This window comes from Astatotilapia calliptera, chromosome 8 (genome assembly GCF_900246225.1).
Source record: "Astatotilapia calliptera chromosome 8, fAstCal1.2, whole genome shotgun sequence".
Classification (NCBI taxonomy): Eukaryota; Metazoa; Chordata; class Actinopteri; order Cichliformes; family Cichlidae; genus Astatotilapia; species Astatotilapia calliptera.
Genome location: NC_039309.1, coordinates 10,130,473 through 10,370,859, shown reverse-complemented (window position 1 = coordinate 10,370,859; position 240,387 = coordinate 10,130,473). Strand labels below are relative to the sequence as shown.

At 40.5% G+C, this 240,387-nt stretch overlaps 4 protein-coding genes across 16 annotated transcripts in view; 2 read left to right on the top strand and 2 right to left on the bottom strand.

Moving 5' to 3' along the window:
* Positions 1-2,201: 2,201 nt before the first annotated feature.
* On the bottom strand, positions 2,202-18,919 carry c8h10orf90 (chromosome 8 C10orf90 homolog). 4 transcript variants are annotated; one of them, XM_026178430.1, is made up of 11 exons: positions 18,152-18,919; positions 17,266-18,033; positions 15,372-15,435; positions 13,063-13,154; positions 9,944-11,165; positions 7,490-7,642; positions 7,040-7,158; positions 6,499-6,670; positions 5,551-5,614; positions 4,498-4,585; positions 2,202-2,748 (listed from the first exon to the last, which is right to left on the bottom strand). In XM_026178430.1, exons 2-11 carry the CDS (start codon positions 17,845-17,847, stop codon positions 2,710-2,712), a joined length of 2,595 nt encoding a protein of 864 aa, XP_026034215.1. In that variant the 5' UTR covers positions 17,848-18,033; positions 18,152-18,919; the 3' UTR covers positions 2,202-2,709. The 4 variants fall into 4 exon arrangements, with proteins under 4 accessions (XP_026034215.1, XP_026034213.1, XP_026034217.1 ...); XM_026178428.1 differs by having other exon boundaries at positions 7,040-7,164; positions 18,152-18,918; XM_026178432.1 differs by lacking the exon at positions 5,551-5,614 and having other exon boundaries at positions 7,040-7,164.
* A 1,631-nt stretch (positions 18,920-20,550) lies between these two features.
* On the top strand, positions 20,551-224,798 carry dock1 (dedicator of cytokinesis 1). Of its 4 annotated transcripts, none has more exons than XM_026178423.1 (53): positions 20,551-20,838; positions 44,888-44,971; positions 45,290-45,330; positions 45,467-45,522; positions 46,318-46,414; positions 49,200-49,348; positions 49,952-50,087; positions 52,171-52,328; positions 52,581-52,662; positions 53,165-53,300; positions 54,461-54,533; positions 57,068-57,147; positions 58,532-58,657; positions 60,137-60,261; positions 63,114-63,212; positions 63,645-63,717; positions 74,296-74,399; positions 74,970-75,153; positions 89,123-89,220; positions 90,888-90,977; positions 91,750-91,850; positions 91,943-92,071; positions 93,916-94,024; positions 96,778-96,789; positions 98,688-98,758; positions 100,197-100,303; positions 106,422-106,549; positions 111,364-111,459; positions 161,078-161,179; positions 162,957-163,051; positions 177,375-177,453; positions 178,432-178,532; positions 183,718-183,776; positions 184,421-184,569; positions 186,328-186,413; positions 186,693-186,849; positions 187,531-187,571; positions 187,927-188,017; positions 190,598-190,717; positions 191,903-191,992; positions 192,721-192,825; positions 198,443-198,584; positions 200,336-200,417; positions 202,356-202,440; positions 205,158-205,244; positions 206,625-206,801; positions 208,707-208,790; positions 213,964-214,101; positions 216,253-216,395; positions 216,867-217,065; positions 219,126-219,300; positions 221,927-222,078; positions 223,916-224,798. In XM_026178423.1, exons 1-53 carry the CDS (start codon positions 20,796-20,798, stop codon positions 224,009-224,011), a joined length of 5,622 nt encoding a protein of 1,873 aa, XP_026034208.1. In that variant the 5' UTR covers positions 20,551-20,795; the 3' UTR covers positions 224,012-224,798. The 4 variants fall into 4 exon arrangements, with proteins under 4 accessions (XP_026034208.1, XP_026034206.1, XP_026034209.1 ...); XM_026178421.1 differs by having other exon boundaries at positions 57,008-57,147; XM_026178424.1 differs by lacking the exon at positions 96,778-96,789.
* On the bottom strand, positions 119,281-150,734 carry insyn2a (inhibitory synaptic factor 2A). 6 transcript variants are annotated; one of them, XM_026178426.1, is made up of 4 exons: positions 150,172-150,734; positions 138,471-139,704; positions 131,849-131,920; positions 119,281-120,052 (listed from the first exon to the last, which is right to left on the bottom strand). In XM_026178426.1, exons 2-4 carry the CDS (start codon positions 139,697-139,699, stop codon positions 119,869-119,871), a joined length of 1,485 nt encoding a protein of 494 aa, XP_026034211.1. In that variant the 5' UTR covers positions 139,700-139,704; positions 150,172-150,734; the 3' UTR covers positions 119,281-119,868. The 6 variants fall into 6 exon arrangements, 3 of the variants coding, with proteins under 3 accessions (XP_026034211.1, XP_026034210.1, XP_026034212.1); XR_003273219.1 differs by lacking the exon at positions 150,172-150,734 and adding an exon at positions 130,881-130,958 and having other exon boundaries at positions 120,026-120,052; positions 138,471-142,596; XR_003273220.1 differs by lacking the exons at positions 119,281-120,052; positions 150,172-150,734 and adding exons at positions 124,811-126,342; positions 130,877-130,958 and having other exon boundaries at positions 138,471-142,596.
* Positions 224,799-235,872: 11,074 nt separating the features above from the next.
* The window catches only part of foxi1 (forkhead box i1), a 4,572-nt gene continuing 57 nt past the window's right edge, over positions 235,873-240,387 (top strand). Inside the window, exons 1-3 of one of the 2 annotated variants that reach the window (XM_026177689.1) lie at positions 235,873-235,927; positions 238,804-239,365; positions 239,634-240,387. The exon at positions 239,634-240,387 is cut by the window's right edge and continues 57 nt beyond it. In XM_026177689.1, coding sequence (XP_026033474.1) covers positions 238,846-239,365; positions 239,634-240,169 — 1,056 coding nt within the window. In that variant the 5' untranslated portion in view covers positions 235,873-235,927; positions 238,804-238,845 and the 3' untranslated portion in view covers positions 240,170-240,387. Of the gene's footprint in view, positions 235,928-238,500; positions 239,366-239,633 lie in introns of those variants that run through there. The other variant, XM_026177688.1, reaches the window with a different exon arrangement.

The window sequence follows — 240,387 nt, the reverse complement described above, 5'->3', positions numbered from 1 at the left end:
AGCAAAAACCTGCATGAATCCAATTTAACCAATTTTGTATGCATTTGTTAAAGCATAAGTCTGGCAAGTGCACAGGCTGAGAGATATTATAAGGTTTTATTTTGAAGTTCTTAATTATCGTGAATCATCGGCCCCCATCTCACCCTAGCATCCTCTTGTGTCACCCCAACCCCCTGCATCTTCTCTGTACTCTTCCTGTTTTCCTCCTACCTGGCAGCTCCAACATCCTTTGCCCAGTTTATCCACAATCCATCCCCCGCACATGTCCAAACCATCTCAGCCATGCTTCTAACTTTGTCTCCAAACCGTTCAACTTGAGGTGTCCCAATACTCATTTTTAGTCTTGTCAGTTCTGGTCACTCCCAACCTATTGGGACTATTATCTTTCTGTCGCAAATCGCCCCTGACACTGGTCCCCACCCACTCCTACCTGCCTGCATTCTCTTCTTCACCTCTCTTGCCCACCGTTCGTTGCTGTAGACGTAGACACCCTTTTATTCTGAAGGTAAACCAGGTTATTTCATTCCTCTTTCCTGGTATTCCTTGATCAACTTCACCCAGGGAGCTTAACAGACCAGCACACACTAAGGCCACATTTGACTATAGCCTCCCTGGGAAGGTGTTATAAGGTAAATCAATTACTTGTTACTCAGCCAGAAAAAAAAACCCAGACTCACTCGTGCGCATGCCACAAAAAAGTGGTTTTACTTCATCACATTTACATTTTAAAATGCCAGAAAGCCATCTGATAGACCCAAAGCGCTCTGCTCAATTATGCTTTTCGCGATGTGCACTCTGCAGTGCGCCGCATCGGGTTGTTTAGCATTTCAGGTAGGGCTCCAGCATGCTTCCAGCGTTAAGGCTTAAGGTAAAGTCACTGCGCCGTATCCACTTGTTATCTTAACGCAGTGTGAAAGCATACACCCTCACACAGAAACCTCTCAAAACTCTGCCTCCAAGATGAAACATGGAAATAAATGAATACTGAGGAGCACTCTGCTTGCTTTTTAAGAACCAAGGGGTGCTTGCAGAGCAGGGCTCTCTGTTGGTGCTAGAACAGATGATTAATGAACGTCCTTCCATCTTACCTATGCAACAATGAGAAAACGATTTTGGGAGAAACAAAATGGAAAAGAATTTCACTTCCCAAAGCACATTTACAAAAGTTGAAACACAAAAGTTGTTCAGATATAAAACACATAAATGTAGAATCAAATAAGAGTCAGTTGATGTGTGAATAATTTCATAACGGCTATTTTTATACGCAGACACTCAGTTGCAAGGGTAAAATAAGGTAATCTTTGACTAAGGCCTCATGCATGCGATCAATTATCTTCTTTAAAGAACATCCATGGTACACAAGTGTCCTTCTAGTCTCAAATTATTATCATTGTGCACCATGAATGGTGTTATTAACGCACTCCCACTGTCCAAATACACCCACACATGCAATTGCACAGACATGAAAATAGGTTTATAAAAATAGTAGCAACCATCTGTTTTCTCTACACACCAATGAAAATTACAATGGATGAAACGACTGGACTACGGAGGAGCACAAACCTAAAGACAAATGAGGAAAAATGACAATTGAGAGTAATGAGAAGGTCTTCTGCTCTGTTGTCTGTTGTTCTAAAAATAAATATTGACACATTGCTTTACCCAGAATCATCACGTTGTTGTGCAACACCCCTCGCTCACTGCATATTCATTCTGGATCAAAACACACAAATTTGAATATGCAACAGCGAGGCTTGGTCCATCATGACACAATGACAGAGACAAAGGCTCCATTCAGTTGAACTGTCCATTAACAGGGGGGGGGCTTCCACTGTAAAGAGGTCACATTCCTCCATCTGGCATTGAATGGTGGCAGAGCTCACTTCACATTTCTTTCAGCATTGGATGTTAAATGAAGACGACGGATAAAGACTGTCCCGGATTGGACTGTGAAGCATAATGGATGATTTTGTCTTACATTGCTGCTTCACATCACATGGTATCATGTGAAAGTGACTGTCAGAAGACGCCACTGCTACAGTGAGACGCTTGTTCTGCATCCAATTACATGGAGTAGTCTCAAAACAAAGGCAGCTTGCAATCAAGTGCAAACAAGACAACAAACTGCATAAACAGAAGTTAATCGAAACCGTATCGGCGAGGCTGATGTTTGATTAAAACCACAACAGACTGTCCAGACATGATTTCATACTTTCGACCTTCAACAACCTTTATTTGAAATTGCATACCACAAGGGTGGCTAGGACAACCACGTGACAGAGCATAGAAAGGTCATTTAAACAGCAGGCACTGCTGATTTGAAGATGTTTCTAGAATCCATAAGGACCGTGTCCGAGTGTGTTCACTGCTCGCTTTTCAAGCAGTTTTAAGCAAGCACAGAAAGACATCCTTACCAGATTTGCATAGAAGAGCAAAAGAATGAACAAATATGTAATTGGATTTATCTGTGATAAGGTCACATAGTGAGATATGCTGATTTTGCTTACTACATATTGTTTGATCAGGAAGTGCAATAAATTTGCATTAAGGTTAAATGTCTTTTTTTTAACTTTGTATGAGAATATATGTTTTTAATCCACATAAGAAAACAGGTTCTAGAAAAATAATAAACTAAACTGACAAAGGGCAAAGTTCACTGTCTCAGTCTTTTATGCCTTTCTCTACATCTTCATCCATGTGTTCAGTTGTTTAGTTGTTGCTCCTTTGAAGAAGTTGATCCAGCAGTTTCTGTAACAAGAAAACACACAAGTGGCTGACGCATATCACAAAATAAAGGCTATATACAGACAACCAATCTGGTCCATACAAAAGTCTCCTAGCATGCTCCTTAATTTTCAGAGGTCATGTGCAGAAACAGGACCGATTCCTGGTACATGGCACCCTCTCACCCAAACTGTTAAGCTTTCCAGCTCCTTTTTCAAGACCCGCTGGATCTTCTGGCATCATAGCCCTTCTTCCCTGCATTATCTGCCACAGCAGCAGTGTGGGAGGAGCAGCTGTGTGTGGGCACCCACTCTGTCTGCAGGCTCGGCTGAATGGTGGCACTGCGCTGTGGATTTCTCTGCCACTAAAGGGCCTTTTGTTTCATGAGGAACACGGGCTCATACACTCAGCACAATGAGACTGTTCACAGTCTCTCTTCATAATGAGAGGCAGGGTGTGGGGTGCAGGGTGAGAAAGAGAGACTACAGTTCCTCTAAATCAAACTCACTTCTATAGAAGGTCAGAATTATTGACTATAAAATGGCAAAAAAGGAATGCTCGCTAGCAATCGCTAAACATGACAAATATGCCTCTGAAGTGCGTTTTTTAAGATCGGGTTTTCTCACGGAACCTTTTGCAGGCGTGCAAGAAAATAGAAAAGTTAGGCAGCATCTCCCTCTAGTGGAAAATAAGTGTAAAGGAAAGTTTAAGTAATCATGCAATGGCGTAAAAAGTCAGTCTATTGTAGGTCTCGCTGTAAACAATCAGAGCAGACATTTAATTATGTAAAGAATTTTTTACATTGCTACATGCTTGAAGCTAGTGCTCTAAAAACTGTATAAAATTGAAAGGTAAACCATTTAAAAGTAGATATTTCTCCCTATAGCTGGATTTTTATTGCAACACTGAATATTTGGTGGATCATGCAATAACTAAAGTGTAATTTTCTACTTCAAAACAAACCAAAACATTGTCCAGACCTCCAAAAGGAAATGACAAACCTTATCAGTAACTGTGGGTCTTTTTATCTGTTATAATTTGATATTAGGGCCCCACAATGTGATATGCCCCCTGATATTTGCATCAAAAAAGTCCTTTAAACTCAGCCTCGTGCGACCCACTCAAATCCATTTTTTTCAGCTAATTATAATGGATTACGTGCCCACTTTACTGCATTATTTTCAACAGCGGCATCGTTCTGAAGAGAGACAAGGGTGCATTATTAACATAGAAACCCTTAAGTGTTTGTCATTACTGCAAAAATGTTTCACACTTTCCAAGGTTTACTTGAGCTGTAAGGGAAAGGTGTGTTATTACTTGCTCAATTGCCTGTGGGTCATACATGCTATTAATGTTCTGTTCAGTGTCTCGGGCAGATAACTACCAGACAGGAGTTATTTGCTTTATTCTCCATGTTCAATGATTTGATGACGTAAGTTCTACCTAAATATGTGTTTGTAACAACGTCTGGTGCTGATATTTAATGAGATGACAACTAGAATTAGATGGTTTAAACTCATGTTAGGTGGAGTTGTCTCATTAACTGATCATCTTTTATTTGCCTATTGTTGTTATCCACAAACTTTAAAATGTACTGTTTTACAAAAAAGCAGAAAAAAGTAAAGCAAGTTGTTATTTTTTGGTTAAGATGTCAAATTACATTTATTCTCTTGCGTTCCTGAACAGAAATCAAGTCACTTTGATTTTTAAACATTTTTTTTAATTGATAGATTCATTTGTGATTGTTTTGTGAAAAATAGGTAGAGGATTTACCTTTTTGTAAAGCTCAGCTCGATATCTGTTGTTCAAACTGACCTCCCTCCTTTCTTCTTCTTTTTGTCTCTTGAGATCTGCAGGTGTCCTGTACAAAAATAAAAATGGTGTTTTAGATCTGGAATCTGCGGTTCTCAAAAAAAAAAAAAAACCTAAAACATTTATTAGGAACTATATTACTGTGCAAAAGTCTTGAGCCACCCCTTATTTCGTCATTATTTGGTAGCAAAATCGGAAATTTTATTGAAGATTTACACAAACATGTGCCACATTGGCAGCACAATAGCATAGTGGTTAGCACTCTGGGTTTGAATCCAACATCTGTCCAGAACTTTTCTGCGTGGAGTTTAAATGTGTCCCTGTGGGGGGGTCACACTTATATGCGGGTATTCTGGCTTCCCACAGTCCAAATATACAGTTAGTGGGGTAAGGTTAATTGTGATTCTAAACTGGTCAAAGGTGCGAATGGTTGTCTGTTGCTCTGTTTTGACCCTGCCACAGACTGCCAACCTGCCCAGGTAGGCCTTTACTGCATTAGCAGTGTGTTTAAGATCATTGTCATCCTGAAAATGAAGCTGTTTCTAATGAGACGCTTTACAGATGGTATTGGTTTTTTGGATCAAAATTTAGTGGGATGACATAATTTGACAAGATTCCCAACCTAAAAGCACTGCCTGCAAGCCAGAGCCTCCACAGGCTTTTAGTAACAAAGTGCTTCAAGACACAATTCAAAATTGGTTGGCTAAGTTGGCTCTTATGTGTCGACACTGGTTTATTCCTCGAAGGTATACCTTGAAGCTTCAGTGATTCATAGGTCACTGTTAAGTGGCTCAGCAGAAATATATATACATATATAAATGAAAAAGGGGTGGTGCAAAAACATCTGCTCAGTATTTATGTATATAACTATGTCAGCTTGTTAATTTTTTGTGAGTTTGCCAGGAAAATAAGACAAAGCCTAAGGAAAAAATGCTCAAAATGCAGGAGTGATACAAGCCTAAAAAGTAAAAGCATCTGATAGTGAGCCAAAGTAAAAACATAGATGGCGCTCACAGCTTGGATCTGGGCTGCATGTCTTTCCTAGAAAATGCTCTTTCTCTGTGAGTGAAAAGGTTACCTAGAAACACACACACACAAGGGCAAAGCATTGCAGTCAGTCTTTCTTTTACACAAGTTGGAATAGACAAAACACTTCCTTTTTGTTTGAACATAAAAAATGTCACATTGAATTTGAACATATAAGATTATCTTTTTTTAAAAAGTATGTAACCTTCTCTTTTTGTTTCTTAAGGCACTTTGCACCATCACATTTGCACCTGTCAAATTCTGCAGGGCATTTGTAATTACACCACTGATCATTTTGATTTCTCAGCTGGTATTTTGACATTTGTGCACCTTTCTGTTGTAGCCTGTAGAGGGCAGAGAGAGCCATAAAATCTCTGCTAAGTCTTTAAAACCATTTATTTAACATCTTACTTCAGGTTGCTTTTATTATATTTAGTCAAAGTTTCACAAGGTGTGCCACTTTCTGTTTCCAAAATCTTTAACTACATTCAAAAGAAAAGAAAATGTAATAAAGTGTATCAGGGTGATTTACTTTAGGATATCAGTCTGTTATGTAATCCATAAGATGCATGAAGCTACTTTAACATTTTATCTATGTTATTAAACGTACTTATCCAGGTTTTTCATTTCATAATTTCAATTAAATAATTCCTGAAGAAGCTACTGCAAAATCTTAATGTAATATTTGCTGGTTGTTGTTGATTGTAGTGGATTTGGAAATATTTGTAGATATTATTATTAACTTTAATTAGAAAAGAAATATTTTCACGAATTCAGAAAAACAGCACTGACTGACAAACACCCCTTTGCCCCCCTTTTTTGTCTAAATCTGTATCCGTGTATGATTAGTCGTGTGGCAAAAAGCCACTGCAGCTGCACAGAAACAATGGACAGTACACTGGAGACAAGAAGTGAGGCTGGCTGCTAGTGCATTACCGTTCAGAGAGGTAGACCCAGTGCTGAGAGCTCTCCTCTGCCTGGGTGCCTTCTCCAACTGTGGGCCTACTGAATTTGACAGTTTCCTTCTCTCCTGTGCCTTTCGCTCCAGCTCTCGCACTCTACCTTGGGAACGACTAATGAAGTCTGGTCTAGACCTCTGCAACGCGTCCTGCCAAAACCACAAATACATTGCTCTTCTTGAGAAAACATTTAAGCACAACCCTTGTTTCAAACTCCCCGTGCACCTGAGCATACACGGTGAGGCATGTCGTGGAAAAAAAACCCCTAAAGCCAGTATAAATATGTCATTCTTTTTTGTTGATATTGAATTGTATTACAGTGGTTTCTTTATATTGTTTTTGGAACCTTTATAAGAAAACACTGGCTAGTTTTGCCTTGTGAGTTCTGTAAACCTAAAACAAAAACTCTTAGGAGAGGAAAGTTACTCTGGCTGGTTACACTGTGGCTCTGGACTTTTCATTTAGAAAATGAAATCAATTTCTCAAAATTGTTTTATTAGCACAGAAAATAAACTCACCTGAAGAGAAACAGCTTCAGATGACTGTTCAGCATCTAGACTCAGTGGAACAAATTCAGCATGAGGCCGGTTGAGGCGTCGGCTGTGATTAGGATGCTGCTTTGCACGCTCTCCCTCATCTGTCACTATCAAGACAGAGGAAATCAACTACTTTGGGTTTTCATGTACACATGGCTTAGCTTCACATGCCTGACTGCAATGCACAGTTCCTCAGGAGCCCCCTGGGTCTCCATGACATATTAATTACTGGAATGAACCAGGTTGGCATAGTATGTATAAGTCAAGGAATTTTACCATATTAGTATTGATAAAATTAAGGATGTATAGGTGTGGGGGGAAAATGTTGAACCACCAATAGTTTTACTTTATTGTAATGAAGATAAATGCTTTATACAGTGAGTATTATGAGTATATATATATATAATTAGAGGAAGAGAGAAGTAATAATACCAGAATTTCCCTGGGGTGATGCAGTGGAATCCGTTTCAGAATCGCCACTTGGTTTTTTCTCCTTACTAAGTTGTCTTTGGAGTTTGATATTTGCTATGATCGCAGCCGCATTCAGGGCAGTCACTTCCTCTGGAGACTGTTGGGAGTGGGGATCTGAAATCCAAAAGGGCTTTGATGTAACTGAAGAGTGAGTAAAACATTGACAGTGGCTGTTTCGGAGCTATCATTCCTGTATAATATCCTGCCTCATTTGGTGGTTGACTGTAACAAACGTTGAATTTAAATGATGTTGCCTAGGGCCTTGTAATTAATTGATGACACTCTTAATGAATGTGATTAAAGAATAATTAATAATTTCACACAGAGAAAAGACATCATGAATCAAGAAACACAGTTGCTCAGCAGAAGACTCCCTGATCTTCTTACTTATTCACCTGGATATTCAGATTTTCCAAAAGATAGCTTCAGCTGAGTCTTTTAACAACTGCACACTGTGAAGACTTAACTTGAAATTTTGAGATTTTTGGAAAATACACTTATTTGCTTTTTTACCAAGAATATTTTTTGGATCTAATATAATGCTACAGGCAGAAAGGAATTAGAATCAGTGTGAGGACAAAGCTTTTGGCTCGTATAGATTACTTGTAACAACTTTAGCTTCATTATTCAAAACTTTAGTGGTAATATTTATCTAGTAGTAGTATCCATCTCTCTGTGTGCATACAGCACTGTGTAAAAGTATTGACCCACCAATCATTTCTTTATCTTTTTCTTCTGAGAAGCCAGAGTTTTCTTGTAATCTTTTTAAAGTGGCCTTGCACAATAGTTCTTTCAAATGTTTTTCTTTTGACATTGACTGCTCTTCACTCACTTTCAGTCCAGTCCTTGTGGGCTTTTTTTGCTTTTTTTGTTTGTTTGTTAAGTCACTTAAAATTGATCTATTAATCATTCAAGGATTAAAAAATACACATAACTCAATGGATAAACCAGTGTTGTGTCTACACATAACAGACAACTTAGCAAAGAATTAATTTTGAATAGGATCTTTAGGCAATTTGTCACTGGCAGGCAGCCTGTCAAAAACACAGTATTTCTCCTTTGTTTGCTGAAGCTATGAAAAATGACAATGATAACACAGTTTGACTGGCATAAAATATTATTTTTTGCAACAACAAGATATTCCTGAAGTGCTGCTACCCTAAAACGTACTGCATTACTTTTAAGTATGTGTAATTACGTTTTTGAATAACGACTCCTGACACTGATCACAACAAAGAGGGGAAATACTTCAACAAACATGCACAAACATTGGACCCACAGCATGCAATTAATTTGCATGAATGTAATTTATTTATTGCTGCTTAGCAATGGTGGTTACTTGGAGCCAGTGAGATCCCAACGAGAATCGATAAGAAAATTAATAAGGAATCGCATTGATAAGTGATATCAATAATGGAATCAGAATCCCTAAATTCTTATGGATTCCCATCTCTAATCTTGACAGGTAACAGAACAAAATGTGGCCAATATCCAAAGAAGATCTTTGAATGCCCTTCAAGAAGCCTTGCAGAAAACTCTTCCAGAAGACCACTTAAAGAAATGACAAGAAAGCTTGTCTGAGAGAGTTCAGGCTGTGCTGAAGAATAAAAGTAGTCATACGACATATTGGCTTTCAGGCTTGTTACAATTTTACAGACTCTCTTTTTGCCTTACATCCTTTTTTCCATGTATGTTGTTAAAAAGTCACTGCACCTATTTCCTATTTTCTGAGCATATAAAGAAACGGTGATGGCATAAGACTATTGCACAAAACTGTAAATATGACAGAAGGTGAGAAAATGCATGTTAGATCTATTTTAAAGTAAGCAGAAAACTTTTAAGACTTATTTTGGGCACCCAGATGGCCCGATCACAACCTGATTAGCGCAAAGAAACACATACAAATAGAACTGCTGCATTGCAGGGCTTTAACGCCAAACCAGATTCTAACACATTCTAATACCTCATTTTCACCATGTTTAGCAGCTTGTGATTTCCCTTCCTTCCCTGTGCTGCCAGTGAAAAGGGGGCAGTAATAGATTATGCATGCAAAGGCCTGCGTGGGAAAATGAAAAAAAGGTGAAAATGAGAATGCATATCTAGGTGCTGATGGGCACCTTTGCGTCTAGCTGATGTTGCTCGACACAGGCGAAGACATCTTCCGTGAGTGACAATTGGGCTCGTGTCAGCAGATCAAGAAGTAATATCATTGCAATCTAATAATGCCTATAAAACATCAAAAGTGAAAGACTGTATCAAACCTAGGCGGGTGTGTAATAACTTCAAGCTAGAACACACAAATGGCACAAAGGAAGTGCATATTTAGACATTGCCATCCTTTGAAAATGGAGATCAGAGACTGAGGGAGTATGTGTGCTGACAAGAAGGCTCCCAAAGTGGGACAGAGAAACCTACCCGGGGCCTTGATGAGAGTCAGACTGGAGGACTCTGCCTGCAAAGTGCTTCTTGGTAGAGGCAATCTTTCTTTTTCACCGGCCTTTGACTTGAGTGTCTCTGCCACAAGCTGACCTGGTCTTTTCACTGCTTTTCCAGGACTGATGAAACTATTGTCCGAGTTCAAAGGGTTGACATCAGTTTCTTTTGGAAGTCCAGCGCTCCATTTCCTGGCAGATGGTTGTGTCAAATTCTCCTTGCTTGTCTCAGTGTGTCCAATCACATTGCCATACCAGCTCAGTGGTCTGTGCAGCCTCCCCGATCGCTGTCCAACAGGCTTTGGAGAAATCTCTGAGGATGTGGGTGCTGCTACACCAGGAGGGTTGTTTAGGAAAAGGCTCAGTGTGGATCTGTGCCGCGAGCCATTTTTCTCTGGATCTGAAGTATATGTATTTGGTGCTGCAGAGTTTGGGATAAAATTCAGATGACAATAAGAAGGTTGTTCATTATTTTGTGAATGATTTTCCTGACTCCATGTGTTGTTGCCCATATATGTTCCCTCACTATAGCTGTGTCTATACTCTGGGTGTTTGGCCCTCAGTCTGCCTGGACTGTAGCTTTCTCTGTGTTCTGTCACTTTGATGATGGTGGCCTTCCTTCTGTGGACCACTGTGTCCAGACCATTGCTTCCCGGTGGTGTCCGTGCTGTGTTTGTGTTTGATACAGGACTTGAAATCACCCTTTTCTCTGTTACTTTGACTATAGTGGCTTTCCGTTGCACTGTTAAATGCCTGGAGTTTGGGTCCATGGGCTGGTGGTCCAAGCTGTTGCGTGGAGAAGGAGACTCACGTGACTGGGAAGAGTGGTTGCTGGTATCAGAGCCAGGTAGACTAGCTGTTCTGCTCACTTTTCTGGAGGAGATGGTGATGGAGGAGAAGCCAGGTTTGTTTTGAGGGATGAAGATTCCCACAGCGGAGTTTGTCTGTATGTCTGAAGGTTGCGGACTATAGCCTGTTGCAGAAGTTGTGCGATTCAGCAGAGGATGCCTGAGGGCCTCTGTGCTGGCTGTTTTCATCAAAAGGGATTTCCTATTAGGGTCTGAGTTGGTCCCTGTGGGGAGCTCAATGGTCTTACTGCCTCCAGGGAAAGCTGACACCCTGTTGGTATTCCAGCCCCTTCTCAGAGCTTGCCAGCCGACAGGTCTGTCCCCTTCATTAGCAGGAAAGCTAGGCTTTTCTGGCACCTACAGCGTGTGGACAAATGAGATTTTATGTGATAACATTTTTTAATTATATATGAAAACCCAGTCCTACCCTACTGTTGTTGATGATGTCTTATGGTTAATGATTTGTCATACATCAACACATTAAAACACGTGCTTCACATTCATCTACATTCAGTCTGTGCTGCTGCTTTTAAGTGGCATATGGAGAAAATGAAACATAACTTGGCATAAAATATTGACAACATGACATCTTTCTAATATTACATTTCAACAACAGGTCAACTGTCTTGTCTTTCTTCAGGGCTTTGCTGTTTGTTCTTTAGTCAGATGACTCTCCCCATGCTTGACACACTAAATGCCCCAGTGGCAATGGAAGCAGCAGCAGGCAAAGCCAGCATACAGCGTGACTTATCCCTCACAGAATAACAATGAGACTCTATCCTCAACAGGCGAAAAGCAAAGATTCTGGTCCTTAGGCTGGAGCATTCTGATGGTGTTTATGGAGCATGGAGAAACACTGATATGTCCCTCTTTTAAATGATAAGACATATCTCCCTCGTTTATCAAAGGTGCATAAACCATAAAGGAGTTTAGCCATTTCAGTTTTCTTTTAAGGAAGTCCACACCACTGCTTTGACCATGATTTTGTGCTGTGTTTGTAAAGACTACCTGTTAAACTGTGTTAACCTTGGTTTCCTTATGACATTACTGTGCCTTCTCTCTTCTGTAGTATGTGCTTTTGTCCTCTGTGTTCTTTCCCTTCCTGTATTTTCTGCAGGTTTAACTGAATCCACAGCTTCATGTTCCTGATTTGTTGTTATGGGCCTAAACAACCTGCTGACTGTTTCTACCTATATTGTTTGTTGTATCTTTGGATTTCATTTTTTTCTTTGCTTCCCCCTCACTCTAACTAGTCACAGCAGATGACACCTTCCCAGAGTCTGGTTTAGCAATAACTTGTGGCTTCAGCAGCCAGAAATTTCTGCTGAAAGGAAGTTTTTATTTCTCCTCACTGTTGGCAAGTGGTTTCTCATAGGGGTTTGTTGTGCCACAGGATTATTATCTACAATGTTGGGGAGTTTTTACCTGATTTGAAGTGACTATAGCGATTGCACTCTATGGCTGAATTTTAAGGAAAAACAAAACAATTTGCCAGAAAGAAAAAGCATCTAGCACAACTTTATAGATCCATAGAACAAAGAGATCACTTCATGACATTCATTCTTAACTTTGTCTTGATCAAGTCAGATACTATTTGTAGACTGCAACCATTTCTCTCTCTCTCTTTCTCTCTCCTTCCACTGTTCCATTTATTTGTCTGTTTTTAAGCTCTAGTTCAATAAATTAGCTTTAGAAATCCTTTAAGGGATTAATTCTATAATCTAGTTTCTCCTGCCATTAGAAAAAAATGTTATTTATGTAAAAATGTTATTTCACTTATATGTCAGGCCTAGTACAGTCTTGCAAGAGATCTTGCGAGAGATACTTCCTGGTTAAATAAAGGTTAAAAAACAACAACAACAATATCTATCTATCTATCTATCTATCTATCTATCTATCTATCTATCTATCTATCTATCTATCTATCTATCTATCTCTCTCTCTCTCTCTCTCTCTATATATATATATATATATATATATATATATATATATATATATATATATATATATATACACACACATTGCTGTTTGTATATAGCCAATCCTGGTTAGAAATGGGAGATTCTGGTTTAAGCAAAAGAGCAAATGTGAGCATGATAACAACAACAACAAAACTTCATTATATAAAAAGAAATACCTTGCATCTCCAGCCATAAATGGGCCCAATAATAACAATCATCATCATATCCTTCCTTTGTAAAACTGTCTCCTAACCTATGTGGTACTTTATATTTCAAAACCTGCTATCAGTTACCTGTTTAATAACAGGAGCGCCTTGATCAGGTGTCTGCCACGTCTTCACACCCAGAGCAGTGGCAGCGACGTGACTTCTCTCCACCTCTGCATCTGTGTATCAAGGCAAAACAAATGATCCACTGTCACAGTCTCTGCAACACATACTCTCACGTCCTAACTCGCCCGCACTCTCTCTCTCTTTCTCTGTCTTTGCCACACACAAACATGCAAGTCATCCATTCCTGTGACTGTAGAGCAATGTTGACACTGTCAATAATTGACACTGGCACAGCAAAGTGAATTTAGCACCACCCCAGAGTCACTTGTCTCCTTACCCAGGAGACACAGCAACTTGACTGGTCTGCCTCTCAGCCCTGACTGCCACCCTGACTGCGTTTCCACCTGCTACTGTTACCATGGTAACATGCTCTCACTTTGGGATAACCCTTGTGCGTGTAATCTGTATTGGGTTTCTTCTTTTTTTTCCGTTTGAGGGAGAAAATGAGAGCGCAGGTGAAAATTGCAGAGCTTTGCAAACAAGACCTAAAGACAAATGTCTTCCGACTTCCTAAAGGACTTTGGCCCTTCTAACGCCTCCTTTCACCTGCTTTAATCGTAACATAGCTTTTTTCTGTCTGTAGAAAGCCCCCACCCCAACACCCTGAAAAGCTTCTCTCATTACCTCTACTAGCTGAGCTCAAATTGCCATTTCCCTGAATCAACAGCTGACCTTAATATCCCAGAGGAAAATAAAGAAGCAAGGCCATATGGCAAATACCCATCTGGAGTTCCCGCCCTCCCAATTTATTCATCATCCTCATGAGTTTTATCGAAAAAGTAAGTGTGAGCAGGGTGAAAATTAACCACCCTGTCCAAACACGAAGGCCCTTGAAGCACACAATCCAATTTTTATTATCATTTGCTCATTAACACCAGACCATTTCAAGTTTGTTAAATGTGACTTTTATGGAGGCAGAGGGCACTAAATGTCTGCAATGAGACCTCAGCTCTGATTAAAACTATTTCTGCTTGTTCTGTTGTCAGCAACAACCAGAAAGAGAGAGAGAAAATAACGAGAAATACATTTTCTAGTTCCGGCGCAACTGAGTTGATTCTTATTGGAATAACTGCGATTTAAAATTCATTTGGTTTCAGGTGTGAAATTGTGTACTTAAATCCACTGGCGGCTGAGCAAAAGTGACTAGCAATAAAACAAATTTGGATGCAGACCTTCATAGAGATAGTTGTTTCCTGTTTCAACTCACTGGTGGTGATTGATGTTGAGTTCAGCCATTGTGTGCACCTGACTATTTATTATTTTGTTCAACTGAACTATATTTACGGATTATTTAATTGAGAGGTAATTATTATTGTTTTCAGAAAACCTTGGGAAAAGCCATGTGTTAAATGCAGTTTTTCTAGAAAAAGTATGTGTTGCACAGAAATTATAACTAAACGGTAAATAACAGCTGGATTGTGAAAAGGCAGTCTAACCTATATCAAAGACTATTTGAAAATGGTTAATAATAAAAAATACAAAATGTCATGCCACCTTAATCGGCACAGCTTAATTAGGCCTTTATAAGATATTAATGAGGTTTACTTATCTTTGAAAATATGCTGTCTATCGAAGTCATGAATGGATTACTTTGATTTCTGAGCCTGAGCCCTGTCAGGATAATCTATGTATAAACAAGAACAAGGCTGAAAGATCAAACCTCAGATCAAATCCAGATGGAGCTAGATGTCATGCTCAAAGATTAACACGGCCACTTTTCCAGTCAGTCAGCATCTCTCAGTCTTATCTTTCTGCCCTTTCGTTTCCATGCCAGCCCCTACCTCTTTTTCATCAGCTTTTCAGGCCTAATAGTGCCCATTTCCTTTGCCTGCAATACTGCCAGAACACCGTGGCACAACAGTCACGATCAGTTGTTCTTGAAATTGACTTTGTTTTAGAAGATGTCGTTTAAAGTGATCATCCAGCCAGTCGGTGTGGAACATTTGAAAAAGGACAGGGGCAACACTGCTGCAAGGAGCTGATTACAGGCAAGTAAACTGTGTGGCAAGTCAGCCCTGAAATAAGCTCTTGTTCTCCTCCTAGCTAACCCAGCCCCTATAGTTACCCTATGACCATATTTATTATGCCATTAATTACGTTTCTTGGTGACAGACAAATAGCCTACTCTTTACATTTTTTAAATCTTTTATTTTATGTATGGTTTTCAGTTATAACACTTGCATAATGTATAGATTTGCATAACTGAATTTTGTTTTACTACACTCAGCTGAAAGCCCATCTGTTATACAAGTGGCAAATTGCATACGTACTCTGTGCCTTAGGTGTTGCTTGATTCTTCTGAAATGTTGGAGTGATGGGTTGTTTCAGTTTCAGCTGGAAAAAGAAAGAGTGTGGCAGAGAAATTACAAAAAACTACTATTACATTAGTAATAACCGTCTTGGACAGTGGTTCTCAAACTTTTTACATCATTCCCCACATGGCACGAAGAAATATTTTCAGCCCCATCTAAACAAAACAATGACAGAAAAGCCTAGCATGACCTAGCATAGTTCCGCATGACCTTTCTGCCAGGTAACTTGCCCCCCCACCTTTAAGAACTCTGTGCCCCACCAGTGGGCCGCACCACACACTTTGAGAACCACTGGTCTAGGAGTACAGATTTTTTTTCGGTCAGTGTTTGATACATTCAAAAGAGTGGGAAAAGGCAAAGCCCCATTTTTGAAGTGTTTTGGCTGCTAGCATCTTAGCTTTTCCAAAAGAGATGTTATGTCAGGTGGATTTTAATCTGTCTGCACTTTGATAGGGTAGTTCAGTTCAGTTTGATTTATATCACAACAGCAGTCCCCTCAAGGTACTTTATATTGTAAGGAAAAGACCCTACAATAGTAGAGAGAAAATCCCTGGTTGGGGGGCAATGGGAGGAAGATGAAAAGAAAGCCAGAGATTAATATTAACTAACAATTTAAGTGAGGTGTCACTAACAAGGAAGACCTGCTCTAAAGCACACCCACCTTTATTGTCCTTCTGGATGCTAATGGTGGCCAAAATGTTCAAAATGTGCATCATGTTATATTTAGTAAGATTTCAAACTAATAAACGACACCATAAGCTCAACGGGAATATATTTACTGGGAAGATGATCAAAAAAACGGTCTGTTTTCCCCATAAACTTCCCAGATTTATTCTCGTTAGCAAAAGATTTGCTTCCAGTGGCCATTAGAAAGGATCCATGTTTAAAGCACTTCCAAAGTTGCTTATGTTTTCAGTCAAAGAGGCTATGTCTATTTTTGTATACTGACTAAGACCTGCATGGTAAATACGATGCTATCACAGCAGCCAACTTCTAGCTAACAGGTTTTCTCAGAAAGACTGAAAAGGGAAAAGGTATAGCTAGTCCATGTCTGTCCGACAATATCAGGTTAGCTGATTCCTCTGGTTTTCAGTCTAACTGGCACCAAAGTTAGTCAACCAACAGCCATGAGAGTATCTATTTTCTTAAATAAAGCACATCTCCCTTAAAGTTTTAAGTTTTAACCACAATCATTCAGAGCTTTTTTTTTTTTTTTTTTAGAGTGGAAACAACTGAAAATATAAACAACCTCATTTTGATCAGTCAGGAGTCTAGGAATCTGCTTAATGCATCAGTTCAGTCAGATCTCTACAGCACACCAACTTATCAATTCAAAGCCATATTATCAGATTACTGATGCTCCTATTAAATTATTTCTGTACATTGACTTGCTTCTCTCTTTGGGCACAGAGCACATAGCTCCAAATGAGTCGTAAACCTTTTGAGAATGCACTGAGTTCCTGCAGAGTAAGCTGTTTTCAAAGGATGCCAGAGCGCTGCCTTCTTCCTGGGTAACAGAGACTTGACTACAAATGGCTCTCTGTGGCACTCTGTGTGTTTTACTCTACAGTGCCTGCCACAAAGCAGCGTCACTTTCATGAGCATACACAACACTAACATGCAAAAGTCCCACAATTCAAAATGTTGCCAAAGCCAAATCCAAGCTAAATCTTTGCCAGTGCTTGTTTTAGAATTGTGTTACTCTAACTGGTTTTCCAGAAAGGTGCAGAGTGCAACTGCTCAAATTCTCTGCATTCTTCAGTCCTCACTAATTTAACTGCAGATAAAAGAATTTCATAAAATATTCTATTGCCAAATGGGTTTTTTTTGTACCAGGTGTTATGTGTCTTACATGGCCGGGAGCATGGTCCAAAAATTGGTTTTGGTTGCAAGTGTCTGCAACCATCATCACTCTTCTTTGGATTGGCAGCCATCCAATTTTGACTGGAGAAAGATAACTAAGTTCGGCTTGTTCCTTTTCTGGAGCCTGCATGATATGGGCTCTCTCCCAGCTTCCTCTGCGCTCCGGAGGTGAAAAAACCCCAGTCTGGAGGGACTCCTGGCTGCCCAGCGAGCTGTCACATAGGCTTGAACTCTCACATGAAGATGAGACCCTGCTGAAAGAGGGAAAACCCGTGTGTCTCCAAGCACGTCCAGTTGGCTCTTTGTTCAGAACAGGCATGGATGTTGTTCGGTCATTGAACCCTCGAGCCTGATTATGAGCTGGGGCTTTAAGTTTGCTCTGCATAGCCTGCAGGTGCTCTAGCCAGCTGTCCAGCTGGCCACCTTCAATGGCGCTCTGGGGCCGCGGTGCACGTGGTGGATGAGAAACAGCGGGCCCTTCTGACATCAAGCTCTCCCAGTAGGACTCATCTCCTGATCTCCTCCAACCTGGAGTCCTCCTTAGGTGGGCAGCTGGCCTACGGAGAGTCATCCCTCTGCAGCTTAGGTTACCACTCACAGCTCTCAAGTTTCAGCTCCTCAACAAAAGCCGTTTACTGTGGAGGTATTAATGAGAAACTCCCGGCTCAAGCCAACTTCTTGACAAGAGTCATCCTAGAAATGCACTGCAAGGAATCACCAGTTACAGTAATGATCAAGGTCATCTTTGTCACAGTTCCTGTTTTGAGAACATATGAGAACAATGTTCAGAATTAGAGTTTCAGATATATTATTTTAGGTTATAAGACTCACAACAGTTATTATCAATTTCATTCCATGATGGTGGTGTTACTCACCAGTCAATGACGTACAGTCCTTTTTCACTTGAATCCAGTTCTTCTCACTCTTTAGTGTTTAGGAAGTAAACACTGCCTTTGTTGATATAAAGTAGGTGCTAGCGGGTACTGTCTCCACCCAAGCAGCAAGTAGCAGTATAAGGGAATGTTTGGAGGACAAAAGAGTTACTGAGCACAAGGGCTCAACATCCAATACACAGAGGAAGATGGGAAGAGACAGAGGGAGAGGCGGGCCGAAAAACAAACACTTGTTGATGTGATGCCTGACGTAACAAGAGCTCCATTTAAACAAAGTTAACATTCATCTTGAAGGGATTAAACCATCTGATTTTAGGTTACAGCAAGCCAAATACAGTATTCAATATTTTAAAAGGCAAACTTCCTGACATTCAAGAGTCCTTTCAAATGATAGAGCATCACTAATGAGCAGATTATCCATGTTAATCCACGACTCACTTACTGCTTTGGCAAATCCTCTTTGTTCAGTTCCCCCTGTTTCGTCTCTTCCCTGTGATCTCGTGGTTGGTGGCTGATGATGAGGCATTGCTATCCTCAAGCTTCTATCCAGGCCATGTGACTTTAGCAAGACTGTCTTAAAATGGCCCAGTGTTTCTTGGGTAAGTAACTGTGACCCACATGATGTCACGCAATGCACGAGAGAAGAATATTTACAAGTTGGGAAAACTTGCTGGGAGAAAGATTTTGCTTCAGATTTTATTCAGGGGCATGTTTAATCTTTAAACACAGATCTGCAAAGATGCAACTTCTTCCAACAACAAAAAACAGAAAAAGAAAAGAAAACTGGCACCCGCTTTGACATTTAATGAATTTCACTGTTCTCGGTGGATTACCAGTCCCTACATGGCTTTCAAAACAACTCAGTATCACTGGGTGGAATTACATTTTCCAAATGTATAAAAAAAAGACAAAGATAAGACAGAGATGTCATGTCTATCATTTGCAATGGCCTGCTTTGAGGGAACGTTTTTAAGCTGAGAAGCCGCATGTAGAATGAAAATGCAATGATTTGAAGCAATTTGCATAATTTTGTCTGCTCAGCCTGGGAGATAACACGAAAACAAATGGAAAAACTCAACTGAGTAAAAGACAGAATTTGACCAGATAGACGAAAGGCAACTTTTTTCATAGGCGAAGAAGTCTGAAAGCGGCAGCCCCCTCTGCTGGCACGACTTTAATATGACAACCTGAAGAGGAGGGAGAAAGCAAAGGGGATGGAGAAAAGTGTTTGTGGGATAGTGAACCGTGGGAGGGTCATCATAAGTTGGGAGACTTGTGCATCTAAGAGTAGGATGCATCAGTTGTGCAGAAAAGATAAATAAAGCTGAGCAGATTCGAGCGTGTGAAGCAGACGCATCACTTCTGTATCATCTGTTTAGCACCCTCAGCTTTAACCTCCTAGGACCTGGCGTCCACGTATGGGGACGTCACATTTTGGGTTATTTACACCAAAATACTGAATTTTGCTCTACAAGGGCCTGGTATCCACTTATGAGGACATTATACTGCTACTGTTCTATCACAATTTTAAATGAATATCCTCATATGTGGCTCTTATTTTTTATTAATAACAAAAATAAGGTAAAAATAAATAAATAAATCTGGTAATTCTTTGTTTTTACATTCATCGGGCCCCAATGTGACCAAATATCAAAGACAAATTAAAAATGCATGCAGTGGAAGAGTTCGGGTCTTAGGAGGTTAAGAGGCCACTTCTATTGCTTAATTCGGCGCATTGCTACTCAGAAATCTCACGGTCGCCTTTAGCATTAAGCGCAAACAAGGAAGGAAACCAACGCTGACCACATGTATTTTAAACCTGCGGTCGAGTCAATCAGATGAATATAGTGTGTGTATTTGTGAACGTGTTTTACCTCAACACCATGCACTCTAAGGTCAAAATAAAAATAAAAAAGTCTCCCAATGCTACAGTCAACTATTAAACGTTAGGACTGCAGCATGTTTAATTTGTGCGTTTATTCTATTATTTTCAGTGACTCTCTAAAGCACATGAAGCACTTATTTAAACCTGACACAAATGGATGTTACTATCACTATTAGTGATATTATTATTAAGTTTAGTCTTCTGTAGTTATCATCGCATTTATTAATTCAGTCCCCTGTTGGTAAAGTTGATTTTCTTATAACATTTGCATATAGTAGTCTTCAGATGGCTTTTTATAATGTTGCATTATACAATTAGCAAATTTTTTATATTAACATAAACGTTGTAGCCACGTAATGTGGATATTGAAACAAAATAACAAAAAATAAATTAACATCAACCTTGAATTATAACTACTTTATGATATAATAATACCTCTACGCCCTTGCAGATTAACCTGCAATCATCTAATCATTCATGCAGCTCAGTAGTCATGTAGCAGCGTCCGTCACAGCACGACCAGCGCCGCGAGTTTCACAGGACGCCTGCAGGGTGAAAAAGTTGTGTTCCCTTCCTCCCCCTTGCGGAGCGTCCTGTCACTGGTGGAAAATGGCTGCTCGGAGTATCTCCCCAAAGCTCAGAGAAAACTGAAAAAAAGAAGTCTACATTAATAACAAGAGGTCACGTCTGGACCTTTTTTAACAGGCAGAGCGACAACTCGAGGAAGCCTCGACACTGAGAATGTCTCGCTGGGTGCCCACTAAAAAGGAAAAGTATGGAGTTGGTACGTAAGAAAACTTGCATGCTCCATCGCTAGCTCGCCCTAGCTCTCTGCTCTCAGATTGAACAAGTTAGGGAAGATTTGTGATTAGAAAGCGAACGGCTGAGTTTTTCCCATCCGTGGGGTTGTACGCGGGATCTCGTGGTCAAATTTGCCAAAAGCTAGTGGAATGCAAATATTACGAGTGGGGAATGTGCCAGCTGGTTTGCATGAAATGCAAAACAAGGATTGTCTGTCTTTTGTGAGGAAGAGGACTGTGTGTGTGTGCGCGTGTGTGTGGATTGGGAATTGTTAGAGGCGCGCCTAGTACGGCGGTGTTTCCTGTGTTATGGGGCCTCCGCTACAAACTAACTAGCTAGTTTCAGGCTACGCTGGACTTGTAACTGTGAAGTTTGATGCTTGCTTTTGTGTTTTCGTCTTCTGTACCAGGGAAAGCCTTCGCTGTTAGTTGCTTATTGTCAGCTCATCTAAGAGTTTGAAACCTGGCTGAAGAGCATTGTGCCGTTTAGCTTCCACCATCTCCTTTAGGGGGGATTTACTCAACAGTATCGAACCTCGTCGCAAAAAGTAACTGTAACTATGAATGATATGCAGAAAAACTTAGCTTTAAAGGGAAACTGCTACAAGGGCTGCGTTTGCTATGTTTTCCTGTAGGAAAAAGGCTTGATCAGATACATCCAGGAGATGTTAGAATTATATTACTGATATGTTTTTTGTCTTTGTTTACCAGGTTTACCATGCTTTAGGCACTAATATGCAGCCTTTAAAAATGACACTAATGGCACAAACCACATCTTTTCACATGTTTACTTTTTGGCTTTAGATACATTTGAATAATACCTATCCAGGTGTGCAATATAAAAAAAGAAGTGCTTTGAAATTTCTTTGGTAATTCCACTTGACTGTGGGATGGAACAGGGAACAATAAAAATAAAAAACCACCATGAGGAAGTTGAGGTAAGATGAAATCTGTAATGCACAGAATATAAGAAAAGAGTTGCATGACTTGTTGAGTTTTGATGGATTAAAGTTGCTCATTGTGCCACAGGACAGATTTTTTCTTTAGAAATCTTTCATTTTAGCCTTTATTTGTAAGGACAGTGGAGAGAAGATGGGGAAGCTGGAAGAAAACCAGGGGGAAGTTGCGTTGTAAATGTCCTTGGGGGCGATTTTGAACCTGGGCCTTGCATTTGGGCTGCCTGGGCTTGCCCAGTGAGCCAAACCAGTGCCCCAGTTTGTTATTTTTAATGTCCCACAACATACTGAATTACTTTTGGCTATGTCCATTAGTGGGACTGAGGGCTTGCAGCTGTATGAGGGTTACTGAAGCTGACTGATGGATGAGTTCAGCCAGTTACGTGAAAGCACTATTTTTTTGGTCCGTTTGAAGTGTGACAAGTTTACAGTTCTGATGCTAATGCTTGTCTGTTTAGTCACAAATATGCAACGGTTCTTGAAAGTTGAGATTCTTCAAAAGCCATGGAGAAAATTCTCTCAGGGTTCAGTGAATGCAAGAGTGGATGAGTCATTAGTAAAAAGAGAAGCAGCTGCCACCTCACTGCTGCACAGTATTGGTTGGGTGCGCAGCCATTGCACTTTTAATACTTTATGTGTTGACCAAGTAGCACTAATGAGCAGTCGGTGAGACACCTTATGCTAGCAGCGCTCACTGAGGACCTATTTCTGTTTCAGCAAAACTTTTTTTTTTCTCTCACACCATTTACTACTCTCATAATGGTCTCACTGCTTTGTTTGTGTATGTGGGAAAAGTGTCTCCTTTTGTCTTCCCACAAAAGCATTAATAATGAATGGCACTGTCTTCTTGCATAGAGCATAGCAGTGATTACGCATGTTTTTGTCCTCATACTGGTCGATTCACGTTACAGTATTTATGCAAGCAAGTCTTTGTATAAAGCCATGTTAGATTTGTGTCAATAATAACCAGAAACAAAATAAATCTTTGTTTTTCTCATTTGTTTTTGTTTTTCGGTGTCATATTGCATAGCTTTCTGCTCATCGTTATGCTTCACTGCGTGGAAAGCGAAGCACTTCAAACCTGGAACAAAACCAGAGGAGCTTTTTAGTAAACCAGCCGTTTTTGTTGCATGTAAAACTTAGTAATATATTAGTAATATATCCGTGTTGGGTAATGATAATGTGTGGGTTTCTTAAATTTTATAGCAGTATGGCTCTAGTCTCAGGATCAGCTGGTCAGTTGTTTGGGCAGCACGCTCTTATCGTCTTCTTGGTAACAAGTGTTACTTTGGTGATGAAAAAAATGCTACATCAGTAGCTTTACAGGATTGGTCCATTGTTATTGTCAACAAAGGGGAACAGATGATTTGCGTTAGGGTTGAGGCTTATAGTGTGAACACATCTGAAGTGGCATATTTCAATGTGCTTGTTCCTCCAGAGTCTGTCAGCAGCAGCAGCAGCTACACCCACACCAAACTGGATGTGAAGGTGTTTTTAAAAACTGAAAAAATGATTGTACAACAAATCTAATGCTCGGGATATTAAGACCATTAGTAGAAAGGTGAATCGTTCTTCATGACTATACATGAAAATGATTTATATACTGCAAACACTAACTTTTGATGTCTTTTTATCATTTAGATAAAGTGGACTCTTTATAGGTAACATTGTTAAGACATTACATTACAGAAAATTCAAAAGTGAGTCTTTAAAATGTTAATTTACCAAGATAAAGTTAGACTACGCCTTTATGTGGTTCGAATTATACAGCTGATCTCTTGTTAATAAGGTGAATGTTTGCTTGCAGAGGTTCCAGGTTACTGTTTGAGGGCACTAACATGTCCTCTTAAAAGGATTGTGCACTTAAGAGTTCCTGCTAAACATATGTAACTAATATAGTGAGCAGGTAGCAGCTTTGTAAGCCATAATGTATGTTTATGACTGAGTGCCTTCAGTTCCTGTGATTTCTTTCTTTTGAGTATTCACATTGTACTAACCTGCCAAACAAAACTTTGATTTCTCGTCACCTGACCTTCAGTTGACTAATGGACCCATCTGGAAATAAAAAAGGGAGGTGTGGCTCAATTTCCTGTGGCAAGGTTAGTGGCCTCAGAGTGAAGGAGTTTATCCTTTTAAGTTTTATTCTTTGACTCCATTGCATCCATCTCAGCATGCAGCAGAGCAACCTCATCTTCAGCTCTGCTTCAACCTGTGTTCAGAGCAGTTTCTGCTCTCATCTCTGCTACGGTTACCATAATTCTACCTTAATTCTACCATAATTCTCTGATCTCATGGTAATAAATGCCAACACTACAGGTCATTATCACAAAGAACAGTGACGAAAAAAAACTTTTCTATGAAAGAATTAGGTGTCAGAAGCTTCAGTAATGCTGTGCAAATCGCATCTTGCTAAGCAGAAGTCGTAACTTCACATATTGTAAAATATAACATTTTACAATAGTGCAAACATAGTGCATCCATGGAAACACTAGGGATGATATACATATACATATACAGATGACCCCCATGCTGCAATAATGTTGACATTCTGGCTTTGGGGAGGCCAATCCATCACTGCCAGTGTGCATGTTGTGTTTTTTCTATCCAGGCATGCTTTTCCTGCATTAGCAACACGTTGAAGAATGAAAAATGAAGCTATAGTGGATCAAAATCTGATAGCCTTCATAATCAAACGGATTCTATGAAAAGGACAAAACCACCAGTGTTTTCTTATTCTCCCCTCGTCCAGTTTCCTCAGATGTTTTAAGGACACTCCACACAACGTAGACTAATAGCTCTTGGGGAATACCTGCCTGTCATAATGTATTATCTTCAACATTGTTCATAGATTCAACCGAAAAAAAACTGGAGCAAATTATGTGTTGCTTTTGACAAATTGCCTAAAGATACTGTTTAAGATTGGTTCTTTTGTCTGTTATGTGCAGACACAACACTGGTTCATCCCTTGAATTAGGTTTTTTTATGCTTGAATGATTCACAGGTCACTGTTAAGCGGTTTAAAGACAAAAAAGAAAGAAAGAAATCCTCTGACAATGGTCAGATGTAAGGACTGGACTGAAAGTGTGTTAAAAAGCAGCTAATGTCCAAAGAAAAACCTTGTTGCTCAAGACCACTTAAAAATGAAAAGTCTAAAAAAAAAAAATGACCAGAGGCTCAAGGCTATTGCAGAGTATAACTGTGTTTCTAGTCTTAAATCTTTTCTCCACTTGTATATGGACATAATTTGGGGCAAAACTCCTTTTTGATTGGACCTGGTTGTACTGTGTGTAAGCACCTTGGCTTTATGTTAATAACGCCTCTAGAATTCCCCCTGTCTCACTACAGGCAGCAGAGTACATAGCTTTTTCTGTTTCTTGTAAAGATAACGATTGCCCCGAGGCATTAGATTAACTTCCTTCTTTAAACAATGTTTTCAGCTTCAGCGGCATTTGCAGAATGCTGCAAACTTGCCTAGACGTCACTCAGCTGATTAGACTAGTTTTGTGTTTTGTTTTGGGTTGGTTTTTTTTATGATGGAGTGAAATAAAAAGAAGTAGTAGAGTTACGTTTTGACCCATGCTCATACTTAAAAGAGGAGAAAGGTCAATCACTTACATTTATATCTCATTTGACCCTGAGCTAATTTTCAGTACACAGTGCTTTCCTTGTCAAATGCCAACCAGCCCAGCATAAATTAAAGGGATGAGGAGTTCTGAAGCCTAGTTATTCTGGTGGCATCTCGAAAATGATTTAACATGGCCCTAGGGAAAGGTTGTTTAGCTGTCTCCCATTTCTGTGATGAATTAACCGGAAATACTTTTTGATGCTAATTTCAAGGGTTGTCTCATTAATTCTGTTTCATCGTGGATGTTTCTGTTCCTTAAGAGAGACTTCAGAGGGTTGCGGTTCTAGAAAGTTAACCAGGGAACACTATGGAGGACTATTTACTGGATTCACACATCACTTTTGAGAATTCAGCGCAAATGGTGTATGAAAGCATGCGCTTTCCTGAGAAATGTTTTCCACGTGTTGATGCTTCTCTTTTTGTAAATTAACTCTTAATCTAACTTAAGAGCAGTTCAGAAAACGAAGCAGAAACAAATGCATGTGAACTGCAATTACTCAGCTGTAGGTTTGGTGGAAAAGGAAGTGCTGATTCCTGCAGGTTAGATTGCACGCTTACAGAAAAGGACAAGTGGACACATAAGCCGCCGAGTTCTAAATTTAAGCTCTGGTGGGGGGTATGACTGGTATAGCTGAACTGTTTCGTGGAAGATTGACAGCCTTAGATTGCTTTTATTTAGAATAGGTTAGTGACAAGTAACACGCTTGTGGCAGAAAATAGAGATGCAGTCGTTGTGTACGAATTGTCATGCAAGCAGTAGGACAAATATGGCCTCAATTAAAGGCTAGTTTGGGTTGCTTCATGAATAGCAACCATATGTTTTAAAATTCACTTCTCATATTTTACTCTGCTTGCGTAGCCCTCGCTGCGGCTATTTGGTGTGAAATATATATAAAAAAATCCTCCTGTTTTTAGCCGTTGCAGTCATTTACATTCCATTTAAGAAACGTCGTTCTCACCTTTTCTAAAGAGGAAAGTTCTTTGTGGTAAACCATCTATACATTGAACCGCAGAAGTTCATTTGGCAGTGTGATGCCTTCTTTATGTCTCACCTATCCATTTGGCAGCATGACCAATGTGTCTGCGTGTGTGTGTTGGGTTGTATGCTAACAAGTGTTTTTTTTTTAGTTTTTTTTTTATTTGTGCTGACTCTGAGGAGTGTGCAACTAACTCTCTCGAGCAGTCACCTGGAGACTGAATACTAAGCTAACACCATTAATTCCAATTTTATGAGTTTGTGCATCGTGCTTTCGGATTATTTGTTTTCGTCTGCATGCGGAATGCAGAATACAGCCTCTACCTGGGACTTCATCCTGCTGAAGTTTTTCTCCCCATTTAATACAGCTGTACTGTATTTATTGAGCTGCCCTACAGATCTGTAAACAGAACATCTTCCTCTTTCTGCGAGCCAACTCTACCTGGATGTCTGCAAAGCTTGAGGCTGCCAGTTAGATCACACTGATGATTCATATCTGGTTTAGGTAAAGCGTTTCTCCCAGTAGGTTTCTGTTATTTGGCTTTTTGTAGTATGCGAAGCTTTTTGACCCCTCCCACCCCCCCCCCCCCCCCCCCCCCCCCAAAAAAAAAGAAGGTGTATTGTTCATTGACTCTATATTTCCTTAGTATTAATTAGATGATGTTACATAGCCAAATCTTTGCCCATCATCCTCTTGGTTTCTCTTTGGAGGTCAGTACGACTTTGCTATTGTTCATTCTGAAAGGGAATTATATATTAACTATGGCTCATGCTGCCTGGTGAGGCAGTTCTAATAGTACAGCCCCCAGTGGCTTGCTGTGAGATGGTGGATAAGACAAATGACAGCTGGCCTATTCAATCAGTGCATAGCTAAGTGGTTCCACGCTATTCCATCTTGGCTCACCAGCGAGACAAAGCTAGAGCGCTTCGACGTCTTGTTTTAAGTGTTGCTGTCTTTGGGACGGCCCAGTTGAGCGGAGGAGAAAAAGTGAGGTTGGGTAACGTTAACCTTGGATTTACACACATCTGAATTTTTTCAAATTAAAAACGTTTTTCAACTTCTATTTGTACTGATTAACACGTTTGAACTTTCCTGCAAGTCTTGGAGTTCCTGTGGTGAAAATGAAACGAGTGTATGAATGTGATGAGTCAGAAATCATCAGCATCCTGTCATATTGCCATTTGCCAGTGTGGTTCAAACTGTATTGACTTGTTCTGGAACCTCTGGAGAAAACAGATGCTCACAAATCATCACGATGCCTGTTACATATACCTGTTTGTCAAATGTTACTTTGTTATCCAAGGACGCAAAGACGTCTAGCTTAGAGCTGTAGTCATCAGAAAGTGTTTCATAAACATTGGTAGATATGTCCGTTTTCAGTAAGATAAAAACAAACTTCCTTTAGCTAAATGTATGAACACACCCATGGTTGCTGAAAATTTTGAATGCCATTGGTGATAGGAAAGTTACATTTGTGGAACATCACATTTAAATGGCCTATCTGTATTTGTATCTATGTAAACACTTAGGAAAATTGCGTTCCTTTCATATATGGGTGCCCTGGTCACATTTCCTCAAAAGTTACTCCTGTGTTAGAGTTTCAGTGAGGCTTCACACAGACTTCCCTGTGCATTTACATCACCTTTTTTCCGTAGTGTCTTGTCTGCACAGGCACTAGTGCATTCCACTGGTAATACAGCAACTACACGTGTCGTTCAGACAGGCTCCATGCTCACGGTCTCCACAAGTGATTAGAATCCTGGATTAACTAAGTCTAACTAACATTTAAGTGTCAAAGAGTTTGAATAACTTTTCATGCATGTCGGAGAGTGCAAAAGACATTAAGTTGCTGGAAGAGCATAATCACTGATCATCTTTCATTTAGCTTATGTTTTTTTTGGTTTCAAACAATTGTCATATTGTTTCTTGCCCTCCTTTTAACTGTTTCTTTTTTATTCTGTCTTATGCTATTGCTCTGACCAACTGTGAAGCACTTTGGTCAACTTTGTCTGTGAAGGTTCTCAGTCATCCAGGTCATCGTAGTCAAAGGAGCTTGCAAAGAAAAGCGTCTGGACTTCTTTAAGTTGCTTGAAGACGTTTCACCTCTCATCCGAGAAGCTTCTTCAGTTCTAAGGTCAAATGGTGGAGAGTCCCAGATATAAACCTAGTGGGAGTAACCCCCCACAGAGGGACAAAAGGACCCCCTGATGATCCTCTAATCGCCTGAGCCAAGGTGTGAAACTGTGAAATTATTGACCACCTTACATATCACCGCCTTTACCCAGGGGATGCCATACCCTGCATCTATGGACTTCCTAAGATCCACAAGGAAGCTGTCCCACTCAGACCCATAGTCAGTAACATAAACTCAGCCACTTACAAGATTGCTAAACACCTTGCTACCATCCTTGCGCCTCTCGTGGGGAACACCCCACACCACATCAAGAACTCCACCGACTTCACCGACAAGGTCCAGAAACTTACCCTGGATCCAGATGAAACCATGGTGTCCTTTGATGTAGTCTCTCTTTTCACTTGCATACCCACCACGGAGGCCGTGGAGACTGTCAGAAAACGACTACAAGAAGACAGCTCCTTGGAGGACAGGACCAACTTCACACCTGATCAGATCTGCACACTGTTAGACCTCTGCCTCACCACTACATATTTCAAGTACAACGAAGGCTTCTACAGACAAAAACATGGCTGTGCCATGGGCTCCCCCGTGTCACCTATTGTAGCCAACCTTTACATGGAGGAAGTGGAAAGGAAGGCTCTTGGCTGTGGATAAAAACATCAAGTTCACCAGGGAAGACACAAAGGACAACTGTTTGCCTTTCCTGGACTGTGCTGTGCACATTGAAGAGAACGGCAAAGTCAACATCGAAGTTTACCGGAAGCCCACACACACGGACCAGTACCTCCTCTTTGACTCCCATCACCCTTTGGAACACAAACTTGGAGTAATTAGAACCCTACACCACCGGGCAGAACATGTTCCCTCTAAGCCTGAAGGAAAAAAGAAGGAACACACACATGTAAAGGAAGCACTCAAAACGTGCGGCTATCCTAAATGGGCGTTCTTAAAGTCAGCAAAGAGGCACAGAAAAGAAGACCAGACACCAGCGAGGGAGGATAAGAAGGACAGACGCAACAACATTGTCATCCCCTATGTAGCCGGTGTATCAGAGAAACTCAGGAGAGTTTTCTCCAAGCATGACATCCCAGTGTATTTCAGACCCAGCAACACGCTCAGACAGAAACTGGTTCACCCAAAAGACAAAACGCCAAAACACAAACTTAACAATGTGGTGTATGCTGTACAGTGCAGCGAGGAATGCCCAGACCTCTACATTGGAGAGACCAAACAGCCACTTCACAAGCGCATGGCACAACACAGAAGAGCCACCTCCACAGGACAAGACTCAGCAGTCCATCTGCATCTTAAGGATAAAGGACACTCTTTCGAGGATGCCAATGTTCACATTTTGGACAGAGAGGACAGATGGTTTGAAAGAGGAGTGAAAGAAGCCATCTATGTCCACTGTGAGTGACCATCTTTGAACAGAGGCGGGGGTTTACGACACCAACTCTCTGCCATCTATAATCCAGTTTTGAGATCCCTTCCCAGACGCCTTAACGCCCACTCACATCCTGGGCCATCTGACCTCAGGAATTCGCATGATAAGGTGGGGCCAGGTTTCACAATGAACATACCCGAAACTCTGGCTGATTGGGACCCACACCCAGTTTCACACCTTGGCTCAGGCGATTAGAGGATCATCAGGGGGTCCTTTTGTCCCTCTGTGGGGGGAAACTCCCACTAGGTTTATATCTGGGACTCTCCACCATTTGACCTTAGAACTGAAGAAGCTTCTCGGATGAGAGGTGAAACGTCTTCAAGCAACTTAAAGAAGTCCAGACGCTTTTCTTTGCAAGCTCCTTTGACTTTGGTCAACTTTGTTGTATTATTTTGTGCTATAGAAATTGATTGATTTGATTTGATTTTTGCCCTACTGTTGTAGTATAAATTAAATGTGTATAAAATACTACTTTAGGGTGAAGATGAAGGCAGAGTCTCTGACAAGTCACATGCTTCATTAATGACTGTAAAGTGGATTTTGGCTAAATGAGCCTGAAAAGGACTTTCATGCTCTTTGTTGAAGTTCATTATGTATCAGTGCATCAAAATACAGCTCACAAGCTTGTCAAAAGACAGTCTTGTTGGGTTAATTGGTGATGGTCAGTTGGCTGTAGGTGTGGGTATAGAAGTGTGTGGTTATGTCCCTGTGCTGGATTGGTGACCTGTCCAGGATTTTTTCCTGGTTCTTGCCCCATAACAGCTGGGAAATGCTCCCGCAGCCCTAGGATGGATAATCTGTTAAGAAAATGGATAAACTTTAGATTTTAGGCTAGTTTTCTTCTTTAAGCTACAGTTTACTAAATCTCATTGTTTATAGATGGTTTCCTATAATTGCATATAGGATGTAACCTCTCTTTTTGTCTAAGTCACTATCATAATATAGTGACTGTGGTAGTAAAACTCTGACGGCATGCATTGCATGTAACAAATTTCCATGGTTCATGTTTTTGCGTGATTACTTGTTCCGTGTATTTCGTGGTTATGACCCAATTAAAGCCACAAGGATCATTAAAGGAGAAGTGACCTATGCCTAAGCTTTAACATACCGATTAAGCCAGAATAGTGAAGTATTCGATGTCTGAAAATGGTTTATGGTTTCACTCTGCCTTGACTTTATGGCAACCGTTCAGAGGCAGCGAAGACGTGCAAACGCTCGCTGCTGAACATGTCTGGATTCATCCTTCGGCTTGGTTACATAAACAGGTTCTCCACCACACTTAGGATTGATTGTGGACACGCCAAGCAGCATGTGCATTGTCTGAAAGGAGTCCTGCTGTGCTGCTTTGGCTAGCTTGACAGATGGTTAATGGTGTGTAACACATCTGTTTGAAACAAAGGTTACTGATGTGGACATTTGTTATTACATCATTTAAATTCACTTGGCTAAAATTAATATAGAACATAATGTATAAAGCATTTATTTGCCTCAGTTATTAACTGTATAAGAAATCAATTCAAAGGATTGTCAGGGATTTCCACAAGGATATTTAGTAACCAGCTAATGGGAAATATTTTGACTGTAAATGCTTTGGCAGGTCATTTTAATACCACTATTTAGTTTGAGTTTCTTAATAGATATTAATATTTAAAATGGCATTTTCTTAAGACTAATCAGTTTTTCATTGATTTTCATTCAATCCTATTATTCACGTTTTATTTTACATATTGAAACCTTTATTTTTTTTCTTGACGAACTTAAATTAACTTTAAATATTTTCAGAAATGAAGTATTTGGAGTATATATGATATATAATATACATATGTATACTTATTTCAGTGCTATTTTTAAATGTGTTCCTTATTTATTACTCTTGTCTTACACAGAATCTTTGTTTAATGATTATTCACATTTAATAATCCATCAGCAAGAGTGGCTGACATTAACAAGATCAAGAATAATTAGCATATAGGTGGACCGGCATGGCTTTGCATACTCTAGGTCCTATTCAGAGCCTACATGGAGCTTTTCAGAACATTGTGGACATGTTAGCTGGGGACTGTCATCAGGTGGCATCGCAAAAACATGCTGAGCAACCAGTCTGTGGGCTACTGGGTTAGACTTTTAGCTTAGCCTGTGCTGTGGACAAGACAGAAGCCTTAACATACAATGAGCATCTTTTTTATAAAGTGAAACAGTGTTAAAATACTGAAAACCATTGCCGTCTTTCTTATGCTGCTTTTTTGATCATTGACTCAGGATATACGAACTGCTTACATATACGTCTGTCTAGCTGTATCCTCAAAGTGCTTCATTTGGTTAATCAAATACTTACAGAAATGGATGCAAATGCAGTACAATCAATTTCACATCACTTTGTTCTACCGCAAAGATGGTCGACAGCTCACTTTACTCTGGGTGTTAGAGCTCTGTTATTGTGTAAAGCACAACCTTAGAGTAAAAATTGTAATAACGCAGTATGATAGAGCACGTGTACTATTTTAGCTGACATCCACATTTGAGCATTTGATTTTATTGTGTTGTAAATATGTAATTTTGATAAAGAGCGAGAGATCTTTAGGGGTTTAATCAGTGCCAGGAGAAGGACTTTAAATTGTGAAATTCAGGTGAATGATGCGATGGCCAAATGACACTTTGATTCATTCGTCTTGTTTCATTTTTTAAACAAAAGGAGACAGAGTTGTCAGGTACAGCAGTGAGACATCTTCATCTAACTCCCTAAAGGTTGATCACAGAGTAGAGCTGCCACTCACTGAAATCTCAAACTGCCTCCAGGGCCCGCCAGCATCTGAGCTGCGAGGTTCTGGCTTTATCAAGTATTTAGCCAGACACACACACACACGGGTGCACACATGCACACACACAAAAGACCATTTCATCAAATGCCAGCCATACAGAAAGGCTCTTTTGCTGCAAACCCCAGCCCGTTTGCAACCACAATCAATGCCTGACACCTCCATTAGAAGCCTGCAAAACCACCCGCGGGACGTTTTAAAGGTGACAAATGCAACATTAATATGAACTGCAGCTGACATTAATGCTAACATTTTTTATAACCACGATAGCATTAGAGATGCTGAGCATTGTGATTTTCACCATGAATGAATCCCAGCGTCTGGGATTACAAGTCTCAAAGCCAATACACTGTAATCACTCGAAGACTTCACTCTGAGGAAGTTATTTAGGTAAGATAAATATGTTAAGTGGAGAATGTGCTTTAGCTTATGAGACTTGAACAGCTTGTATGTTGTATGTGGTTAACTTAGAAGCTTAAGATAAACACTGTCTTTTGAGATGCAGGCAAGTGAGTTCTCTCAGGGAGCTGATCCTTTTAGCCCATGCTTGACCCTCTGAAACAGAGAGGTCATTGAGTGTCAGCTCACCCACTGGTAGGCTGGCACATCCTCGGCTCAACTGCGAGCTCTACATTCTGGCAGGATAAAGCCTGGGCTAGAGTGGTCAGATGTTAAGAATACTCAACACAAACTGAGCTGACAGTCTTGCATTTACTTCCAGTTCTTTCCTCTACTTTTTATTCCCAGACATTAAACCTCGTTTTCACAAAACAATTGTGCTGCTTATTCTCGAGTTTGCTTGAAAGAAACGCTAATCTAATAAAATTGCTAGATTTTAAATGCGGCTGAGTGTATTTGAAGTAAAACCTTAGACGCAGATGTTAGTAGCTCGTAACCAAAGTGACAAAAAACATTAATGGTGAGCCTTAGTGAGGTTTACTGCCTTATTTGTAATGGTTTTCTAATAGTTGTGGTTTTATTACATATTCCCACTGTGATTATTAGTGTAGGGAGGTGATTTTACTCAAAACAAAGACCACCTCGTTTAACATGATAGGCAATAACTTTAATGAATGGTGATGTAAAACGGATTTGGCAATAATTGATAAGAACTACATTGATTGCACAGACATCGTCGTGCATCGTCTACTTTGGGAAACACCAGTTGCAGCAGTCTATTGTGCACCGAGCTTTTCATGCTGTCTTATGAGTTGAACGTGGTTACGAGTTGGTCCAGAGTCTATACAGAGCTTTGCAGACTGGAGCAAGAAACAGGTCAATGGGCTTCTCTTGCTTGGTTCCTCAGCCAACTGCAGCACTTTGAAGATGAACAAAGTTTAACACACAAAGTGCTGAAGTCAGATGAGAGTTAAAAACAATGAAAGTATCCAGCGCAGCCACTGTCTGTACTTTTCGTGTGGTTTTATCTTTCTTTATTCCTACGTCTCCCTGTTCTTGTTCATGGCCACTTTTCAGCCAGCTTTTGACGTGCGAGCGTGTTGAGCCACGTGCAGCAAAACCGAATAAACCTTTCATCACAGAGTTTCAGATCTTTTATATTGTCTATTTTTTATATGTTTACCTTTATTTTTTGATGATAGACTGCATCCACCTCTGCTGCATGGTGGATACCAGTGTTATACAAGTTAGAGAGGAGTTCTGTCATTCTTCAAAGACAGTTTTTTTTTTTTCTTCAGCTGTCCTTTACTGAACTAAGGGAGTTGTCTGGTTTTAGGACTGTGCTTTGCTGGAATATTCCTCTTCTGTCAGGCTCCCGGAGACTGGGCATTATTATGTCAGCTAGTATATTTATCCAACATCCATAGTGCTCTTGCCAGCCCAGTATCATCACATTTCTACCTCTGTGCTTTGTTAGGACCATTCATCGGCTGTGGCAGCCCACGCTAGGTTCAAACCAACTCCATCTGATCAGAAAAATTCTATCTTTATCTCATCTGACCAAAGAAAGTGCGTCATTGGGCTTCTTTTCATTTTCTTTATGAAAGCTTAATAGTGCCATTTTGTAGCAAAGAACAACCAACCAGTTTATTTCCTCAGCAGCCATCCAAAAAGCTGCTGTTATGTAATGCCCCCCACACTGTCTGAGCTATCATCGAAACTCTCATTGATAACATTTCCGTTAATAACCCTTTTGTAGAGTCTTGTTTTTCGGAGCTGGATTATACAAGTAGCGCATTGTTCATGCTGTAAGGATAATAGGAGCCACTGCTGCTCTCACTAGTGGGGCTAGCGTTTCTTCTCTGCCTCTTGCTAATTGTGAAAAGGTTTCAGTGTTGAATAGGCCGAGTGCTTCACTATAGCTGCAGATGCTCCTCCTGTCTGGCTGACGAGGCAGCGGGGGGGTGGAAGCAACCAAGGTGGATCTGGAGAAGTTTTTCTTCTGGAGCTAACGCCACGTTCCAGACACCTGGGAGTGGCATCACCTGCGAGTTGGAATGTTCTGGAAGTAAATTTGGAGAATGGTTCTTAGCAAGGTAGAGCCATTCAGGTATCCCTAGCAGAACAGAGCAGTGCTTCTTTTTTGGTGCTTAAAAACACTGCTGCAGCACTTTAATACATAGCTTGGTCAGCGCTTTCTCAGCGGCTTATTTTACGACTCACAAATGTACAACAGCGGCAGGACAGAGTAAAAGTTTTTGCAGTTTTACTGCTCTTTACGTTCAGTCAACTTGGGATACTTTGGGCAGCTTCAACTATCTGATTGGGAAATCCAACTGGAGGTAGTGTTCCACAGAAAACCTCTGGCTGGGAACTCGGATATTCAGGCTACTGACTTTTTCAGAAATACAGAAATACACTATAATTGATGTGATTCTTCTTATTCTAAGCGCAATCAGAACCTGTCGTCAGTCACACAGAAGGACAACAGGATTTTAAGTGTCAAGTTTTAGTGACAAAAACGACAACTCGAGTGTCAAATCCATCACACTGAGTAATTGTAAAATGTGTGAACACTCAAAATGTTGTATTTTATCTCTACTTTATACAGTGTGTGGACCAAAAAAATAACAGCCACGCTTCTGCAAGCTTTTTGGAGTGATGTTATAAATACCTCCCCTACTCATGAAACCAACCATGCTTAGTCATTTGTGAAGCCATCACCTTTGAACATCCATGTAACTAGTGAGATAGTGAAAGTGGATAAAACAGGGTTTTGAAAATGTGGCAACAGAACAAACTATTTTAAATACGCAATGCATAGTACAAGAATTTGTGTTCGGATTTTGCTTCAATTGCTCCCTTTTTATAATTTAAATAACGTAGTAGCATAGCTGTTCATAATTTCATAATTAATGATGATCTTTTTTAAAACAAAGCTTTAGACGTCCTGTTATAGCGTATCCACATATACAGTACATCAAATAGCTTTACAAATAATCTGGAGCATTTTAGTCAACACTTTCGAATTTGGAAAGTAGGTTTACTTTGTTCAGCACTGGTTGTTTAATAATAATAATAATAAACTTGTACACTGTGTCTGCTCATTTAGAAAGTATTGCAACCACAGAGCAGAGTGGTCTGCTGGGTGACTAAACCCGATCCTTGGGTGGAGCTGGTGGTTCTGTGGATTATGCTGGAAGTTAATTGCGCTCATCTTTTCCAGCAATTTGGCAGATAGAATTTTCGGAAGCGCGCATGAACTAAAGTACAGCATTTCTACTTTCTACAGCTGAATGTAGGACTGCAGTTTCTGCTCATTCACCAGTCACCTCTTGAATATTCCTCCTCTGCAGGAATGCTTTTTGTACGAGTAGTTGATGTTTTGATGTTAGGAGTTAATAGCAGTTGTTTAGTGTGTTCTGATTTTCTGATTATCTATTGGAAATCCCATTGTACTGATTTTATGCTGATGTGAGCTCTGACTTCTGTTTTAGCAGAGCACAGCCTCATGCCGGTGATTATAAATAACAGTGTGAAGAACAGGTTGTAGGCATTTCCTGTTGCGTGTCACGCATATTTGTGCTCTGTTTGCGGGCCCAGATGCAGTGGCTAGTATCTGGTGACGCACTGTTTCATTTGCTTGTCAGTGAGGTGAAGTCACATTTTTTGCTGCCAAAGAGGTTTGAAAATAAACTTGATGATTCAGTTAGAGCGTTTTCCAAATCTTTGAAGGTAATTATACATCACCAGGATACATTTCACAAGAGATGTAACACAGGGCAGGAAACAATTAGCTATAGCTTGTTGTGCAAAAAACAAAACAACTTTGTGGATTGTGCCAGTTTACTTCATCTGTCTTTGCTTTAGTGTGGCTAAGTGGATGGAATAACTGCTATCCTGTGATCTCTTACAGTTGTTTAACAAGTGATTTTTGATGTTACTGTCCTTGATAAGCTGTAAAAACAACCTGTAAGTGCTTCCATTGATTATTCGTTTAAAGGCTCCTGAGGCATATGTGCAAAGGGCAGGAGGGTTTGCTTTGCAGAGGTGTTGCAAAGACCACTCTGTTGAGAAGCCCTGTGCAAGGCTTTACTCAGCGCCCTGTAATGAGCTGTGCTGTGCTCTTTCCCTGTTGTATTGGGAAGATGATTTTCAATTAAAGGAATAACTTGGCTCTACAGAGGCAGTGGATGCTGAGTTATCAGCCTGCGTTAGATTGCACCCCAAGGCCTATGTTGGAGCTGGGCACATGGTTGTAAGCGCTGCCAAAAGGTATTATAGCTCTTGGCATCCAAAACTGGCACAAGTGCTTTTCTCAGATTGTTCTTCCCTTCACCTTACTTCACTCTTCATGCCACACACCCGTCCACTTCCCCAGTTGTACATCGTCGCAATTTTTTACCGTGTTCTGTTTCTCCTGCTACCCCCTTTTTAACACGGCATTGTTAATCTTCCTGTAGTCAGAAACAGCATCAGTATTTCCTTCTTGCCTACTGGAAGGGCCCTATCTATTGTGATACAGTAATATCTCAAGTGGCATTTCCTGTTGATTTCCAGAGGGAGTAAAAATGTGGCTCTAGCACGGAGAGAAAGACCCGGGCCTTTCCTGTTTCCCAGCTTAACTGCTGTTGTATTCATTTCAGGTTAGTTACAACAGTGTTATCTTATGTTTCGAACTGCTGATGAAGCCTAATGACTGCTGTATATAATTGGGCTCAAAGAAAACAGGGTGATTTTGTTGGTATTTCACAATCCTAAGATCACTGTCTGAATTTGCCCCTAAATTAGAATCATCAGGCTTCTGTCTAAATGCCTAAACCTCTTATTAAACCCTATTAGTGAGGGACTTGAAATTAATTATCCTGTTTTCCCTGCTTTGTATGTCACTGACAAAGCTTCTCTCTCTGTCATTTGATTGTTATAAAATGCTGTATAGTTGATTGTCTTCTTTCTCAGTGTATGCCACTGAGAGACCGAATGCATTTCACTACCTCAGCCAAATCCCACTATATTACAGTATATTTTAATACTTAAAGGTTTCTATTTCACTTCAATGAAAATTCCTCTAATTGTCTAGTGCTTGAAATATTATTAGACTCCCTTATATGATAAGGCTTTAGTTATTTGTTATAAGTCATATCTGCACAAGGTTTCCAGAGGGTTGCCAGTTTCAAACTAGCTGCACTTCTACCAGACTCAGAAATGTTTCTCTGCTGCTGTACTGCATGTGCACAATAGATTGAGCCCTTCTTCCTCACGCACAGCATAACAGCTGTGGAGAGAAACTAGCATGGCTTTAAATTACTGCAAAGGTGACACTTGTATAAAGAAACAACATATACATGAGCGCTCTCAGCATTATGACTATACTGTTAATATTCCCCTTTTGACTTAATGTGCATTTATTTATACACAGACTTGGTTGAGACTAAATTTGAGTGAAGGATGTTGACCAATAGAAGTGGCCTCTCAAATTAGGACTTCCTGTTTTGTTTTGGTTTTTTTTGTTTGTTCACTATTATTATACTACTCAAGATAGATATCTTTGTGTATTGGAAAGGCGGTCAGACGAAGCAGATTTTTTAAAAATAACTTTTTGATTTCCTGTTATTTCATAACATCAGTGTATTTTGTCGCATATATGTTTGCTTTTGGCCTTTTTTGATTCCCTTTAATGCACTCAATAGGGAGGAAATTAGAGGAAGGAATAGATTGGTAAGTCCAGGCAACAAAGGCTGAAGGCTAGATCTGAAATGGGGGGGCCTTGAAGTTTACAGTTAGCACTTTAATCTTCAGTTTGCCAGAGCAACCCCTTTCCTACTGTTTTTACAAGTTGTGGACAAAACACTCATACACCCATCAACTGAAGATATTGAGCGTAGACATTTATGAGAGATAAATACATTCAGAATTTTTGTGTTATTCTTGAAGTGAATTTAGGAATGCTAGAAGGAGGCTTTGTTTTTGCACCATGTGTATACAAGTATGTACATGTAAACACGGTTCAAATTCCTCCCACTGACTTTTCATTTTTCTCTAATTTTAAAAGTGGCAGTAACTTGCCAAGAAAAGTCAAAGATTGGGAAACTAGTAAACAGATGTAAATGAAGCAGGTTTCAAAAAACAAAACAGTCAAGGCAACGTGCTGTGAAGATGGAAATGGAAATGCTCGAGCGTATAAATAATAAATTCTTCTGGCTAAAATGTAATGAAAACTTAAATGCTATTCTGTTCACACGAAAACTGCCTTTGAGCCATTTTTACTTTTGTTATTTAGAGTTATTTGCACATTTGGTACTAGATTGAGACTCATTTGTATGCTCTAAGTCACTACTTAGAACAACCGCTTCCTTTAGTGTGTATTATTGTCAGCCTTGGTGAAATCAGACAGAGGAGCTGCCGCAGAAGTCCACAGGTGTTCCAGAAATGCAGTACAAAGGCCTGGTCCTCGGCCCCTTCCCCCAGACTGGTGCTCTCCCCGTTACCTTAATAGCACATGGCAGGTCCCCGAAGAATACCTGTGATCTCTGCTGCAGCAGTGCTCGCTCCAGCCGACTGCATCTCACCACCAACTGGGCTCGTCGGGAAAACACAGCAAACACCTGCAACAGCACCTCGCTCGGATCATACTCGCCCATACTAATGACTACACAAGCTTGATCTGAAGGCATGCTTGTTTTCGGCTCCTGCCATGTCCTCCAGGACACCCCGTGTTCTGAAGATGTGTTCACAGAAACAATTTGTATGCAAGATGTTGGACACTGAACCAGTTTCTAGTTTCTAGTATTTGAAATCTTGCTTTAAACTATTACTATTACACCACCAATAAGACATGTTGATGTTTATGCAAATGAACGACTATTTTCTTTTAAAATTTGGCTGCGTTTGATGCTGAATATTATTATTTGAGGTCTGGTATGTCTCATTGTGTGCACTGAGGTGATGCTTCACAGAAACTTGAGTTGCATCAGCTTTATAAGGTCAGATGTATAATGTAGTCTGATGCTTTTAGCTAGTAAGAGCTGTGTCATTTTACATTCAGACCACTTCAGTTAGTCTGGAATGGTCATATATATATATCCTTCAGAGACTGCGTGTGTTTGCGTGCATGTAAAACCCCTCTCTGCTGACTCCTCCGTCTTGCCTTGGAGACCTGTAGTGCGGCAGGAGTATAATAATCATCCTCTATTCAGTCCTGCTGCCTGGAAAAGGTTATTCTTAGCCCACTGTGTGCTTATTAAAGTGCTCTTTATTCATCCCGATTGTCATGCTCAATTTCAGTGTATATTATTGTTTTCTCACAGTCCACATTTTTTATTTGTATTGAATGTATTTATAGAAAGTCTTTTTAATAGATAGATGTTATCACTGGTGCTGGGGTGATCGCTGTAAACGTAAAGAGATTTGTGCCTGCCATTCTGGGCCTGGGTTAGGTTTCTCCAGGTGTTCTGGCAGCTTCCCGCATTCGAGAGATGAACACGTTAGGTTTTTGCTGTTTCTAAATTGTTGATGTATGTGTGAATGCAAAGGTGCCACTGTTATCCCTGTCACTGGACAGTAGCAGCACTAACACCTTCTGTTAGTGAGAGGTACACAGTCAAAAGGAAGATGACTTAAAGGTGTGGCGCCATAAAGAGAGCTACAGTGTCCTCTTTCAGACAGTAGATGAACTGTGGCGCTGTGCCCTGGCCCAGTATGAAATCAATCATGAACTTATTATTTTAACTGTCAATTGCGTAAAGCTACTCAAGCAAAGTTCAAAAATAAAAAAATACAGAGCTAGAAATGTCAATAATAGGTCCACTTTGAACATGACAGAGGTCGCATTCTTTTGTCAGAGAACACAAACTTTCAAAGTAAGGAAGTACAACCACTAGTAGGTTCCAGTGGGTTTCAAACAATGAAGTATGGAGCCCTGCCTAGTTTGTCATTGTTGCCACTCAAAACGACTCGCTGGAACGATTTGCTTCACATTCTTTGCTAATTATTTGGCTTCTCATGCTCAAAAAGGCACAGGAAGGGACTTGCCTTGAAGTTAACAGTTGATTGTTGAGAGAGAGTAACATGATAACTAAAGTCTGCTAGTTGTTTAGTATTTGGTTTATCGAATCTGGATGTTATGAAGCTGAAACTTACTACAATGGAACCTGAAGGCTGTGATTTATTTCCTTTTGCACTTACTGTTTCCTGTTTGGTTGTGTTTAAGTATGAAAAACTACTATTGTAGTTTTCATTTTCTTTTACTTTACACAAACTAATGGCAGTTTAACCCTAATTATGTTACAAAAATTGGATAAGTTCCTGGGGGCCTTTTTATTCTGAAGTTGCACATTGACTCCAGTGCTGTATAATCCAAGCCCTTCCAGTGCTGAGAGCTGCCTTATGCTCCACACTTGTCTTTCTCTGTTGTCTGGGACTTCCTGGCTGTCTCTCTCTGTGGGCTTACAGCCCATGGGGATTTTACTCAAAACATCAAGAGGCTCAGTCTCTTCCCACTTTTCCGTGCACTTCCTTTCCCCTCTCCTTTCAAACCCCTCCTTCCTCAGCATACTGTGTTATCGTTTGAGTGTAATGGTATGTTGTGCTTCACGTGGATTAGTGCCAGTTATTAGTGAGTCCAAAGTGTAGAATTACAATCAGTCCAAATTTTAGACGATGCTGCTTATAATTGTGTAGAGGGCGTAGACTGCTGGCTAAGTGGAGAGTTCTGTAATCTGATTCCTCACTTGTTTCCTATGATGATAACGTTCTCCGAGTTTGCACAGCCTTATGCACAACGTTATGTATGGTAATGAGCCCCGTCCAAATGATGCTACTGTTTATCCCGTTCCCAGAAAATCATTTGCATGCCACACTCTAGGGAGAATACGGTCCACTTCCCCATCCTCTTCGTCTTCTTCCTCTGATGGATTTTCTCTTCCTCACTGCTTCCTAATTGACATCAGATTACTCGAGTATGCAAATACAGGTTTATGAGTAATCAGAGCTGTCATTTAGCCGCCCCCCCCCAATCCTCACGTGACAAGAAGCATTTTAGTTTCTCTGCTCAATTGCACCATCTTCTCTCATGTCAGAGTTTGATGGTCGTCACTCAGTCAGCATCTTCCCAGGGTGTTGTTTGTGTTCATTTTACAATTGTACCTCTTGCCCAGTGACGATTTTGCCAACTCTCTAAACTCTATTAAACTTGTCTCATTGGCACTGATTATAGAGTTCTCATTTACTGATAAAATGTCATGCTTTATCTTTTTATTGGAGCGGTTCGTGTCTTGTTTCTCCCTCGGATCACCTGCTGCTCGTGCTGAATCAGCTGGCCCTCTCGCCTAGTTTTAAACAAACATACATATGCAGTTGATGGCTTTACAGACGTTTCCAGCTACTCTTAATGATAGTTTAATTGAGCGCGCAGTGCATGCGGAGTGACTGGGCTACTCTGTGATGCCTCGACACAGATTAATCCCACCTCCCTTTTTGATGTTTTGTTGCTTTCTAGGCCTCTTGGTGCCTTTTGTATCTCAGTGTGGTACCATTGAATTCATTTCCTAGGGCCTTTGTTGCTCCATTGTCAGCCCATGGGTCATGTTCTGGTAGATTCAGTGGACTCGTTGGATTGTTCTGGGATGCGCAAAATGCACCGTGGATATGCACGCGTACATGCAAATACACACAGGCCTGAATCAAATGGGTACACATGCGTTTTTATGCCCTCTAGAATGCAGTGAGGTTCTTTACTGCATGCACTGTAACGATTAAGGCTGCGTGCACATGCTGAACGTCTGAATTTGTCATTTTCTCTGCCACATTACCTCAGTGCTTTTCACACGTTTAGAGTATTCGTTGCTTCTCTGCAGATATTTTATTTGCCATGTGCTTTGTGACAAATGAATAGCTGAACAATATAATCACCAGCCTCAGTAACGAATATCACATCCTGACAATTAAGTGAGAAGCTGGTTTGAGTGGCAATAAAGCGGATACGCATCTCCAGCCAGCTTCGGTCCAAGACAGTGGGGTTAGAGTGCCTTCCAAAGCAGGTGGAGATCCAGCTTTGAAAGGTGTCATAGATCCAGCAGGTAGGGAAAACATGTGACAGAATAGGACAGGACCAAGGGGATTGTTATAAAATGTTCCGACTTATATTCTAGCTGACACACATACTGCTAATTTGAACTTTGCATAATCAAAGCTGCTTTGTAACTATGATCTGGCATAAATCACTAATTGTGTTCTTTAATGCTTTTACCTTATACAGAATAAAAAATCCCAATAATATCACAGTTATCATTAATTGCAAATTATCTGAAAATGACCTGGACTTTCCAGAAGTATTTAAATTGCTAACTGACTGTTTTTCAACATAAAAAGAGCTAAAATGCTGTGTGATAGTTTAATGAAGTACAGTGAACTCTTCAGATGGCAGGTAATTGAGAAAGGAAATGGTTGATTCACTTGCTTCACCATCGGCATGCTGGGAAGGCTCCAGTGCCTGCAGTGAGGGTCTATTTTAATTAAGCAGTCACTCACCTCTGGAAACCTTTGTTGAAGCACCTCGGTGTGCCTGCTCTCAGCAGGACATGCACACGTGCCTATAGATGCACACAAACATGTGTCTCCACAGCCCCTGTCAGTTTACTTTTTATGCAGTGTGTGTGTGTCTGTGTGTGGGGGGGTGGGGGGCAATTGTGCACTCTTAGACAGACAGGTGCTGGGCTTGGCTGTTTGACAGTGACATATTGTTTACTGCTCACTGAATGAGAGAACAAGTGTCAACAGTCAGGATTTTATTGTCTTTATAATTTGACCTTGACATGTTGATGGAGCTCTGACTGTGTGTGTGTGTGTGTGTGTGTGTGTGTGTTGGCACTGGATTCAGTGGCTTTAGAGTTAATAGCCTGCGCTCTATTGGTTGACTTCAAGAAACGAGTCCTTTAATGTCCTAATTGGGTATAAAATAGACATTAGATAGGAAGATTTACTTTTGCCAAGCTGATGTTATTTTGTTGCCCTACAACATATGTTTTCTGTTTTCTTGGAAGCATTGGAGACTTCAATAGATTTGTTGGAAATTTCAAAGGATCTGTGATTTGCTTTTTGATCTGCGTGTTAAAATGTCCACATTCGTTCTCTTGGTCTTTTAACATTCTTTTTCTTTAAAGTTGCATCATACAAATCATTTCAAACTTTGGTGGTTACTTTATTAATCATTACACATAACTGAATAATAACCGGTAGAACCCAACACAACTTTTTCTGTTATAAATTCATATGATTTGACAGGTTATGTTTGTCATTTTTCAGACAATTCTGAGAGCACTGTATATTTTTCTTAACATATAAATCATCTTCTTGTTGTTTGAGAGCAGTTTAAAACAAATATATATATCAGGAACACCATAAAGTTACTGTCATCATTTTTGTTTTGGCATTATCCATATTTATTGGTTTGTTTTCAGTAGGTGGGAAAAAAATGTGTTGATATTACAGCGTTGAAGGTGCCAGGCCCAAGCATCACTGTGTTAGACTGTGTGGGTGGACATCCAGTATATGTGTGATGCCTCTACTACACATTGCAGTGGCACACAATTAGCGCCACAAGGGAGCCAAACACTTTATTGCCTTTTTCCTCCTGCTGTAATATCTCCTCCTCTTATATTGTCTTCTCTCGTCCTTCTCCAGCAATCTATAACTACGATGCCCGGGGAGAGGAGGAGCTGTCACTGCAGATCGGAGACACAGTGCACATACTTGAGACATATGAAGGTGAGAACAGGCTTACTGATGCCACGTTTAATCGGAGCTGACACGACAACATTGGACATCGGCTTTTCTGTCAAGTTTTTGTACATTTCTAAGAATCAATTGTGTGATAATGATATTTAGTTGCTGTAAAGGCAGGCGATAGTAATCCCAGACCCATGAGTTGGTCTGATGTTTTGCATCGTGGAAGAACTGTTATTTCCTTCTTTAGTGTCATCCTTTATTTAAACAAAAGAATGTTTAGTGGAGCAAACTGTGATTTGTTTTAGGAGGGTTTTTTTCTCCTTGTGTAACATGGTTTGTAACCGTTCTCCTTATTAGACTGGTACAGAGGCTATAGGCTGAGGAGAAAATCCAAAAAGGTGAGCAAAAAACTACATTTTAAACACTTAAATTTGCTACTTACACATTTGAACTTTACAACTTCAGTTTTTCAGTTCTTCAAATGCTCTTTCGGCTTTTACACTTACGTCTCTTTTCGATCTCTTTCTCTTCCAGGGCATATTTCCCGCTTGCTACATACACCTGAAAGAGGCCACGGTCGAGGGCAGCGGGTCAGTACTGCTAAGTCAAATTTCTGAATGCTTCTTTATTATATTATATTTATCAGGAGCAACAAACAGTGTTAAAGATGGCACCAGAGATCAAACAGGAAGCAAGTATATAACAAGTTTTTTAGTTGATAGATCTGCTGAGAAAATTAGGGACTAGATAAAGTGCAAGTTGTTTGTAGACACCCTCGGAGGTTGTTTCAGTGGAAAGGTCTGCGCTTGATGTGATGTGACATGTGTGTTCGCTTTGGCACAACTTGCGGCGCTGTTTTTGTTTTGGTCTGTCTTCTTTGATTTCACCAGCACAACACAAAGATGAAACCCAAACTTCAGAATCTTTGAATTAAATTGAGAATCTTTAGGCGCTGATATGTTTTTAATAGTTGGATTTTACTGATATAGTATAAGGAACATGTATGTGATGATTACGCTCGACGCTGAAAACTCTCTTCTTCTCACACAACTTGTCCGTTTATGAATCTTATACCTATGTTATACTTTGTGCGTCCTTGACTATTTAATGGTCTACTTGGGTCCAAGTGATGACGTGACTGTGTGGATTTATCCACCTGTTACAGCTGCTACAATACAGCTAACTGAGAGAGAGAACTTCCAAGAGAACTCCGAGCAGAATGGAGTAATATAACAAGAATACCTACTTGTCCATGCTATCTGCAGCTCTCTTTGTGTGTAAGGGAGTATAATCCTGGCCTTAATGTGGAGAGGAAAGGGCAGACGGGACACAATCACTGTAAAAAAAAAAATTAAAAAAAATAAAATCATTCTTTGTCACTGCAGGCAAAAGGAGACAGTCATTCCCACTGAGCTGCCCTTGGTTCAAGAGGTTACCACGACACTGCGGGAGTGGGCTACAATATGGAGGGACTTATATGTGGTAAGCCAACCTTTGCTCCTCCAGTGGAAACACACACACATTAATAAAATGATAATGTGCATTATTTTATGGTTTATTTGCCCTTTTTTGTGTTTATTTCTATTTCACCAATTGTTTTTTGTCATATTTTCATGTTTATTGGTAAATACTATTTGGAGGATTTCCTGTAAAATACAAAAAATCTATTATTTTATGCTGACTCAGTGGCTTTAACAGATTTTTGCTTGTAACCAGCTTACCTGGACTCACTTGTATCTATAGAAATAAAAGAAAATGGGTAAGAGAAAAACATAAAAGTATAAGACTATAAAAGAAAAATGGAGCCACTGTGCCGTCACCTATTGGTTAGCAAAGCCCTGTTATGAAGCCATAAACACAGCAGTTTGCTTGGTACCAATAAATCCCCAGCCACACAGACCTAGAGGCCAGTAGGTGACCCCTACTAAGAAAAAAAAGTGTATTTCCCCAACACCAACCCCCTAGCAAATTGCACTTAGAATTTCGTCATTTAGCAGTCGCCGTAGGTCACAAGAACTTTGTGTGGTTGCCAGGGGAACATTCAGCAGTTTCCTGTTATCTTGCTGTTTTAAAACTGGACATGACGACTGAAGTGTGCATTTAACTGAAAAATTGAGGGATGCTGAGTGCTCAGATGCTAGCAACTTATCACATGGTGAAACATTAAATGTTATCGTGTTCCTAGGCTATAACTTATAGGGTGAAGTGATGTTGTATATTCAACATGAATCTAAACCGATTCAGTCCATAAACTAATCTTGAAACTGTTTACTAGGGCGATAGACAGGGCAGGGCTATCCTTCCACAGACTTCTATAAAATCGGTGTTGTTTTACAACAGGGGTGTCCAAACTTTTTTCACTGAGGGCCACATACATAAAAATATAGGAGGGGCTGGGCCACTTACTAGAAATTAGGTATATAACCTTAACTTTAGTGTATTAAAGTTAGAAAAATCACTTAAAAGTGGTCGAATATGTTATATTGCTGAATATAATTAAAGACAAAACTGCCTTCATCACAGCTTTCCATAAATGGATCTTTATTGATTTATTCAGAAAAAGCTTTGGTAGCTCATTCTCAGAACAGCAGCCTCAGATTTCTTCTTAGACAGAAGATTTACAGCACAGAGAAAAAACAACAAAGGGGAAAATGGGACGGGTACATTTCAAGTTTGTTATTTAAGTTATTAGGCTTAGCAACACACCTATTAACGTTCGTTTGAAACCGTTATCAACATTAACAGACTGAACTGGACTTAATAACAGGAGTGCATATATTTTAGTAAATTATTCTGGTGAGTATCAGCTGCGCTGGGTATGTAAATCGGGCCATCCAGCTGCGGTGCTGATCGTCACTCGTGCCAAAAATCCGGACAAATGTCACTTGATCAAGGAGCAAATCTGCATCAGATGAGATCAGCTGACTACATGTGCGTGCGCTGTGCACAGCGGTGTGTACTCTGTGTGTTAACAAGAAAAGCGCATATAAGAAAGTTGTGCGCAAAAGCACGGTAGTGACAGAATTGATGCGCATTATTGATATTTGAAGCATGTGTACCTGCACATTAACACACGGGTACTGTGGAATATATGTTTTTACTCACCTAAAGCGCTCGTGCTCTCGTCCACTCCCCGCAAAAAAATAGCAGCTGTGCGGCGTCTGTGGCATCGGTGCTCTCATCGCATGCGATGGTGTAAAAATCAAAAGCACAGCTTTATCAGACAGTTGCAGTTTAATGTTGGCTGACGAGTCTTCAATGCGTTGCACAACCGTATCTCTGGACATGCTGACGTTGTTGAAGTCCTGCACTTTTTCCGGGCACATTATTTCGGTGACTTTAACGAGGCAGCGTTTTATGAGGTCTCCATCTGAAAAAGGCTTGCCATGTCTTGCGATGAGTTGGGCGACCTCATAGCTGGCTATTGTAGCCTTTTCCTGGACCTTTTGAGCACGAAAAAAATACTGTTGCTGACCACGCAGGAGAGCTACCCTGTGCTTTAATTTCTCCTCTCGCTCAGCACCAGTGTAGGATGCATAGGCCTGATGTTTGGTTTCATAATGACGTCGTACATTATACTCTTTCATAACTGCCACAGTTTCAGTGCAGATCAAACAGACACACTTCCCCTTGAATTCTTTGAAGAAATATTCGCTCTCCCACCGTGTCTGAAATTTTCTGCATTCACTTTCTACCTTTCGCTTCTTTGGTTCTGCCATGTTTAGTAACTTGGGGTACATTTCTTCTGTGATTGTCCTTTTTGGTGGAGCAACTGCCTTGATCAACAGTAGCTCCCCCTGGTGTTAAAACTAAGAAGTGCAATACACTTAAGCAAAAGTTGAAGTGCGGGCCATATTCTATTCTATTTATAAAATTATTTGCGGGCCAATTAAAAATGGATCGGAGTTTGGACACCCCTGTTTTACAACCATGGGAGTCGCCCTCTAGTGGTCATTACATTTGCTTCACTTTTTATGCCTGGAAGCTACATCCATCTTATATATACAGTCTTTACATGACTTCTTTAATAAATAAAAGTTACATTTAAACTAAAATAAGTATATCAAAAGTGTAGAGACACACTTTCAACAAACATTGCGGATACACAAAAAAGGTTTTTATTAAGTCATCATCTTCCCTGCCCTGGCTGGTGCTTATCACCACATTATAGCCAAAAACTGAGGTGCAAGTTTCTACTAGAGTTCAAACTTTTTTTCTTAGCTTTTCCTAATGTGTCTAAGCTGTACATTGTTGTTCTGCCTAACAGGGAGACAAGCGTGAGATGTTCAACTGTGTCCGTGACATGATCTACGACCTCATCGAATGGCGTTCACAGATTCTGTCCGGCACCCTCCCACAGGACGAGCTGAGTGAGCTCAAACAGAAAGTCACCTCCAAGATAGACTATGGCAACAAGTGAGTCTTCAGCTGTGAGAGTGTTTTATATTTTTCCTTCTCTCCCTATGGCTTATATCCCTTTATCCTCAAATCTATCCGGAAAAAACAAGTCTTGTTGGAAGAGGTCAGCAGTGTCAGTCAATAGAAAATGACAGGTCATCACTTAGCTTGAGAATAAACTGATGGGGTTTAGCTTCAGCAAACTGCACTGTATTCCATCATGAAATGACAGCTCTTGCACTATCTGCAGTGGGCCTAGAAAATCAGTTGGAAATGAAAATCGTGAAGCTCTTTTCTGCTCCTGTGATGAAATTTTGAACCTTTGGCCAGGTAGAGAAATGAATTTTCCCTCAGAAGCAAGTAGTGATCAGCTGATGAAATGCAGCACTGAGTATATGTAGACATATACTGTTGTTTTTTCTGGCTCCCCTGCATAGCAGAAAGATAGGTTTCGAAAGAAAACAGTGGAGCCGAGGTTATGAATATGAAGTAGAATTTGGGCAGGAAATAAGGTGACAGGAGTACATGTTTATAAATAAAATGTGTTGTTTCCTTTCTGACAAATGCACACTGTCTTGGTGGGTCTGAGCGCTTGTTAACTCTACCCTCTATTTATGCAAGGTACCTGGATCTTGATCTGGTGGTCAGAGACAAAGATGGGAACATACTGGACCCAGAGCTCACCAGCACCATCAGCCTGTTCAGGGCACACGAGGCAGCTTCCAAACAAATTGAGGACCGGATCCAAGAGGAGAAGGTAAACAGACAAACTCAGTAGAGAGAAAAACTGAATATATTACTGTTATTTGCTTGTTGGAAAGACATTTAATTTGCAAGTTTTTCGATTCTGAAATTTACTGTTGCCAACTTTGTGACTTTTCATAAACCAGCAGCAGCTATTTTTTAAGTGGCTAGCAAATATAACAAATCCAGGGAGTTAAAAAAAAACCAAAACACTTTTGTTGGTATGTAGTTTAGCTGTCCCGTTTCTGATATCAGCAGAAATCAAAGCACAGCACCAGTATCTCTAGTTAAGTCTCATTTAGCAACTCCTAATGATTATTATTGTTCTTGTTCAGCACTACTGAACCTCCAAGGCCCAGAATATGGTATTTGGGACAGCTCTATTATCCAGATACTATATTAAAGCTTAGCAAATGCCCATTAGCGCACAGTGTGAATGAACACAGATCACATCATGATCTTGTTCCTTCTGCGTCATCAAATCTCAGCTGGTCAATCAAGCACGATTATAGTGTTTGCATTAAAAAAGAAATAAAAACAAGAAGGGTAATCACAGATTTCCACAGTAAGGACATTTGACAAAAGTTGTTTGGTTTTCTGTGCAGTTTGGGCACAGCTGTTTCAATCTTTCTTTTTATTACTTACTTTTTTATGTCACTGTAAAAGATGATGAGCTGGTCTTCTGCAATAATATCTGCCATTCTTCATCCAAAATAATATCTGTAATTTTAGCCACGAAATGGCTAAGATTAGTGGTGATGTGACTTTAGCTTCCATGGTACACCCCTTTGGTCCAGTCTCAACTACTAGATAATCTTTACTGATTCAGTTACCAGTAGTTTTTGTGTGCCTTAGACCAGCGGTCCCCAACCCCCAGGCGTGAGTCGTTCGGTACTGGGCCGCGAGAGTTGATGCTTGGGTATGAAATTTATGGTTTTTAGGGTTATTATCGTTAACACGGTTCCCCTGCGTTTTTTCCCCGTGTTGAAGTTGTGTGTCTTATTTTGAAAGGAATATTTCCGCGTTACCATAGCGATTAGAGAGCAATAAGGAGCAGAGAGGAGGATGTTACTCTCAATGTTCAGGAGGACGCTGCTAATAAAGTTACACAATTGCACAGTGAATTTGTGTTTATTATTATAATTATAAAATACCACAGTTTGTGTCTTGATCATATAATTTTATTTTGTTGTATTTATCCGCGACACCTTAAAGGCCGGTCTGTGAAAATCCGCTGCTATAGACTGTTCACCTGAAGCGGATGTTTCACTGTATCCAGTACCTCAGTTAATGACAAATTACAGCGACATTCCCTGTGATTTGTGTTTATTGCTAAAGTGTGCGTGTGTGTTTTGATAGCATGATAAAATGCTAAACTAAAGGGGTTAACATGTTAAACACATCAGCCATTGGTATGATAACACTGTCACTGCCTCTTTTTAACCCATTGTTTTACCGTTCCGTTTTCCAAAAAGATGACCTAAACCACTTTGATTCAATCTGCGATGGGGTTTTGGCATTTGAACAACTTTGGATTAAAAGTAGGACAAATTGAGCCAATCCTGGTACACTAAAATGCTTGATTTCTTTAGAAAGTCAGGAGCCGTGCCAGATTCCCAATCTATTTTACTTGGCTTATCAGTGGTGTGCCACACCTGAATGTCAGTTTGCAGTATGTAGGGAGTGCCAGCCACTAAGTGCCCTGCAGTTATGTGGTCTCATCGTACGTGACCTTTCCTTTGGAGGTCTTTAATGCATATGGATGGCCAATAAGAAAGTGTCCAGGTCAACACGATGAATATTAATGACGTGACCGCAGCATATTTTTGAAGGACGCTAGGGAATAGGTTCTTTTACTGTATATGCAGTCCTGGAGATCAAGTAAATGTAAAGGCCTTTTTATTCAATGTGAAAGATATTAGGAGCTTTTTAACTTGTTAGATTTTTTTTGTGTGTGTAAAAAAACAAAAACCAACCACAGTGGCTAGTCTTAATCCAATGTACAGCTGGCATCAGCACTGTTTCTCTCTCAATACACTGCTGCGCATGAACAACGTGTGATACTGCTGATTCCCCTCCGTTTCTCTGTTTCTCAGTCTCAGAAGCAGAATATTGATCTGACGAGGCAAGCAAAGTTCGCTTCCACGCCAGCTTTCGCCCTCTTTGTGACTCTGAAGAATGTGGTGTGTAAGATTGGCGAAGATGCAGAGGTGCTCATGTCGCTTTACGACCCAGTGGAGTCCAAGTTCATCAGGTAAACCCTTTCATTTATTCACGCTTCAGGATTGTGACAGCAAATTATTGTGTTGAGCTGCTCAGCTGAGGAGTGTTACATATGCCTCCAGCATTAGTCAAGCAGACTAATGTCTGGATTAACATTCAAGGTTCTGTAGCTCTGAAGGAAACTGATGTTAATGCTGTTAATCTCGGTGTCTGGATTCACTGTATTGTTTTTGTTTCACCTGTGAACGTCATGCTCCTCCCCCCTGACGTCTCTCCCTTACAGTGAAAACTACTTGGTAAAATGGTCAAGCTGTGGCCTAGTAAAAGACATCGACCAGCTTCATAATCTGCGGGCAGTCTTCACAGTGAGTGTTTGGATGTGTAAATGCATGTGATTATAGTGTGCGCACACTCGCCTGTAGTTCACTGTTTATTCAGCCATGTTACGAAGCACGTGCGAGCCTGTTTGCAGAGCCTGTATTTGTTAAGCTCTCTCAGAAAGAGCCCAGCTTTCTGTATGTATTTACTAAGACCTCTATCTGATGGACGCCCAAGGGCAGAAGGGTCAGTGTGAGCCCACTGGGAGGACTTTCCAAGGTTTGGAAAAATGAATCTGTGGACACAATCACATATGTTGCTGAAGCAATTTGCGGTAAAATGTTTGGCTTTTACGTAAACTCATTTTCACCGCAGAAAGTGCTATTAATCGATCAGATAAAGGCTGCTGTCAGATGGGGCTTTAAATCCAATTGTGTTTTCCAGAGGATTTTCATCCCTATGTTGTACAATCTGATTGAAACAGCCCGGGATTTGTAGTGACTCTAAGGCGCTTTGTTAGAACTTTTTTTCTCCTTTACACCTCTTCAGGACTTGGGTAGCGAAGATCTGAAGAGAGAAAAGATCAGCTTCGTGTGTCAGATTGTAAGAGTTGGACGGATGGAGCTACGAGACAACAACACCAAGAAGCTGACGTCAGGTCTGAGAAGACCCTTTGGAGTGGCAGGTACAGAAGACAGCACGGAGACTTCATGATAATCTATTGTTCTAAAGATCTGCGTGAAATAAGCTGCTCTGTATAGAGCCCCGGCTTTGCTTGAATATCATAATGTGTACCAGTTCTTGTTTTTCATTGTGGTAAAAGTAAGTATTGTGCCTTGCGTGGCTGAGTAAATATATTTGGGTAAAATTGAGAGGTTTCCAGCTAAATGAAAGGGGGGGGGGAGAAAGTTTTGATTTATTGCCTGTTGGCAAGCTGCCAGGCGTATCGTAAACTAATTAGATTGCCATTTTGCCCACAGTTATCCAACAGAGAAAATTACGCCCCTCTCTTGGTGTCTTTTTTTTTTTCCTTTTTCCAGTGCCACTTGAGGGGAAGGTAAATGACAGCCTGATTTATGATGGCCTATCTTTAGACATCATCATTATTTGCCGCTGTACACAGCGTGATGGAACGCTTTTTGAGATTCGCTCTTTTTTTAGGCACAATTGTAAAGGTTTGCTGACTCTCACACAGCTAAGATGACCTGCTGTAAACTTTGGCGTCAGTGTCATTTTTATGTTTGTGTTATCTTTAGTTGGTCTGTCCAACAGACAGGCTTGAGAATGCATTTCCTGTTTCGTCGGCAAGCTCTGCTGTCAGGTTTTTCCGACTCAAATGCCTGCATTCAAACGCGCAAACAAAGCAAACTGGAAAAAAAAAAAATAATAATCATGCGTCTTGTTGTAAAGAAGGACTCATCATTCTAGCATCTAACATAATTCTGTTTAATATTACACCATGAGGCTGCTACTCGCATCCTTGCGGTGGTATCTTATTGACATATTGTGATAACTCTACTCAAAGCCGTATGCTATGTCACCTTATGATCTTCCTGTTCATTTCGCTGTAACAGCTATTTAAAGAAACTTCATTTCATATTTAATCATTGTTTGTTTTAAGCTTCAAAAGGCTTGTGCACATCGTAACCACTACTCAGATTTTCTCCTCACAGCTCAGCCTCTGACTTAATTAGTGCTCATCAAAGAAAATCCCAACATTGGCTGAGACAGCTTTTACCCCCTGATGTGGCCCACCATGCAGTTTTCTGGATCTCTTTCATAGCCACGCTACACTCTGCAGGCCTTGAGAACGTTTTAACCCCCACCTCTCTCCTTTTTCCACAGTAATGGATGTCACTGACATCATAACAGGCAAAATGGACGACGAGGATAAGCAGCACTTTATCCCATTTCAGCCGTAAGTGCATTGTGCTGAAGCACAAAATAAATCACATTTAACATAGAGGTCCTTTAAGTTTTGGATAAACTTGCCAAAAAATAAATAAAAGAAGCAAGACTGATACATTTTATGGCTTAAAATTTCATCCATTATTTTAGGTATACACTGTATATCCGAAAAGGTAGTGTCGTTTTTCTTTCTACAAGTTTTGTCTCCTTGACGCCAGATTAGAAGGGGTTTTAAGACTGTAACACTCCCCTATTCCCCGCTGACTCAATTAAGGCAATCTCATTAACTGCTACCATTTTTGTAGGATAGTGTAAAGAGGCAGAGCAACCTTTTTTCTTAACGTGATTTCCTGCATAATTGAAATGCCTCACATTCAGGCAGTTTAGCTTGCTGATCACCTCACTTAATGGGTTTATCTGTGAGCATAAATCATGGAAATTAGAGGAGGTTTTACAAGGAGTTATTTATGTCCAAGTGTGAATAATTGCCATTCAAAAACAGAGCAAGTTTTGAAACAGAAGCTTAATAATGTGTTTTCAAGGAAGCGAGGGAGCCGTTTAGAGAACGTGACACAGTGGTGTGATTTAGCTTCTGGCAGCCAAACAGAAATTTAAATAGGTTAAATTGGCAATAATCTTACAGACATTAGATTTGAGACTCAATTGAGTTGTTGTAAAAAAACAAACAAGCTGTACTGACATGTCAATTCAGTAATAAACGATAGTTGAGTGGCAGGAAAAAGAATGACAGCTATTGTGAGATACTGAAATTGACGGATATTCTCTGTTTTAGATTAATGATGTTAGCCAGCCAAGTCCCTAATTTAAAGGCATCCTCTTGGGCTCCAGGAAGTTCATATAGTGACTGGCCACTTTATTAGTTACACCTTGCCAGTATCAGTTTAGAAGCCCTTTTGCCTTATTCTTAGTTGCATAGGTTCATCAAGGTGCTGCAAAATTTGCATGATAGCATTACAGTTTCTGTAGCTTTGTCAGCTACACATCCATGATGCAAATCTCCTGTTCCACCACATACCAGAAGTGCTCAACTGGATTGAGATCTGGTAACCGTGGAGGCCAAGAAGTACAAATAACTTGTTATTTTCAAGTCATTTGAGCTTTGGGGCGTGGCTCGTTGTCTTGTTGGAACAGCCATCAGAAGATGAGTACACTGTGGTCATAAATGGACGGAGATGGTCAGCTACAATACTTGGCTGTGGTGTTTTAGCGGTGCTCAGTTAGCACTAAGGAGCCCAAAGTGTCCCAAGAACTTGAAACTTGGATACAAGGCAAGATGGATCAATGTTTTCATGCTGTTTACACTAAATTCTGACACTGCCCTCTGGGTGTTGCAGCAGAAATTAAGACTCATCAGATCTGGCAGCAACAACCGTGTCATGTTCAAAGTCTCTTAAATCATCTTTCTTCCCTGTTCTGATGCTCATATTGAATTTCAGGAGGTCGTCTCGGCCATTTCTACATGGTTAAATGCACTAAGTTCCTGCCATGTGTTTGTCTGATTAGATATTTGTATGAACAACCAGTGGTGTAACTAATCAAGTGGCCACTCAGTTTTGACATTTTGAAGGTTAAAGGTAACATAATTTTAGAAATGCAAATTTAAGTCAAAATCTGTCTTTTGGTGGTTGTTGTACAATGTTTGAGTGAATTCAGTGTCTGAATGTGCAAATGTTTGTTGTTGCTTATTCATCTTCCTTGCTCGGGCTGATTTTGGTTTAAGATGGGAGACACTGAAAACAGTGCGAGGGGCAGAGATTCTTTATTGCTTCCTCCGTGCATCACTACAGTCGTCTTCTCCATGCTCATCTCCTTCTGCTTGTTAAGAAGCTTCTACACAGCAGACGCCATCTTTGCTCACAACACACTTTCCTGTGACAGCTGCCACACATGTGGTGCCTCCCAGATCACATCTGCTACTTTTTATGCTCTGTGCATCAGCTGTTTCAATGAATTTGTTGCCCTACGGAGTACAAAACATGTTATACTTGGTACTTATATTTGAGTGTTTTTCTGATGCTAAGCAGAGTGTGTTTCTGAGATTGGATTTTTTCTGGGGTTTTTTAAGGGGGGGGGGGGGGGGGGGGGTTGCATCTTTAAAAATAAAAGGGAAAAAAACCCAACCAAGATCAAACTTGGGAAAGTCAGCATTCACTCTGATACTGTTGCTCTATGGATACTGACTGGACTTAATTTCCTAAATGATCATTTTTCTTTGTGTTTCTTTCATGACCCATCCTGGCTCGCTGTTAACTGCTAACAAGTGGCTTTGTGTCTGTCATGGTATTCGCATCACTCTTCGGTGTGTCTCTCTTTTCTCTCTGTCTGTCCCTCATCCCACTCCCCTTCTTACAACCATCACTTTATGGCTCTTCCTGCCCCACTCCTCCACCTTCTCCTCTTCCTCCTCCTGTTCCTGCCACCTCTCCTTCTCCGTGGTGTTTGCCTGGTGTGTACGTACTGCAGGCTAGCGTTGGATGACGCCATTCGCCACAAGCAGCTGAACATCTCCCGTTTTTCACCCAGGGTGGCAGGGGAGAATGACTTCCTCCAGACAGTCATCAACAAAGTTATCACCGCCAAAGAGGTCAATCACAAGGGCCAAGGTACAGTGCAACAGTTCTGATAGAGGAACCGAGGCCAAGGAAGAAACTCGCCTCACTACATCGGGCGTTTGTACACTTTGTACAGGCGACGGAAAAACTGTTATAAAATTATTATTTCTTTCTTTTATTTTCTTCTTTCATTTGGGTTTCATTTAGTCAAGAATTTTTCTTTTAATTCAAAACATCAGAAAAAAGCCCAGTTTTCTGTCAAATTGTCCTTGCCATCGTCACCTCACATGAACCAGGAGAAAAAAATCTATTTTATCTTGTGATTAAATCAGATGCTGCTAAAAATCTTTTTTTGAAGTCAGTGCAAGCCTTATTTTTTTGTTTTAGATCTTGTACAAGGTACTATTAACCCCAACATACTTGCAAGGCAGTAAAACTGTTCCACTTGCTAATGAAAAACACAATTTACTCTTAGCGCTCACACCATAAATTACTGCTCACACTATAAATAGTCGGTCTCATCGCCAGGACTACAGTATCCAAGCGATCCAGCTGTTAATTAAGCTGTTGAGACTTTTGTGAAGAATGGCGCTTATCAAGGACTCGACATCTGTGCTGAGAAGAACAACCTTCACCATCTGAGGGATTTGTGCTGCTGAGGAGGGGAAATAACATGACAGTCTCCATGGTGTTGTCACGCCCAATGAAGACGTACTTGGATAAATGTCAGGTCTGCCCTGACCCTCGCTGGGAAGAACAGTGGAGTACTCGCAGCAGCTGTTTCGGTCATGTCCGCATATCAAAAGACTTCCAGCTAACCTAGTGAGGGATTTGTCACTCATAGCAATAAGGGGCCCATAAAGTGTAAGTGAATAAAGTCTCTAAGGTTCACAAGGACCACTCATTCTTGTGGCCTGTGAACAAGGGCACTACAGACTGCTTTAATTTGATCCATTCAGTCATTTCTTCTTCAAAGCTGTGACTCTGTGGGTCTTTTTCCCCCCCCCCCCCCTAGAGAATATTAAGAGTGAGTGAAGCCACCTTTAAATGTGCTTACAGAGCTGAAACTGGCTTGCCATGCATTTTGGAAAAAGAGCCAAGGATTTCTCCCAATCAGAAGAAAGTCAGAGCAGCTACTGGTGTCAGATTGTTTAAAAAAAGAAAAAAAAAGAAAAATTAAAAGACTTGGTACAAACAGATGAAATGAAAACAATATAGACTATAAATAGTTCAGAGATTTTCTCTCTAATACAATAAAACCGTACTTGTGTCGTAGCTTTTAGTCACAGCAGCTTATCACACCCAACTTTGAACCAAGCAAAACGCACAAAAATGAATCACTTTCCCTAGAGTTGATTCATGCCTCTTTACCCGACTCCTCATGACATACTGCTTTACTTGATGCCTCACTTCCTTTTCTTGTTTCCATTACCAGGCCTGTGGGTCACTCTGAAGCTGCTTCCTGGAGACATCCATCAGATAAGAAAGGATTTCCCTCACCTTGTGGACCGATCAACAGCCGTGGCTCGCAAGATGGGCTTCCCTGAGATAATTATGCCAGGTTTTAAAAAGCTTCCCCTTTGCTGCCTGCCTCAGAAAGTTCCCTGGCTAAATGGCTGAATGCTTTCAGTGGGGTTCATAACCCTGTTACAGAAAAAAGTCAGGATTCAGTGTAAAATGTAAATAAAAACAGACCGAAATGATTGAATCCCCATATTTAATTGAGAAGCTCGACAATATTTAATAAAAACATTTGGACGAGGGCAGGTGTATGACCGTCTCGCATCACCTCTGATATTCTTTTTGCGAAACACCCTTAAAGGATTTTTAAGACTGGCTACACATTTCATATTAGAGCAACATTCTTCCTTGATATAAGATTGGAAGCGACTCAGTCTGAAGCCTCCTTTGTTGTATTTTTTCATTTCACAGTTCTTCAAATGTTCTCAGTTGGTGACAGGCCAGGACTGCAACCCTGTGTCTCAGACAAGCTGTGATATACTGTGCTTTCTCAGCATGGCGCTTAACTGATCAGGTCTCCAATAAAGCAAAGCGATGCACAATTGTATTCCTTTGCTGCCTGTCAGAATTTACTAATTGTAATATTGATGCTTTGTAGCTGATGGAGTAACCTGAAATTAGGCTCACCACCATGAAAAAGACACAATGTGGAAGGTGACACGTCCAGCTCCAAAATAGATTTTTCAGCATTAATAGTGCTTCCAAAACTTGTACAAGTTGTGCATTAGTACACCCTCATAGCATCATGTGCACTGATAACATGCTCTCTTCAAAGAGAGACGAAAGGCTTTCATATTTTTATTGGTCAGATCACAAGACAGATTTCCATGTCACCTCAATACATCATAAATGAGCTCTGGCCCAGAGAAGGATCCGGTTCTTCTGCGTCTTCTTGATATGTGATTGTTTGCATAGTGGAGTTTAAACTTGCATCAGTGGAAGCAAGGAAACGATGTGTTAACTCACAATGGGTTTGCATTTTTAATGCAGTGCTACCTGGGAGATCCCAAATTCTTAAGTTGTTGTAGTATTTCCCACAGAGCAGTGAGCCTTTCCCATAATACTCTTTTTATACACAGTGATGCTACTAAATAATTTAATGAATTGTCATTTTTTTCACCCAGCAGGTGTTTTCTTTTAAAATTTTCAGTTGTCCCTGTTCAGTTTATAAAAAAAGGGGATCAAACTCAAAATGAACATTTATTTAAAAGTATTTATTTATAGTAGTAGTATTTATTTTAAAAAAAAAGTAGTTAAATATGGGGTTTAATTGATTTGCAAATCAGTGTTTTGTTTAGATTCCTACTTTACTGAAAACTGTTGCAGTTCATAAAATATTTGTAATACAGAAAAAACCCAAGACATTATTTATTTAATGGGGCAAAGTCAGTCATACATATAATATCCAGTGTTGCTGTAATATTAATATTATTGAAAAGGATAAAACTGAAGCCCTAAGAAGCATCGAAGCGTTGGTGGTTTCTCATTTCTTGTTTTTGTTTTTCTTTATTTCCTAAAGGGGATGTGCGAAACGACATCTACGTGACTCTGGTTCAGGGGGATTTTGACAAAGGGAGTAAGACAACCCCCAAAAACGTTGAGGTGACCATGTCGGTTTATGATGAGGACGGCAAGAAGCTCGAGGTACGACCGAGGAATGTTAACCTACTGCTTTGGTATTTTTCCTGTGCTCTCAGCATTCAGGACACGAGTGCTGTAACCAAGTGGTTTCTCAGACAGACTGTGATATTACCCGGCTTCCTTTAGTCTCACACTGCTCAGCACTGCGCTTAACTGACCAGGTCTCCTATAAAGAAGAGTGATACACAGGGAAACTGTATGTCTTTGCTGCTTGTCAGGATTTACAAGTTGTAATATTGCTTTGTGGCTGATGGAGAAGCCTAAAATTTGGCTCACTACCATGAAAATCAGCCGTTGTCAGAGCCAGTAACAAACTCAGGCATGTGGACAGGCAACGTGGGCAGCATAATGATGATGTGAAATCAGCATTTTTCTTCTGGTATAATTAATTACCTTTGCTAATGAAGTTAGAGGGATCATTTCTCCCCTGTCTAATTGTTTGTAAGCAAGCTGTCTCAAAATCTGTATTTTTTTTAATGCAATCTGCAGCGCTTGGTAAAAAAATCTGTTAATTAATCTTACATCAGAGGAATAATCAATTCTTGAGTAGCTTCTGCTTATAAATTGTATTTTTATAGAATGAGGATTGGAATCTCATGTGCACTTGTTGAGTTTTTTTTTTTTTTTTTTTTTGAATACCCATCAGAATATATAAGATGCATAGATAAGCTGTTACACCTACAAAGCAGATCATTTGGTCTTGCAGGGAGGTGCAAGTATGACATTTGAGTGAAACCAACACTTAATGTAGGTGCAAGCTTATTCTAAGAATTCTAAATATTAGCAGTTGTTAACCTCAAACAGCAGTTGAGAACCTACCCCATATACACTACTGACTTCTTAAAGTCTATTCAAATATAAGAAGTTAACAGCAACAATACAGGTAACATCTGTTTTCTAGTTTATTGTCAGTTACTTTGAATTTGATTTGAATTAAGTAACTTAACTTTTGGATTGGCCTTTGGTATGCTGTGCGGCAGACTTATTGCAGATTTGTTTTAATAAACCACATCGACTTTAATCAGTCATACCTAAATTTTAGCCACTGACTGAGTCATAACCCTCGATCAAGTAAACTGAATTTTATACAAATCAATGCAGCTAGGTATGAGAGAGAGACTTTTTGAATTTGTAGCGCTCGATGAAGCAAAACTGTGTGTATTTTAGTGAGAGTGCGATAAAGAGAGATTTCTCAAATAGATTAGGGAAGCATATAAGACATAAAAGACATTTATATAGTGTCTCAAGCTTTTTAGAGCAGAATGGTGGTGGAAAATTGTACCATTTCCTCAAGTTTCACATTTTTAGCTGTTAAAGTTTCTTTAGAAGAAGGAAACGCTGCAACTTTTTGAAGCAAGAACCTAGTATGAGACAAATACAGCTATGATAAGCTGAAGCGGATACAAATTTGATGTGTGAATTCCCACCCTGTGTCATTATGTTTTGCTGAAGGTCTGTGTTCAAGGCTGTCTGAGCCTTTGCGGTATAATAAATAAAGTCAGTGACAGTAGAGAGCAAAGATCAAGAGAGATCGATCCTATCTAGAAGTGTTGTCACCATGTTTCTGTTGCATTGCAAAAGCTCCCTTGTTGCAAGAAATGCAAGAAGTGGTTAAATTCTTCCTTACCCTTCATGGATTTGATGGGCTGAAAGTCTCTTTCTTGATAATGAAACTTGGTTTTTCGGCTTTTATTCCAAAATAAAAAATGTCTTGTTTTCATTTTAAAGATGTATATGTATGTACTAGGCACTTGAAATAACTCTCTCCTCACACAGAGTTTTTTAACAGGTTAAATTTGTGGGTTTTGCTTTTTGTGTGTTTTTTTTCTTTTCATTTCTGCCTCCCTCAGGCTTCTGATCCTCTCTATTCTTCTCTGTCCATTCTTCTCTTTCCGTGTGACTTTCTGCCTCTGGTGTTTGTCATCCTTCCTCTTTCCTCCAAATCCTACAGGATTTGTGGAGGCTGGACAGTAACTTTTTATTACCTTTGACTTTGATTAGCACCCCTCCAGAACTTCTTCTCACCTGTAGTTAGACCCTAGCCACTTTCACCCTCTGTGAAATCTGGAGCTGTCAGAAACCCTGGCCACTTAGAGAAGGAGCAGCACTGCTAGAGCTACCACCTGCCCCCCAGAGCATGGCTGGGGGAGATGAGGTCTGTTATTCCTCATAATTGCTGGTTGTCAGAAACCATTAGTGTAGGAGTATTTCAGCAGCAGTACACTAGCAGGCCAGGGAGTCAGCTGGAGTAGTGGGAGGAAAGAGGTAGGCTGGCTGAACACAGATTGATCGAAAACAAGGCGTGCGCACCATCCGCTGTCACTCCATCCCTCTTGGCGAATCCTCAAGTGGGGCACGTAGTATTTTACATACGCACCCTGACCTGTTGTAGAAACGCAGCGGACCCGCTAGGAAGACCAATTTACACGTTTGGATCCATCAGCACCAGCTGGTCTGCTTCCCTGCTCTTGGCTTCCTTCCACGTCCTGCTGCATGGGAGCCACTGCTGCTCCTTCTTAAATAATTAATTTCTAATTTATTTCTTATTTCCACAATGCTGTCATGAGATTGACAGGCTGCACACAGGTGCTCATGCATAAAGCGCATCCAGACTTTTAAAGGCCATTCTGCTAGATTAAGGCTTTCTGCTCCAGGGGCTCTGCTTTATGAAATAAGTGCTAGTCAATTTTCCACATACTGTGAGCGTGCCAATATTTTGACAGAGTGATGATAAAGCAGTTCACCCATCACAACTATAGCACTTTATGCGAACTAAAAGCTAAGCAAGGATAACCAGATAACCAGTTATATTGTCTGACTACCTAATTGCTCTGTGTCTTTTACCTTTTATCTAGAATGTGATCTTTCCCGGAGCTGGAGATGAAGGGATCAATGAGTACAAGTCTGTTATCTACTACCAAGTAAAGCAGCCCCGCTGGTTTGAAACGATAAAGGTTTGTTTTTCTGCTTACTTCTGCCACTTAACGGTTTTTTCTTTACTCTTCTAAATCATTTTATTTTACCTTTACCTTGATGCCATCCCCTTCATGTAGTTTCCAAAGTTTTTTCATTACGCCGCAGGCTTTTATTGCCAGTAATTTCTATCACAAGACTTTAGTGGCAAATGCGGTGGTGCAAAACTGTATAGAAGAGTGAAGTTATTCATCACACTTAAAGAAAGGCAAACTTTCTCTCAATTCCTGAAATCCCATATAATTATATAGCATTTTTTTGCAAAAGTGTTGCAACATGTGAGCTAATTTCTGTACAGCATAAAATCCAGGAAGTTTAGAGTTCACTCTGATTTCAGTTTGTCCTTATTTTCTGTGAGTGTGTGTGTTTATGTTCCTGGCTGTCAGCCAATCCTCTTCCGTCCTTTGTCTTAGGTTGCTATTCCCATTGAAGACGTGAACCGGAGCCACTTGCGGTTCACCTTTCGTCACCGCTCATCACAGGACTGTGAGTATAAATGTCAGCTTGTGAATAATCAGTTTTTCAGATGACCAACTGCACAGTTGGCTCCTAATCTATCCCCAGCAAATATAATGGAAGATATCCAAACCAAGCAGATGTGTTGCACAGTGATAAATACTTTGAAGCTCACCCTTTGTCACATTAATCAGAGGTATTAGTCTGTCCCCCGCACAAAGCAGCATCATGGAGTGGCTTGTCAGAGACTATGGCTGGGATGTGAAAAATGCCTGAGGGGACATATTTGTTTATTGGGACCAGTGTCTAGCTGAATGCAGCCAGCGTTGTACGCCCTTCTGTTTTCTGTTTTATTTACACCCTTTCTAATTTTCAGGGTGTAAAGGTCAGGGAAGCCTGGCAGTGGTAGTTCTGCCAGCCCATCTGCCTGCCACATGGCAAGGCTTTCCTACAGCCACAGGAGTGGTGCAGGAAAAAGGGTTTGGGGAGCATGACAGGTGTATACAGTATATACAAAGCAATCAGCTCAAATGGCACAGAAGGCAGAGCAGAACTTGGAGGACGTGAGGATTGGAAAGTATACCCTTTCGCTAATCTGCAGCTGCTGTCATCATCTACTTCCAAAATCCTCTTGCTTTGTTTGCTTCTCACCTGCATGCAGGTGGTTTGGAGGAAATTGCCAGGTCTCAGAGCTCAACGCTGGCTTATAATCCACTTGGAGAGCCTTCTTGTCATGCTCGGCACCTTGCTTCTCTGGAGACTAATGCTGTTACGAGACATGCCTTTGAAACTCTGACTTGCTGTTATCTTGGTGTAACGGTTACTTTAGAAACTGGCTCACCTCAAGTGACTCTGGGACTGCAGGGACATGCTGATTCCGCCAAACTTCAACTTTTCTCTGACAATTGACAATAGCGACATGTTAAAAAAGGTGTAATAGCTGGATTCTTTGGATTTGTGCATGGTGAACTGCTGCTGCTGGTGAATATGCTTACAGTATAGAGACCAGGGTTTATTTTATGTTGGGTGTAAAGGTGATATTCCTATGTACATTGATCTAATTTTATCCATGTTTAAGATTGTATGCATCCGTGCAGGCATGTATTTCTATAATTTTCTGACCAACTTCTCTCACTGCCTCACTGTCGCTGTGTACGACTTAAATTTTCATCTCAGTTTGCAATAGATTGCTTTTAAGAGCAGAATAACACCTCCTGAAACTAGCATATTTGCACGTAATATCACAGACATACCGCAGACCGTACCAGAGGTCTGATCCAGATCTAGAGAGGGCATTAAGGGAAAACTCTAAGCTCGATAACCCGAAGAGTGAAGAAACTCATTTTTCATTTCACAGAGGAAGTTAACGTAAAGTCTGGGTCAGACTCTCTGAACCTAATATGCTCAATGAAACGATTAGTTATGTCTATAACTTCTGTTCCCTGAAGGAGAGGAACGAGGTACAACACATAAGTATGGGATATCACGCCCTCGCGTGTCCTGGCTGAAGAAACCTTTATTCACGCCTTTACGGCAGATGACGTGTGATGACACGCGCAAGGCCCCGCCCGCACATATAGCCGCTGCCATCACCGTCATCCCTCAGTTCGATAGCCGCTCTTCACCGAGCCAACTGCTCAGTGGGGCCACCCTGTGTTGTACCTCGTTCCTCTCCTTCAGGGAACAGAAGTTATAGACATAACTAATCGTTCCCTTTCAGTCGATTCACTCGGTACAACACATAAGTATGGGACCTATATACACGCCCCGCAGAGCAGCCACCGAACCGGAACGGGACCACCACATCCTTAGTGAGTGGTAGACCCAGCAGAAAGGACAGCATGAGCCACCGAAGGGGCTGTAACGTCCAACCGATAAAACCGCACAAAAGTGTGCGGCGACGCCCAATTAGCCGCTGCACAAATATCAGCCACAGGCACCCCTCTAAAAAGAGCCCATGAGGTCGCCATCCCCCTGGTGGAATGAGCTCCCACCCCGTGGGGCAACGCAAAACCTCCGGTGCTGTATGCCAGCGAGATAGCTTCTACAATCCAGTGGGACAGCCTCTGTCTGGACAGAGCTCTACCCCTATTCGGATTAGCGAAGCAGACAAACAACTGGTCACACAAACGCACATCCCGAGTGCGCTCAATGTAGGTGCGTAGCGCACGCACCGGACAAAGAGAATGCACCCTCCTCTGCTCCTCAGATTCAAAAGGAGGGGAGCAAAAGCTCAGCAACTCAAACTCCATTGAACTATAACATGCAGGCATGACCTTGGGAAGATAGGCGGCATTCGGACGCAATACGACCTTGCGGCCATCAGGAGAAAACTGTGTGCAGGCAGGATGCACAGACAGCGCATGAAGGTCCCCCACTCGCTTCGCCGAGGCCAAAGCGAGAAGTAATGCGGTCTTATACGAAAGAAGTTTCATATCTACCGACTCAACGGGTTCAAACGGAGGGCCACAAAGGGCCTCCAGCACCAAAGACAAGTCCCAAGCCGGGACACTGGACTTAAGCACGGGCCTCAGCCGGCGAACCCCTTTCAGAAAACGCACGGCGAGGGGATGCGCACCTGGTGTCACCCCGTCAAAACCGATATGACAAGCAGATATAGCCGCTAAATAAACCTTGATCGTCGAAAACGAAAGGCCTTTATCCAACAGCTCCTGCAGGAATGTTAAAACATCCACAATAGAGCACTGAAATGGGAGAGTGTGGCGGTCCTGGCACCATCGCTCGAAGGCTCGCCATTTGTAAGCGTACAAGCCCCTAGTAGACGAGGCCCTGGCGCTCTGAATCGTCGCTACCACACTAGGTGGCAGACCCTTAGCAACCAAGTTTAACCTCTCAGCAGGTAAGCATGAAGGTGCCACAGATCCGGGCGCGGATGAAACACTTCCCCCCCCGCCTGAGAGAGGAGATCCCTGCGGAGAGGAAGCTGCCAAGGACTTGCTGCAAGCAGGCTGATTATTTCCGCATACCACGACTTCGCGGGCCACCAAGGGGCCACCAGGATCAGAGAGAGGGAATGCCGACGCACCCTCTCCAGAATTGGAGATATCATTTCCACTGGGGGAAATGCATACAGGAGCACGTCTGGCCATTGGTGCGCTAGCGCGTCCAAGCCCAAGGGTGCATCGTGGTCGATTATGGAGAAGTACAGGGGGCAGTGAGCATTCACCCTGGAAGCAAAAAGATCTATTTGCGCCTCGCCAAATAGATCCCAAATCTGAGCCACTATTGAAGGGTGTAACCTCCATTCTCTCACCAGAGGACCCCCCCTGGAGAGAAGGTCCGGCCCCAGGTTCAGGTGGCCCGGGACATGGGTGGCTCTTAGAGTCAGAAAATGAACACTGCACCATAACAGCAGAGAGCGAGACAGCTGCAACAGGGGAAGAGAGCGTGTTCCTCCCTGCCTGTTTATATAAGACACCACTGTTGAATTGTCCGTCCTGACTAAGACATGCTGGCCCTGCAGGACTGGACGGAAACGCTTTAGAGCTATGAACACTGCTAACAGCTCTAAGTGGTTGATGTGCAGCTGGCGCTGAGCCGCGGACCAGATCCCTCTCACTGACGCACCCTCGCACAGCGCTCCCCACCCACTTAGGGAAGCATCTGTGGACACCACCTTGCGAAACAACACCCTCCCAATCCGAGAGCCCTGGTGCAGTAGCCCGGGCTCCCTCCAAGGACGGAGAGCTAGCATGCAAGACGCAGTCACCGGCAGCCTCCTCCGGAGGTGACGCGAAGCACACAAACGGTGAGAGAGAGTCCAGCGTTGAAACGCTCTCATTTTCAACAGCCCAAGCGGCACTACGGCGATCATAGATGCCATCATGCCCAACGAGCGCAATATCGTCTGGAAACGCAGTCTGCGTCCCAGCTGAAATTGAGCGAGGCAGCGATGAAACGCGGCCACTCTGTGCTCTGACAACCGTGCGCGGCTGGAAAGAGAGCATATTTCCAGACCGAGAAAAGCGATCTGTTGACCTGGGATTAGCGAGCTCTTCTGAAAGTTCACAGAGAACCCCAGTGTCTGAATGTGTGACAGAACCCGCGACAGCTGCGTCTCCGCCTGTTCTCTGGAGCAAGCCACGAGAGCCCAGTCGTCCAGGTAGGCCAAGATGCGGATGCCCCTCTTCCTGAGGGGCGCTAGCGCTGCCTCGGCACATTTCGTAAAGGTGCGGGGAGCGAGCGACAGCCCGAACGGCAGCACTAGGTATTCGTAGGCTACGCCCTCGAATGCAAACCTCAGAAACTGCCTGTGTTTCGGGTGTATAGCGACATGAAAATAAGCATCTGTTAGATCGATTGTCGCAAACCAATCTCCCGGGCCGACTGCACTCAGGAGCTGTCTGAGTGTTAGCATCCTGAACCTGTACGTTCGCAGGTACGTGTTCAAGACTCGCAGGTCGAGGATGGGACGAAGCCCTCCCCCTTTCTTCGGAATGACAAAATAACGGCTGTACCAACCTTTGTCCGTCTCCGAAGCGGGGACCACCCGTATTGCTCTCTTCTGTAATAGCGCCTGTATTTCCTCTCTGAGTACCAAGGCTGCCTCGGGGTTGACAATCGTGTTCACGACTCTTTGGAAACGAGGCGGCTTGACCCGGAACTGCAACCGGTAACCCATGGCAACGGTTTGCAGCACCCACGGAGAGGGGGCGCAAGCGCGCCACTGAGGGAAGTGAGCAGCCAGCCGGCTGGCCTGCAGCACTGACGGCGGGGCGCCGTCGCCCCCCAGTGTGTCTGCAGGGGACTGCATCCCCTGCCTGACCTGGCTCATTTCGCCTGCAGGTTGAGCATTTGAGATTGTTTGAGAGTAAACAACACTCTTTATTGATTGCAACATGGGAACATGTACATTTATACATTTTGTTGGGTGCACCTTTTTCGGGGCATAACAATGAAAAACAGCGGGAACACTCGATGTGGTCGCTTGAACATTCAACACATCTGAACCGTGTGCAGGGGTTATGTGCTTGGGAGACCGCGATAGGGAAGTGCAGCGCCTTCTGGGGCTGACAACCTGAACAGAACTTAAGCGGCACCTCTTGTGCGGCAACAGAGGGGTAAGAGCAGCGTCTCCCTGCTGCCGGATCCCTTCCCCACTCGCAATCACAGCTAGGAGGGCTGAGGCTTCTTCCTCCTGGGCGTCGGGTCCCGTCGGGGGCCCGGGGGAGGGCCTTTGCCCCAGGCCGACTGGCGTGGAGCTCGGGCCGGAGTACGTGCTCTCGCCGGCGGCCCTCCCACTCCAGCAGTGGGCGCCGGTCTCTTGCCAGCTGTCAGAGGAGCGGCGGGCCTGTGAGAGCTAGCAGTGGGCTTGGGCTGGGGCTGGCGTCTGGGGATGATGTCGCGCAGAGCTTCCGTCTGCTTCTTCCTCAGATCGAATCTAGCCTGAATGGCTTCAAGTGAATGTCCGAATAACCCAGCCGCAGACACTGGTGCGTCCAGATACACAGCTCTGTCTCTATCAGGGACGTCGGAGAGGGTCAGCCACAGGTGCCTCTGCGCCACCACTGTCGAAGCCATCCCTCTGCCCAGGGAGAGCGCTGCACAGCGAGACGCACGGAGGATGTAATCCGTGGTGACTCTAACCTCGTTAAGAAGAGGTGACAGCGGGCTGTCCTCCGGAACCAGCGATCCAAGCTCCGCCAGGCACATTGCTTGGTACGTCTGGAGCATGGTGACGGAGCTCATGGCTCGAGCGGTGCCGGCCTGAGCCCGATAAATCTTCTCCAGCTGCGAGGCCGAGAATCTGCAGTGCTTGGACGGCAGAGTTGCGGGGCCACCGACACCATGGTTATGGGACGGGGCCAGATAAGCAGCCAGAGACGGCTCCATAGGGGGTGGGTTAGCTAAACCAGCTCCCTCGGCGCCGTCCAATTCCATGTACTGTCCATAGCCGGGCACAGTGACGCGGGTAGACAGAGGTTTGTCCCATGACGCTGTTAGCTCGCAGAGAAAGTCTGGGAACATGGGGAGGCAGTTTTTGGCCGTTGCGGGCTCCGGTGGAAGGAAAAAACCCGCAAACCGCGACGGCTTCCGAGCTGGTGGAGGAGAGGGCCAGTCCACCTGCAGCTTCTCAGCGGCACGGCGAAACAGGGAGAAAAGAGAGGTGTCATCGTGGCCGACCGGCGCAGCAGCGGCGGCATATTGGGTCGACAATGAGCTCTCCTGCTCATCCTCCGACAAACCATGGATGTCCAGGCCGATGTCCAGCACGTCATCGTCTTCCTGGGGAGCGCTGGCGGGCTTCAACCCAGGCTGAAGCCCGTCAGCGCTCCTGCATGGTTCCGGTCCGTCATCGGCTAACCCGTCAACGTATTCCATGTGGTCAGCCCAGCTAATCGCGGGGACATCGACCTGAAAATTTTCGTCGTCGGACTCGGACGAAGCCGGGGCTCCAGACTCGGAAAGAAGAGGGTCATGCCGTGCGACAGCCGAGCGTCCCAGCACTCTTTCCACAAACGTCACCCGTCTTTCCAGGGTCGAGCGTCGGAGCTGGCGACAAAACGCACAAGCTTCGGGCTCCGTCAACGCTCTCCTAGCGTGGACGATCCCCAGGCAGACAGGGCAGGCATCGTGCTGGTCGCTGTCGTGCAAAGAGAAACCACATCCCTGAGGACAGGGGCGAACAGAAGATTTCTGCTTTGCTCGCTTCGGTTTGGAGTCCATTCCCAAAACGCAAAGCGAAACGCTGCACAAGAAAAACTTGAAAATAGCGCTCCGCGGGCAGCCTACGCACCAGCTGGGCGGTGGAGGCTAACACCAACAGGGGCAGTTAAGCTAGGTTCAAGTTGGCAGACAACGGAGCTAACTAGCAGTAGCTAGCTAGCCCAACTCAGCAGAGGTGTTCTCAGCGAGGTGAAGAGCGTAAGAACTGAGGGATGACGGTGATGGCAGCGGCTATATGTGCGGGCGGGGCCTTGCGCGTGTCATCACACGTCATCTGCCGTAAAGGCGTGAATAAAGGTTTCTTCAGCCAGGACACGCGAGGGCGTGATATCCCATACTTATGTGTTGTACCGAGTGAATCGACTGAAAGGGAACAAATCCTTACTCATCCACTCTTGCTGTGCTTGAAGGAACTATCCAACAAACCGTTAGATTTTCTCGTTTGTACAGTCGATATCAAAGCACATAATAGAATTCATTAATTTCCAATGTTTTCCATCCTTTAGACACGTTAAGATCTCATAAGACTACCTTAAAGATAACTGTTTTTGTGATCTGTCATCCATGTTGGCCATAGACTGCAATCTACGGTCGAGTCTCACTCAGATCAGAGTAAAATCTCTCTTATATTTTTTTCTATTACTGGGAGTGTCTGAGTTCAAGATACTTACTAGATTATCAGCCAGTTTCTCTATGCTGAAAACTTTAAAGTGCATTTCTATAGTGATCACTGTTTTAAATCTTTATGACGCTTTGTTCACTGATCCGTGTTTCACGTGTCTAATCCTTTGCCATACTGTGATTGGTTACAGTGTGGGAACATTCTTTATATACTTAAATATGCCATTTGGGAGATTATGTGAATATTTTTGAGCATGCACTGGGTAAGGTAGTGCTGTCCACCCACAGTAATGTGTGCTGTGTAGCCCAAATGCAAAAGCACAACTGCTGCTGGTAAGTGAGAAAGGGTGATACATTGGGAAGCTTATTTTCCCCACTTCAAACATCAGCAGGAAAGGTTCATTTGCATGCGTTGATTATTGACCATAAGTACCATACAGTACAATACAGTTTTATTTGTATAGCACATCACATCAAAATAAATCAATTAACAAAATACAGGTCAGGTACTACCAGTAGCACAGACAGAAGCGAGGCACTAATAGACCAGAAGAGTGAGGTAAAAATAGGTATCGGACCTCAGTTCAGAAGGAAGGTCAGTTCATAGATACAAAATATCAACTAAGAAGTTAATTAGATTAGAGGGCACTAACTGGTTGGGAAGGCCAGGTTAAATATGTTTTCAATTGTGATTTGAAGGATTGGATAGAGTCTAAGGCACGAATAGTGGGGACGCTATTCCAAAGATAAGGTGCAGCTGAAGCACAGGCACGATCGCCTCTGGTCTTCAGCCTAAACTTAGGTTGGGCCAGGAGTAATTGACCTGATGATCAAAGCGACATAAGTGTGTGTTTATCAGTTGAACAGCTAAAATGGTACTGTCCAAACCTGCATTGCTCTTATTAACCTTTTAAACTCTTTTTTTTTTTTTTTTTTTTTTGTGTTGACAGTGGCTGTATGACTGTTCTGCAAGTGTTTTTGATATAATTATTGTTATATATAAGGAGCAGTGCACATTAATTAACATGAGCGTTTAGGTCCATTATGTAAATGTGCCAGATTTAGTCATACAGGCTCATTTTAATACACATACCGTTTCAGATTGATGCCACTAATAGAAAGAAACGGAAAACAAAAGATCTAAGGTTATCTAGGCACATATAAGGGATCGAAACAGATGAATGATAAAACAAAAAACACATCAGTGGACAATCAGTGAAAAACAGCGACGTAAAGTGACATTATTTTAGACTATGACAGTATGTTGCGCTGCTCAATAAGAAAAGACTGACTAACAAAAGCTCTTTTTCTAAAAGATACTGTATAATCCCCTGTAGGAAATGCTATGCTGTTTAGAGATGTAAAAATAAACTCTAGCATATCATATTAAATTTAATATGAATTTGATAATACTTATGATTTTCATTTAAAGTATTTAAAGGGAGTACAAGCTCGCTAACTTGCAAGCTATTGATAATCAGCTGTCAGCTGGCGCAACCTTAACCTGTTGCAGGGCTCCACTGATGATCATACATGCACTTAACTCAGTGGGAACAACCTGGTTTAATTGTGTGGTTTCTAGCATACCTATTACCTGTGCTATAATCAGCCACTTTCTTATATTAATATTAATATTTGAAAGGGTGAACAAAGATGGAACAGCTGTGTGTACGGGCATAGATTTTTGTTCCTTAACCTCTCTACATGTGATTAGTTTGTGATGAAAAGCAGTGCAGATTTAGGCTGTCAGGCCTTTGTATTGCCTGCCTGCGCTGTCATGTGGCCGTGTCCTTCCTGCTTCCTTCGATGTGCTCCTAGCTAGAGCTGAACTTTAAGGGGATACACAGAGTGACAGAGCTGCTCATCAAGACCACTAGTGGAGCTCATGTGTTCAGTATCTCAGCCCTCTGGTTGAGAATTAGGCCAGCTCGAACACAGTGCGTCAGAGTAGCACTCTAACATTGTCAGGCCTCATCAGGCTGATGGCTGCTGTCACAGATGCTGCCGTAGCTGTAAAAGATTCCTGCCATCTTTTCACTTTTGTTTCATCTGTCTTTATGCCTCTGCTTCGTGAGTCAGGTAGGCTTTAAAATGTGGAACAGTTTAGTCAACTAAATTTGAAGTGACAGCCCACCTTAAGGGGGAAATTTGCGAAACTTGCACACAAATCGGACTTCGATTGGTTTAAAGAAGTAGCTCTGTCCTGAAAGTGACCTTTTTTGTCCAAATTAAGAGTTTTCAGCTCTGTGCCCTTTAGGAAGTCACTAATACACTTGGTATTATTGGATGGCATGCCTACAGTGTTCTCCCTCCACTGGTTCATCTCAGCCTAGCAATTATTCACCGGTGAGTTGCGGGCAGCAAACCAATGAGGGGATTTATGCAGATAGAATGCAAGATATATACTTCGATGAATCACGTCTCCCTGCACGTAAATCCGAGCTTGTTGATCCGCAATGATGATGTATGTGGCCCCATCCAAAGTCCCGGTTACAGGACAAAGTCGTAACTCTCTTCCTTGTTTATGCAGCGCTTCCACTCAACATTCCCAATCACACATGTGTCTGCACTTGCAAACATAAACCACGAGCATCTTTCCTCCACTCTTACAGGATTATACAAATTGGTCACAGCTGCAGCAGAGCACAAGTGCAAGTGTTTATTCATTTGATAACAGCAAGTGTACATTAATCCAAAGCCTGCCACTTGAACAATATTCCTTTTTGTAATTAGCAGGTTTTTTTATTTTATTTTAAGGCACATATTGTTATATAACAACCAACTGTGATTGCATCTCCCACGTCCCTCGCATTATATTATGCACAAGTCCTTCAAACCTATGCATAATTGGTCTCAACAGTCGGCGCGCGTACATTTGCTTCACTTCAGGGTGAAAAATAAACAGTTCACGGACAGATGCAGCCATAGCATTAATAAAGACATCAGAGGGGAACAGTAGTTTCTTGTGCTAACTCAGGAGCTGACTCAGGGAGTGTAGTGCTGAGGTTAGCGTTTGGATTATCACTTCTTTCAGACTGCTGGTTTGTTAATGACTTGTTGTAACGTCAGCAGTGCTGCATGGTTTACTGCAATATGATCTCTTTTTTGTTCCCGAAGACGAACACTGTTCACATAAGCATATTGCACACGTACGAAAGATGCGGTGTGTTTTGTTTTGCAAAATGAGACAAAAAGCAAACGGTACAAAAAAGCGAACTGTATATATGAACTTAGTCTCAAACGTAAACACCAATAACCAAGTTGTCTTTATTGCTTGCGTGTTTCTTTTTCCTTCCACAGCCAAAGATAAATCGGAGAAGATATTTGCCTTGTCTTTTGTGAAGCTGATGAGGTATGACGGGACCACTCTGAGGGACGGTGAGCATGATCTCATCGTGTACAAGGTAAATGTAAAAAAACAAAACAAAAACATCCCATAAACACACTTAGTCTTTGTTTCTTGCTGCCTACTCGTCAGACAGCCCGCTGTCCTTGTGAAATGACCATGAAATAAGTTGTAGGTGAAAAACTGCCCTATTGTATCGGCGACTGTCATCATAACAGCCTGCCATCAGTGCTTTGTATGTGAATTGGGTAGCTGGTACACATCAGCCCGCACAAGGAAATGAGAGTACTTTCCAATTAAAAACCCTTGCATAATGATACCTCTGTGTTACGGTGCCCATTTATGTTAATTAAAAAGTTCATATGGGAAAAATCAATCTTGTTACATTTGTCTTGTCATGTTTTCTGGATTGTTGTTTTCGTCAGTCAACCCTGCATTTGGAAATGAATGATATTTTTCTCACATGCAACAGCTCGGTAGAAAAACACACAAATTGTTTTGTTGATAATATATATCAAAGGGAGATCCATTAAAACCACAGCTATAGAATGCAACATTGTTTTAATGTGTACACAGTAATTTGGGGTTTCTACCAATAAACTGACTGAGACTTGTTCTCTAAAACCAGGCGGAGGTAAAGAAGCTAGAGGACTCTTCTCTGTACCTAAACCTACCTTCCACAAAGCTGGAGATGGAAGAGAAAGGCTACTCCACCACTGGAAAAAATACCCAGACCCTGGGCATCTGTACCATCAGCAAGGATTCCTTTCAGATTTCCACCCTGGTCTGCTCTACCAAACTTACCCAAAATGGTAACAGCTGCTATATTTTAATGAATATTTGTCTCTTTTCCTGCGCAAGTTGTTTTTTTAAGCTAAAAATTATGCTCTTGTGGAAAACGTATCAAAACGTCAGTAAACACATGGAACACAACTTAGATATTATATAAAAAAATGAAAGCAGCTACTGTGACATTTTGAATCCTTAAATTAAGCTTTTTTTTATAGTCGCTGTCTTTGTCTTAACCATGCCATCCATATTTATATATTTTATCCTTTATTGATCTCTGTTTTTCACCTAATTGATTTGCACTAGCTTCACATAGTTACCACATAGTTTCTACTTTCCCTGCTCTTAGTCTCACAGCGAGCACACCTCCCTGCACAAACGCATCCAGCGGAGCTGAAAAGAAATGTGGGGAAGTCAGTATAATATTAATTGAGTTCAAGAGAAATTACTTTATCTTAATAAAAGCTTCCCAACAACTGTTAAATCAAAGAAAACAGCACTGAAAACAATCAAGAGAGAAAATGTTGTCATTGGCGCGTTTCAGTCTGGACCACTGTTTGCGATTAACTCGACAACTAAAGCAAATAAAGGAAATCAGTTGACTGTTCTTGACCCTCTTTTCATTAGATTCTTCCATGCTATGGTAGCTAACAACTGTTGCACTTTCAAAATAGAATTTACATAATTAATCTTCTAGTAGAGCTGAATAAATAACTTCCTAATTAAAAATAATGAATCTAGTTAGTTGTTTATTCCAGTGTGAATTGGCTAATCCGTTCCTGCTGCCTGATATACAGATATACTCTCACTGGCCACTTAAAGAGGTACACCTTGCTAGAACCCCCTTTTGCCATCAGAACTGCCTTAATTGTTTGTGCCGCAGATTAAACAAGGTGCTAGGTTTTGGTCCATAGTCATATGATAGCATCACACAGTTGCTGCAGATTTGCACCTTGCACATTTAGATGTGAATTTCCCATTCCATCACATCCCAAAGGTGCTCTACTGGATTGAGATCTGGTGACCGTGGAGGCCATTTGAGTGCTGTGAACTCACTGTCATGTTCAGGAAACCAGTTTGAGATGATTTGAGCTTTGTGAGATGATGTGATATCCTGCTGTAGGAGTCATCAGAATATGGGTACACTGTGGTCGTAATGGGATCGACATAGGCAGCAATTGTCGAGTTGGCCCAAAATGTGCCAAGAAAATGCTTCCCATGTCATTATATCATCTAAAACAGCAGTCCCCAACCTTTTTTGCGCCATGGACCGGTTTATGTCCGACAATATTTTCACAGACCGGCCTTTAAGGTGTCGCAGATAAATACAACAAAATAAAACCAGTACCGGTACCCCCCAAAAAAGATGTATTCATAACACACGGGAAAAGAACCAGGGAAAACCGAGTTAACTATAAAAACGATTAAAAAAACGATAAAAACCCTGAAAACCATGAATTTCACACCCGAACCTCAACTTTCGTGGCCTGGTACCAAATGACTCACGGACCCGGGGATTGGTTACCGCTGACCTACAACATCCAGAACCATTGATATAAGGCAGGATGGATCCATATTTTATGTTGTTTACCATCCAGACAACACTTTCTCAATATTTCATAGTCCAGGTATGGTGAGCATCTGTGAAGTGCAGTCTCAATTACCTGCTCATGTAACAGGAGTCGCATCCAGTGTGATCTCTCCTGTTGTGGCCCATCTTCTTCAGTAAATTCAATGATGCTCTTCTGCATCCTTTGGTTGTAATAAGCAGTGATTACTGTTGTTACTGCTTCCTGCCTGTCAGCTCAGAGCAGTGTGGATATTCTCCTGACCTCTGCCATCAACAAGGCATTTTCACCCAGAGCACTGCTGCTCACTGGATAGTCTCTCTTTTTGAACCGTTCCCTGTAAATCCTAGACGTGGTTGTGTTGAAATCCAAGTATGGAAGCGGCTTTTGAAATAGAGCCATGCCACGTTGACAGGCACTTAAATCACCCTTCTTCTTCATCAATCAGATACTTGTTTTGAACTTAAAGAGGTTCTCTACACGAAGTCCTCATGTTTAAACTATTGGATTGCCACCACCTGATTGGGTGCTTAGATCATTTGTATTAACGAGCGGGAGATCAGATGACCTAATGAAGTGGCCATGAGTAGGTTTTACTGACCACTGCTCTCTGATCTCTTCTTTCTTGAGGTGCTGTATAACAAAAGTAGCACACATGAGAGAAAATCCTAGCGACGTATGTGGATTTACTTTTGTTGTAGCACAGAGAAGTACAATTCCAGCTTGATGAAATGCCTGCTCACATCAAACAGAGCTCTCACTGGGGGGAGGAAGGATTTCTTTACTGTATCTTAGCCAGGTAGACCCTGAATTTTGAAACCACCGATGGACCGTAGCCTCTGGCTTTGACAAACGGATCATGGGAACATCATTTAATGTAGGATGCCTTAGCTTCAGCTTTTTAAACATTTTTTCTCATTATCTGGTTTTTCCTTTTCCACATTCTGAGCGCCAGGAATTGTTTTCCTCCTCTCTATTCCTACTTCTAAAGTACTTTCTTTTCTCTTTACTCTCAGTACGCCAGTCAGTCTCAGTTAGATTCCAGTTCATCTCTGTTGAGCGAACAACAGCCTTTTTATTTCCCCGTGAAGATCTACTCTTATTAAGCTTGGGAAATCCTCATGCCTGCCACTGTGGCTCATGGATTAAGGATTTTAGCATCTTGTGTTCCCACCAGCCTTTCTGCATGTTTATAAATCCCCACAGATGTCAGCGTAAACCCTCTTGAGCATGCTGGTATTTCTTAGCTGTGTTCATAACGTTGTAGTTAGATTGTGTGAAAAGCTGTTCTCTTTTGTGTGAGTGGTCAGATGCTTCTAGCTCTGATTTCACAGAGCTAAACCAAACCAACCTAAATGTCTCCTTTGATTTCTTTTTCACTGGTTGTAATTTGCTGCTTTGTTTTGGGTTTTTTTTTTTTGTATGCAAGAATGAATCACAATTTTAATTAGAGCCACAATTAAAGCTTCTTTTGTGTTTTTGGCCACAGTCTGAAATAAATAAGTAACAGACACACTGCAGGGTAACTTTGACTTGAATTGAAATTAATTGTTTTACTCGCCAAGAGCAATGCCCTGTTTAAATAAGGAGTGCATCATGCCCTTTCATTTTTGTATTCACGTTAACAAAAAGATCATTTTAAACCTCCAAACAAGGGCAGAATGAAGAGAAAAGCTTGGAGTAAATTATTGAAGCAAGATCATGTGTGTTTGTGGTCTTTAATCCTTTGAATAATCCTTGTGTAGGCCTGTGAAAAGAAAATCCACTGTAAACCATTTTTCGCTTTCTTCAGATTTGAAATATTATTTAAAACTTCCCTTCAGGAATAAGTGGCCTTACGCAAAGACTAATAATATAAAATCTTAAAACGTCTTTCAAAAAGGCCTCTTATCAATTTTAACGAGATCCCCAACCCCACTGGCCAACACAACATAAATACGTAATCAGCCAATCACATGGCAGCATCTCAGTGCATTTAGAAATATGGGAATGGTGAAGAAAACTTGCAAGTTTAAACTGATCATAAGAACGGGAAGAAAGATCATTTAATTAACAGCTGATTAGTGCCCAAACACTGTTTTTGCATTTCAGTAAATTACTGTATGTATTTCCCATTTTCCTAACAAAAAATGAGGAAATGAGGGATGGCTCGAGACTTTCGTGCAATACTTTACAATATCCATAGAACCTCTAATCAAGCCAGCAATAAGGCAGCTTTACCCTTTTTATGAGGTGGTGAAGCTAAAGCACTCAAATAGGCAGTAAGACTCTCTCATTGCAGAGGTCACATAAAGCTACAAAACATTAGGTCAAAGCTGAACCAGAAATTTTTTTCCTGAAAAGTAGGATCAATATTTGCTTTCAGGTAGAGATGTTTCCAGCTTGGTGATTATCCGACTGCCCGACTATGGGGAAAAACAATCTGCATGTAAACATTAAGACTACTAGGTAAAAAAAATTCATTTCAGAGGGAGATTATCCCAAAGTTTGACAGATGCCTTGGTGAGATCAGCTGTTTTCTGAACGACGATGCATGGTCTTGGCGTGCTGGCAATTTAAAAACTACAGCTGAATCTCTGACCTGTCAGCAGCACAGGCTTTATGTGACACTTGTAATGATTTTAGTGCTTTTTGTGCTAAATCATTGCAGTCTAAAAAAGACGTGAAATGCCGATAAAGCTAATTGTCCGGGATACAACCTAATAGCATGCGCAGCAAACATTTATAAAGCCTCATTAATGGGATCACTGCAGACCCCACAACAGGCTCTGGGCATTTCTCTAAGACAACGGGAGGTTTTTGTTGTCAGAGGGCTTCTGCATATAATGTGTGAAAGCGGTGGGTGTCGCATGTTGTTATAGTAATGTTCCCTTTGAAGCTTATTAAGTTTAGTCTGTGGTATAAGTTGTCATTTAAATACAATTGTGCGTGCCCTCCTACTCGGCTCAGGGGGTGGTGATGTCAATGAATGAGTCGTCTCAGTTACAGGAGAGCCTGCCTCTCCTGTAAGTAATGATAGTGGCTCAAATGGTTGTCTCAGCTGTTATGTAGATGCGTAGTATGCAGCATATATCAATCAGCACTATTCTCTGCTCCTATTTCTCCTCCCTGCCTGCCATTTTCTGATTTATCTCGTTCCCTGTGCTAGAGTGATGGGGGGGAGGGGGAGTATGTGTCCTGGTCTGTAGATTCACTCCTGTAGAGCAGCTCCGCTCTCCATATTTACCTGTCACTTTGTGCTGATAATTTGCAAGGTGCCGGTGGGTGCTTGGGGATCAGATGGCCTCGTCGCTGCACAAAGTTTGATTAAACTTTGTGCAGCTGTGTGTTGTATGGGATATATCATCCCACGCTAAAGCTCGAGGAAAAGGTTCCAGCTATTTTAATAAAGCACTGTACACAGAGCAGCCGCAACATTAAAACCGCCTCATTTATATTGTGTAGGCTCTTATCCATTAGGGATGCAGAATTTGCAGGTGGCATGAGGACATTGGCAGCTATTGCTTTGGGTCTAGTAACTTGTGTGGCTCGTTTCAGTGGTTTGGACGGATGCTCTGAGTTGGAATCCAGGGAGGCTGGATGCTCGGTCAATGCCTTGGGCTTGTTTGCAGGCTCCTTTAGCCATTACTGCAGTTTTTTTTGCCTGTGTCCGCATGTTTAGTTTACCATTGTCATATGATTTATTTATTTTTTTACCCATCCATCCAATATCCCTTCTACAGAAAAAAAGAAAGTGTACAAGAAACAGCAGAAACATTGCATTGTTATTAGAGGATCAATATTATTTACTTACCTGTCTTTGGTTTTGATATTGTGGCTAATCTATCCACAATATTTCCCATGATACCAGATTCAGGCTTCTTTATTAAAAACCCAGAAGCTCTTTAAGATCTAGGTGTGTTTGTCCAATAGTCATCTCTGTCCCATTTTCTGCATTTCTGTAAATGAAATGATCACATGATTCCAGCTCATCAGATGTGTTGGCAGTTTCCTGTTTTATACAATATCAAACCAAATATTTCGGGTTGTTTTGACTGTTGGTTTGCTGAAACAGCAATTTGATGTTTACGTTTGGAGAATATGTGACAGTATAATTAATATGATTAGTAATGTAATTGCGGTAAGATCTGTTTCTGGATGTAGAGCAGGTCATCTACTAATCAGAAGGTTGGTGGTTCAACCCTTAGGTTCAAGTTGCTTTCAGATCCGTCCACCAGAGTGTAATTATTAGATGGAAAGCACTTATAAAAAAGTGCCTGTATGAATGGCTGTGATGCCTGTTCGCTCACCAGCAGTTTATCCTGAGCACTTATTCTTGCAAAGGGAAAAAGGAGCCCTAGAAATGCCCCTTGCAACAGACTGCATGCTTTATACTGGCTCCTCACTGCTGATCCCCACATCCGAGATGAAACACTCTTTTTAACTAAGCTAGATTTATGCAGGCGGCCTCCCAGTGCTGTGAGCTCCCGTGAAGTGGCTCCTAGCTCTTCCCTGGGCATTTACAGTGTGCTTCGCTAAACAGAGCAGAGATTCAGCGACAGCACACGTGGGAGAGAACCTAGCCCAGTGAAATTGATTAAAATACTCTTCCCACCTCTGCTGGAAAGAAAACACATTTTTATGAACAAAGCAGCTTTAAAACTATGGAATCCATGTTCGTATTGAAGCTACTCCAGCATCAGTGCGCTGAAGAAGCCGGTACTTTTAAACGTTTAAACGACTACATACAAGGCTGTCACTATTAACGGCAAAGAACAAGCTATCAAGACTCCTTAGTGGTTGTGTTTGCTTTTAAAAGTGAACAAAACTGATTTTGTGAAGGAGTTCCGTAAACAAACTTTCAAATGGTAATGTGAAGTCTTTTGCATTTCAGTTGCGCATTGACAATGTAACCTATTTTCTCTGAATTAATTATTCCACTGCTCTCCATCTGCCAGTTACTTCCACAGTCTTTTAAATTCCCACTGCCTGTGGAGACATCCGTTCTCAGACAGATGTTATTTGTAAAAGGCTCTCAGTATTTTTCTCCAGAACAAAACTGATTGCCCCCCACCCGCACAACACTGTGCCTTACAGCCCCATGTGCTACACGTAGTTGGCCTCTTAACACCACTGCCCCACTGGGACCAAGCTGCCTGATGATTTATTCTCACATTATTCCATTTATCTCTGAGGTGCTGAAGCATCAATTTCCAAATCTATATCTCCTTGGGGACGGAGGACCCTGGTAGTTGAGACAGGTTCTTGTGATTGAACCCTGATAGGCTGTCAGGTTTACAGATGATGGGCATCCATTACTGTGTTGCCATGGCTGATTGACTCTTCCTGAGCCAATCAGCCATGGCGAACGGGGAGAGGCAGCCCCTAGGGACTAGGTTTGCAAGAATGCCAAAGAGATTCTTCTTATTCACTTCAGTCAGATGAGGCTGAATATAGTATATATTCATGAAAGCTAATAAACCATCATGAATATACTATAAAGATGTTTCTGGGAATCTCTCAGGATTATACCTGAGAAAATGTATATGAAAAATCTGTTTATACGATAAAATGAATTAAAATTAACATTAAATGGAAACTTTTCTTAAATGATAAATTGTTTATTTTGGTTTTTTGCTTACTCCTGGTTTCGCCCATATTTGCTGCTTTTAACCCTTTAAAGCCGGTTGGAGCGGGCACGCTCTGTTTTGCGCAACTATTTTTAAATCTCGGTAGCACTGCAACCACGTAAGCTAGCGCAATAATTTTTTTTGCATATGAAACCGGAGGAGTTGTACTTACATCTTATGCCATCAGCTTGTCCTAAGTCACGGTTTCCTTCCACATATGGCTCACATATGGCTTTGCAAAAACTGCATAAAAAGCGCTTGCAGCAACAAAAACATAATATTCCAGAAACACGCTTTGCCGATCCGATCAGCTGTTTGTAACACTTCTTACGTCCATCAGCGTGAACTATCGCATGTCCGCCATGTCCTGGCCGAAACCGGAAGTGACGTCATTTTGCGGAAATGTAGTTTTTTACCATCAGGGCCTTATGAGCCTATACTGGTGTTTTTAAAAGTTATATTTGACTTTATGACTTTCTGTGTCGTTTCTGGGATGCTTAGGACTCATATTGCACTGCTGGAAATAGTTTATTTTGATGCATATGCTGTTTTTTTTTTTTGTTTTTGTTTTTTTTTTCAAATTTGCATTATAATATTTATTTTCGTTTTTCCTGCAGTATATAAAAATTGGTGTATTTCAAAAATAAAACTATGAAGACACTTAAAATAAATTTCCTGTGGTGGGAAACTATTTTGTGCAACTTTTTTGTATTTACAGTTTTGAGGGATAAGCCTCTTAAATTTCTCTAACTAGAAATATATGTTAAAAAAACAAAAACGATTTTCAATTTTTTTTTGTAGTTTATTGCACCTTTTTGCAATTTATGTAATTACTATGCACTTAATGCAGACATATTATTAAAATTTGGGCTATAATGGTTGTATTGATGTATAGCAACTTGAAATGCTCCCAAAAATGGCACTACAGCATGTAAAAATATAATATAAGCTTGGTTTAGGACTTGGTTCTCTTTCATAGCATTCGTTTCGTGTCTCACTATGGGAACGCCTCCTGCGTGACCTCATCAGAAGCTCAAATACCATTATGCCAGCCCTTACAGGCTGGCTAGGTGACGCCCATGTCAGGAGGGGCCAGTGCCTCCCTATATAATAGGCTGACATAGCGTCAGATGTCATTCAAAAACCTCTTCTCGCTTCTCACAGAAGCCTGTAGACAACTGTGCTATTGGGCGCTAAAGCTAAACTGTCCACAGATTCGAGTGAAACAACTCGGTCGCCGGGCGCTTTGTTCCCAGCTTTTCAGTTGTCCACTAGCATACAAGCAGTAGCAATACTGTTCTGTAGCTAGTGCTGGTGCCAAGTAGCAATACTTTCACCCAGGGAAGTAGCAATACTTTCCGAAAGCGAAGTAGCAACACTTTGCTAATAAAGGTACCCCTAGCTTCACCATCAGGTAGCAATATCCTTCGACGCTAGCGGTTTTACACATTAGGTAGCAATACCTGTAGAAAAGTAGCAACACTTTTCAACCCACGTTAGCGAGGAATAGCAATATTCTCCGCACTCAGTGTCAGTCTCTCTAACGTGCGCAACCCTCTAGCTAACCATGGCTACGACGGCCAACGAAGTTGCAAAACTTTGTCCTTGTGGCAAGAAGATTTCTGCCTGGGATACACACCCCGTGTGTGCGGCATGCCTGGGCTTATCTCACGCTCAGGCTGCCCTGACACCTGCACACGACTGTATCCACTGCGTGGCTTTCCCACGCAAACTACTCCGCCGCAGGCTAGCTCGCCAGGCTAACCTGTCGGGCGGCGACCCTTTGTTGTGTGAGGCTGCTGCGGCGCAAGGAGAAACTGAGATGCCCGATGATTTGGCCGCAACGCCAGGGCCGAGCTGGGCAGAGGCAAACCCTCAGCCCATCGCGACCGCTTTCCCGTCGCTGCAGGCACACGGAGATCGTGTGTTTTTCCGCGATGCTGGAGTCACCTGGGGAGGAGATGCTAACGAGGACGGAGATGAGTCGGCTGACTCGGAGCTCCTGCTGTCTGACGACGGCGAGGAGGAAGATTCCACCTCCTTGGCTAGCATCAGCTGGGCTCCAAAGCCCTCGGCTACCGGCGAGGTTGAAAAACCGACACCGCCGTCTCCCCTGGATCTCGACATGCAGGACATGTGCAAGCGCGCAGCCGCTAGGCTCAACATCCCGTGGCCCGCCATACAAACAGAGGTTGTAAAGTCTCGTTTTGACGGTAAGAAATTGCCGAAAGCGAAAAAGACGGGGAAGCATGTGTTGCCTGTTTTCCCTGAGCTACTCGATGAGATAGCGGTGACGTAGAAAGCAAAACCTTGCAGCGAGAAACACCCCATCGTGGGGAGCTCCCTGCTGGATTGTGAGGGGATGGAGTCTATCGGCCTCCGCCGGATGCCACAAGTGGAGCCGTTGGTGGCGAGCCATCTTCACCCGAAGACGTCTCTGTCCTCATCGGCCCCATCTCTCCCCTCCAAAACAGACCGCTTCCAGTCTAGCCTTACAGATAAGTGCTACAAGGCAGCGGCTCTGTCAGTAAGAGCCCACAACGCCTCTTCTATGCTAATGGCTTACCAAGCTGAGCTAGAAGAGGGCATGACAGCTAACACAGATACCACAGTGTGGGAAGAAATCTGCGTTATAACTGACCACGTCCTCCGCCTCCACAAGGTAGCCATACAGGCTACTGGGAGAGCCATGGGCCTCATGGTTCTTCAGGAGCGAGCACGCTGGCTCGGGCTCACCAACCTGACGACTAAGGAAAAAGAGCAACTCCTCGACACCCCTGTCGTCCCTCACGGTCTCTTCGGTGCGGCTGTTACATCCATGCAGAAGAGATGTGAGGAGAAAAAGAGAGATGATGAGGCTCTGAAACTCTGCCTGCCGAGGAGGGCCCAGCACGCCACCCCAGCAGCGCCGCGCCAGTCATTCGCGCAGGCAGCGTCTCGCCCGGTCCCCGCTTTCAGGATTCCCAAAGTGCCTAAGACGCAAGCAGCCCCCCAGGCTGCCGGGGCCCCTAAGAATCCATGGACTCGGAAGCAGTCTCCCCAGGCCAGACCTCAAGCGGCCCCTCCTCCCCCCGCTGCCGCAATCGTGAGGAGGAAGAAGCGGCCGGCCTGACAGCCTCCCCTCTAGGCGGGAGCGAACCCAGTTTCCCCCCTTCATGGGCCACCCTCCCGCCTCCCAGCTCCGTTCCAGAGCAAGTTCAACGGGACATGTTCCACACAGAGTGCTTGACTCGGGCCGGCGTTCCTGTCACCGGACCCGCCAGAGGGAAAGAGAGCCAAAGTTCGCAGTGTTGTTTCACGAGCACTTCTCTCATGCATTCTGTATTAAAAAAGCCCCGACACGCGCATCCAGGCAGTTTGCCGAGGGCGCTGTCGAGTCTTGCAAAACACATGAGAAAATCAAACATGCTGAAAAACGGAGCACCGTCTGCCATAACGCAGCCCGTGGAGACTCGCGTTTCCACAGCTGTGATTATGCAGATGAGCCCGTCACCTCGCTCGCCTGTGACAGAGGTGACGGGACGCCGAAATGACGTATGTTTCGCGCTGCGACCACAAGGGGGCGCCAAAACGCCATATTCGGTGGAGTGGCCAGTGAGCCCTCTGTCTCTCCACATGAAGAGCTGGGCCACCTGCACTCAGTCAGCATGGGTGCTGAGGACATTGAAAAAGGGCTACAGGCTGCAATTCAGTGTCGCTCCACCACAATTCAAAGAAATTGTTTACTCTCGTGCTCCGGGCGAGTCTGCCAGTTTTCTCCTGGAGGAAATTTCCACCTTGAGAGACAAAGGAGCTATAAGAATTGTCCCTCCCGAGGAAATGCACAGCGGATTTTATTCAAGGTATTTCCTTGTGCCAAAGAAAGGGGGAGGGGGATGAGAGCCATTCTGGATCTCCGTGCCCTGAACCGGCATTTGAGGACATACAAGTTCAGGATGTTGACGCACGCCTCGCTGCTACGGTTTGTACGAGCGGGCGACTGGTTCACATCAATCGACCTGAGGGATGCTTATTTCCACATCCCCATATATCCCCCACACCGAAAGTATCTGAGATTTGCTTTCCAGGGGATGGCATACGAGTTTGTAGTCCTGCCTTTTGGTCTCTCACTGAGCCCAAGGGTGTTTGTGAAATGCACCGAGGCAGCAGTGGCCCCGCTCAGAAAAAAGGGCATTCGGGTGGCCACGTACATCGACGATTGGCTGGTGGCAGCCCCAACCCGCCAGGGAGCGACTTGTCACACAAATGCTCTCATACAGGGGTCCCCCAAGTTACACACGCTGGCACACAGACTGATAGTCTGGAGCAGTGTTCACCTGCTGTCACTGAGAGCAACTCACGTGCCGGGGATCTTGAACTTTGGAGCAGATCTTCTCTCCAGGGGCAACCCGCTGTATGGGGACTGGAAGCTTCACCCGGAGGTGGTGAAGCAGATCTGGCTGCGATTCGGTCTGGCGACCGTGGACGTTTATGCATCCAGGGAGAATGCTCCGTGTCCCCTGTTTTACTCGCTGAACGTTCAGAGAGCTCCACTCGGGGTGGATGCTCTAGCTCACGAGTGGCCGAGAACCCTCCTCTATGCTTTTCCCTCAGTGGCCCTCATTTCTCAAACCCTGGCCAGAGTGAGGGAGAGAAGTCACTATATGATCCTGATAGCCCCGCACTGGCCAGGGAAACACTGGCTGGCGGAGACTTTTCAGCAGCTGTGCTGAGTGGTAACAGCGTAGTGGCTGTTACCACTACGCAGAGACCTCCTGTCTCAGGCACGGGGGGAAATATTCCACCCCCACCCAGAGAGGCTGGCTCTGTGGGCTTGGCCCGTGAGTGGTTTAACCTGAACACGGTGGGGCTCCCTCATAGTGTTATCGACACTATTCAGGGTTCTAGAGCATCGTCTACTCGGACGCTATATGAGCATAAGTGGCGTGTGTTTGAAGGCTGGTGCTTAGAATCACAGGCCATCCCTTTTCAGTGCTCTGTGGCTGTGATTCTGTCATTTCTTCAGGCCCTGATTAATAGGGGTAAAGCCTTCTCCGCCATCAAGGTGTATTTGGCAGCGATTTCAGCCTGCCATATTGGTTTTGAGGGAAAGACTGTTGGCCAGCATCCCTTAATATGCCGTTTCATGAAGGGTGCACGGCGTAAATTGCCTACGTCTAGGCCATTGGCTCCATCGTGGGACCTTCCCACAGTATTGGCTGTGCTCTCCTGTTGCCCATTTGAACCCCTGGAACGGGTTGAGTTGAAATTTCTGTCCTTGAAGACGGCTCTTTTAATTGCTTTAGCTTCTGCTAAACGTGTGGGAGAGATACACGCTCTCTCAGTGCATCAGTCATGCATTCAGTTCTCCTTGGATAATACGAGGGTCTGTATGCGGCTCAACCCTGCCTTTGTCCCGAAGGTTGTCGGCACATGTTCCCCTATAGAACTGCCGGCCTTTTGCCCACCGCCTTTCTCCTCAGAGGAGCAACAGCGGCATACCTTGTGTCCAGTCCGTGCTCTGCGCATTTACATGGACCGAACCCAGAGTGTCAGACAAAGTGACCAGCTGTTCGTGTCCTGGGCTAAACCACATATGGGAAAGCCTGTGTCTAAACAGCGCCTCTCCCATTGGATAGTAGGAGCAATTGCCTTGGCCTATACTAGCAGGGGCCTTCAGCCCCCTGCTGGCTCACGTGCGCATTCCACTAGAGGTCTGGCGACCTCATGGGCTCTCTTTAGGGGAGTTTCTATTCAGGAGGTGTGTGCAGCTGCATGCTGGACCTCACCTCATACATTTGCTAGGTTTTACAGGTTAGATGTGACAGCACCTAACCTAGCGCGTTCAGTCCTCAGTGCAGGCTCTTCCCGGGTGGGGGCCTCTCCCCTGTGAAGTGCTGTTGGGGACAGTTGTCTTCTTAACAGGCATGTCTGGCAATCCGGGAGTCAGTATTTCTCCCATAGTGAGACACAAAACGAATGCTATGAAAGAGAACTTAAGGTTATGTATATAACCACGGTTCTCTGAGTAGCATGAGTGAGTGTCTCACCAGACTGCCCTCCTTGCTATGGAAGCGAGGAAGAGGTGGGCTTGTTTTGAATGACATCTGATGCTATGTCAGCCTATTATATAGGGAGGCACTGGCCCCTCCTGACATGGGCGTCACCTAGCCAGCCTGTAAGGGCTGGCATAATGGTATTTGAGCTTCTGATGAGGTCACGCAGGAGGCGTTCCCATAGTGAGACACTCACTCATGCTACTCAGAGAACCGGGGTTATATACATAACCTTAAGTTCTATGGTAGGTCTTAAAGGGTTAATGGGATTCTGTAGATCATACAGCCACACAATCAAAATAATAAGGTTGTTACGACAATATGAACTGTTTTATTAATGCACATTTTTTATGTTTGGGACTCGAATTAAAAATCCTAGCCAAAATTTATGCTGCAGAGGCGGAGATACCCAGATCGGCAGAATCTAGAATGGCTCAAACGCAGCATAAGTTTTGAGCAAACACTAATTTTATTTATATTTAGTCTCCAAGGAGCCAAACTTTTTCACTCGTTTTCTGTCCACTTCTTGCACCTGTCCATTTTCAAAGGGATTTTTTTCCTTTTTTTGTAAGGACAAAATTGCTAACCTTGTGTTTGGGAAATTTGTAAACTGATGTGAACGTTATGGCGACGTCTTGGAAAAACATGCTAAGACCTTAATCTCATTAAATGCAAATAGTGGACTTTTTCTTGCACAGTCTCCTTACCCGCCGTTACTATTTTCTGGGTGAAAGCTATGCATTGTGTTGACAGCTTTTTTTCCCTTTTGTCTTTTTCCAGTGGACCTACTTGGGCTGCTGAAGTGGCGCTCCAACACCAGCCTTCTGCAGCAGAATCTACGTCAGCTAATGAAGGTGGAGGGTGGCGAGGTTGTGAAGGTCAGAGGCCCAAAATTACCGCTCGGTTGAGTTAAACCGCTTTCAGTCAAAGCTTAAGTAAACATAAATAAATGCGTCTCACTTTCTTTTGCAATGTTCATCGCCTTGCAAATGTACCTAATTCCTTTGCTTTGACAGAGATCGGCACAAATGGACGAAAAACAGATCTTAACAGCTGTTCAAATAAACATTCAGTCACAAACGATGCATACTCTTCCTGAAAGCTACAGCTTCCTGGCAGCAATTTCACAAATGATGTCGCTGCCTGTCATAAGGAGTTGGCTGCCACTTTTTTTGCTTTTGTTTTAATGGCTTTAGCAAGGAGGGAGTGCATAGTACCCCACACTGTCTACAGACAGGGAGGAGATGACACGCTGTCAGAGATTTAGGCAGGGCCTTTAAGTGCTCAGCATGGGGCAGATGAATAATCATTATTTAGAGAAAGTTTTGCAGGGGCAGGTTGGGTGCCTGGCAGCTTGGAGCCTATCTAAAGAAGTCCTTCACCTAGACAGTTTTGATCAGGCCAGATAGATGTCTACCACAGCTGGACTAGTTCATTAAACCACAGGAGTGTGATTATTATTACCACCGCATTAGCACTCAATTGCTTCAAAGCGCTTCAAGGCTGTCGGTGGGCAATTAGATAGCATTTTCATCTTGGCATTTAAAAGACTATTTATCAAAAGAGTATACATTATTTATTCATCATTTCATTTTCCCCCATTGTAGTTAACATAAAGCACAAATATGTTCATAACACATTTTTAAAAAATGTTTCCTGTTCTGTTTTTTATTTCCCATCTCCCTAATGTGACACCGTTTGAGCGAAAAGGTCACTGCGCCGTTGTCCTTGTCATGCGGTCCAGCCTTTGTGAGACCGAATTTCACTTTAAACGCCGCATACCGTACAATGTGTTGGTTTCTCGTTGAGAAGATGATGAATCTCATCCATTCTGAGATGACAGACCAAGCGCAGTAGAGAGTGATGGCTCTGTTCCCGACACTTTTACATCTGTTTTTACATTGCTGCAGAATTGGCTGAGTAAATGGAGCATGTTTCCCCAGAGAGGAAGGGTGTATATAGTTAGTGTTCCTGGAGGTGCTGCTGACAGGGAAATGATCACTCTCTTCATAGAACTATTTTGGTGTATGTTAACAGCTGTAAAGGGTGCGTAATGGGTAGCATGGAACCGTCACAGCAGGAGTTCACTTGCCACTTTGGTTGCGCCATTCAAATGATAGAGGCGTATTTAGGGCCGGGGTGCTAAACATATTTTTGTTGTGCATTTCTCTATTTTTATTTATCAGTTTGCTTTGAATCATTATAGGATAATGTCTATATAAAAACCTAAAAATGCTATTGCACAGTTTTCCCTACACAAAAGTTAAAAATCTCCCAAAGACTCACAATCGGTTTAGCTGTTGTCATTCCTTTAAACGTCGGATGAATTAGTTTGTCCTAATGTTAGTTATCACTTTAATGACACAAACTGAATGTGCATGCCAGAGGAAAGAAATCATGATCAGCTTGACTCGGTTTATTTGACAGAACCGTGTGGACTTGCTGTGAGATTAGGACTTAGCATATGCATGTTTTATTTTTTATTTTTTGAATGACACGCCTCATTGTTGGCCTGCCATAACATGCCGTGCATCTGTCATTCTAGTTTCTGCAAGACACTCTGGATGCTCTCTTCAACATCATGATGGAAAACTCTGACAGTGACACTTTTGATACTCTGGTGTTTGATGCCTTGGTAAGGAAGAATCCCGCTGTAACGGCAGCGCATAATTTATAATAGAGTTCCCTGTCAGCGCCAATAAACATTTGGACATGTTTGGAGCTCAGAAGCAAATATAATAACTTGGGAAATACTTCATGTGTTAAAATGGTTTTTGACAGGCATCCCTGCTCTGTTTGGTACCCTAATTTGTATGCAGCTACCTGTTTTCTGCCCTTAAAAGTGAACAAAGCAATTTTTGGTTGCTTTTTTGGCTATATTGTTTTAGTTCTAAAATTTTTTTATTCCATTGCTGTACGTTAACATTGAACTCCACACATTGCCACTGATGTTCGATAGCTGCTGCATTGAATTGCATGAATTCTTAGTGCCTGTGAAGCATTTTTATTGAACATGCTCACATGCTTATTGCAATATATAATATAAAAAAGACTTTACATTGGGGGAAAAACAGGTTATGATTATTAACCTTGTCCTCTCATGGGCTGCAGATAATGGGATTCAAAGTATTAGCCTGAAACTTGTCTAGCATGCAGTTCAAAAGAGCAGTTTTTGTCATTCACAGAAAGCTGGTAGTAATTGTTTTTTGTTGAGTTCCTAGATTATCTGCAGAGCAGAGAATTGAAAGAAAATGGTTTTCTGCCCAAATGCAACCTTGCTTAATTTCCCAATCTGTTTTGATATATTGAGCAAGACGGGTAGTTTTGGGGGGCTCTGAATTATTAAGTTAGGCTTTCCTGGTGCGTTTAATTTACTTTTTAATAACTATGTCTTTATTGTTTGATAGGTGTTCATTATTGGGCTTATAGCCGACAGAAAGTTCCAGCACTTTAATCCAGTTCTGGAGACCTACATTCGAAAGCATTTCAGTGCTACACTGGCATACACGTGAGTTTAATTTCTTTACAGAAACATTTATAAACATGCGTGTTCCACTTTATGATTAACACATTAGCCATACTCTGTGTTTCTATTTGCAGGAAGCTGACAAAAGTTCTGAAAAACTACGTGGACAATGCAGATAAGCTGACAGAACAGCTGCTGAAGGCCATGAAAGCTCTGGAATACATCTTCAAGTTCATCGTCCGATCCAGAGTCCTCTTTAACCAGTACGTGTGGTATTTTTTTTTTTGCAAAGTGTAACATTGCATCATAATGCATGCAGTTTTGTTATAAAGCTACTGTGAAGAGTATTTTCAGTGTAACTGTGCTCAAGTATGAGTCTGATAAGCTGTCTTATCAAAGTACAAGAAAGCTTTTGAACTTTTTAAGATGGTCTTTCTAAATTTATAGTTTTTTCTCTTTAATTGCTGCTGTTCCTTTAAATAATTTCTTGGCTTCAGTCGTCTTTTATAAAAGAGCAATGCGTTTTGTAACACCGAGTTCTCTGCAGCACACCTCAGCTCCGGTGTAATAAAGTTGAAACAAGTAAAAGCCAATGGTCTTTGGATGAGGTCATTTCTATGGATGTATTTATAATAGGCTGTGGGGACGTTAAATGAATGATAATATTCGAGAGTCGTGAAATAAAGCTGTTGGTGGCTGAAGGCCTGATGTATGATCCTGGACTAATTAAGTGTGCAGAGTTTGATTGGTTTTCTGTCCAATGTCTAGAGGACACTCTGTCCTTTACCTCACAGAACACAGCACTGCCATTCTTTTCTATGTTCCAGTTTGTGCCAAGTGGCTTCTTTCGTAGATATCTGAGAGAGAGAAAAAGAAAACTCAAGCTTTATGGTGGTCCCACTTTGTGTTAGCTCTTGTTGGAGTGGTTTCTTTGGTTGGTTGCAAGCCATCATTTTAAATTCTTATGAACTTTAAAGTTAGGTTTGATGGAGCCTAACAAGAAGGTGCCAAGGTTACATCAGCAAATGTTTAGCCTTTCACTGTGGGTCAGTGAAGAACTTTTATGAAAGTGCAGAAGAACACCTTAATTGTAGATTTGCCCCCACCTCATTCAATTCGACTGTTATAGCTTTCCAGGGCTCACTGAGCTCCTTAGTGTTGCAGGTGAGCAGCGGCTTTAAGTAATTGTTGTTGCGGGAGCTCTGAGACGGATGCCTCTAATCCCACGATTTCTGTAAGCCCTCAACAGTGGCTATCCTGTACCATGTAATACATCCATTCCCTTGAGATATTGTAGCCACACAAAACCCACGTCTGTGCAGAAGGCCAGTAATATCTGATGGAGTGGGAATTTAAACACTTTACCTCCATTTCACCTTGCACAGTTTTAGTTTCTCTTGCGAGTTTTGATTTTATTTCTCTAAAACTGAGCGGTTGCAACGCTAAATTATTTGAAGCCGCTGCTGCTGCTCGGCTCATTTCCACTTAATGACCAGTTTTGTTAAGATTTACGGTCTCTGTGAGCACTAAGGATTTTCATCTTTGAGGGATTATGTGTCCTTTCTTTCTGTGTGTTCCCATACACTTGGAAAAATGGGGGTAAAGCGTTTTCTGTCGCTGTAGTGTGATCATTGGCGTTTGGTTGCTACAGTCTGTGGGCAGCATTTGTTCCACATAACCAAGCTAGCGGAAGGAACATTAGTAATTCGAGTTGGAGAAAATATGAGAAAGTAAAGCCACTGAACCCTAATATTTGCTTGACATTTGCTTTCTGTTCCTTGTATAGTGTTCTGGGAAAGTCATTAGCATAGATCATTAATTTTTCCGATTTTTGTTTCCGCATGACAGCAGGCAGGTGCTTCGGGGTCTTGTCATGTTGTTTTAAATGCTAATCTGGCTGGCAGCAAGAGTGATGTCTCTGGTTCTGATCCAGGAATATTTGCATTGATAAAACAGGGCCTTTCTGCTGGCTGCTTTTAATGATTTAACAGGGAAGCATCAAACCCTTGTCATTTCCAGTGCAGGTGGGGCTGTTTACACAGGGATGAAACGCACAACAGCCTTGTGATCATCTGCCAGTGTAATTCTCTACTTCATCTCCTCCCAGGCTCTATGAGAACAAAGGAGAGGCTGACTTCATGGAGTCCTTGAGGAACCTTTTCACATCCTTTAATGATATGATGAACAGTAATTCAGAGAACACTGGCATGGTGAAGGTAGGCTGATTACCACTCAAGTCCAACTGCATACTGTTGCTCAACCTCACTGCCAAGAATCATCTGCTGCACTGTGAATAGTAAATAAATCTGATGTGATTATCTTGGGATGACAGATTCTGTAATTGGAGATTAATGTGCCTTGTTAGATTTAAACTATGACAGCAGTTTATTAGATATTAATGCTAACATTCCTTCAGATCATTGCTGCTTACTGTGTTCTGTGCACTGTGTTTGTTTTCCACGTCTTTTTCACGTGTCTCTGTGCAGATTTTTTATTTTTATGTGAACTTGTTAGAGCTGAGAATCTGAGAAAGATAATCTAGCCACTTAAAGTAGTAGTTATAGTAATTAATGACTTCTTGATATGCTGTGAGAAAATGGGACGATACAGAGGAATTAAGGAAGTATTGATTCAGCATAGTATAATTCAAAGTCAATTAAACTTTAGAGATATCAGTGGTGCCAGTTTAGCTCACTGGTGCCTGCAAAGCTGATGCAGCAGCCTGGGTTCAAGTCTAACCTTTGCAGCTCGTCTTCCCTGACTCACTTTCTCTGCTTTCCATATCCAATCATCACTGTGCTGTCAAACAAAGGTGAATGAAAACACGCACTTCAGGGATGTCAGTCTGTCCAGATAGAAAGAATAAACCATTGTGAATTCATTTCAGTTGTTTTGGTCCAAATAGCTACACGGTCTCACCATAGACCATTGCTATCTCTTTGTCCTTCCTGACTGGTTTTCTCTAGTTTTGCTTTTTCTTTGTCATTGTTGATAGTATGAGATAGTACCTGCAGCCCACACAGGTTGCAAATGTAGGCCACCTCCTCCAGAATGGCACATCCATGCGTGCTGTTGCAAAAAGGTTTGCTGTCTGTCCCAGGACAGTCACAAGACAGTAGAGGTGATACAAGGAAACAGGCTGTTACAAGAGGAGAGCTGGGCAGAGCTGTAGAAGGGCCTTAATCCAGCAGCAGGACCGGTATCTGCTCTTTTTTTGGAAGCAGGAGCAGAAGGTTCACTGCCAGGGCCCTACAAATTGACATCCTGCAGTCTGGTCATGTGCATGTTTCTGAACAGACTGCTAGACTCATCTGCATCTTTTAGTGGGTCCAGCACCAATGCAGCTCAACTGCCATTTGTCAGAGAACACCAAAATCAGCAGGTGTGTTGCTGCCACACTGTCAGACCTTATGTAGTTCAGAATCGTGTGATCAGAATGCACAGGCAGCCCCTTGATGACAAAGGCGTTAATGCCATGGACATTGCCAGTGCCACAGGCTATCCAGGAGCTCAGGGATGCCCAGATCCACCATCACCTTTAAGAGCATTCCCAAATGTTGTTGGGGGCCAATACCAGCGCTTGTGGGCCATTCATGTTACTGAGCCACATGTGGATATATCAGCTTGTGATTGCAGTGTACCCCTCAGCCTGATGGGGTATTGTCGTGAGCAGGTGACGTGGACACCCAAGTTTGTGAATGCAATAACTCGAGAACGAAGCAACGTAGGAGCTTCAAAATCTCCAACAGGTTCAAATCTCAGTGGCCTGGACTTTCAAGGTCAAGGTTAAACTTTTCCAAAACTCTTGTGAATGCGATACGTCGAGAAGGAAGTCACCTAGGATTTTGAAATTGATGCAGAGTCAGAAAAATAAAGCGCTTTCAAATAGACAAAAATGCTTGTATGAATGTGTGTGTGAAAAGCACTCTGTAGCCGTCCATTTACTTGTTTTATCACACCAATAATTCAGGTTTTAGCTGAGCTGGCTTTTCAGGATTGAAACAGAGGATGTCAGACCGAGTTTGAAAAGAGGTCAGAGATCGAAAAGAGGTCAGAGATCAAAAAGAAACACATAACTAAAACTGTATTTATTTTTAATAATTAAAGCTTTAAAGCCATTCTACATTTCAGATTTCCTAAATAAAATCACAAGACTGTACACGGGCATAATACAGGCACGTTTCAAAGCAGAAACAGTCGAGGTATTAAATGGGTTATTTGCTTGACTATTTTTGGTTCCCACTAAGATATAATTCATGACATAATCCACTGGAGAGTCACAAGTTCACAGTTGTAACCTTCTGAAAAGATTAAATAAACAGGATATTGTTAATGCGTTTTAGAGGTACTATCTTTAGTCACACTATCTGTTATCCACCTGTTTCCTGTCTAAGCTACGATGACTAACTGCATGCTAGCTGTGGCCTCATACAGCAGTTCATTTATAGACTGCTGCTTTTTTGTTTGTTTGTTTTGTTTGTTTTTTTGGTGGGGGGTTCTCAGCAACATGTCAATAAAAACGTTGTGTTTTTTCCTTTTGGTTGGTCAGATATTTCCTAATTTTAGACTCATAATCATAACCGAGATTGTATTTATTCCAAATTCCTAGGAATTCGAAACATGCAGCAATGTTTGGCTTAAGTTTCCATCTTCAGAACATTATCTGACTTGTCTTGAAAGTAATTATTGGAATCAATTATGAAAAGATAATAAAAAGGATAAATGTATATATTGCACGAACTATAGAAGAACTCTTAACTCGTGGAAGAAGGTTTAGGGTGTATTACACAATGAAGTTATTGAGATATACAACTTGGCTTTTCTTGCATCTGTACTTTTAAGTGTGTTTGTTAATTTCTGTTGTTTGTCTATACCTTTTTGTGTGTGTTTGTGTTTTTCCTTTTCCTATATTTCACTCTGACCTTGACTGTCCTGATGCTTGGGTCTTCTCTGGCCTTCTGCTCTTTAGCTGCTCCTTAAGGTATTTATTTCACTCTCTTTCTCCTTCTACCTTTAAACACTCTTTTTTCCCCCATATTTACTTGCTTCTGACCTCAAACTCGGCGACCCCAGATTAGAAACAGATACATAAGGATGTTTGTTTATTTGTGTAGATACTCTAAAAGACCCGCACACAGACTCGTGCACACTTGTGCGCACCCACGGCTATGCTTTTAGAGATAACATAATCACAGGGTACATGCACCTTGGCACACCTACAGTATATCCATGTGCACACTCAACCATATGAGGAGCTCAGGAGTCAATTAGGAGTCAGTTGCTGTGTAATTGGGTGAGATATTAGCTTTACTGTCAGTAAATTAAAAACTGATCTTGAGGAACGGCCATGAAACCGAGGAACCCTGGTTTCTTCCCAAATCCACCCCTGTGAAAGCACTGTGACAGGTGGAAGCTAATTAGTAGTCCCATTATGCCTCTCTGGAAAAAAAAATTGGAGTACTGATGAACATCTGGACAGACCAGCACACATGCAGCTGAAAATCTAATAAATACACACACATTCTCTCTCTTTCTGTTTCTTACTCTCACACACATGCACATGCACAAAGCATTAACAGATGCAGATGACTTTTTATTAGAATAGAGGCTGAATTGCCAACTGAATCAAAGTCAAACACCACTGAAATCTGCCTAATTCTTTCTCCCTGCAGAGAGAGGTGAATGTGAAATATAGAATACTTAATAAGATGAGATCGTATTAAGATGACAGCAGGAGTTTGTTTGGAAGTCATGATTATATCCCTGAAAAAAATCATTCTGAATCCTACTTTGCAGTTAGTCTCTGCTGTTCAAAAATGTGTCCTTAACAAAATCCAATATTTAGAAATCATTTACTAAAGTCAGTATTTGCTCTCTTGCCAACCTCATTTTAATATTGCTAATTATTCCTCCACATGTTTTCAGGAATAAACCATGAACAGTTTAGAAAAAACCCAATGGATTGTAATATCCAATGTGCTACACCTGTAACCCCATTGCAATGAGAGACAATGGCTGAAATGCACCAATGCAGTATAAAGACACAACCCACCCTGGCTGAAGTTTAGCAGCAGTCAGTTAGAGAAGAAGTTGTTGTTTTGGCTAAGCATAGCAGTTATGTTACTAGCCTTTGCATGCATGTGCTTGACGACTTACTGACACTATTGATGGACAAATTTAGATCCTATTTTTGTTAATTTACCATAAAGTAAAACATGGTTATGGCTAAGTCCATATGTTTTTGGGCAATGATGCCATTTTAAAATGTTATGCCACCACACTGGATTTAAGGTCAACAGTCAAAATTGAAAATTGATTGATCATAGCCATTTTTATACTTCTCCATTTTCAGAAGCTCAAATCCAATGTATTTCAATATGACTGCCTGAGGTCTAGAACCCATGGCCATCACCTAGTCCTCTTTTTAACACTGTACCAGAGTTTTGATTTGGCTATTCCTAAAGTTCCTGCAACTTCTCTGTCAGGTTTATTTAGGATTTTTAACCTCTTCCATTTTCTTCTCCATTTCTTCTAGTCGTATATTGAAGGTTGTGTTACTAAGTCAACTCTAAATCCCTTAGATAAATCAGAAACATCCATCCTCGCTCGTCCATGAAACTGTTTATCAGTCAATTGTCTAATTAATTTCTAACCTCCAATCTCTGTAATGTATATGGCAGAAAATGTGCACATGTGTGTGCGCATTCATGAGAGAGAAAGCGATTTCAATTGGTATTGGTAGGTTGTTGCAAATATTAAATAATGACACATTAAAACTCTTGTTTATTGACTCCTCTAGTGGCTCACTGAGGGCATGCTATATGCATTAAGATGTGAAATGATTTTGTCATATTTTTTCTTTTTGTTCCTCTCGTAAAGGGTGCTGCACTGAAATACATTCCCACTATCGTCAATGATGTCAAGCTGGTCTTTGATCCCAAGGAACTAAGGTAATTTCATGTTTTGTTACATATTCCTAAGCTTTAATGTCATTAAAGTGACACCAACAGCTATCTAAGAGACTTAAACATTAATACAAGTGAACATGCCATTAAACAGATCACACAGTTCTCTGTGAACTTCAAGATTTCTATGTGGGAGTTCTGTAATAAAGGATCATACAGAGTACTAGAGCAGAGCAGAAAAATGCTTAAATCCGTTGCCTTTTGCAAAGAAACAAAAAGAGTCATTTGCTTCAGTTCGATTGCTTTGTTAAAATTTCATGTGCAGATTATGTTAAGACAGGCTATTGGAATATTGTGCTTTTTCAAAAGCACAGTTTATTTATTTTATCTGCCTCTCCACCTTAAGTTGCTTTTATTCAAAAACTCAACATTCACTAGCTGTGCTCTGATGGTTGCTGCTTAAAGAAGTTCAGGTTGCCTTGGAAACTCTCCACTCAAATGTCTATTTAAGTTTACGTTGTCTACTGCGCATGTCGCCAGCTGTAGCTTAATACTGTTTTATATAAAATACAAACATGCTCATGGATTAAATAATTAATTCATGTTCATGTTTGACCAAACAGAACATTTTATTTCATCGACTTCCAAAACCTTGCCTCCCCTCCTTGAGGCATAGCTTGCCAGCATAATGAGCATTAAGCTTCTTCATTTATGGGGGAAAAACATTATGCATGTTTTGTATCTGTGCTCAAATGTGGATTTTGATTAATAAATGTGTTATTTGTAAGGAAAACCTTTTTATGATTTATGTATCTTTTCATTTTCTTTTTTCATTTGTGTGTTTTTTTTTGGTTTTTTTTTGCAATGCAGTTAGGTTATACTAATGACTTTATAAATTTTTAGTTCAGTAGAGTTCATTTGCATTCAAGCGTCTTAAATATCAGAAGACATTCAGAATAATGGCAATGTGAGTCATAGGAACAAACTCAAAGGTCTACATGCACCTTTAGACTTATTAGACGCGTCGTAGAACATATGCGGGCATACTGTGATTAGCTTTTTAAGTAACGTCGTCATCCATTTCACTAAAATCCACTGATGAAGCTATTCTGTGGCGCTGAAAGCTTCAAAGCATTTCTAGGACTTGCTTTTGTTCAGTATGTTTAAGAAAAATAGTTATATGCAATACCGCATGATATAATGAAACCTTTAAACAAAGTAGAAAATGTTTCAGCAAAACAGAAGTGCCGTACCCAAATAAGAAAGTTCCTGTATCCAAACTCACCCAAGAAACTCAGTTATCTAAATCTTGTTTACTGTGTTCAATGCCCCAGAAAAAGAAATAAAAACCTAGTTAATGCAACATTACATGCCGTTTAACAGCTACAAGCCAAGCTAGAGAAAACAAATAGACGAGCTTAATCAGTTGGACTGTTTTTTGTTTTGTTTTTTAATTTATATTGTCCTCTTTGTGTCTCCATAGCAAGCTGTTTACAGAGTTCATCCTTAAAGTCCCTGTGGGTCGCCTGGTAAAACAGAAGCTGGACTGCCTGATTGACATCGTACACAGCGATCTCTTCAATCATCACGGTGAGAGCGCGCACATACAAAAACTGTACCCATAGTTCCTCAGTAAATTCACTCATGGTTCGGTAATTTAGGCAATCACACACACCACCTGCCTCCCCAAGGCAGCCTTGTGTGGGCTCACAGTAAAGGGTCTCTGGTAGAGTGGAGTAGAGTAGAAATTGTTCTTGTTTTCTGCAACAAGTTAAGCTTGAGTCACCTAGATGTGACTGGAACTGATGTTCAGGGTTCCCATCTTCATAGAGTGTCATGGCCTTATTTCTGTTTTATTGTTTAATCAGTTTTCAGTCTTGTTTCCTGTCTTTGTCCTTTCCCTACGACACAGTCGTATATTTACACCAAAGGTTTAATGATACCCTTGAGCACCATACTATTGTTTATTTTGGTCATTTTGTAGTAATGTCACATGTGAAGGGCACAGTGTAGAGGTGGCTAATTAGAAACATGCTTATCTCCAGACAGGCTAGCCTGTGGCATCCCAGAGACGAGGCTCAACCATAGAGATGCTCCAGAGCCAAGAGTTTTGCTAGAGGCACCGTGCGTTCTGGGGTTATTTTTGGCTTGGTCTTGATTTAGAGACAAACATTCTCACGTACTGACCTGTGATTTCAACTAAAGATAAAATCCCTGTCTCAATAAAGCAGTAGTAATTGAATTTAGTTGGCAGAGAGCGACCACAGGAAGTGAAAAATAGTTAGCCACCAATCATTAGATTAATTTAGCCACTGTGTTGGCACACAATGCTTTCCTACTACTATCTTGTTGGTATTTTGAAGCCAGAAGTGATCATATTTTCAGGAGGGGGTAGCAAGTTTTGATAGTAAGCTACATCTGTAGATTGTGTAGATAATTAATTGCTAATTAATACTAAGAAAAATACAAATGAAATACAGCATTTCACTGATCAAAACAATGAGCTGCTGAGCTACTACTCAGATAAAAGCATTCAAATGCTAAAATAAAAGGCACCACAGGAGGTTTAGTGGCGTTTTGGTGACTGAAGCTCAGGGGACAGCTGGCGGCTTAATAACATTTAAGAGATGAGTTATAAAAACAACAAAAAACCCACAAGACCTTGGCTGTTCCAGGGTATAAAGATGCTTATATCTGTTGTAAAGTTGGGTATTTTGACATTGCAGCCTATAAAGACTGACTCATTTTTGGAGACGGCGTCAAGCAGCAATTTGAGTATCTGCAACTACGTGTTTCTTTACCTTTTCCATCTCTGTAGGTTGCTGCTTTTACACACTTATAGTGCAGAAGTCTATGTGCGCTTGTCTGCCGCTGTTCAATTCAGCATGGCCGTACAGGAAAAGATGATGAGGGGGACACTTTGTGTGGGATGTAGCAGGAAGTTGTGTTTTTTCCTAGTCATTAATGTCTGATATTGAGCATAATGCAGTGTAAATGTCACTGCTTTCAGCTTAATGATCTGCTCCTTATATACTTTACAAACATAAAATTGTCTCTGTGTCGGTAAGTAACTATTGAAGGCCAGTGCTCAGTGCATGGTCCTCTGGTCATTACTATTGATCTGTTGGTATAATCATGGACAGCCAAGCCCCCCCGATGTTTGCGAATGGACTGCTGATCAGCGGGAAGAGTTGTTGCTATAATGTAGATAAGGATCATCCCGCTGCTTTAAAAGCATGTGTGCTGCTCGATTCTGACAACAGTTCCTGCACTGGTGCTTTGAACATCTGTAGCAGGCTCTGAGGTGCTAGCTGGTTTCAAGCTGTGCAAAAGCACTGACAGAGAGGGCTTAGTTGCCAGGAAAATGTGTCCTTTCCATCAGTATGCGACAAGCAGTCGAATTAGCCAGACAGTTTTTAAGGTGGTGTAGTAAGCTGTAATAAGTGCCTATTCCCAGGTGGTCCATAAAAGGTTCTCTTGCCAACTAAACCCAAAATGAAACGTACTGGAATGCTTGGAGTAAATCAAGGCTCAGTGAGATGCATCTTACCTTTCTTAACATTTTCTATCAGTGCAATCTGAATGCATTCACGCATGAAAATACTTTATTTCCTGCAGGCTGCACAGGCATTAACATATTAACTATTTTTGCTGAAAAGCGTGTCTTAAATTAGTTTATTTTAGCCCCCAGTGGGCTTAATTCAGTTCAAAATGACAACTTTAGAGAATAAAGAGGACATCTCTTTCTCCAAGGGTTTTATATATATGTCTGAAATTCTCTGTGTGAAATGGAATTGGTATGGGTATACAAATCTTTGCTTCGAATGAAAACTGCATTAATTTAGAAAGTTTTTCATTCGTTTATTCTTTTTTTTTTTGTAAGTTTTGGAGGCAAAATGTTGTTTCACCTTCAGTGCTGACGATGTAAAAGGAGCGTGTGAGATGGGTGCATAAATCGCTTTGAAATTGGCTCATTGTAAGAGAACAAATATGTCAGCTGCTCTCTTGCTCTGTGTTAAAGGGGGAAATTACTGTAGCGTCTAAAATCTGTTTGTGCTGGAAGTTTGAGGAAAACACTCATGGCCTAGCTTGATATAATCCACTCAGTCCACTTAAAGCACTTAAAGTTTTTAAGCAGATACACACAAAAATCTAGACAATAGATATATTTAAAATCGTATCAGGTGGCTGAAGCACCAAAATCCTTTCCCTCTAGGCACCATTGTCAGTTTCACCATACATTTTCTTTGAGGTTTATAAAACTAAAAGCTTTATGTGAATAGAGCAGAATACCATAAGAGCTGCCAGCTCAACCTTTAATCACAATCTTTTGTGCCAAACAATGGATATGTCTTGATATGTGATATGTCTTGGCATGTTATAAATGAGATGCAGGACTGTGCAAAAGTCTCGAAACTTCCCTCATTTCTTTATGTTTTGTTTCCAAGGAGCCAGATTTTCTTGCATTTTTTTTTTTAGAAGTTTTTCTTTGGAAATAGTTTTGTTTTTTTCAGTGTATTCCATGTAGATTTCCCTCCTTAGAGGAATGTGTTTGGTTGTTGTTGTTAGGCTACTGTCATTCAAGCATTAAAAACAGAACCTAATCTAATGTGCTGCTCACTGAGGCCTCATCAGAAATGGTCTCAGTGGTAGGGTGGATGTCGAGCAGCCATTTTTAAGAAGAAATCATTGTTAACAGGTCCGATGGAGTGATGCGTGTCACATTTCTGGTTCAAATTGTCGTTAGTGTGTACAGAGGAGTGCAGAAGAGAGACAGAACAATAGCCTATAGTCATATGGAAAGCACGGTGGAGGCTCTGTCATGGTTTGGGCATGGGGAGCTTCAATTCACAAAATTATAAATGCAGAAAAGAACCATCAGATTTTGATCTATAACACAGTAACATCTGGACACCGTCTCATTGGCAGTGCCTTTATTTTTCAGTGTGTTAATTATCCCAAACATATTGCCAAAGCAGTAAATGCATACCTGAATAAATCTTTGCAGAGTACAGAACAAAAGTGAGCCAAACTCCAAAGAACAAGTTGGAAAACAACTCCTGAAGACTACTTAAGGAAATTGCAAGAGAGTTCATTTCAATAAATTGCTTCACCTAATTCCTATTTTCCAGGAAAATTATAAAGAGATGAAGGGTGACTCAAGACTTTTGGAAAGTATTATACTACTAAACTGCATCTAAATGAATTGCATCAGTGCATCACTTCTTTTCCTGTATTTGGAGCACTATTTAGTTTAAATACTATTATCAAAGAGGAGCTCCAGCTTAATTATTTTTTACATTAGAATCATTAAAAGCCATTCAAAGTCCATCAGCCATTCAGTCCAGCAGCTACATGAGATCTCTTAGATTGCTAGCAGGGAATAAGGTTGTAATTGATGCACTAATCAGACCCTGTAAAATTAAAAATGACATTTTTGATTCTCCAGGAGGATTTATTTGTTACACTGCTAGTTATGCATAGTGCATTCATTACCCGTTAATTAAAAAAACAGCATCATTATGCTTTCTGTGTGGGTCTGTGGCTTACAGCTAATTTCAGTATTACCAAAAACAAACCGCTTGTGAAGACACGCTCGCTTCTGTCAAAGGTGGCTTTGTCGTGCTGTATTGACAGAAATTTTGTTGTTTGGCTTCATGAAATCATCACATACTACCCAATTAGACACGCACTACATTTAGTAAAGGAGGTCAGAAAATGCTAAAGATTGTTCACTTTCTGTGGGTATTATTCATAAAGAGGTCACAGTAGTTCATGCTATTCATTAGGTTACGTGCAGCATTGATGGAAACTTTTATGTGTGTTTTGATGTGCAGCAAAGTAACAAGTTTATTTTCTTCCAGCTTAATGTCTTATTAAAGTTATCTGTGAAGCAAAGAGATTGTATTGATTCTGAAATAAAATCCATTGCTTGGTGGCCATTTAGAGCAGCAGCATCTCTCCATCTTGAAGTCATAAAGATTTTTATTTGAAGAACACAATTGTTGCCTGATTCTACAACCGCACTGGGGACAATTTCACTTAGTGTACTCATTGTAGAAAATATGTCTTTTTTCAGTACTGTCTCATAGGGATTACCAGTTTACATTTCTACTTGCTATATGTTGTAGCAGACAGACAGCTACAGTAGGATGGCTTTCTACTTCATAAGTCTGTTAAATATTTACTTTACGAATTGATTAATTGGCCCTGATTCTTTTAATTACTACCAGGATAACTCCAGTGTTTGTCCCTTGACTTTAAATGTGATCCCCACACATCCATACACAAACTCGCAATGAAACCAATGAGGTTCAATTAAAAATGTGATAAATCTGCAGCAGACTGCCTCGGGTTTACCTTCCAGCAGTACAATGGATGTCAGCTCATCACTTCTGTACTCTGTGTCCAAATTGACAACAAAATTAGTTAAGAAAAAAAAGTTAAAAGAGAAAGTTATGGTTTTCAGCTCCTCTTAATTGCTGTGTTACTATTAAATTAGTGCAAACAAGCAGAAAATAACTTTCTACTCACATAAAACTTTGCCTGTTAAGTGAAAGTCCTCATATGTTATCTTTTCAAAACTCCAAAGATTTACACTGACACCATCATTCAATGCCTCTTTCATTAGCTCACCCAGCCATCGGTCAGATGGGCTTATGCCATTGAGATGTGTCTGTCAACCTTCCGTCCACAGTTCACAAGAGTTGCCGCAGAATTGAAGCTGTTTTCTGTGTAATTTTTTCACATTATTGTTTAGGACTTTTGACCATTGTTCTTTGCAATGTTGCTTGAGTTCATTGAGTTTTGCAGGCCCACCACAGCATTTCACAGGGGTTGAAGTCAGCGCTTTGGAAAAAGAAAAGAATCACTGTGCTGCAATGGCCCAGTCAGACATTCTGTTGTGCTTTGCATTATTGTTCTGTTACATGAACCAATTTTGGCCAAGTTTTACCTGTCAGACAGATTGCCTCACATTTGACTTTGGAAGGCAGCAGAGTTTTTGGCCGACTGATTGCAAGACATTGTGCCAACACACACCTGAATGCTTCTGACCAGCAAACTGTGGTTACACAGCTAATCAAGTGCATTTGATTAGTACTGTATGACTGTTACTTACCTTCTTAATTCCTGTGGAAGCAGTATTGGAGTACTTTTTCACGACTGCACATCTTTCTGGTTTAAATTTTTATGGACCAGTTTAGCCAGTTTATCCATATTTTTAGGTTTACTATTGTAATCTAAGGGGTGGTTTAATAAGACGTTAATAACATAAGACGTTTCATGGCTGACTAGTCTTGCAAAATGATTATGGCTGCAACTGGCTTTTGTTTTGATTGTGTTGCTGTCAAGTACTTCCTGTTTCCATGTAACTAAAAATGTATTTGAACTACAAAAAAACCAGGGTGACCCTGCGACAAGTACAGCTTTCTTTTTTAGAACAATAAAAGGGATTAAAAGTGCAACAGGTCAAATAGGAGCATAGCTATTCTTTGGGATTTTGGGAGTTTTCCCCCCACAGTTGTTTAATTAATAAATGTATGTTGTTTTAATTTACTCCTCGGAGATGTGGGAGAGTCATTAATAAGCTACATGTTTCTGCATCGAGTGTGTCAATAACATATGCTCTACCGCTTCGTGCGATCTATCATCTGCTCCATGTGTTGAGTGTCATCACGGATGTGTGTATTTATCGGCGTCCCTGCAGATTGCCGCGAGATCCTGCTGCCACTGATGACGGACCAGCTGAAGTTCCACCTGGAGAAGCGGGAGGACTTGAAGGCTTGCTGCCAGCTGCTTAGTGACATCCTGGAGGTGCTTTACAGAAAAGATGTGGTGAGTAATTCAACTCTGGAGCTTTACATATTTTTATTTCCCTCTTGAATAAACAGTAGCGTAATAAGGCAATCTAGGAATACCTCCATTAAAAAAAAAAAAAAACAACCTCTTTTGACTGTGGTTATTGTACTTAATAACTGTTTATTAGTATGCTGTTCTCAGTTCGTTTTATTGCCCTGCATGCTCTGGAAGGAGCACGTTTTACGGCAGTATTAATTTACTAACATGTAGAGGTGGCTGTGCTCAGTAATTCATTTCTATGGGTTGCTAGAGGCCATTCAACACTGAATTTTATCCAATAGCATTGTAATGAGTTCTAGTTATCTCCGTGGTGCTTTGGAATAGAGGGACTATTCATTATCAGCCTAGCCAGTTATTGTATACAGTCTTTTTCATATTATCAGTATTTTTTTTTTTAGTTTTTTGCATTTTTTTAAATTAAAAAATGCTGAAAGTTGTTTTAAATTAATCATTTGTCAAACATAAATGTCCTTGATATTAGTTGACCTCTAGTTTAGAACCATAAAGCGATGTGGTCCATGTGATGATGAGCAGTATCAGTGTTGGTCACAGAGCCAGTTTTGTAACCAGTAAAAGTTAAGTGTTCTCTGCCTCGGTGCCAGTGACAGCTGTGACTGCTGGCGTTAGATTTTTCAGGTTGTCCATTTTTATGGAGACTGGCTAAAAACGTCCACACCGTTCTCCATATCTCAGAATCACTGTGTTTTAATTAGTCTCAAGAATGAACTGATTAGAATTTGTTGGTCAAAGATGACTGCCTGTGGCCATCATAACACATCGACTAAAACGCTTTCTGGCTGTTATTAAATGCTGTAACTCGGGACTAGAGGGAGAAATGGATGTAAACTGGAATTTGACTAGTTGCCACATGCATACAGCTGTGAGTTATTCTTTGTTCAGTGCTACTTTACATTGTTTTGCTTCTTTACAGCCAGGTCATTACTATAATGAACAGTACAAATCCTTAAAATCATTACTTTTATTTAATTATTTAATTTCAGAAAAGTAAGAAATGCAACTTATTTTTATTTCTAAGCCGATCAAACAGTTTCGCACTTTCTATCGGCTCATTTTTTAAGCACAAAACTCTTTCTAAAAGTTTTAAACTTGAGTCCGCGTCTCACACACACGGGTATCGGCCCCTTACCTCAAAAGCTCAAATGATAGCAGACACGCTCACAAACACACTGTTTTACGAGTGCGTTTGATCCTCTTCCATGTCCAGACTCCTGATGTCCTCCCTCAGGCCCTCTCAGACTCTCGTCATTGATCACGACCGTTCAGCCTCTCACACTCCACTCTGCTAGGGATTATCCACCTCTCCCACTTGCTCTGGTTTTTACACCCCTCTCTTGCTGTTTCACAAATTGCTGAATCCTCTCACTGTCTTGCTCTCTGTCGTATCTGTCCTGCTGATCAGCACAACCAAGGCTTTCAGAGACTTAGATGCTCGCAAAAATACAGAGAGCGAAAACCTCTGTAGATATGTCTGTCTACTTAAATTTCATCAAACAATTTATGCCTTGTCAGCAAGAAGTATCTAACTGCATAGGCCTCTTTTACATAGCTTGATGTTTAAACAAAACTTCCCAGTCCATTCATGCTCTGCATTTGCTTGGTTGACACTGGTCTAGACCCAGGCTGAACCAGTTTATTCTCACAAACACTGTGTGCATACAGTATTTGTGAGTTGTTCAGCTGCAGACTGGATAATCTAAATTATTGAAAGTTTTGGCTGGTGTTGGAAAGATAAGCCTCCTTCGAAAAACTCCCCCACGCCAGGTACAGACAGCAATAACAACAACCAGGCGATCTGATCAAAGTCGTGGAATAATCCATGACTTGGTGTGACAGTAAAACAAGATTTTAAAACTGCATTGTCATAACATCTTAGTAAGGATTCATGTAATAACTGCACGTAACACATGTTAGGGCAATCTCTTTGTGTTTCTGGAAGTCTGGAAGAAGAATACTTAGCCGAAATCTCAGTTTTTTCCAAACTGACCAAATATCATTAGTGCTCTTAAATTTCCTATCTCAGTCATGGTCTACTCCTTGTTTTTTGAAGTACTGTGCAAAAGTCTTGTGCCATCTCTCATTTCCTCTCACTTCCAAGAACCCAGATGTTCGTGTAGAAGAAAAAAAGAACTTTTGACATTGGTTGTTTTATCAGTCATTTTCAGTCCAGTCCTGCTGCATAGCTACTTTTCAAAGAACGATTTGTAATTTTGTTATGCCACTTCACACTGACCTAAGCGTAAAAATGGCGCCTAACCCAAACGATGGGTCTGGACATGAGAGACAGCTTGGCAAAGACCAATTTTAAATGGTATCTTTAGGCACTTTGTTGCTAGCAGCCTGTCACAAAAATACATCATTTGTTGACATTTCTTTAGCTCAGTCTATGAAAAATACCAATGATAACAGTTTGACAGGTCTAAAATTGTATTTTTGCACCAAGGAGGTGATTCCCAAAGAGCTATTAGCTGACAACTTGAAATATTTGAGTAAACTGGGCAAGTGGAAGACAAAAAAGAAGGGGTAAGACTGAGGAAAAGAGCTATCTACGGCAGATGGATGGTGTTGAAAAAGAATCTAGCAAAAGCCCTCCACAGGACCTGAGAGATGCATCTAGCCCTTCAGCTTAACCATCTATTGTTCACTGAAATCTCATCATAAATGGTCTCAGTGGAAGGGTGGCTGTCAAGAAGCCATTCTTAAGGAAGAGAAATGTGGAGGAAAGGCTGAGGTATGCCAAATTACACAAGAACTGAACTGAAAATCAGTGGCAGCAGAACTTATAGAACGATGAATACAAATTTGAACTTTTGTGCTTCAAATTGTCATCGGTATGTATGAAAGAAGACAGGAGAGAGGTACAACAGTGAGTGTCTGCAGCCATCTGTAAAACACTGTGGAGGCTCTGTCGTGGTTTGAGGCTGCGTTTCGGTCACTGTTTTTAGCTGATGGAATTATGAATGCAGAAAAGTGCTGTCAGATTTTGACAGAACAAAAAAGCCAACATCCAAAGAAGAGCTTTGAATGTCGTTCAAGAAGCCTGGAGGACTATTCCTGAAACTGCAAGAAAGCTTCCCTAAGAGTGTTAAGGGTGTGTAGAAGAATAAGGTGGTGTTGACTTTCTAGCTCATTATATTTGTACTAGAGATGGCACGATACCACTCTTTTATGTCCGATACCGATATCATAAATTTGGATATCTGCCGATACCGATATGAATCTGATATAGTGTGTTTTTTAATCAATAAAACTGTTTTTTTTTTAAATATCTTGCTGCATTTTGTATAAGTTCATACTCAAGTTTTAAAAAACAAGAGACTGAAGCTATTCTGTTATACCTGTATGCAAAAAATACACTGCACCCAAAATATTTCATAGTTCAGCAATACTGATCAATCTAATAAACGTAAACCTACTCCATCCTCCCTATTCTGGTATTTTACCGGAGTAAGCAACCTAACTAATAGGGTTGCAAACTCCCAGCAAAAAAAGAAAAAAAAAAGAAAAAGGGAACACCCCACCCTCCACCTCATGATGTTTAATCGACGTAATCAACTTTAATTTGATGCAGTGTGAAAGAAAATGCAGAGAAATCAATTATTTTTCTACAATATTTAAATAGATTCAACATCTTTCTTCAACAGAATTGCAGACTGCACAGATCGTACCTTCCCAAAGGAAAAAGTACTATAGCTTACTAGGGTATATTAGACTTAATAGTTACTATATACAGTAATGGACTTCTATACATTTTACATCAGATTAAAACTTTGGGTGTAAGATTTAGATAATTATTTATTAAAAGCTCGACATTTTAAATGATAATAAGAAAGAAAAGTATGTCTTAGGGCATGAACAGGGAAAAGGGGGCACAATCGGCCCCCCTGGCTAAACTTTGCTAAATCCGCCCCTGCACAGTTACCAGCCGTCAGCTACGTAGAAAAGGATCCTGGTGTAGAAAGTAATATTAAATAAATTCTAACAACAGCTTATCAAGGTTAAACGTGCTGCTGTTGTTCAGCCGCTGGTTTCCTCTTTCTGGCGCGAAGTGGGCGATAGACAAGCAAGAGAGAAAAGCCGATCAGCTGATCATTGATCATTGAAGTAGCAACAGGAGAAGGAGGGAGAGAGAGGCAGTCGCTCCATATATCGGTGATTAAGCTTAACGCTGGAATGCTTTACAAACATTCAGAGATGAACTTACACACTTGCTTTACTTCTCTCTGGGATAACTTTCTCGGAGATGAAATGCCGGATTGGTAGCGAGGCTCCAAATGCTCAACCAGACCGCTGACAGGTCTTGCGCGCCACAGCCGCTCTATACCTGATGCATACTGCTCCGACGTGCTACGGTTATGAGCTGAGTTATGCCATGTCGCAAGTTTTGTGAGGTGCTTTTTTTGATATTTAATGGATCGGATTACATTTTTTATTTCTCTCCGATATCCGGTCCAGTAATTTAGGTCAGTATCGGTCCATCTCTAATTTTTACATTCTCTATTTTTCCCTTACATACTATATTTCCATTAATATTTGCACCTATTTCCCATTATCCTAGCAAAACGTAAAGGAATTACTGATGGCTCAAGACTTTCATCATCATGTATTTTTTTTTCTAGCTGTTCACCCGAATGACCACAATTCCCTTGAAATCTGAGCTTCTGTCAGGCCTCATAAGTTTGGACTGATATTCCATATTCTTTCACTTTATTATGTTTTTTTTTTTATTCCTCTGTTTTTAAGTGATGATATTATTCATGTGTTATGTACAGGGTCCCACCCAGTGGCACGTCCAAATCATCATGGAGAAGCTGCTGAGGACCGTTAACAGGACAATCATTTCTATGGGTCGCGATTCACCTCATATCGTAAGTGTAATTCTCTGCTTGGATACCAGGCAGTATATCACGCTAAGCACGCAACTCTCGGTGTTTGATTTTTGTGGTTGTTTTTTTTTTTATACACATACATACACACAATTTTAGAGGCACATGTACCGCAACCAGATTGACTCCCACAGTCACGCAGCAACCACAGTTCCAATCCAAAAGTATCATTAAAGGTAAAGCCTACCTTGGCAGATTGCTTTCACACTCCCTCAGTCTAAGAGAGGCTTTGATCTGCTCATATCTTTCTCCAGCCGGTTGTTTTCGCGCCGGCGTGTCTGTGTGTGTTTTCCTTTTGCTTTGCTTGTGTGTCTTATCCTCACTTATTACTACACTTCTGGTGCTCTGTGCTGTAATCTAATCACTGTATCACCCCACCGTTGCCTTTAGCATTCATCTTCCCATCACTCTCTCAGCCAGAGCTTGGTAGCAATTAATGCACTTATCAGTCATCCTGTAAATATGTAGTCTGTCTGATGTGTGCGAATAAGGCTTCACCCATTTTCTTCAGTCCCAAACGCCAATTAGTACAACTGTATTTTTAGTCAGAAATGTGAACTTCTGTCTTGCTTGACTTGTTCTTTTTCTTCCTTTTGAATAATGTCTTTATTAGAGCTGCGTGTAGATGTGTTGTATCGTCTTTGAAAATTAGACTTTTTTTCATGATCGACATTCGTATTCTTACAGCTCTGTAAAATACAGCTTAGTGATGAGACATTTTCTTATGAGCCTATAGACATTTAGTAATGACAAATATTCACACCGCTTCCATCGGGGAGCACCAGGATTCACCATCACTTGTTTAAATGGAAGCTTTTATTACCAGTAACTGAGCCACGCCGGCAGAGAATGATTCCATAAAGCCCGGAGTCGCCACTGAGTGATCATCTAGTGTGTTTGTGTATGTGTGTGTTATATCATAGTGCTGTAATATGTCCACAGCCCCGACGCTTCATCTCCTGTGTTGGGTCTTTCTTTCTGGGTTGCAGCGAGGGATTTTTGCAGCAGAAATTCACTAACTGCTTCTTTTGTCTCTCTCTCTCTTCTAAAACTATTCCGGCTATGCACCAGCTAATCCCATAGATGGGAAGCCCTCCGTTGTGTAACAGATTGCTAAGCATGCATCACACTAAATAATGTCAAGCTAATGAAGCTGCGAGTTGAGCTAAGGCCGTCCCACTGGCCATTTTCTCCCAACCAGCTGCCTGGAGGGCGTCTAGGGCTCCCACTTACTCTCCCACTATAGTTCTCTAGTCGATTCATTGTTATACCAGCTATTCAAATAGTGTGCTGTCCTGCCTAGCTCATAGTCATACAGTTTTAAAAGTAAAATCTGAAGATGGATTTGATCTCTGTGGATGTTTTGTTAGAGCCTGGGTAAACTGAACAGCTCACCATCTCCTCACACCATTTCCTGTTTGTTGTTTTTCCACTGTAGTGGCAAGTTTCTAAAAGGCTGTCAGTATGAAGGCATATGCAGGCCTCCTTTTCACAGTATTACACTAAGTGCATCTATTTTGGTGTCCACCTGTGGAGTAGTTGAAACGGGTTTCTTGTTTCCAACAGCGAGTGCTGGCATGTGCTGTGGAAGACCGACCTCCTTTCTAGTTAATCAAACTACTCTACCCACGACCTGTTTTGGCCCGTGTTGAAACGATCTACTCTGTATACATATGCTGCCACTGGCCTCTATTTTACTTTGCTCCTCGAACACAGCTCGGGTTTATTGTCCCTACCGACCCCGACCTTTTGTCAGCGGCTGCCTTTATAGCTAGCTAGCATCTGCACTTGACTGCCTTGACATTTTAAGCATCTGAATATGATTTTGCATCAATGTGCAGAGTGTCCTTTTACTCAGTGGGATTTAGAGGTTACATGAAAGCCTAAGGCTCTTTTACTCAAACACATTATACATTATATAGTACTTGGGACAGAAATTGCATTTGAACTAAGTCCCCAAATGATTATTTAATGATGAATAAGGTGGGCGTGAATTTTTAAAAGCTATGAGACCCAGTTAGTGCTGCTAGCAGTGTTGTTGCTTTCTAATCAGAGGGCTGTTGTTGCTGCCTCTGGGTACAGATGCCTACTCTGCAGGCAGCTTGCACGCTGCTGCTCACACAACACCGCATCCAACCACCGACCTTGTTCTTCTGAGTGGCAGCCTCTTACATTTAGATTTATGCATTAACGTTCTACTCTGTCTCCCGCCCGTCTCTCGTTCTCTTCCCTTTCTGCTCTCTCCTGGCAGCGGTGGACACAGAATGTTGATGAGAAAGCACGCAGTGACGACTTTGGGGGCGTTGGTTTTGTTGCGTGTTGTCACTGCAGTGCTACGCCTGTTAGCAACTTGGACACAGCATCATAGCATCATCTCGCAGGCTGTATCTTTGCATTCATGTCCACCCTCACACAGGTTGAAAGAAATCCTTGAATCGAATACATTTAGATTATGGCTGTAGCAGAAACATTTAGCCGCTTTCCGTGGAAAGCACCAGGTTCTCTCTTTATGCTCTTATTTCTTCTAGTTTAAGTTCCTGGATAGACGAGAATAGGAAGCCTTGCAGATAGACAGAAATAGGAAGCTGCAAATGTATTTAAAAAAAGAAAAGAAATCTATATTTTCCATGCAGCAAAACCACAGAATACAACTTTGCTGTATAAATGTGTTACGTTAGATTTTACTAGTTTTTGCATAATTTTGTTATGGTTTAGGAAATACCTAAATATGCTTGCTGACAGAATTGATTAAAAGACTTGAGTACATATTTGACAGCTAGGTTTCCCATGATGTTGTCAAGAAAAAAAAAAAACCCACTGCTGAACTTTTTTGTGGACTCAAGTTCTCAAGACTACTCAAAACATGTTGTAGTGATACTTCGCTGCAGTGCTCCACAGTTATCCTCATGATTTTCCTGCAGTGTGCAGAGGGAACGAACTGGAAAGCTGCAGGGGAAGGACTCTATGTTATTGATTGACAGTATGGGGCTGACCAGCTATGGGGCTGACCAGCTATAGGGCTAGAGCTTTTTTCCTTTGCTGCGTGCACTCACTGACTTGATAGTGTAAATTGCGACACGGTCATTCCAGGTATGCGTGTCTAGTTCAGAATCTGGTATTGCACATTCGCTTTATCTCTGTGTTTGGATATTTTTCTGTTCAAATATTTTTCTTAGCACCTCCTTGCATCTACCACTCTGTCTCCTCTCCTCTCTCTTTTTTCTGCTGGCCAGACTACTGCAGAGCTCTTACAGAAAAGAAGCATAGTGAGATATGGCACTGCATCATAATGCCTCAAACATGCACTTATCACTCGCTACACCTCGCGTCTCCTCACCTGTTTTGAAGCTTCGACTGCGCATCCCTTTGGGTTTATTGAGCCTGCAACAAACCATGTTGTGATGTGTTGTGATTGTCAGGACTGTATAAACCGCTGGGACTTCTTTGCTGTTTGTCACCTTAAGACCACAGAAGACTTTTAAGTAAGAATGCAAAATGTTAAACTGCAGTAGGTGTCGTGTTTGCGCTCTCAGTTCTTGGGCATACGCAGTCACTCATCAAGCCCGGTGGAGTCGGCCAGGCTGTGGCTAGCGCTGACCTTCAGCAGCGTTACTTCATGCATCAGTGTGAGGGTGACTGTGCATCTGTGGGGGTTTTGCTCAGAGCTTTGTTGCTGGTTTACCTCATGTTTGCACTTCAAGACTTGTTTGTACTAACATGAGGCAGGTGCAGGTGCAGATGCATGAGCACACGGACATGCCCGAAAACAAAATCTGTATTAGAGTGAGGATGGTAAGGGCAAAGACTGGTTCCCAAGCAGGTTGGCTGTGCACAAAACACTGCTGCTTACCCTTCTGCTGTATTCTCCTCTCGCCTCAGCCCACCATAGTACATTAAAGAGATGTATGATTTCAGCCTTATCTTGTACCAAGTGTTCTGGTCAGATACTGATGTTAAATTTGACAGTTGAGATACCGATCTGTTTTTGTTATTCTTTATTCGTCCAAGAATAAAACTAAGTAAATTTACATGATATATTAAAAAAAGGGTAGCTGCACTGTTTTAAAGAGTTTGAAATCTTAATCAGGGTTTCTTTAGCAAACTTAAAGTTGATCCAACACAATAGATAAGACACCAACCCTCACTTGTAGATTTGCCCGCATGTTAAAGTCGGTCAACAAGGCCAATACTGTTACTTTATCAACACTGGTCAGTACTGGTCAGTCCACTGTTGATATCAGTGCGTTAGCGAAGAATTTTCCACAGCAGTGCAGTCAGAAATTGGTTTTCACAGGGATTGTTCATCTAAATTACAAAACACATTTCCCCACTAAACCCTGGTACTAGCAACCAATGTGCTAATACCTAGCTAATACTAGGTATTAGCTATGCAGATTGGTTGCTTAGGATATGAGTGCTGCTTTATTCAAAATTTGAGTTGTTCAGAAGTACTGCATCTTTCTAGATGCTGTGATCTAATTTCACAGTGCAGACCCATCAAGCCTGGGCAAACCTATTCCAAAGCATCTGCTAAAAGTTAGGGAAACTAATCCTTTACTTATAATGTGACTGAAGAAGGTAGGAAAAAAAGTATCATTGTGCTTATAGCTCCACAAATTAAACTCGGTCCAGATCAGATTTCGAGAGCTTTGTCGATGTCTTTTTTTTTAATTTCTTTTTTTTCATATTTTGCATATTAAATATCTTTATTTTTGTCTTTTTAAAAAAACTGTATAAAAGACACAGTATTGCACATAATAAATCAATTGCACTTCTTTAAGATACAGATAAACATCTAGTTCTCTCTTGATGCTACAGTATAACTACTGAAAGAAACCAACCTAGCATATACAAGAGTGAAGTTGTGAAATATATGTAACTAACAAAATGCAGCATGTTGGAGCTTGTGAAGGTCAAGCCAGTGATAGCTAGTAGTTTGCTGGATATTGTTGTTGTACATTTTTTATGTCCTTGAAACCACTTTGGCATATTTCCTGTCTTCTAGGGCAGTGGTTGTGTCTTTTAGAGTGATCAGCTATTACGTTTTTGTTTTTTCTCTTTAGATATTGGCTGTTATCCCACACTTGAAATGTTTTTAGCACTATTTGATATTGTGTAATATATATTTACATACAGTGATGTGAGTAAGTAAGAACATCCCATGGAAACTGATTACTTGTTTAAATATCTGGACCAGCACACACTAGATCCTCTTTGAATTGAAATGGCTCCTACAGATAAAGGTAGTATACTTAAAGAACATGATAACCAAAAACATACAATAAAATATAAAGTAATATGTTGTTATCTGTTTAAACACAAGTACATCCTCAGCCTTAAGAAACTAGAGTTGCCATCGGCCGGACAGGCCGAGTCTGGTCAGTATATCCTGGGCAACCGTTGCTCACTAGGAAAAAGTGTCTATTCTGAAGGTTGCTGGCAGCTGCTAGCGTGAAATTGGTCACGGTGCATGGAGATATGCAGTGCTGCACCAAAACCCTCTTTGTGATTGGTCACTTTCAGGTTGCCGCGGTCGCTTACTGTGCATGGAAGACGCCGACTTGGCTGTAAAGACTTGAAAAAACGTCTTGCCAAGCAGTAATAAAACTGTGAAAAGTGTGGCACAAACTGGAAAGAGGCCATTTGATTTCAAAGTAAAAGTTGTGCCTTTTGAAATGTTTTGGTTGTTGGTTCAGGAAATAGACTTGACCAAGTGTCGGGCAGCAACTTCCAGCGAGCAGTCATCAGCAAGTCAAAGAATACACACTGTTCCCTAGCGATTGGAGGGGGGGTTGCGGACTGGTTTCTAGGCCTGGGTCAGCAAGGCAGTAATCATCTAAAAGTCTTTGAATTACTGAAATTTTTGCCAAATCGTCAATGAACAATATTTGATGTTTGAACTTGTTCTGCCTGTTTCACATTCTTCAGTAAGATTAAAGACCATTTCCATACACTTTATGTATACTTTTTCAGGTCCACTTCTAGTTCAGCTTCAACTTTCATTCATGTATCTTCAAATACTCCTTTAAAATTCTTTTATATAATAAAGAATTCACACTTGAGATAATGTGAGCTGCCCAGTCCCAGCAAGCAAAGTGTCCTCGAAGCATAACGACCCGCATTCACATATTGTAAAAGGCTTTTCTCTTCAAAAATGTTCTCTCTACTGTTGTGGCCAAACAGCTCTCTTGACATATCTCTCATGCATGTCATGATTGTAGACATGAGCACTTCAACGCTGCAAGAGTTAAAATTTAGTGGTTCTCATAGACTGCTCAGAGATTGTTGCTTTGTGGCACCTTAATCAACATACCCTCACAAAGCCTGTGTAGGGTCTAATCACTGACAACAAACCCGGAAGCCCAAATTGTTTTGGTGTGTTTATAGAAAGTAAATTCGACCGATTTGCACTTGGGTGTGTGCATGTATGTTTCTGTTTCTTTTTTAAAAATTTCAGATTAGCACCTTTGTTAATGAGCACTATTTCAAAGAGGATAAAATGTTTGTCCGTCCATATCCGTCCAAAAACGAATCATTCTTATCGGATGTTCTCACTTTTTCACATGAAGGTGTAGTAAATGTTTTGGCTGTACGTAATTGTTGAACCCGCTGTGGAGTTACTGCACATGGTTTTTACTTTACAGTCGAATAGATGCAAAGCAATGAGCAGGAACTAATTATAACAATAATAAAGGGAAAGGGGGGGGGGGATTTTGTCAATCTCATTAAAAATTGTTTTAAAAGCTAGAAAATATCCTGCAAAGTTCAAAGGTTGTAAAAAGCATGCAAGGCTATAAGCCTGCCACCCTGCACTGTAGAAGCCCTGGTTGTGATCAGAAGTGGCACATTCAGTTTCTCTGGCTTGGTTTCAGTAGCTATTGGGCGACCGTGGCTCAGGGGGTTGGGAATCGCATCTGTAACCGGAAGGTCGCCGGTTCGATCCCTGGGCTCTCTGTCCTGGTCGTTGTGTCCCTGGGCAAGACACTTTACCCTACTTGCCTACTGGTGTTGGCCAGAGGGGCCGATGGCGCGATATGGCAGCCTCGCTTCTGTCAGTCTGCCCCAGGGCAGCTGTGGCTACAACTGTAGCTTGCTTCCACCAGTGTATGAATGTGAGAGTGAATGAATAGTGGTATTGTAAAGCGCTTTTGGTGCCTTGAAAAGCGCTATATAAATCCAATCCATTATTATTATTATTATTATTATTATAGTAGCTGATACAGGATACTGCAGCAATACAATCAAAGCTATCCTCTGATACCCTTCGCGTGTGCTGAAAACCAACTGTTTATTATAGTTGGTTTCGTAACAGTTTTCTCTGTGTGTCTATGCTTTTATACCAATGAATGGGTTTTTGTCTTTTCTTGGTGTTTAATGACCATATGCATACGTGAGGTTAGTACGAACTTTGCGATGCATGGAAACGAGTTGAGAATTGTAAAATGATCGACTTCCTTTTGCACTGTAGTGTTTGAACTGCACAGCTCCCGTCACTGCAGCTCAAATAAATACATTTTGCTAAATCTTAAAGTGAATGTATATAGATATATTTATATAGAAAAAAGTACATGGATGTTTAACTTTGCAAATATTAAGAAAATAAGTGTTCTTTCTTCTTTTGTTTTGTTTTGTTTTTTTTCTTCAAAGTCAGTGGATTCAAGGAGACATTTTAGCGATGGATAAAAAGTTGACTGTAGAACTCCAATAAACATCTCTGATATTTTGTCCTTTAGGTCTCTTCTTTATATAGATATGAAAGTCTTCACTCTGCATGGTTAGTAGACAATCTACATATGTGAGTTATTACTCAAAATAGGTCTTTTTAATTATTCTGGAGAAAATGTATCCTGAACAGTTCTAATTGTGCTTTGCAGTACAGTGATATGCTGTTTATGGAGGCCTCAGAGCATTATGGTTGATCTGCCAACCTCTCCTGGAGGCTGGGAAGAAAGTCCCAACTGATGAATGGAAATGTGAAGGGCACAGAACCATTACAGAACAGAACCCCGTTGACGTCAGCTAGAAGAAGAAAAAATATATATGCAAATAGACATCGGGAAATCAAATTCATCTTCTCACCTTGCCGATCTCCAAATATGTTTCCTTGGTGTAATTTCACACCCTGTTTGAAGAAATTAGTTCAAAATAACTCAGAATCCATTTTTGGTAAGCATGACATTTTGAATTTTCCGTGGGATCCACACTCGTGTCTCATTAAACATCCTGTCATCTCAGAAAAGGGTTCGGTATCCAGTCAAGGTCTCCATTAATACCAGGTCTACATCCAAATAGATATAAAAGAAGTTGATGAATAAACCAAACAAAAGCGGATGATCGGATGGACACTTAAATCCTGTGCACGGTGGTGGAGGGGAACATGGTTTTTTGTTGTCACAGGAACCAAAGTTTCCAGCGAGCGTGTTTCTTGGAGTCAGCTTTGGACTTGCGTTTTGGGGTGGAGGTGAAGGCCTCCTGAGGGTAAGGCAGGGGGGGAAAGTGGGTGTCCTCTGTTGGGAAAAGCCTCTTCATCAGTGGTTGTAGCTTGTCCTCCTGTTGTTTGAAATCCAGTTCAACACTGCAGCGAACAAAGACAGAAAGGTGTTAGCTTAAATGACTGCCAGTTGCTGGCTTGCTATTAACAACATTGTCTCCAGGGCATTTAATTCCAATTTAAACAGTCATTTACGTTGGGACGGACTGAAGTAGTGTAACTAAGATGAATCAAAATGGGACAATTATTTTTTTTGAGATTTCATCAACAAAGCATCCTGTGGGCTGAAGTGGATGAAGACCAGCTGAATACTTATTAGCACACAGTTATAAACCATGGCATAGGTAACATGTACATGTGGGAAGGCACCATAAAAGCTTGAAGGTTTGCAGCCCCACACATTCATATGTGTGAGTAGCTCAGCTACTCGGCTACTCAGTACATTACGGAGTTCTTCTATTAAGACAAACTATTATGAATGTATTAAATACAGTCCAGACATGTCCCTCATTGAGGACATTGCATGCATTAAGATGCAAAGACTATGAAAAGGGAGGCCTTGAAGTGCTGAGCAGCTGTAAGTGGATCAAGAAAGAATGGGGGGGAAAAATTAAAACGACATCAAATGCTTATAGAGTTTTAAAAAGAAGAGGTGATGAATTATCCAGCTTTTTTTAAATGTGTCAAAGTAAAAGTGAGCATGTGTTTCTCAATATTAAAATAATCAGAAGAAATGATAAATAAATGGTCTAACAGACTTTGAAAGCTTTGTCTTCTATTATAATTTAAATTTGAATCAAAATTGCAACAGTTTTGGATACAGATTTGTAGAAAGCTCCTTTTTGTGCCCATTTACGCCCGTTGCTTGATTCTTTTACTGTAGCCCAAATCTTCATTTTCTAGGACACAATTGCCAAATTAATCATAATGAATGAATTGCAGGGAAAGAATGATAAGTGTGGCAGTTTTATCATATTATCGTTGAAATGAATACCATGTAAATGGGATTTTATTACCCAAGTCGTATAGTTCATTTCTTATAATTCATTAATATTAGAGTGCTGGCTTTTATTTAATGCCTTTTATTGTTTATATTCTTCTTTTATCATCTTTGAAACCAGGGTTGAGGTTTGCCCTTAGTGCTTCTTTTAATCTTGACATTTTTTGGCTGTCGCATTCCCCCGACAACCATATTAAGCATCAAAGTTATGGCCTGTACTCACTTGACCCCTGCGCAGGCATCTGTCACAGCACTGCTCAGCCTGGTAAAGCGACCTACATTTCCTGGTTGCTTCATCTTTATTTCCCAGTAAAACCTCCAAATTTAGACATTTCTTGATTGCATCTGGCTGCTCATTTTGGCCCACTGCTTTTTCTTTTTCTGTCTTTCTTTTGTTATTTGCCTTCTCATTGTGAATCATAGAGCGACAGGGAAGTCCATTAGTGTTTTTCCCACTCTCAGTTCAGTCTCTGGTGTTGATGTTGAATTGAAGATCATTTGTTTAGCTGGACCTCAGATGAGAGCCTTCGTATTGATGTGAGGATGTCACTTTGTTTTATGTCGCTTCAATCCATGCTCAGTATTACAATACCAGAAAAAAATAGTGCTTATAACGAATGCGTTAATTTTTTGTTTTTTTTCTTGTCCTTGTTGGTTCACTCTGTATTTACTCAGGGTTCAAGGGTATTTATCTGGACCAAGCGTCATTGTAATCCCATACTTGCAAACTGACTGCTAGGTGCTGCAAAGTGAAACTCAGATTACTTCCTCAGCTGTGCTTTAATCTGCTAAAGCCTTCGTCAGCCACTACATAAGTCAGGCTGGTGGCAAATCTGATAGACAGACTTGCATAATAGCAGCAGGCTGCCTGCTCAGATTTAAGTACAATGCATCTGTTGGGATTTAAGACTTGAAGCGATACATAGTTAGATCATTATTAGTATTCAAGGGGAATTGCAATTGCACATTATTGGCCGTATAGACTCTGAAAGTGCAGTCAAATAGTAATAAGTTCTTAAATCAAGTCTCTGTAGTAAAGTGACATTTGTGGGGAGTTTTTTTATGAGGAGACATTCATGTGGAAATTTCTGACACATTTGAAAAAACAGTTAATCACCATTTAAACAATACATATATATCTATAGGCAATATATTTTAGCAAAAAAAAGAGAAAAGAAAAAGCCTCTGTTATACAAAATTTAACATTTAACAATATTGAACATTTAAGCAAAACCTACTTTTAAAAAATGTAGTCATTTTGGGCCAATATGTGTTTGACATGATCTGAAAAAAGCTTTTGAGCAGAAAAACAGACAAGAACCTTTATGTGATCTGTGATTCCTGGTAGTACAAATGTTCTGGGTTGTGGTTATGAAAAGGAAATGAAGGTTAGTGGAATGGAGAAGTCAAAAAACAGCTAAAATTTCATGAACGTGTTATGGAGAGATTTGAAACAGATAAGAAAATTCTTGCACATTTTGCAAATAAAGGAATTTGGAATGCAAGGATGGGAGATCTTTCAGCAGACTGATGTTTGACACTGGTGGACCGTAGTGCAGAATGCATTTAACTTCTGTCTGGTGTACTGTTTTCCAGACCTGCATCACATCTATTCAGTTCAATTTCAATTTTATTTGTATTGCACCAAACCACAACAACAGTCCCCTCAAGGCACTTTATATTGATATGCATTTTTTGAATGAAATATAAGAAAAAATCTTTCCTTAGCGTGCTCCTCAAGTTCACCAACTTTATCTGTCAACACAGTTTCACAGTTTCAATGAGGAATTTACTTGTCCACACAAAAGAGTCAAACATTTCCTTTGCATGTCATTACTTTCTCCAATAATTGCAAATATGAGCAACTCAAGTGAAGCAGACACTCAGAATTATATAATTCTTTGACTTTAGGCTTTTATATAAAAGGGAAAGCGCAGCCACTTTGATCAATAAATCACTGGCTGCTAATTACACTGGTAAAAATCTATATCCGTGTTTCTGTGTGAAATTAGTGGAAGTTTGTGTGCACAAATGATTACATGTGGAAACAGCTCCGTGTTGCAAGCAAATGCACTGGGGATACGTTTAAAGAAGGAGCGCATATATTTAAAATCATTTAAACTGTCTTATGAACAAATTTACTCAAAAGGTCAGATCAATCCATGTTCGCAACCTTTGGATTTATTCAGATTTGTGCATAAACAGCTAAAAGGCAAGCTGAATCATATGCAGTTCTTTGTTTTGCTCTGAGCCTTTATTAAAAAACACAAAACAAAAAGAAAGAAAAAAACGTGCAGGACCTGAACTAAATGTTTAGACCAGGACATAAAAAGACTGTTTCTTGTTTGGCTCACAATTACTTTTCGATGCTCAGATTTTATCCCTGAGGGATTTTATTCATCTCTGTAAAATCTCCAAAAAGATTTTGTGCTTTGAACACATAGAAAAAGTACAACAGCACGTGCCTTGATATTATTTTAGCAAGATTACACCTGCACACATTGTTTGAACTTTTCCATGTCTGTCATACAGTTGGCCCAGAGCTTCAAAGTTGGCAGGTACCATTTAAAGAGTCCTCCTTCGAGGCCTCTTGGGCCTCAAATGGCTAGACCAGAGTAGATTTTAAAGTTTGCCAAGAATATTTCCTATATATGAATTTTAAGTGGTCATAACAGTTGTTTTATATTCATTCTGAAAAATTTGATTTTTATCCATTCATAAAAATAGTTCCCAAATGTAGTTCACTTTGTCAAACTCTGACATGCATATAAAACAAGATGCATAGGCCACTAAATTAACAGGCTCTTGCAGCTCAGATAGAAGTGGCATAGATGTAATAAACGTGGGGGTGACACCGATGAAGCAAAATGTTGAGCATTTCCCTGCATGCTTTGCACGTCTTTAAAAACCTTTAGTTATTGCTGCGATAAAGGCACAGCAAAACAGATCTCCTTGGAGTTTTAAGGGAAGGGGGTGCTCTAGCTCAATGCTGTGTCATTTTCTGTGGATAAGTTTCTCCTTCTACACATACACATAATCATGCACATACACACATATACAGCAGCAGTGATAGGATTTTCCTTGCTCTTCAGCGTAAGCCTCTAATACTGCTGAGGCTGTTGTTGCTTCACATCCATGGCTACAGGTGATAGTCCTACATGGACATGTAGCCATTTAACCTGATTAAAATGCCGATTATTATGCTGTATTGTTGGTACAATAATAAGAGTTAATTAATGCTCTTTATGGACACTGTACATTACATGTTGCACAGATCAAGATACTTATGTGCAGCAATCTTTGCTTTGTACAGCTGTTTCCATCTGGTTAAAGGTTGTGCTTCTAAATTCTAAACTTTAACACATGTAAATTGTTAAAATAATCAATCAAGTAATCCATGAAAGCCAAATGCTCAGGTTTCAGATTTTTCTCTATTCTGGCTCTCTATGATGTCGTAGAACGGGGACGACCAGGTTGGGCAAGGTCATTTCAGCCCCACCACTCTGGCTGTAACCTGCCCCCTCTGAAAAACTATTCTTGTAGACCCCAAGAATAAAGAATCAAGTTGGAAATGACCATAATAAGTCAACCTTAAATTCCAGTTTCAGTCACATATTAAATAATCTAAATGCAGACTATATCTAAAACGGCGGTCCCCAACCTTTTTTGCGCCACAGAACAGTTTAATGTCAGGCAGTATTTTCACGGACTGGCCTTTAAGGTGTCGCAGATAAATACAACAAAATAAACTGATACGACCAAGACAAAAACTGTGGTGTTTTGTAAATAAAATAGTAAACGTGAATTCACTGTGTAATTGTGTAACTTTATTAGCAGCGTCCTCCTGAAATGCGCCAACAACATTGTGAGTAACATCCTCCTCTCTGCCAATTAATGCTCTCTGTCGCTATGGTAACATGTAAATATTTAAAATTCATAACACACTGGAAAAGACCAAGGGAAACCGAGTAAATGATAAAAACCCTGAAAACCATAAATTTCACACACAAACCTCAACTCTCGTGGCCCGGTACCAGACGACTAACGGACCAGTACCTGTCTGTGGCCCGGGTGTTGGGGACCGCTGATTTAAAAAGTCTTTATAGTAGGGTTGGGTGATTCCATCCTCTCGTCCCCCTGTGGCATCGCTATTGGATGGCAGAGGAGGTTAAAGCACACCCATTGTGGTGGCTCTATTCATCTTCCATAATAACAATATGTGGCCACAAGGCAAAAAACCTCCAAATGAGCTAAAGTGGAACATCTACATTGGGAGTTTTTTCATCCAGTAAGAAGAAACGTTTATAAGTTGACTTAAAACACTGATTGATTTAGCTTTATCGTAATTAGTTAACCTAATGGACAGGTATCAGTTGAACAGCTAAAAGAGTATTAACAGACTTTAATACTGAGACGAGACAGGAAGTTTAGGAGACGAATACGTGTCTCTGCACTTTACAGTCTCAACGGTCACATTTGCACACATTTAAAAATCAAACCAGCAGTCACAGATATCCTGCTGTTGTCTCTCTTTTGATGATGACGATAGATCAGTGTAACCTCTCCACACAGACGCACATTAACTTCAAAGCTTGTAGAAGTCCGTGCGTGAATTGTGGATGCGTAGCCACGCACGCCCAAGTAAGTCTGGGTTGCAAGTTCCTGTTATATGTGGAAGTGCAACCAGAAACTATAATGAGGAAGATTCAGTTTATTATACACCTCATAATAATTATATCAGTTTATTGCGTCAGTGGAGAAAAAGCACAAAAATTGCCCTGATCTACGAGCCGTCGTCAGTAGTTTTGACCATCACCATCCATAGACACAACACTACTTTATAAGTCTGTAGTCTTCTGATTTGACTGTGAACCTCATTGGAAGCTGAAACTAAATGAATGATCTTTGTTAGAAAACACCCCCAACCACCCTGGACACTACCCAGTCGAACTTAAATGCTGTGAACGTGATTTTTATTTTTATTTTTAAAAAGAGGAGCGTTTGCACTGACGTATAAAGTCACATGATGCAGTACCAGTTGACAATATCAGCATAGAAACTAACAATGCTGTACTCAAAATAGCTTATGAAGTGTTTTCATTCCTTTTCAAGCCTGATATTTTTTAAATATTTCGTTTTTAAAGTTGAGTAATACACGTAGTAAATGTAATGTAATCAGACTAATCCCCACAAACAGCATACATATTTGAACAATCAAAAGTTTCTGGTTAGTCATCCTTGTAGCTGTGTGTTGTTACTTAGCCTTTGTGTGAAACTGAATCTGCGCAGCTCTCAGGAGCCAGGCGAATCATACAAAGTAGATGTAAAGTGCCCCGTGGCTTGGGAACAGCATAGCAAGGAAAATTAAATGTCACTGAAAAGAGAAAAAAAAATCAGCATAACTTCATTTGGAAAAAAAAGAGAGAAAAAAAGATAATCATCTCATCTTTGAAACCTACTCAAAAGGCCTTGTAATGAAAGATTTATTAGTCTCTACCCAGCCCAGTTATCAGCATTGCCTTATAAAAGTGTCACGGGCCCCCATGCGTCACTCCGCATTTGGACTTTTTGCTGAAAGCAAAAAGTGAGACGTTGTTGGCATTTACTGTCCCCTATCTGCCACTCCCTGGAGGGGGTTGTTGGATCAGAACAAATTGAAGAAAGCACTTCGGACCTTGTCAGTCTTTAACCTCTGTCCCTCACTTGTTCCTCCTCTATCTTTGTCTTCCTCTCTTACTCCCATTCCTTCCTCTCTACAGTGTGTGTGTGTGTGTGTGTGTATATATATATATATATATATATATATATTAGAAAAAGAATTTTGTCCAATTCCACGTACAATACATAATCTCTCATTTTAACTTATTCGTTGTTATACAAACCTCTCACCTGCCCTTTATCCGTCTGGGTCTTTATCTCTCGTTGTCTCTTTCATCCCCTCGCTCTTACACATTCTCACTCTGCCTTTCTTTTTGTTCCCCTTATCTTTTCTGGGTGTGAATGTGCTCTTCTTGACTGTCCTCACTGTCCCTCCACACTATCTGTCATACCGAGGATCACTCTTGTAGCTATGGTAACCGGCTTACCACCATGTTGGAAAACATCATTATGCTTGCAGAAAAAGAGATATCTTCCCCCAGCACTGCTGTGCGGTAGGACAGCCTCGCTGCTCAGTAATTTCCATATGTTCTAATGTAATCAGCTCTTCAGCCTTTAGCGACGCTTAATTGATTTTCATAGCCTCGCACAATAGATTGGATATTTGTCCTCCTTTTAAAAGCCCATTCCTTTGTTGATTTTTTTTTTTTTGCTATCTTATTGCACTGCACAGTGTTATTCAAAGAATGTTTTACCATCAGATAGTCAGTTTAATGATCACTTGTAATGCTCTGCTTCAGAATTAATCGCAGGACTCGGAAGCTAATGAGAAAATTTAACTGTTGGGGAATATTTGTAGTCTGTTGTTAACAATGTAACTCAGTGATGGGGACCTCCCAAATCGACTTCCTTAATCACAACCACTTAAATCTATCTCTGTTTTTGATCAGCACATTAACCCATATAAAAGCAATGTGAGGAAAATGAGATTACAGGGTTTTTGCGTCGAGAAGCATCAGCGGAATGCATTTCGAATCCCGACTTTTCCGCACCATCCTGTCCATTGATGTCTTTTTATCCAGCTTCTTTCTGTGTTTGTCTCTCATGTAGGGCTGCCACGATTAGTCGACTAGTCAGGATTACGTCGACTATCAAAATTGTCTACGACTAATTTAATAGTCGACGCGTCGTTTGAAGCTTTGTAAGATCCCAAAAGATGCAGGAATAAGTAGTAGGATTTAAGAGTGTAATAACGGACTGAAACAGAAGATGGCAGCACCTCATGTACAAGGATGCCAGCTGCTGTTAAACCCCGAAGAAGAAGAAACTGTGTCCCAGAATTCATAGCGCAGCACAGCTCAGTTTCCAACAATGGCGGCATCTAGTTAGTTTTAATGTTACTCTTATTATTCTTTCTCGGTCACAAAATAAACGTTTAACATATTTTCAGGCGAGAATGTAGCTGTGTAAACCTCAAATATCTGCTCAGTTTATCAAGACACCACATATTTTCAAAAGCGCTCCGACATTTTCCGAGACATCTGTTACCCACTAGCTCGATAGCTAGCCGGGGGCTAGGCTCACTAGAGCCTGTGAGAACACCGGACACCCGGCAAATCTTTTTCAACCCACCGCCGTCTTTTGCTACTCAGGTTAAACATGACATATAAGTCACTTGGATAACTTTAAAATGTTATTGTTTGGCTTTTTTCGGTATTTTATTTGTTCCTGAGTAAATCGATTTGGCTGAGATTAAAATTATAGTTTTTACACAGATGCTCGAGAATATACTCCGGTGTCCCGTTATATTTTAGATAGCAAGGAGCAGACGGCTGAGTTTATTAAACTCCACCGAAACAATCTGCAAATTTCATTCAAATTTAATAAACTATCATCTTGTCTTTATTTTTTGTTAGCACATACCGTAAACACTTAAAGCTGTAAGCTAATGATAGTTATATAAGAGCAGATGCATGCTGGTGCAATAAGCTGTACGTTTTACGTCCAATGGATGCACGATCTGATTAGTCGACGATCAAAATAATCGTTTTGGGCAGCCCTACTCTCATGCTTAGTCTCTAACTCCCCCCACCAAACTCCTCTCTCCTAACCCTTCTCAGTAACAGATGTTACGTCACTGTAATAGGCAAGACAGAATATTGTTTTTTCTGCCTTTTTCCTCATTCTGTTTCAATGTCATGCACATTGTATTAAGCTTTGAATCCCCAAGTTCATTTGAAAACACACTGTTAGCTGTGTGGAGGAGATAACATATTCTGGAGAAAAAGTGAGATTGAGAAAGTTACTGAGGGAGGATGAAAGAGAGACCGACCGAGTTCAAGATGGTTAAAAACGAGGAAAGTGGGACCAGACAAGGACAAGAGACTATAGCAGCTTTTGTATTCTGTTTGAAGTCCATGCCCATAGACTGCAGCATCATATTGATCTGGTGCTGTTGTTATGCTAAGGTTGGGTTGGATGATGCCAGATACTCTTGGACGAATTGATTACGTTGAAGAGTGCATGGCTTCTTACTTGGCGTTAAAATGATTTATGTATCCATATTTCCAACTCTAGCCTCGAGACCAGGTATATCACATTAACATTTAGGAGTTTACTCCAGCATACTCACGAGAAATCCTGATATCATAGACAACTATTCTTCCCTTATACACAGTGTTCCTTCACGGCTCTGCCTCCTATCCTGTGTTCCTCCACCTCCAGAGAGGTTGTTTTCATGGAGATCTAAGTAATTAGATTGCCATTTAATCCCCCCGCCTGTGTGAATACAACTGCTATATTTGATTCTGTGTCTAATCAACACAATTTACCATGCCAAGCGAGTCTCTTAAAGAAGAACTCGGGTCAATTTAACAGATTTTAAACATCACATTTAAAAAATTTTTGCCCTTCATCAAGCTAAAACCCTGCCAGACCCAGACAGGGTTTGTTAAAAATGAGCCTCCTGGGGTTTTTTTTATTTTTATTGACAGCTATTTTTCCAATATACAGTCTGTGTTTTTCTGCACTTCCTCCGCAGGTGAAGAATTTCAGTCAATTGTGGCAGATCTAGGAAGCCGAATGTGGATATTTGACGTTAAAGACAGTTGTCAGTCTTTCTGCAAGATCAACACCTGCAAAATCAGAGGGAAAATCTGACCTTACTTTGTGTCAACTTTATAGAACAATCAGTTTTTCTTTGGGCTTTTTTAGTATTGAAAATCTCCATACGCGTTCTATTTTGAACAACTCACTCGTATGTATAATTGGCTCATATTCAAATGGCTACACTTAATCATAGCTTTTATTGCAACCTGCATTTGCATATTTAATATCTTCAGTGGGAATTGAGGTCACATTGATATACACACCAGGAGCTACGTTTACAGAAGCCTAAAATTTGAATTATAGTCGGTTTAAAAGTGCAAACAGAATAAAAATACCCAATCTGAACACTGCAATCAAATTAAACAAATGTCATTTCAATTTTTTTTTTTTTTAAAGAAATTTTTCACTTTTGCACCTGTCAGCACATCACTGATTAAATATCGGCCACATCTAAACACCAGAGCATTAGAAATCACATTGATGTGATGACTTTAGTAAAAAAACAAACTAAAAAAAACAAAAGTGTGCAAGCATCATAGGAAAGGTAATTTCTTCTAAGAGCCTTACAGGGAAATTGCTTTTATTTGTTAAAATTAAGCATTTTGCTACACAGTTTGTTGCTTGCAGATTGAGAGCAAAGGTTAGCAAACATCTTTGTGGTCTTGTCTTAGGAATGGAGAGTGGAGAAAGAGCCTGTGTTAGAGGGAACAGGGGTGCCTATTCTCCATGGGCAAAGCTCTGCATTGACACTGTACATATTAACTATATATAAGAGCGAAATCTCATCTCAGGAGTCAGTTCTATTTCATTCATTTTTTAAACCATTGCCTATTAATTAGTTCTGTCTTGTGTCCTTCAAATTCTTTGCCATCAGTCAGCTCAAATCACCCCGTCGTTCTGTCATTGAATTGTTGTTAAAGCACCATTCTTGTTGTCAACCCTGCGGCTATGCAGAGGACCTGCTGGGATCCTAAAATATTTTACGTTGCAATGCACCCTTCCTCATCTCACACATCAGAGGGAACAGAGTTATGCCCTGCTCCTTGATTTTCAGGAGCCGATTGAAGTATGGCCAGAGGCTTATCAGTTATTGAGAGCAGTAGATAGAAAATGATTATAAATGGCTTCTCAGAGGAGAAAAGTAGACTGAGTAGAACAGCAGTGACCACTGAAAACACTTTTATTGATTGCCTCTCACCCACCTACTTTTTTAAATCTCCTTTCTTTTCCATCTCTTCCCCATCTCGCTCGTTTTGACCGTTGTCAGCTTACTTCTTGTAATCACTGAAAAACAGAAACAGCTAAGCTGCATGCGCATACGCAATTTAACCTTGTGTCTTGCCATTCTAACTGTGAGTAAAGAGCCTTCATGGGGGTCATACTGACTGTGTAAGAACATGGTACAAGCTTGACTTAATTGTCATGCCCTACAACAACTCACGTAGACTTAATAAATGAAATTTAGCAGCAATCTCAGTTTGGTAGGGCACTGCATCTTTGCAATTTATTTCAAAGTTGGGCTTTAATTAAGTATTGCAATAACTTTTAGCTGGCTTGTTGTGAGTTTGTGTATAGGGATTCATGATTCTTAGAGGCTATATCTGAGAACCATCGCTGAATTTAGCGTTTTTGTATGAGAATTAGATATTCTGAAGCCTCCAACAGAGCAACTAAACATTGTTTAACATACAAGCATAGTGCCTCCAAATTAAGTTATGCCACGTGTGTCTTCAAAAGAAGATACTTTCTCGCCTGGTTGACTTTGCACACGTATATTAGTTTTCAAATAAATTGAACTTTACATTTAAGTCATTCAGATTTTTAGTTGGCTTGGAAACAGCGCACTGTGATGATATTTCATGATGTGTGGACGGTAATTAATTTCACCTTTTGCAACCCTGTGCTCACACGCTCCATTGTATTTATCCCCTCTACTCAGTGAATGAAGCAGTGTGAAGGGACAGTATGAGAATCAGAAGAAGACATATAGCTTAATGGACAGCGTCGCGTGTAAATGTCACATGTCCCCATGCGCTCATTAGCAGCATTCACATTAGTAATAGCCCTTCCCCTCCTCTCTGTGGTGTCTCTTTTCCACCTGTTCACTTTCCCTCAAGGAGAAAGAGCAGGGCGCATTTGGATCATCGTGTCTTTGAAGAGGAATGGCTACTAACCTGTAAATAATGCATGCGCTGTTCCGGCATGTGTCACAGTTGGCCGTGTCCTGTCCGGTTCGATAGGAGAGTCTGCGGGGAAGATAAGAGTCGTGAATGAGTAATTACAGGACTTGTTAGGCTGCTCCCTCACACCTTCCTTTCTCATCTTATTTGTCATCCCTCGTTAGCGAGAGCGAAGTAAATGAGGGTGATGATGAGGAGTCACACTGCCCTCCTGACCGTGACACCGGTCAGGAGCCAGGGCACGGTGTCAGCCATTACTTGTGGTTGACTGATTAGTAGTCAGATAAAGCTAAAGGGTACACAGGGTGAGTTTTTGACCTGCGTTTAAAGAGGATTTTCATTATAGACTTGTTTCAGGATTGTTGAAATACCTTCCAATTATATTGGAGTTTTTCATGAAGTAATAACAAAAGTACTGTTGGGCTGTAACACTACATTAGTGTAATTATCATTTAATCGGCTGATTATTTTATGTACACTGTGATAGAAACACATATTTAAACTGTTGATTAGAAGTGTAAACTCATAATATATCAAACAGCGTTTATAACCCAAATGGTTCTTGGCTAATAAATTAAGTAATCTTTAGTCAGTTTTTACCAAAATGAATAAAGGTTTTTAACACAAAAATGTTTTTTTTTTAACTTGGTCTTTATTACTTTTTATTGCTGAATTGATGAGCTCCTCCTACGTTGTACGCAAACCCTTTTTACTCACGCGAAAGAAATCCCTTCATTGATTAATCCTTTCTGTGGAGCATATTTTTTGTAAAGCAAACAATCTGAGTTATAATCTGAAAGTAACAGAATCGTTTAGGTCCTCTAAGGAGATGAAATTGTACAATTTTGGTTGAGAATGCGACCCATTGACGTTTTATAGTTTGCCTCAATTTTATAGGCTAAAAACTAAAGTACTGTATTATATGATATGCTTTATATTGTTATCAGATGTTTTAACAACATAAAACAGGAAATGCTGATTGTGCTGATTAAAGATTATTTTCTAAAGGTTAACTGATGGGCCTGAGTTAAGAGCTTCAGTAAGCTTAAAGGATTTCTCTGGCATCTGTAAATGTGAGTAGAGTATTGATTTCAATGGTGTTCTTGTAATTCATGACATAATAGAATGGATGCAACTTTGGATTTTACCAACACTATTGAAAAGAAGGCAATTCTGGTTTTATGGTAATTAAACTTCTGCATCAGAAGAAGCAGTTTGTAAAAGTCTTGAAACATTGCTCATTTCTTTAGATTCCGGGTAGAAAAGGGTGAAACATTGCAGGAATGAATTGAAAGATGTAAACATATAGGGAACTATATAAGGCAACAGCCGAGATTGTACAATTCTAACAAGCCTGGAAGTCAATAACTTAGTATGTCCACCTTTATTCTTCTAACACAGCCTGAACTCCCTTCCCTTTTCCTGTAATTTCTATAGTAGTCTTTGGGAGTAATTCTGCAGGTTACTTGAAGGACTTTCAAAGATCTTCTTTGTTGGCTTCCTTTTGTTCTCTACTCTTTCAAAGTGATGCGACACTGTTTCAGTAATGTTTCGTTGTGTGCTTTTCTATTCAGGTATGCTTTGACTGCATTGGCAGCGTGTTTGGGCTGATGGTTATGATGAAAAATGAAGATCTAGATTTCCACAATTTTTTTTTTTTTTAGCCAGATCCCCAGCATCACTGGCATGTTTTACAGATGGCTTTAGAGAATCCGTGTTAAGACCTTTGTCCTCCGTACCTAATGATCTAACCATTAGATCATTAGGTCTTTTTCTTAAGGACATGACTTTCAAATTAAAAAAAAAAATAGGTTCAAGGTTTTCCACTTCTTCTTTTATTCTCCATTTTTTACAGTTTCCTTTAATCTCTTAAGGGCACTCAGCGCCCCATACAGATGTATGTGATGATATATGACATAAGTCTTTGGCAAATATAAGGTCTTTTTTTTGTGTAGACACAACACTGGATCATCCCTTGGGTTAAAGGCCTTTTTTATCCTTGAATGATCCACAGGCCAGCGTTCAGTAGCTTAGCAAGCAAAACATTGCTCTGAAAATGGAAAGTAGTCATGTATAACCATTGGACTGAAAATGAATGGAAAAGCAGCCAAAGAAAAACTTTGAAAGATCTTCGGAAACCCTGAAGAACCATTCCCCCAATATTACTTTTAAAAATGACAAGAATACCAGGCTCCATAGAAGCAAAATAGAAATAAACGAGCAAAGGTTCAAGACTTTTGCACAGTTCTGTTTACCACATAGAGATGCCATGCATAATTTTTAATAGCTGTGCTCTTCTTCATCAATCACTGGCAGGTATTTGTATGTCATCACGCATATTAGATACCACTCTCCTGCTAACCAAAACAGCTTATTCGGGTTATATCAGTGCCAGCATCAATAACGCCGTGGTACACAGGCATGTAACCTTTGAAACACAGTTTAAAACTTGCTTACCAGTGGATCAGGTATTTTTATCTGTCAAGGTTTTGAGATGTCTAAGGTTTCTCTCTTCACCCTTTCTGTTAGAGCTCATCCCAGTGATGAACAGCTGCACATTTTTCCAGACAAAAAAAGGCCTTTGTTACTCAGTTTAATCAATAAAACATATGAAAACAGAGAGAGACTGCTCAGAGTGGGGTCTGTGGATTAGTCTCAGTAATGGGGGCACTGTTTCTGGAGAGAGATGTTGCTGTTGAACTTTCAACAGTATTGTTTTGTCAAGTAACACATCAGCTAAATACCAATAGAGATTAGCGAGAAGATGTTTTTTCTTCTTTGTGAGGTTTATTTAGATGTGATGATGCTTTCACAGACAGTTACACATGTCTGGTTTCTCAAGTGAACCTTAATGTTAAAGCCACTGTGTTCCATTCCTCATACTTCTAATGGGTAACTTTTGCTTTTAATCCTCAGCTTTCATCTTTGCAGTAGAATAGCCGTTTTTCATTTCTCTCACTACTACTTTTGCCAGGCTACCCACAGGCTGCGGCACCAATAAAAATTAAAGCCCTACCATAAATTTCCCCTCCTTATCTACTGCACTGCTTTCTGCGCTGTGTGCTCTGACAGGTATATTGGATGTGTTGACATCAATATTGTTATTTAAGACTGTACCAGACTCGGGAAATGGGATGGATGCAGTGATACAAGATTTACGTTTACATGTTTACATTTGCAACTGGGATTAATTGTAATAATAGGCTTGGAAGTGCAGTGCAGTGCAGTGAGGAAGACCACAGCCACGCTCGCTTTTCGCAAGACGAGTCAATCAATAAACAACTGATGGGTTACATTGTCAACTGAATTGTGCCCTTTGAACGACTCCCTATTTTCTGTCTTTCTCTAACCCTCATGCTGTCTAGGTCTCTTTCCCCCTCAATCTTTCATAACTCCTCACCCCCTCTCACACTGAGTTGATAGGAGAAAATAAGAGAGTAGAGCTCATTTCGGCAAGCTTCCCTGGGGAGCGCGAAGCCAAAAGTGCCATTAACAGTATATTTACACACCTCCCTCGATTTTGCTACTACGTGAAGTCTCCCAAATGTCACCGAGTGGGTGGGATTCCAGGGGCATAAAAACATGCACACATACACAGTGCTAATAGACACGCTAGCAACAAGTCCCCATGAGTGTGATTAATTGGGTCTGGGCTGCCAGCACTATCTGATGATACAGCATTATTCCCAAGCTTTGTGTTCTTGGGTCCAGCCAATGATGTACTCTAGAATCCTTCCCACTGTCACGCTCTATGCTCTGGGCAAAACTGTAGTCGAGGGACAAGTGTCTGTGTGTGTTTGTGCTTTTCAGAGTGTTCCCTTTGTAATAGCTTCTCATCCCCAGTCTCGTCAGACTTTATAGTCCCAAGTTTTTAGTGGTTTTCTTCCCTAACTGTCTCATTTTTTTGTTAATAGCCAAGTCGAAGAAGTCATTTTCAATGCTGAGGCACTGGAATTGCTATTCCAATATATAGTTTTTTGGAGGAAGTAACACTTTTGATGGGGATAAAACCACTCCAGTTGAAACATCAGTACCAACAGAGAAGTTACAAAAAAGGGTTAACTTTCATATTCACCAAAGGATAAAAGTCATCAAGCCAATAGGAAAAAACAAAACAAAAAAGCCTTCTATGTCTTTCTTTCAAGAAATATGTTGTTTTGCAAATTGTAGTTTCTTTAAGATCACTGCTAGATTTTAAGGCACATAGAAGGCTTTGATGTCTGCCATGTTCTTGGGTTGATGGAAAGCTCTGTGCCCACCTGCTGCCTGCTGCACTCTCCGCCTCTTGAACTCACTGGGGAGAGCAGCAGGCAGACTTTTGTAGCTTCTCTTTAAGAAGTAAACAGTGATTTTTCTACTGTGCTTTTGGTTTAAGATTTGCACTAACAAGACCCTCAGAGGATGCTGTCATGCGATATATTTCTGTAAATGTAATGTACATCGCAGATTGTTGTTATCTGGAAGGTCCTGGCTGCACATGGGAAAGATGGTGCTGACTTTTAGCTTCAAACTCGCTCCAATACAGCTGGTGACATCACACCTCAATATAGTTACATTTCAGTTCGAGACATCCAATCAGAGGAGTCTAATAATTTGAGTTTGTGATGAATTTGTTTTGATGTGAAACTGCCAAGCAGTTTGAATCCACCACCACTATGTTTTTCTCTGCTTGCTGTTTTTTTTACGATAAAATCTGAAACTCATCAGGTTATATGTAGTTTTGTTCTATTTTGTAACTGTATCCTTCTTTCTTCCTCCTAGACTTTTGTCTTTTGCACCCCTATTTTCTTTCTCCTGATGTCACACAGATCAGGAGAAACAAAAGATTTTTTGCATCAGCATCACAGCCACTGTAGACATGCACACACAGTGATTAATGCAATAGTTATAAGTTATATGACTTAATATAAGATGCAATTCACCTATAGCCTATGGGCAGTCCTATTGCTTGTGTCAGTGACATTTACATAGGGGGTAAGTGAAGCTAATGTAGTGTGAAAAAAGTGACCTTTGAAATACAGAAATACTGTATTTACAGGACAAAGATGACTATGCTTGAATAGATAAATAGAAGTTCACTTAGCCTTGGATGGATTACACGGGGCTTGCACTGCTCACTGGCTTTAGCTTAATGTAGGAAGCACAATGTGAAAACACAGTGTCTTTGTGTATGTGAACAGATGGTGCCATTAAAGAGTGCTCACTTATTTTTGTCTATGAAAAGCTTCTCCTCTCCTTACCTCCCCACTTCCCACCTGCCACTTTAGACACACCTGATAAGTCAGATGTGCTCGGCAACGCATTGAAAGTAGTGTCCCGCATTATGTCACGCGTGTGCTAACTTTTTCAATCGCATTTTTCTAAGTTTGTCAACTAGGAGATTAAAGTTGCATTGTGCAAGACTGAAGGAGGATAATTACCTTGTTAGAGGGTTGCAAATGCTACGTGCTATGTTTGAAGTTGAAATTGAGAATTGCTTTCTTACACTTGGAAGTACTTGTACTTGTGTCCTCCTTGTTTATAAGCTTGACAGGTGTGTTTTGGATATGTTGATTACATGGGGTTTCTCGCTCCATGCCGTAACACGGCTACTGGTCAAAACAGATAGGGATCTGGGTGCCGAGCCCCAGCAATTCTCCCAACAAATTGCCCATTTTGTTTGCCTCGTCCCTTTAGATAGCATCAAACCCACTGAAATAGAGGATTGTCTATCTGCAGCCCTTTTGTATATACTCAGTATCTTTTGGACAGTAAATGGCTTTTTCACAGGCTGTGGCTTTTTCACATGCCTTGGACTTTTCTAGATAAACTTATAGTCTGCTGCTGGATAAAGCCAATCGTTAAACGTTTAGTATTTTCTTTAAGTAATAAACAATCTTAAATTTAATGCCATTCTGTAATTTGATGCCCTGCTTAGAATAATATTCATGTCTTGAGCATTTTAGTGTTAAATTACTCAATTAATAAACTGAGAGAGCGTTGCTTAGCACTGGGTTTGTGAATGAAGGTGACATACACAATGGCAACATGTGATTTAAAGCATGTACGTAATGCAGCAGCTGCACCATATCTAAGGAGAATTGTCACAAAAGGGCATTGCACTGTAATAGCACTGCAGGGCACATCCAAGTGAAAGCCACATCACTACAGCTACAATAATGCTCTTTTGGTGCCTCAGTCAAGGCTCTGCTGAGCAGCTGTCACACTTATAAGATTTTTACTGTAATAAAGAAATAATGTGTCACACCAACATTGTATTTTTGTTGTTGATACTGAATCATGAACGTGTTATGTTTCTCTTGTTTTGTAATATATTCTTCTCTCAGTTTTTATCTGTAGATTTATAGCATTCCTTTGTGGCTAACATAAGACCCGCGTCAGTGTACGTTAAGTAGACAACTCTTGCTAAACCAATCAATAGATGCTTTTGTTGTTTGTTTTGTCTGTGTTGCGTGTTTTGTAATACATCTGTAGTTCCATAATTCAGCCATGGTTGGCCACTGAGTCATTTTCAGTGCTAAATCGATCTTTGGGACATCAGTGGGACCGGTACTGTGCATCTGCAGCAGGGAGAAATAATCGTGCATCTGTACACGATTCGAGTGAGATGGCTTACCCTTCTCTGTGGGCCTCTCCTTTTTCCAGTTCCTGGATGACCCCCAGCAGCACCTTGATGGTCTCTTGGCTGGAGCTGATGAGATTTTCCATGGCCTGGAGCTGTGCTTTAACGTCCCCGTCCTGATTCATAGGCACTATTTGCTTACAGGCTTCCTGCGTTTGGTCGGTTGGTGTTCCATCAGCCTCACCGCCTATGCAGGGTGACAGAGGTTCCTCCATGCCCCGTATAGGCCGGGCAGATAACTGCCCCGTGTGGCACTGTGCCTGTGTTTTACAGCCTCCACGGGATCGTGGTAACGTCTCACTCGACAGCCCGTTGAGCTGCAGGCCTTTCTTTCGCTTGCTCCGTACAGACGGACTGTCCAGGCACTCCACCTGGGTGAGGGAGTTCCAGGCGATGGGGCCCGTAACCTTGGAGGCCCTGTCCGGCAGGGTTCGGGATGAGCCTTCCTCCAGATTGAGCAGCTGCCTCTTGGCCGAGCGGTCTGTGTCGGCCTCCCTGTGTTGTAATCCTGTTCTGGCTTTGGAAGGTATGCTGCAGAGCTGGTACTCTGCCTGTGCTCCAGGTCCGCTTCCTCTCGGTGTGTCTGCGAGGCAGTCTGTGTCTGCAGTGCAACTGAGCAGCAGAGCATCAGAGCACAGGCCATCAGGTGCAGTGTGCTGCTCCACTGTGGCAATGCACTCATTAGTATGGAGCAGAGCCCTGGTCCTCAGGACTCCGCTCCCCCCACAGGCCCCCTCCTCCTCCTCATCTAAACCCTGCTCAGGTGCCTTAGACTGCTTCACCTCCATGATAAAACCGTTATTCTGACCTTTATAAGTTTCCACGGCCGCCACATGCTTAAAGGTATGTCCTTTTTTGCGCTCGAAGGGAAACGTCTGATACCGTTTCTTCAGGTCGGGTGACGTCTGAACACCTGTGCTCCTTGTGACGTTAGGAATCGATCTGCGTGCAGGGACAGTCATGTATTTGCGGTATGCCACTTTGTATGACATTGGTTTGCCACTTTTCCCCGCTGCCTGCAACTCCGCCTCTCTTTGCTCGTTCTGCGCCTCGCAGATGTCCTTGAAACGCACTTGCAAGGCCTTGTTTCTCTTCCTCACCTGTCGATTGGCTTCCAGGGAATACTTTACCTCCAGCGCCAGCGAAGTGGAGGGCACGGGCGCTGCCTCCGAGTCAGACTCTGAGTTGGTGAGCATGCATTTGCCACCCTCCTTGCTCACCATGTTTCCTGAGAGGCATAGAGGAGAAACACTGTTAATCATCAGTAATGAGGGGCTTAGACAAAGACCCTTGCCTGACTATTACATCCCACTTGATAAAACACACATTCTCTCTTAGCTTAGGGAGAAGGGAGGAAACGGTGTAATTAAATAGAGCTAAAGGTATATGATTTAAAAAAAGCTTTTATCAGACACTTCACATTAAAATGAAACAAATAGACATTTTCAGTGAATATCTTTGAAAAGCTGAGGTTGATATTTGATATGCTTTCTTTTCTTCTAGAGCTAAAGGTGCAGCTTAAACTATGGAAGTCAGTTTTTCATATGCATGTACTGCAGATTTCGTTCCCTTTTTATTTCTTTTTTTTTATTGCCCGATTTCATGGCTCTTTTATGCTTGGCAGTTATTTACTGTTTATTTGCTGAATCACAACTCAGTTTAGGCTGTAAGGGTTCCCCAAAAATTATCCTATCAAATTTCCATGATACATTTAATCGCCTCTGTGAAACTAATAACTCCAGTTTTAAATAATTTTCCTTCGTTTATCATTGTCAGTTAAAGTGTCTTTCATAACGACTTCCTCCTTTTCCTACCCCACTTTCTACATTTATGAGTATCTGCTGCTCTAGTTGCGTTCGCCTTTTGGGTTTGTATCAATCACCGAGCTTACAATATATAAGGATGATGTCTGATTTTCCTTTCCGTGGTTTATTAGCTTCAGCACGATTCTTCACTGCCTCACCTTTCCTGCTCATAGTTAATAATTCATTCCCTGAATATGAAAAGTAGTCTCTTTTCTGACTTAACTGAGAAAATGTTAAGAAAAACATGAGGTTGACATCTGCAAACAGACAACTCTTTGTCAGAACGCTGTACAACAAGCCTCTGAGGAGAAACAAGCGGAGATAACGAATTATCTTTCCTTAGTACCACAGGTATGGTAGTGGGATCGTGACTCTGCAGTGTGCCTCTGAGGCTCTGACAGAAATATATTTCACCTTCTGCCTCCTCATTTACAATAAGGAAACGCTCCACGCACTCATATAGATGCTGAATCAGATAGGCCAATTATCCTTCTCAGCTTATCTGCCATGACTGTTCTCTGTCACCAGCAAATGACTTCCTATTTCAAACCTGTCTGTTTACTTAGCTGGGAGCTACAGAACAGTTTTCTTTTTCCCCCCCATCACTGTCTTCTTCGCCATCATCTATCACTCCGTAATATTAAATTAGCACGCTGGGTCTCTGGCTCCATTAGGCGACACCTATTTTTTACTGTCTCACCTAACATCTAGCTTAAGAGTCTTGTCTACAGACATTAGTCAGTGGCATCTGTAAATGTGATACTTTTACAGTGTTATAATCATTCAGTCATTTTATGCAAAAAGGTGCCTCATCCTCAGTTGCTTTTTCCTGCAATGAGAATGAGAATTTAGTTTAGCTGTGAATTATATGTTACCCGTTACATCCTTCGTTTACCGGATATGTCATGCCATATGGTATAATTGTCATTATCATAGGCTTTTTTCATAAAAGAAGCTGATTTTGATTGAAACAGACAGATTGACACTCTTCCCTTGAAACTGGTCAACCCTCCTCCAGTTGTGTAATTGGGGAAGTGAGAGCAGCATGCACACATAGACAGGGTTGAGATGAGATGCTTTCTCCTGTGCAAACAGATGTCTGTTTGATTCTGAGCAGATGGATAATTACTGATGTGACCAAGTGACCAGGGAATAAAATCTAATGCAGTTTTTTGTTGAAAATGTATAAAAGCCCAGCACGGGGCATGTTGGTAAACTACAAAAATCCTCCGCTGTTAAGATACACTTCCCACTTTAACAGGGGTATATAGGGAGTAGCTTTTATTTACTGTGCATCGTTCAAGAGCGGATGTTATAAAATACTCCACAACAAAAGACTAAAAAGCAAGTAAGAGACAACAAAAGACAATAAATGCAGACAACTGGATAAAAATGTAAGGTGGGGGGATGCAGGATGTGAGAGAGAGAGATAGTTCTCCCTGCCCTTCACGCAAAGGCAGAGCGGGATTGCCTCATAATTCTCCATCGTCAAGAGCAGAATGTCAAAGGTCATGGATACTACAATTTTAGCCCCAGTGTCCCTTTTAAGAAAGGATTTCTGTAACCCTTCACATAGAAGGCTTTAAATATACATTTTGGTGCCGCTACATATAACCTGAACCATAAAAACATTATTATTATTATTACATACATAGGTCCACACAGACATTAGAGTTAAACTGTAGCCAAAAATAATGATTGAGAGATTAAGGATATGCAGGGGAGTTTTCAGCAGCTGATTCAGCCAACGTGATGGGCCGAGGAAATTTAGGAACTCTAACCTTAAACGTTTGTACGCCTCTGGCTTTATTAAAAAAAGAAGAAAAAAACATGCGATAATTAAAGACCCTGATCAGATGATTGCAGAAGAAAACTACTGCAATTAGTTCTTAGTAGCTCTGTTATACATGCAGGAACCTGGGAATATTTGTTTTATTAATAAAAAATGAATTCTGATTTTTACTTGAACCCAGTGAAGGGAAGGAAAAATAGGGATGATGTGCGAGTGTTAGGTTTTTTGGGGTTTTTTGTTTTGATTTTGTTTTCCATTCTGGACCAACTGATGTACACGTGAAATGAGCTGTAATAATCAAGACAGGACACAATTAATGTTTGTACTAAAAGCTCCAGATTTTTGGGTGCCAGTAAATGGTTTTTCTTTACTTTTGTTCCTCAGCTGCAGGCTTATAGGTACAGTGCAGGAACTATTAGTTCATTATAAGAAAAAAACATGATTATTTTACTCTCTACTGATCATATCACAATCTTTGTGTAATAGTTACATACGAAACGATAAATTTTTTCCAATCCTGCACTCATACAACACTCGTTGTGTCTCCTGATACTTTTTACCACATTTAAAAAGTCATTTAAAATTCATTTTAGTTTTATTTTTTAAATACTTTGTTATATTGTTGTTGCTGCCGCTCTTTATAATAACATATAAGCTGCTGTAACAAAATAATTTTGGGTAAAAAAAAAATATATATATATATAGACATTTTGTTAATATTTTTCCAGTATGTGGAAAGAAGAAATGATCAAGAAGAAGCCAGGGAGATCTTTGTTCAGTTACCAATGGAAACAAGTGTTACACTTGTTATCACAAAATGTCCAATTATAGCAAGTGTAAATCACATAAAGGCTCCTGACCCCTTTGCCATGAGGCTGATTGAGCTGTGAACATTCAGGAAGTTACAGGAATGTAAAGTGGAAGAATCGGTACAGCACCTCCCGGTGAATTATTTCCTCTCGTTATTACCCTGTTTATCCCACATTTAAAAACCAGCAACTGAACAAAGGCAGATAATATTTTTTTTTAATTCTTTTGACTACTTGCCATGTTACATTTATTCCCAGAATATATCTGTTTGCTCGCTTGGCTGTGTTCCATCACTGTCAAGAGACCTCTCCATGTTTGTTCAGTGGATGACATTTTCAAAGAGAGTTTAAATCGCTAACCTACATTCCCTCTCTCCAAATGAGGTCAATAAATACTTCGGTGGTATTAGCTAGGTCTAAATTAAACATTATATTTAATATGTGCAAATTTATGTATGATTACATTTCAAGATGTCACCCTGTTCTGAGCCATTAGGTAGGAATGTAGTTTGTCAGCACAAACAGCAACAGTGTTGCTTCTCTATTACTCTCTATTCCTCCTTTCCTATGCGGCGGCATGACAACGTGTACAGTTTTGTGATATTGTCTCATGTTCACATTTACATTTGATCATATTTGACATGTCAGCACAGTAGGATGAATGATGTCTTCCTGGCTCCCCGTATCTGATTTGTTACCCATTGGGTGCAGACACGGGCAGCAGCACTCGTATCTCCCCTCCAGCTGCAACACCACCCTCTGGCCTTTTGCATAAACAGGATGATTCAGCACGCAAGGCTGTGACAACTGCCTCTTTTCATATGGTGGCCCTGGTCCTTTTTTTCTATTTAGAAGCTAATTGGTGAAGTGACCCACAATTTTCTACCCAGACCCCCCCACCCAAAAAAATAATCAAAAACCCAGACCTCACAAGGTCACATGCGCATAGCAAAGCACACTGACATTTTAATACTTGACCTGGTTTTAGCAGCGCTGCTGTCATAGCTGTCACGCTGGCCCTTTAGGTCACCATTTGGAATTTCTAGGGACACAATCACATTTGGCTAAAAGCGAGCCCGTTGAGCATTGCTAGTCTGGGGGCGATATTCTTCCCTTTAACAATTATATTAAGTTCTGTAATGGTTCGAGGACAATCCAGGTTACTGCAGTAATGCAATTCATTATCGTGGTATGATAGAAGAAGTTAGATAGAAGAAGAGAAGTGGTGCGCTCAGAGCACGTCCTCGCTTACACAGTGCACCTTACATTAAATGGAACCCCAATATTTGCCCTATTTAAAACTTTATACAAGTCACTTATTTGCTGAATGGCAGCCTCCTAATTTTGCTTTTGCTCCCTGGGAGGACATCTTAAAAGGTGGAAATTTCCGTGTCCTGACTCAGCCTGGGGATTGAATGTTTACCCTAACTTCGAGCCTGACTAATTTTGTTTTATCGCTTCTGCTCTACTGACAGGAAAATTCATTAATATGGTATGCATCACAAAACCGGTGAATCGATTGAACGCTGGAAATGCGGCTATACATGTCAATTAGCTGCAGCAATGTAAGCATCCTATCTCGTTTAAGCATTTAATGGTATGTTTCTATTTTAGGGATTTCCAATCGTGCAGCTGAAACATACGCTCGGCAGAGAATGTAAAAATATTTTCCTGGCAGCTTGGAACAAGTAGTACAACTCTAAGCTATTTACTCATATAGTAAATGACTATATCCTTTTACTCTGAGACGGTGGGGCTTTTTAGAGCACTTAGTTTCAATTCTGAGAAATATTGATGTCTCCAGTTCAGTGATATTTTTTGTAAAGTATGCTTCCCTGTATGTAGCATTGATCTAGGAAAGGCTTGCTCATTTTGGGGTGAACTTGCATACACAGACTCAGCTCTCCACCCCATTCAGGACCTTTGGGATGAACTGGAACGCCATCTGCAAGCCAGGCCTTGTCACCCAAGCAACATCAGTGGCTGACCTTGCTAGAGCCCCCACGGCTGAATGACTGTTTATTCCTCCAGCCAGCTTTCCACATTTTATAAAAAAGCCTTCCCAGAATATCAATAATAGTACTTTTTATGTACATATTAATTTATATAGCTGTGTGCTTTGTGAGTTTTTCAGACTGTATGAGCTTGAAGTTTGGTATTGAATTGCACTGCAGTTTTACACTATTAAAAGTCATTGTGATCTCAGAGGCTGCTGAATGAGTGGCAGTATCATCACAGTCATGGACATTTTCAACTCTTTAATCTAGTTCCATCTACTCCTGCTTTGTTTCCCTGTTTTCCCCCCTCCACTGTCATAATTATACAGGGCTTAGTGGTGTTTTGCAAATTCTTTGATCTGCCTCTTAAGAGCAGACGGATTACGCAGTAAAAAGATTGTACTGGTAAGGTTATTTGACAGTGTGGGTTTATTGCTGGGCTATTATTTCCTGTCTCTTTGTGCCGTGTCATGTGAGCAGGCTTGGCTGTACCCTTGTTCATAGAGTGGGATGTGAGGAGGATTGACGGCTGGGTGTTTTGACAGTAAGTTGGTATTGAGGGAAAATATTAGGGAAGTGCATTTTCCTGGCATCACATGCAGGAAATCCTTTGTAAGTAAACAGTAGTTTACTGCTGTGCCATTGCACTGGAAATGGCTGGATTTTATGGGATTGGTTTCAGGCATGTTTAATTCAATGATGCTTCCTTCCATTATTTTTTTTTCTACATTAGTTATTATCTATATTATTATTTCAGCAATGAATAAATACTATCTGTAGGATATCTTAAAGCGTAATATAAAGGCGTATTTTCACTCCTGGTTACAAATCATGTTGAGTTTAAGGAGAACTAAAATTACACCCATCATCTTGGATAACATAGCTTGGCTTAAAACCAGATCTTCTTAAAGTGGACCGCAAGCCAAATGGCTGATTTAAAATGATTTAGCTTACTCCAATAGCAATGATAATAATATCTTAACTGCAGTATTTGTTTCGATGCCAGAATCCTGAAATTGTGACCGAACCAATCCAGATTTGCTGTTGATCCACGCTGATCACAATATCCTTACTTTATATTTCTGCAATAAAAAAAGCTATGTTTGCAATACATATGTTATTTTTATGCATTGAGGTTTTTATTTCTTCCACTTAATGATCCCAAAGTAAACCATGTGTAAGTAAGACATTATATACACATGGTTTAAGTATGGTGCTAGGAATAACTCTCACAAAAGAACATAGTGTACTCTATGCTGGCCTGCTGCTTATGTGGATCTTCTTATCCTCGGCCTGTAGCCCCCAGACTTTGTATCCTAATTATTTTTTACGCACTCTGTCCCTGCTGAATTGTACTTAGTTGGCTTTGCGTTGTGCACACTCAGGTAGGACCTTGATTAATTCTCAGAAAGTCTGTCTGTACGTCACAGGCTACTCTAGAGGGAGATCAGACCTCAGGATCTATACTGCAGAGACTGCCCGGCCTAATCACAATACATCATTGCCTCATCACCTTTTTTTCTTTACCACCTTTCTGCAGAACATTAGATCTCTTTTTTTTGTCTTCATCCCCCTGTTTTGTGCTCGTCTTCTCGTTGCTTTCTCTGTGTGTTTTTCTGTCTCTTTGCCTTCTAGACTGAGGTTTCAAAACTGATGGGTAACTAGAGAACTCCCCTGCTGCTTTCACATTCCTCATTGTCATCCCTAGCAAAGAAAAAAATACCCACACATATACACAGCTACACATGAAGATGGAAAAGACGAGAAGAAACAGGTGCAGATAGAAAGAACATGGGGCTTATACTCGGTTCGGATATTGCAGATTGAACGTGGGTAAAATAGAGACAGAAATGAAAGGGGAAGATGAAACCATGGAGAAAGATCCATCAAGAAGAATAGTCAGAAACCACAGAGGAAACAACAGCTAAAGCCATTCTGTCTTGTGTCATTTGGTCAGCTCAACTGAATCTTAAAAATATTGTGACGACAGTAACATCAAAGCAGTGTCACAGAAAGTGAAACTTGATATGTTCTTTGAAGAAAGTTTTATGTTTTATGGATTTTCACATAAAAAAGAAGGTTTTGTGAGGGTATATTTCACAGCACTGACGTGTGATGAGGCAAACAAGTTGGTTTGAGTGACAGTGTAAATAACTATTAAGGTAATGACTAAATACTTGGGACATTTGTGGTTTTGCTAACTGTTCTGGATACAGCAGGAACTGTGCATACGATCTTTTGACAGATGTTAGCTGGTGAACAGAAACCTTTTTAACAACAAAACCTAAAATGTTTACAACACATTTGCTTACCTTTTCTTATAAAGGTCAAAATTTGGGGCTTTTATGTAAATGAAAATTTAATATCTGGATTTTGGGATGTTGGTCAAACCTGTTTTACACCAGATAAAAACAAGAGAAGGTAATTTCTCATAATTAGTAGACTTGTTAATTAAATATGAACTTTATCCATATAATATATAAATACATATACAAATTTATATACTTTTTCTAAGGGAAAGTCCTTGCTGATTTCAGCAAAACAATGCCGAGTTTCATTTGGCATGCATTACAACACCATGGTCTGTTAGTGTTACTGGCCTCGAATCCAGACGCGTCACACAATAATTAAAGTTATGAAAAAGTTATGACAAAATGATGAACGAGACCCCAAACTTTTGAGAAAATCTGATATCAGGAGAAAACAGGAAAATATTTCTCTTTCAGAGGGTCTTCTCAGTTCTCAAGCTCTTACAAAACACTGTCAAGAAGAAGAGGTGATGTAACACAGTAGTAAACATGGCCTTGTCCCAGCTTCTTCTTTCTTTTAGCATGCCGCTCGCAACAAATTCAAAAGGCTATATTTAAAAAAAACAATAAAATGTTATAATATTTGGTGTGTTGTCTTCCACTATTTTCAGGTTTTACATGATTTGTAAATCACTGTAGTTCCCCCACTGATCACCATAGTGAATAACATTCCTCGTCTTGTTACAGTACAGTGTTATACTGGGAAACATTGATCCTGGCAGTGGATAGCACTTTGACACATACCACTCATGCAGACATCACCCATCAGACTCAGCACATCCCCAGCTGCTGAGTGGGCCTTCAAACTGCAGAGTTTCCAATAACACTGAACATTTCCTACCCCAAGAGGTGCCCTTTTAAATCCCTGAGGAGGTGAAGCTGTAATTGGTAGAACAAAGGGCAGCTACACAATATTTAGTTGTTGGTTTTAAAGTTTTGTCTCATTTTTGCCTCAAAAAATCAAAAAACTCCTCTTCTCCTGCAGATGAATAGGAAAGCACATGTTTCACACACACATACACTTGCAGCAACACTTAGGTGAGATCAGGTGTGAAGTGCCTCCTTCTGTATTCATGTGATGTACAAAGTCAGCCACACATATCTACACACGGTCCCATCTTCAGCGACACACACACACAGTTCACCCAAACTGCATTACGTTGCTGTGGTCCTCCCAGTGAAAATACTCATTCTTAATGAATAATCCTATTAGCACATGAAAGGTAACATCTGGTAACATAGGAGAGTCATTTGTTTTCTGGATGAATGAGTACCCCTCCCAGTGAGCGGGGTGATGGGAGGTGAATGCACACTTCACCACTCGTTTGGAAACGCGTGTACTTTTTGCAGGCCACCTCTGTTTTTTGTTTTGTGTTTTTCCCCTCCCCTCCCTTACCATTTCTCCCTTTCTGTGTGCACATGTAAAAGCTTTAACTTTGTTCCAGCTTTAAATCTCCAGGAACCTCTCTGCATTTGCACTGATAGGACATAGGTGATGGCCTGAGCGTACTCCTGTCTCGTGTGTTTACGTGTGGCAGTTGTCCCTCTTTCTTTTTCTCTGTAGTATTAGAAGGTGAAGTGTTGCTTGATGTCTCCTAGAAATAAAGACTAGCTTTGAAGCGTTTGGCCATCGCATCCATTACTCCTAGACTGTCATCCCCCAGGTCTCATAAAGACATCAAGCGTCAAGGTTAAAGTAAGACAGCCAGTTAAAGTAATCATATTTTTTTGCTTTTTTTGGACTCTCACCTTTATTCCTACCCTGTAATTTCATATAATGGAATTATAAAAGCAAAGAGAAATTCAATATCCTCTCCTGCCTTATTCTGCTATTCCTTGCAGACAGTCTCTTTCCCCCTCGCTCTATATCTCTTTCTCTTTCTCCATCCATCTTTATCTGTTTCCCTCTGTCTTCTTCTTAGTGTCTGCTGAAAGTGAAATAGAGCATACAGGAGATTGTATCAGAGCGCTGATGTGAGCTGTGGTTAAAGGGGAGACGGAGAGCGATAGCAAGAGGTTTGTAGGAATGAGTGGGACTGACATGCGTTTTGTGTGGCAACTGAAGGACAGTTGAGATGTGAGGGCTCTTGGCAGCCCTTGTTCCCTCTCACCCCCTAAACACCGGCAACCCAGTGCCAACATCTTATCACCCCACACACACAAATGCACCAATAATCTTTAAGGAGATGGTGACTTCACCAACTCCATTAATCTAGATTAGTGTCCATTGGAGGTCCTTCATCAGGTGCAGCCAGCTGTGTGATGCCCAGCTTTCACTACGTGTTTCTCTGTGCTGCATGCTCCCTGCTTTTAAAACACTGCTGCAGCCAAACGTGGGAAAGCAGCTTAATGCAATAATTCACAAATTCTTAATTTGAACATCGATATCGGCGTGTTTTATGTAACTCAGCTCACTTAGCTGAGAGGAAATGCAGCATCATGCAATTCCTCATACGCAAGCACTGTTTTAGCTTTGTATGCCGCTTCAGTCAGGTAAAATGTGGTTCAAAATCCTCTTGGAAATGAAAAACTGACCTTCGAGATCTGATAAATGTCAGCAAGCATTGGCATTTAGTCCACCCCCTCCCCTCCCTCCAGACGCAAAATTAACCAATAGTTCAAATATTTTCATGTGTAAAGTTTTCCGAAGTGAGTAAATTGTCTGTTAAAGTCAGCACCAGCACATTCCATAAGCGCTCCCTGAATTTTCCCTTCACCCGAGCAGAGGCATCTGAGTGTAAAATCCATCTGAGATTTACCTCCTTTCATCTGTCACCCAGATTTGATATTTGATCATCTGACTAAAGAGAACATTTTGACTGAAAATATTCCTTATGGCTTATCCAGGGCTCAGTTCCTCTGAGCAAGCAGATTTCTTGGATTTCCCACTCCATAGGTTATATGAGCAGACTTCCCCCCCCTTTCAGATGCAGACTAAGAGGTGAAATGGAGGAGAGGACAAGAGCAGAGAAGAGCAACTTACCTCAGACTGTGAATTACTGACGTAAAGGATGTGATAGCCTAGATCCCTGGTTGTGCCCATGCATGCCTGTTTCCTCAGTAGATCAGAAGCGAGCTGGAAGAGGAGGCTATGCCATGGCAGAAGTTAAAGAGGACAGTCAGGCAGTGGCACGCAGGTGGAGCAGGGGCAGCAGTAGTTGGGAGTAGTTGTTGCACATCGGCGTCTATGATCCAGTAGCGTGAGCCTCCTCTAAGCCCGAGACAGAGTCAACACTCCCCCTCTTTTTTTCTTTTTTCCCCCCCTTCTCTCCACCCGGTCTCTTTTCGTCTTCTTCCCTTTCTCCACACGGTGTCGGCAGGGGCTTTCACTCACTCACACATGCATGCATGCACACACTCACACACGAGCAGGCACACACATACTGTGGCTGAACTCCGGACGGCTCAGCGACGGAGCCCACGCAGGCTGAATATCCCCATCGTGCCGCCGCAGTTCTGCTCTCTGGCTTTCTCCTCTATTCTGTTTGTCTGCCTCTGAGCCTGTGTGTGTGTGTGTATGAGTGTGTGTGTGAGTGAGTAAGTGAGTGAGAGAGAGAGAGAGTGAGAGACAATGAGAGAGAGAGAGAGAGAGAGATTAAGTGAAAGGGGGAGGGAACATGAGAGCGAAAAAGAGAGATGGAGAGTGCAAAGGGAGGAAGGGAGGTTGCAGTGGAGAAAGTAGAGCTTTAGTTTTGGCTACATCTATCAGGTTCGTGCACCATCCATTTATCTTATAATCTTATAAAGCAGTTATATCAGTGACATCACAAAACCATATGCACAGCTTTACCTCATATCCTCGAAGCCTTGCTTTGTTTGTCAGGAGCAGAAATAAATTCCAACTTTGAATGGCTTTGTTGAGGGCCACCTTACCTCACACACAGACCGATGTTTTTGAGATTTGTCATTCTTCACACCTGTGTTTTTGATTCTTTTGAGTTTCTTGGCATCCGTATGCTGATGCTTGTCATGTGTTACCCTTGAGAGTTTTCTTGCAAGTCCATTCACCTTCTGTCACCTCCCTACAGCTTTTTTCTTTGTGTGAGGGGAAAATTTCATTTGCTTTCCCTCCCTCCCAACTGCCTATTACAGAGCTTCTATTGCCCGTTCCCCTTTCAGGTATTTATCCATCTGTCACAGGAAAATACCAGTTTTCATAAGGGAATATGCAGCTTTATTTAGGCTTAATTGGATCTGTGGTGCATTTTGTATTATTTAGTTACCATAATGGGGAAGGAGGGAAATAATACACTCGGTGAAACCCTGATCATGTAAAAGTGTAGCCGTGTATGCTTGGTCGGATGTTTTTGGAGCCATAGCTCATCCTTATTCACTGACAGGGAAAACCCAACTTCTGCTATAAGCCTCAGGTACCATGGTAATGAGCTGCAGCTCTCCAGACAGCAGCTGCTGTGAAGTAAGTGTGCGTGTGTCTGTATGTGTGAGCATTTATATAAATATATATATTACAGGTACCAAAAGCAAATAAAGGGCACACATCTTTCCTTACCAAACAGGGTAAAGAGTCACTTCTTTCTCCGTTCATGCAACTGTGAAGTCAACATTTGTTACTGAGGGCTAGAAATCAATGATCAGGAGAAAATTTAAAATATGACATGAAATTTAAACAGTTGTAAAACGTTTTGAAATAATAACATTGATTTGTAAGAACGCTTCAATAAATGCATCCATCATTTTTCTTAATAAATGGATGTATTATGAATGAGAAATACATTTAAAACATTCCAAACTGATTGAATGAATCCATTTGTAACAATCTTTTTCTAGGCTGGAAATTAGAATTATAATTTAGTCAACTTCATTTAGTAAAAGCAAGTTTATTTAAAGCTATTCTATTTTTTTTTTTATCACACTGTTTTTCATGTACTGGATCACATTTAATGATTTTTATTTAATCATGGAAATACTTCCTGTGTCACCGTTAAATGTCTTTTATCCTTGACAGCAGGAACACAGTTCAGTTTCAGCCTAATGAGCCAAGTGGACAGCTCAGTCATTTGTGGCAGAACAGGCCCAAAGATTTTTATAGAATAAAAAGGGGAGATGTGTATGACAGTTATATTCAGTTCACATTTACATTCATCAGACTTCCTTCCCGTTGTTTATCGCCGACTTACGGCATCACAGCTCTCGCCGCAAAGTCCTTTATGACACACAAAAGAAAGTTTTGCTATTCTTTTTTCCCCCCTTTGCCTCATCTCACTTTTCTGCAACGTCACATAAGACACCCCTGCCTCCCGACTGACTGCACCTTCCAGGTGCTGAACGCTGCTCTCACAGCACGGTTTTATGAGTCTGGGTTCTTGTTTTGGAATGACAGTAACGCATCTGCTTCACAGCCTTGTTACTGCTCAGCCAAGCAGCGAAAACCTGCAAGTTTAACACAAAGAGAGCTGCATTATGTTTGTAAAGATTTGACCTTGGAACATCTCAGTTCTTGGAAAGTGTTTTAGATTTGAACCCAGGGTAATGGCATTTGTTTAATGGGTAGAACTCCTCTGGGAGATGATGTCTACTGTTAGTAGGAACAGAATAGGCTTTGCCATTTTCTTTTATTGGAATCTGCTCTGCGATCTGCTTGTGTAAGCAAACTGTTTCTCAGATGGATAAACTGGTGGCAAAGGACAAGTCGCTGGAGTGACTCTCCTCTCGTATTGATTTCATTACCTCAAAGCTAAATCCTCAGGGGCCTCCTGTTTGATGTCCTTGTCCTTACATGCACACTATAGACAGGACTGTGGTCAATGGAAAATCCAGACCTAGTTTTTTTGCTTAGCCTGTAAATAGATTTATAGATTGTGTGATTTGTAATTTTGCTGTGATTGTCTACTGTTGCAGTAAAATCTACTCTTTGCTTTCATTAGATAGAGTTCTGTTTTCCTTTTAATATTTCTTTGGATTTGGACGCTGATATCTCTAGAATTTGGCTACCAAATAACTGTACCTTTTAATAACATCACATGATGTCATTAAAGGTACATTGTATAAAATCTCACCACTAGATGTCAGCAGATTGCAGTTTGCAGTCAACTTTCTTACCCTTCCTCAAGTCCTAGCTACGGTGGCTGCATTAGTACAAACGTGTTTCGGTCATCCAAGAAAGATCATTGATACTAAAATTTAGACTTTACACCATAACGGCCGTGTGTTTCTACTACTGTGATTTTTAGGAAACCCAAGCCTAACACCAGCTGTTAAACTGAGATTCATCACTCATCCAAGTGCTACATCCAGATGAAAGGAATCAATCTTTTGCGATTTACTTACCTGAATGATTGAGCATGCATCAGCAATTACATAAATGTTACAAAACTAACTTAGAAGTTGTGCATATGTGGCTGGTCTCTAGCAACATACATAACTCGATTAGGCGGAACGACGATGTCCATCTCGGCCACTGTACTCAAGATGATGGGACATGGCAACATGGCAGCTTCTGCAAACCGATGCCCTCTTCTGTGTACTTTTAATGGTTTGATTCTAAATTTATGAGTATGTATTTGTTTGTTGGAAGACATAAGCACAAACCAATTTATGTATACGGTACTCTTTTTTTTTTTTTCTATTCAAAAACCTCAGAGAACAACTTAACTTTACCTTGTGAGAAGAGACAAAGTGATGAAAAAACCAAATGTTAGCATAGATTGGAAGGAGCAGTGAAATGCAATGAACTATCACCGTACTTGAATATATTTACATAAATTGTGGATTTTTGCTTTAACATTTTAATGTAAATTTGCCTCACCTTGTGGTCATACCTTTGTCCAGAGAGGTCACTGATTCGATAGGGCCGGATATCTTACTGTCACTACTCTCAATGATTTTTCTCAGGTCAAATTGCTCTCACACTAATTGCCAAACATTTTGTTAGCATTACCTTGTGGAACAATTGTTTGATTCGGTTCTTTTCCTTTCATTGTAATCCTTATTTACTAAATTTGATCAAGTCTTTTGACAGAAGACCTTACCTGTTCTTAAACTACACATTACCATATAGCATACTGCATACTAATTTAGATTAGTAGTCACCTCTAAACCCTATATACAGTTTTACACATTGATTATTTCGATCATTTCATCCTTAATAACATTTGATTTTTAAACAAAGTGTCAGGGCATCTGTGGTGTGTTTCGAACAGACTGTGCATTGTGAGCTTTAAAGCTTCTTCCAGAAATCTGTCTGATTTTCTGTCTCTGCCTCAGGCTCACTGACCACCAACAGCCAATTGAAATCGTGGACTGTCTTCAACCACATCTTTTTAAAAGCTGGTTTTAATCTTTAATAGCAAACAGTTTCGGGTCTCGTGGCATCAAAACATGGCAACATATTATTGACCTTCGCTATCCCACTCGTGCTCTAGTTCATCTCCGAATCTGTCACACTGACCAAGCAATGGTCGGTAAGATCTCATTCCTTTTCGGTGGATGATGCGTGTTTGGCAGTAGAGACGGGGCTTTCTTGTCAAAGAAAGTCGCCTTCATTCAGTGGGGTTCCCTATATAAATTAAGTTGTCTGTTCAAGGAAGTGTATTGGCTTTGATGTGAAAGTGCTTCCTCAAGCTTGTCTTAGCCGAATCCCATCTGAATGAATGAATTAACGGGTCACTTTCATGGCTGGCTGCCCAGGTTTTCTGCACATATTATCTACTGTCAAGTGTTTATCTGGACATCACCAAGCACCAAACCCACTGCTGCTGCAAAAAAAAAAGCCCAAATGAAGTGTGAATGGCTTCAGCTGGCTCTCCAACTTGTTTCCATTGGCTGACCCTCCTGCCTGCCACCTTGTTGGCCTGATGTCGGAGCCAAGCGGGTTAGCTGAATTGTGTAGCGGTGGCCAAGTACATTGTATGTGTCAGCTCTGCCTGCGTTTGACAGACCAGTGTGAAAAGTGCTGTTGTCTTTGGTCCTTTGTTCTTTTTCGATTCCATTTACGTATATTTAGTTTCAAGAACATGAATAATATATGTTTGTGATGAAGGAATCCATGACCTATAATCATAATATGAGTATAATAACAGAAACTTTTAATTGGACATTTTAAATATAGTTGACGCAAAGCTAATTTCTGGATTTCTCTATCTTTTTGCATTCCTTCTAACCTGTTTTTCTCTTGTCAGGCACTACTGATGCCAGTCATCTTTTAATTTGAATTCTCCTCACAAAATCACCTCATTGGAAATGTTTGAATCTCATCTGCAGCAACCCTTAATGCTTTCTCTGAGCGAGGAGGCAAATTGGGGAGAATTTAAACTGGAATCTTTTTTGTGTGTCGTTGGGTGCGTTGCACTTTCCTTACAACCTCCGTGACTTAGCAGCCCAAATCACTTCTGCTTGCACAGGTGTTGTTCTTATAAGATTAAATAGCATGGTGCCCATGCGAGGTTTCCTTTGTGCTGTTGTAATTTCCATCATAATGAGCCAGTAAAATCATATTGCATCAAGCTTGAATCTAATGGAGAGGAGGAGGGAGTAATTTGGATCCCTGTTGGTCATCAACCCCTCGTTCTCATCTTTTTTTTCCCTCTGCTATTGTGTCAGTTTTTCCTCGTTCAGAGACTCGTTGAGGCTCTTGGTACGACTCTATATACCGCTGTGCCATTTCCCCACTGGCTTAATTAAAGGCTTAAAACAATGCTCTGTTAATAGGGCAGCCCTTCAGAGCAAACATCAATTTTTGCTCCTCTGCTGTCAGGCGCTAAAGTGAGATGAATTATCAGGGAGATGCAAGCTAGAGAGCCGCATATGATGGATCAGGCACTGCCCTCTAATCACCGCTTTTTCATTTCCTCTAAGAATCTGTTTCATTTGCCCATAAGACAGATATGGAGGCAGGGTTTGGGAAATCTCCAGCTCCTAGACTCAGTGATAGATATCACCTGTAAACTTTTTGTTGACTGTTGTTCAGGCTGAGAAATTGTTTCAGTAGATAAATGAATTGAGATTGACGGCTCAGTTGGCGGCCATTAAATGACTGTTTCCATAAGCGTCATGAACAATTTGGTCTTGTCCTTCTGCTGCTTCATCATCTCCTGCAGTAGCTCAGTGAAGAGGCTAAAAGTTATGGTTCCTTTCAGTTTGAGGCCATGAGATTAATATTTCCTTTTATAGATTAAAAAAAAAAAAATGCCTTGCTAGCATGCACAATGTTATATTGGAGAGATTGATCAGTAATGACGGTGCTCTATTATCAGCACCCAGCTCACTTAATGAGCTATCATTATGTTAAATTTCATAAGAAAGATGGTTAACTTATAATTGGGTAGTATTTTAATTGGATGGGCTGCTTGTCTTTTAGATACTTTTGAGATATGTCGTCCTTTTGATCCGAGCGCTCTGTGATACCATTTGCGTTCTGGCTTTGGTTGTCTATAATTTGTTCCTGATCATTTGACTGTAACGCAAACTATCCATCTCATTACTGTTTAAAAAATCAACAGCCAGAAAAAAAATGTTATTTAGATATAATACAAAGTGCAGATCACTATAAATTCTTTCATCTGTTATCTTAGCTTCAAACAGGCTTTGGATTGTGAGATTTGTTTTGCAAAAACCAGCTGATGTACAAACCTTTGACATTAACTTGTGTTGTGTTATGAATTTACTTTTGCTCTACTGTTACTTCTTATACTTTTACATTCTCTTCACCAGAAATAGCAAATGCCAAACTGTTGTTTTTACATTTTTCATCCTGGTAATAGTTTTTTTTTTTTTTCTGGCCTACACTGCTTCAAAGAGCTTTCAGCATAATTCGTGATTTCAAATCCTTTTGATTTCAATTTTCATTAATATACAGAGTGTCATTTTACCCAGAATATTTATCATAAAATAACTCCTTTTTATAAAGTGTTTAGTTCAAATAATTTCAGCCTTCGAGTTTGAATACAAACCCCACAAAACATGCCGGACGTGTCACATAATTAAAGTGACCCTGTAACTAAAATGCAAAAAGATATATTTCATCATTTCTAAACCTTTCAGTTTCTTTTCTCTTAGTCTTGTTATTTTTTTGTGGTTATTGTTCTTCGTTTCGTTAGGCAAGCAGCCCAGTAAAATGCATTTTCTATCACTTCCTCCTCTGCAACTGGTCTGTTTGGTGCTCCTCAGTGTGTCACATACCTTCTCCCCTCTATAACAAAATCAGAAAAGATCGACCCACTTCTTACCAGTGAGGGACACTTTTTTTCTCTTTTCTTTTCTGAACCTTTCTTCTCTAACGCTGCTTTATTCGACTTACTTCCATTCTTTTTCTCCCCCTATATGAAATAAAAGAGTTGTCATGGTAACATTACTGGATTCATCCCAGTGATAAAAGTGAAGAGTTTGGTTGGTTGGCCTCTAGAGACCTCCTGGTTCCCTCCAAACACACATCTCCATTGCTCGCATTACGCCTTAACAGCTGGTGTGACTCATGTTTCTGCCTCGCATCTAGATCTTAATTGCTGCACAGAGAGCCGTCTGTATTTCTTTTGCTGGGAGGGCCTCTCCCTGTGTACCACGGCAATTTGGAAATATGGTTGCAAGATTCCTCACCTGTATTTAATTTTCCATCAGGATTTGCCAGCTGATCCTAGTGCCTCCAGCAGAAATTGTATTTGTTTGGAAGCTTAAGATCCATTCATGAGCAACAAATTACAAGAATAAAATCAATAGTAACATTGGCAGATATATGGCTGCGCTGTTGGCGGTCTTGATTGAATGTTGGTAGTGAGCTTTGGGGGGGCTTATGCTACTGTATGCAGCCTCGGAGCCTTATGGCAGTTCCCACAATGAGGCTTGCAGCATGTACAAAGTTTGCTGAAGGCTCTTTATCTTGGAGATTCATTCACAGTTGAACATAAGAAAAAGAACAAATGTGGGATATCCTCCAGCTCATCCAACCATTTGAGTCTGTATGGGCTAGGGTGTTGCTGGAGCATGCATCAGTGACTGCTGGCTGCTTTGAAGCTCCTGTGACATTTATTAGCAAACTCTAATAAACAGTGTTGGGTTCGTTAGTCAAAAAAACATTCAAGTCATCATTTTTTGGAGTAATACATTACTTCTTTGGAAGTAAAAACACTACTTTTTAGATTACTTTTGTTTTTCTCCACAGCATCATTCAATATCTGTTGCCAGGTAATTACCAGTTAATTTATGCATGTAGAGGAGGCTGACGTGTTTTGTTTTTTTTAAATGACTGCTTCTTTGTAATTTGAACTGCACCAGCATTTTATAAGGATTTTGTCATCAATAAATGATTGGGTGGTCTCCCATAGCTATAGATAGCTCATGTAACCTTTGCACTACAACAGCACTTAAATAATTATTTGCGCTACATATACATATATTTATATTTTATATTGCATGTTTTCCCCATATTTTGTTCCCTTTCATATATTTATATGTAGTAGTTACAGTCTTTTTATACTCAAGGAAAAAATTCACTTCAATTTAATAAAGTCCAACCTTTTTCCACTGCAGCTAGCAACACTACCCTTATATTGTTCTGCAGCTTCAGTGAGCATTGTGTAGTAACACATGAAGCAGCCTTTCACCTTGCTCCAGGTTCTGTTTAAGGTGGTGCTGCAGCTGACAGCAGGTCTCCAACAAGAACAAGTGCAACTGCAATACATATGAAGTACTTATGTAAGCATTAGGTAGTGTGTTTTTTTTTTTTTTGTTTTTTTTGTTTGTTTTTTTTGCACACTGTCCTTTTAATTTTGTCCCATATATCTTAACCTTTTGGTCACTGAATTTTCAAACAGTAGTGCATTACAGATGCATATAATGTGTAATTCCAATAAAATGTATTTTTGTAATGGGTTGTGCTTTTGTCAATACCCCACATCTCCACCACTTTCCATAACCCAGACAAATATAACAGACACAAATGAACAAAACCACAACTTCCTTTCTGGAGGTAAAAAAGGCCATTATCATCTATAACTCAGTATGTGGGAATACCCATCCATGTATCTACTCCCGAATACGATTGAGCAACAGAAACATTTTTTCCTCAGTTAGTAGCATACAAAGATAGAGACGGGCAAGAGAACCACTTCTTAGGCACTTCATACACTTTGTAGACTTTGTATGTACACTTGTCTCTTTGGTACTTTCTAATCAGTCTTAGTCTGAATGTGCTCTTCAGTGCTGAAGAACTGAGACTAACTGAAACTTACATGCCCTCACAGATGAAGGAGTCTGGTCCTCTGTGTGTCAGAGAAATATTTCCATTTTAATATAACATGGTTTCTGTGAAGCGTTACAGAGAGGAGAAGTGAAACCGTCAACAGCATTGCATAGCATTAAGGGAAGGCGAAGTAAACATGATGTTTGCATTTGAGGATTATTTTGGTGCCTTTGCATTATTATCTTAATGTTGTTAGCTATTATAAGCATGATAAATGTAAATGCAGTACAATATATTATATGGATATTAAGGCAAAAAATAACCATAAAATCCAAGTAAAGAGGGGGGAAAAAAATCAGAATTGGTAAGACAGGTCAGGTGAGGTAAGAACAGGAGTTTGTGTGTGTGCGAGCATCCCTTCTGCTCAGCTGTGTTTTGTGCTTTGGTAGGTCAGGCCTAATTAAAGCTCAAGGAGAAGTTTTCTAGCAAAGCCTTGTGAGGATTAACTACCATGAAGCAGCAATGTTATATCAGTTGCTTTAGAGCTGCTCAACCATTCCTCGCTTCACTGAGGTAGTCAAATTAAAATCCCAATCAGGAGTTTGTTCACGTGATGATAGATTATGGAGACATGGTGATTTCACTGCTGGTTAAGGTCTTTCTGTGTCTCGTGCAGCTTGCTTTACTGCCAGTTAGATAAGTGTCAAACAGGAAGACCTTACTCTTGGCCTTATTTTGAATTGTTCTTGAAATATGTTTCGTGCAAGATTTTGCCTTTAAATAAAGATATGCACGAAAAGGGTGCACTATAAGTCGTCTCATTTAGCCAGCATTCTACTTATTTTTGCAGACTTTAGAGATAAAGAGTCACTCTTCCTGCTTGTGTATCTTAATGCTTATCAGACCTTATATTCATTAAGCTGGGTGTGCTTTCATGCTTTCTTTTCAGAGTAATTTTAATTACCTTCTCTTTTCATTTTTGATTAGCTGGTTGAGGTAAAACTGTGGGAACAGTAAATCATTACAGTATGCTTTTATTCTTCAAAAGTATTTAAGCAAATTCTGTAACTTTTTCTTTAGATTTCCTTTTAATTAGCCCCAAATCTTTTGTTAGATAACAACAAACATCTTCTCTTAGTGTCTTACTGGTTTTCTTTTGTTCTTGTATTGGTCTCTTGGTAGCTGATTATTCTTATCCTTTGTACAAATCTCTTGAGTAATCCATCTTTTTATGTGAATTTCTTGTGCAGTCTGTCAGCTGTAAACAGTACGAACTCTAGCCGTTCATATCCATGCCTTTCCAGTCGTCTTCCACTTGTTTTTTTTTTCAGTGTGTATCTGGCTTTGTCTATTCACATCAAAGGAATGACACTTGACTGGCAGCAGCAACCTCTTTTCACCTAGTCTTGCACACATTGCCATCCACTTATCTCTTCTCTGCAGCACATATACACTGTACTAACCAGAGGCAGGATAATGCTCTGCAAATGAATGACGGCACTTTGGGGACCTCATGGGTATTATAATCAGTGGAGACAAAGAGCTGACGAGTGGAGGGCAGCAGGTTAATGAGATCACCCATGAGGTGAGGGTGCCTACCTTTTTAAACCTGGGAGGCCAAGCCTGCTTCAGTACTCTGATCCAATCCAGTCAAGTCAGGTGGTCAGTGGCCAAAAAATCAAAGACAGAATCTTTCTGTCCGATCCTTCAATTTAAACTTGATTGTGTATTGAATGCACTACTTTCTCTTCTCCAGGGAAGCTTCGTGGCCAGCATGACTGGCGTACTGAGGCAGATGGACGACTATCATTATGCTCATCTGATCAGCACCTTTGGCAAGATAAGGAGTGATGTGGTGGTAAGTACACTCTGTCAGTGTTTCTGTGTCTGCTGGATCTTCAGGCCACATTGTCGTTTTATAACTTAAAATACTTGCCTGTGCTTCAGAATGATTTTGCTCTGTCTTATCTAGAAATCAAAAGTCAGATTAGAGCTTTTATAGAGGGAAAAAATACAATTTCTTTTGCAATAAAGTATGAAATTGAATTTTTCTTAGTCCTTGCACTTGGGCCGATACATGTATTGCACTTCCTCTTGGTGATAGTAGCTCCTGAGGGAAAATGATCACTTGTTGCAACCAACAAGCTGTGGAGGAGGGATAAATCTCGCAGAGGTTATGGGTTTCAGCTCAGAATAATTCTGCCCTCAAAGCAGCCTTTCTCTCCTATCTCCTGCCAGATTAGCATTCAGTTACTCCACTCTGTTTGCTTTTGCTCTTTGGAGATTTTTTCATCGTATGAACACGAATCTGAGTCAGGTGAAGCTTTATAAAACGCACACTGACAGATACGTTGGCATTGCTTGTAATTTGAAAAATCACTTTTTTTGTACTCGTGTGACTGAGTTGGCATGCACTGACATCCCATTCTCTCTTAAAAGCACTATTTATTTTAATTGCATGTTTTGCTTTTTGTTTTTTTATTGAGGCTTAAATGTAATATTTTCAGTGGATTTTAGAAGAAAATCCAGTTTGGGACTCCTTATCCAGTTCCCATAGCAGGGTAAGGAATCACTGTAATGAACGTGAATCTTTCTGCAGGTTTGTGGTACCTGAAGATGGTTCGGCTATGGGTCACTTATAGATCCTGATGCTGGCTGTAGCCCAGATGAGGATATCTTTTTGTTGTGTGGCGTCACTGAACATAACAATTGTAATCACAATTAATTTGGTAAGACTCATAAAAAGGGACATCGGCACCAGATGGCAATAGTAAACATGCACAGCTGTGTAGCGCTGGTTATTCCTTCCGGAGAAGAAAGCTGTAACCTGAAACAAAAAAAAGAATTTGCTGATGGTGCAAGTTAATAGGCTTATCAATATCACTGGCCCACCAATAAAGCACAGTGAAGCTAAACGTAATTACAGCCGTGTATTCCATTACATCAATGGGTTTATTTGATGTATTTTCAAGGCTTGTACAACTATTTCAGCCCATGTTCTTTCTGCTGCAACCCTGGTGATGTTAAACTGTCATGCAAACAATAATTTTTAAAAAAAACAAAGAAACTATATAAAGCAGTAGTAGGAATTGCTTTTAAATTGATATTAACAGGCAGTACATAAAATAAGCAACAAATGAAGTTACGTAAACCCTAGAGACGGATGTGTGTGGAAGAAGATGAGCAGTTTGTGAAATACTTAAGCCTGTCTACACGCCTAAATGCATTGAGTTTCTCCCATGTGATTGGCTTATATTTGGTGAATCCAATAATCTTAGTGGTGAGTGCGTGATGCCTTTTAATTGTGACTTTGTAACCCTTAAAACATGTAAAGTTAGGGAGTGCAGACAGAGTAGATATGACTAATGCTATGTTTTAAATGGTAATGGTCATTGTAGGTGTTACCCAGATATCTGATGAATATTAGTTGTGTAATATTAACAAAATACTGGATTATTAGTTTTGTGTGCTACCTGCAAAAGAGAAATACACGAGTCACCTTGACCTTTAAAACGAATCTAAAACCCGTTTCTGCCTGAAAGCCACGGACGACAAACCGTTCATTTCAGATTACTCTTATCTTGGAAGTAGGAAGAATAGCAGTTCTCATTTTGAAAACTTTCTCTCTTTCACAGGATTTCCTAATGGAAACATTTATCATGTTCAAAGATCTCATTGGAAAAAATGTCTACCCCTCTGACTGGATCATAATGAACATGATGCAAAATAAGTAAGTACGACACTGCTGGAAATGCACACGCAAACACAAACCATAAACTATACTGCTTTCAACTCGCTTCACTACGGTTGCTAAGGAACAGCAGTCGGAAGCGGGTATGAATATTTTCAAATGTTTTTCTCTTCATGCAAATATCGGCACAAGGCCTCAGCAGTGTAGCAATCAGATGAGCAGTCAGCGCAGCCGCAAACAATCACATGAATTATAGATGCTCTGGTATACGCTGCTAATCTCCAAACTTAGTCTCAGAATCTCTCTGCTTTTTTTGTGCTGTTCTGCAGCAGGCTTCTGGGTTATTGATGCAAACCTTTTTTAAATGCAATTTTAAAAATTTAAAGCAAAGTTAGATGCTTTGCAGTTTAGTCAGTAGTGGGGTTTTTCTGTAGCTTTCAGTTAAGTTTAGAGTTCTTTGTATATTTTGGGGGATTTCTTAGTGATTTTTTTTAAACAAGGAAAGTCAGCATAGCCAACAGTTAGGTTTTTCTTTTTTAATTTATATAAAATATTCACTTTTAAAAAAACAAGACATCAGAATGAGTTGCTGAGCTCTATTATACAGTGATACCAAAACAGCTGCCAGATGAAATGCTTGAATCTTTTTTCTTTTTTTTTTTTTTGACAAAGAAAATTCTCCCTTCTCCACCATCATTCATGTATTATCATGATCGCTGGTTAAATTCTACATTCAAATTCCCCATGGACAGATTACTCTGCTAAATTTAGCATTATAATACTGTCTGAGTCCCAACTGACAGGGGAAACAAAAAGACAAGAAACAAAAGGCGTAGTTAGAGAGATGATAGCCAATGCAGATGTGCCAAAATCTGCCGTTCTCCTCGGATGGCTTCTTGATGCTGGCTTGAAACGTAAGCTGATCCCTGTAGAGCCCCTTGGTGAAATCCTCACAGCAAAAATCAGCATGTTTACAGCCTGGTGCCTAAAGTGGGTTTGGACTCACTTTTTTCCACCAGGATAATGTTTTTGTAATTCATCTGCTAACTAGCTACCTGTTCTAGCTTCAGAAAACAACCTTTAAAATCTTACACACCACATGCACAAAACGGGCCACCTACACAATGCATGGAGCTTCCCTCTGCTTTTGTGCTGATATCAGTGGTAGAGGACGTTTTGGAGCTCTGTAGGACTTAGCAACCCACCTCTGTCATTTTATGTAATCTGAGGGACCAAAGATCAAGATCATCCAATACTGATTTTCAGTCTTGTCCCTTGTGTACAGAGATTTTTCCAGGTTTCCTGGAATCATTTTATTATTAGTTTTATTTGTGGATGTTGAGATACTTCATGTCAGTGGTACATCATTAAACATGAAACTGAAATTATTGCAAAATTTGTAGATGTAGTTTTTTGCAGATTGGTGAACCTCTGCCCATCTTCACTTCTGTTAAAATCTTCTTCTCCAAGATCTGCTTTTTATACCCAGTCATCTCCCTGACCTCTTGCCAATTAACCTAATTAGCTGAAAAATCTTCCTCCATCTGTTTCTTTTACTTTTCCAGCCTTTTGGTGGCCCCATCCCAATGTTTTTGAGATGTGTTGGTGTCATTAAACTCCAAATGAGCTCATATTTTTCATGAAATAGTAAAATGCCTCACTTTAAACATTCAACATGTTTTCTATCTTAAGTGATCATTGCATTCTGTTTATATTAACATATATTAACATTTTACACAGCATCCCAACTGTTTTAAGAATTGCGAAAGTTTGTACTTTCTTCCACAATGCCATCAAAAATACCAGTTTTTAAAAGCATTTAAGGTAATATGCATCTCACACAAACAGAATTGTATAGCAATGCTTCGAGCTTAATCCTTTTGGGCACCTTGAAAGTGGCCATTTATGGCAGGTGCAGAGCTCATAGCAGCAACCTCTAGTTTACTGTGAGCAGTTTTCACCCCCTGCCCAATCTTTCTAAAACCATTCCAACATCATTGCCAGCGAGGACATTTGACTAGAGATTGCATTGCTTTTCAATTTAGATTCTTGTGCTTTCATTAGTCCGTCGGATTGCTGCAAGCCAGATTCCTTTTGGAATTCAGAACAGACATTGTCTGCCACCTGAGTCACATTGCTGAAGTCTTTGGCATAGCTTCATGAGCGTGTTCCCCGGTATCCCGCAGATGTGAAAATCACATCTGTTCTGCTTTAACCTGAGCAAAAATACCAGGGAATAACTCAGTGCTGGACCCTACTGAGCCACACGCAAAGCACACCAGCAGTCGACGCCATGGTGTGTTGGTCTCACAAGCTTATTCACACACTCCATACCGATTGTGATCCTTTACTTTTCGGAACAGCTTTGGGGGTGTGAGGAGCTTCACTGAGCAATTGAATCTAAGATCACACTTTGTAGCACGCGTTTGAATCTTTGATTCACACTCAGTCTCCTGCCTCAGCAGAATCTTACCCAACAAGCTTTTGCCTGTTAGCAAATAGCTGGAAAGAGATTAATTCTGAATACTAGTTTATATATTCAGCCACTTGCTGGAGTTAAATTGCTGTTCAGCTCAATGAAAAATAAGCTTGTCAATGTCTGGCTGATCTCACAGTCTTTATACTCGAGTCTGTTTGAATACTGCAGGTGTTAGCTTTGCCGCAAATTAGAAAAACTCTTTTATTTGTCGCCATCCTCCAGAATGTGTTTGATCAATGTTTTTTTCCTGCTCCTCACACTGAGAACTCAAGGTGACATAAGAGAGCTGTAAATGTTTTACATTAACAATCTAACAGAAAAGGGAGTATTTGGTATACCTCATGTGCCCTTCCTTTTTTGTTTTCTTTTTCTGAGTACAGGATTAAAGACAGACTAAATTCATAACATCCTCCACAAACTTTGAATCATGTCTTTATCTCGATCTGTGTTCTGAAGTTACTTTGTGTTTTTTAACAAATAAACTTGGAGATTTCAGTCCTGGTGGATTAAAACTTTTGTTACTGGGGTTAATTATAGTTTAATAGTGCAGGTCAGACAGTTTAGGAAAACAAGCCACTATCATATTCATTCATAACTAGCCATTTTAAATCATTCTGCAAACTGTGATCTGAATTATGCTGCACACGGCATGAATCTGCCAACAATAGGGATACAACTGGTAGCTCACAGTTCTTCATCAGCTCACAGTGGCTAGTGGCTGCTGGGTCTTGTTCCATAAGCCCACTACACCACAGTATCTAAAACGTATCCACATTTGAAAGATGCAGAAAATTACCATTCATTGTTTGGATGACACCTTTTGATGAACAAAAAGAGACCATCTATATTCACTGTAAGCAGAGGTAGTGGCTTATAGCACCAAGCCTTCGGAGCACTCATTTGATCCCTTTCTAGTTGTTTCCACCAACATTTACAACTTCATGTGACCTCAGTGACCATGGACTTACATTGACAGCTAAACCATAACCACCTGCTTTACAGGGGTTTCACACTTTGGCCCCGTGGACAGTAATGACCCATGGCTTTTTTTCCACACTGTGGCTCATTTGATGACTTGAATGAGTAATAGTGGGTCAGCAACTCTAAGGAAAAACTTCCAAGAGGACAAGAGGGGTAGGGGTTAAGTGGAATTTCTAAGAGAAGCCATTTTAAGCCAGAAGATCTCACAGAAAAACCTTTTTTTTTTTTAAAGTTAAAAACCCAAGAATCATTGTCAGATTGGTTTTGTTAACACAACAATAATTTGACGTTGCCTTTTATTTATCAGTCGACATGAAACAACTTTCCAGTTCAGCAGAACTCATTTATTTTATGTCCTTATAGCTGTCTGTTGGTCTCCACCAACATCTCAACAAAGAAAGTCTTTCTCTTCAGCTTTATTCACTAGTTCATTTTTAACTCTGTCAGTCTGCTACTTTGGCAGGTTATGTGCAGTGGGTCTGTTAGAACTTTTTGTCTGAAAAAGCTTCCTGCTGCTTCTGGGAATGATTAATGATAAAGGTGATATTAAAATATGCAGTGAATGTGTCATAACTTCAGAACAATTACCTTGTGATATTTGAGCTTTTTAGTCCTGAGGGCAACTGAAGATTATGGTGATATCTATCCATAGGTTTACCATGACTAAAATAAGGAATAAAGTGCTTTAATTTGCCATTCATATTAAAATAGACCTTTAAAATAATTACTTTATTGCTGTTTTGTCAAGTGCTTGAAAATGTGTGCAAAACTCTCGAGCCACCCCTCATTTTTTGTTTTGTTTCTAAGGACCCTGTCTTTCCTGTCATTAAGCAGTAGATCTCCTGGCTTTCTGAATGTCTTTTTCCAATTTTGTCTTTGGATGTTGGTGTGCAGTGTGTCCTTTAAAAAAGTAAAGGAAGATGGACAACTCGATGGCAAAAGTGGCAAAGCCGAAAAAACTATCTACAGCAGAAAATAAAGGAGGTCATACCAAACATTAACTTTTAAGTTCTTTATAAATAGAAAGAAATTAGGTGGCTCAAGACTTTTATACAATATATACCGCTGGTTCCTGAGCAGTTTGCACATGCCGCATTCAGCATGTGGCTCACCAGCACCAGCAGACAGCTCTTTCTTCTCCACACATCGTGATAGCACCACTAATGAGATGAGAATCACGTCCAGAACAATGTGCACTGGCAGTGTTTTTTTCAGCTGTAAGACACAGCACTTGAACAGCTGTGAATGTTGAAGCAACCAGAAGACTTGATTGAGAACAGATTGAGTAAAAATTGTTGATCAGCTGTAATTACTGCAAAAAAAACTCTCTAAACACTCTAAACTCTCTAATTACTGCAACAACAAAAACATATTTAACAAATTGGGTGATATATTTTTCAGAGCCATAGCTAAATCAATTGATATATTTATATATATATATTTATTTACATTTTTAAAGGGCATTGTATATAGATAAAACCAAACTGTCTTCTGTATTTTTGCAACACACAATTGAATATATGATATACCCTTCATGTCTCAGAGGGCTACTTCCATCATATTTTAATGCTGTGATTTGAATTAACATTAGATGGACTTCTCAAAAGTTAATTCCACAAAATAAGACCAACGATTTGTGGCGTTGTGTTAATTGTGACTAAGAATAGTACTTTGAGATGAATGGGTTTTTTGAGAAGCTCGCAAGGCAGATGAAAAGATGAAAGCCTCAACAAGTTAAAGAAGCAGCTCCTTAACTCTAACCTACTCCATCACACAGACTCATTAGGATCGGGTTTCTGGAGCTGGATGGTTGCCATTTGGAGTTGACTAATGACTAAAGACTAATCCTAGTCCTTGAGGGCAGGTCTATGGGAAGAATGATGAAGGGCTTTAAAAAGACTGAAACTGATGTTGTTGTCGCCTTTGTCCCCATGTATAAATCAGCACTCACCAAATAAAATAACAGTTCTTGTGGTTTTGAGGGTGTCTGATTTGAAATCTTCTTGTTGTAAAGACAATTTTATTTAACGAATGCTATTTGAAAACCTCTGAATTGATTGTGGTCTAGTTGCAGAGAAATTTTAGGGTTCTTTTAAAACATCCCTTAGTCAGTTTCAGCAGTTGTTGAAATTTTTGTTAGCCTTGAAATAAGGATGCTGTTTCTGTCTTTAAAGACAAAGCTCACACCTGTCACACCTGGCACTCTTTATTTTTCCAATTGACTACACTGTGCAAAAGTCTTGGGCCATCCCTTGTTTCTTTACATTTTGCTTTCACAGAGCCAGACTTTCTTGAAAATGTTTAAGTGGTCTTGAGCACAGTAATCTCTTTATAATCTTCACTGTTTTGGTCATTTTAGTTAATAGTATGATGCAATTTCAAAGAAGATTTTTTACAAAGTAAAAGCAGTTGGTGAATAAATCTTCCAGTGTATGTCGTTACATAGATGTTTTATACCAGACCTTCCAAACACCCTGTCCACACTCTTTTTCACAGCATTAGTGTTGTCAGCTGAAAAGAAAGGTCTGACCTTTCCATAGCTTTCAAACCATGCCGCTTTGTTAAATCTGTGGAAGTTACGCAGTCACTCTCCGATGTTTGGTTTTTGTCTGCTTCCTCATTTGCAGTTTAGAATTAATGACATCTACAATCTGTTGCGGTGTCATTACATATGGTTTCATGATATAGCGTTGCCTGATGTACTGCATAATGTTATACTGCTCTATGCGTTAAAAACTGTAAGGTGATCTTACATCTTGATATACACTCAAGGATTTACTATTTACATGTCAGGCACACCACTCTCACACATCAGTCAGAGTACACTATTTGAAGTTTGTGTTGATGTCTGGCACTTTGTGTGTATCTGCTCGATGATCAGCCTTTGCCCAGGCCAGTTTTTGCCCATGGATTGCAGTATACCGGAGTGAAAGCCAGTTAGCCTTTGAATAGTGCCCCCTAAAGAGTGATAACACCCACTGTTATTTCTCTCATTCTGATTTTATCTAAGTCATTATCAAAACCCAGCAGGGCATCTTTTTGTGTAGGAAAGCAGTCCATCAGCTACTATACTGGAGCCCTAAGTAGGAATACTTCTACTTAGGAAGGAAATGTACAAGAACTACAATGTGGAAATACTCCATTAGAAATCACAACTATTAATTTAGTTATTATTAATGCTGTCAGCCTTAATCTTGTTAAAATGAAGTTTACACCATAACCGCATTAACACGGCAAATCTCCATTAGCGAGTTATCGCAGATCGCCCCATGCGTGGGGCTACATGGCGTCAACGCGTTAGCGTTGTTAGCTCAGCTCGTTAGTGCAGTTAGCTCGTTAACACATTAGTGCAGTTAGCTCGTTAATGTGTTAGCACGGTTAGCTTGTTAACGCGTTAGCACGGTTAGCTCGTTAACGCGTTAGTGTGGTTAGCTCGTTAGCGCGGTTAGCTTGTTAGTGCAGTTAGCTCGTTAATGCGTTAGCGCGGTTAGCTCGTTAACGCGTTAGTGTTGTTAGCTCGTTAGCGCGGTTAGCTCGTTAACGCATTAGCGCCGCGGATCGCCACTAACGGGGCGATCCACTATAACTCGCTAACGGAGATTTGCCGTGTTAATGTGGTTATGGCATAAACTTAATTTTAACGAGATTAATGCTGAAAGCACTAGTTATTATATTTGAAAATAATATAATAATAGTTCTGCTATATTGATCAAAAGGTATTCCCATCCTATTTAGAGTGCACATGGGCTTTAAATAGAAATTAAAGTTTGTACAGTGCATTCCTTTTTCACATCAGGTTTGTAGATGACTGGGACTTATTACTATTTACTTTTATTGTCAGACAAGAAAAATTACTTTTTCTCTGTTGTGTATAATGTAAGTATTGCTTAGTACTCTATGGCAGATGCTTCACTGGAGACATTGTGAATATGTTGCACCTCATCTATGTCTGTCCTCTCAGAACATAACTGACGTGTTTGTAGTACACCCGACAACTGCGCCTTTCGCACAATTACTTCTGTCTTTAGATCAACAATATGTCAAACTTAATAGCCTCATTTAATGATGTGTATTTATTTTGGCATTCAAACGAGCACTGTTGCACACTGCACTCAGCATCAATTAAAAGCGTACCCATAGCATGAATGCCCATCTGCTAACATGCCCAGGCCCCATGTCATCTTTAAAACACTGATACGCTTATGGAACATATATTTCAGATCAGTCAGTATTTTATACTGAGTGAAACATTGTGGCCTGAGAAGCATTTAAGGTTTCATCTAATTTTCTTTATCTATATAGGCATATCAGTAGTTTTTAAACCATAAAATAAGCCAAAATGTTGAAAAAGTTTGCTTTTTAAAATCCGTTATAATTGTTTCATGACTCATTTGAGAAATTTAACTGTGCCTCATTATCTCATCATTGCTCAACATGAACTTTGCCAACACTGCCTGACCCCAGTTCACAAAGTTTCTGTGCTCACCAGTGTCTGGAGTTCTGTTGAATCCTGCTTGTATTACCTCATTAGTAATCTTCTCACCTCCTTGCAAAATTTTCCCCCGGATGAAAGGCAGCGCATGCTGTCGTTGTTACATCTCAGGTCTCTGTGTTTATAGGCTGCTGCATGGTTGATTGCTACAACACTAACATCATACTGCCTGGTGCTGCAGAGTCAAAGGGACTGCAGCTTTTTATCACATTATTTGCATAACAGACAGGCCCTCACTGGCCTGCGAGTTCATCCAGACAGATCTTTAAACACTGAGTTTTTTATCTGATAGCACCATGAGGGCCATATTTCAGTTTGTCACACTAAACTAAAGCTGCTTTCACACATAAACTGCACCCCTGAACTTTTCTGGTTCTGACTCTGGGAACTGATAAAAGACCGGATCCAGATGACCTGAGGGATCTGGATGGTTCATACTGGGTCAGGAGGTCATTGATGTATTTTGGTCCTAAACCATTCAGAGCTTTATAGGCCAGCATCAGAACTTTAAAGTCTATCCTCTGACGGACAGGCAGCCAGTGTAAGGACCTCAGAGCTAGACTGATGTGGTCCACTTTTTTGGTCTTAGTGAGGACTCGAGCAGCAGAGTTCTGAATGAGCTGTAGTTGTCTGACTGATTTTTTAGGTAGACCTGTAAAGATGCTGTTACAGTAATCAAGCCTACTAAAGATGAATGCATGGACTAGTTTTTCCAGGTCCTGTTGAGACATCAGATCTTTTATCCTTGATATATTCTTGAGGTGATAGTAAGCTGACTTTGTTATTGTCTTAATGTGTTTTTCTAAGTTTAGGTCTGCATCCATCACTACACCCAAATTTCTCGCCTGGTTTGTGGTTTTTAGATGTATAGATTGAAGTTCTCTGGTGACCTGTAATCGTTTTTCTTTGGCGCCAAAGACTATTACCTCAGTTTTGTTTTTGTTTAGCTGGAGAAAATTGTGGCACAACCAGTCATTGATTTCCTCAATGCATTTACCAAGAGCCTGTACAGGGCCTCGGTCTCCTGGTGACATTGTGATATACATTTGTGTGTCATCTGCATAGCTGTGATAGTTTATTTTGTTGTTGTTTATAATCTGTGCCAGTGGGAGCATGTAGATGTTAAACAGAAGGGGTCCCAAGATGGAACCTTGGGGAACTCCACATGTGATACTTGTCTGCTCAGATGTGAAGTTACCTATTGATACAAAAGGCTTAATAAGTAAACAACAAGCAAAACAAAAAAATCCTTCTCCACTCCTGAAGAAAGAAATGTCTAAAGATACAGCAGGTGGTTCATCTTTTGAGTCTGCTCGAATGATTCATAGGTCAATGTCAAGTGGATTCACAAAAATAAATAAATTTTAAAAATCCTTGTATTTAGACCACTTTAGAAATCCCAATAAAGAATGGCGTTTAAAATATAAAGAAATGAGGGCTGGGTCAAGGCTTTTAATTACTTCTGTAATATTTCTAATTCTCATTTGATTAGCTGTTGATTGTTAGAACTTGAAATTATGACAAATTTTATAACATTTTCAGGCGATTACAAGTCACTACTTCAGATTTGTGAATCCAGATTTTGAGTTTTATATTTGATGCATTGATTTTTTTTTTACACCATTATCCTTGTAGTTTTAAGAGTTTCTTAGAGAAGTGGTTTAAACATTCAAATGGAGTGGCAAAGTTTTTCCCTCATTCTGAATGTAAGGTCTAACACATGATAGCGATACTTTGACTCACCCCAGTGATATTTCTGAGTCATTAAAGCTTTCCTAGGGTGAGCTGTTTGGTTTCTGACAGCCTATTGGAAAGGACATCAATTTTAACCAGAGTCAGCTGCACTTTGCATTAGAGGAGAAGTTGTCACACAGAAGAGAAAATTGGGTTAAAATATAATGACAGTTAAATAGATCTGATATTATATCAGGTATGTGAAATAAAGGTAATCTAATTTAATTAATTGGACAGATAATGAAGGTTTTTGACCTTGCATTATCTCAGAGCACAGGCAGATAGGCCGTCTATTCAGCAAACCTATGCAAATAGCTCATGATCATTATCGGCGATGCTCTTTGAACTCAATTACCAAGCATGATCTGCTGATAAATTCTCATTAGCACCTAAGCTAGGTGTCTGTGCTGCAGATCATCTGACAGAGCTCAAGTCATTGTATCACAGCTGCAGGAACTTACCTGATTGTTATTTTTTTAAAGGCAACAATGGCATAAAAAGCAAATCCTCTGTTTTGCTGAAATGTACAGCACATCCATCATTCAGCAGTAATGGGGGTATTTTTCTGACGCTGACAGTTTGATGGACCATATTTATTATAATGATACGGTATGTGTACTGTATCAAAATGACTGTGTAGGAGGTGCTGTGTTGCCCTTGCGCTGCCTAATTAAAAAGTTAGTGATGTTTTTGTCTTCCTAAGCAGAAGTTAAGGAGGTCTTGTGTTTGTTTTTTTTTTTTGTGTTTGTTTGTTTTTTGTTCTTTTGCCGATGATTAGAGGTACCCTGATTTTCCCTACTGAGCCTAACATGAAAAAAATGGGAAAAAAAGCAAAAGGACCAGCTGTTTTATAGGAATTACAAAGTTGTAGCAGTATTCCAAGAAAAGTATAAGTTCTTAGCCAAGTAAAGACACAAGTCACTGATTAGTAGTAGTGTATATGCAAATCACCATTGTTTGTATTGTATTTGTAATGAAGTTATAAAGGACTGGTTTGTCACTGTCTGTCTTCATTTTGTTTCTCTCTGTTGCTTAATGACTGACCATTACTGTTTTTTAAATCAGCCAAAGCTCTTCTACAAGAATTTGGCTTTTTTTCTTTTTTAGATTAGGAAAAAAAAGCTGTGGCACAACAGACCAACAGATGGTATAATTTACACTTAATGGTACTATGCAGACACTCATGATTCACACTCCGATTGCTGTGTCGGTACAAAGGATATTCCCTGAAATCAATATGGCAATTAATTATAGACTGTACAGAAATTACTCATTTTTATGAATAATAATTCTTCACTGACTAACTGAAATACAGACAGAGATGAGATTTTATTACTCTATCACATTTCCTTTTAAGGACCATTATCTTATTATAGTTAGATATTTCATATCTTTAATGTCACTATATATATAAAATACACACACAGACACACACTTAATACTAAAGAAAATAGGCCTAAATTCCTTTAATCTTCTTTGAAATGGTCTTAGTCAGGAGTGTCTTAGTCAGAACCCACTGTGAGGGAGAGTATATTCTATTTTCATCCACCTCATTAGGTTTTTCACTTTAATTAATGGCAGGATGTGCTCACAGAGGAACTGTCCTGTCTGTTCGTTAAAGCCAATTATATGTCTGTGCAGAGGCAGACTGGTGGCTTCAAATAGGTTTTTAGATAGTGGAGTCTACAATATTGTGCGAACTTGTTTGTGGGAAGCAGTTCATGTTAGCATACGTTAGTACGATTTAATCACGTTTCAAGCCCAAGAAACTTCATATTCCCTGGATCATCATGCAGGTGTAGTGGAAACATGAAGGTAAGCTTTGATCAGAAAGGGAGATCAAAAAGGAGTGGTTGGGCACAGCTGCGTTTTTGCATGCCGAGCCATATTTTGCTGAAAACTATGAAGATCCCGGATATTCGTATTTTATTTTGTCGTTTGACCCAGCGTTTACAACTGTTTGCTACATCACTCATGTTTACAAAGCGGCAGATGTGGTGTTTAGGATATTTCATGCCCTGTACCTATTATAAACTCACCTTCATCAAAATTAAATGCAAACCACAGCCTGTGATTAGTAAATTTGCAATTACCATGTCTTGTTGTCCCACTAATATGTAGTTGGTGTAATGCAAATATAGGTCATGTAGGGCTGTAGTTGTGCCTGTAGGCATCCATTTAAACACTCCAGTCTGGCTTTTTCTTGAGTTTAATTGGAAAATGTGTCACTAATAACCCATGCAACTTTGAGTTGCATTAGTTATTGCTGCAAGCCTCTAAGAAATACATATGGAAAAGGGGAAAAAAAACATTTAAGTTGTGTTATTTTAACGGGGCAATCCATAAATGTTTAATAAGCGCTTGTTTTTTGTTTTTGTTTATACAGTAGTATTCTTCACTTAAATTAATAGCTTAAATGGGGGCTCCCCAGTAATCTACAAAATAATGTCATAAATTAGCCAAAAGCATTAAGCACTAAGTGTTTTCTTTGCCCACACATGCAATGGAAGAAAAGCCATTTTAGCGTTGGTCCAGTGTTAAGTGTATCAACTATATTGGCATGTTCACAGCTGCAGAAAATTGAGTGAGGTGTGCAGAGAGGGTGCATGTGCTCGTGCAGACAGGGTGGTAATAGGCTGTCTCAGTGCTTAGGAGATGGCGGGGGTGTTCTGAGAGGGCAGAGAGCCAAAGAAATGGACTTCTAATGGCATATCCAAAGGTGTTCAATGACAGTTAACCTTTCCAGCTAATGATTAAGGTCACTCGTAATGTGTATCACACATCAGCCCCAGATAGCATTTAGTCACCAATGGAGATAAATGTGGAACATGAATATTGTATAACTTTAAAATACCCCGGGTCGTAGAACATTGCTGTTTTAACAGTGATGGTTATTCCTGTTCAAGGTCAGCTGTTTGGGGCAGTGGGAAACCCCGGCCCGGTCTGTACAGCAATGAAATTTCGACCTTCCAGCCCAAAGATTCTTACTGCCACAGAACTGAATTTTAAAGTCAGAAGCAGCTAATGGATGTGGATTTGCTAATTCCCACAATGAGACCCAGTTCCAGTAAGGATTTAGCTTGGACAATGACAAAAGCAGAAGGCTCTCTCGGGGCTGCCTGTGGAGCAGATGTCTGCTTACCTGCCAGTGTCAGTTACACGAGCGTTACATCTTAATGCTGCTTTATTGTCTGCTCATGAAACCCTGATGCAATCCACTCAAGTGGCATAACAATCGTCCTTGCTTCACCTTGCCATTTTTATTCCAATCTGATATATCTTCATCCACTATTGCAGGCAATCAGCTGTTGCTGTTGTCTTATTGATTTGTAATTGTGCTCGCAATAGCTGAAGCAAGGACTAAGCTTGGAAAACCCTAAATGAAATGAGCCAGATTACTGAATTTGCTGTGTTAGACTGTTTTTTTTTTTCTTGCTTGCTAATTCTTAGAGATGGTACACACATTGTTGTGTAGCAGGTTCTACCAGGAAATTAAGTTAAATAGCGGATGGACCTCTGACTCTGCGAGTAGCAGTCATAATTCCCCTCTAAAAGCTTCATGCCACTTAAGTTATTAACATTTAATTCTGCAGCATCACAGTGGATTAACCCATCAGACAGTGTTCTCATTAAGATCTACTCATCAAATGTTTTTTCACCGGTGCCTCTAGCCTACTGTACCTCAGTCTGTCAGAGAGAGAGATTCAACCTGCTTGGCTATTCTGTTATAAGCACACATTTGTTCACAAGAGCAAACATCCATTCTTCGTGATAGTGCATACTGTTAATATTTCTTTCTTTGTGTGGTCACAGCTTTAAAACAAATGAGTTCATATTGGGTAACTCTGCAGTGAACAATGTTAAATTCATGCTGAGTTTCAGGACCAGCGCAGCACGTAGGGCAACAACAGGTAACTTCTGAAGGCAAAACTCAGATGAAGAAATAATTCACAAATATGAATTGCATCACATTAAAATACGTTTTACTTACTCTGCTTTTTTTTAATTTTATTCCAAGTAAAGTGGGCATGACCTTTTCAGTTTTATTGCCCCACTGTAGAATGCATGTCACATACAAGTAACATACAAGTTTGAAATCATTTTCATGTCCCTTAGTGATATGTCTGTCACTAAGGCTGGCCAAGGATGTGTTTGGATAGGCACCTGGGAAAATTGACATGTTCAATGGATACAGCCACAACCAGTGACCTTTGCATTATATAGTCTGTGCTCATCCAGGAATGGAGAGCGATTCCTCAACACCAGATATAGACACGTGCAGTCTATTCGCAGAGGGGTGACAGCTTGCATCCCTTTCAGAAGAAGCCATATCTTATGTTAATCATCCTGTATATAGTTATTATAGTTATGTTCTTTAAAATCTATTCCAAACACAATCTGGTGTTTATTTTTTTTGACTAGTATACATACTTGTTGAGGGCATCCTGCATCTTTTTTTAACACTTTCCTCTTTTTTTTTCTTTCTTTTTTTTCTCTCAGATGTTTTCGTTGTTAAGCATTGCTGATCATTTTAATCAGGTGGATGTTTTTTCGGTGGTGCAGTTTTATGAAATAATTTTAGAAAGCTGAATTTCAGTAAAAAGCTACTTACATTTCTTCTATACTCTTGAAAAACTTTTTTGTAAACAGCCAGCATAATCTTCTTATCTTTGCAGAGTGTTCCTACGGGCCATCAGTCAGTATGCAGCCGTGTTGAACAAGAAGTTTCTGGATCAAACCAACTTCGAGCTACAGGTAGGAACTGAACCATTGAATAAATATCTTGATATCAGCACTTCACATCTCAAGATAATGTTTTTTGTAGACAAGGCAGCACTGACATTTTAAGCACTATTACCCAACAGTTTTAGGAATAATTTTGTGGCATTTTTCTTATAGCCTGTAGTTTTATCTTGGGGCTGTTGGAGATGCCGCATTGTTGGATTTTCTGAATTGGAAAAAGATCACTGAAGGCAGCAGACATAAGAAAATAAATAAATAAAAATTGTGAAGAGGGAACATCAATTACCCTGTAATGGCCAGCAATTTTATGTGCATTTCTGAATATTTTAACCTGCTCACCCTGGAATTGAACAGCTTTTTCTACTTGTTTTTTAAATGTCTGAAATGTGGAAAAATGTTAATGTTGTCAACAACTGAACTGCTGTGAGCTTTGCTTTTAAAGCTTGGTCATTGTAACAGTCTTTTTCTACCGTTAATTGCATACAGCATTTGGAGCCGGAGGCCTCTTTATGGTTTAAGGAAAAAGCTGTGGGGTTTTCTCCATAGCTTAATGCACATGGGTTGGGCAAAGAGAATTTAGAAATTATCAACATCATGAAGAGTTGTGTTTTATACTCATGCATGGGCTGGCAGTAAAAAAAAAAAAAAAGCCAGACACCATTGCACTTTAGCTTCTGTCATTGTCTGATGTAGTGTGTTCTCTAGACGATGTTGGCCTAAATCAGCGCCCTCTTCGTCCACTTGGACAGATTCCATCTCATCATTACATTGCAGTGTAATGAAACTGCAATGCTTTCCTGCTCACGTAGCATAGTACTGGATAAGACTGTTGTTAGAGCTATTTCTTAAAAATGTCCAAACTTTGTAATATATTGTATTATTTATTTAATCCAGTCTGTTACTGTTATTGTTTTGGAACAACTGTAACCAGACATTCTGAACTATTCTTTTGCTGCAATCTTCCTGTCTTTCCGTCTGTGTCTGGGTCAGCTGTGGAACAACTACTTTCATCTGGCTGTGGCCTTCCTTACCCAGGAGTCATTGCAGCTAGAGAACTTTTCAAGTGACAAAAGAGCTAAGATCTTCCACAGGTGAGAATGAACACTCTCAAAAAAACACGATGCCCTAATTTCCCACCAGCACAGCTCGAGTTCCCTCCCCAGCATGACCATGACAAGACTATGTATAATTCATCAGATAAACTATTTTCACACCCAGATATTGTCCAGTGTTGAACTCTCTCGCATGCAGTGCACAACAGGGCATTTTACACCGTGGTAAACCTGGCATTTCCCCTGACAGTTACCTAAGTTTTTATATTTAACTATGGGCTTAATTGACTTTATATTGGGGTAGCTGTTTGGTTTAAAGCCATTTCTGACCAATCTGAACATGTGCTTTCTCACATACATCCCAGCAGGGTGATATCTAAAAAAGGTTGTAGTGCATGTGCAAACACGGCTTCCTGTGGTTCTGGCAGAGGCAGTAGAGGCCTAATAAAGCTGTTTTAGTACTGCTGCTTTTGTCGACATTACCCAGCAGAGCTGTTTGCAAGAACACAAATGTTCAAATCAGTCACGTCGGACATTAGCTAGTGTTTACCCTTCCGGCCCCCCAAATACAGAGTCCCAAAAATCAGGTAACAGTTGTTGAATTCAGAGCGAGGCAGTGGGTGTCATTAGTCTTTGTCTCTTGCACACTGTACCTTGGCGACACCTTTGCCACCACAAAAAAAAGTATTTCTAATGGTAAGAACATGGTTATCCTGCTGTTGGCTGCTACATGAAAGAAAGAGCCGTTATGAACAACATCCAGACTAAATTATTCTTACATTGTCCATGTTGTAAAATTGCAAAACTTTCAAGGCTAGGAAGAGGCATATATTACATTCAAAATGTAGTTACTGGGTAATGTTTGATATTCAGGTCATCACTCTTCTGGGGGTTTTTTCATTTGTTGAAGACAGAAACTGAAGGTGAAATAAAATTGTCTTATTATACCGCCCATAATTTTTAAATAGCTGAACGTTTAAATCCTTGAAATTTAGACCTTTTTACTGCTTCTAAAATCTACTTAATTGTGCTTTCAGCTATAAATTCAGGGAGCTATTCATTTCGTGTTCATCCGGCTCCCTTTATCCACAAAGAGCCATTCATCTACATTAGTGTTTCTCAGAAACTGTGATAATGCATCCAAATGTGTAAATGTTTTCTGGGCAGACATAGCGCATATTGGCTCTCATCTTCATTTTGAGGAGCTTTTGACACTGAAATATACATCACGCTGGCTCACGCCCGACAGGCAGACTGCTCGTTTGTCAGTGCTTTATTATTGGCCGCGGTGAACTCCCAATAGATAATAAACAATGTTCTATGCAGCACAACAGCCAAACACAATGCAAGATCCAAGCCACCCCCAGCAAGTCTTTTTCGATTTGTTCTAAGCAAAAAAACAGGAATATTATCGGGATTGTCATTTTTTTCCCACAGTCTTTACAACTCTACCTGCACACTCTCTTTCTCCACCGTCCCTCCACCTACTGCTCAATTTTTTTAGCCTCTACCTCTCTGCATCCAGTATCCTTGTCTGCTTGTGGCTGAATTGTAAGCTTTCCCTGCAATACCAATTATTGTGCCTTGCTCAGAAGCAGAGAGCAGAGGGGTGAAATCAAAGATTTGTGAAGCACAGCTCTTTAGCACTTTGCATTGGCTTTTTTTTTGTCCCTGCATCACACATCTACTAGTGCTGTTTGTGAAGTTCTGCTCCATTACTGGAGCCTGTGTAATCCTAATGCCATTCTCACACTCAGACCACCGAGGCACAGATAACAAGCTTACATGTCTGCATGCCCTGAGTGGGAGGATAAATATATCTATGGCAGTCTGGGTCTTATTTTTCTTAGTTTCAACCATCATTCCCAACACCCATTGTAGTCATAGGCTGCTGATTATAAAAGATGGACGTAGCCACTGACGTCACCTTTGTGGATTCCTCTGTGGCTTTGGCTTGTTTTCAAGAACCCTGAGCAGTATTTGAGGGGAAACTGCATGGTGATACCATAGCAACTTGTCAGTCACAGACTTAAAACTACAAAATAAAAGCATAAACACATCAGAATAAATATTTACATAGTAAAAAGTGATAAATAAAGCAAGATTTGCGGTGATTTTCTAACAAATTTGCATACATTCTGACTTAACTGATAAAACCTCACAACTATAATAGAATCCTTTGGCAGAGAAAAATAATATTTAAGTTTTCTGTACAATAAAATATTGTTATTGACATTTTTTTAAACAATTTGCCACAATAAAACAGGGTGTTAATTATTTGTCTGACCTTAAAAATCCATTATAATCCTTGTTGATATTTGTTTATGTCTTAATAATGGCTATAATTGGCAGAAACTGTGCAATTAATTTTAACCATCATTTCCCCTTTACTTTGAAATATATGCACTTACGCAGAGAACATGGAGACACAGACACATGTACTCATAAATGAGCATGCAGCAATGTCATTGTCATAATAGCCACTTTTGAGTGATGAGGAGAAGGAGCATCGTATTGACAGGTTTTGTGAATATCTCACACTTCCTTTGCTTCAAGCTTTGATCACAGCTGAGCAGCCCTTATAGGGCTCTGCTTGTCAATCTGTTTTCTCTGTATTTTAGTCACAACCTCTACTGTTTTGTTTTTTTTCTTCTCTGCCTTGATGTTTGCCCTCTGACCCAATTACATTACACAACACAAACTACAAGGAGCCCCCAGTCACACACTACTGTCTCTCTCCAAATGTTTTATTCTTAGTTAACCTCTCCTACAGGTTTCTGCCCCTGGCTGACAGGTATATGTTGTAGGGTCTGACAGCTGACAGTCATAGCTGCCTGTCCGCTGCCTACAGGAGTGTGACAGAACAGCACCGTACATCTGTCTCAGCCGCAATGAGGACACGCTGCCTTCTGCACAGTCATCTGAACGCCCATATGTGGGAACAGAAACGCACTTCCTACGACTGATTCATGCAAGCCGTGAGCCGTCATACTCGCAGATATACACAGGACTATATTTCAGCCCCAACAAGATGCAAAAACAGTCAAACATGTAATACCTGATACATAAAAATGCAAATTGATTTATTTTTATAACTTTGCCAAAAACTGTGAGGATTAATCCTCGGGCTCTACCATTTAACAAATAAGTATGGTAAATTGTTTTGACCCAAACCAGTGTGTAAAGAGGTGATGCAGCTGCTTTTTCAGGATTCTGTCAAAATACATTAGTGTGTACGGTTGGAAATTCAAAGGCTGTTTGGCAGTGAATATGTAGGCTTACATCAAGTCAGCAAATAGTGGCAAGCTCCAGATGGTTTTCTTTTTGCTAGCTGTGGTTGATCCAAAATGCACAGAAAAGCTGGAGGTCTGAAACAAAAAGTTTGTCCAAAGTCTGCTACTGCCACATCTACTACATCTAATAAAGATATATATTTAATATAAGAAAGAATCAGCAGTAAGTCAAATGTACATGTCACTGGGCTATGGGAGGAAGCTGGAGTAGCCACAGGAACCATTTACATGCACAGAGAACATGCAAACTCCACTTAGATGGAACCCATATTCTACTTAGGCAAGGAGGGGTTTTGAGTTTATTTGAGACCTTTCAGCTATTTTTCAAATCTCACAATCTTGTTTCAGTCACGTCAATATATTTTTTTCTGTTTTATCCACATTCCCCAGGAGATCTGTAATTATCTGCAAGTGCTGTTTGACAATTAAATCTCGATTCTTGCTTAAATATAACACCCCCCAAAAAACAAAACAAAAACAAAACATGGCAGCGCAGCACAGGTTTTCATACCAACAATCAGAGCAGGGGTCAACCACGCAGGATTGTTAAGCAGACACTATGATGGTTTAGCATTGCATCCAAACAGAGCCGCGGTATATTAGTTACTTGTGTTGGTCTGAACGTTGTAGGGATGTCACCAGAATCCGTACTTAAGGTACCTTTTGATACCAAATTTGTGAAAATGCTGCAGGCCTTTTTTTTTTTTTTTTTTTTAAACCAGTTTCAGGATTGGCTTATTCTCCTATGAAATGTTCAGTCTGTCAAAGGAGCAAGAGCCATTCAGTTTGATTCAGGTGATCGGATTCAGAATACCCTTTCTGCCCTTCTGCCTGCTGTTTCCACTCTTGTTAGCGTCTCCATCATTCACGCTTTGTCTTTTCCTCTCTGTCCTTTTTACTTCACTTTATGTCCTTTCTGTGACCTAAGGACAGTACGATAGGCAGCGAAGACGGGCACCAAACTGCCATGAAGATTGGTTCATGACCCAGACGTGGCAGAGCTGATCAGCTTATAAGCCCACAATACGCACAAGCTAGACAAAGAGTCAGGGCAAGAGCTCTCCTTCTAGCTTCTTCTGCAAATCTTTATTTTATGTAAGGGCTCTTGACACACAAAGTCGACCTAAAAATACTAGCACCAACAAAGATTGTTTGATCAAACACTTTCCCTTGTGTCATCATCCTTGGATTTTTTTTTCCCCGTCTTCAAATATGTACAGAGAGCAGAAGACAGACTAACTTACTGTCAGCTTCTGTGTATGTTGCGAACTTGCATGGAAACATCTCATTAGGGTGTGTTTGTATTTCAAAGAACATTGTGGAACAACAAAACTAAACTAACTCACCATGATCCCAGATCAATGAATCTGTGTCATTATGAATTTCATTATGACAGTCTAATTTTATGCTTTTGAAGCGATTATCATTCAGACATAGATGAGAGAGATTGATTTATTCAGCTCCCTGCAGGAAGAGAGTGGGAAACTATTTACTATATATTTCAGATAAATTTATTTTGTGTTAAGCTAGGTCACTGCATAAACTATATGGACCTCGATCAGACCGAAAAGCCCTCATCAGGGCTATGAAGTACTTTTTTAACTTTGTCACAGCTGATGTTGAAAACTGTGACCTGGACACTTTAAAGAAGGCCTGTTTACTTCTGATTTTACTTTATTCACTTCTCCTTCATGATCTTTCTCTCAATTCAGTTCACATTTTCATACTACGGCAAACACTGACTTTGACTCAGGCGCAGGACGGCACAGATGAAACAGGACAGCTATTTAAATTTGGAGTATATTGCATTTTTTAGGCAGTTGAAATAGTCATAAAGAACTGTTTGTGTTTATACTGCGTATATCGAGTTTCTCATCTTCTGTGGATATTACAACAGCCAATGTGACATTTATACCTTGTTTGTGTTTCAGGTACCAGGACATGAGAAGACAGATTGGCTTTGAAATCAGGGATATGTGGTACAATCTAGGTAACTAAGCTCATTCCATGTGTCGCTATCGATGTTTCACTTTCAACTGATAAAATCCCTTTTATGCATGAATTTACTTGTTGAAGCAGTGTTTTCTCAGTTTATCTTTATTATTATCTGCCAACCAAGTAACATGTCAATCCTGCAAGGTATATGTTAACAGTCGTGTGTTAATTAGTGTTATTTTGTGCAGTAAGAGAGAGACACGGCAGTCAGATCTCGGTGGAGTGAGATTGTTGTATACAGGGATTGGAGTGTTAAGATTTTGGCATTCATTTCTACCGTTTCATTGCAACCCACACCATCTGATCCTCTAATTAGAGCTTTCCACTAGATTAGATTGATTCATTTTCTGGCCTTATTATACCCATTGCTTTTTTTTTTTTAACCAAGGTGTTTGGTTTTCACTTATTTACTGCTTGACTGATGTGATGAGAGGAGATTTGCTAAACATCAGAAGACACATTTCCTTATTGTTTGAAACTGCAACTGTTAAATCTGGATTAAGGATTATCTATGCCTTGTTACCTCACTTATGCTATTTGTTCTGTCAAATTTAAATTCTGCAAATGAGCTGTGCAGTTAGGTTGCACTTACATGTTCTGTTCTCTCTCTCTCTCTTTTTTTTTTCTTTCCTCTCAAAGGGCCCCACAAGATAAAATTCATTCCGGAGATGGTGGGTCCTATCCTGGAGATGACACTAGTTCCTGAGATCGAGCTGCGAAAGGCCACCATCCCCATCTTCTTTGACATGATGCAATGCGAGTTCCACTTCACAATGCATTTCCAACGGGTGTGTCATTTAAAACATGAACTACAGCTCATCTTTACTTAAAAAAAAAAGATTATATGTAAGATGAAAATGAATATACATGTTCATTGGCCAATTTATTAAGTACATCTTTCTACTACCTAGTTGGACCTGTCGTCTTAAGCCTCCAGATTAAAGATGCTGGAAACGTTCTTTAAAGATTTGTTCTTTAAACGGCATTTTCACCCAGAGAAGTGGCACTCACTGGCAATTTTGAAATACCCTAGAGATGGTCTTGACTGTGTCTACAGTCCTAAATGCATGGAGTTATTGCCAGCTGTTGCAACTGGCTGATTACATATTTGCATCAACAATCATTTGAACAGGTGTCCCTAATAACTTGGCCCGTGAGTGTGTATATGCAGTGCATAGTGCGTATAATCAGCTATGTCATAGAAGACACCTACACATGTATATATGGGAAAAAGAAACTTTTTATTTTTATTTTTTTAATTATCGCACCTATTGATGTTGGCTTTCTTTCTTATTTTTAGTACATATTACAAGATATTTTCTGGATGCTCTTAGTTTTTCATCTTTTACTAATATTAATATTGTAGATGATAAAATCTTCAAATTCATTGGACAGGTACATGAAGAAATATTATTTTAAATTATGAAGTATTCACTCACTGGTGCACACCTCCCAACTTTAGTTCGGAAAGATGTAACTGAGTTTCTTGCTTATTGGAAACAAGGTTTTAGATGAAGCGAAACAATAAAGGAATACAAAGGTAGAACACAAGTAAGGAAGAAGTTTTGTAGCCCACAGCTTACTTGTAATTCTGCAAATCTCATTTTGTTGTGCTGCGATTATCAACAGCCATGGTAAGTGGAACTTAATGTTATGCCTCGTTACAATCCAAAATTAAGCCTTTCTGCATGAGGAAATCCATTTGGTTACAGCTGTTCTGTCATAAAATTTCACAGGCTGTTTTCAGCTTTGGGATGTTTTCTGAGAGCTGCCGAAATACGTGATGTGTACTTCACTTCTATCATAGTAAAGAAACACAGCACTTTCCAAATGTCTCTTTGCTCGCCATTGTAGTCTTGTGAAAACCAAAGCACTCCAATATCATTTTTACTGGTTGCACAGCCGTGTCCTTTTATAGTGAAAGTGTGCAAAGCTTTTATATCTTCTGTCTGGATCAGGATCATTTTGGGCGATTGCTACTTTCCTATCATTTTCAATGAATTGTGATCAGTAACGTTTTGATTACAATTGTGAGAACTAGTATATTTCCTGTACTAGTTCTCTCTCTTTCTCTGTGTGTTATAAGTCCTTGGCTTTCCAGAAAACAGCATTCATATCTTTTTCTACTTTGCTGCACTTTTTTTTTTCCTTTACTCGTGTCCAAGACACACGTAAATCAAAAAGTCAGTGAAAAAAGGTTTGTTTCAGCACAATGAAATTCACTTTTTTATACAGCTGCTACATACAAATATTGGAAAAATAGATCCATGCATCACTGTCAGCAGATACAACAACTAAAGAGCAAAAAGTACAGGCAAGGTGTCTCATGATGCAACTTTCAGTTGTGTCCTAATAGAATTTCAACAGATAAAGAAAATCGGAACCGGCTCACAGCCAGTTCTGTTGCAAATAAGGGCCGATTTAAGTTGAAGCGTAAACCCTCACAGCTGGGTTTGTTGGAGAGAGAGAGAGCAACAGGGAGATGGCGTTAATGAATTGAAAAATTAGCTACACTGATTATTTACGCCTGCTCTGTCTAATTGCAGTTTGAGAACGAGATCATCACCAAGCTGGATCACGAGGTGGAAGGGGGCCGCGGAGACGAGCAGTACAAAGTTCTCTTTCAGAAAATGTAAGTGCTGATTAATGGGCAGGATTATGCCTGAGCCTCTCGCAAGTTAGATAATGCTAATTGCAACATAGCACTTCTCAAAATAATCACAGTGTGCTGATGATCACAGGACTTGCCATCGCAGCTTGCCTGCATAATGTCTGCTTTCGGAGCAGATGCTAACTCTGTTTTAATGTGTAAAATAGACAGCTTCAAAGACCAGCTGTCAAAGACCATCTTAATACATACTTCACATTTGTTTCTCTGTGTCCCCATCCAACCTCATGACACAAACACCAGCTTACTGGAGCATTGCAGGAAGCACAAGTACTTGGCCAGGACGGGTGAGAATTTCGTCACTCTGGTGGTGCGTCTGCTGGAGAGGCTGCTGGACTACAGGACCATCATGCATGACGAGAACAAGGAGAACCGCATGAGCTGCACTGTCAACGTGCTTGTAAGATCTCTGCTTTCAATCCTGAATGCGCATAAGCCGAGTGCTGGTGATACATGCATAATTAGATTTGAACCCCCTGCGTGAAATGATACACATGAAATGTATAAATAACAATACAGGTAATTGTTTGTGTTATCAGCGCCTGGTTGTCTGTCATAGGTTATTGTTGCCGGTAAAAAACACCGTAATGATGTAGAATTACATACAGACGGCAGTAGCAGGCATCTCGACATGTCAGTGCATTAAAGTGTTATCCCTGAGCTGTTCATCTAAACCACCCTGTTCTTTAAAGTGACATTTCATCTGGAAGCACCAAAATGTCACTTTTAGCTCACATGACTAGGCATATTGAAAAGACTACAGACATATGGCCTATATTTCATATTTTATCTGAGCGAGTCTGCACTTTAAATAACTTTGGTTTCACTGAGAATGTGACAGTGAATACGACAGTGCCAGTCAGTGTACTAGGTGCTTGGATGTGTGCCCGCTACAAGCCCTGATACTGTTGGGGTTTTGTTTTTTTTTGGGGGGGGGGGTTGTTTTGTTTTTTTAATTTTTAAAATAATCCACCAGTAACTTCTTTTTAGATAGTTAAACAGAATGCAACCATAGTTCTCAGTGGAAATCTGCTATGTCTTTTAAGCCCGTTTTAATGCTTTGTCTTTCTCCACAATGTAGAACTTTTACAAGGAAATAGACAGAGAGGAAATGTACATCAGGTAAGCTTCTGCGTGTTAACCATTTGTTATATTTGAAGCGTTTTTGTCCCTGTGAGGCATTTTAAACACTACAACATAGATGTAATAAGGAGTCTTAGTTGAGCTACATTTTTGCCTCCCAAAGATTAAATAAAGTAGGTCTCCAGAGACCCAGAATAAAATATTTGATTTTGATAAAATATGTTTCCCAGTCTGCAATCTTACCTGTCAGTTTTCCATCTATTTTTCAAGCGGTATTTGAACTAGAAGAGCCTGTTAAGACACATCCGTCTGGCAGAGTTAACCCTCTATCTGTTAAAGTGTGAAACCCCCCCCCCTGTCATGACCCATAAATCATTGCTTTTTTCACTGCCAGGTACCTTTACAAGCTGTGTGACCTCCATAAAGAGTGCGACAACTACACTGAGGCTGCTTATACTCTGCTTCTGCACGCAAAACTGCTTAAGGTACCCATGCACAAGGCCAACAAAAAATAAATGTTAACGTGCATTCTCTAAAATATCTGAAGCTGCACACAGAAACACTGAACCACTCTTAAGCTGCTGTCAGGCAGATGTTAAACGTAGGGTTAACGTGTCAAGCAAATGACTTGATTGGGCTGTATCCCTTTAATTCCAATGTGGCACATGCGACACCTTTTAAGGAGGCAAATTTGCACAGCAGCCTTTTATTTGCACAGCCAGTGCAAGTCACAGCTAGTATCTGATCTTTAATTGAAAAGAAAAACCTGCTCATGTTCTAAAACAGAGACAAAGGTAGCTTCAACCACCCTGGATACTTGAAGATAAATGTGTACTTTGGCGATCATCATCACCTCAAGCATCAGTGCAAGGCATCCCTACTTAAAGGTGCAAAAAGGGCATCTTTCTGACACAACTTGAATTGAGCACATAAATATTTATAGATTATCAAGAAGCATTTCTTTTATGTTAGTACCTTTTTGTTAGTAGTCATGCTCATAGCCTTGAAAGTTTCTATCTCCTGCCAAAAATACACCGCATCCACTTGCAAAACTCCTCATACAAAGAACTGCAGCGTCTATTCCCAGCTGGGGTTTGGTACACCCTAAATTTGAAGTTGTTCCTCTCTGCCTTTTATCCAAAATGGATGCATCCAACATCTCATCTGTTTTTGCATAAATAGCTGGCTGCTTCAGTCTTTGTGCAGGTCTCGTCAGGGAAGAGGAGGCTGTGACTAAATCACATTTTCCTCACTCGGGAGTCACAGTAGCATCTGTAGCATGAGTTCTATGTTTTATTATTATTATTGTTATGATTCTGCTCATCTACAAGTGACTGATCTTTATTCACGTCGAGGCCTGTGTAGACAAGAATGAATGAGAGGGAATGCCATCCATCCATCCATTTTCTTAACCCCTTATCCCATTTGTAATTGTCTGGAAGAGGGAAGTCTATTCAATTTGTCATAGAGTGAGAGGCAAGGTACACCCTAGACAGGTCAACAGTCCATCGCAGGGCTAACACAACCATTCGCACACATCGATTCAGCAATTATCCTACCATGCACAGTTTTGGACTTCACGAGGAAGCTGGAGTACCTGGATGGAACCTTAACACGCAGAGGGAGAACTACAAAATTCCAGAGAAGGAATGATTTATATATAATTCTGTATCCTCCAGCATTTATAGAGTAAGACTGGCTATAATTAGTGTCCCAGTAGAGTACCTGCAGCAGTGTAATAACATTGATGAATTCACAACATTTTCTTCATAGTCAGAGATGTATCAGCACTTGGGTTTTGTCGATACGGGGTCACTGCTCGTCCATGAATTACCAGAGATCCTTTTTAACATATAAATGCAGTCCAGCACTAAAGGATCAATAACGTAAGCCAAGTCTTCCCAGAATCCTTCCTTATACCACAGCAACGTGGTGCAATTTATTTTTCACCCATTGTCCGTGAAGGCTATGCAAATATTGAAGCTTTGCTATTCAAATGTGGCTATCACAATAACGGAAGAAAAAAAAACCTGGTCAGAGATCTTAACTCTTCAGGTTACTCACAACACCATAGAAACCAATTAAAATTGGCCAGTAATGAATCAGCCCTGACAGAGTCATAGGATTACGCTTGCTGTACACAGAGGCCAATCAGATTGTCTGTCTTTCTGCCAAGATGCTATAGGCCGTCAGAAACCTTATTAGTCTCTATAGTGTGTCAACAATAAGAACAAAAGATTCTTTCATTGTTTAAAAATGAAAAAGCTTTTCTACTAAACAAGATTAAGTAAGTGTGTGACTCAGTTGTATCTAGTGTTTACACTGGTAGTAAAAGCCCAGCTTCTCTCTACCCTTGGAAGCTCCTGGTGCACTAATCTGTAGATTCTCATTCTAAATGCTTTTTAGGGGGGGGGGGGTTGATATGCTTTTTCTTATCTAGGTTTTAGATATTGAGGTCAGCATATGTTCAAGTTGAACCTATGAGGCAAAAGCTCAGGCTTCTAAGAACTCTGTTTCAGACACACGCTGTTGTGCTGAACATCTCTAACATGGTTCTGCCAGGCACCGGCTGTGAGCACAGCTCCCCCTCCCACATCATGTTCAAAAGTTCTGTTGGTGAGGTACAACTACTCAGAAGACATTTGGCTTCAATGCAGAAGGAAAAGCACTAAAACGGCTGCAGCTAAGGGGCAGCACCGAGGCCCAGTATAAGATAGAGAGGGTTATTCTGAACTGCGAGTCACTCTGCTTCAGTTGCTTTGTGTGACTCAGTAAATATGGATCTCCGAATGTGCTTATAGTTCCCCCTAAGCATTAGCCACAGGAATGCTACACTTTGCACTGATGCCATCAATGATTCATTCAGTATATACTGATATGGGTTTCTTGCAGAGTTGTTTCCATCTTGCATTGTCAAAGTACAGAGCAGCTTATAAAAAGAACCACACATCACTCTAACCCATTTACACTGGATATAAGTCAGCAATTGATTTCTTGTCACTTTTCCTTTTTACTCTGTATCGTATTGTACAGTGTTGACCCCAGTGCTAACGTGTTTTCTGTAGTGGTCAGATGAGGCATGTGCAGCCCACCTGACACAGAGAGACGGCTACCAGGCCACCACTCAAGGACAGCTTAAGGACCATCTCTACCAGGAGATTATTAATTACTTCGACAAGGGCAAGGTAAGGCATCCATACACAGTTACTCACACTCATAAGCATAAGTGGACATAATGATTTTTCCTCGACTCCTGAGATGCTATTTTTAGATGTTGTCGTCTCAGCTAAATAGCCTTCCTGGCTTGAAAAGGCAGGTTTTTAAGACTGAATGGAAGTTTAATGTGCTGTTTCTGCAGAACAGGCACTGATACAGTGATAATCCCCTGTTTTTAGTTTCTGCTCTTATGGATGAAGGCATGTATCCGAGCACACAATGTAGCTCTTACACGTTCCATTTAAAACCTCTTTTCTTTTATATTTCTCTTCACTGTTCCCTTTTCTCCTTTTCCCTCATAGCATGTCAGGGACTTGAATGCCATCTCGTCTGCCTTAGCCAGAAAAATCTTCCAGCTTCATAGGACCAGAGCTGCTGTGTTATTTTGGTGTATTGCCTGTTATTTGTTCCAAAGGAGAAAAGTGTTTTTCAACCTGCAAGCTAAGCCTGGAACTGAATCCGTAGGACTGAAGCCACAGCTTCTCAAAGATGATGTCCCAAAGCTTTGCATGTGTCATGAGTGTTGGGGTGCAGTCGCCACTTTTGGTTCTGCAGCCAGCTGTCACTCAGCAAGATGTGGCTAGGGAGACAACAGTTTGAAAGAGCTGTGGACAAACATGCGCATACAAACCCACCAGAGTGATCAGTAAGTGTTACAGTGGCTGTAAGAATACATCAGCACTCCAGAGAGAGTGGAGTTTAAACTGAGGACAGTACCATGGGTGTCAGATGTGTCATCTAGAAAGCAGTCCCAGATGGTGTTGCCACCACCGCTCTCACTGATGGGAGGCTAATGTGAATAGCAGTCTGGACTTGGTCCACCTCCAGGCTGCCCTATATCAGTTCAGTCCAATCTAGTCTGTCAGGAACCCACTTAGAAGCTTTTCAACATGTTTGATTGGTTCACATGTACCTGTGACACAGTTCACTGTACTGAGTCAAGGAAACATGCATGATGACACATTTTCTGCTTCTAAGGACAGGTTCTGGATTTTCATTTCAGAGAAATGGGGGGAAAAGTGACAAGTTGAAGGGATTAATTTATTTTAGAAGGACCGTAATACCTTTGTCTGGGAAAGAGTAGCCGGTACCGAATGAATGCTTGATTTTTATTTATTTTATCTTATTTTTCTCACTATTTATGTATCATTTAGATGTGGGAGGAGGCAATCATTTTGGGAAAGGAGCTGGCTGAGCAGTACGAGAATGAAATGTTTGATTTTGAACAACTCAGTGCATCCTTGGTAAGTAATGTTATGTTGTTAGTTAGCTTTACTTTCAAGTTGCAAACTGCAACATTATTAGGAGATTATACTGACCTTATGCATATGCATGTTTAATGGATTTAATCAATTTTAGGGAAAGTGACAAAAAGATCAAAATGCCCTACAGAGTGCTTTTTAAAAAAAACCCATTTAAATCTGGAGCATCAGGAATGTTGATATTCAAGACCTGCAGCCCGTGTCTGGAAGTACAAAGACATGACAGCTACAGACAAGAAGGGGCACTAAAAACTTGGGTTAACCCTTTATTGCACAAGTATCATACAAACCCTTTGGAGTTATTTTGCAATTTTAGGTGGAAGATTATAAAATTATTCTGATGTTTAAAAAAGGAAGGGTTAATATTTTGGAAAGGCCAAACCTTTTATTTTCCTTTTGTGTTACCAATTTTTATAGCAAAGAAAGTTAAATATTCAAGTTTGAGATTTTGAATTCTTTTGGACTGATTGTCTAATAACTGTGCACACTGTGTATAATGACTATAGTTACTCATATATCACAGATACATACAGGTGATGTAAATATTACTGTAGTATGTCTAATTTGTAATCTCTTGAGACTAAAAAAGGATAAGGGAGAAATTTACCACTAGTTTGAGATAAAACACAACTGCATCTGTAAAATATGCAAGGAAAATGCATGTGCGTGCTGTCCCTGCGTCTAAAATTTATCTTTGATTCTCTCAACAGCGGAAACAGGCGCAGTTCTATGAGAATATAGTGAAGGTCATCCGGCCTAAACCAGACTACTTTGCTGTAGGCTATTATGGCACCGGGTTCCCCTCCTTCCTACGTGTGAGTATATACACTGACATACTCAAGGCGGATAAGCACAATGTGGGTGAGCCACTTGTCAAAAAAAGATGATCAATAGATTTAATAGATTTACCGGTGCCTGCTTGGTTCTCAGCCTCAGCATTCAATACATACGTGCTTCACACATATCTCTCCCATGAATATTGTTTTGTTGTGGCGAGGCTCACTTGTTCAAAGCCCCACCTAGTCTGGCTTTAACTTACTCACTCACTGAGACAAACTCTGAATCATAGGCAGCTGCTCCATGTGTGGGTTGCGGAGTAGATCAGAATTATGCGCTGAGTGGATCCCCTTCAGTGTGGGAAAATGGAACGTTTCTCTTGGAAAAAGGCAGACAGCTAAGAAAGATACAAAAGCAAGAATGAATGAATACATCAGTTTCTATCCCCCACTTCTAGCATGTGTGCCTCGCTTTCATTCACCATGTATCACTTTTCCTCAGTGTTAAGAGACCTGTGTAAGTCACTGTGAGCCGGTCCACTCAAAATCTTTGCCTGCATTTGCAGTTGCCAGGAGTAGTTGTAAAAACTGCAGAGCTTTGAAGAACAGCCAAAAAAAAATCTTGTCTGTAGTAAAAGACTGATCAGACGGCAAGCAAAGCACTTAAGTCCATTTGCCAAACTACAGCTGGACACCATTTTTCCAACAGCACGAGCATCACAGTGTCGGGAAGATGGTGTTCCGGTGAAGTTCCGCTCAAGGTGTCCCATCACCACCTGCACAACAAAACCATGTACCCAGCACAGAGTGAAAAAGGCTGTCTGGTCCCATTGTAAATTGCTTTCAGTTGCTGAATCACAGGTTACATTCCCCTTACGTTCAGCTCTAAGCTTGTTTAAGCAGATGGAGCTGCAAATGTTCTTTAAAGTGGTGGCACCACAATGAGAGACACTGATTTCTAAAATGACCACCAGAACGAACACTGATTTTTCTGAGCTGATGGAAAATCCGCCGCCTATTTATAACATCTACCAAGTAAAGCAGGCTGCTTAACCTGAATTGATCTCTTTTTCCTCTGTAAATGTCCCGGCTGGCCTTGTGCCAATCTGATCACGGCATATCAGAGATTAAATACGTGTTTAATTGGTGTTTGATATCTCAGCACAGTGTCTGAGGTGCTGCTGGGTGCATATCTGCCCTCTATTTCATTTCACTTGCTCAATGATGTGTTTTGTCTTTTTTTTCTTCTTCTTCATTTTAAATGTAATCTATATTAGATCATTTTTTCTGTGTTGCTGTGTCACAGTAAGCTTAATGTTAGGCCTGAGATTTTTTTTTTTTTGCAAGAAGAAAAGTAACAGTGCTGATTAAATTTGCTTTTAATGTATGACCTGTTATGGCTGTTTTTCAGACTGTCATCTGGCATCTTACTGAAGGACATTTTATTGTACAATCAGCCACTAAATGGCCTAAAAGTCCTCGTGGAATAAGATGATATAAAACTCTAGTTTTAAGAACTGTGATCCCCGATCATACTCTTTTCATTCTATTATGAAGAACAGCCATTTCTCAAGGGCTTTGGCTACTTTCCGATCTCCGCAGCCCCCCCGTCTAACCCCTTTCATCTGGTAGGGCAGAAACTCCATTATAGACAGGGCAAGCTGCACTGGCCTAATCTAACAGGCTCTTTAAAGAACCTTTGAGGATAGCTTGGAGCTCTTATTTCTTTCTCTGTTTTATTCTTTTTTCATGTTTGCCCTTACCTGAAATAACCAGAGATGGTATAAAAACCAACACTTAATTTACATTTGTATTCTTCCATCTTTTTAAAAAAAAAAAAAAAAAAAGCTGGAGCATTCTTTGTACTACATTAGATGCAAAAGAGTTTACAAGCTGGTCATGGTTACTAGTCCACTGTCGTTAATTTTTTTTTTACTTGTTAAACATCAAAAAGCCAAAGATTTATGACATTTTAAATGTTGTTATGGCGTTGACATTGTTCTCTTATAAGGGCCCATCCTGAAATACTTAATAATTATATTAAAGGATTTCTGTGTAGGTATGGAAATTTGATGAGGTTTACTAATGGATAAATACAGTTATAGAAGAAGGCTTTCTCTATTGTTTGGCAAGATAGCTTCAAAATTATATCCCAATATGTTGAGGAAATGAGCAATAATGATTTTTATGTCAATATAGAAAAGAATACTGATCAAAAATAGATGAGTGCACCTTGCAGGCAAGAGCATTTATTAGTGCACACAAAATAAATGCAATTTTCCATCCGTCTTTCCCAATGAGCTACTGTCACTGATGACAGACTGCCTAATTTGAATTGTGAATCTAATACCATAAGGTGCCAGCAGCAGAAGCATTATAGTGCAAAAGTAGGGACATAATATATGGAGTGACACAACATAAGCCAAATGTAACCACAAAGTATTTTGTACCCAGAATGTTGTATTTTGGGTCAACTTTTTTAACTGTTTCCTTTGGGAACCCTGGCAAGATACTAACCATGAGTTACTCTCCATTGGATCCATCGGAGTGTGATTGTTAGCCAGAAAGCACTTAAGCATAGAAAAATGTGATTGTACGAATAGGTGTGAATAGGTGAATAAGACATGTTGTGTAAAGCGCTTTGAGTGTTCACGTAGAGTACAAAACTCTCAAATGGAGCGCAGCTAGCAAGACTTGTTTACTCTTGGGTCATACACCACCAGCTGTTTGTATTCCTTCTTCCCCACTTAATAGCCTGGTTGCGGTAAAAGCAAAGCGGTAAAACAAGTTTGTTGTTTCCAAGCAACACTTTTTTGGATATATTTGGCAGAGTTGGATGTTGTTGAAGGAGCTGCTTTGTTGGGTATTAAATTGTCATCAGCAGCTGAGACTGCTTTCACTCTCAGACATGCCTGGGCTTGTCTCATTGGAGTTCTGGACAAGGAACACAAACATATGGTGTTGCTATATGAATGATGATATGACACTTTGTCATGTGATAATTCATACTGGTGTTAATGTTGGACAATATGATAAGGAGGACCCCAAATTATCAGTCACGCCTTGTATTGCTTTTTGTTGCAGCACTGCAGTGTCCTCAGGGGGAAAAAAAAAAATTCCTCGATGAAGACATTTCGTAACCTCCCTCCCACATACTAATTGATTTTATGCAAGAGTACATAATTCAACTGCTTATGATTTATTAGTTGTTAATATAGTTAGTAACTAAGGTGCTAGTGGTAAAAGGTTACCGATAACATTTTAAAACATCAGACTCGATTAGGTCATTGACTCCAGTTGCTGTGTGCTACAAAAGAATATCAGAGTGGTTTTAGATTGTTTTCATCAATAGGTCTATATTGTATAAATGGTTATATTATTGTACAAAAAGATCAAGACCAGAATATTTAACCAAAGTTGTCTTTTTAACCTTGAAAATTACTTTTCCAAAAAGCTTTGTATCATTTCATTTTTTTTGTTATATTTATTTTCTATATTAAAAAAACCTTACGGAGCAGTTTCAGCTTTCAAATGCTTAGTATTTCCTCTAACCATTGTTTCCCTCACTTATTTATTCCTTTCTCCTTTCTCTTCCCATCAGTCCTAAACTTTACTTAATCCCCGTATTAAGTTTCCTGTGACAGCTCAGCTTATAGAGTGGTTGAGGGTGTGAGAGTTGGTTTGAAATATGTATCCTAAGACTCCACATTCGGAGACACTCTGATATGAGCTGTCATGTTCTATCAGTCAAAATGTTCCTCAGACAGACTTCTGAGCACATTCAAGCAGCTGAAGGCACGTTCATGGCTCATGCATTTCTAGGAGCATTCCGTGGACTCTTCTCTTATAATTTATTTTTGTTTTGGATTAAAACAAGATGACCTTTTCATCAGTTTATATGCCAATCTATGTAGTAGATTCAAAGGAACTATCCATCCATTTCCGTTGGCTTTTCTTTGTAAAGAGGGGTATGACACAAAGACCTTAAGACCTCAAATCCTGACAACATGAATTTTATTTAAAGTCCATGGCATTAAGTTATGTGACCTGTTGCTGTTTTGTCACTTGACCGTTGGAAATTGCTTTTTACCCACTAGCCAGAAAGAAAAGACCATTTTAGTATGACTCATTATCTCACTGAAAGTGGTTTTCTTTTCCAGAACTAGCCAGTGTGGGTTTGAGGGTAATGAAAAGGAGAATTATGACATTGAGATAACTGTTCACACGACCTGAATGCTCAACGAGCATAATGCGAATCTGCTGTCTTCTTATGAATAAGAAAACAATATGCAGTGCTGGAGAAAGACTAGCTGTCTTCGTCCAGATTTTAATCTGTCTTAGAGAAATGCAGACTCGTGACAAATTAAAGTAAAAAAAACAAAACAACTTGGATTGTCTTTGTAAAGTTTTTGTGCCCGAGGTGTTTATCATCCCTGCAATTCATCTCACTAATAAATGAAAAGTGCCTATGTATCACTGTGTGTATTCTTTGGCTTTTATGGATAGTCATTCACGAGGTTCGCTAATTTTTATTGTTCTTGAAGCCTAAGTAAGGGCAGTGTCAAGTTTTAAATCTTTGCTTTCTGCAGCATTCTGCTCAGAGGGGTTGCACATGCACAGTGAAACTGAGAGGATGAGGAAGAAACTAACGTGATAATTAAGACTCTCACGCAAGTCTGAAACAGAAATGTGCTCTGCCATCTGTGCATGAGAACAGATAGCACACATGTAGCTCTTGTGCCATGGCTTATGGGAGAGAAATTACTAGACTTATATTCCTATGTGTAACCCTTACTTGTAAACTGTCTGTCATCTAATTTCCTTATTATGCTTATAAACTAAGTCATATTCAGCCTCATATCCAGTGCACCACGTCATGGTTTCCAGAAGACACTTAACTGCTGTAATGCAAAGATGACATGTCATGTTACTGCACTAATATCTGACGGGAAAATTCTCTGTGTCTGCCTTCAAAAACATTACAATGTTTCAACCACATTAGAGGTTATTGTTAGAAAGAGCCCACAGCAAAATGCATTTGTATGTCAGTTGGGTTAAACAGAAATACTCCTCAAGCAAGCCAACTCTGATCTTGGCTAGGATTCACTTAACCGAATCACTGAATCGGTTCCGAGAACTTTCTGTCACGTGCATTTCCAAATGTTTAAAATGGAGATTATGATGATGCATTTGAACCCAGCGACAGTACCAGGCAAAGTAGATTTGCAAATCAAAGTGCTTTTCTCATTTCGTCATGGTCTTGCATGCTCTTTGTGTACTATTAGTGTGTGTACTTTAAATATATATTCATATTCATAAAGTAGTGTACCTCATGCATATATATTGGGGCAGGGATAGCTCAGTAGGTAAAGTGGTCGCCCCATGATCGGAAGGTCGGCGGTTCGAATCCACTTAACGGCTACCCTGAGGTACCCCTGAGCAAGGTACCGTCCCTACACACTGCTCCCCGGGCGCCTGCCTAGTGGGCTGCCCACTGCTTCACAGAGTGAATGGGTCAAATGCAGAGAAAAACAAGTAATTTCCCCATGGGGATCAATAAAGTATCCATTATTATTATTATTGCAAATGTAAATTCGAATTATGCATTCATGAAGATGTTTTTTACGATCTTAGTGTCTTCTTCTGTGTCCTTCAGAACAAAATGTTCATTTACCGCGGGAAGGAGTATGAGCGGCGAGAAGACTTCGAGGCACGTCTCCTGACACAGTTTCCCAATGCAGAGAAGATGAAGACAACGACACCACCCAGCGAAGACACAAAGTCTTCCTCTGGACAGTGTATCCTTAGCACATTTACTAAGCAAATCTTTATTTTACTTTTATTTTTTTTTTAAACTTTAAGGCGTAATTTTCAAAAGGTTGTTTTTCTTTTTTTTTTCTTAGTGCAGCCACCATATTAAATTATATCAGTGCACAGAATAAGAGTATATAATTTTTATTTTCCACAGAATGGCTACATACTTGCACAGGAAGAGGTTTCTTAGCTTTTAAGCAAAGTGAAGCACGGACATTCTGGCAGTTCATGACATCACCCCATTTAACGTGAATGACAAATTGGACTGAATCATGATGCAATTACAGTCATGTGAAAAGTAACATTTTCACATTATTTCATGCAGTGCAACTGTAGCTTGCCTTCACCAGTGTATGAATGTGAGTAAATTAAATAGCTGGGCAGGTGCTGTTAATCAAACATATGTGGTGCGCGTGATCACCTTTGTAAAAGCAAAGTTTGTGCAGTTTCCTGGTCTGGAGCATTCAGGTCTATTTTAGCACAATGCTACAATTTTCCAAAGACTGGATGTCTCCGCAAATTCACCCCAAGATCAGACTCTGCAGTGCACGGAAAAAGATTGAAAAATCCCAAGAACTACATCTCAGACACTACAAGCCTCAGTTAGGATGTTAAATGTTAAAGTTCATGAAAGTATAATTAGAAAAAGACTGAACAAATGTGTCTTGTTTGGAATTGTTGCCAGAGGAAAACCTCTAGCCTTTCATGCAGCATGGCTTAGGTTTGCAAAGTTGCATTTGCACAAAACTTGTGGAACAATGTCCTTTGGACAAGACCAGATTAGAGGTGTTCACCTATAATGCACAGCACCACATTTGGGAACAACCAAACACCTTGCAGTCTCTTAGTTGAACTCGTCAAAGGGTTCAAGAGTCAAATATCAGGCCACCTGTCCAACAGCAAATGACTGGCCAAAATTAGGTCATATCCCAAGCACAGCAGCAAATCTATGAAAAAGAAAAGAATTGTGTTGTTGCAGTGGCCCAACCGAAGTCCAGGCTTAAATAGATTGAAATGTTGAGGCAGGATCTTAAGAGAGCTGTGCACAATGCAATCCCCACAAACCTCAATAAGCCTAAGTAATGTTGTAAAGAAGAGTGGGACAAAATTCCACAACGGTCTGAGAGGCTGATGAAGTCAATACTTGAAGAAAACACTTCAAGTCCAGAAAAAAAAAAAAATTTTTATGAAAAAAAATGTTATTGCTTTTAAAAGTGCTTTGGGTGTACTTGGCTTTTCACAGGGCTGCAGCGAAAACTGCTCTGAAAACTATCTTTTTCAGATGGCTGTATAGGTCAGTCCAGAAGGTTAATAATATTACTGTCATTACTATGTCATCTTTTTTTTCCAGTAGCAATACATTACAACAAATTGTCAAGCACAGTCAGCAGTTGCGACAGATTAGCTGACCTCAGTGCCAGATGAAAGCTCGGGGCATGTTGTTTAAACTGCATTAGCCTGCATACAGTTATAAGATGCTTTGTAAATCCACCTCCACCCCAGCTTCTCCATTTCGTATCATTTCTGACTTGATATACAGCATAGCGATTGCCATTGATGTGTGCTGTGTTCTGTGAGGGCGTTTCTTCCCGAAGTCCTAGAACAGAGCTAGACTGCAAAATGTAAATTACTGCAGTATTAACTATAAGGTTGAATCGCCACCAGCTTCTGAGTAACTTCTCTTCAGTGATGTGTGTACAACAGTTTCATTTATTCCTTGATGTTTCTGCTTAAGACATCCAGTGTTTTACCGTGAAGCCCATTCTCGACCTGCCTGCCAAGTTTCAAAACAAGTCTGTCTCTGAGCAAATACTCAGGTAATAACAAAGTCCCTGCTCTTCACTTCTTCACAGTTACAGTGGATAACTCAGAGTCACATAAGATTAATTTCAATCTGGCAAAGCCAAGTTTACTTGCCCCCAGTCATTCAAACGGGTCAGCGAGCTTGTGGTGACACACGAGTCCAAGTGCATTCGCATTTTCGTGTGGCGTTCTGACTTATGCTATGGAGAAAGGCGATTAAATCTTGATTAAATGTGGGTCTCTGTAGAACAAACAGCGCTTGACCTTCTTGTCGTTCTAGTGGTTATTACCTTTCAGCAGCCATCTGCTGTTATCAACTGTGCCAAGTACAACATTGTTCCTCTGACATCATTAATACCATTGTGTGGCGCGTCAGGGCCACAGCAAACATTGGGCCCTCATGCTCCCCTTTGTACACATTCTGTACGCCAGCCATGTGCTGCATCGCTCAGCTGTGCAAATTCACTTAGGTATGCCATCCAACGCATCAATGGGCATAATTAAAAGAAGACATTTACATGGGAAAGCCTTTAGGCAAATATACCTGCGCAGTGATCTTATCAGAAGCCCAGTCAAGGCACTGGTCACATTCCCCTGCATTGATCTTTTCAGCACGCTGTTGTCTTGCTCGCTAAGTGTATCTGATCAGAATATGTAACTTTGTTAAATGGCCTAGATTAGACAGCCGTGTTTAGAGACTGACAGAGGATTGCTCCATATAAACTTTCCATGATGCGTTTTCAGCTAACTCTATAACTTCTTCAACTCTCGCAGTGCTGTTCTCTCTGTCCCCCTCTCTCCATTTTCTCTCATTTATTCCCTCATTCAGTGAAAAGATCAGTGGTGCATAGCAATGAGACTGAGCTGTTTGAGCCACAGGGTCACAGCAGCAGGCAAAGCATACCCCAATCTGACCTTGCTTTGCCAGACTATGCTACTCCATCAATTCTAGCCCGCCAGCTAAAGACATGTAAAAGGCGTAATTGGGGTAACGTGGCTGATTTTAAACTGCTTTAATAACCTGTTTATTAAAGCAGAAGTTCAGAGGCTTCATTTTTTACGTGAAGGCCGAACTTTTTCAGCTAACTTGGGAATAGGTCTTATGTTCATTAAACAGTGTGCTGCCCTTTGCGAGTAAGCATAGACGGGAACATCTGGTCCTCGGTATAACATAAAAGGCTCAAATGTTGGGGCACCTGAGTCCAGCTTTTCTGTGTAGTCACAAATGGGTTTTTTGTTTTTTTGTGGTCTGTTCATCAAAAAGATTATCGGTCCTTCACAGAAAAAGTTCAAGCATCCCATCTGCACACATTGATCGCCATTTCTTTAATCATTATAGGGTTGTGGCTCTGGATTGGCACTGATTCAGTTCATATTTTCTTTATAATTATTTGCTAATAAAGCCAGTTCGCACGCTTTGAACCATATGGTGTGGTTTTGGAAATGGGAAATGCAATATGGTGTACTAATTTTCCTAGGAGACTGTGATTATGTCTCTTTATGCCAATAAGTGAGACAGATGAAGGTGGGCCGAAGAAAGCAAGTAATGAGCCTGTGTAAGGGAAGCCATGTATCCACAGCCACTATGTAACACCATCATTTTCCTGCTGTGAAAAGTCTGTTAACCTGATTTGGCAAATTTCCTCCCTGTTAGTCATGTGCCCCTGTCAGGTGTGCTGCAGCTTATCTGCATGTCTGACATCTCAGGCTAACTTTAGGGCCTCCCAGTTATGTGTGGGAGCCGAAAATGAATTTATTTCCCACAATGAGGCCATATCTCGGATAGTTAGTCAAAAGCCAAATGCAAATCACAATAATTCCTGTCACAGCTGCCCTGGGAGGCGGTTTGTCCTGTGTTTGACCTGAAGCAAAGCAATCAACCTTTGAATCAAGCTGTGGATTGCCCATAACAGTTTTAATTTACTCAGGTACTGATTTTTCTCCCTCCCCAGCTTCTACACGGTAAATGAAGTCCATAAATTCCAGTATTCCAGGCCGGTGAGGAAGGGAGAGAAGGATCCCGACAATGAGTTTGCGGTAATTCCCGTCTTTTTCTGTTTGTTTACTGTTACTTAGTTTTTCCCCATTTATTTGGTTAACTTCAGACATAAAATTAACATAAAGACTGTGTTACTGGACTACAGTAGAACATGTGAGTCTACGTTTACAGGAGCGGTAGAAATGGTAGGTTTAAAAAATGTGTACCAACCAGTAACTGTTAAAGAATTCCAGTTATACTGACAAAGAAAGAAAAATCTTTTTTCTTTGTCATTTACACACATTCAGAGATGAAACACAGGAAAAAAAATACAAGTAAATTTATGAAATAATTTCCCAGGAACAAATGACTCAGCTCCATTTGCAAGTTGCACACTTGCAAGATAATGTACTTAAGTAGGTTAAATTAGAGTAGGTAGGTTAGTAGCCTCCGAATCAAAAAGCTTGTCAGTGTTTTATGCTGAGATGTGGCAAGTGGAGTCGAGCTGAAAATGGATTTTCATTTTTGCCTGTTCTCATCAGGTTGCTGTTGTGTCACGGCCACCACCTTGAAATTTACTAGCGTAGGACTGAGAAATCTTTCAAGTTTATGATGCACGTATACTTACGTAGATATTTTCAGCACAGAAAATCAATAGCACCGCAGAACATAGAGCTAATTTACATAGGCAGAAGAATTTACACCGCAGAGGAGGGATAGACGGAGGATTTTATTCATCTTTGAACACAGGAGAAGGTGGTGCCAACAAGAGCATCCAAACAAAATAAAATCGCTGACAGTGATCTATCTCCAGTTTAGTAAATGCAACTATTACTGTCAAGTCGTTTTTTAGTTTATCTAGAGAGTTATTCTTTGTGCGCACTTAATAACCAGGTAGCAATAACAAGGACGACAAATTAAAGCCAGTCACGCTTTCCTCTGTGTTTACTGTGGCGTCACTTCAGCAGAACAGGGTGATGAATTTCACTCATCTTAGACTTGCTTCCCTTGTCAGACTGATTGGACTTTCTCTGTCCTGACAGAGCGATTATGGATATCTATTGCCTGACATATTGTGTCTGTCACATCTATTATGCATGTCAATAAACACAAATCCTTGTCATTTGCAGATGCTCCTGAGTGAGTAGTAAGTAGATTTTAAAGACAACGCAGTCTCTAAATATTTAAATAGAAGTATTAGTTTTCTTTTCAGATGTGTTGGTTGTTAAAAAGAGGCTGGAAACTACATTTGGAGCAGACCTCACTTGCAGGTGATCCCTGCCATGCAAGTTCTTTTTCTCAATGTGTACTGTTATTTGAGATTATAAATATTTGATGCTTTAGAAGCTATCCAATTTCATATCATATCCCATATTACAACTCCAATAACAAAAAAGTTGGGCTGATGTGTTTGTAAATAAATAACAGAATGCAGTGATTTGCAAATCGCACAAGCCCAAACCCAAGAGGCGGAGCTTCTCAGAAGTAAAGATGGGGAGAGGTTCACCAATCTGCAAAAAAACAAACACATCTACACATTTTTGAAAAACAGAATAATGCCCGTCAATGTAAAAATTGTGAAAAATTGAAATATCTCATTATCTATAGTACATAATATCATCAAAAGATAGAGGAAAAAGTGGACAAATCTCTGGGACAAATGACAAGACTGAACATCACTATTGGATGTCTGATTTTCAAGCTCTCAGGTGCATTTAAAACAGGCACGATTCTCAGTTGAAAGGCCTGCATTAGTGGTTTGCATTGGTGCTTTTGTAGACCACGGTCAGTGCAGAAAGGTAACTGCAAGTCTTTTTCAGGGACGGGCTTGCATATTTCAGTAAGACAATACTGCATCTGTTGCAATAGTGTTGCTTTGTAGTGGAAAAGCCTTGAACCTTTGCCAGCTGAAGACATTTGGTGCATCATGAAAGGAAAATTACGACAGAGGAAACCCAGTACTGCTGAGCAGCTAGAATCCATATCGGACCGGAACATTCTTCTCCCAAAAATCCAGTATCTGATCTCCTCAGTTGGCCCTGTGCCTTTTTAAAAAAATGTCTTACTGCCATCAAACACAAAATGAGTTTCTTTGTTTTTTCTTCAGCCATAAAAAGGTGGATAATGGGGTGTTGTCATTGTCACCTGGTTGAATGTGCGGGCAGGCAGGCTCAACACCCGAGTTTGAGAATAATTTGAGAATAAGGTGACGTAGGATGTTTTAATTGATACCATAGATTAGTCTACTTAAAATCTCAGAAAGTTTCAAATTCCAGTGACCTTGTTCTCAAGGTCAGGGGTCAATTTTCTGAACTTTTCTGAAATTTCTTACCATCTACTAGGAGGGTGACTGGTAGCACTGACAGCATAAACATTTGATTTCTATGTTCTGTTGTGAATAAAATATAGGATATATGAAATGTGGAAATCATTGCATTTTGTTTTTATTCTTTTTTCTTTTTTTTTTTTAAAGTAAAGTGTGCGTGTTAGTCCCCATAGGGAAATTTTGTTTTTATTCTAATGTTACATTTTACACATTGTCTCAACATTTTTGGAACTGCCCTTGAGCACTTGAGCAAATGAGCTCCGATCCAGACGGGGAGGCAGTAGAGCCGTCTTCCAACCAAATCCATTGCGTCACTAAAGTCTCATCTATGCAACAGCAGTCTTGTTTCATTGCGATATCTTGGCACAGCTGCAGCTTGATCTGTTTAAAGAGCCACATTATCTTGATTTGAACTGTGTTCCAATTTTGTGTCTGTCTTTGTGTCTGCAGAACATGTGGATTGAGAGAACCACGTACTCTACAGCGTACAAACTTCCTGGCATCCTGCGCTGGTTTGAAGTCAAGTCAGTCTCCACTGTGAGTATGAAGGGCCTGTGTGCCAAGCAAGGCTCCTAATCAGATGAGGATCTGCAGGCTTGCTTAAAGACAATCAATGTGATTTGTCCACTTAAGCAGTATAGACGCAGGGGTGCCACTCCCCGGGCTAACGACAGGGCACGTTCTCTCTCTGCCAGATGGCCCACATTGATTCACCAGGCACTCCTGTTTCTACTGAAAATTGCTACACAGCACAAATATAACTGGAGAACAGTTCAGGCTTTGCTCTCCTTTCACTTTTTGTACAATTACCTGGATTACAGTATTGAAAACCCTTCAGACAACAGCAGAGGACCTAAGTGTTGACTGAAGCTTTATCAAAATGTAATTACTTTATCAGTGATTTTTTTTAAATGTTCATCCCCGAGTACAGGGAAAAAAAGTGCACCATATAAGTCATGAGCACAAGGGCAGATTATAGTGTCAATTAAGAGTCCAAACAGGCTTTTTTTTTTTTCATCATGTGTTTTTAGTTTGTCCCAAAACAAATGCACTACTTAGTGCGATTAGCCTTCCTTTACCTCCCAAACACCTGAGTCCATGTAGCAGAGTTTTACTCTCCATTGTCACACTAATTCGGAGCGGACACCTCTTCCTTCAGGCAGAGTTAGAATTTACTGTCAGGAGCAGCTTGCCCTCCAGATGAGCCAGGGAGAGGCAAGGTCCCTGAGGTCAGACTCTCTATTTAAAGCTTAATGACTGGGCTGAGATTCACCAGGCCTAATCCTTCCATCTGACAATTCTTTTTATCGAGCTGGCCTGAGACATACCGGAGCAGATTGGAGATTTGTCTCGCTTGTACAACATCTTTACTTTTTTGGCTTGGGTCTAATTCTGACATTTACTTAACAGTCCATGCATGTTTTCTCTAAACTCTTAATACAATGAAGTGATTTTTTTCATCCATCCAAGAGATGAGATTGCCCCTATGTGGAGTTAAATAGATTGTGTCGAAATTAGCTTTCACACCGTAGTGAAATGAATGACAACAGTTCCAAGTACTTCATTCATCTTTTCCTCTAAATTGCTAGTCTTTTTTTTTTTTTTTTTTTTTTTTTGGCATGGGATTTGAAGTTCTGGTACATGAACACACTATCCATCTTCGTTTGACAGTTCCAGGTTTGTATATGGGCACGGTGATCAAAAATTATTCATTGTTTCTGTTTGATTTATGTGTGTAGTTAAGCGATCCTCAGCCTATCTTCTTATAACCTTTCTGTAATTCGTAACACAAAATGTTTCCCTTTGATTGTTGTAATCGCAGGGATGAAAGCAGTGTACAGTATGTGTATTTGCACTGAAACAGGCGAATAAGCGCTGGGAATATCTGATATCACCTTTAACTTCTGTGCTACACAGGAGGAGATCAGTCCGTTGGAAAATGCTATTGAAACAATGCAGCAGACCAATGAGAAGATCAGCAGCATGGTACAGAGGCATCTCAATGATCCCAACCTTCCCATCAACCCGCTCTCCATGCTGTTGAATGGGATTGTGGACCCAGCTGTCATGGGAGGTTTTACCAACTACGAGAAGGTAGACAAATGAAAATAGTTCTGGATGTGTCTAAATCATCTTAACTTTTATACATTCATGTCCAAATCTTTAATTTGAACGTTTCCACAATTCATGAAGCTTTATTTTATCTTGTTCTAAATGCCGTGAAGGTTTGTTAAACATAAAGCTAGAACCAGGAGACTCAAATCTATAGGGCCAGTGCACAACCTTAAGACTCGGTTTCTAGCCTTAGGTGTTGTAAAGTTGAAATAAATGATGCCCCTTTATCTCTCTGGGCAAGATTGGCAGGAGCCTACCACAGCAGACATGACTAAAGATGACCCTAAGATGACCTTGAGACAGTTCAATACACAGAAGCAGGGGCATGATATATAAGATTCATACACTGAGAGGCAAAGCACTTATTTTTTTTCATTAGCCTACAGTTTTACACACCAGTGCTAGTCAGGTATTTTTATATTTTGAACAAGCTAAGCTAACAGTTTCCCCATTTTCCTTCTTTGTCGTAAGCTGAGCTAAGCATCCACTTCTCTAGCTTTGTAACTGCTTTGTAACTGCCATAAAGAATTCTAATAGACATGTCTTATGATCATCATCATCATCATCACAGAATCATCTCACACATTTTCCAAAAAAAGAAAAACATTTTCTGAAAACGAAACAAGAGGAATGCCTATGTTATTTATTGTTGCTTATAGTATATATTTTTGCATATAGTACACGTTAAGGATAAAAAGGTACTCCGTGTCTTTAAATTATCTCTAAGATCATCAAAGTATGTTTTAAACTCATTCAAATAAAAACACATTAATTTCCAGGTTATATTATATGATGTGAATTGGGTGTTATTATTAGAGTACCAAGTACCAAAACCCACTCATTTCCAGACCAGTGACTGACCAGTTAGCTTGATATATATCTGATTAGTAACTGGTCTGTTTAGCATCACTCGCTGCCCCATGCTGGTCGTCTCCGAGTGCCAAGATAAACTACATGTGGGCCACCACAAAAACATTCATAACAACAAACTTAATCAGACACTTAAATCACCCTAACCCAGATGAGCACTGACATTTTTAAGAAGTAAGCAAAGGCCAAGTGGCTAAAGCTGTCCAGAGTTCAGAGCCAGCAACAAGCCAGCAGACTCAGTAAGAGCACAGCATTAATGCAGTTTAAGTAACTGAACATCCTGTAATTTGTTGCCTAAATTCTAAAGCTTAAACTTTTTTTTTTCCTGATTTGAATTGAAAAATAAAAGTCGGAATCAGAAAATTGCAATTAGCGCATCTCTACTTCTTCCTACTTCTTATCATCGTATGCTTGCTGCAAATTCTTGAATCCCTATCACTATGATGGTTAATGTTTTATACCTTTTTATTTATATCATGTTCCTTGTAGGTCATCATAAATCCATTATTTTTTCCTTTTCCAAAAGCCCAACTCAGTCTTCACTATTTCCTGTTTTTCATCATTTTTCACGTGTAATCCAAATACTATAGTGGCTCATGTGGTCTTTTTTCAGTTTTTTTTAACACAACCCTTTTACCCTTTTGATTATTTTAAAAAGCGATAGCCTATTGGGTTCTCTACCTGAAATAGAGTTATACCGGTCTTGAGGGTGCCTTCTGAGTCAGAGGAGAAGCAACGGGAATTCTTTGCCCTCAGGTCACTCCTTCGTCTCAGTGAAATAGTGCGAGCAGTGGATGAGAGACGGTTGTCTTGACTACATTTTTCACATCTTAACAGACCTTCCCAGTGCTTCACCCTTGTTTCATCTTTATTTCCTCCCAGTTTTCTTTTTACTTATATCGCAAACATCTTTACATTTTTACCTTTACCTAACTTTACTCCAGGTTTTCCTCCTTTCTATATAGTCATACTTACTCCAGTGTTTTTCTGTCTGCCATCTTTTTTTTTCTCCAGGCCTTTTTCAATGACAAGTACATCCAGGAGCATCCAGAGGACCTTGAAAAGATAGAGAAACTAAAGGACCTCATCGCCTGGCAGGTAAGACCATACCACTGAAGAGCCATGGGACACGTAGGTGAAAATGGCAAAGCATCATACGGGTCCAGGATTCAGGGAACAGTGCTTTTGCCAGTTTGTTTGAAATTATTTACTTTAAACGATGTTACATTCTTTGCATTCTTTTTCCATAGCACAAGTAAAGAGCATAGGAAGACATGGCCGACAGGCAGTCAAAATGCTGAGTATGGATTAGATGGTGTGAAGGAGCTTGGGAGGCATGAAAATGTGCATTCATCCCACTCAGTCTTTTAACATCATTGGCACTGGTTTGCATTCATTTGCTTTGGGCAAGTCACTATGGTTAAAATTATTAGAGAAGTTTATTAATGGAATCAACACCAGAAATGTTCAAACCTTGCACCACCATCTACAGCCTTCCAGACATTACGCTGTGTGATTTTGAAATTTAAAGTAAAATTGCATTTATGTGTGACACTTCATTAAAGTGATTATACATAAAAAATAAAAATGAATCAGTGTGAAACTTACAGCTGAACATACATTATTGTTTGTGCAGTAGCAGTAGTTTTCAGTGCAGTAACTCTTACAAACAGGGGAAATGTGAGCCTCTGTGAGCATCACTGCAACACTGAGCGAGATGCACATGCAGCAGGCAAGAAATGCACACGAGGACTGCTGGAAAGCAACATCCTGTTTAATAGAGTATAACTCTCTGGATCTGAACTGTGGGTTACTTTAATACTCAAGAAGTTGTGGTTTCCTGCCTTATGGTTCACCCAGGATCTGAACAGATACAAGAAAAGTCTGCTTCGTATTCTAAAGTTGTACCTCTCTCAGTTGTTTGTAAAATAGGTCGACTTTGTGCTCCGCATCTTTGGTGGAACTTCGCCGACTCTAAAAAGGAACGCTCTTTTGTTTTTGTTGTGCCTTTTGACTTTACATGGTTCAGTGATTCACACAGAAGAATGTATCTTGTATTCGTACCTCGCGTCTGACACTGATGATGCTGCTCACATAATTGTTTTGCTGTATAGCGAAGACTTTTTTTAAAAATACAATTTTCCATGTGTGCCTACTTTACTTAGACATACAAGTGGCGCGTACGTGGGGATCTGTAGGAAATCGCTGACTGAAGTAGAGGTTGACACAGCAGCGGCAGGTTACCTAAAAATAAGCATGTTGCTGCTTCATCACTCCTGGAACGTTGTGCATATCACAAAGGCGTTATACATGACAGGGTTGGAGCAAGCAGCTGGATTTCATCTCTAAGACCTATCAGTTATTTTTATACTTATCATGAAGCAATGGCAGCGAGCAGTAATCTTGGTGTGATTACCTTTGTGGCATAGGCTTTTATTTTTTAATTCCAGGGTACTACTCAGATAAGGAGCCATTTCAAAAAGTGTCCTTAAAATCATTGTTTCAAATTATTTCAAGGTTATTTGGTGTAATCATAATGCACACATGCCATAGAGGAAAGCCTATGCCAAACATACCCACAACAAACTTTAGAGCGATCACTAAAGCAGATTTGAATTGGTGTCAGCTGTCTCTTTGCCAGAGACTGCAGGCTTGTTTATCTTGTGTTTTGAATCCATCTAAATGAGACAAATGAAGGCAAGCCGGCTCCAATGAGCAAACTAAACGGGTAGAAATGAGCCGTTGTGCACTGCTATCCTGAAATACCCATTGTCCTCATTTAGTAATTAGAGAGAAATGAGCAAGTGGAAATCAGGAAAATAGGTGTTGTAAAAAAACAACAACAACAACAACAACAACTCCCTGGCAAGTACGAAGTAGGGTTTTTAGAAATGTTTATGTTTATAATTGGCTCTGGAAAGATGCCTAAATTAGTTCCTGAAACGCCTCACTTCTACATCGTTCAGTCTGTTTATGGGGAGCTAAACGATCAGGGGAATTTTCACCAGGGCATCAACATTGTATTCACTAGCATAAAAACATCATCTTTTAATGGCAGGCTTGTTTCCTAATAGGACCCTCTAACAGAAGCCTTTTTCTTTTGGTCGCTTCATCTCACATAAAGCGGAGTCTGCTTATTAGTCTGTCTGACTCGCCAAATGTTGCGTACGTCTCCAAGACCTGCGCGACCTTCACGAAAGGTCTTAATATGTCATCGCAGCTTTAATACCAAGCATCTCGAAGTCAGCGTGGCTGTCCTACCACCGCGGGGTGTGGCTCAGAAGTCTGTTTGTTGTGAATCAGAAAGGCAGTTGAATGACAGGGTTCAGTTAAGAACAGTAGGCTCTGTTTTTTTTTTTTTGGGGGGGGGTTAAACCACAGTGCCATTTCATTTATAGCTGTCAGCTGATAATACTGGCATTTGCCTGTTTATAAATGGGGCTCTAGCGTGATTTCTAATCGCTGCAGCCCACTAATTATGATGGCACAATATGTGAATTCGGGACACATTAAAAATTATTAAAAATTATTAAAAATAAACTGTTATAGGTTCATGATAGTCCTGGTTATTTTTGTAACCTTTAAAGCTTCTGACAAAAATTATCTTTTGTCATAAGGGGGTTAAAAAAAGGACAGACGTGGCCACAATTGTACATTTGCATTGCCTCAGTATTGCCGTATTGTATCGCCTCTATGTAATTTTAGACACGCTTGTGTCTAGTTTCTGTGTTCACAGAACAGCAAAGTCATGCTGTTAGGCTTGAACTGTGCATGTTCTATTTAATAACCACTCATTTTCTTGTACTCGTGACTCCTTTGTGCTCAGTTCGTCTGACCTTCTCTGCAAGCAGTCTGTAGTTTTACAAACTGCTGTGTTGGTTTAGATACACTCTTCCACTGTTTTTGCTACCGTCATTTATCAATATCGGGGCAGAAAACTCAAACTACCCACATGTCAATATCCTTCGTGCCATTTTGATTGTCTTCTAATATATTAATGAATGCTATTTTCAAAGCTTGCATGAAAGGGGGCACTGTTAGTGACATGTTATTGTCACTGTGACTTATGATCAACAACAACACTCTTAGCTTTGCCTAGCCTCCCCAACTAGCATGTCATCTCTGACACCTCAGCTTTGCCTCTTTATCCCGTAAAATAACTCAAATGTACCTCTTCCATGAAGTAAACTAGTTTTTACAGTTTGTATTGTCATGACTCTATAAGATAATGTTTACCGTGGACTTGGTGTTGGCTTTTTATGAATGCAGAACCAAGTCCCCAGTTTCTAATAATGACATTCACCTTAGCATCACGAGAGCTGATATCTCTTACTGATATGCCAAATTGTGAAACTGATAAACAGATATCTCTCTTAGACAGCCGGAGAGGATTAAAAGCATTTTTTAAAAAGTTAAGTTATGTAATTAGACTCGCAAGTTTGTGTGTGTTTGTGTGCGCATATACGCACGTGTGTGTGTTGACAACCTTGAGCCTAAGTGTCTTCCGCAATGAGCTTATCGCTGTGCAGCCACCAAGCAGAAATCTGTTGCCATGCCTCAACTCAGCCGCACTCAATCATCCAAAGGTCTATAAAAAGATGTGGGTATCCTGGGAGACGTGAATCTTGCCTCAGCTTTCACTCTCGCTGTGTTTTTTCATTGCTTTTTCATCTCACAACACTTCGTCCTTCAAAAACTCCTCTCCCCCCTCCTTTCTCTTAACCTTTTTCACCTTCTGCCTCTCTTTTCCTTCCCTTTGCCTTTTCATACCCAGACGCATCTTTTCCTTCTTCCGTGAGATCCCAGTGGTGATGATGCAGGTGCTCACTAACAGGGGGAATGCCTGCATGGTGTCTGTGGCCTCCATTTCATTTATGCTTTCGGGCCAAAGGTTTTGTGATTCTCATATCACAGGATGCTGTTTATTAGCACATCGTATCACATACCTGAGAACATATAGCTAGGTGGCTAGTATCTTTTAACAGGTGTGTTTCTGCGCTGCTAATCTTCCTTTCTGACAGAAATTCTTATCTTGACATGGGTGTAAATAAAATATAAATGATTTGGGGAGTATTATGAAACATTGCATCACAAAAGTGCATTGGTGTTTTGGACAAGTTGAATGAAGTGGGCTCATGATATGATATGCCCTGGGAGGAAGTTTGTCCTCGGGGAATATAAAGAAGGGTAGGCTAGGGAAGGTCAGGTTAGCACACACACAAACACTTTTCTTTATTATCCCACCTATCCAATATGTCTCACGTCTCACAGATTATTTCGTCCATTTGTTCAGGTGAATTTGTTTCATTGTCTGACTGGGATCAGTAAATGCAGATGTTGAAATTAAATCCCGTTTAATGCAGTTTTTTTTTAAGCTATTCATCAGAGGGGAATTACAAACACCTTTTTTCAGCTTTAACTGTATTTCTCGTTTATAGAGGTAACGCGGTAAAGTAATATTTTTACAGTTGCTATGGGAGAGAAGGGATCTGCTGTTAACACAGCTGACTATAACATCTTTGCTTTTTTCTGCCAAAGATGGCATGAAACACCTCTGCAAAAAAAAAACAGAAAACCCTCAACCTGTGATTTTAACCAGCAGAGAGGAAAATAACACTCAAATGGTCACTCTCCCAAGGGATGGTGCGTCCTCCTCTTACCAGATTTAGTCAGCAGAGCTGTGGCACTGGGGTTTCCTAATTACTAGTTTTCAGCAGTTTCAGTCTTCCCCCCTACTCTCGCTCACTGCCTGTCTTTCTCCCTTTTCCTCTACCTGAGCTGCTTCTGGTATGTGTTTAGATTTTGTTATTCACCAGCTTCCTACAGAGTGGGAGGCAGCAGTGTTCCTGAAAGGATGCATTATACTGTTTTTTGCAATCAGATATGGAGAAGAAAACATCCAACCAAACAAAGTAGATGCCTGTTTTCATTGCCATGTTTTACTTTATATGTTGCATTGATGTTGGTGGGGTCAGGAAGGCGGCGGTAGTGTCATGGCAACAGCTTTCTGTAACATGTTCCTGCTTCCACCTGGATAAGCTTGCAGTGCATATGCAAAATTACTGATGTACTTTTACTGCTGGTGCTGAATATGCACATCCAAGAGGGCAATGAGCTAAAGGACATGTGCATGAAATTAAGTTTATGAAGTTAATGACAGACGCTAATGCATTCCTCTGAAGGAAGAAGCAGCATGTAGCTGATCTCTCATCTCTGCAGTCCAGGGTGTGTTTGATGAAGTTGTCTCACGCTGCTGTTTTTCTTCCACCAGATTCCGCATCTCGCTGAAGGTGTTCGGATCCATGGAGAGAAGGTCACAGAGGCACTGAGGCCTTTTCATGACCGCATGGAGGCGTGCTTTAAGCAACTGCGGGAGAAGGTGGAGAAACAGTATGGGGTAAAGTCTCTGGTAAGAGCTTTTTCCTGTACTAGAGCTTCTTTTTTTTTTCTTTCTTTTCTTTAAACACAGACAGTGCTTTGTAGCTCAGTGTGCTAATTTTAACAGGGACTAATGGGATCTGCAGTTCTTTCTGGTGCTTGGCTAACGATTTCTGTGAGATGGACTTTCTGAAATATTTTATAATATTATTTGTTATTGTTACATCTCTCATACATCCATTATGTAGGATGTTGATCTTCCTTTTTCTGTGGTCAGATTGTAGTTTGTACATTTATTCATGTCTTTAATATTCAAAAGGTAGCACTAATGAAATTACATGTTCTTTCTTTAGTATTTTGTTAGGTTTGTGTCATTAGAATATACCTAATTACGGGTGTATTCCCAGAAAATTTAAAGGCTTTCTTGACCCGGATTAAAGTTGCAAAGAAACAATGTCCATCTTCGAATGACGCTTTCATTTTCATTCAAATTCCAAATTCTGTCTCACAGAGCTGTGTTGGCAAAACATGTCCATAGATGCATAAACGCCTTTCAGAGTGCTCAAAACCATCTTTGTGGAAAGCAGACAAGATGTTTGCATATATTTTTTTCATAATGACACAAAAACGAGGTGCAAACAATTCACTTTTTTGGTTTGTCATTAAAACAGATACAGGTGTAGGTTGCACACAAACATGGCAACTGAGAAGGACTGACTCTTGTTAGGACTTACAGGATTTTCCTGTGTCATAAAGTGCTTCCAAACTTTTATAATCTGGCGTCTGAACCAGAAAATAGAGCGAAACAATTCGGTGAGATTTCTAAGTCGAGATGCTCGGGCTGACGTGATAAAAATGGCAAATTCACAGTTTAGTTTGCTGTTGTGTGTCACGTGTGTTTTTCTTTTTGCTCCAGTCAGCTGTGAAGTTAGTGTGTGTGTGTGTGTGTGTGTGCGCGCATGGTGGGGTAGCCTCCATCTCTCTCTTCTTTTACAGATTTAATTGCTGCTTGACCAAGCTTTTCACTCAATCTTGCCTGAGGTAACGGGGCACCTGCCCATTTTTAAAGTAAGAGGGTGGTGACCTTTCAAACAAGAGAAAAGCTATCTCTTTCCAGGGTGTGATAATGAGGTTACCCTATCAGGTGTGTGATGGCCCCTTTCTTTGGCTGAAAAGACTCTTTAAATGCAAAAGGTTCCTTTGTTAGAGCTGCTGTTGCGAGATTTTTCTTTTGTCAGATTTCAGCAAAAATTAATAGTCCTACAAGATTCCTTCTTTTTCTTTTTACCGCTAACCTTGTATGTTCAGATAAGCGGCTCTGTTACGAGCTCTGTACTGGACATTGGTTTAGGATAAAACTGCAAAAGACCTTCAGCTTTACAGTTTTCCTGTCACAAGCCAGCTATATATTGTGGGCGGTTTTATTGGCAGCTGGAGTGTTTTTAATGCTGTGTAAAAAAATTATCACCTTTCTTCCTGGTATGGAGGTGCTGACCATTCGAGTGACTGCAAAATGGTCGAGCTGGCAGTGATTATACAAAAGTATAATCACTGCCAGCTAGTGAAAGAGTGACAAATTAAAGGGGAAAGCCAACATAAAGTGTGTAAATGAAGTGTTGTGCCACCATGTGTCAGCAAAAGGCCTTCGGTGTGCCTCGGGCGTTGATTTCACAATTCTTTGCTGCAGTGATGGAAGCCATTTTCCCCCTCATTTGATGTTATGATGAGCACCACCTGACATCAAAGTCCAAAATCTCTCCCTAGGTGTTCATTTAGGTTGCAATCTAGTGACTATGAAGAAGATTCCTGTCATTTTCTTGCTTAGTATTGATTTGCAGTGACCCTTCCATCTAATGGGAGAAGTGGGTCTAGTGTAGGCCTTCTCCTGCTCACTTAGATCATTTCCACTTGTAGTTTTGATGGAAAAAAATGTGATTCAGGAGCCCCCATGCAGGATTTTTATATATACCACAGAGGATGATTTCATGGTAATTGCTCCTCTGTACCATGCCATATATTTGTTCTTTCTCTACTCTTTTAATCTGGGATTTCCTGTAATTTGTCACCCACTGCTACCTTATTCACCGAGCACTTTCTAAGTAACTACAAAGCAATCAGTAACATTTAAACTAAATAATTTTCTGTTTTTTATTTGTTTGTTTGTTTTCTTCTCTGCTGCCAGCCTCCAGCAGATGAACGGCGGGGACCTCGTCCTCCCTCCATGGTGAGGTCCTTCACCATGCCCTCCTCCCAAAGGCCACTGTCAGTAGCTTCAGTCACCTCCATCTCCTCTGACAACTCACCCTCCAGGCCCGGCTCAGATGGGTAACACCATGCTTCACTATTCTTTGGGGCATAAATTATGTCATCTCTAGCATTCGTTCTGTTTTTTTGTTCTTGCAGGAATCAATGTTGTTTTTTTGGGGGGGAGAAAAATCGTGTCATTTATACACAGAGGTGCCACTTTGATTTCTTATCTAAGAGAATTTCAGAGAAAGTGCTTGAAAAATGCATCTGCTTTCTTTCTTCCAGTTCACATGCAGGTTGAAACTTTAACAACTTCACATTGAAATTGTGACTGAAGTATTCTTTGCGCTATTAGCTCTGTTTGTTATTTAATCAGAATGTACATAAAACACATGCATGCAGCAGATTTGTGTAGATCTTTGAAACTGATTACTATTGATAAAGGAATATTCCCACATGTTCTCTGGCATGAGTCGGGATATACAAATTAACACATTTTGTTTGAGTTGATGTATTGTTTTTATTATTATTATTATTATTATTATTCAGTTTTGCGCTGGAGCCTCTTCTACCAAAGAAGCTGCACACCAAGTCTCAGGACAAACTAGACCGTGATGAACCCGAGAAGGACCGCAAAGAGAAGAAGAAGGAGAAGAGGAACAGTAAGCACCAGGAGGTCTTTGACAAAGAGATGAAAACAGCGGACATCTCTCTGCAGCCAGCTGAAGCTGTCATACTGTCAGAGACGGTACGTTTTTACGTCTTCTGTTTGGGTCGGTCATTCTCGTCACTCTGCTGGCTTGTGTCAAACATTTGGACTCTGGGATAGATTGGAGTTTGAGGTCAGAGGTTACTGTGACCACACAAGGCATGATAAATTAAGAATTTATATGCTAATTATGACCCAATAAGACATAAATGTCAAATAGAATGAAATGGGAAGTGATGAAGTTTGAATATCCAAAAGGCCGAGGGTCAACTTCACTGCGACATCATAATGTGCTCCCAAAACACTTTTCTTGTTGTTATTCAGCTACTTCATAAATCAGGAACAGAAGGAGAAATTCTAACTGTATTTATAATTTGATCAGATACTCATTTGGTGACACTAATTTTAGGCGCCCAAATAGAAAGTGTCTCTTTTCTAGCTGTCACCTGACATAGATCCGGGTGAGAACAGATTTCTAAAACGACGACCGTTTTTAACCTGCTAGCTCACAAGTAGGAAGACCAAATGATGTTTTTGCACCAGTGTGCTAAAAAAGGTAGCTAACAGCCCAGTGCAATCACCAATAGAAAATGGATGTGATGCGAGCTGTGGATACTCTCCAGGCACCTCGCTTGCCTAGACCGCAGAGTATTTCAAGTGGTGTGATCACTGTGGACTGCTTCCTGCTGGGTGAAAACAGACAGCTGTAGAAAACATCCCAACTTGTTTCCCCCAAAGTTCACACGGGAAAACAGGCATGTAAGTGCAATTTCACCGATTGGAGGAGACGTGCAACTGCAAGGTGAAAACTGTGGCTTCAAATTATTTTCGTTTGTTTTTACCAACCTTCCTTATACTCTTTTAAACCTTCTAAGAGAAAAGTATTAAAGGCAAAAAAATCCAGAAAAGTTTGGCAAGTAAACATGTGATCACCTAATGCAATCATAACCCGTCTTTTTCCACTTGCACATAAAACATTGTGCAATATATGTCGCACGGCAAACATCAGTGGGCCATAGAATAGAGAAATATCCCTGCTGTGTCTTTTGGTGTTACTGTGAAGGTGTTTTTTTTTTTTTTTTTTGTCTTCCCTCTCATGTAGAGTAAGAGAAGCTACAAACAAGAGTATTTCAGTTATGTTTTGTTCTCTTCAGATCTTTGACTTGGTCTTTATTTTCTTGCCTTTTCCTCTCTCCATGATGTAGCTCACAATTCTGCTTCTCAACTGTTCCCTCAGTTCTCTTTTTACTCTTCATATCTTCATCTCTCCCCCTCTCCTCTCTCTTTCTCTGTTGTGTTCATGTCCCTCTTCACCACCGCTGTGTCCATTACAGCCGAGTGGTATCACTGTGTTCTCATTGCCCAGTGGGAATGCTCCCTGGCTAACGGCAGTAAGATAAGGGCAGGAATGGAATCCAAAAGAAGCCCCTGGCAACGGTGGAGCCGTCTGGCTCATGATGCGAGCGTCATGCCCCCGGGGTCAAGGGTAGAGAACCTATTGGTCTCCGGTGATTACCACATACTAGGATGTAGTACCTCGGTGTGAAAGTATAATCTGGAATCAAGAAATTGCTTTTTTCACCCACAATGTGAATTTCATCTTCAGCATTCAAGAGAAAATTAAATCCCTGAATAAAGTGTGTTACTTTTAGTGTCTCCCTTGTGGCTGACTGTTTCAGTTGGCCAATTACAAAGTTGTTTGTTAATGTAGACTACAGAGTGGAATAGCCCTCAGGATACAGCTTTTCATATTCAAATTCCTGCTATACCAAAGTGGAGAAAACACAGTCTTGCATGCAAACAATTATTTGTAGCCACAAATAAGTTCCTGCAGTCCAACAAGAACATTTATCTGAATGGTTTTTGCTTTCCTTCACATATAGCCCGTTCAATATGGCTGTATATACACACATGTGAAAATAAAATGTTCCCCTTTAAGGGATCTTTTATTGGCTCCCTATGATATTTAATCAAAAGTCTCTTGTCAGTAAATTTTATTCTCAGTTCTATTTTATTGACTTCTGTAACTTTCGTTGTTTACTTTGAGCCCGCTGTAATATCACACTGATATCTTGTTTTCTTTATGTCTGATCACACAGATAAGCCCTCTGCGGCCCCAGAGACCAAGAAGCCAAGTCCTTAATCAAATTGTTGGAGACCGCCGTCTTTCTGTGTCACCTGGACCCCCTACTTCTTCCTCCAGCTCCTCCTCGCAGTGCCCCCCACCCATTACACCAAGGAGCAAAGTTTCCTACAACCTGCATGCCGTTTCCAGTAAGACGTCGTACTTTGCTGCCATTCAGCATTATTTTTGTTTCTGTTTTTTTACCGTGACACGTTGTAACTGCAGTATTTTAGGGGTTTCTGTGTGTATATTCGCACACCAAGTAGTTTCACGGTAACATTACCATTAGCATTTTCTGTCCATACAGCAAATCTAAGGCTGACACTTGTCTTTATCTTGATGACAGACGCTTGTCTTTATATATCTATATATAGATATATCTATATCTATATATATAGATATATCTATATCTATATACAGTGGGGCAAAAAAGTATTTAGTCAGCCACCGATTGTGCAAGTTCCCCCACCTAAAATGATGACAGAGGTCAGTAATTTGCACCAGAGGTACACTTCAACTGTGAGAGACAGAATGTGGAAAAAAAATCCATGAATTCACATGGTAGGATTTGTAAAGAATTTATTCCTAAATCAGGGTGGAAAATAAGTATTTGGTCACCTCAAACAAGGAAAATCTCTGGCTCTCACAGACCTGTAACGTCTTCTGTAAGAAGCTTTTCTGTCCCCCACTCGTTACCTGTATGAATGGCACCTGTTTGAACTCATCATCTGTATAAAAGACACCTGTCCACAGCCTCAAACAGTCAGACTCCAAACTCCGCCATGGCCAAGACCAAAGAGCTTTCGAAGGACACCAGGAAAAGTATTGTAGACCTGCACCAGACTGGGAAGAGTGAATCTACAATAGGCAAGCAGCTTGGTGTGAAAAAATCAACTGTGGGAGCAATCATCAGAAAATGGAAGACATACAAGACCACTGATAATCTCCCTCGATCTGGGGCTCCACGCAAGATCTCATCCCGTGGGGTCAAAATGATCATGAGAACGGTGAGCAAAGATCCCAGAACCACACGGGGGGACCTGGTGAATGACCTGCAGAGAGCTGGGACCAAAGTAACAAAGGTCACCATCAGTAACACACTACAACGGCAGGGAATCAAATCCCGCAGTGCCAGACGTGTTCCGCTGCTGAAGCCAGTGCATGTCCAGGCCCGTCTGAAGTTTGCCAGAGAGCACATGGATGATACAGCAGAGGATTGGGAGAATGTCATGTGGTCAGATGAAACCAAAGTAGAACTTTTTGGTATAAACTCAACTCGTCGTGTTTGGAGGAAGAAGAATACTGAGTTGCATCCCAAGAACACCATACCTACTGTGAAGCATGGGGGTGGAAACATCATGCTATGGGGCTGTTTTTCTGCCAAGGGGACAGGACGACTGATCCGTGTTAAGGACAGAATGAATGGGGCCATGTATCGTGAGATTTTGAGCCAAAACCTCCTTCCATCAGTGAGAACTTTGAAGATGAAACGAGGCTGGGTCTTCCAACATGACAATGATCCAAAACACACCGCCCGGGCAACAAAGGAGTGGCTCCGTAAGAAGCATTTGAAAGTCCTGGAGTGGCCTAGCCAGTCTCCAGACCTCAACCCCATAGAAAATCTGTGGCGGGAGTTGAAAGTCCGTGTTGCTCGGCGACAGCCCCAAAACATCACTGCTCTCGAGAAGATCTGCATGGAGGAATGGGCCAAAATACCAGCTACTGTGTGTGCAAACCTGGTAAAGACCTATAGTAAACGTTTGACCTCTGTTATTGCCAACAAAGGTTATGTTACAAAGTATTGAGTTGTATTTTTGTTATTGACCAAATACTTATTTTCCACCCTGATTTACAAATAAATTCTTTACAAATCCTACCATGTGGATTCATGGATTTTTTTTTCACATTCTGTCTCTCACAGTTGAAGTGTACCTCTGGTGCAAATTACTGACCTCTGTCATCATTTTAGGTGGGGGAACTTGCATAATCGGTGGCTGACTAAATACTTTTTTGCCCCACTGTATATAGATATATCTATATCTATAGATATATCTATATCTATAGATATATCTATATCTATATATATAGATATATCTATATATATAGATATATCTATATATATAGATATATCTATATATATAGATATAGATATATATCTATATATATAGATATATATCTATATATATAGATATATATCTATATATAGATATATCTATATATATAGATATATATCTATAGATATAGATATATATCTATAGATATAGATATATATCTATATATAGATATATCTATATATATAGATATATCTATATATATAGATATAGATATATATATAGATATAGATATATATATAGATATAGATATATATCTATATCTATAGATATATATCTATAGATATAGATATAGATATATATCTATATATATAGATATATATCTATATCTATCTATATATAGATATATATCTATATATAGATAGATAGATAGATGTTTCATAGGACTCCATACCTACTGCAGAGCCAGAAAATCCATTATTCAGTAGAGGTATACTGTTCTGTACTGTAAATTCCCCTCAAATGTGAGAAGTAATGACTGTCTCCGAAATTTAAGTCCCCTTTCTTCTAGTTTCTTTGAAAAAAAAAATTAATTAGTCTCAATCAACATAAATTTCTCAGAAATGGACCCTTTTTGAACTCTTCTGGGTACCAGCCCTGCTGTGTAAGATATTCTAATGTAGTTCAATGACGAATGTGAGCTGATGAGTGCCCTCTTGCACAGGTCTGGAGCTGAACGGGATGGGTTGCTCTGACAAAGGTGAAACCCCTCCTCCGCTGCCTTTGAAAAGCAACACAGCTGATTACGGCAACCTGCTAGATAATCAAGACTTGACGAGTCCCTCGACACCTCCACCACCCCCTCCACATCAAAGAGTAGGTGTTTTAATTAGAGCTGAGAGCAGCTTCTTAATGATGCATGGCACTTGTAATGAAACAAGCGACCGCTACACGCACTTGACATTTGGGTCAGCCTCCTCCACTATCCCCTGCTCGTGTACTTCCTGTGCTGACGTGTGCGAGTTCGTGCATGTGTGTTTTTTGTTTACATTTGGGCTCGTTGTGGATTTGTCCGTCATTTTTTAGAATGTGTGTCACAGAAAAGTGTAGGCATCAGTCAGTTAGCAGCAAGAGCCCACACCCACCTGTCCACCCAGTGTTATTTATACTCATTGCCCCTGGTGCTCAGACGTGATTGATTGGATGATTACTTTACCTCTCACATCCATCAGAAGCCCTCGTGTTGTTAATCAGCGGCTCATCTCTCCACGCTCGGCGACTTCTACTCTAGCCAGCTTCACCACTCTGTTAACTAATCTTATTTATCCACTGTCACGGCCCACAGACAGGTAGTAAAACAGAGCCACATGCACACCGTGTGGCAGCAAGCTGACAGTAATGTAGTGAGCGCAGATGTCCTGAGACTGAGTGACAGCCATTCTTCATTTACAGTTTTGATGGAGGCAGAGGTGAGGTCACTGACTTGCATTACTCCTTGTCTGTACTCTCTGCTGGGAACTCAGGTGTTTGAGGAGGAGAATTCAGGTGGAGAGACAGGCTTAAACAGCTGAGACATTTTCCATCTGGATTAAATAAGACTTGAAATCACCTTTCACTTATCTCAACACACCAGAAGATCTCTAGCCACTAATCTTTATTCGTACCACCTCCCCGTTTAATTCTTTTTGTTTTAAAATGTTATCCAATTTTTCTGTCAAATTGTTCAACAGTTTTTCAAATTAATTAATAATACAAAAATTCTAAGTATTAACAATTTAAAAAATGTCATGGCATTTTTAAGAAAGTAATGTTTTTTTCCTGGATATTTTAGCTGTAACTGAAAATATCTACTGCCTGATGACAGTTTTCTCAAATGGTCAGTGGGACTGTAAAAGCAACATAAGACTTGGCAATTCCAAGATCATAAGGACACCCATCTGTTAAGAACATTGAAATTGTTCAACAAGGTTGGAAGCAATGTGTCCCCAACCCTGGTCCAGAAAATTGTGCTAAGATGTTGCATTTATCCAAGAATCACCTCCATCTTGAAGAATTCGTCAGACTATTGAATACAGATTTCAGGGTCTAAACTTCAGCAAAGTCTTGATATAATGCTAGCCTCAGAGGCTACTAATCCAATGCTGAAGCCCATAAACCTCAAGGTACATTTGGCATTTACAAAGCAGCAGTTGGAGAAGGGAGAAACTTTGTAGTCATGCAGTTTGTGCTCTGATAAAAAAAAAAAGACTTGCACACAGGGACACAGTGAAATGTGGTGAGCCCTTTGGCAGGAAAACAGGTTTCTGTTTCCTTCACAAAGCATACAAACAGGAGTGGGGTCTGAATAATTGTGTGCTTAACTGTTATCATTGGTTATCATTATATAGTAGTTTTATCGCTTGATGCAATCAGGGTGGAGGATTGAGTTGGTGAAATAATGTGTGTTGTAAAAGAAGGTGAGAAATCTTTGCTCTGTAAACTCTATCTTACTACTTCAGTCATTTGTAGAGCCATGCAGGCTGTAAGATAAGGTATGACCTGTTTTAATAAATCAAAGCCTTGTGTTTAATAAATTATGTAAGATGATCCAAGTATTAACCTCTTGTAAAAGAAAAAATAATATGGGAGCAATAGAACATGCTAATCTTGCGCTTTAAATCCAAAACTATTTTGCAAAAACGAGGTTTCACGTTCCCGTTTTGTCTGTTCGCAGCAATTTCCGCCACCTCTTCCGAGCAAGACTCCTCCTCCACCTCCTCCCAAGACCACCAGGAAACAGGCCTCCATCGATTCAGGAATTGTGCAGTAAACAAAGAAACTTGACAGTAGGACCAAACAACACACTGACAACGCAACAAAAACAACATCAACAGTAACCCCAGAAAAGTGGTTGTTTTTACCCACACATTCCTCGCTTCCCTGTCCCAGCTTGACAAGATGAATACCTCACCGCAGCCCGCCCCCTCGTACCATCTTTTCTTTTCCTTTCTTTTTTTATGTTATGTTTTTTTTGCCTGCTGTTTGACGATGATGCAGTCTGCAGCTGGGAGCATGTTGCACAGAAGCATTCACTGAATTTGCAGATGCTGTCTAGGACCGACACAATGCCGCATCGAAATTTTATTGTGACATTGTGCTGAGACAGACGAGCTTGGACCAACGGCTTTCCAGTACTGACCCACTCTCAAATATATGAGAGCAAATGGCTCATTAAAGCATTATTTCCCTCTTTACTCATATTCCCACTGTGTACAGAGGTTTGTATATAGGACTATTTTATTTCAGGTTTTTTGTATGTGACTTGATTATGATTTTTTGTATTAACGTGTCATTAGATTAAGTGGCATTTATATGAACAAAAAAGGGCTTGTAGGTTTTGAATTGACAGGGGCTTTACAAAGTTGGTATGTGGAAAAAAAAAGATGGATTTTATTGGTAAAATTTTGGAGTGCACATACAACTAACTCCTACCACGTTATCATTGTTCAGATCTTGTCCTTGATTGCTGTAACCTTGGATTTCAGTAATAATGACTGTTCCCAATTCACTACTGACATGACTTCTGAATAAACTTTCAAATGTATGTATTTTTAAAAGATGATGTCTTCCTCATTATTTCTGCGCGCGGCGAGAGGTGCTGAAAATAGACGCGAGTGTTTGCACATTTCAGAAATCCTGAACAAATTGGCAATCTGTATGTTTCCTCACTTCAGCTGAGCACTAAGTAACGAAGCTTTCTGCTTCTCCTGCTTAATTGACAGCCGTCGCCGCAGCCACTTCTTTATCAGTGGTGTGTTATCGGGAAATGCCGCTTACATGTACTCAAATGCATTTTCATTTGCATAATTTGTCCTCTCGCTAAACGATCGTTTCTGTTTTCGAAGCCGAATGTGTGAATGCGACCCGTGTTTGAAAGTGGCGACGCGTCAATAAGCCAGCAAACAACAGCTGCCAGCTTTGTCCTGCCTCGTACGATCTTGAATTCTCGTTTTATGGGAGCTGCTGAAGGGCACACCAAGATTTTCATTTTTTCTTTCTTTCTTTTTTAGTCTGGGTGGTTTCCACGCTTCTCGAGTATAATGACGTGTCATCTAAATAAGTGGCTATCCTTGAAACTTCCTGGGATTTCTGTCCTGGACAGATTTAATATATTGTGACTCCAGATTAATAGTTGGAGTGGAAAGTCGGTGTATAATTATTACTTGGAGAGCAGCTTTAAATTACATTGCGCTTTAATTACATTAATAATATGCATTCTTCTGGGTGTTGGTGCAATAACTTAATATAAAGCCTTGTGGCAGCATGCCCAGGTTTAAGGAAATAACTGTTGTTATAATGTTCTTTATCAAATGTTATAGAGTGCTGTTTTAATCAACAAATTACAGACTGGAAGGTCATATTGTGACAATTTTATTAATCATTTTAATAACCTAGACATTGATAATTACTGTTGTTTTCCTGTTTCTTTAACAATGAAAGAAGTTTTAATAGTTACTGAATTTTAAAAAACAGTCGTGTTTGTTGTAAAGTGCAAAAATTCGCCGGGTGCCCCTCCAACCAGTTTTCATCCTTATTATGTTATAAATAATATGACGCCAATAATATTAATATCTTTCAGCCTGTTAGCTACACTAACAAGTCGACTGCTGGTGTCCTGAGACTGACTCCCAGCAGTGCAAAATCAACTCAATCATGTTAAGTCTGATTCAGAGTTTCCATTGTTTACACCAAAACGTTTATTACAAGACAAAAGTAATATTAGGCAATCACTTATTAGTTACACCTTGCTAGTACAAGGTTGGACCATCTTTGTGTTTTGTTTCTCCCATGATTTTTCATTGCATACATTCAACAAGGTGCTGGAAACATTCCTCAGAGATTTTGGTTCATAACAACATGAAAGCATCACACGGTTGCTGCAGATTTGTCAGCTGCACATCTATGATGTGAATTTCCCATTCCCAAAATGCGCTTATGGATCTTATTCCAATAGAGCACCTTTGAGATATGTTCTATTGCATCCCATTTAAGGGCAGTTACCTCATTGTCATGTTCAAGAAACCAGCCAATTACAGCACCAACACCATTACACGGCCAGCAGGAGCCTGAACTGTTGGACCCATGTTTTCATGTTACACCAAATTCTTACCGTCCAATCTGAATGTCGCAGCATAAACCAAGACTCATCAGAGCAGGAAACATTTCTCTAATTTTTTATTGTCCGTTTTTTGGTGAGCCTGAGTGAATTGTAGCATCAGTTTCTGGTTTCCTGCTCTTTTGCATATCTTGGCTGTAACAAGTGGGGTTTTTTTAACAGTTACTGTTGCCTTCCTATCAGCTCAAATCAGTCAGCCCTTTCTCCTTTGACATCAACAAGGCATTTTTACCCAGAGAACTGCCACTCGCTGGGCATTTTCTCTTTTTCTGACCATTCTCTGTAAACCCTAGAGATGATTGTGTGGGAAAATCCCAGTAGGTCAGCGGTTTCTGAAATACTCAGACCAGCCTGTCTGACACCAACAACCACACAATGTTCAAAGTCGCTTAAATCACTTTTCTTCCCTTTTTGATGCTCAGTCTGAACTTCTGAATTTCTATAAGCCTGAATGCACTCTGTTCCTGCCACATAATTGGCTGATGAGATATTTGCATTTAGAAATAGCATTTAAACAAATGTAGCTCCTGAGTCTACAGTGTATAAGTAGTACTAGAAATCTAATGGCTTTCACTACATTAGCTTTCATTCCACGGTAAGTCGACATTCACCCAGCGCATTCAGTCTTGTAATTTTTTTATTAACGGTGAACCTTTTTTTCTTTTCCGGCTCTCATTTTGCTCCGGTGGCTCACAGATGCTGTAAAGTTGTGTTGTTGCACCTTAATTCTCACATTTGGTGAGAACATTCACAGACCCTGTTGTCTGCACATTAAAATGAGCTTGTGGGACCTTTTTGAAGTGCTTGCCCCAGGTGGCTCATATTCCTCTGCTTTCCTATTCTGCTGACACTTTGTGAGTGGGCGTGTGCCTGAGGAGAAATACTGCATCTGTTGTTTGAAGGTGTTTTTATCTTCAGAAAGTTGGGGATTACAAAGCCTGTCCTAATTAGGAACACTGAATGACATCTTTTCCCTCAGAGTTTTTTCTGGGAAAAATAGTCATGAGACCACTTGTAGAACTGTAGCTCATGGGTGGTGTTAACATATTTTGTCAGACTATGAAATGTCTTATTAATGTGTTGGTAATTCACCCACGATCAGTTGCTTTTAAATGCTTTAGCAATAAACATATTAAGTATGAATCCCTCTACAGAGTCAGTGTCCTAATGGGTTAGAAATAAGTTGAATATTCATATTTACATAATTCTTCACTCACACAAACTCCCCCAATCTTCATATTTGCACATAATTGACCAGTAAAATCATTTTGACTTTAACACACATGTATGTTACCATTTCTGGATTTAAGGTTTGCTGCAAGGTATGTGAACTATATGACCTTCATTTGGAAATAGTAGCTGTCAGGATGATAAATTGTTCTACAATGACAGAAAGAAATGGAAAGTAATATTCAATAAAAATGCAGGCTTTAGTGTGATAGCAATCATATCATCTTTCATTGTTTCACCTCTTTTGTCATTATTTCTTCCATTTCCTCTAAAGAGCACACTTTACATTCTTTCTTTAAGAAGCATTACCTTCATACTTTTCTTCCCATTGTGACTTATGGTTTCACTAGTTGCAATCAGAGAAAAGGTACAAGAACATTTCAATTCCATACATGGCTAAAGGAATGTATAGGGAGACCTAGCAGGTCATTGCCTACAAGAAAGTGCAATAGTGTTGGCCACTAAACTCCTAAAGGAAATAAAGGAATCTGCAACTAAATGATAATCTGAATGTCAAACTGTTAAAATGATTGTTTAATTTGATTCCATATACAACTAAAGGGGTGTATAGGGAGACTTAAAACCATCCGATCGATCGCTGCAAGCCAACGTGTAGTGCGCTTGAGTGTTGGCCACAGAGCTGTTAAATGACACAAATGCAGTCAATAAGAACATTAACAATAGCTCAGTTCGAGTAGCCTGAAAATGAAGCCGCTAATTGCAGTTCAGCCAGCATTTATTATTTACACCTATCCTCCATCTACTGCGACCTAAAACAGTCTCCTGTGAAAGACTTACATAACCGTCCTTTCCTGGCTCAGTTTCAATGTGACACACTTACACGTATGAGCAATAAGTGCGGGTGCGTTCATTTGTTAAATAAAGATTGCAGCTGACATCCAAGTGACGTGTGATTTTAGGTTGAATAGCAACAGCTAAACTTGAAAATTCCATCAGCTAAGAGAAAAAAAAATAGGAAAGTTGCAATTAGAGAAATGGTGCAGTGAAGTAACTGATTAAAAACAACTGCACAGCCTGAAGTCAGACTTCAGGTTGAACCAGTGTCTTCAGAAAGAGCAGGTGGTACTATAGATGCATTCACATAAAAAGCATAGCATCGCTGCTAGAGTGTGTCAAAACCTAAAAATCCTGTTTATTAAAAGTATTTTTTCTCAAGCTCATCAGTTTGGATAGGGAACATCAGTGCACAGCTGTTTTCAGATCTCTGTAAAGAGTCGGTCAGGTTCAAGGCTCTGGCTTGGCCACTTAAGGACATTTACAGAGTGATCCCAAAGTCATTTGTTTGTTGTGGCTTGACTACCTTTTTACATGCTTTGTCCTGTTGGGAGATAAACCTTTGTCCTCTTGTTCGAGATCCAGCGTGCTCTGGAGCAATTTAGCATACTGCTGCATTCATCTTTTCCTGGACCTTGACTAGTTTTCTGGTTTCTGCTGCTGAAGAAACATCCCCACAGCATGATGTTACCGCCACCATGCTTCACTGTTACTATGGTATCCGTCTAATGATGAGTGATGCCTGGTTTTCTTTAGACTTTAATACTTGTTTCATCTGACCAGAGAATTTTGGTGCTCATGGTCTGAGAGTTCTTTAGGTCCCTTTTAGCATACTCCAGGCAGGCTGCCATGTGTCTTTACTGAGGAGTGGCTTGTGTCTGACCATACAGGCCCGATCGGTGGAATGCAGTAGAAATGATTGTCCTTCTGGAAGGCTCTCTTCTCTCCAAAAAGCAATGCTGAAACTCAGTGAGAGTGACCATCAGTTTTTGATCACCTCACTGACTGAGGCCCTTTTACCCATAATCACTCAGACTGGTTTGGCAGCCAGCTCTAGGAAGAGTTCTTGTGGTTCCAAACTTCCATTTACAGATGAGGTGGGCCGCTGTGCTCACGGGGACTGAAGGTTCCAACGACGCAGGAATAAATCTGTACCTTTCTCCAGATCTGTGCTTTGACACGATCCTCTCTTGGAGGTCTACAGATAAGTCCTTGGACTTCATGGCTTAGTTCGTGCTCTGACATGCAGCGTCATATACAGGACCTTATACAGACATGGACAGATGATCCATGGAGAAAAGATGCACCTGAGCTCAATTTTAAGTGTCTTGGCAAAGGTTGTGAATACCCATGTCTATGTAATATTTTTGTTTGTTTGTTTTTGAATACATTTCACATAATTAATTAATAAAACTTGTGTAAAAAAATAATGTAAAAATGTAGTTGAATCATTTTTCTTGATAAGAATGGTTAAAGTATTGCTGCATCCACGTGTAAAATTCATGACTGTGCCTCTGCTGCAATCGTTTGATTATCTATTTTTTTGCCTGATATAGATAACATTTTTTTCCTCCTGGGATTAAAACAATTTTTGGTTGAGTGTCATCACTTTATTAAATTCACACTGATTCAGAGTTGTAGAACAATAAAACCTGAACAAGTCCAATGAGGGCCTGATACTTCTTTTTTTTAAAATAGTCACTCTAACCTGGTTATTGGATTCCAATGATAAATCCATTCACTCCAATCTGTGAGGTGGGAATAAAAAGTTTCATCAGTGATATAATTCACTTATCAAGAATACCCAGTGCACACTCAATATCTAGCCTTGCAATTGAAAAGGGATAAAGGGTGAAGCATTTCAGCAGTGGTAATATTACATAGTTAACTGGCAGCTTTTTCAATAGGCTCTTGGTGATTTGTGCTCTGCCATTATGCTTCACCCTCTCTCTCCTCAAAGCATGGGGAAATGCATCGCTTAATTGAGAGGATTTCCAGAGGCTTTGTTGGGGGAGAGCTATGAGCTAGCTCCTCTCCAGGAGCAATGTATTTACAACACACTCTGTCCCCATCTCATTTGTCATTTCAGCCAGGAATAATGTGTATATTTTCCTTCTCTCTTGACACACTGTCATTTGCCAGAAGGCAGCAAGTGTGCATGCTTCCTTCTAAATGTTTCCTTTGCATAATAAAAGACTATTTCCATAAATCAGCAGCCACTGATATATCCAATCACAACTGTCTGCAGTTTACATATGATTATTTTTTTCCTAAATGCAGCCCCGGTGCAAGTACACTAATGGAAATGGTTAGTGTCTAACTTTTAATAACATAAGCTTTTAGGAAATTAAGTTAGTTATTCTGTTCTACAAAATGATTTTTTTTTATTGACAACAGAAATTCATAAAAAACAAACACTAATATACATCTGTTTATAAGCAGGGCTGCTTGTTTAGCATGAAATTATTTAGAAAAACGTGGCTATAATTACTTTCAAGCTAGTCCATCTTCTATATACAGTCTATGTTACAGAGAGAGTGGAAAGCCATGTCAGTGGCAGACTGACACAATGCACCTTTATCAGTTTAATTTCACTCTAAAATAAAGCATCTGCCAACTGATAGTTCTGATGTGAAATCTTTAGGATTTATCCTCAGGGAACCTTTGTTGTTTGTTCATAATTTTATGACATCCAATAGTTAGAACGTTTCGAGCGTGGCAGTTATGGTAACATTGAGTAATAATCGGTAATATGGGAATTACTTTATGGATAAAAATGTCAAATCTTCCAGTTGCCTTAGCCAGTGGTTGTCAGACAATTTTTAATAATTATTTAAACAAAATATACAACCACTGCAGTACTCCAAGGAACCCCTAGGGACATAAGTATCTCTAATATCTCTACCACTGCCTGAAGAAATGCTAGTGCATTTAAAAAAAACTGAGAATGGTGAAAAAGTGTATTTTTCTTGTCATTTATTTTAAAAAAAGGTCAACTTCAGGTATTTTTATTACCTTCCTTATCTGTTACCTTATATGTTACATGAAATATCTTTTGTTTAAATTTTGATGATTATAGCTTATTGCTCATGAAAATACTTAGAGCATCTCCTAAGATCAAAGTATCCAAAAAGGATTTGCAATACAAAAAGCCAAACTTCTGATACTTAACTTTGGGCTCCATTACCATAAATTACTGCATCATTGCAGCATGACGTGGAAGCTTGTGGCACTGCTGAAGCATTACTGAAGCCCAGGCTTTCATAGCAGCCTTCAGCTCATTTTTTTATTTTTTATGTAGGGTAGCATTTCTGGTCTTCCTCTTTCTTCTTTTTTTTAAAGATAGCTTTCTTTTTTCTTTTCTTTTTTAGTATTTTGCCTTTATTGGATTGTGAAGATGGACAAGAAAGTGGGGAGAGAGAGAGGGGGAAGACATGCGGTATAGGGCTGTGGATCGGACCCAAATCTGGGCTGCTGCTTTCTGACATTTGCTATGTGAACGCCTGCTCACCCAGTGAGCTAAAGAGGCACTCCTCATTTTCCTCTTATTGCCCCAGAGATTCTCTTGGGGGGTTCAGGTCAGGCAAATTGACCAGCCCATCGAGCACAATAATAACATTGTAAGCAAACCATTTTCTAGCAGCTTTGGCACTGTGAGCAGGTGTTAAGCCCTGTTGGAATAGTAAATTGATATCTCTAAAGAGCTTGTCAGCAGGTGGAAGCATGGAGTGCTTCTGGTAAACACTATGAAGACTTTGGACTTGATGAAACACAGTGGACCAACCATCACCTACACCAGGAGATGACATGGCACGCTAAATCATCACAGGCTGCAGAAACTTCACGCTGGACTTCAAACACCTCCACTTTTCCTTCAGACTCTAGGAACTCAGTTTCAAATGAAATGCAAAAAAACTTACTTTCATCTTAAAAGAGGACTTTGGACTACTGAACAGCAGTCCAGTTTTTTTTCTTCTCAGCCCAGGTAAGATGCTACTGATCTTGCCTCTGTTCAAGGAATGGCTGCATATTAGAAATGTGAACGCTGTAGCTCCTTTCCTGTGTGGTGGCTCTTGCTGCTCTGACACCAGTGTCAGTCCACTCCCTGTGGAACTCCCCCAAGTTCTTGAATCAACTTTGTTTGACAATCCTCTCAAGCTTGCGGTCATCCCACCGCACCCTTCCGTCAGCTTTCCATTAATATGCTCTGCAAAGAGCCAGCCTTTTCAGCAATGACCTTCTTTGGTTTAACCTCCTTTTTGGAGAGCATCAATGATCATCATCAGGTCAACTCTCAACTCAGCAGTCTCCTCCCAGTATAAAAGGAAATGTCGTGAAATCGTTGTAAACGTGTAGGCGATTGTCTCTATAACACTAAACCTGAATAGAAGCCTTCTAGTTTTAAAGCTGCGTGCTGTACCTCCTTGTAAACAAACATGGCACTTCACCAGCAGTCGATAGACGTCGACATGACAGTGCAGTGTTGTATGTAGCTGCCACAGATAGCGTCATGCAAGAACCATAAGGCCGCTTCTATCTCTGCAGAGTTGTCACTGAGCGCCTCAGTAAACTGACTGAATGAATTGTGTTCATCGACAGAGCAAATATCACTTGTGTCAGGAGAACAAGTGGTGTGGTGTTGCTGCTCTATTGTAATAGCTTCTCCATTGCACTGGAGAAATGTGAAACTAAGCATCATCACTGAGTCACTGCAACTACTCCCATCAGTATAATGTTTACTGTGGATTAATGAATGGATTAATTTCTTTGAAAACATAATTTAACTGCCTGCCTTCGTAGAATTAACCTACTATTATGTTAATTATATGAAGACAGAGTTTTAGTTGCATGTCTCTGTTACTCTAAATTAGAGCTGCATGAGATAGCTATGGAAACATGAATCAATTAAATCACTAATTAACCTTTGAAGTAAAAACGTGAGACATTTTAATAGAGCCACGCTTTCACATGTAAAAGTTTGCAGTTTGCAATTGAGTGTGTGTGTGTGTGTGTGTTTTGAGCTTTTGGACTGCTTATGAGACACAATAAGGTATTTCATCCTCATGGCCAAATTAACCCAATTACCCTCAACGGACTCCTCTACCAGTAAATTTTAAATTCTGTCATTGGATAGCTGATAGAACCAAAATCAGTTTGCAACAATTTTGCTTCTGAGTTAGAGAAGAAAAGCATCTTGAACGTTGCTGTGGACTTGAGGAAACTGATGAGTATTCTTTTTTTTTTATTAAACAGAATGAACACACTCCTGTGAGCATGTTTCTGATCTGTGGGCAAACTTTATAAAGTAAACACCTGAACTGGCAGCCATGAGACAAGCCTTTGATTGAACACTTTAATGCTGTTTTTCTGTACTGCCTCCAACTTTACACACTCCAGACAGACACTCCATCACTCTTATCAAAAGCGCTTGTGAGACCAGTCGACAGTGAATATATAGAGCACAGGAGAGAACTGATGGCATTTTAAATCTCAGGCTGTAAGTGCAGCTGCTATTTTGTGCTGCATTCAGCACTAAATACAAAATGTACATTCAGTACACACGTTTATTATCTAGATTTGAGGGAGAGAGCCAAGTGGTGCTGATCTATATTAGCTGAGCCTATTATGAAGCACTGGGTTTTCCCAGGCAGTCAGAAGGATGTGTTGCTAGGAAACATACCTAGAGATCGGGGGTGGAGAAGTGGTTTGATGAGAAAGCAGAGTTCCCTGCCATTTTCAGCTTCACATGGAAATAACTAAAAAGTGCTACAGACGTGTTGTCCCATGACAGAGTATTGAATTGAATCAGTCAATCAAATCTGGGTCATTTGGACTTGTGATCTTGTGTCTATACTTTTGAGGTTATTCACAAGTGTTTCATAAAAATCAAATAGATAAATCTTTTCATGGATCCCAGCTAATATTACTAGCAACTGAGATTCTATTGAGAGCTGGGACCTCTCTTCCCTTTTCACTGTTTAATCTGCTTTTCACACATGCCAGTGATTACGCCCAACTTTAAAGCATAAACTGTAAATAAAAGATGGACACAGTCGTCATGATTAATTTGTGAAGCCCTAATTTAAAGCTTCAGCTTTAGAATCTTGACTATTACCACGTTTATTTTTTTTGCATCTAAAATTACCATATTATGATGAAAGGGTGGAGTGCTAAGTTATTAGCTAATGCTAGCGTGCTAGTTTAGCAAGGTGCATTAAATGTTAGGGTGCATCACATACAGATGCAGGTGTCTTGGAAAAGCTGCCAGAGCAGTTAACCTCACCCTGAGCCATTCGCTAGATCTGTGAATCACATTAGCAGAGAGCTGCCATCTGCAGATGCATATTTAGACATCCACCTGTCAGTTAAAGTGATCACCCTTCCTGCATTAAGTGATAATAAAACTTGAACTATTTTGTTTTTATTTATTCCCTGTTATAATTATATTAGTTATAAACAACGAAACCATTTTTTCCTACGAGGCTGTAACTATACTCTTTTTTTTTGGCCATGTTGACACAGGAGTCGATTGGGTTTGGAGCCAGAGAGTCAGAGGTTGCCACTTGCATTCTAACTCACCTGTATCTTTCTGTACCAGAGTTACTTACTCTGAAAAAGCTTTGAGAAATGGTAAATCTAAATTTTGTTAGTAATATTCAAGCAAAAGTAGTTAATAAGAATTGTTGCATGATGGACACAGAATCCCGTGTTGTTTTTTTAAGCGCAATTACGTTTGTCTTTCTTGAACTTTCCCATGCAGAATGTGTATTATTGTTGTGTGTACTAATGTACATAATACACAGTGGAAATAAAATTGTCAAACTGTAAATGTCAGAGGGAAAAAAACCATTAAAGTGCATTCAGAGAGTTATGTTCCAAACAGTTTTCATCACTTCCCCAATAAATTCCTGGGTTCTGTGCCATTAAAATCAATACACTAATCAGATTCTGGGGTTTGATGTATGTTGCTTTCCAGAGGGCTGCACAGCATGACTGATGTGGTTTTGGTTTGTTTAGCAATGCTGAACTGTACCATGTTTAAGGTAATGCTGCCCTCATCTGGAGAATACAGTTAGTGCAGCCATCTAAACACTGTTTAGATGAGCAATTACCAAAGTGACATCAACTTAGCCTTGTTTAATATAATGAGGCGATATTAACAGTCTTGACAAGACTAGCAACCGACGTGAAACCGTAGTCGTAGAAACAGTTGGAATTCCTGCTTACAATCACATTTAACAAAATTCTAACTGTGCCTAGTTTAGATATGTTATATGTTTAGATATTTTATACACCACGCTAGGATACAGTGATTAGAGCATACCTCAGCTGCCTGCAGCTGACAGTGAACCCAGCATAGCTATGATTTTGGCTCTCAGAAACCAGAAAAGTCTGTTCTCTCCAAGGATGTAATCAGTAGTAGAGACGTAAATCAGAGGTTCAGAGGAGACTGAATCTAAAGGCCCAGCTGGTTGTATTTCTCTCAGCGTGCAATCTTCTAGACTGCCTGCCTAGCTCCTGGAGGCAGACTGTCAGGGCCAAACAGTAAGTGGTCAGAGGGGACTTCGCAGAGATGAACATGTAATTACAAAGAAAACAGATTCTCCCAGTTGGGCCACATAAGGAGAGTGAATATCCTGAGACACTTTCACATTTATGTGCTAACAAGAGCTAATTCGGTGCTATATAAACTAGATAGACAGATAGATGGTACAGTGCAACATTGTTCTTAAAGTTATCCCCTATTAACCCTTTTAAAACCTAGAAGTGAAGTTGAGAAAAAGCACAAACCTCCGCTAGAGATCCTATTATAAATGCTTTTTTGCAGTGGATGTGCCATGTTGAAGAAAAAAGACCACTGAGTGCAGAAGTGAAAGATGCTCTGGTGCCATACTGTTACTCTGTCTGCCAAGTTTGAGATCAGAACACTTAAATTGTATTTAATCTCCTGCACACTGTCAGAGAAAGCTTTGTGCAAAGTATTCAGCAAGAAGGGAAAAAAGGCCTGTTATTTTCGCATTGGCGTGCGGGCTGCACATTAATAGGCACTAAAACCGGCAGTTCTATTGCTAGTTTTGCTTCACTCGTCCACTAGGGGGAGACGCTGAGAAGGACAAGCTCCCGCCTGCACAAAGTCACCTTATTTGCACAGTCAAAATTAATATTTGTATCATATTCTTTTGTGTTTTTAATGGTCTTAAGTGCATCTTTGCCCGGTAACAGTTAGCAGATAACCCCAAAGGCTTTTGTTGCTCCCAGCATGTGTTTAGCTGCAAATGCAGTGGTAAAATGTGCTGAAACAGAGCGAATAGAGAAGAAGCAGAATGTTCCATTCTCCCATCACCTGCAGCGCAGATTTTAAACTGAAGCTTGTGTGACTCCGTCTTTCCTCTCTGACCTTTCCATGATTGACACGAAATCCTAGAGAATAGCTCCCATGACCTTACAAAGCTTGAGGAAACAGGCGATGAAGACAGACATGGGCGAACAAAAGAACCCTTCCACCCCCCAACCTGAAAAAAAGGCCCAGCATTATTATTTTACAACCGAATGGAGGTTGGGGATTAGGGAGGTTAGGTTGTCACGTCGAGCCACACCTGACATCTTCAGTGTTAGTCATACATGTGGCACTTTAAAAACCCAATTATTCACTTACAGATATTACGTCACGGCGTACCAGAAGGTACTGTAAATTGTAAATACAGATCTTTGCAGAGTTTGCTTGAATTTTTGAGATTGGGATTTCGAGTCAGCAGTAATTAGCTGTACTCGTTAGACACCTAACAGGTTGTGTTGTTTTCATCTGGGGGTTAAATGCCACTCCTCCCCCGTGGAGCCAATTGCTTGCCACTGCTGTAAAGCCTGTGGTCGGGACAACACCTTGGAGCCAAACAATTACATCAAGGTCATGGAGAGGAGGAATGTTCTGCCGATTAGTGCAGGAGTCCGGCAGCAAACTGCGACTAAAGAATTCAGATGAAATAATAATCTAACAATAACAAAAAAATAAAACAAAAAAAACGTGTTAGATTCGCTTGAAATTCAAACTTCGGCTGTGTCAGCGAGCTATGAAAGAAATCGCAGCTCAAACGTTGAAACTCTTGAGCTACTTTTATCATTTAAAAAAGGCGAACGCGAATTATTGCAGTGAATAGATTTCAGCTACTATTGGCCTGTTAAGTTCCAGAAAGGTTTTAAACACAGTGTTAAGAAATAAATGGTGCAGCACAGATTTGTCTGTCATGGTTGCGCAGTTAGGTTTTGATTTTTAGCACTTAAACTGGAAATAACCTCACATTCTGGACGCCTGTAGTATCGATGCTGTTAAAGTTGTTCCACTTTCCCGTCAGTCGAAACAAGGACCGTTTGCCTGCTGTTGCAGCCCCCCGTCTGGGTCGGCTACACACCACCAGGTGATTTCCCTCCAAGCAAATACACCAAATAAGTTAGTTCTGGACCAGATTTTAGTTTCTGTGTGCTTCTCTCGGTAGAATTATATACCTTTATACTTGTATGTACATGTAAGTGAATGGAATGTGTTTTTTTTCTTATTCCTGTTTTTCTCAAAAGTGCCTATAAAATAATTTTAGTAGAAAAAAGTGACCCCGCCCCCGTAGCCTAATATAGGCAAATTTTGATAATGCAGAATAATTAAATAATGACATAATTAGAAATATAATTGTTCCTAATTCGCAGTGCAGCTATAACCCGTTTTCCTGGGGAGCTTGCAGTGAGTATGCTTTCCACGAGTCACTTGTTGACACAAAACTTGTGGCACTTGTGAAGTGTTTATTGCAAACAAAATTCTTTTTAAGTTTTAAGCACGTGGAACTTCCTTGTTTGAGTCTGACACGGATACCAAGTTTTAAACGAAACTGATTTAAACGAGATACGTTTGTGACCTGCAGTTTTGATCACAATATTAAAGAAAATTCAATAAAAAATATTATTCTAGTAAGGAACAATTATTAACATCGTGCCACAACCGTGCTTTGTATTTCACTTTGGATTATTTGCGAAGGATTCCTTTTGTAACGTCTGTATACACTGTCACCCAATTTAAGCAGCGGTGCGTAATTACGCGTCGTTATTGAGAAAGTTCGAAACCACTAACGTTCCTTAATGTGGGCATACTTTACAATTAACACGAAGTTCGTCGCTGCATTTAAAAGAAGTATCGATGCTCATTGATAGGGAGATTGGGTGAGTTGGGTGTAGCAAGACAGAGAAGGGGGGTGTGACCAAATCAAAACTTTTCTTCAATGGGCTACCTGTGGAGGACCCGGGCGCTGCGCATAAATACTCCTGCTTCTCCGAATAAGTTCTATCCTGAGGGAGAGACACAGAGACGAAATTAGGTTTGGGGAATCTGTTTAAGGCGGATTATGAATGCTTTTGGACACCAACCATCTAACCCACAGAGCAGCCCTATTCAGCACCACAGCGCCCAAGAGCTCCTGGACATGGCCGTGTACTGCGACAACTACGGCGTTTACCAGCAGAATCTGCATCACCATCACACTCAGAGGCCGCCTACTCACCCCTCCGGTTACGGCCTCGGAGAGTACTCGTCCCCCTCTACAAACCCATACCTATGGCTAAACGGACCGAGCATCAACTCTTCTCCTTATCTTCAAGGGAACAACGGCACGTCTTATATTCAGTCTGGATACGGGTCTAACCAGAGGCAGTTCTTACCGCCTCCCACCGGGTTTGGTGGAGCAGACCTGGGATGGCTATCCATATCCAGCCAGCAGGAGCTCTTCAAAATGGTTAGACCACCTTATTCTTACTCCGCACTGATAGCGATGGCCATACAAAATGCCCAGGACAAAAAGTTGACTCTCAGTCAGATTTATCAGTATGTGGCCGATAACTTCCCTTTCTACAAGAAGAGCAAAGCTGGGTGGCAGAATTCAATTCGCCACAACTTGTCACTGAACGACTGTTTCAAAAAAGTGGCACGGGACGAGGATGACCCTGGTGAGTTTTTTTTTTTATAAACCTCTCATAATTTTCTGTGATTATATATCAGAGAATCATTACTACTTTTGTTTGTAAACTTTATCAAAAGTATTTCTGAAATACCAGAGACGTTTAATTATTGATTTTTATTTATTTATTTTTAGATTTTAATGTGAAAAGTCAAGTGAACTGTTCAGTTGTGAGCAGGAACAAATTTGAATTCAAAGTATTCGCATGTCAGCGTTTTTCATCCCCCCCTTCTTTATTTCTTCTGTTTCTTATACAGGTAAAGGAAACTACTGGACTCTTGACCCAAACTGTGAGAAGATGTTCGACAACGGGAACTTCAGGCGTAAGAGAAAGAGGAGGTCAGATTTGAACGGAGCTGACAGCACAGCTCTTCCACTTAAATCTGAAGACGGCGCACACAAGCTCGCCGACACTGCCAGCCTCCTGAGTGCCTCCCCGCCCAGCCTGCACGGCTCTCCGGCCTCCACTGAGCCCAAGTCGTCCCCGTCTCCCTCCGCGGAGCACAGCCCCTGTTTCAGCAGCTTCTCATCCAGCGTGAACTCGATCCTGGCGAGCAGCGGGGGAAGCGACGGGGCCCGGGGCGTAGAGCGTGGAGACTACGGCTCCGGGCACGTCGGGGGACTATCTCAGCCCAGAGAGGGCATGTCTGGACTGGGCTCCTACTCGCCTTCTGTGATCTCTCCTCTGAACTCTGACAACAGCAGAATGAACTATTACACATCAGTGCAGAGCCTCTCCAACCATTTCAGTGTGAATAACCTCATATACAACCGGGAAGGAACAGAGGTGTAGACTGCTCACAGTTCTTATGTAACCACCCGTTAATACTAATTTTCTGGTGTGGTTGGCCACCTTGTAGTATGACTACTGGAACTAAACTGGTGTTTATCACAGTGACTCTCTCAAACTGAGAAAATTTGTCAGTGCATCTTCCCACTGAGATCTGATGGGTAGATTTAAAAAAACAAAACAAAAAACAACACACTGTAGCAGCTGGATTGGACCAGTTA

Excerpts from the sequence above, each read along its gene's own strand:
- c8h10orf90 (XM_026178428.1), bottom strand. The coding sequence starts at position 17,847 with ATGACTCTCCGTAGGCCAGCTGCCCACCTAAGGAGGACTCCAGGTTGG. Across the intron at positions 13,155-15,371 it reads AGCAACACCTAAGGCACAGA|ATGCAGAGGTGGAGAGAAGT; the intron begins GTACGTATGCAA and ends CTTGATACACAG. Across the intron at positions 6,671-7,039 it reads CTGAAGCTGTTTCTCTTCAG|GACGCGTTGCAGAGGTCTAG; the intron begins GTGAGTTTATTT and ends TGGTTTTGGCAG.
- dock1 (XM_026178421.1), top strand. The coding sequence starts at position 20,796 with ATGTCTCGCTGGGTGCCCACTAAAAAGGAAAAGTATGGAGTTG. Across the intron at positions 60,262-63,113 it reads AGGACGGCAAGAAGCTCGAG|AATGTGATCTTTCCCGGAGC; the intron begins GTACGACCGAGG and ends CCTTTTATCTAG. Across the intron at positions 163,052-177,374 it reads ATGAACATGATGCAAAATAA|AGTGTTCCTACGGGCCATCA; the intron begins GTAAGTACGACA and ends TTATCTTTGCAG.
- insyn2a (XM_026178425.1), bottom strand. The coding sequence starts at position 139,738 with ATGATTAACAGTGTTTCTCCTCTATGCCTCTCAGGAAACATGGTGAGC. Across the intron at positions 131,921-138,470 it reads GGAGAGGCCCACAGAGAAGG|ACTCTCCTATCGAACCGGAC; the intron begins GTAAGCCATCTC and ends TCTTCCCCGCAG. Across the intron at positions 120,053-131,848 it reads AGCGCATGCATTATTTACAG|TGTTGAACTGGATTTCAAAC; the intron begins GTTAGTAGCCAT and ends TGTTCGCTGCAG.